Here is a 281,390-nt window from a genome sequence, read left to right as displayed (position 1 = left end):
AAATCACTTTATCACGTGGAAGTGGGAAGAGATTTACAGTCGACATGTGTCAGCAACCTGACCGGGCCGATCGGCCTCAGTGACCTGGGTGACTGCTTTGTCCCTCTCCTGGACACGGGGAGCTGGGAGCCCGAGACACTCGTGCATTTGAGTAACTGTGGGAGCGGCAGGACACTTGGACGGGCCTGTGCTAAAGCAAAGCCAAACGGGTGTGTTCAGCGCCACCAACAGGAGGTCGGCAGCCGTGTTACCGACCTCACCCCTCAGTGCATGCACCTTCCTCTCGCACCAAGGTCTCATCTGTTCCCGTTTCCCTGGATTCAGATCATTAAAGTGGAGACAACCGTTCCTCCGAGTTTTCTTCTGTCTCTGGTCTCGCATCCCTCCTTGTCACTGTGACAGGGGACGCCGTGTTCCGAAGCACCCTTGGGGAAAGCACAGTTGTTTTTTTTTTTTGTTCTGGCTTTCTTTAATTTTATTGTTGGTTTCTAAAATTATCCCCACTTACATAATAATGAAAGAGGGTGGGTATCCCAGCGTTGCAAAGACATAGGTATGATTTCCACTCGGGGAACAGGTTGCAGTGACTGCAAAGCGGAGGGTTTTCCTCTTGGGGAGGCTGGGGTCCCTTTGCCACGGTGGAGGCAGGCTCACCGGCTCGGAGAATAGACTGACAGCTGGCAGGGTGGGGGTGGGGCGGGGCGGGGCTGGGTGAGACGGGCGAAGGGATTAGACAACGGATACAAAGAAAACACACAGAAAACAGAACAGTGGTTACCGCAGGGAAGTGGGTGGGGGAGGGGGGAGACGACCTCGGGTGGTGAGCACACCACACAATGCACGGGTGCTGTATCGGAGAACCGTTCCCCCAAAGCCCGTATAATGTTATTAACCAATGCCACCCCAATGAATTCAGTTTTTTTTTAAAAAGCTCTTCTTTGAATTAGGCCTTTCTCCTCGTTTCTTCTCACTGTGGATGCTGCAAACAGTTTCTCCCGATGTTTCCACCAATTCCTCCCACACCTGGAAACTCAGCTGTTCATGCGCATCTGCACAGTTTCCTGCCAACACCGGGAACCGTCTAGGCCGGCTCAGGCCCACGGGGAGACCCGCTTCAGGTTCTGATTCCCGGTGATGAACGGCACGGGACCGGCTCACTTCTAACCTCCAAGCTGGGAGGATGTGTCTGAAAGTGCCGGGGCGCTGGCCGGGGGAGTCGGAGTTCCCGCATTTACTAATTACATTAATGGAGACTGTGCCCGGATCCAAATGAAGCCCCATTGTTATCTGCTCAGGAACACAAAAGCCTGATGGCTGTCGTGGGCTGCCCTTTTCTGCTTGTCGGGGTGCCCTTGCACCTCAGTGGCTGAGTTCCCGGGTGTGAGGGGCACTACTGGCGGCGTTCCCTCCCTTCCAAAGTGAAGCAGGCGCCGAAGCAAGACTCCGGTCCCATACAGAGGTGTCCACAGGTGGTTTCCGCTTCAAACACGAAGGGGAGGTTTCCAAGGTCAGACACGTTACCCCCCGTCACGAAACGAGGGGGGAAGCCTCCTCCAGTGGAGGTGTTGTGTCTTTGGGGGTATCCCGGGGGCAGGGCGGGGGGAGCTGAGGCTGGGACTCGGTGTAACTCCGGGCCAGTGAGAGCCCGTGGAGAGAGCTCTGCTTTGTCCCCGAGTTCGGCGCAGCCCTGTTCTGCTGACAACCGCAGGCATCCTCATGGTTTCAGTGCGGCCCGGCCCGAGTGCCTTCTCCCAGGGACTCCGGGGCTCACGGCCCCTCCCCTGTCCTGTGAGCTGAGTGGGCCAGGCACCAGGGACCCGATCTACATCCAAGAACACCGAGAAACACTGTAGGCGTCCCTTACTTTCGGACATTTAAAAGTATCTGTGGGCTGGGAGGCAAGAGTGGGGCCCCAGACGGAGGTCTCGGTCGCGGGAACAAGGGTGGGGGGTGTTTCTCTCCAGGTCTCCTCTCCCGTTCAGTACTTCAGGGGCTCCATCCAGGGAGACCATCCAGCAGGACGCCCGCAGGGCTCAGAGCGTGCCCAGAGGGGCCCGGAGCCGCAGGGCAAGGATTTCTGGGCTCCGGGTTCCAGTGCCTGTTGAGGGGGCAGGCTCCAGACAGGCACTGGTCCTTGGCACCCCCTCCCCATCCTGGGGGGGGGGGGAGGGGCGTGGCCAGGGGCAGGCAGGCGCAGGCAGGCTCGGGGCCCATCATTTCAAGGATGAGACCCAGGTTGGGATGGCAGTTTCTGGAATCTAAGGGTGATGCTGATTGATTGACGCAGGCCCCTCACGGGCACCCTCTCCTAGCTCCTCCCACCGGCCGGCGGGCCTTCCCGCATCAACTCCGGCCTAATGCACTGCAGGTGAGGCTGAAGCGTGGGGGGTGGGGGAAGGGTACAGGTGAGACCGGGTGGGTCGGTTGTGGAAGGGGATGATGGGAACGTGGGGCACACTGCAGTTTTCTTCACTTGTGGGTATCTTTGAATTTTTTCATAATGAAATGTTTAAAAGAGTGAAGCCGGAACTTGGCGGGGGCGGGCGGCTGGTGGCGGAGAAAGAGAGAAGAAAAGAAGGAAGACAAAAAGCAGAGAAAGAAAAGGAACCGACGGGTCTAAGGCCAGGCAGCCATGCAGTGGAGGAGCTGGAGTTCAGACCTTCCGTCTGACCCCGAAGCAGAAGGTGGCTAGGACTGTGCCGGCGCGGGGAACCCGGACTTTCACAGCCGGGTGTGGACTCCGCTCCGTGCCGGGACGCCCCCGACCTCCCCGGCCTGTCTCCTCTCCGTCCCCCGCCCCCCTTCCTTACGTCCCCACGGGTCTGTGCACGCGCGCTGCCCCCTCCACACAGCCCCTGCGGGGCGCCTGGGCCCTGGCTGGTGCGGGCACCTCCCGGCAGGGGCCCGGGTCTCCCGGCTTTCCCAGCCCCCAGCCCGCCCCCCCGCCCCGCCCCGCCCCGCCCCCGCCCCGCCCCGCCCCGCCCCCGCCCCCCCCGCCCCCCCAGGCCGACTGAGCTTCTGTCTGTTTGTTCACGAGAGACCCCCCCGCGGCCCGTGGGTTCTCACCACACATCCCCTTCCTCTCCCCGCCTTATGTGTGTGTGTGTGTGATCTTCGAAACCAGACGGGAAAGGTTGCTGGTTTATTTTTTCCTCCTTTGATTATTTTTTAAAGGGTGCTGTCTTCATCTTTCAGTAGCCGGTTGCCTGAAATATCCTAGATAAGTAACATCTGTTGACAGGTGAAGACAGTCGTGTCGAAAGCAGACAGACGCGGGCCTCTCCTTTGCGTGCTTATTTACCTTTTAATGAAATAGACCCCCAAATAAATCCCATCTCACGCCCCAGAACAATCAGGCGTGGGGTTCTGAGCCAGGTGTCTAAGTCACACGCTGCCAGGGCTTCTACTGTTTGGGGACATTTATATTCCTGTCATCCAAGCCCTGGTCACACTGACAAAGGCAACAATTAGAAGTTTCAGTCCTAATTCCTATTGTACCCTCCAGGTCCCAGGACGGAACCTGGGCACTGATTTCTCAGGGCCTGGCTCGCAACAGCCGGGTCTCCGGTTCGTAAAAGCCCCCGGGTGACTGCCACCTGACGGCCACGCAGTGTCGTCTGGGGCCTGGCCGGTTCCCCCGGGGACAGGCCTGGGACCAGGCAGTCCAGCTCCCTGCTATTTTTATTAGACAGAACACTTAATTTTTAATTTTTCTCGGTATATGTTAGGCCCATGCCCCTTTGTCTATTCTTAGGCAGCAGCAGCCTGTGTGCGTGCGGTGAGTCGTGCCGCGTGGTGCCTCTCGCCCATCGGACCCTCTCCGAGGCGTCGGCCTGGCTGCATTGCTCCGTGGCTGGTCAAATGCGCCCCGATGGAAGTTTTATTTCTTACAGAGAAAGTTAACTTTTGCCATCTGGGGATGAATGATGAATGTCTGTTGTCATAGAAAATGTGTAACATCCAGAAACATAGAAGAAATTGTCCCGTCCATGGTTTTATCCCTAAGATTTCCATGCTTACCTTTTTACTATCCTAACCCAGTTTTATCTCTTTTTCTATGTATACTTCCCACATTTTCCTACGTATAGCTCACAATTACAGCCTGGAAGTAGTGACGTATTTTGTGTGTGTGTGTGTGTGTACACTCACCGGTATTTAGAGCGTGCACGCAGGAGGAAGGTGTTATACAGAGAGACCCAGTGGCAGGCAGTGTTCGCCCTCAGCGCTGCAGGGCGTGCCTGCCTACAGGGAGCAGACCGCCCAACTGGAACTTGAACAGTGAGGGCGTTCAACAGCGAGGGCGTTTGACCGTCACGCCACCGAGATGTCTGCGGGTGGGCGCTCCCAGAATTTGCCCAGCAGCACCCCGGGGTCATCAAGGGCCCCCTCCTTTGCCCCTCTGATGCCACCAACCTCAACGTCGTTGCTTCAGGGACCCGAGAGGACTGCCACGACTCTGAATGACACTGTCACGTGACAGCACCCAAAAGAGAGGGGAGGGAAAAGCCGCTCTCTGCTTGTCTCTGTTTTTTATGAGAGAGTAAATTCTAGGAAGCACCTCCTTGTCCATTAGGTGCATGGTTACATGACACCTTACCTGACTGTCACCGCGGCTCTGCAAGGCAGGTGTCATGGTTCCTGTTGAAAATGCCGATTCTGTGACAGGTGCACTTGCCCGAGCTCACACAGCTGGCGAGGGAATGAGCTGACCTTTGAGGTCAAGGGTGGCTGACCCCCAAATCCCAGGCTTGCAAACACAGCACCCAGCTGCAGGGGAGGGGGTCAACATGTGGCGTGAGCTTCTTAAAGCAGAATTCGGCTCAGTGGCTGGGAGACAGATTTCGGCTGAGCAGGAGAAGGAACTTTGTCTCAACTACAGGGGGTCCAAGCAGGACACTGTGACTTCCCCGACGCTGGGGGAACCCGAGTGGGGCGCAAGGACAGACTCCGGGGGGGATGTCGGAATGGTGTGGGGAGGGTTACCCGATCAGCTCGGAGGTGCCTTTCAGCGAGAACGTCTAGCGTTGTTACATAATATGTCTTCCGCTTGGAGGTGACGACGTCTTCCGTGCCCTGGGTTTAGAACATTGCAAGTGACTCGTCGGAAGGAACGTGTTTGACAAACACCTGACTCACACCGGCCGATAGAGAAGCAAGCCTGGGTGACCAGGGCTGTCCCTCTGTGGGCACAGGGACACAAACATGCACATTCCTGTGACTTCGCTCCGTTTCTGCCTCCTTTTTGTTCCCATCTCAGCCCCAAACATTTTTTTTTTTTTTAGATTTTATTTATTTTTAGAGAGGGAAGGAAGGGAGATAGAGAGAGAGAGAGAGAAACATCAATGTGCGGTTGCTGGGGGTTATGGCCTGCAATCCAGGCATGTACCCTGGCTGGGAATCGAACCTGGGACACTTTGGTTCCCAGCCCGCGCTCAATCCACTGAGCTACGCCAGCCAGGGCTTAGCCCCAAACATTTTAATGGAATATAAGCTTAAAGAGGGAATAGACAGGACTTAAAATTTCTCAGGCTCACTATTGGGACCTTCCATGCTACCTCGTTCACTTAAGAACTTTCATAAGCTCAATCCTTTTGAAAAATGTGTTGGGAGCCTAGGGGATTTCAGAGAACACTATTTGGATGGGAAACAAGCAGCTGGGGGCTTCCACGTAAAACCGCCTTCGCTGGCGATTTCTGGAGGAGTTGTTCTCAGGTGACAAGGTCCCAGGCAGACCTTAACCAAAGTCCACCTGCAGACCCAGGATGGCCCAGCACAGCGACAATCGGGCGCTCCCCCAGTGTTGTGACACAGTGAGAGAGAAACTGAAACGCTGAGTTACCAATACAAAAGCCTAGCATGGAGCTATTTTGGTTTTGTTAGGGATCAACAATAGACTGTAGTGTGTGAAAACCTAAAATCTTCAGTCACTTGAGCAAAAGCTTGAAACTCCTCAGCTCGTAAGCACTGAAATGTCCTGGTATTGGGATGTGGAAATGGTGTCACCTGCCTCCTGGTTGGCCTAGGAGGGAATACGGCTTTCTTTATTATCTTCATCCTCCTCATCCTCGCCATCATCATCCTGCGCATCCAAAATATTCCTCACCCTGCACACCTGACACCAATACAAAATAACACGAAAGCAAACTGTCATTGAAAAATAAGTGAAAAAATATATCAACGAAGTTTGTCATATATACGAAGAATGTTCACCAACAGCTCAAGGCAGAGCATTGGTTTAGGTATATGTGAGCTTTGGCTATTTAGCAAACTAGCCTGAAGCAGCGACTTACAGGAGCGGTCACCCTGAGCTCCTGTCTCTGTGGGTTAGCGGCTTGGATGGGGTCACAGATGGTTCCCCTGGGGGTCTCAGTCGAACCCGCTTTTGAGTCTGCAGTCAGCCGGCGTCCACGGCCCACGTGGCCGTCCGGCCTGACGGACTGGTGGCTGGCTCAGCAGCTGGCTCAGCAGCTGGGTGACGGGGCTCAGGCTTCTCCACGTGGGGGTGGCCTCAGAGTCACGCTTCTCCTTCTGCTCCGCTGGCTGAAGCTCGCTGACCAGCGTGAGTTACAGAGCAGCTCCGGACTCAGGAGGCGGAGGGAGAGAGTCCGCCCTTTGATGGGAAGACCTTCCGAGTCACATTGCAGGAGGGCGGGTGTCAGGAAGGGTGGGGTTGGAGGCCATTTTTTGCAATGGACCGTAGTTATTAATACACCCTCCCCATTCTCGAGGGTCTTACGACTTCATTATGGAGACAGAACGTAGGTGCTCACTAATGGTCAGCCGCCCTAAGGATATGTGCCAATAAGCAGGACAGAATAAGGAGATACCAGTGGAGTCGAGACCGTGCCGCCGAGCTTGGGATTTAGAAGGTAGAAGGGCGAAAGGTGTTGCAAACACAGAACAAGGGAGGAACAAGGACGTTGTATTCTATTCTTGTTTCCTATCACTGCCCCAATAAATCACCAGAAAATCTGTGGTTTACAACAACACAGATTTGTTAAAGTTCTGCAGGTCTGAAGTTTGATATGGTCTCGCCAGGCTAATCCAAGTGCTGGGGGCCCTGCTCCTGCTTTTGGGGGCTGTGAGGGAGAATCCATCCCCCGCCCGCTCCTTCTGGCTGACTGGCAGGATCCAGTCCCTGCCGTCACAGACCTCCGAGGCTGCGCCCTGAGGCTGAATCCCAGTGTCAGAGGGGCTGCTCTCCCGCTCCCAGTCTCTTCTCTCCCTCCGCCTTCAAAGCCGTCATCACGTTGGGGCGAGTCCCTCTCGCATCATGTCTCTCTGACCCAGCTTTCTCTGCCTTCTTGCACATTTGCAGGGTCTGTGAGATGGGATGGGGTCCGCCCAGATAATCCAGGGCCATCTCCGCTTCTCAAGGTCCTTGATCTTAATGTAAAGTCCCTTTCATCACATAAGGTAGCAGAGTCACAGGTGCCTGGGACCAGGGAGGGGCATGTTTGGGGGAGTCGTTATTCTGCCTGTCACCGACACGGGAGCTGACATGTGCACGGCGAGTTCGACAGCGAGGGAGACTGACAGCTGTCGGAGGGGCGGGGCGTGGGGGGCTGGATGAAAGAAGGCAGAGGGATGGACCAAAAGACACGTGTACAAAACACATCGACCCAGACAGCAGTGTGGTGGTGGCCACAGGGAAGGAGGTCGGGGTTAGGTGGGGGTGGGCGAAGGGGGAGACAGACTTTGCTCGAGGCGAGAGGCCCACGATGCGGGGTGCCGCGGACGTTGATTGGTTGTACGCTGATTGGTTGTACGCTGGACACCTGTGTGCTTTTGCGAACCAGGGTCACCTCAATCAGCTCAATTAAAAAATATGCATAAATATGAGTGTGTTCAAACAAGGAGTTCTAACATGCGAATGTGCCGTGTTTTCAAAAGCATCACTGCCTAGTACTTAATCATTATGTTTGATGGCATTTTCTTCCAAAATAAAAAGCACAATGAAACATACAGTGATGTGAAAAAGGAAAAATGAGGAAAAGGAGGTGGAAGGTCAGATTGTCCTGTTCCAATTATATTTCTTATGCTTAGCCAACTTTGGGGCTAATTTTATGACTTCTCATAGCAAACCTTCCTTGATTAAACATAAAAATCTTAGGCCTTAATGATTCTGAAACTTCTTCTTCATGTCCACATTAGCCAAGAAATGTATACCAAGGTTTTGGGTTTTAGGTATTTGTATTATTACACAATATTTTTAAAATATGAAATTATACTTCAAAGATACTTCGAGAGCTGCCCGTGCTCCCCCACCCCAGCCTGCCCGATCACCCGGCCCCCGCCGCCTCTCCATGCCCTCCGCAGTGACAGGGGGCTGTTCCGTGAGACGCCGCACCCTGGCTGTCCCCACGTCATGTGTCAGCCCTGGCAGCAACCTGACTTGGCTTTGGAGCACGCAGGTATCTTCAGAACGTTACGTAAACCGCATTGGTTTGGGAGAATCTTTAGCTCATTTCTGAGTGACACGGTGATACATACAGATATAGTCTGTAATTATATGATGTCGGTTTCTTATTGACGAGCTGTGTGGGACATCCCGTCCCTGCCTAGACTCACAGTCCAATTTCCGTCTCGTTCTCTGTGGACCGAGTTTTCCCCACCCAGGTGTGAGTCTTCTGTGTCTTTACAGAAATAGCAACAGGCAGCTCCCCCCCCACCCCCCACCCCAAGGCTCTCTGAACCTCGGAGCTGGGGTGGGGAGCGAAGGAGGGACGCTTTGTCTCAAAGATTCCCTCCCTTCCTCACAAAAAGAGGTCTGTCTTTCTTTGCTCAGAAAGCTGGAAGAACCAGAGCCCTCATTTGCAGACATGAAGATGTGAGCGCAGAAAGGAACGGTAATTTGCTGTAGCTAAATATAGACCCCACCTCGACGCACTCACACGCTGGGGTTGTCAGCGGCAGGTCTCGGCTCCATCCGCACAGAGGCGACGCCAGAGCCCAGAGCCTGGGTCGGTCGAGAGCCAGGCCCAGCTCCTCTGAGAGGCGCTGGGCTTCTCAGTGGGGCACGTTTTAGTGACTTCTCCTTCGGACCCTCCCATGGGGGTGAGTGGAGGCGAAATTACGACACTCTGGGCTCCAGCCGTTTTCAGCAAAGCTGCTGTCTCCCTGTGTAAACGAGATGTTGGAAGTCCTGGCCCTTTGGGGCTGTGGGTCCATAGGGGAGAGGGGCGTAAAAGAAATTATGACACGCACAGTCCTTTTGTTACCGTCAGGGTAAGTGACAGGAAGCACACGTGGGAAGGGCTGGGAACACTTATAAAAGGAAGAACTAGGTTAGCGTGGGGCGTTAGGGAAGGTCTTTCTGCGAAAGCGGGGTGGCAGAGACCCGAGCAGTGACTCGGAGGGTGTCGGGGTGCTGCGCTGGGAGCTGGAGGGGAACCCAGGTCCAGACAACAGTGTCTGTGAACCCCGGGGGTGAGGGCGGGACCCCCACGTTGCACGTTCCGTCCATCCCCAGCCTGGAGGCCTGACCCAGGGGGTCCCTCAGTGTCTTTCTAGGACAGGACTTTTGTCTGTGAACGCCTCCCTGGGAGAAGCGACGTGACTTTAAAAGGACTGGTACAGAGCTGACGTTGCAAATCGAGTTTTTAATTTCGATAAGCATGTCGCATTTCCGTATTTCTTTTGTTCTTGTCTTCACGTCCAACTTCGGCAGGATGGCCTCCCGAGCCCGCGCTGCACCTCGGCGTCCGTGGCCACACCCCGAAACTGGTCCTCGCCTGGACTGTGGTCTGAGAACTCAGATCACCCCCTCTCTGACCACAGTCGTGTGTCCTTCCAGGTCCCTCCTCGGACGCTGTGTCTGTATGAGCGCTTTGATATGGTTAAGATGTCTCCCCGCCCCTTGCGGTCGCCGTGTTTTCTCACTGTCCCCCGCTCTGTCTTCGACTTCTTTTGGCTCTGACGTGGCCAGTGTGGTCTGTCCAGCACTTCAGCCCCCGTGACCACACCCTGTCTCAGCTCCTGCCCCGGGCGGTACTTCCTGCGCCCTCCCTCAGTCAGCGCGAACCCAACCACGCTGTCCCAAGGTTGGCCTCCCCCGCCCCTGCCCCCGCAACGAAAGCCCCCGGAGGGTGTTTGCACCGCACTGGCTCAGGCAGCTCGTTCAAGTTCATGTTTGCTGGCTCTGCACTCAGTGCTCTTAACCCTCAGTGAGACGGCGGGCGAAGGCCTGTCACGTTTCCTTCCGTCCTGCCTTTGTTTTGTGGTGTCGGGATGCGTGAGTCCGTTTGCACAGATGCTCTCCTCACTTAGAGCCACCGAGGGCTTCACAGGGGTTCTGCTAGATCTGCGCCGGGGAGTACAAACGATTCTGAGATCTGAACTCTCGATGAACCTCGTGTATTCTAAGCAGGCCTTGGTGGGTATTTGGCGGAGCCTGCTACTGGTTTTAATTAAGACTAGAATTTCCATTGCATTTTGGATTTTCGAAATGCTTTCCGTGTAATTTTCTTCTCCTTCCTCTCCACCCCTACTGCAACCCCCCCCACCCCCCGCCCCTTCTGCACAGTGACTCTCCCAGGTAGAGGCTGGGGGCTACCTGGCCAGAGTCGCTTCCCTTCCACAGGCAGTAGCATCGGCGGCTCTGACAGCAACGTGCCGACTGGCTGGCCCTCCGTCTGCAACCTCCCACACAGACTGGCCTCAGAGGCAGCTGCGCAAGGACTGGCTCCAGTGCAGCGAAGTCGTAAACACACGTGACAGCCTGCGTGGCCGTGGGCCTTCTGTTCGCAAGGTGCCAGCGGATCACTCGAGATGGATGCGGGGCTGTCCACATCCGTCCCTTGGAAGAGGAAACACGGCTTCCTTCCTTCCTTCCCCTTTCCTGCCTTTCAGAGCAGATACGCTCCCCTTAAACGTTACATGTGGTTTTTTTCAAATGTGCTGTTTATCACAAGCCCTGTCTGGCACATCACCTCAGCAGTAAAGTGCTTCTATTACCTTCACACTTCGGGGAGAGAGGATCTGTGCGCTCTACCGATGTGTAAAAATAGACCCCAGCTTGTCGCCTGAAGAAGGCAGGTGAGTCTGAATCTCCGTGTCGGGGCAGAGGGCCTCCTAGGACTCTGGCTTTCTGCTTCCAACGCTGCGAGCTAATGCTGGCTTTATGGAGAGACTCTGATCTTGTGGGGAGGAAGACTCAATGGTATCAAGAGGTCAGGTCTTCCCAACGTGATCTAGAGATTCAGTGCAACCCCAGTCACAATCCCAGCAAGGTATTTTGTGAACATTGACAGACTGATCGTAAAGTTTATATGAAAAGGCCGAAGACCCAGGGCAGCCGGCCCAGTGTTGGAGCAGAGGAACTCGCTGGGGGACTCACGCTGTGCAGCTCCCAGACTTCCCATGAGGTCCAGCAATCAAGACGCCACTGGCACTGGCAAAAGAAGCAAATGAATCCACAGGACGGAATGGGGCGTCTAGGAGTGGAGCCCCAGAAACATACGCGACGGATCTGTGACAAGGGAGCAGAGACAGGACTGGGGAAAGGACAGTCTTCCCAACCAACGGCGCTGACAGGATGACACCCACACGCAAAGAGGAGTTAACAGTGAGACGGAAGCTGTGGGCCTTTCGTAAGGATGAGTTCAACGTGAACCACAGACCTGAATGTAAAACACACAACCACACACGCACCTTCTAGAAGGTCACCTGGGAGACAGTCCAGGTGACCTGGGGTTTGGCGAGGAGTTTGAGCTGCAACACCAGAAAGCATAATCCATGAAAACAACGAATAAACTGGGCTTCGTTAAGATGAACAGCTCCTGCTGTTTGAAAGACACTGTGAAGAGAATGAGAAGCCAGGAACAGAGAAAATACGTTGGCCGGAGACACAGCTGATAAAGAACTGTTATCAAACATATACACAGAACTCTTACAACTCACACGTAAGAAACCAAGCAGCCCAGCTAAAAAGAATGTGGGCCCAGACCTTAACCGACCCCTCACCGGAAGAGACACCCAGATGGCACACGAGCACATGGAAGGGTGTCAACACCATCGTGCGGCATTAGGACACTACAACGCACACAACAGCCGGACACCACCGCACACTTGTCCAAGTGGCCTCCCACCAGGACTCGCCGTCACCGTCACCAGCCGCCGGCGAGGAGGCCGTGGAGCAGCAGGACTCGGATTCCCGGATTCCCGGCTTCCCGGCCCCGGGGCGGCAGAGCGTCCGAGCCCCTCGGACCACAGTGTGTGGGTTTCTTACCGAACTGAGCGCGCGCCTGCGTTGTGACCCAGCCATCACGCGCCTCTGTGTTTACCCGAAGGAGTCAGACATTTGTGTCCGCCCAGAGACCTGCACGTACACGCATGTTCACGGCCGCTAGATTCAGAATTGTCTGACGGGACAACGTCGAGGTGACTCCGGCCACCCCGCCCCCGCAGCCGCCGCCCCTCCTGAGATTCAAGCACCAGCCTCGTCCAGGGAGCTCTGCAGCGGCCCCGGCCCTCCCCCAGAAACCCCCCTTCGCGCCTCCCCTCCCACTCGCTGTCGAGTCTGCGGCACAGTTTTAGTTCCTGGCACCAGCCATCAGTCATAAAGACCATCTCTCTTTTACAAGGAGAAAGGGGATTTAAAAACGGCTCCTCTTCACTGTTCATTCCTGCAAGAAGCCCTCGTGTTCCCTGGTGACTCCAGTCACTCCGTGGGGACAACTGGACTTGTCTCCTCCTTGGGTCCCCTCATCGCCCAGGACGTGGGGGGCACCGCACTTAGCCCTTTGTTCCTGCGGCCTCTTACACGGAGACGCCTTCTCTCGTCGGATCAAGGGACACTTTGACCGAGTTCACAGAAATGGCCCTTGGCCACGGAACTTAATGGACGCCCCCGAGTCTCCTGATGCCCTGTTATGGGTTGATTACCCGTGAATTAGCTCGCACTCGCTCTGAACCTAAGTCTGCGTGGCTTCCGTGGTGCAGCCATAAAACCCATCTCGACAGTGGAAGTGCAAGGGCTGGGGGCCAGCCCTGGCCGCAGCGGGCGTGGCTGTCCTCTCTGCGTGCCCCCTGCTGGGCCGTCTTTCTGTTTGGGACTGCCTGGTGGGAGAATTTCTGGTGCTAAAACTCGGTTGTCGGTCCAGGGGTTGAATTCAGAGGTGACCTTTGGAAATGTGTTTTATCTCCATAAACACATAGTTAATATTTTGGGCAGATTTTCCCATGACTGGGAACCACGGTGTGATGTATTGCATCTGGGACATCACATATTTGTTGGAGATTCAACACGCATATCAAACCATAAAGTGTAGGATGTGGGTGATCTCTTGGCTGAAAGGTGGGGTCAGGCGGTGAAATGAAGCAGGACCCGCAAAAGATAAAGAACGCCTCCTGGCTGGTGTGGCTCAGTGGATTGAGTGTGGGCTGTGAACCAAAGGGTTGCTGGTTCGATTCCCAGTCAGGGCACATGCCTGGGTTGTGGGCCAGGTCCCCAGTGGGGGCTACGTGAGAGGCAACCACACATTGATGTTTCTCTCCCTCTCTTTCTCCCTCCCTTCCCCTCTCTAAAAATAAATAAGTAAAATCTTAAAAAAAGTAAAGAAAGAATGGCCATGAGATAGAGGCGGGGGGCCGCAGGATGGCGTTAATGCCGTCACCAAAAGGAAGAGGGGAGGAGAGGAGGGGGAGAGAGGTCTGGTGGTCCCAAGAGGCAGGTCAGGATCGCGGTGGCCGGGTCCCCCGAGAGTCTGGAAGGGGTGCTGAAGGCTCTGCACCTGGGCCGGCTCCTACAGCAGCCCCGGGCTCGACCTCTGTGTAGCCGCCCAGACGTCCTAACTGTGTGACCCTGAGAGCTTCAGCTCAGAGGCTGGTGGATTCTAGATTCGTGTGTCAAAATAACCTGGGGCACCCACTCCCTGGTGGCATCTCTCCTTGCCCCTGCACTCTCGCCCCGCCCCCTCGGGGCCCCGCTATTTGCTGCCTGCGCCGCACTGGCCCGGGGTTTGCCTCTGCTCAGCAGGAGAGAAAATATTCCAGAGACAAGTGGGACCTGATTCAGGTCGACCCTCATTGGTACACGTCAGGAATTTGAAACGCAGACACTTTGGGGAGAAAGTCCTAGGAGGAAAGATGCAGGGTTGCGGGGGTGGGGCGGGGCAGCCGGCGGTTGCTGCTTTATTTCTGTGGTTCTCTGGACCCCGGGCTGGAGGATGGGCTGGGTGACGGGGGAGGCGAGGCTGAGCCCCGTGTTTGTTTGGACAGGGAAGCCCCAGGGACCGCTGTGGAAGACAGACTGTTCCCGGCTCTGGGGCAGGACTGCTGAGAGTGCAGAGTGCAGCCTTTGAAACAACAGCTCTCTCTCTGGGCCAGCGTCCCTGCTCTGGGCGAAGGGCCTCGCGTGTTGGAATGGGACTAAAGGTGACCTCGCGCGTGGGGTTTGAACCCCGGCCAACAGAGGGGGCTTGCGGGTTCCAGGGAGCTGCTTTGATAGCTTTTTGATTTTTTTTTTTTTAAGGAGAAAAATGAGCAGTTTTTATAAGCTGACCAAATCGTTAGCCGGTTCTCGGTGGTTACTGTCACGAGTGGGCAGTGTGTGGCAGAACAGGGAGCTGATAAGAACTCACGCCGTCCTGGAGTCACCCATCGTCTGTCTCCCGGTCACCTACAGTTCTGCATAGAAATCTATCAGCAAGGGTAATCGAAACGTTGCTATAATCTGTGGGACCCGGGCCCAGTTATTCACATTTCTGGGTCAGCTTCCTCTCCGGGAACTGGGACCACGGGAGGTTTGACCTGAGGAATGAACAGCGGACTTCTTCAGGGCTTTCCGTTTGTACAGACTTCTGAGTGAGATCGTGGGGAGGAAGTCTACCTGCGACCGTCCTGATCGCAGGGGAAGACCGGTTTATGGACCTGACGTTCCCTGTGCTTTCCACTGGGGGCGGGGTGGCTGGGGGAGGGGACGAAACTGTACCCCACACCTTCCGCGTGCTCCAGCAGCCTCCGGCGGGGTCCAGACGGTGAAGCAGCACGCGACCGGGCTCCTGGCAGCGGGCAAACAACACGCACTCCGGGATGTGCAGGGAAGGGAGGCCATCGGGGGTCGGAGCGAACCTGGTGCGGGGGGCCGGGTGGGGAGCCCGTGCGCCGAGGGCTCCCCAAGTGCTCACAGTGCGGTATGAGCGGCTTACGCCTCTCCGCAGTGCGGCGCGTTACCCCTGCAGTCCTCACGGCGGCCCGGCAGGGGGCGTGCTTCCAGACGCATTTGACAGCTTGGGGAACAGAGGCCCTGGGAAGTGGGGGAACTTACCTGAGATGGAGCAGTGAGTCTGTAGTGGGGGTGGGGGGACACGCTCAACCAGTCTCATCTGCTGCCCCTGCTCCTTTCCGGCCCCCATGCTGCTGCGAGGCCTCAGGGACGAAGGGTGACCCGGGCCAACACGCCCGTTTCTCAGGGTGGCTGTCTCCCTTGCAGGGGAGAGAAGAACTTCACAGAAGTCGCTGGATGGGGTGCCACCTTCCCACTTAGCTCGCTGTACAACACCGCTAGGATAACCTAGGAGTGATCCAGGGCTCACGCAGAAAATGCCCCTGATGGATTAAAAAAAAAAAAAAGAAAAAATAGGGGGTACTCGGCCTGGCAGTCACCGGAGACCCGAATCCCCGTGCTGGCTCCAGCACCCACTCCCTGCAGCCCCAGGAACCCCATCGTCCCCTGTCTCTGCCACCCCCTCTTTGGCCATCCTTGAGGATCTAAGTGAAAAGTATTTTTTGGGTTGTTTTTGTTTGCCTGGCTTTAAAGCCATCTTGTTGCCTTTTCTCCTATTGTTGCTCTTTGGCCTCCAGCGCAGGGGTCCCTCTGGACAGCGCGGAGCCTCCAGGGCCTGCTAACCTTCTCTGGGGGGGTGGGGGGGTTCCGAGAGGGAAGTGCTTGCTCTTCAAAAATGCCTCCTCAGGGAGGCCGTCAGCTGCCTACTTTCCGCACCGTCAGGAAAATTTCATCCTCAGATAAGGAATTTGAGAACGGCCGGCTGTGATTTCCTAAAAGAGTACACAAGGACAAACACAAGAGTGGAGGACGGAGGCGCCCCGCTCCCCCGGGGGTCAAGGTCTCTTTGTTTGCACCCCTTGCAGCGTTTCCTGCCTGCCTTCCTCGCCCTCAGGCCCGCTGGAGCCTCCGCGGGGGTTGGAGGAGCACCTGGGACCACCCACAGGGACCCCACCCACGGCCGCGGCGCGGGCCTTTCCCCTCCTTCACTAACGTGCGAGCTCCTTCAGCGAGCGCTCATCGGAGCAGAGTTTTCTATTGGGAAGGAACGTTTGTTACATAACATCACTGTTTTCCTAGCCCCGGGTCACGGAGAGGATGCTGACTTCCTCTGTTTTGCTGCTCTGAACCTGCCTCCGTGGGGGCAGGCTTTCCAAAGAGCCAAGAACTTGACGCGTGGCACATTCCTGCCCCGCTCAGGTAAAACTGGAGCCCACCGACTGCGGGAAGGAACGCCAGTCTTGCTCCCCCTCCGGGTCTGTGGCACCGAACGCGAACTCGGGAGGATGAAAGAGGCTGTGAAGAGGGGGACGACCAGCGCAGGCTGCCAGCTGGAACCCAAGTTCACGGGCACGCAGCTGGGAAGGGGCCGCCCTCTGACAAACGGACCCTGCTGGGGGGTGCGGGCTGGTCTCGATGAGCGTGGGTTGCTCTGGTTCGGGGAGGGCTGGTCTGGAGTTGCCAGGTGCTCCCGTGTTTTCCGTGTTCACCCCGTCTCCATTGGTCACGTGGTAGCGTCCTGTGGCCACGACCTTCAACCTTCTTCACCCCAGGGCACACATGAACTAATTACTGAAATTCTGTGGCACGCCAAGAAATATATTTGTTGCCAATCTGACAAAAAACAATTCCAATTTTGATTTATTCACACCAGATGGCTATTGGTGTATTGGCTGTTGTCATTTTTTAATTTGACAACCTAAGGGAACACAGGTCCGTTCTCCTGACTAAATAGTCAGGTACTGCGTGTTTTAAAAGTTCACGCAGCGCACCAGTTGAAAATGGCTGTCGTGGGGTGTTTATATGCTCCTCAGACTTTTGTCCCTAATTACGTCCCTAATACAGCCTCAGGGAGAATGGTGATATTCAAACTGTGAAGACAGGGTGTCAAACATTTCTTTTTCCATGGGGACCGTATATGTAAAGACAGCGTCTGCTTATCCCCCGAGGGGCTGGAAGGGAGGTTTATCCTCGCTGATGAAATCGAGTGTCAGCCAGAGTGGCTTCAGTTTCGCAACAGAAGTGACTCAGCGCAGCGAGCTGGCCCCGGGCGGCAGCTGCCGTGTGATGCCTCCCAGCATTTCTGCTTTCCTTCTCCCCCGCTCGGACTGGACGCACTGGACGCACCCTCTCTCCCCTCACCGGCCCGTGTGCGTGCTGTCTGTCTCTCCTCTTCCTTACAAATCCCCAGCACCCAGACATGATCCCAAACTCGTTCCCTCCGGGGCGCAGAAACCCGTCAGTGGGCCATTCATCCCGCTGACCTGAGGTGGGGGGGAGTCCTCAGAGGAGGGAGGGAGGCCTGGCTGCAGGCTTTCCTTCCCCTGGGGGCTGGGTGGGAGGGGCCCCAAGGGCTTCCCAGGGGCCCTGGAGTCAGGTGGTCAGCGGCGCTCACTCCCCCTTGTCCTCCGACGTCTCCGCAGCATCAGACACGGTGACCGCTTCCTTTGCACTGCCCTCTCCTGTCCCGAGTCTCCTGCCGTTGCGCCCGCAGAACACCCCCCATCTCGCCGTCCGAAGCATCTCGGGTCCCTGGGGTGGGGCCGCCTCTCCTCAGCCTCCCTGGGCCATCAGCAGCCCCGGATGCTCTTCTTTGTCTGTGCTGCCCCCCCGGGGGTCCGCTCTCCTGGCTTCTCTGTGAAGACGACCTGTCCACGCTGAGATCCAGGCCTCTGACCCCCCAGCCTCGCTCGGTGGCCTCGCCGTCTTCCTTCAATGGCCTTAAACGATCTAGATTGGACATGCGAGCCTTCTCAAGGACAATGATCTCGGAGAGTGACCCTGTGACAGATACTTGGTTTGCAAAGATTTTCTCCTGCTCCGTACGTTGCCTTTCCGTTTTGTTGATGGCTTCCTTTGCCGGGCGGAAGCATTTGCGCCTGATGTAATCCCACTTGTTGATGATTCTTTCATTGCCTGAGCTTTTGGTTTCAAGCCCAAAAGATCATTGCCAAGGCAGTGTTCAAGAGCCTCCTTCCTAACGATCTCGTCTCCATCCCCGCTGACCCAGCTCCACCCCGCATGGCCGTCAGAGTGATCTTCCCACAGCACACATGGATCCCAGCACTCTGGGACGCGGGTGCTCATCGTCACCACGGCACCGTCTGTGTGACAACACTGTTCCCCTCCTGCTGAGCGGCAGGGGACGGCGTGAGGAACGGCCGGACGGGAGCTGGGCCTGGACCGGGAAGGATCCGCCCGACTCCTGTCCACCTCTGATGCCGAGTGATCTTCGGATGAAGATGCGGGCAGGTCTCTGCCGCTCTCCTCCGTGTCCGCCTCACAGAAGTCAGCTCCCTGCTGGACCCAGCCTAGTCTCCTCGGGCACGTGACAGCCCCCGGGCAGGACGCACAGCCCTCGGGAGGGAAGCTAGGTGGCCCTCCGCTCCTGCTCAGCTACCCCGGTGTGAGGTCAGTGCTGGCCGTCACAAAGCTACTCCGTGCGGCTTGGCGGTAGGTGGCCAGGAAGCCTTCCAGAGAGAGCAGATTTGATCCTTTTGTGACTCTCTGGGTACCGAGTCGCGGCCCTTGGGCCCGGAATCAGCTCTCCGAACTGCCTGGGTTCGGCTCTGAGGGGCACAGTCCCGCTTTCAGATGAAGACCCCGTGGTCCGTGGTTGGAGAAACTCTTCACTGTGAATTCTTCACTTCAGTAAAGCTCTGAAGCGATCAAAGACATACCACCAGCTCCTTCCGAGCTTTCGGAAAGAAAAATACATCCTTTTTGTTCCTTAGTTAGAATGTGACGACGAGAGAGGAAGCTGCCTCCCCGCACTGGTAGCACCAGGACCCCTGCCCCCGGGGCTGATGACGGAGTGCGCTTGCCTGGCAACCTGCCGTCCTTTGGATTTCCTTGGGTTTTTCCTCCTGGGGACAGCGGCACTGAGAGCTAGGTTAATTCAATCACACTCTGTGCTGAACGTGAGCAGTGGGCAGGCTTCAGAAAATAAGGTGCTGGCCTTTCCAGCACAGCGAAACCAGAAAGGCGCCTGGACACCCTCCGTGAACACGACACGTCTGTCTACAACCGAAATTTGCTCTGGAAGGAGGTCGGTATGGTGGAGGCATGAAGCAGGTTTGTCTGACGATGACCCCCTTTTCCAGAGGCTTTGCCATTTACGTTACAATTTTCTCCTCCCCCGGCTTTCCCCTGACTTTTACTTATTACTGTATGAAATCACATCACCCAAGTTAATAAGGCAGAGCAAAACATGCAACCACAGTGCTCTCTGACGCATCCGTCTCAGAGCCACAGCCTGCAGGAGATCAGAGGGCTCAGTGGACATGGACGAGAGTTTGTTTTGGGTCTGCGGGAGCCCGTGGAGGTGGGAGGGGTGCTCCCCAAGGTCATACAAGGTGGGGAGAGCTGGGAACGCCCTCGGAGCTAATCTCTGAAATGCAGCAGAAAATGCAAGGACCTTGAGAGGCCCGATCCGACCCCAGCCCACGAGGCTGGACAGGACTGTAACGGACGACAGAGCCCAGGGCCCTGTTGGTGGTGCCCGCGGACCGGGGACCCGAGAGGACCGCCTGCAGGATGCAGGCAGACTGGAAGCTACAGGCTCCATCAGCGGACACACCCTGGTCTGTTTTCTATGCCCCTTCCGGATCACGTGCCGACATATTTTTCACGCAGTTAGAATGATCACTACAGTTTAATGAGCCTTAATTCTCTTCCACAGGGAGGTAAGACAATGAGGGGGACATCCGTAGTAGCCAAACACAATAAAACATTTAAAAAAAGAATGATTGGCATACTTGTGACTCGCCAGGAGTGATGTTTCTACTGCCCTTGTAGATAGGTCATAGTTCTATATTCCCAACATTGTATTAAAACTTGCAAAAACAACAACAAAAATAACCCCAAATGCGTCTGGGCCCCAGTAATATGAATAGGAGGAAATGTCTTGTTCGGAGAGAATTGTTCAAGTGGCCATTCGGAACTCAGTAAGATGTCAGAACACATTTAAAAATGATAGTTAGTGAGACAGACAGGCTGGACAAATATCCGATGAAACAACCAAGTTTTTAGGAACCTGATTTTGATGAACTAGAAAGTCAGAAAAAATACATAGACTGTTCCCTTTGTTATGATGATGTGTGGTGTTGGGGGTACCAGACCTATAGGGGGTCACCTTGTAAGTTACGTAAATGTCCATCCATCACTCGTACAGCTGAAAAGAACATGGTATTGAATGTCGATTGTAATAAAAACAACCCCAGAATTTCTCCTACTGTGTGTTTGTGTCCACATTCTGCTATTTTAGGTTAAAATCAATCGTCTGTGGTTTTGAGAAGTGCTGGACATTTCCACAATATGTGAAGTAACTATAAAACATCGACGACAAAGCAAGCGAAAACCAAATCCAGCTCTTTGTACAAAAGGCTTGCTTCCGTGTTGAGTACAGTTGTATTGTCAAAACAGTTCTCTTTCCCTCAGTCCTTCTCTTCTTATCTCTGTTTCACCCCATCGGGGGGAGCCGATGTCCTGGGTCAGCGTCGTCATGGCAGCCACCGAGCTGTGTCCCCACTGTGTCCCCGCCTGTAAACGCTGTGGCTTCGTTCTAGTGCTGCGTCAGCCCCAGGACTCCCGGTCCCGACAGCCAGGGCGCCCAGAGCCCCTCCCGGGTGCTGGGGTCCGGGTTAGGTCTCTCTGCACGTCACCCGAATGAGTCATCACAATCCCATGAAGTGGACTGTCGGGTCAGTGAGGCTCAGAGTGGTTCTGTGACCTTCTGTGAGAGGCTGGCTGGAGCCCTCGGCCTCCTGCGAACTCGTTCTGAAAGCAAAGTGTTCCTCTGAGACCTGCCTTGAAGAGTGTCTGCCCTAAAGATGTCTGTTTCTCCCCAAAGCCCCGGTTTCCCGGAGCAGAGCGCCGATCGGGGCCTCGAGGAAACGTCTTACTCGTTGGCTGCCAGGTGAGACGCAATCACGCAGCCCGGCCAGGGTTTCCTGCCGGCCGCAGCAGCTTCCTGAGAAGCAGGTCGCCTTCCATTGGCTGGGGACAGGAACCAGGTTTGTTCTGTTGTCCAGAAAACGCACCCCTGTGCATTTTATTGAAGCCGAAGGGGAGGAGCGCTCCACTCCCCGGCAGGCCGAAGGCGGCAGCTCTGGGCACAGCGTTGTGTTCCCCAGGGGTCCTGCCGGAGGCTTTTGGACTGTGGCCAGATCGCCCTCGTGACAGGTTCCGGCGGGTCGAGGGTGTGCTGAATGCCAACCAGACCCCCACGTCCTCTGGACGCGGGCCGGTGCCAGCGCCTCCGCCGGGAGGGCCGGGCGTTTCCTCCCGCAGCACGGCTTCCCGTTCTGATAACCCCGGACGGCCTGTTCCGCTGCGCTTGGCGCTCTGTGAGCCGCCTGTGCCCTCCCTCGGAGGCTGGTTTGCGTGTTTGTTTCCCTCCGAGGGCTTGTGGGTCGGAGACCCGCGGGACACGTTTGGCCTCTGCGGCGTGTCCCCGGGTGCTTGGTGGCGGGGAGGGCCTGGAAGGCCAGGGTCCAAGTCCCGGCCTCGTGCACCGTCAGCTCTGGGGCCATGCGGCAGCCCCTCACTCTCTTGGGGCCTCGGTTTCCTCCACTCTAAAGCAGGAAGGTTAGATAAACTATGAAGGCAAAATGAACATGAAACCTAATAGCTGACACGGATTGACATCTGTTGCTTTGCCAGGAGCCTCGGATGGCTCCTGTCATCTGGGGCTCACAACAGCGTGACGAGGCAGGGAGTCTTGTCGCCCGGTGGCACCGAGGAGCTGCCTGAGCTGGGGAGGGACTCGCCCCTCACCCGTGCACACCCTGTGGCCAGTCACACCGGGAGACGGTGCCCGGGGCCTGGGCCCTGGCTCCGTTCACTCCCCGGCGTGCGATCCCAAGTCCAGCAGCATCCACGGCACCGGGGACCCGGTGGAAAATGCACACTCTCGGGCCCCGGAACCCATCCTTCAGGGGTGGCGTCCGGGAACCCGTGTTCTAACACGCTCTCCGGGGCTTTCCTCTGCACACGGAGCGCTCAGGCGCTGCTCTAGGACCCGTGCTCTCCATCCCTGCACAGCGGTCGTCAGCTGTTGATGGGTTTTCCAGCGTCTGGGACACTGCCTGGGGGGCTGGTTGGTGGGTTATGTGCTAGTGTCTCCTTCCTGCCTGGGGCACCGTGAGTGCCTGTCCCCCCTGCAGCTGGGCGTCTGACCCCCGGAGGCCTGCACCGGTGGAGAGGCAGTAGAGCGCCCACCTCTGTCGTCGCTGCCTGCACTGCATGGCTCACACATTATCAAGGGCAAAGCACGGTAACGTTTTGCCACCAGAAACCCTTCTATTGTAGAATTTTTAAAAAAAATGAGTAAACCATTGGAGACTCGTTTGAATGGAACCTACGCCTGTTTGGTGCCTAAGCGTCCCCTCACGCCTGACCAAGAGCGCTCGGCCGGGCTGCGTCCGTCCCGAGGTGTTACGTTTGTGGATGAGCCACAGAAGACCGCACTTGCGCGGCTCTTTGTCTTGGGAAAAAGTCATGTTGTGACCGCTCATGATAACGTGCTGTAAACACACCAATTCCATGCACATCCAGCGTGTTCTAGAAACCTATTTACGGGCCTTTAAAAATGCTTCTAGGGGGAAAAAAAAAACAAATGAAATTTTTGCTTTTTTTCCTCCGTGGTCCCCAACTGGTCCTCGTCACTGTCACCTACCCTGTCATTCCCACGTTTCTGCAGATGGTGGAGGGCGTGGTGTTGAGCGTCTCACTCGAAGAGCATTCAGAGAAATGTGACTGAGAGAAAGGAAAGTCCAGCAGGAAAATATGTTTATGCATATATTTTTTTAAAAAAGCTTTAAAAAAGCACTACTAGAAAAATTCAGCAAGTATACAATAAGGGACAGGAGGAGCATAAGAATCACCCACATGCTCACTGTTCGGAATTGTTAGCATCTGAACGGGCACCACTGATTCCTGTTAACCACCATTAGCATTTTAATGTACATATCTTTCTGGATTTTTTTTTGCACATAGACATCTATATGACAGGCTTCTATTTTACCAAAAAGTTAGATCTCCTGTGGCTCACCGTCTTGCAAAGGCAGTAGGCTGTGGTTCTCACTCTCTCCCATTTATATAGATGCAGACGGTGTTCTGGGGCATCTCGTGCTGCTGGGGAGAGCTGTTACCAGTTGCTCCCATAGTTCAGGTGTTGTGGGCACCCACGTCCTGTCTGCCCGAGTCATGTCTAGGGTCGCCTTTCAGGATCAGGGGAAAGTGTCAGATGGACATAATATGCCTTTTAGAGTTCGTCACTTCAAAACGAAGTAAAAATGACCCACGCGAAGCTGTAGGGTCCCTCATTCCACTGACCCTGGCTGGCTGGCTTTCTGCGTTTTACATTTACCCATGCCGTGCCACTGGGCTTTAGAAAGTTCGGTTCTGAGACACATTTTCTGGGAGGAATAGCTCTCTTCCCTTACCAACCCAGATATTCCAAAAATAAAGCTTGACTTCATTCCTTGTGTTGTTTTTCTCAGGGAAATTCTGCCCTCGGGAAAGCACTTTTAGGGAGATTCCAGGGATCAAATTCAGGCCAGTCAACTGTGGCCTAGCTGTTTTGATATTGGGAATCGTTAGAGATACACACTTTACTGTAAGTCTGAGAGGATCCAGAGGCTGGCCTTATCTGCACATAAACGGGCTTGGGAAACAGACAGATGATACAGTGATGGACTGTTTACCAGTGAGGCGCTCTACCCTAACCTTTTTCGAGCTGACTTTTATGGGACACTACAACAAGACACTGTTTGGGGTGGTGGGTTTTCCTTTCAAACAGAAAGGCTTTAAAAACACAGTAAGTTTTGCCATGAGATGCTGACTCTGAAGACTTGCCAGTTCAAGAGGAGAACCGTGTGCCGGAATCTGACAGGAGGCCGTGGCCAGGTCTCTGTTTTGGGGAAGCATGGTAACCAAAGGCCCCCGGCGCGGCGCCCGCAAAGAAGAGTCGCCCCACTCTGCCCCAGACCACGGTCCTCGGGTGTGGGGATGGGGCTCGGGGAATGGAAGGATGAGTTCTCGAAAGTGCACCGACTTGTCCTGGGCCCAGAACTGCAGTACGCACTGGATGGGGTTAATCATACGGTGTCAGTATCGGTTAGTTTGCGTGACAAATGCATCAGGTGACAGAAGAGGTTCATGGGGGAAACGGGGGGTGCGGTCTATGGGAACCCCCCGTACCATCGCCGTGACTTTCCTGCACACCTAAAACTATTACAAAATTAAAAAGCTCACTGAAAAATCAAATTTGACCGAACGTGTCTGTTTTTAAAGACATACTCAATGCAGAAAACTCACACCAGTACTAAAGAAGGGGAAAGCGTTATCTGCGGTCGAAGGAGTAGAACATGCGGTGGCTTCCAGGGAGAAAACACAGCGCACGTGACCACGGGGTGCACCAGGCACACGGGGCGCGGCTGGACCAGGGAGCGGAAAAGGAGGGAGACGTGAGTGACGGGGCTGGCCCACTGGGGACCGCTCACAGAGGCTCTCGTTTTCCACGTCAAGGATTTCGCCCTTTCCACGGGCAGTGAGAAGCCGCCAGAGGCTTTTACGAAAGGACGCGGCGTGCGAGACCTGGTCCTGCTCCGGAGAGAGGACTCCCACCGAGCAGGGAGAACGAGTTAGCCCAGGGGGACTGGGGGCGGAGGGGCCACCCCGGCCCTCAAGTCGGGTTAGGGAGGCACGCGGCCACGCTGGGGCCACGCAGTGCACGTGGGGGGGAAAGGCTGTTGGGGAGAAGTCAGTGCCTCCTCCTCCTCCGTCTGTATGTTACTCATTCAGTAGCTCAGCCAACAATTCTCGGGGGCCACTGTGCACAGCCCTAAAGGTGCCCCACCTGGGGGCCCGTATACAGGGGCCGCATGTTCTAGAAGGCTGTCCTGGCAGCGAAGGGCCACCTCGGGGTGCGTACTCCGGCTGGGCACTGAGCCAGACGCTGAGTGCACCGTGCTGAGCAAAGCAGATGCAGCCCCCGTCCAAACGGACTCGCCCTCCCACCAGGCTGCTCTGCTGAGGCTGGCAGCCACCCGGGCTGGCGGGGGCGGGACTTGGCATTCCTGCAAACGGAGACAGAGGAATCGAAGTGCTCTTTGGCGCGAGCGCTCTGCCTCTTCTCTCTCGTCCACAGCAATTCAGTGCCAGCCCCGAGTTTGCCAACGGCATCCAGCTAAGCCAAAGTCGGGGCAGTGGAGGGGGGTTGACCCCTCCCATCTCCTCAGAAGGCCTTTCGCCTGTGCCTTTGACCTTTGTGCCTTTGACCTTTCCGTCCTCACGGGAGACAGTGTTCCCCTGTTCACGGTGGGCACTCCCCGAGTGGTCAGGTGAGTGGGCACTTCTCCCACCTCATCACACGCTGGGCAGGCTTTAGTAGGAGGTCTGCTTTGGCTCCATTTTTAGACTGACGTTTGGGACAGTGGTCGGGCTGGGGGTTGCCCTTTAACCCAATCTAATCTAGTGTGGAGACAGACAGTAAATAGACCTTTATAAATATTGAAGTGAACCTGATTTTGTGACCAATACAATAGGGTCACCTCAACACTTCCAGGCAAATCTCTTTCCCTTTGTTCTCCCGGCCCAGTCTGGAAGGTTCTCAGGACGCAAACACCGTTTGTGGCCGGAATGAGGCCAGCGGGTGCGGCAGGCCACCTGGGATCCGCCTTCCCGGGCCGTTCAGGAAGGGCCGCGTCCTCGGTGCGCAGCAAAGCGGACCGGGAGCCCTGTCCCCGGGCAGCACCGATGGATGGGGACACCCGCTACAGATTTGTGCCAAGAAGTGGACTCACTCTTCCAGATAACAAGCTTTTCAAGTGCCTGTAAACAGCAGCCAGGGGGACAGGAGGTGAGGGGCGGGGACTCTGGTTTGGTGCCGCGTGGAGCCTCATGGCGCGGAGGATCCAGAGTGCAAAGGGGAGGCTGGGGCCAGCGCGCACCACGTTTCATTCTTTCCGGGACGGGCCGATGGGCTCCGGAGACCCGACAGGTGAGGTGGGGCCTCGGAGCCTGCACACTACCTTCTGAATGTCCCGCCGGTGCAGCTGGCGGCTCCCGCCCCTCCTCTCCCCAGTCTCTGATGGCGCAACCCAACCCCGGTGGGTGTCAGCACACGGCCCGTCCAGCGTGGTGTGAACTGAAGCCGCCGTTACTTGCTGAGGGCGTGTGTGCTCCGCTGCTGTCCACTGCGAGGCCCGAAGGCCGTGCCCTGCAGACAGCGCCCCAGGCACGGGCTGAGAGGGAGGGGGAGGGGGTTGGGGGCCCAGGTAGGAGGGTTGGCCAGGGAAGCCTCCAGAGCCCCACGGAGGCGGAGCTGCTCACTCAGCTGTGCCCTCAGCAAGGGAGTCACGGAGCTTCCTGCCCTCGGAGGAAGATTAAGGGGTGACAGCCAACCCTGCGTGCCCTCTGGGCATTCCGGCCACTGGGAGATTGTCCTCTGCTGGCCGCTGGACCTCACTGGGAACTCCACCTCACTCTCTCGCTAGTTGGCAGGTCGCTTAAGCTCTGGAACATCAGCTGCCTCATCCGTGAGATGTGGATATTAGCAGGCACCGCCTCGCAGGGCCAGGCCGGTGCCAGGCCATCACCCTGAGCCTGGCCACTGGCAGTGCGACCGGGACAAGAGTCCACACCAAGGTCACGCCTACTGCCATTTTCCGTTGAGTCTGGACAAACGCTGGTCTGGCTGGCGCTGAGGGGTGGGGGGCGATGATTCGAGGGGGGAGAGGAGACATGAGCCTCAGCAAGCTCGGGGTGAGCGTGTCAGGCAGCGGGTGACATTGGTGCCACTCAGGCAAGTGCAGAGACGCCGTGAGTGACACTTCTCCTACTCCCTGAAGGCTCGATGCTGAGATCATGACACGATGACAGGTTTTCATTTTCCCCCAATTGTCCTGCCCACGTGGCAGTGCTCGGGGCTCCAGCTGCGTGCTAGATCTGAGGAAGCAGGCAGAATCCTGACCAAGTCGCGGGGAAGCCGTGGACACTTTGCACCCGGGAACACGGCCTTGCACAGCTCCCCGGGGGCCCTGGCGGGTCGGGTGAACATGGACACAACCGCACCGTGTATCAGGATGTTAAGGAGCTGCCTTCTGGGACCAGTACTTGAGCTCTCGATATATTTAGACAAATTCAAATAAAAAGACCACACAAACAAGTGATCGCAACAGTCACCAAACACTAGAGTGAGTTCCTGAATGCAGGATATGTTCTCATTTCCCTGAGGTGCCTGGGGAGAGACGTCGCCTGACGGGGGCCCGAGACAGCAGGACCCACGGGGCCGTCTTGTTCCCTGCAGGGTCTTGCTCAGGCGCCTCCCATCTCACTGTGCTTTTACTCTCCTCCCCTTTCTACAGCGAAATGTACAAATGTAAACCAACAGACAGTGGTGACAGGGCTCCGTCTGTCCACATCTCCTACATACTTAAAATATTTGGAAACACGCTAAGCACTTATTATGCTTACTACACATCAGGCTGGGTGCCACTCGGTTTACATGTTTTGTGTCATATGAGCTCTGACTTTTATTTCCAACTCAAGTGCCTGATGATGCCACCTGAGTATCCCACAGGCACTTCAGACTCCATGGACCTAAACAAAAGTTAGCATCTCCTCCCGTCACTCCAGTGTTTTCCATCTTAGTAATGCCCCTGGCCACCCGGTTGTAGAAAGCACACGGCGGTCAGCCGTGATTTCCCCCATCCAGTCTCTGGGCGAGTCCTGCTGCTTCCGCCTCCCACGTGCACACAGGACCTGCCTGTCTCCCTCCAAACCCACTGTCACCCCCCCTGGCACAAGGTGCCTTCACTGTTCCCTCATGGCCACGGCGACAGCCAGCTCGCAGCTTTCACGGTTGCCCCCTAAATCCGTCATGCACAGAGATCAGAATGGTTTTTATCCCCCTCCAACATTTTACTGTGAATATTTTAAACACAAGGTCTGTCCGGAAAACATCCAGCCATTGTTAATATAATGAGAATGGTGTGCGTGGCATCGATGTGACCCAGCAGCCGAGGGGACTGGAATGCACATGCGTGAACAATGACGACGTCACTGTGCTAGTCAGTGGGGGCGGTAGGCGCCATTGAGTGAGCATGTGCACTGTGTGGCCGAGCAAGTAGAGCAACGAATCTGCATTAAATTTTGCATTAAGCTTGAACATTCCTCTGTGGAAACTATTCAGATGACTCAGAAGGCCGCAGCTGTGGGCAGCTGGTGGTTGGCAGCTTCATCACGACAATGCACCTGCTCATGCATCACGTCTTGTGCAGAGTTTTTTGGTGAAACATCAAATCACCCAGATGACTCAGCCCCCTACAGCCCAGATTTGGTGCTCTGTGACTGCTGGCTTTTCCCAAAACTAAAGTCACCTTTGAAAGGGGGGAGATTTCAGACTGTCAATAAGATTCAGGAAAATATGTTGGGGCAGCTGATGGCAACTGGGAGAACTGTGTGAGGCCCCAAGGCACCTACTTTGAAGGGGACTGAGGCATCCTTGTCCTATGTACAATGTTATCTTGTATCTTCTTCAGTAAATGTCTCTATTTTTCATATTACATGGCTGGAACTTTCTGGACAGACCTTGCCATGCAGTGAAGTTGAAATAATTTTGTAGTGAACATTCGTACTCACCACCTAGATTCTACCAGTAACATTTCACTGATACGTCTCAATTTTCTAATCAAGGCTGCCAGGAGAGAAATAGCACAGAATGGGGCTTGGACGACAAAAGTCTACTTTCTCACAGGTTTGGAGGCCAGAAGTCCAAGATCAGGGTGCTGACAGGTTCGGATTTTTCTGAAGCCTCTGTCGTTGGCGTGTACACGGCGGCCTTCTCTCTGTGTCCCTAGACAGTGCCCCTCGGTCTCTGTTTTCTGAGTTCTCAGCTCTTCTTCCTACAAGGACACTGATCATATCAGCCCAGGGTCCCCACGTGACCTTACACTGCCTCCATTACCCCTTTGAATGCCCTGTCTCCAAATCAGATCACACTCTGAGGTGCCCGGGGTGGGGGGGGGTCAGGACTTCAACACATGTGTTTGAGGTGACACAGTTCAGCCCGTCACACAGATTCCTGAATTTCTCCGTTTCTGTCCCTCCATCAGTCCCTTTCTCCATCCGTTAATGCACCTGAATTTGGGTGCATTTCAAAGAGATTGCAGACACCAGTATCCTTCCCTGCGAACACTTCCGCATACATACCATTAGCGGGAATTCAATGTTTACGTAGCTTTGTGTTTTCATGTAAAGTTTAACTCCTAAACTTACTTTTGCCGAGTTTTGACACCTGTGCCGCACTCACCGTTGCTAAGTGCAGAACGTAAACCGTCGCTACGGAACGCTCCCGATTCCCTTCCCAGGCAGTACCTGCCCCTGACCCCAACCCGGGGGAGACTGCCGGTCTAAGTCTTTTCCACGGGAGACCAGCTTTGCCTGTCCTAGAATCCTGTACACGTGGAATCACAGAACATGCTGTCGCCTGTGTCTCTAACTCCCTCCCTGTCACTGCCGAGTGATGGTCCACTCGTGAATCTGCCACTTTCCCCAGAGTGTTTGTTCATGATGCATCCAGGCCGGGGCTCCCATGAATACAACCACTGTAAACAGTCCTGCAGGAGTGTTTTGGTGAACACACATTTGCATTTGTTTGGGGTAAACACCTAGGAGTATTTACTGGGTAATGCTGGGTAAGCGGATGTTTGGAATCACTAGTGATCTTTTAGAAATGTGGCAAGGAAGGCCTCTAGTTTGTTTACAATTTTTCAGTAAGTTCCCATTGCACTTAGGATAAAAGCTCCCCCAGGAATCAAGCCCAGGAAGACCAGATGCTGTCTCCCCCCTCCCCAGCTCGATCTCCTGCGACCCCGCTGACCCACGCTCCCCACCCCGCCTCTCCCGTCACCCGGCACCCCTGGTCTGATCTGCGCCCAGGACGCTCACTCACATCCTTGCTGTTACTCCAGCCAAGAACTCGGTTCTCCCAGCCCATCGCCCGGCTGATTCCGGCTTATCCCTCAGCTGCCAGCTTGCCCGACCCGGAACCCCGAAGTCCTCCCTCTCTCCTTCCCTCTTCGCTGGGACCGACCTCCCCACCGGGCAGCACCCCTCCTGGTCCCAGAAAGGCTGTCGCTGGGGTGCTCCTGCGGCTCCCATCCCCTCCGCCCAGCCACCCCCCTCTCCCCTGCACAGTTAGTCCCCATACTGTCTTCACCGGCCCCCTGCTCGCTGGCCCCTCTGCCACCCATCTGGCCTCTGCTCTCGGTCGTCTTCCGGAAACACGGACCTGGTGGTGGGGGAACAGACCCTCCGTGGTCCCAGCTGCTCCCAGAATTAAACTCGAACTTGAGCGGGATGCCCGGATCCCTCTGTGACCTGGCCCCTTACTTCGTCGCCGACATTGCTGTTGCCTCATTGCCGGCGGCTTCTGACGCTGCCTCCTGACCACTCCGTCCCGCTCATACCGACGACGCCCACCTCCCCCGGAGGCCTGTCCTCTCCCTCTGGGCCCTGTGCGCACCACCCTGCCGTGCTCAGGAGCTCAGGCTCGCCCTGGGCCTTGGTCACCTCCTGGCTGTGTGGTTTCGGCCACTGGCTCGGTCTCGCTGTGTACCAGGTGCCGCAGTGCAGATAATAATAGAGACCACCTCCGACGGTTCTCGGGGAGATTAAAAAGTCAGTGCAGGTGAAGGACCTACCTGGAACGAGGCTGAGCACGTGGGAAACACACTAGTACTTTCCCTCCACCTGGAGTTCTGCCTCCGGCCCCTGCTCCTCGCCCTGCCCTCCCATGCTGGCCCAGAAGTTCCTACGTGCCCTGCCGGCCCGGCCCCCGTCTCACTGGTAGGGACGACGGAGTTCCTGGCAGAGGCCCTTGCTGCCCCGCCCCCAAGCTTTGCAGATAGGCTCCTTTTTATTGTGCTCACCACCCGCCCTTCACGTGTTCAGTTCCTGGGGGCAACCCTGGAGCTGACTCCCAGGGCCTGGTCCGTGACGGGGCCTCGGGCCCTCTCTGCTGCGGGAGTGATGGGTGGGCAAACAACGGGGTGAAAGACACCTGGGCGGGAAGTCTCCCCAGTCACCTGGAGGGGGCGGGGAGTGGGGGAGAAACAGGTGAAAGAGCTTGGGGTTTGGTGGAGAACATTTTCGTGTCCGTGGGAATCAGTTGGGAGGGACTGCAGCTGGCCTGGATTTTCGTTCCTTCCCAAACTGGTGTGCGTTGTGGTGCAATGGCTTCCTGGCACGGGGCAGCGCTGTCCACTGGCAGACCTCGCCTGCCTGCCCTGCTGCCCAGCTGCCCAGCGCTGGGGGCTCGCTCTCCCCCAGGGGGTGTGGGGCCCTCTCTGCTTCTCTCAGCACAGCCAGAGCTCCACGGGAATCCAAATTACATGAGCAACCAAGCTGCTTTCTTCACCCAGGAAAGAGCCACGACTTGGCCGTGACTCGGAGAGGAAAGTGACCAGATGCCCATGGGCTGCTCCCGGCACAGGGTCCCCGAGGGCCCGAGCTTCCGGCCCGCGTCACCGAGCCTCATGAACAGAAAGCCTTGACTGCCTGAGAGGTGGGACCGTCCTGCCCGAGGAGGGAGAACTAGGTCAAGTATGTCCACGAGTCAATGTGACGCCAGTGAACACGGTCTTCCAGGTTCCAGACGAAGGGACTCTGTCTGTCCTCGGCATCAGGGAACCATGTCACCGATCCCTGCTGTCAGGACGCTCTTCTTGGTGGCTGTGAGCATGGTGTTGGCCCCTCTGAGGGCCAGAGGGGAGCCCCGCTGCTTGGAAACGAGCATTCTCTCGGGGTGACTGAGGACACCGAGTCATGTGCTGTGACCCTCAGCCCGACAGCTGTGCCCAGCGGCAGGGACAGCGGCTTCCACTGGGTCTCTGTGGGAGGGGCCCCAGGGCCCCTTCAGCAGCTGGGGCTCTTCCTGTCTTCAGAAGCCGTGGTGGGGGGCCCCACCAACCTCAGAGGCAGACGTGCCTTTTGTAGAGACCGCAGGGAGCTCACAGGACACAGAAATCTCCGCAGCCTAGGAGACAGTCCCACTGTAAAAACAAAACTGTAATGTGCTTTATGATAAGTGCTTTGTTTAAATATGTGGGGCTGTGTTCACTTGGTTTCTCAACAAACATTTATTGAGCAACTACTGTGCTCCAGGTCCGCCAGAGGGGCAGCGACCACTTCTTGTTTACGTTCACGCCCATGACCCCGGTACAGGGCCTTGTGCAGAATCCGGGCCTCACACTGTGTGTGATGCTGCATCTCGTAGCCCGGCCGGAGTCCTGGGGCTGGGTCAGGCTGGGGCCGGGTGGGTCTTGTCACCCCTGGAAGCTGGCTAACCTTTCACGGGACTGGGGGCTCCTGATTGCGGCCTCCTTAATCCACCAGCTCAACTGACTCAGGTCAGAGGGCAGTGACTTTTTAGATTTCCAACATTCATTCAATGAGGATCTTTGTAATGGAGCTTTTCACAGTGAAACTTAGGTAATGCTGACTATAAAAAAAAAACCCCAACAAAAGCCTTGTAGAATAAACACTGCGGCTCCCCTGAAAATCCTGGGAGTTCCAGCCTGGGGCCTCGCTTCACTGTTTATCTCTTTGTCTTGCTCTGAGCGTCTGCTAGGCCTCCCATGTGGACAGCGGGCTGCCCGGGTTCTGGGAAATACAGCGAGCTGGGCCCCCCGCCTGCGAGCTGGGCTCCCTCGACGTGGGGAAGCGGGGATGAGGGACCCGAGCGGCTCCGCCGCCGGGAACAGGAAACAACCGCTACGGCAGCGACGGCTCCCAGCGGCCCCGGACCCGGCCTCGCCCTGCGTTCGGCCACCGCGCCGCCTCCTCTGGTCACGGAGGGGAGACGTGAAATGCGGAGGATGCAGGACGTCACGGGGTCGACGGCCTGCCCTTCTCAGTCTCGGGGCCTTTGCCCGTGCAGCCCCCCCCCTCTGCACGCCCAGCCCTCTGCCCACCGAGCCTCGGGTCTTAATCACCCGCGACAACTTGGTCTGGAGAGCCCCGACGGCCAGTCTGCCTATGGGAACACGCAGGCACCCGCGGACCCATGCACACTTGTCTACAGATCAGTGCACATGTGCACCAGGCACACAGCACACAAAACACATGTGTGCACACACGCACATGTAGGCACATGTACAAACGCACACATGCACCCACTCGCCCATGCACACACATATACAGACTCACGCACGCACACACATAGTGCACAAAACACATGTGTGTGCACACATGTACCCACAGACATGTGTGCAAACACACACACACACGTGTGCAGGCACACGTATCCCCCCCAAACAAAGCTGCGTTAGTCTCCTCCCCTGCGGTCTCGCTGGCACACCGCAGCTCTCCCGCTGCTCTCTTACCACGCCGTGGGACTTCCCGTCACCCTCTCTGTGAGTCCTGTGACGGAGGGGCCACATCTGTCTCGCGCGCCATCTATCTCTGGTGGCCGGCACACGCAGCCAGCAGTGAGCCACCCCGTCGTTCAGTTGCGCTGGGCGGGAACTCTCCGGGCGTGTCGTGAAGCCCCTTTTCTGTGGGCTGGCAGGTGGCGCCGAGTTGTTGCAGGGACAGACACGGCGTTTAGTAGGCCCCGCAGTGCCCTGTGAGACGGCGTCCCCGAGGCAGGGACAGGGCGCGATGCTCCTGAGGGGAGGGGCGGCGACCCGGCCCCCGGCCTCCCTTGGTGGACATCTCTCTTGTCTGTGGTGCTCTGCCGTGGCCCCGCTGCCTCCAGCTCGGGCACTTTCATGCGGGACGGTGGGTGGAACGGTTCTCGGTGCGGGACAGACAGGGGCGGGGGCCTGGGTAACTCAGAACAGACTATGAGAAGAGTTCTAGGACGCGCGACCCACCGACCCCCCGGTCTGCCAGGAGTAAGATGACCTCTGCGGGAAGGCCGGGGGTGGGGGCTCGGGGGGGACTGTGGTCCAGCAGCCGGCAGTGCAGGGCGGACGAGAGAGCCCGTGGCCTCTAATGCGAAGGCCACGCATTTCCTTCGAAAGTACGGTACCACGCGCAATCAAGTTTTGCTCCAAAATGTCTCTTCTAAAGGTTTTTCATTCAGCCTCCTACATCCCTCCTAATTTTGGCTCTGTTGGCTACCAGGGAGTTTTTAATGGGAACACCCACGCGGAGCTCTGGACCCTGCCCCGCCATTGCTGACCACAAAGGGTGGTCCCCTGGAGGTGACTGTCAGCAGCGAACAAAGCTGGCCGCTCAGGGCGAGGGCCCCTGCCTGCCGCATCGCAGGCTCCCGGGGACCTGGGAGGTGCGGACGGACCGTCCTAGGTGACGCGGCCCTGGGCAGAGAGGCCGGAGGGCAGAGAGAGCTCTGCGTCCCGTTTGCATGTTCTCCCACGGGTGGCTTGGGTGGCCTCCGTTGGCGACGGGTGAGCCCTCTGGTCGGCCGGACCCCACCCTGGCTCCCGGCACCTCGGCGCCTCTGGGTTCCCTTTATCCTCGTCGTGGGCGTACAAAAAACAACGCTGTCCCTCTGTGTGGCTTAAACATGCTATTTCTATCCATCAAAATAATCTCCCTGTTATTAAATATCACGGGGGGTCCACCCCGGGAGAGGAACCGGGCTCAGATACGGGAAATCAAACCCGACTGTGGCGCTGCCCCGCCCTCAGCGCCCCTAAGTGGGGAGACAGAGCACCCCTGTCGGGAGAGGCCCAACGCGGCAGCGAGGGTTAAGTGCGCGCCTGATGACCGATGACCGATGACCGATAGCACAAGAATGACCGCCTCTCATCCCGAAACAGGAGGCCTGGGCTCCGGTTTCGGTTCCACCTCTCGCTGATTTGTAACCGGGGAGCATTCACCTACAACCTTGGTGTTTTCGGTTTCTCCGAGGCCAGGGCAGGTGATAACATCTGGCCCCCCGCCCCGTTCCTGTGGGGCTGATGTGAGGCTGGAATGAGCTAAGCTTTAGGAAAGGACATCATTGTAGCCCTGCTGCGATCATTTTCCTTCCCCCGCCTCCTCACGGCACGGTAGCACTTTTCCATTTTTGGTTTCTTATCTCAGTTTATAAAGTATCTGAGCGCCGGGCCATTGTCCGTGCGCTGCGTGTGCATCGGCCGGCCTTATCGGGCTGGGGCAGCAGAACTAAACACAGACAGCTGGGCTCCGGGGGGATGACATGCCAACACTTCGTCCCGAAGACGACAGTAGGGCGCTCCTATGTCGGAGGAGCGTGTCTCTCCCTTAGTTTGCAGCAGAGGAGCCCGAGCATCCGTTCATGTGTTTATGAGGGGCCTTCCCTCCCAGGGGCCCCGCTACCCACTGGAATGCTAAGACCAAGGAGGGGCGGGGGCTCGGTTCTAACGCCGACCCTTGCTGTGCCTTCCTGGCTTCGAGTCACCCGTCCATCTCCCCGTCCTTCAGTTCCTTCCTCTGTAAACTGAAGCTGGGTGAGGAGGGGCAGAGCACACAGCCCGTATTGTGCCTGAACATGAAGACGTGCAGAGACCCGGTGGACAAAGAGGACCAGGAGACCCTTTCCCTGACCCTGTGAGAGGGGTGGTCCTGGTTCCTGGTGGGAGTTAGGAGAGGGGGCGGCGGGAAGAGCAGCTCCAGGGTGGAGGTGGAGGTCAAGGTCGGCGTGGGGTGGGTGCAGGAATGTGAGTGAGCTGGGCCGTGGGGGAGGGAGTTCCTGGGGTGGTTCTGAGGAGTGAGCCAGGAAATAGCTGTCAGTATTCAGGACATTTTAAAACTGAAGTGGTTATGGGCCAAAAGAAGCTTTTCTGGGATGATGAGATATCTCAGATTTTGTTCATAAACCTCGGAGTAGAGGGTGGCTGCACCCTGGACAGCTGGGTACTGTTTTCCTCCCGGACTGTCCCCACTGGGTGTGTGTGAGGTTCCTCCGCTCCTTGTAAGACACGGGAAGTGCGGGTGAACGCAGGGTTCGAATGGAAGCTAAAGAGAGCTCACAACAAGATGCTCAGTGCGGAAACCCATGAGAGGGGCTGAGGGGGAGCCCTGAGAGGGAGAGAACCCACACGTCTGTGAAGTTCACGGCCGTGTCTGGAGCTTGCACACCCACAGGACAGCCTCGGGGCAGCCGTGCCAGGGGGCCGCTCTGCAGCCTGGGCCGGCCCGGCAGAGGCTGCGCCGTGGGCTCAGGTCCGGACCGTGGGGAGTAGGTTTTCCCTCCCTCGGAAATTCCGTCATGGACTCTGCACCCTGGGGTGCTCCCTTTACCTTTAAAGAGCGGTCTCCCCTTGGACGGGGAGAGCCTGCTGTCATTACCTAAAGACCTTACACTAGTGTGGGGCGCTGGGGTCCAAGCCCGGGCGTGTGAGCGGGTTCCTACGGTCACCGCCCCACGGTGGCCGCTGGGCGGGCGTTTCACAAAACCCGCTCAGCCTGCTCGGCCAGGGGAGCCAGGGGAGCGGGGATGGTTGGAAAAATGTCCAGCGACAGTAGGTGATCCACTCCCCAGAGGCCAATTGTTCTGAACGTGCATCGTGTCCTAGACCCGCAGCGACCTTAGCGAGAACTTGGGCTCCTCCATGCTCCGTCCAGGTTGGGAGACAGCTGGGCCAGGAGGTCACCCCTGGGTCCCCCCCCGCCAGGCCCCCTCCCGCCCTCAGCTCCCCCAGTCGGTGACACCGGGTGAGCGCTGAGGCTGTTCCACCGATTCCTTGTAACTCAGAACCCAGGAAAAGAAAGGGCTGTCACCCCCTGAATCATTCTGGAAGCATGTGTCAGATGAGGGAGGGGCAGATTTCCTCCAAAATCCCTGTCCTGGGCGACGGAAGGTGGCTGTCCTTGCCCGCTTTGGGGACCTGAAGGTCTTGCTGGTGCCTGGGCTGTCCCGGCCCCGGGTGAACTCGGAAGTGCCAGCCCCGGAGGACCTGCTCACCGGTTTCCACGGAGGAGAAAACCGAAAGTAGGAAGGCTGCAGCTGCTGACCGCGAGATAAACCGGCTGCGGCCGCCTGCAGGGGCGTGGGCCGGGGCAAAAGCCACGTGACTGACGAGAAGGAACGGGAGCTCAGGAGGTGCCAGTGTCGATGAGTCAGCTCTCGCCAAGTTGCAGCAAATTCGCCCACTCACACGTTGAGTGCCACCGTCTTTCTGTCATGGGGAACCTTTCCCTTGCCTGGACGTCGCCTCCTTGACACACAGGTGTCAGCCCTTACCAGCTATGACTCACTGCCCACCGATTGCTCGAGTGACCACATCTTTGTATCCGTTGTGGGCGAGCGGTGCCGCAAGACACCCAGAGTCCCTGGGGCTGGAGTTAGGACTGTGGTTGCGGGGGGCGGCGATGTAGACCTGCGGGGCCCCCGAAAGGGGTGGCAGGCGAAGAGATGGGTGGCGATGGGATTCCAAAGGGGAAGAGTGGCTGAGAGGCAGGGCCCGGGGGCTCCCCACCTGCGGCTGCGGGGAGAAGGAGGTGGGTGGGGGTCTGGGGAGGGGGAGGGGGAGGGGGGAGAGGTCAGCGGGGTCCAGGAGCGCGGAGCGTGCCAGGGGCCGAGAGCAGAGGGCGAGGCAGCGGCTCCGAGCAGGAGCGCGCTGGGGACGGGTGACGGGACGACTTCGGGGCGGAATGGAGGCGCTCTTTTGAGATATTCGATAATGAAGAAGACAGAGATGGAAGGACGGAGGGGTCGTTGGAAGGTCACCAAAGTGGGGTGCGTGGGCGAACCTCCGAAAAGGAGGGCCCTGAGAGACTGTCGCTGAGAAGGAGCGATCTTAAGGTAAACCCTACCGGCCCAGGGGGTAAGAAATAGGCTCGTTTCTTGAAATTAAAAAATAGTTATGTGTTATTGAAAGGCCCGGTTAGGGTCGTTTTTAAACCATGTGTGTAAAACTAGTCAGGACGAGCTGAAGGAAACTTCCAGGTGACGGCATTTCGCCTACTTTTACATGTTCGATGCCCGGCACGGGGGGCCGTCACACACGGTCCCGTGTAGGGAGTGGCCACCGGACGGCATGTGGCCGGGCTTCGGGGACGCATGGGGTTAGGAAACCGTTTCTGTGTGTGGGGCTCGCCAATCGGCCTGAGTGCCCTTCCGGCCAGAGGAGGACGCCCCGGCCTTTCCGGAGGGTGCAGGGGAGACCTTTCCTCTGCCACCTGGAGGTCGCCCGGTCTCTCCAAAGCGGCTGGGACACTTGCACCCACAAAGCTCTGGCGAGGAGGAGAGGTGGGCACATTCCAGACATCTTTTGAATGTTTTAGATAACAGGTTTATCGAGGTATAGTTCACACAGAATAAAGTTGTACCTAATTGTGCCCATCCCGAGTGTACGGCTCTGTGGTTTCAGAGGCAGGTCGGACCGGGCTTGACAGTGGAGCTGGTTGAGAGTGTGGCAGAGAGAGAGGCGTCAAAGATGTCACCTGGACTAGGGCAGGGACACTGGTGGAATGTGCTGAGAACTGGGGACCAGATAAGTACCCTGGACTAGGTGATGAGCCATAAAGCACATAGAAAAACGCCTCACGCGTGGCAAATGCAACATGTAGTTTTGCCTGCTCTTTTTCTTACACAACATTTCTTCCCCATTTTTGGACACAGAGAGCCAATCGAAGGCCCCTGGACTGAAATCAGGATCCAGAGTCAGGGAGCGCAAACAGGACACGGAGTCGCTGCTCAGAAGCCACGCTGTGACTCCAGAAACATTTACATTTCGGCTCTGCAGGGGCTGGAGTGGTCCCTCCGCTCTGGCAGGAGATTAAGTTCTTCTGGAAGTGAGACAGCAAATGTTCACGCACAATATTTTCTTTAGGAAAGCTAGAGAGCAAACGTTCACGCTGTGTCTTTAGGGGGCCTAGGATGGCTTCCGCTGGGACCCTCTCTGGAAGGAGAGTAAGGACATACATCACACGGGGTGACACGCTGCCCCGTAAATCACGGCCGTGTAAACTTCGGTGATCTCCACGGGAATTCCCCACCGCGAATGCTCCAAGCCCGACCCTGTGCTATGCCAATGGCTGTTGTGAGTTGTATACCCACAGTAAATTTATAATTCAACTTTAAGATTTACATACACACACACACATATTTAAGACTTAGGCTTAACAGTAATAGTTCACATCCATTGCTAGAATTATGGGTAACGCTATGTGGAGAGTGGCCCACTCGGCTGAACGTGGGGAGGGAAGTTCGGAGATAATGTTTCCTCGTGGGGAACACGCGGTCTGGACTCTTGCTTCGTCACGGACCTCGGGGGCTCGTTTGTTCCTGTTGTCTATCGCTGCCCGTAACCGGTCACCCCGGTGCTTGCTGGCTTAAGACCACAACTGTTTATTGTCATCGCTCCTCATTTCCCGGGTCGGACAAGCTCACCTGGGCAGACGTCCCCTGGGGTCCCTCATGCGGTGTCGGTTATAAGGCTGTGACGCCTCAGCTGCCCTGACTATCCAAGACGCCTTTTTTTTTTTTCATTCTCAACTGAGGACATTTTGTTTTCATTGCTTTGGCGGTGGGGGGTGGGGGAGAGAGAGAGACATCCATCAGTTGTTTTCTCACACATGCCTTGACTGGGGATCGCATCCGCAACCAGGGTAAGGGCCCTGACCGGTAACTGAACCCACGACCTTCAATTACAGGACGATTGTCCAACCGACTGGGCCACACCAGCCGGGATCGAGGTGACTTCTTAACCACACTCTGTGCCCCTTCCGTGGCCTTTCTTTCTACCGAAGTCACGCAGACTTCTGATGTGGCATCTCAGGGCACTGACAGGCAGGAAGTGGAAATTTCCAGTCCTGAGACAGGCCAAGCCGGAACCAACAGAATGTCATTGCCACCATACTTCACGGGTGGCAGAAGCAGCTGTCAGGGGTCAGCCGGGAGACTCCAGGTGGTGGAGGAATGGGCTCCATCCTCCCACGGCGGCGTGGTGTGCACACGGAAGGGGGCAAAGAACAGATGACAGCCGTTTGGGAGCTTGACCTGGTCACAGTTTTTGGCCTCCACGTGGCCCGTCCAGTGTGACTGAGCAGAGGTGCAGTAGGTGCGGACGATCACACGCGTCCTGGTCTATCACGCTCCGGGGACCGGCTCTGGAGTGGGGCTACACAGGAGCGGGAACCCAGCTGCAGGCGGGGCAAGCCCAGGACAGACCGGGCGTTGGAATGACATGTGGGAGGAATCAGCAAGAATGAGTAGGCAGAAAATCTGGAGCCAGACGAGAGCACGGCCAAGGGGTTTCTGGAAGAGCCAGGGAGTCGGACGGCCCCAGCAGGACGCGAGCCAGCAGCGCGAGAACTGAGCAGCTACCCAGGAGAAATCGCACCTCCAGGGGAACGGCTGAAGACCAGGATGCAAGCAGATACGTAAATTGTTAATAAGCTACTTTAAACACTAAAAGATGAGCTAGGGCAAGGTCAAAAGTGTAAGAAGCAGCGACTGAGAAGATACACTCATGAGTTGGACCAGTCATTATCCAAGACAGGGAAGTCTCGGATAGTCCAGCTGCACGGCCCCTTCCAGTCATCCCTGAAGAAGTCACCCTCCGACTGGACAAGAATCTGTAACATTCTACCACCCGCAGGTTAAGGAAATCCCCACTCTTGTTGTGAAGAGCCATGTCGTGCATCGCCTGCAACTGCAGATTTTTAGTTAACCATGTAAGATGCTGGCAGAGGGTCTGGCGTGTGCCACCCGGTGAATGTGGGTTCCTTCCTTTCCTTCCTTTCAGTGGCGAGGTTGTGCAAAAGCCACTTAGCAAGAAGCAGCTCCCGGCCCGTCTCAGGAGAGCTGAGCCGATCTGACTTGGAAATCAGCATGCTGGCTAGTCTGGGTTGGTGGATGCCTTTCCTGCAGCCACACACCACCGAGCAACTGGGAGAGAGCTGACAGTCATCCTGGTTTTCTGCACTGCGCATATAGATTCCAATGCACGGACCAGCTGGGCGGTCTTCAAGAGCGGTTGCGTAACGAGTGCCTGAAATAGTCCACTCTGATCCAAGTTCCTTGGAAACAAAGTTCAATTAGACCAACCAGAAGGAAAGATCACCAGAAGGAAAGGGTTTGCAGGTCACACCCTATAACAAAGACTTAGTAGAATTTTTTTTAAGCAAATGTCTAACATTGCTTAAAAAAAATCTAGATAAGGATTTATTTATGAAAGCAAATGGCCCGAGAATGAACACTTTTATGAGAATCCAAGCGGCCACATCCGGTGTTAGCAGAAGCGCACCGGAGCACACCCTGATACGGGGCGCGTGATGAATACCGTAATCCAGAGAGGAGTGGCAGAAGCAGACTCAATTTCCAGAACCGCCCAGTTAATCAAAAGGCCTGGAACTCTTCCCAGGATGCTGTTTTTAAAAGTCTAGACGAAACCCCAAGATAACCTCTGCACCGCTCCTCTCACGCCAATGGGGTGTGAGAGAGCAGTCGGAGGTCTGCGTTATCCACGGGATTTTACAGAAAATAGAGCGATGCGAGGAAGGAGACCAGGGTAGGGAGGCGGACGCAAATCATTTGTGTTTGCTGGTTCTGGGGCGAGCGGGGAGCATTCAAAGGGAAGAAGTAACAGATCTACAATGTGGAGGAAGTTGATCGGACTTTAGCTTCCCCAGAGGATACGCATAATTTAATTATGAACTCGAACTTGGCACTGGATCTGTTCCCAACACAAAGGCTCTAACTCAAACCTAGGAAAAACCCTAGGAGAGAGAAGAGACACTTCATCCGCAGATGGGTGCTGTGGCTGAGATAATAAGTAAAAATATTTTTATGCTCACCAGTGACGTCCGAGTGGAAGTCCCAGACCCCGCGGTGGCCCAGGAGGGAGCATTATTCCCTTCCTTGGAAAAGGCGGTTTGTGGTGATATCTTGGGGTCCTTCGACGGCTTCGTGTCCTATCCAAGTTCTTCCACTCGAGTCTAATGAAAGCATTCTCATCTCCCCAAGAACTTTAAAGGACCAGCACATTTGAAGCTTTGGCAATTCCTGAGGGGCTCACATAGCATCAGCAATTCTCATGGGCCCATTACAGTTCCAGTGCCTTTGGACTTGACCTACTGGCTCCTCGAGACTTTACCGAGAAGCACAACTATTCCAGTTGGCCAGCTATAGCTACAAATACTCTCTGAGAATGCCAAGGAACACAGTAGCTGCCAATAAAAGGTCATTTTTCTCTCCCCTACCCCCACTTTTTTGCAACTGGCTAGAGATTCTAAGCAAAGCCTGCTTCATACCCCAACAATTCCACTCCTAGGTTCGTACTCAAGAGAAATATGTCCACCTCAAAGACATACAAGAATCTCCATGGCGGCTTTAGGCACAGTAACCAAAGACTTAAACGAACCCGAATGTCTATCAGCAGTAGAAGAACTACAAAACAGTGGGAAAAAAAAAAAAAAGCAAGCTATTGTTCTGTGCGGTGACACGGGCGAATCAGTCTCACAGAAGCGAGACATCAACGAGCGTGCAAGAAGCCATTTCTTGGCTGCTGTTTCGAAACCGTGATAAAAGGTCAGCTGAATCTCAGCGGTAGCCATGGAGAAATTGCAGCTTCAAAACAAAACTCTGAGAACAAGCTGGAAGCCAGTGCTTTTAGGAGAAAAGTCCCAGCCCCCCGGGGCTTGACCGGCAGATAGAAACCCGGGCCTGGAGGAATGCGGGGTTGGGGTGTGACTGACGATAGTTTGGGGAGCACCCGTGATCGCTGCCCCCAGAAAAGGGGGCCTTGCAGTAGCTATGCATGAGATTCCGGGGTGAGCTGCCCAGTCAGCAGGAGTTCTATGCTTCGGGAGAACTGATGAATATTAATAGGGCACCGGGCCCCAAAAGCTGTGACTGTTACAAGGTAGAGTCTGGCCAGCACTCATTTCAGTGGTTTATAGTTAGTGTATTCAGTATCGGCCTGTGCTGACCACCTACCAAGCACCGGGCACTGGGATGTGAACTGGCGTCAGGCAGCCCCTCACCCCCGGGAGCTCACAGAGCTGCTCCAGGCCCACGTTCCTGCCCCCGAGACAGTAACCGTCCCCCATGATGGTCGCGAGGCCCAAAGGAGGTCTTGAGTTTCAGCCCGTGTTTACACCGTGTGGCAAACAGCAAACCCTCGTTTCATCTGTAGTCCGGGTGGAGACTTCCGGAGAAGCACGGAGAAGGGGCCCTCAGTCGCCTCGGTGGCAGGGCCTCGGGAAGGGCTCCCCGGGGAGGTGGGGTGCTCCACGGGACCTGAAGAATGAGTAGGAGGCTGTTCCTGTTTATTTGTTTGTTTTTTTCTCCAGAGTCCACACATAAGTGAAGTCATGTGGGATTTGTCTTTCTCTGACTTGTTTCATTGAGCATAATGTCCGCCGGGTCCATCCACGCTGTCACAAATGGTAAGAGGTCATTCCTTTTTTATGGCCAAGTAGTATTCCACTGCATACGCGTCTGGCAGCTTCTTCACCCACCCATCTATCGACGGGCACCCGGGCTGCTTCCATGTCTGGGCGATGGTAAACAACGCCGCAACGGACATATGCTCATGTTCTTCCAAATCAGTGTTTTGGGTTTCTTCAGACATATAGGGAATATGGTCAATATTGTTGTAGTAACCCTGCGTGACGGCAGGGGGTGCTCGAACTATCAGGCAGAACACCTTACAAAGTATATGATTATGTAACCACAATGCTGAACACCTGAGACTAAAACAAAATAATATTAAATGTACGCAGTCATTGAAAAAAAGAAAGAGTGAGCAGGAGAGAGCCGCAGAGAGAGGAGGCGGCTCCACTCCCTGCAGAGGTGTGGGAGGGCGAGGCCACCGGCCACGCGCCGTGCGGGCTGACCTGGTTTGGCCAGGCCTCTCTTTACTGCACCTGACAACTGTTGCATTTCACACAAACTGCAGGCAAGAGCCCCTGCCAGCAAAAGGATTACGGCTGGCTTCACTGTGGTGGAACAGACCCTGCCTTGTCTGAGGTCTGGCTGGCTGGCTGCGGAGCTGGGGAGGTTGGAGGGGTGGAGAGGTGGAGAGCTGGGGGGGTGGAGAGGTGGAGAGCTGGGGAGGTGGAGAGCTGGGGAGGTGAGCCTGGGCGGTGACGCAGCGGGAGAGCCAGCTCTCTGGGGTGTCGGCCAACTTGCACGTGACGGGCCCTGCAGTCGTGGCCGACTCCAGCTGCCAGCAGTTGAACAGCCACGCGCAGAATTCTGGATTCACAGGAGTCAGCTGTGCGGCGGGTGCCGGTGGAGCCTTGGGTGGAGCCTCAGGCAGCAGGCAGGCCCCGTGTGCTTGCGGCCGGGGAAACAGAGCATCAGGCCAGCGTGTCAGGAAGACCGCTGGGGCTCAGTGAGGAGGGGAGGGCGAGTGTGGGGTGGGGGGAGGGGGCGGCAATCCAGGCCAGATATTAAGGTAAACGTAGTGGACCTGGAGGCACCGGCGTGCAGAACAAAGAGGGTTTAGGAGATATTCGAGCAACGGATGATGGATCAGATGTAGAGGCTTAGAAAGGGGGCACACAGAGAGGTCGGTCTGGGCAACAGTTGAGGGGGGACTCCGGCACCGCCCTCTGAGAGAGGGAGCTCAGAGAGCAGGAGATGTTGGGTGGAGGCAGACTCCCCCGCACCTTTGTTTTAAAAGATTTTATTTATTTGTTTTTAGAGAGGGAAGGGAGGGAGAAAGAGAGAGAAACCTCAGTGTGCGATTGCTGGGGGCCATGGCCTGCAACCCAGGCATGTGCCCTGACTGGGAATGGAACCTGCGACACTTTGGTTCGCAGCCCGTGCTCAATCCACTGAGCTACGCCAGCCAGGGCTCCCCCACACCTTTGAACTTGCCAGGTGATGGGCTCCGGGGAGAGCTGGCTCTACGTGTCTCAGACCAGAGAGAGAGCTGAGCTGGGGACAAGTATTTGAAAAGCGTCTGCCCAGAAATAGTAACCAAAGCTTTGTTCGCGCCTGAGCTCACCCAGGGAGGACCTGGGACAGGACCCCGAGGCTGCCGGTGTTGAGGGGAGAAAGGGGGTGAGTGGCCGGGTTGGGGGAGGACGAACAGAAGGGGGTGGTTCTGTGGGGCCGAGGGAGCTGCTGGAGGAAGACACAACGGATGGCGTTAAACACTGATGACACGAATGTGAACTGCTGACAAACGCAGGAAGACGTGCTGACCCTCACTCAGGGTCCGTGAAACCCTTTCCCACCTCTTAGATTTGTAAAGCGATATAAAAAGTCGACGCTGCGGGGTGCACAGCGAGTTCCCTGCCTCTACTGGAGTAACAAGCAGCCGTCACAAAGGAGGAGGTGGGGGCTGCGTGCTCTTCTGTGGACGAACTCCCCGACACGGTGCTACGAAGAGAAAAAAATCAAGGTTTAAAGTAATGTGATTCTAAGGTGCTATTTAAAAAAAATAGGTTCTGTATATGCATATATGTGCTCAAAATTGGTCGAAAAGTTTTGGAAGCACGTAGAGGAAATCGTTTTCCTGTCTGACTCTGGAGGGTGGACCTGGAGGCCTGAAGGGCTACAGACCACGGAGAGGGATGGAGGCTCTTTCTTTCTTTCTTTCTTTCTTTCTTTCTTTTTTTTTTTTTTAAATATCAGTAGACTCATCTTTAATAAGGTTTTTTTTAAAGATTTTATTTATTTATTTTTAGAGAGGGAAGGGAGGGAGATAGAAAGAGAAACATCAATGTGGGGTTGCTGGGGGTTATGGCCTGCAACCCAGGCATGTGCCCTCACTGGGAATCGAACCTGCGATGCTTTGGTTCGCAGCCCGTGCTCAATCCACTGAGCGACGCCAGCCAGGGCTGGAGGCTCTTTCTTAAAATACATTTTCTTATGGCAAATTTCAAACACACACACAGAGGTGGAAAGAATGAGATAACGACCCCTCCCATTTACTTGCCATCTAAGTTCAACAATTACTTGACTGTGCTATCCTTTTGTTCTGTTTGGAAAAAAAATTACTAGCAGTCTCTATTCTTTTTATATTAGAAAAAAACAAACAACGTAATGCAAGTGACCTGCCCCAATGCCCTCAGAACCACGGGTTTGTTAGCCCCGGCCTCGGTCCCCGTGGCAGGGGAAGGCGTCAGGGTCGGGGGTCTTGGGAGCGTTCGCCGCTGTCCCCTTGCATTCGGTCAGCTGGGTAGCTGGAGGGGACTAACTTCCTCCAGAAACCAAGCAACAATCCTTAATTTCAAAAGCTACATCCCAGGAAGACCGCCTGCTGCTCCTTGAGGGGGAACTCAGTAGCTCCCTTACCCCACCCCACCCCCACCCCCAGCTCACCTTTCCAAGAAGGGGCGGCCAGATTTGCCCTGCGGCTTATACTTTATCTCTGCCCCGAGAGGCTCTCCATTTCCCGGCAGAGCTAAGAAAACAGTGCATTCCTCCGAAAGTCAGTGTGTCTTAGGTGGCCGAGCAGCTGGTGCCACATGTCACCCTCAGTCACGGCGGCATGATGGATGCCTCATGCCCTAGGTCCAGGGGCTCTTGGGAAAACACACAGATTCCAGGGCTCCATTTGGGATAGAGCGCTGAATTCTGAGCATTGAACATGAAAGACCCCTCGCCCCTCTGCGCCCACTCCCTGACACAGCAGCCTTTCCTTCCATGCCCCCTGCTCTCCCGGCCGGGCTGGGGGCTGCAGGTGGGGTTATAAAGGTGGGTGCACACGGTTGCCGACCCTCAGGAGCTTATCAAGTCCGAAATGAAACTTCCAAGACTTGGCTGCTTCCTCTGCCAGGATCTGTCTGTCTTATCTTATCTTGTCCTACCGAGCCTTACTCACGCTCCAGAACTTAGCCCTGAGCCACCCTCTCTGATAAATAGCGCTGACGATTAACAGCTCCTCTTACAGGAAGGCTCTGCCCAACCCGTCCACCTGTGACCCACCCTGCAAAGTTCAGGCCCTCCTCGGGTCCCCTCGCTGCAGACCCCGCCCGGACCCCTCCAATCAGAGCTCGGGACGGTGCTTATCAGATGCCTCACAGGCGCAGACGAGCTGCCCCGTTTGGGGCAGAGCCTTGCTTTCCGGCTCCTCCACCCGGCGCGGCACACGTGTTTGTTGAATTATTGAGTAAAGAAGTGTAACAGCGTCATCGCTCTGGGTTTCCCACTTAGGGTCTCCTAAGTGCCTTCAGAGACCATCTCCGCAGGCACTGCCCCCCCCTCCCCCCGACCCCCCAGAGCTGCTCCCACCAAAACGCACCCCTTGTCTGAGAACCCCCACGGCTCCAGCTAACACGGCCAGACGCTGTTTGTCTGGGGTCCCAGCTCTGAGCGGGGAAAACCCGCTGCTTTATCCCTTTGAAGCCCACGTGGCTGCGGATTTCGGAGCCGCTGCTGGACCCCCCGCACCCTGAATGCGCCAGGTACGGAGAGGAACCGGAACGTGCACACGTGACCGTGCCGTCAGGGTCCCGCTGCTAAGCCTGCGGGCAGCGCGAAGGTCACTGCCGGGCTTTCGGTGGTTGCGAAACTCTCTAAGAAACATCAGCCCATGTACGCTGGGCGGTGACGGGTCACACTGAATGGGCACTGGACCAAGGACCCAGCTTCTAGTTCCTTCCAGGCCTCAGGTTCTCATCTTTTTGGGGGGAAAAAACACCCGAAGTTGGTGTCTGATATCGGATTGCTTTCACGTGTCCCCTCGGCTGCCTTGTGCCCATTTCCAGGAAGCAAATATTTTAAGTAAATTGGATTTTTAAATGTTCCTTATCTTATCTGATCGCATCGTCTCTTTTGTAAATAGCCACTGGGACACAGGGGAATATCGTAATATTCTTTTTTTTTTTTTCTGTTACTAATCCTTTCTGTGAATTGAGACATTTACAGGTAACAAGAAAAAAAAGTCCCCGAGGGAAACAGACTTTGAGAGAAAATTCCAATGTCCATTGTTTCTCTTGATTTCTTTTTGGCACAGACGCCTTATAATTCTCGCTGCCATTGCATATTTTGAATGTAGTCCAATGGGAGAGGAGATGCCATCCTTATTTGTAACTCCCCAGCCGGCAGCTCCCGGGATGGCTGGGGGCCCAGGCTCCCTGGAGCCAGAGCCGCCCCCGAGCTGCTGGGAGGTGGCTGTCCCCAAGGCTGCCGGGGCCTGCCCGCAGCAGCAGGACCCCCGGGCGTGCCGCCACGCTTCTCCCAATGCGGCGCTCCGTGTCAGTTCGCGTTTCTGACATCGGTGATTCTACCAAGAGGAACCAGGGAGCTCTGGTTGGTAAACGTCCTTCCGAGTCAGACCGACCTTGAACACCAGAGGGGAGAGGGGAGAGGTGGCCTCCGCCCCAGAGAAAGTTAGAATAATGACGTCACTAGCTATCAGGTCCTGGCTCTATGGCAAGTTCTGTCTCATGTATTCGTCACACAACACTGGGAGACAGGAGCTGAACTGCTCTATGCCCCACCTTATAAACGGAGAAACTGAGGTTGAGAGAAGTCAGCAGTCTTAAGAACGAATGAGTGAATAAGTTGCAGCTCACAGAAAATTTCCACGTTAATACACACTCAATAAAGGACAGCTGAGTTACTACTGTCACTTTGGGGAGAGGGGGTGGAAAATGGCCCTGGGTCAGGGAGTCTTCGGGACAGACGATGACACGTTCACCCTTTGACCCAGGAAGAGGCGCCCAGTCTAGATCATGCCATTATAACAAGCTTCCCACGTACGACTCCACGCCAATAAACCCTCACATCCCCAAACCGCCGCGTTTTCCCAGGCTTTCTGTGATTCTTGTTCGAGGAGGAAGATGGAAAGAGTTCTGGGGCAGAGGCCCTAGGATGGCAGCTTTTGTTGACGTGAAACGTTCCACGTTAATGGATCGTTCATTAGTGGCACGCCCACTCACGGGCACGCACACACGCAAGCTTGAGAGACCACGGATACCCGTATGCATTTGGATATCCAGGTGTTAACGCTCCATAGACGTAAGTTTCCTGACACATGTGACTCGGCACTTGACCTCAGCATTCACTGCCAAGTTCTGGCCACCAATTTTGACATCATCAAGCAGCACTTACCAAATGGCTTGGGGTAACTTAGGATCCGAGGTCAGGCAACTGCCACTAACTCTGTTACTGTAAAGAGGTCAGAGCGCCAGGGAGTGACCCCCCCCACGCCCATCAGCCAAGATGGCTGCAAAGGGAGGTTCTTACACTGAGCCTGCGAAAAGCTGGAGAGAAAATTGGCTGGAGAAAAAGCCCTCCCCCACCCTGTAAGACTGGGGGTGGAGCCAGGGGAAGGCAGACAGGTGTGCCGTAGAGGTCAGAATGGCACAGGGGGAGGTGCTGGACCAAAGCGGACTGCCAGTCTAGCCTGGGGAAAGAAGGGATGGGCTGGGCGGTGGGCCCAGCCAAAGCGTGCAAACGTTTGGGAAGTTGATTGGTCGTTCTGAGAAAGCACCTGGTCCGCCCCGTGCCCGAGCTGATATAATCCCAGGGGAACAAAGAGGCTCTCTCTCTCTCTCTCTCTCGGGCTCCTGGCTCTCACTTGCTCGTGTCCAGAGCTCACTGGGTGTGCTAACCTGTAGTCTCCAGGGGCCATGTGGCCCTAGCAGCCACCGTGCCCGTGGCCTCTGACGGGGGGAGTCCAAAATGAACAGCAGCTGGAAACAAGCTAAGCTGCCTGGATGAGGGCTGTGACCGCTAGGCAGCCAGCTGCGGGCCCCAGAGGACTGTGCTTTAATTTGGAGCGGGAACTCGGGACCCTGGCGTTTGCCGTGGTGTTGCCGAGGAGGTGGGCTTGGAAACACGAGTCTGCCATTGTCCCAGGTCACACAGTACCCGAGCAAAACCTCTTTCCTTTTGCACCAGCATCTGCCTCACAAGTCTGGCCTTTGTGGCACCAGGCAGCTGAACCTCCACTTTTGGTTGGTTACAATTCAATCTTTTAATGACCTATGTGAACATCCATGCATTTCATCAAACTGGCTAGACTTTTAGATATTGGGTCAGATCACCCCATGCAGTAGAATACTCATCAGATGACGTGATTGATTTCTAAGATTCCACGATACATTCACACTCCATCCGTTCAGAATCATCACTGCATTTTAACATTTCTGCATTTTAACATCTCTGAAATGCAGATGTCTTACAATCAGCATCCTATGGCTGTAGTATTTTTTTTTTCTAAAAAGCTGTTATTAAATTAATGGTGTGTCTTCCCATGAAAGGGTGACTTAGAACCAGGACAGTGTGGTATTTATAGGGAACGTGATAGATGGGTTTGTAATCTTAACAGATTAAGAACTCATGGGAAATGACAGTAAAAGCAGCAGGACTTGGAGAGCTAGATAGGCGAAGGACGTGAACTTTTCACTCAGATACGAAAAATGTAACTAGCCACAAAAATTAACAATCTGACGAGTACTAAAGTAAATGCAAATCACAACAAAAAGGAAACTCCATTTCTTTCAGATGAACAAAGATAATTTAAAAAAAATCCATTGCTAATTAAAATGACATAGAATGGACACTGCCATCCATGTTGACGGGTAAATCGGTAGGAAATTTCTAGAAAGCAATTTCAGCTTGCATATATTTAAGTTCTCTATGTGGTCACACCCTTTTATTCTCCTATGAATGTGTTACAGGAGAACCATCAGGAATAGGCTGAAAATGTATTCAAGAAGACAATAAGCAGGAAACATCAAGATTCTAAATTTACATACTATAACTACATAACTATAGTAGTGTAAGAAATTCAGAAAACATTATAATATGCCAAAAGGTTAATGGGTAATGTTATTTCTGCTCCTTTATGCTTGCATGTGTTTTACAAATAATTGTGTTTTATTTTAATAGCCTGAAAAAAATATTTGAAAGGAACAAGAATGATCTTAGTATATTGATAGAATTTTCATCTCTTCCTTTGGGAAGAGGTGGAAACTGAGTCACCACTAAGTCCGTCCTTGTACGTTTGTGGGGGCTTTGGTATATCGGTGTGGCATGATGCCCAAGATAAAATAGTTCAAGTTTTCTTAGATTTAAATGACTTAAAATACTGACCCTTGCATTTTCAATCTGGGGGCAAATTGTTCTGAAGCTTTTTATTATCACTATTATCTGCCTCTTCTTTTTTTTTTTGAAGTGGCACCTCGTTGGTTAAACTTAGCCTGGGGAGAATGTCTTTCTGGCTGAGGAAGTGTTCAGTGTCCTCAGTAACGATGGCATTAGTCAGCTGTTTATTATCTCGTGCAAATAATAGTCGGATACAGTTCCTCTCGTGTAAATATTTATTAATCCAAGAGTCCAACAGAGACTATACGCTGCTAATTAATGGTTGTGTGATAAGAACATTGCAAGATTTCCTTTTAATAGGGCTCCTGTGTTCAACTCCATGCAGCCTCAGCACGGAGTCTCCTACAACAGAGTCTGGGGCTATTTCTGAATCTCCTTATCTCCCAGCCTCATCTCCAGGCCTGCAGTTTTATTCTTCCTGACATGTTCTTCAAGAAACGACAACAAGATACAGCATGCCCTGACTTATGTCTTTGGTATTAGAAAGATGACAACCCATTAAAACTGACACTAAGTTTATATACTCTATTTCTCCCACATCTCAATAACCTCTTTCTTGTATCTACTGCGCTATGTATTTATAGTTTTGGTATTATATTTAGGCATGCTGATAGGAAGGATGTCATTCAGGGTCTCAAGTCTTGTGGGCTAGTTAGGGGTGGCGGGGTTCGTGGGAAGATTAGTTTAAGGCGAAGTGGACCATCCATTCTTTTATCCGCTGTCCGCTTACTGAGCGTGTGTCGTTAGCCTGGCAAGGTGCCTCACCTGCCCAGGACACAGGACAAGTTCTGACATGCGGTTTGAACACTCTGGGACCCTAAGTCACTTTGGAGCAGATATAAGAAGCAACGAAAGAAAAAGGTGTGGCCACGCCTGTGAAGAAATGCAAGAAGTTTTGTATCTGCATTATATGGACCGTGGTGTCCACGAAAGCGCGTCAACGAACAGCAATATCAGATGTATTACTTGTTTTCCTTACCCAAAGGACAATGAGCTGCATCACCCTGCTTTGGCTGTCCCTGGGGGTTTCCCCAGGTGGCCCCACGGAAGCCAGGAAGCCGTCCTGAAAGTGGGAGGGGACTGGCTAAGTCTGCGCTGCTGCTTCCAGCTGCCTGTGCTGTGTTCAGTCTTGGCTCCGTTAGAAAAAAAAAAAGTCCTTAGCTGCTTACTTTGGACCAGGCCCTTTGTCCTTCTTAGATGACAAGGAGGGCTTCGTGTTCCCTTTTGCCCAGTAACTAACTGTCCTAAAGGATGCTGCAGAGGCGACCAAGGACAGAGCAAGTAAGACGACCCAAACACAAGGGTCAGAAGGAAGGAGGGCACGGAGGAGAGAAGAGTGTAAATACCGAGCCCGCCCGGGCTTCGGGGCCGTCCCGCACGTGCGTTTCTTGCCGTTGTTGCACATTTCACTCGGGCGGCCCGTCCCTTCCTCTGCAACAGAAGTATTTGCTGGGAAGGCTACAATCGCCGGAGAAGCTGTTTATGCGGCATGTTCCTTGGCAAGAGGTTGATCTTCTGGTCCTTTGAAAAGCGTTAAATTGCAGCAGACAATGAGGCCCACGGGTCAGGTCGCACGTGTTTGAATTAAATGAAAAAAAAAAAAGTCTCTAGAGAGAGAGGACTGCAAACTCCGGGTCGTTTTCCCCAGAGTTAACAGCACCTGAGCCTCCACGCCTGAGGGCGAAGCTGCTTTTGATTGTTTGATTGAATCGTTACTGTGTTTTTTTCCATGACCATGAAGCTGACTTTTTAGACGAGTCGACTTAAAAGGGAATCCAAGTTTACGAATGTGTTTTGGGAAAAGGAGACGAGTATCCAGAAGAAAGCGGCCACCTCACCCCTCCGCAGAACTCCCCCCGTCAACGCTGCACCTGCCAGAAAGCAGCCCTGTCCCCTCCCCACTGTCCCTGGCAGCCACCCCCCCCACAATCTCTATAATTTCACACCCCACCCCAGGGACCTCGTACAAGTGGAATCCTGTGACATCTGTCCTGCTGGGGCTGGCACGGTACAGTTAGCATTGTGTTTTCAAGGTCCGCCCGTGTTTTGGTATCTGTCAGAATTCCGTGTGTGAGACTGAGTAATATTTCATTTTATATATAAAACACTTTGTTTATCCAATTCCTCGTGTGTCGGGACTTTGCCTTCTGCTGGCACAGGTGGGGGAGTCGGCCGGGTGACGCTGAGGTAGGTCCCCCCCCATGGTGTGGAGCTGGGTGCTGCCCAGGCCGGGACGAATCCCCAGCCCCCTCACGATGGGGTGGGCTCTGAGACTGGCCCCTGCCCGCAGCACGCGGCGGCAGGACCGGCGGGAAGTGATGGGCAGCACTCTGAGTGGAGGGGCACGATCTGGTCACTCGGGGTGGCAGGCCGACGCCAGCGCCCCTCTGAGACCGGGGGTGGCAGAGCCACAGGGGGAGGCAGCCTGGGCTCCCAGCCAGCCACGACACTGGACGGACGTGGCAGGAGCGAGACCCGTCGGTGCTGTGAGACGGAGTCCCGGGGCTCCCAGCCAGCCCTGCCTAACAGGGCTTCCAAGTCCCACCCACTTCTGTGCGTCTTCTACCTTCCCGCCCTTCTTTCTCCGTGGTCCCTGCTGACTCCTCCCCCTCTGCCTCGCCCCTGCTGCCCAGTCGCCAGGTCAAACAGATGCTGCTCCCCTACCTGAATGCCCTGCTAGGGTCGGTTTAAGGAGAGCTAGACCGAGGAGCAGGCCAGCCCGCGCAGAGCCTGGGATGCCAACCTGTAGGGGCACTCGCTGGAAGGCCACTGGGACCCTTGGTTAGGCCGATGATCCTCTCTGGAGACCGCTGCTTTGGTGGGAGTGAGGGCGGAGGCCCCCCTCCCCCGCCCGGGGCTTCAGTGACAGCAGGGGGTCGCTGAGCCGCCTTGGGGAGCAGGCGGGCTCTGGGTGATGCAGGGCTGTGCTCTCGGGGTGGCGATGAGCGCCCAGCCCTCCCCTCAGCAGAGGCGGAGCACATATGTAGAGAGTGTCAGTCGTGGGGGCGGCAAATAATCGATCGGCGTCCTCAGGTCCGCCGCGTGTCTCAGCCTGGCCCTGGGTGCAGACCGCCACGCGTCCGCCGCGCTATTTCTGGGCCCTCGTGCCGAATCCCGCGTGGTCCCCTGCTATTCGTCCTCCTCACGGCTGCCCCGGCGAGCTTTCTGCAGTGCAACTCGGCTCACCTTACCTGTGCTTCGCGCCTGGGGCCTGCCCTGGAGCTCCCTCCAGGGGGTCTGGCTCCCGCACCGGCCGGGGAGGGAGCGGGAGAGAAAAGCCCTGAGCCGCTGAGGCAGGCCTGGTGCCGCCGGCCGGAATGACCGGCTCATGCTGGAGGCCGAGGGTGCGGCGGATGGAGGGTGCGCGTCCTGTCTGCCCGGCTGTTTCTCCCCTCAGAACCTTTGCTCAGACTGGTCCTTCTCCAGAGTTCCAGAAGAGTATCTGCTCATCTTGCGAGTGTCAGCTCAAGGGTCATCCTTTCTACGAAATCTTCCCTGACAACCCCCTGCTTAGCTGTAACTCTCTGTCTTTCTTCTCTCCCCAAATCCAGGCAGCGGCTGAGAGGTGGAAAAGCCTGGACCGCCCCAGCGTCTAGCCAGCCTCCCGTGGCAGTGAGTGGGAGACCCGCTGCTGGCGCGCCGGTGGTTTAAAGGAAGCCCTGTATTCTGGGCACAGTCTGGCGGCTGCCTGCGTGGTGCGCCGAGCACTGTGCGCACAGATGCCGTGGGTGCCTGTCCCACCTGGAGCCCCAGACGGCGGCGCGTGGAGAAGGGGGTCAGGCGAGCCCTGGGCTGAACACAAGCGTTTGGATGGGTCCTTTGGGCAGACAGATCCCATTTACCTTTTCCTCTTCCTGGACCCCCTTCTCCGCGGGGAGCAGTCCGTCGTCCTTCTGGTGGGCCAGACGAATTAAGTGCCGCCCAGGGAGCTCGCCGTGCAGCTGCAGTGAAGCGAGAGGAGGATCCTTCTCGCACAGGAAATCTCTCTGCCCTTCGAAACGTGACCCGAGGGCCGAGCCAGCCTGAGAGCGGTTGGTCTGCAGCGTGTAGCCAAATCAGGTATTTTTACGCGTCGCACTTGCGGTCAGCACGCCTGGAGGGCCTCGCCGGCCGGCGTCCTGGAGTCAGGCCGGGACCCACCAGCGCCGGAGGCCGGAGGAGAGTGCCATCAGGGACGTGACTTTCGGACGCCCACGTTTAATTCCCCTAGACTGCGGTTCTGGGCAGGATTTACAGCTCCCGAAGGTGGCGGTGAATAAAGCTTCCGTTCGCTTCCCTCTCGGAGGTTTTGCTTTGTGTGTTCGCTTTTTCCACGCGGAAGTGGACAGGCGCTGAGATAACATGGCCAAGAGATGTTTTTTAAGACGATTTTTTTGTTAAAGAGCAGTTTGGGGTTTACAATAAAATCGAGGGGAAGGCACAGAGAGTTGCCCCAACACCTGCGCGTGCCTGGTTTCTACGGAGACGCCCCTGGGCCCCACAGAACCAATCGCCACGTTGGCCGCGTCTCCCTCACTGGTTCCACCGCAGGCGAACGCACCGTCGTCACGCACTGGGCACTTTAACGGGGGGCCTGGCACACACACGCGCGGGGCTCTGTACCTCTCCCTCCCCCGCTCACCCGCGGAAGGCAGCTCTCAGGGGTCACAGCGCAGCTGCTCCGGGCCCTGGGATCCCGAGTACACAGAGCTCCCAGGGACAGCGACCGGGGGACAGAGGTTGACGAACGAGTTAAAGCTGTTGTGCCACCCGTGATCCTCGGCGGGCCCGCATCAAGCTCACTTAGGTGGACAGTGCACAGGGCTGGCATTCCAGGCCCCCACACACGTGTGGGTGAGAGCAGGAGCGTAGCCCTCGGCCCGGCCCACCCCAGCCCACCCCACCCCGCTGTGCTCTCCGTCTGGAGGAACCCCTAATGTCAATCCCTACATTTACGGCTAAAGGGGGAACAGCTGAGAGCATTTAAACTCTCACGTCTTACCCTCTGCTGGAAGGTCTAAGATGGAAATGTGTTATTGAATCACAAACTCTCAAGATTTCTGTTTGGTTTTCTCCTTATTCTGGTCTGATCACTCCTGGCCCAACACAGCGGAGCTGCACGCTTCGGTGGGAAAAGATTACATTTCCTCTTTGCGGCTGGTAGGACAGCCCACCTGCCCTCACTGGGATTTTTACTTTTTTCTGACTCATTGGCAAGCGAGCCACAAAGAATCCTTCCTCAAAACCCTCGGCTGGGAAACGCTGCAACGTGGAGCAACAGCCAGCAGCGGGTGGAGGGACTGCCCACGCCTGAGCCCCGCAGCCCCACAGCTGGGCCTCCGCTCGGAGACGCAGCGGCTGGAGGGGTCCCCGGCTGTCCCCTCCTTCCCACGACTGCCCCCCACGAGGCGGCTGAGTTTCCCCAGAGTCGGGGGGAAGCTTGAAGACCGGTGGCCCCAGAGCATCAGCTCTGGGTTTGGACTCCGTGGTGTGAATGGTTAAACACACATTTGCAGCCACAGCCAGGAGGGAGCGGGAGGAAAGTGGCCACCGAGGGGAGGGGAAACGGGCCTTTTCCAGCGGGAGGCTTCTGAGGGGCAGGGTGGGGGCCGGGGGGCTCTCAGGGGCCTCCCCAGCCTTTTCACTAAGACTCGCCTGCCTGTCGCCAGCGCCCAGGGAAGTACCAGGCGGGAGATGCTTCAGCACCTTCCAAACAACCCACCCCCGAGACTCCTCCTACCCACGTGTCTGCACTGTCCAGGGGCTGCCCTTCCCGCTCAGAAAGACAGCGGGCTCCTGGAGGCTCTGCGTCCACCGGAGAGACGGGCCTCCCCCCGCTGAGCAGCCCGGGCCTGCGCTCCGGCATCTGGTTTCATTCTGAGCCTTCGGAGTCAAGTCCATGTGCAGGAGAGGAAACGTGCCGAACATCGGGTGCAGTGGTTGACAGCTTCCGGGCGCACCGGGCCTTCCCCGGCCTCCGCGGGCCGCCCGCGGGCTCCGGCGCCGGCTGCCTCCCTGCGGCGGCGCCGACCCGCAGCGGCTGTCCCGCTCTGGGGCTGCGTGAGAGCGGACGGCCTCTCTGATGACTTCCTCAGGCCCTCCACACCTCTTCAGGGACTAAGGGGCCATTTCCTTCCCTGGCTCGAACTCAGTCCAGAGCGTCTGCTCGCCACGTGGTTGCAGAGTCGGTCGTGTTTATTGTCCTTGGTGAGTGCCGTGTCCTGTGTCAACTCTGGTGCTGGCGAGAGAGGGCTCCGTGATTCTAAGCGGGCCACCGCGTCAAGTTCCACGGCCTCCGTGACCCACAGCGCCACGGCCTTCCTAGTGGGGGGGACACAGACACCGAGCTCCTCCCGCGGTGGAAGGAACGGGAAGACACCGAACTCCATACACACGGCCGGCAGTGTCGTGACGCCGCCGCCTTCCAGTGTCCGGCGCAGCACGGCCGGAGAGTGTGAGCAAGCCGCTGTGACAGCCATGAGCACACCGGTGACAGTGACCTTTGTAGGAGATCACACGTCACCCCGACACTACACGTTTTCTTCTCCGGGCTCGCCAGCCTGGTGAGTTTGCTCAAGTGGGTATTTCTGGCAAACACCTACGTGGGAAATCAGACACCGAGACCCAGAGAGGCCCACGGAAAGGCCCACAGCCGGCCGGCCGGCTGGCTCTGGGGCGCCCCGCTGCCCTGCCGGGAGGAGGCGGCTGACGTTCCCGGGCAAGGGACTGGTCTGCGCAGGCGCAGAGCTGGAGAACAGAGAAGGAAGCCGGAGCCCGGTGGAGGTGGCAGCCCCCTGACCTGATCCAATCCCACAGTCTTTCCATCTCCGCTAGTCAACTGAGATCTCTAGACATGCTCCGCCTCCTCGACCCCTTTCGGAGAGAGCTGTGTTAGCATCTCCAGCTCCCACCTGGGACCCTCGAGTGACTGACTGTGCATTTCCTCCTCCACTCGTAGGGTGCTTGTACTTGGAGGTGTTTTGATATTAACATCTCTATTCTGGTTTTCTTCAGGCTCGTGTTCGCTGTTTCTGCCTCCACTTTGAACTTACCCTTTTCTCTCGATCGTGCGACAGCAGTGGACTCACTGCCGATCTTGGTTTTGCCAGCACGGACTGAGATTCTCGTTTTTGCATCGCCAAATTCACCGCTATGCTCTTGTTGCAGTTACTCTCCCAATAAAACCAGTCTCTGCTCACTGCTTTTACATCTCCTGATTTCCCCGCCTTTGTTTGACTAGATTAACTTATACTCTGGCGATTTAAAACTTACACAGTCTACTTCTGTTTTCCGTGTGGTCGACTTACACAATTTATTACCCTTACTGTTGACTCCCCTCCACGCGAGCTCCAGGCTTGCTGCACGAGGTCTCCTCCAAGTGCAGGAAGTCCCCTCCCCTCCCAGCCTGCCGAGTGTTCTTAATCAGGAATGGCTGCTGGATTTCATAAACCCGTTTCCCTGTGTCCGCTCACATCGTCATCTGGTTTTCCCATTTTAGTTTTTTAAGATGATGAATGATGGTAATTAATTTGTAATTCAACTTTTTTAGTTTTTTTTTTTAATTTTATTTTTCAGTTACAGTTGGCACCGAATACTACACTGTACTAGTTTCAGATGTACGGCACAGTGGTTAGACAGTCACAGAATGCACAGGGTGGCCCCACTCTGTGACCCAGCTTGCACCCTCAGGGTAAACCGCAGCTGTCACGATGCTGTATCCTGCTAATACACCGTTGATCTGATTTGCTCAAGTTTTGACAAGAAGTGTTTCATCTGTGATCACGAGAGACAGTGGCCTGTGTTTTTCTTTTCTTGTCATGTATTTTCCTACTTTCACTACCAGGGGAATGCCTGACTCATAGAATGAAATGGAAACTAGTCTCTTCAATTTTGTGGAAGAACTTGTGTAGAACTGGTATCATTTCTTCTTTCAATGCTTGGTCAAGTGAGCCAGCGAGGCCCACAGGCTGCTATCGGGACATACACTTTATTCTTTCTTGAGTGAGTTTTGATAGTTTGTGTCTTGCAAGAAATTGGCCCATTTAAGTTGTCAGGTGTACTGGCAGAAAGCTGTTTACGTAACACTCCCTCGTCGTCCTTTCAAACCCGCAGGGCTCACAGTCCCGGCACCCCTTTCGTTCCTGATGCTGGCCGTTTTTCCCTCTTTCTCGCTTTTTAAAATTGTCCCTCTTGTTGGATATTTGTCGATTTTATTGCTCTTTTGGAGAAAAAGCTTTCCTGCAAGATTTCTGTTTTCCACTATTTCTGTGATATTTACTCTGAATTTTACTATTTTCTTCTGCTTACATGGGTTTAATTTGTCGACATTTTTCTAGTTCCTTATGGTATAAGAAGAGATGTTTGAGACCTTCTTTTTTGTAGGTGTTTAGTACTACATATACTGTAAATGCCGTTAGCAGTATCCCAGAAAATTGTGTTACGTTTTAAATTTCATTTCACTCAGAACTCTAATGTCCTTGTTAATTCCTTCTCTGACCCATTAGGTCCCACAGAGAAGTATTATTTAGTTTCCAAACACTTGGGGGTTTCCCAGAAATCTTGCTTTTGTTGCTTTCTAAATTAATCATCTAGTTCAACCACACAGCCATACTAAGCCAGCAAACTGACAATGTGTACGCCCCTGAGAAGTCCTTGGTCCTCTCCTTCCGACGTTCTGAGTGTGGAAACCGTCTCGGCGCCGCTTCACGCCCGCTCTCCTGGCCGAGACTGACCCGCAGCCGCCCCCCACCCCCAGCCCCGTTCATGTTCACGAGCTGCCCTGGCCTGCCCGCCGCGCCCCTCCCTGTTCCGACCTTGGTGCGTGGGCCCCGCTGTCCTCCCGCCACCTGTGTGGGGGCGTCAGGCTGCTGGGGGGAGAGCCGGCAACACACGTCTTTGCTTTCACATCAGCTGTTCTTATACTAAAAATGTAGGTCTTGGGGTTTTCTCCTAAGAAGTTACTAAAGTAATATACAGAAAGGGATCAAGGAAATGACTGACTTGGCCATGCGGCTTAGGTTTTCTGAAGATTCCTATGGAACAGTTGCTTCCTTTCTGACACGTCTTTCTGAAGAGAAGGGGCAAGGAAGATTACACTGTTAAAGGGTTCTTAAAGAGTTTGGGGGGGTCAAAGGAGAAAACTGTATTTGAACAATGATTACAAAAAAAAAGAGTTGGGCATTTCTGGCCCGGGCACCCGAGCAGAATGCCCTCCGGGAATGCGGTTGTCCCAGCTGCCCCTGGCGATGGCGAGGAAGGGCACCGCCTGCCCGTCCTGTTCTGGAACATTGCTCACCCGCCAAATTCTCCCCTTCAGGTGGATCAACTGCGGCAGTATGTCCCTAGGAACCAAAAGCAAAGACATCCTTCCTGTGCCCTGACTTTCTAACCTTCACCTGTGAGGGGTCAGAGCGACCGGCAGCCCCCGGCCCGGCCCCGCCCGGCCCCGCCCGGCCCACACCTTTCCGCGTGTCTCTGAGCCGAGGCCCCAAGGGCGTCGTGGCACAAAGCCACGTGGCATCCAGGCACACAATGCAGGCAGGATTTTATTCTTGTTTCGACATCATCATGGAATTGAAACTCCCACAAATGACTAAAATTAAATCCGGTCGCTTAGCAGAGAAATAATGCGGCCTCAAAATGATTTTCTGAGCAACGGCAGTATCTCGGTCCCCTAGGGCGGACCCTGCCGGTCAGGTGATTACAGCAGTGCCCCCAGGTCAGGGGGTGGGGGTGGGTGGAGGGCGAGAGCTGTTAACACTCCCATTGCGAACTATTTTGGGAGGACACTCTCGAAGATAAACCTCTTCAGGACAGGCCTAATACTACGCCCCTTCATTCCCTTACAGGATCCGGGAGACGGAGCGAGCCGAGAACCAGCGGAGTGTGTTCAGCGCTCTGTAAACCTCACAGAGAAGTCACCGGGGCGAGGGGGACAAGTGCAGTGACTGATCTTCCTGACAACATGACAGCGTCTTGACAATGGCTATGAAGCCATTGAGACGTGACCCTTCCCATCTCAGGGAACAAAGCAGTCAGCACATCAAGGTGAAAACGCTAAGGGGGGCGGGGAATGTGAGAAACACAAAAGAAAGATGACAAGGTGACAAGTTAAACATAATCCCCAGAATAAGATCCGTCAGGAGCCTCCTCCACAGCACACCTACAAACACCTGCCCTTTTGTTCGGGTAGAAAAGGGAGGCTCTCACGGGTTCGTCGTCACTTTCTCGGTCGGTGGGGGGAATCGGGGGGCTGGGCCGAGGGAGGGTGCCGGGCGGGGGTGGGGGTGGGGCTGCGGGAGATTGTACTGGGCAACTTTCTGCTCGAAGCCCCCAGCAAGCTGTGTGTGACCTTCACCACTTAATTTGTTACCCCTGAATCCTGCTTATTCAGATCTTTCCGTGCCACCTCCTTTCTCCTTTCTCTCTCCACTCACAGAATTGCAAAGGCATTCACTGATTACAACGGACATAGTCCCTGCACAGGCCACGTGTGTTTTCTTTAAGAATGGGGTAGGGAGACCACTTGGCCTGGAAACCTTCTCCTCGGAGCCGGCTTCCGAGGAGGGGAGATAAGGATCAGCCACCTGTGACGTCCTTTCTTTAATCACGTGAGATCTGACTGGAATATTTCGGTCTGCAGTTGCAGAGCTCTGCGGATCTTGAGTATTTATGAGCCGGCACTGGGTGTGTGCTTGCCATGTTCCCCGGTGGTTCGCCCGTTTGTTTGAGCCTCCAATTCCCCCAATAAAGGGAAGAGCCTTTTGTTTTAAGCATTTCTTTCTCTCTAGTAATAAAGTGCTGGAGCAAATGAGACGAGGGGGTTCCAAAAACGGTGCGAATGAGCTGCCCCTCTCATGTTCCCTAGCGGGAGAACTGCTGTCGTGGATGGATAAGAATCAGAGGAAGGGCGGTTCCTCAGTGAGGACTTGCAGGAAAGAGATGAAGAGTTTGCTGCAGGTGGTGATAATTACCTTCCAAACAAACGCCTTTTATGTAATTTTTTCCCTGCTCTGGGCACCATAAGAAGAGGATGGAACCAACGTTGCCCTCGGCTCACGGCACAGGAGCACCGCTGGTCAGAGCAAGGCCCCTCTGCCCTTCTTTAACGCTTTCTATCTTATTTCCATTCCTCGCCCCACCTACCTCCTGCAGGTGGCCATGCTCACGCATTAAATGTGTATCTTTTTGTTTGCCTGTGTCCTTTCCAAATGCATACAGTTTTGTGTACATGTAATTTACGTAAACAGTGTCACATTTTACATTACTATCTATTTTTTTATTTTTTTAAAAGATTTTATTTATTTTTTAGAGAGGGAAGGGAGGGAGGGGGCCAGAGAGAGAGAGAGAGAGAGAGAGAGAGAGAAACATCAATGTGCGGTTGCTGGGGGCCTTGGCCTGCAACCCAGGCATGTGCCCTGACTGGGTATCGAACCTGCAACACTTTGGTTCGCAGCCCAAGCTCAACATTACTATCTATTTTAAAACTTTCTTTTCCTGGGGACCATACTTTTCAGACCCACACATACTGCTGTGTATACATTTTGTCCCTTCTTTCTAACCACCACACGGTATACACGTTCTCCCGATGATACGCACAGGGCTCTCTCCTGTAACCCCAGGAGACGGTCCTAGGAGAAGGAGTTACTTAATGACAAAAACTCTGATATGGCTAGCGTTAGACTAGTCATATTTTGTAACCCACTCAGTCGTCACGTAGGTGCCATCGTGCTTGGCTAAATGTCACTCCGCCCAGGGCCCCTGTATTCTGCTGCTGCTGTCCCCTGGCAACCCCAGTGGCCACACTGCAATGCCTCTCTTATCAACCAGAGGCTCCCGGTCCCCAAGGAAGCCTGATACGGCCATTCCAGACATTCTGACACAGATTATTTCTCTTCTGCAGGGGCTTTGAACTTGGATGCTAAATCAGAGTACTCTTTCACAAGGGCAGATGCATCCTGTCACTCGCAATGGAAACTCACGTCATCAAGAGCAATGGCTGGCTGTCAACTTGGGGCGAGGGTGAAAATGGCATGTGTCAGAGTCCCCTGGGGTGCCGGTGTGTGTGTTTGCCGGGAAGTTTTAAACACTAGCAGCCTTCACCTAAGGGATTCTGATCCTCCCCACACACACCCACCTACTGCCCAACCCTATGACTTTCAGGACCATTTCCTCCACGACTTTTGCAAATCAGCCCCTAGAAACAATAACCGGTCAGCCGCCAGTCACCTGAGCAGATGTCTTACACGGGCTGCACAGCGAGCATCAGGAAACTGGGTGAGGGGACGGCCCACACTGGAATTTCAGAAGAAAAATTCTCTTAGGTTCCCTCAGTTGCCGTGACATTTTAGTTTTCAGAAAGCAACTTAGCCCATGAGTCCCGTGCAAAAGCAGCGAGCTCATCTCGGGCCCCGCCCCTGGGCCGTGGCTGCTCCCCGCAAACAGCCCCGGGATTTTCGCACACGATGGCTTCTCCGGGCTGTGGTGGGGCCAGGCAGTGCCAAGTTCTTGTCCACTTGATAAGTTATTGAGCTATTCAACTTAGAGGAAAAAGCAAACTACAATGGGAATTTCAAATTATGCCTCTGATTGTCCTTTTTAAAATTCTTCTTGGACCAGAACATGAAATGCTGCTTCCTTTCATCCTGAAAGTTTTCCATGATTTAACCTCCTGCAGAGCAATCCTGTTCACGCGTAGGGAGGCCGTGTGCTAAGAAGCAGGGCAGGGGCCGCAAGATCGTGTTTCTGGTCCCCTGAGGTCCCTTCTGTGGGAGCCCGGGAAGGAAAGGAACTTCCTGTGGAAGGGCAGAAGTGCCTTCCAGTGGTTAGCGGCGTCAGAATAGTGGCTGACTCAGCAGATCTTGGGTAGGGTCTGAAAACTCTGTATTTGTAACAAGTCTCTAGGCGAGGTGGGTGCTGCTGGCCCGGGGAGCGTGCTGGGAGAGCCACCGTTCTAGAACACGACCAGGGTGTCTCCGTGTCATCCCGTGGCCTGCTCTTCCCAAGTCCAGAAGATTCCACTTTCCAGGGATAATCACCACGCACACGTGCACACGAGTGCCGCACATGTGCCACACACGAGTGCCGCACACCCGGAACACAGAAAACAGAGACGGGGGCAAACACACACACTCACCCCACTTCCCCTTCCTTCCGCTCCTCACGGCCCAACCTGCGCAAAGTCAGTGTCTCACAACTGGCCCGAGACAACCGTCGTGTTTTGGGTGGTAGCTCGTCAGTTTTCAGCAGAATCCAACAGAAAAAGACCACAAATTGGAGTTGAGGTACCATCTGCCTTTCTCCCCCTTTTTCGCTGGACTAGCTGACACGTAGGGAGTGTTTTCTGTTCACCATGAAATGCGTTATTAACTGCACTTGCATCATCTCCTGTAACCCTAGGGGACAGTCCTAGGAGGAAGGGGTTATTTTATCTCCATTTCGTAAACAGGGAAAACAAACCCTTGAGTGGCGAAGCATTTTACCAATGGATGTTTAAAAAAAAAAAAAAGGAAACAGAAAGTTGGAACTCGGACTTGCTGCCCACACTGTCTCCAACCACATAATACTGGAACTTCCAGTTCAGTCTCTTGACTGTTTACATTAGTGAAATGGGCAGTTTCCCAGGGCTGAAGTAGGAATCACTAAGATAAGACATTAAGTGCCACAGAGAGAGGATGCACTGTGGCTACGAAGTATTGCTTTTTGAAATACTTTAGAAGTTACTCTCTTTTTCTACCCTAAATCGAACGCCACCACCTTCTATAAATGTGCTATCGTGGTTTACTCTCGTTGCACGCCTCATCCTTCCAGAATTATTTCCGCGGCCTTTTCCTGGAAACGGCCGGGCACTCCTCTTCCCTGCGGACACGCGGTGAAACTGCTCAATGGTCACTTTATTTCGAACGCGTGTCACCCCAGAGGCAGATGTGCCTGCGTCCCCAGCTGTGACTGCAAGAGAGACGGCTCATTCATCAGCCCCACCGCCACCCACGGTGGCTCTGCCAGGCACGGAGTGTCCCATTTCCATCTGATGAGTTCGGACTGGATCAGAGGGACTCCAAGTCCTTAAAGCCCTGCCTAAGAAAATTTACAAAATTTTTCGTCTCCCCAAGAACAATGCAACATCTGAATTACAATTTCCTTTTTAAACATTTTTGTCACTTAGCATTTACCATTTTTGTTCTGGCACAAAGTCTTCAAAAACAGGATATTCCCCTTGTCTTATTTTAGCCATAATGTGGCAAATCGCAAGTGAGCTTTTCTGATGTTTTACATGGAAGTCTTGGAATTTCCACGCTTAGGTTCTGAGCCAACAAAAATATGCCGAGATGGAGAGCAGGGAGTTTTGGAAATCGGGAGATTGACTTCACAGGGTTGCTTACTGCAGATATGTCTGCTTACCCAGGCAGTGAATTTGCAGTGTGATTTGGAAACGGAAAGTTGGTTTTTGTGACGCTGGAGATAACGTGGTGAAGTGCTTTGCCTCCGACGACCTCACGGCCGAGGAGAGGACGATGCCCGCGTGTTCTAGGGGCCTTTGCCGGGCAGCCCTGGTGCCAGAGCCCCGGGGGTGGGGGGGGTCTGGCCCTCAGCGGCACAGAGACTGTTTGAGAGCAGGCGGCGTGCCAGGGCAGAAGGAACACCGGCCGTGGCATCAGGAGCTGTCACTTCCGGCCCTGTCTTCCTGTCCCCTAGCTGGGTGCCCGGCAGGTCGGTTAACCCCGCGGGTCTCCGTGTCCTCCTCCATCCAATGGAGATCAAAACACTCCCCCTGCAGAGTCCCTAGGACTGTGTAGGAGACTCGAGTGAGATAAAATATTTTTAGAATTAACAAAAATTAAAAGCACTTTACAAATGTGAGATATTGTTATAGTATCTTCCAACAATTCACCTAATCTTGAACATGTGATGTGTAAATTGGGTGGGATGGAGAGATTACCTGGGACAGGCTGCAAGTATCATTAGTGCTTGTTTTTATCCTCAGGAGCCTGTCCGAATCTCTCTGGATAGAGCAAGGTCAGCAAACAGTAGTGACCTTCCCGTGGGATGGGAGGGAGAACGCTGGGCTTCTACTACTCCGGTCGGGACCGCCTCCCTCCCTCCCTTCCGTCCTTCTTCCCAAATTCACTGAGCTCCTGGAAAGACCCCGCACCCCCTGCCCGTTGTAGCCTGACCACGACTGCAACTGCCTGTGAAGGGGACTCAGGAGGCGGCGACAATTAGGACTGAGCCCAGACCGTCCTCTGAGGGACCCCCCCGGGCACCTTCCACCTCCCCGTACAAGCCCACACTTCCGGACTCACCCTCAGCGCCTCTGCCTTCCTGACCCTGAGCTCCCGAGACTCTCCCCGCGCCCCTTAGAACGTGAGATAGATCAGCCACCTGCAAAATCTCTGGGAGTCCCTTCCCTCGCCGAGGCTCCCTTTCATCTCGTCACTTGGATGGGAGCCTGCCTTGGTTTCGTGGCTGGAGCCCGGCCACGTGGTGACCCCCACGCGCCCCCGGGCCTGCGGCTTCCATCGGAGGTCCTCTGTCTTCTCAGTGCCGAATCCGAAACATCTCTCCTCGCCACTACTGCCCAACGCGGTCTTCTTTAACCTCCTGACCCCTTCCGGGGGCCCTGCCTCATTCATGAACGGCTCTGACACCTGCCTCAGTCCCCGCCCCTGCACGACTCCCATCTTTATTCTTCGTAGCCTGAAAACCCTCCTAGGCCGAGCCACCGATTTTCTGAACCTTCGTGTTCGTGACAGTCATCGACCCTTCCCCATTTTCATCATTTCCTCTCCTAGTCGTTCTCTGACACTTGGTATGCCCCGTAACATTCCTAACCAAACTCTTGATTTCCAGATTCCTACTTTCTGACCAATGCCTCCTTATTTATACCAACTTATTTACTCTCCTGCGAGCCGAATTTGACCGGCCTATGGCTCTGTCTCGGCGTCCCCTTCTCCCGTGCTCCAGGCAGACCCGCCCTCACGGTTACCGCGGCGCTGCCGAATACGCCTGCTGCAGCTACCCCTGCTTGGAGCAAAGCCGGTGGCGTTTTTAGTTGTGGGACCTTCTCAGCTACGTATTTCATATTGCATTCTGTCTCTCAGGCCACGGTCAACCTTTTTAGAAAAAACACGGACAGGAGAAAGGGGAAGCGAGAGGAGCAGTTTGGATAAACACTCGCCGTCCTGTCCCAACGCTGCCCCTCCACCTGTGTTTGCTTTGCCCCCCTGTCCTTCCTCCTCCACCTCCCGCTGCGCGTCCGTGCGCTCCTCACGTTTTTTTGTGTGGCTTGGTTACATTTTACCAGAATGTAAATTCCGTAAGGGCAGGGATATTGTTTGCTCTGTCCCCACTGTGTTCTTATGGACAAAATCCTGGTTTCCTTGGAACAACGACATATTCAGCTGAATGCTGAACAAAATATTCAGTCTCCTACCTTTTCCGGGAGACGTAAGTGGAAGTGGCATCTTGGAAGTCCTCGGAAAGCCCTTTACAAGGGGGCGACCCCCTCCGGCCGTGTGCTCTTGCCCTCACTTCCCCTCCTTTCCTGCCTGAAAGACAGGCGCGGTCGTTGAAGATGGGGCAGCCATCTCAGGACCACGGCGTGAGGCACCTGCTGAGGATGACAGACCGGGAGTGGGACTCAGTCTCAGTCCTTGATGTTTCCTTCCCGTGGCTGACCCAGGCCTGGCCCTCGGACCCTGAGCACCCGCACTGGCTAGGCCCCTGTGAGAGACTCCCATGTGTGCCATGGAGCTGAAGCGACGGGAGGAGTAGACACTGATGGCTCTGCGCAAGGCCTGTCCCTCCCCGCACCCCACTCTGACGCGTCCTCCAACACCAGGATTGCCCGTCCTCTCTCCTGGGTGAGAGTCGCCGCCATAATGAGCCACTGGTGCCGTGGGAACGTCACTTCCCTCAGACGGTGTTAGGTCACTCAAGACAAAACGTTGGGAGACTCTGGCCCCAGGAAGGCCCGTGACAGACGGGCCACACGGAAGCCGTGGGAGAGCTGGCGCCGCTCCACGCCCAGCCGTGATTGCACGGGCGAAAGGAGCGCGCCTGAGCCCCCGAGTCCCACCAGAGAGGCATCAGAGGGTGCTCCAAATCGTCACAGGACCACGAGGGGATTGATAACAGAAGCTTAACCTTCCAGGGCACCTTAGTGGCCGTCCAACGGGTGTCTCTCCTGAGGCAAAACTTGGCCTCCACCCCATGGCGAGGAGGTGACCCCGGCCTTGCTCGACCACTTCCAGGGACTGGGAGCAGATGCGTTCCCCAGGCGACCCGCTGCGTTGTTGAAAAAAACATAACTGCAGAGCCCTTCTTTACAATGAACTTAATATGACTGCACCGAATATCATCACATGCCAGTTATATAGCGCTTTATATATTCATTTAAAGAGATTTCACGCAATCACTTTTGATTTGATAGTCACAAAACTTCTGTGAATCACTCAAAGTGGTACTGTTATCCTAATATGAGCACGTGCAAACACGTGCAGAGAGGCTGCCCACACTTGTGCAAGGTTTTACAATTCCTGGGGCGGGGGGGGGGATGGCTGGGTTTGGACTCAGGACTATTGAGCTCAAAGTCAGGCTCTATTTCAAGTTGATATCATTTAGTTGTTCAGTATCGAGGGACTGAGCCCCTGCTATCCACCGGTCACTGTGATAGGTGCTGACGCTCGAATGGTGAACAAGACACATTCCTGGCCCTCCTAGAATTACCATATTTTGCCATGTATAATGTGCTCTTTTTTTGCCCAGATTTTTGAGGGGAAAATAAGGATGCGCATTATCTGTGAGTAGTACCTGAAATACCTTGTATCTGTTCTCGTGTGTTGTAATTATTTGTTACATAAACTTTTTTGTGCTATAATATGTTCAAAAATAAATGCTAAAATTCCATTATAATACAAAAAACAAATATCTAAATAGAAGTACATAAAATTGAATTAAAACATTAAAACAAAAGATTGTTTTCCTGAAAGTTTGGGCCAAAAACCTGGGTGCGCATTATACACAGCAAAATACGGTAGTAACTGCTTACCAGCGAGCCCTACTTTTAGCCCTTGGTATATATAACACAGAGCAACAAGCACATCCCTTCCTCCGTGCATCAGTCATTGAATTGTCACACGGCTTCCAAGTTTTCTCTTGTCCAAACAGAATATCCTGCTTCTTCCGACTGAGTCAGGGATTTTGGGGCTGTCAAACATCCTGATCATTTTCTTCCAGGCACCCTCTCTGCTTTCTTCAGCCTCTCTCCTAGGGAATGGTGTGCGGAATGAGACACCTGCTCCGGACCTGGTCCCAGAGCCCGGGGCCCGGGGCCCGGGGCCTTGGGCGCTTAGAGGTTGAATATCATGAGAGCAGCTTGAACTTCTTGCATCTCTTTTGGTTTCTTGCGGCAATGTTGGTGCGTGCTCACTGCACGGATCGCCACCACCACCACCACACGGTCTGCCCGCGGACTGCAGTCCAGCCCACGCTCCTCCGCACCGTGCTCGGGTATCGAACTGTCCCAGCTAGACGCCAGACTTGACGCATTCCCGTTAAATGTCATTGCGTCCTCTGCTCCGTTTTTACATCCTTAGAGCTCTTCCTCACCTTGAGTCTGCCACCTCTCAGGTCATCTATATGTCCTAGTCATGTGTTACGAATAAGTGAGATAATCATATCTTCCATGTTACTACTAACAAAAGTGATGAACTGCACACTTTCAAAGAGAGAACCCAGCAACACTCGTTCTGGGAGGCTTAGTCCCAACTGTCAGCCCTCCCCTGGCAGCTCGACTCACTCACTCACTCACTCACTCCACAAACGTTAATGAACACCCTCTTTGGGGCTACATGCCGAGGTGAGAAAAAAAAATGAAGCCACCTGAGTGTGCAGACAGGCCACAGAAGACAGCACTACGGGCTCCGATCATCTCGGGAGACACCGACCCCGTCAAGGACCTCCAGGTTTCCCGTGTACCAGCCAGCTTTGCCCGAAGCCACGTTTCTGATCTCGCGATACTGGGTAGGTGACAGCAAACTCGCGCAGCACCCCAGCCCTCCCTTCCAATAGCGTCTCTTCCTCCCCCGCCCCCTCCAGCGGGAGCCTCGCGCTCCGCACTCCGAGCGGAGGTGCCGGAGCGCCCGGGCCGCGGAGAGACAGCTGTGGATTGACTCCAAGCCTCGGTCCGGCCCTCCGGCCTGTGCCACGCACCACAGTGCGGTTTACTGCACACACCCTGGGAGTCTCTGAGCGCCGGGATTTTCTTACAGAATCCGGCACTTTCCGCACGCAGTAGTTACACAGTACCGCTAGCCCTGCACGTTTCTTTCCCAGATTGTAATTTATAATGTTTGTTTTTGCACTCTTTTTTTTTGTACCCACTAAGTGCAAAAGCACATGCTAGGTATTGGGAAGGCGGGGCTAGGTACGATGACGCGCGAGAACGGGCCCCAGCCGTAAAAGGAACTGGCGGTCCAACGGGGAAGGCGGACCTGCACGTGTGGGACGCAAGGAAGTGGCTGTTCCGGTTTCTTTCTGATGGGCAAGCAGTTTGCAAGGACTTGAGCTGTGCGAATGCAAGGCCACGTCCAAACAGGTTTAAAAAAGTCATTTCGGCGTGGGGGTGGGGGGCACGAGGAAGGACAAAGAGCGTAAAAATGGTTATCGCCACCTCCCACATGACAAGAACAAATTATTTTCTAGGTTTTCACTGTGTTTGTGGTAAAGTCTCATCGTCCAAGAGATTTCCCACTTCGATGAAGTCCATACATTTATATTTATTGTAAGTCTGCAAAAGACTCCCAATTACCCGGCAACTGAACCAAATATTTGGTGACTTTTCTGAAATAAAAGAAAAAAAAATGATTTCTCTTATTTTGGTAGCATTTCTTTACTTTCCACTGAAGAAAACCATTTCAGAAAGTTGATATTTGTAGTAAAAAAAAAACACCCCAAAACTATTTTTAGGAATAAAAACTTTAAACGAAGAAGTTGTACTGTCTGCCTTTTAAAAAACTCATCCAAAAGACAGAACCTTGTCCTTTTTCTTGCAAGAGGAACCTTGGGCTCTGTTTTAAAATTGCAAATGTATCTTCTTTGTGGAGAAAAATCAATTCATGGGCCACAGTGGTTATTTAGCTACCTCAAAAACTGAAGTGTAATTCACCATTCTTTCCCTCTCCCTCCCTTCCTCCTCCCTCCCCGCCACTGGATTCAGATCAGAAAGCCTCATTCGGTAATGAGCCTCGCCTTCTGTCTCTGCTGCAAACATGTCCTTTTGGAGTGAAAATCAGGAAAAGCTTTAATTCTCTGGCCTCAGAAGTGTCCTTTCTCCGGGGGAGAGAGTCCCTTTCAGCTGTGTCGGCAGCTGAAGGGGTTAAGGCTGCACTTGGCCGGCTGCCAGTGAAACTTTTTTCCTGCCTCTGCGGGTTTCCCCTTGAAGGGATTTCCCGCCTCCTCTGCTGGGAGACCCTTTATAAGGAGCAGACTTTCCAGGTCACTCCTCACTGAGCCTGGTGCTTCAGGAGCTGAAGGCTCTTCCCAAGCACTTTCTGCCGGCACAGAAGGGGCACAGAAGGGGCACAGAAGGGAGCGTTTGGGGACCACTACTTTCTCAGCAGGGCGGCAACTGAACGTGCCGGGGAAGATGGCCGTGATTTTTGGGGTCTCCAACATACTTTGGATGGTGCTGGTGGCTTGTAAGTTCTCCCCGATCTGTTGCGAGTGTTTGCCTTCCATTTCAGCCCTGCTTTTGACTTCTGTCACTTTTGTCACTTTTGCGCTGGGGCACTGATACTGTGGGGAAACTTCGCTGGCCCTGACTTGTGATGTGCTGCTTACTGAGTGTTGCTGTGTATCATTATCGGGTCATAGCTGGTGCTGCAAATGGATGTTTTTTTGGAGACTTTTTTCCCCCGCGAGTAGTTGGGTTCTGTCTCTGGTAAGAGCTATCGCTTCGGTTTCCTGTGCTTCATAATGAGATCAAACTTAGCAAAGAACAAAACAAGCCCGATAAACGGGCTCCGTGCTCGGAACCGAGAGTTCACTAAGTGAAGATAATTTCAACACCTTCTTTGGAGGGACGCCAAGGCCTTCTGGCCGCCTTGCAGTTAGCCGGAGGTGGTTTAGGGAAGAGTCTGGCCGGATGATAGCGTGGTCGTGACCCTGGACCAGAGGAGAGGAGAACACCGCGTGGACCCGTGTGACTGTGCTTGTCTCTTTCTGCCCCCGCAGCTCACGCGTTTACGATCGAGATCGTCCCCGAATCCCAGATCGTGGCGCAGATCAACGCCTCCGCCTCGCTGACTTGCAGGACGACGGGCTGCGCGGACCCCTCCTTCTCCTGGAGGACCCAGATAGACAGCCCGCTGAACGCGAGGGTGCGGAAGGAGGGGAACACGTCCGTGCTGACCATGGACCCCGTGAGCTTCGGGAACGAGCACTCCTACCTGTGCACCGCCACCTGCGGGGCCAGGAAAGAAGAGAAGGCGGTCGAGGTGCTCATCTACTGTGAGTACTTGGGAGAAGCGTTGGTTCTCTTTCAGTTTGCATTAAAGCAGGTTTCTGGAAGGGGTGTGTTTAAAAGAAAAACTGTCCATGTCTAGATTCTCGGCCAGAGGACGCACTGCACCAAGAAAGTTAGAGAGACAGCTGAGTCTAGCGTGGGGCCGGCCCCCAGATCGGGTTCCTGTCCCCAGCTCTGCCGCAGACGGGGGGACCGCGGGCCAGGCTCAGCCTCTCTGGGCTTCGCTTTGCTGAGCCCTGAAATGAAGACCTGTAAGGTTCTTTTTGTCTTACTTTCCCCAGCTTTCTGCTGGATTATATCCTTCCATGTTGACTCAGCCATGCGTCTCAATGATTTATGAACCCCATCCTTCCGGGGTCTCCCACTTATTTAGCCTCGTGCAGCTCGGTGCTCAGAACCAGTTTAAGCAGGCGACGCGTCCTTCCGTGGTAGACGAGTGGACAAACGTGTCCCCCTGGGACATAAGGAACATCTGTACACACACCACTCACGTGGTTCTGGTGCAGATCAGTTTCAGAGCCTGTTGCTTTTGTCATTATTAACCCTCACTGTCCACCTGCTCCACTTCCAGGGTGTTCGTATGAGAAGTTAGATCTGCCCTGTACATGTGAATGAATAGCCCCAGCTTCCCAGTGTACCAAAACACAGCCCAGTCTATGCTCAATGCAGCACATCAAGTTAGCAGGAGGAGCGAAAAACCAACAGAAATAAATCACTGGCCTTTGCTTACCGAGGACCACTCTCTTTCAAAACCCAAGCACGACACCACAGATCAAAACACAAACTGCAATGCTTTGCGCTCACCTCTCCTCGAAGACCTCACGGGGTTGCTTTACAGTTACATGGCTCCCCTCGCGCTGCGGCGCGGCTCAGCTCCGCCCGGCAGCCCTGCCTCTCCGGCGAGCCCCATGTGTTGCTCGGGCTTCCGGAGAAGCTGCGCCTGGCGGGCTGCTTTCAATTATGCCGGCTGTGCACGCACAGCGTCTGTGTGCGCGGCCCCTGGAAAGGCCCCCTTATGTAAATACAGGGAAAAGGGGCAAATTCTTATGCTCCCTGGCAGCAAGCAGACTGGGAGGCTTACAGGCACAGTTGCTATGGAATACGAGGGGCAGAAGTTATGGGTGGGAAGGTGGGAAAACTGTGCTGCTTTCACATGAAAGGTTTGCAGCTCCTTTGCTCTCACTCGCAAGTCCCAAATAGCTGAAGGATGAGAGAGAGAGAAGGAGAGGGAGGGAGAGAGGGAAAGGAAGGACCTTTTGGCTTTCATTACCCGGCCTGAAGTTTTTCTTTAGGTCCGTCTGTCTCTCATTACGTCTGAGAGCCCTGCCTTCCTTCCACACTCGGTCGCCCTGTTCTTTGGAGCTGTGGCCTTCGAGTTACTGTTACACAGGCTCGAATCCAGCCCAGGTGCCGCCCTCACGAAGGTCTGCGAGGAAAAGGTGGCTGGCTGAAGCAGGGCCTGCCCTTGGCACGGAGAGGTTCAAGGGCACGCTGTTAGGGCACTGAGTCGGGCCTGCCTTCCAGAAGTCAGAGGCTGCACGGGCGGCCCTTCCGGGTGGAGCAGTGCCTGGCCGAGGCCCCCTTGGCGGGAGCCGATTGTTGACTGCGGCTCTCTTCATTTCTTGGCTTATCTTGGCCAATTGCTATTCTTGGCAATGACGCTTGGAACCTCCAGTTCCTTACCCGGGAAATGGAAATATATCTGTCCTAAAATAGGAGAAGGTGACACAATACAATGTAAACCTGCGGTAACAACTCAGCCCTCACTGGCCGTGTGACTCGGGGCTAGCTGTGTGGCGGAGAGCGCTGGGGCCTGTGTTTTCGTAGCTGTGGAGGGCGGTCTCTGCCTCCCAGGGCCATTGTGAGGGTAAAATAAAACCATTCGTGTTAAATGAATGGTACAGGGGTGGGCTCATGTAAGTATTTACTAGGCATTGATTTCTTCTCCCTCCTTTTACTCTAGTAGCGTACACACCTTACTTAGTGCACGCAGGGTCAGAACTGAAGACTTTGCTAAAAGGCGGTCGATGCGTGAACCTGTCCAAACCGCAAAAGGCTCTTTGGGCGACGACTCCAGGCTGTGCTAACAGAAACGTTAGATGCGGTTTGCATCGCAGGAAGTCACTCAAGGACCCGACACAACTCACGCGTGTCCCCCTGGTCTTTGCAGCTTTCCCCAAGGACCCCGAGATTCAGCTGAGCGGCCCCCTGGAGGTTGGAAAGCCCGTCACGGCCACGTGTTTGGTGCGTGATGTTTACCCATTTGAAAGGCTGGAGATGGATTTGCTGAAGGGCGACCGGCTCTTGAAGAATCAGGAGTTTCTGGAGCCCGCGGAGACGAAGTCCCTGGAAACCAAGGGTTTGGAAGTGACCTTCACGCCCACCAACGAAGATATTGGGGAAACCCTTGTCTGCCGGGCTCAGCTGCACATCAGCGAAATTGACGAGGCGCTGCGAAAGAGGGAGAAGAGGAGAACCCTGCAGGTCCACAGTGAGTGTTTCTGTGGCGCGGTGGCGCTTTCGCGGGAGCGCAGCCGTGGGTGTGCACAGCGGTGCGTTCAGCTGCTAGGTCAGAAAGCAACCTGCTCTGCTGTCCCCGTTCACCGAGAACAGCACAGTTGTCAGCAGTGTATTCCAGTGAAAAGAGCCCCGGGTTTGGGTTACCAAGCCTGGAGCTTGAATTCTGGCTCCATTAACCATGTGAACCTGGGTCACTCAATGTCTCTATTTCCCTGTCTGTCCACGGGCAGTGATGACACCGCCCGATGAGGCAGCAGGAAGCGGGCTCAGAAGGGTGCCGTTTTTGTGATCGTGTTTTGTAAACGCTTACACTATGCCCTGACATAGCGAGGTCTTAGCAGGCGAGCACTGACTCTGTGTGTGTGCGTGCGTGAGTGTATGTTCACATGTGGGCACTGGGTGGCAGGGCGGGGATGAGCCGCGATGGCCCCGCATTCCCGGGGGCTGCCGGGGTTTCGAGGCGGTCTCCTGGTCCCAGAATCGGGGAGAGGGGCCTCCCCGCTCTGGGGTCAGGTGCGGTGTTCCTCTCCAGACACCACGTCGCAAGGGGACACTGCCAATCAGAGCATGTTTGAAAGAGAGTGCAATGGAAAGGCTGGTTAGTATTTGGAAAACAGTTAGTATTTGAAGCCAGGGGATGTTTTCCCTGGAGAACACAGAACTTGGAGAAGAGGGCTATCATGACATCTTTGAAAGACAGTCCTGTGGAAAAGGGATTTACTTTGTTCTGTAATGGCGGAGGACGGAACTGTGGCCGCCGTGCAGAAGCCAGCTCCGAAGAGGAGGGTTTCAGCTCAGCAGGGGAAGATGTGCTAATAATTAGCGCTGCCCCCCAAAATCACAGGGGCTGTTCTGGGAGGTGGGGGCAGGCTTCAGCCCCGCGTGTGGAAGGTGACTCAGACGGCCCTGGGCAAGGGGGCGGAGAAGGAACCCGTCCAGGGTCTGTGTTAATTCCTGAGCACCTGTGGCCATCTGAAAACACCAAACAGCCCCCAGAATTCACCCAGTCAAATTAGTCGGAGACCAGGTGACCTGCTTTCCAGGACGCCGCGGTTCTTTCTCCCAGCCTGACGCAGCAGGCTCGTTGAATCCGAGGGCGTGCGTGGAGGCGCGGTCCCTGTTGGGGTCAAGGTGGCGCTCACACGTGGCCTGCCTTTTCAGTCTCGCCCAGGAACACCGTGGTCTCTGTGAGCCCCTCCACGAGGCTGCAGGAAGGGGGCTCCGTGACCATGACCTGCACCAGCGACGGCCTGCCGGCGCCGCAGATCACCTGGAGCAGGACGCTGGGCGGCGGGCGACCGCAGCTCCTGTCCGGGAACGGGACGCTCACGCTCGTGGCCATGCGGCCGGAGGATTCCGGCGTCTACGTGTGCGAGGGCGTCAATCCGGCCGGGAGAGACCGAAAGGAGGTGGAGCTGCTTGTGCAGGGTGAGTAGCGCGTGAAACAGGGAGACAGAAGGGCGGTCGTTGTTGGGTCTCCAGCCAGAACGGCTCCCTGGAGCTTTACGTACGGATGGGCCGCCTCGCTGACGCGCACGGCGGCACGCTTAGGTAGTTATCCATCGCACACTCGTCACAGCCGCGTGCCAGCCGCACCGTGGGTGCCCGGTAGGTGCAGGACGCATCAGCCATAAACACGGGCCACTCGCGTTTCTCGTATCTGAAGACAGGGGACTTCAGCTTGGACGGCTGAGACAGTGAAACTCTGAGTCACCGTCAGCGGGTGAACGCGGCTGGGGGTTAGGGCAGCACGGCGGGGACACCAGGAGAGATGCCACCCCGAGGTCGTCAGCCGCCCAGGACAGCCCCACCCCATCGCCCCCCCGAGTCCCATTTCAGGGGGAGGGAAACACCACAGCGGGGGGGTAGGGAGGGTCGCTTTGCACTCTGCACGGCAGGGTCCTCACAGCTTTGGGTAAGTACTGAAGAGAGAACTGAACTTTCAGAAGACGTTTCCTTACCTAGTAAGCACTCCCTTAGGACCCACAAATCCGCATGGTAGTAGACGCAGCCACTGTAAAAAAAAAAATGATCTGAGACTGGTCCCCAGGCAGGAAGTGGCTCTGTTTTACAGTCCCCCCCTCTCACACGAGTGTGTGAGGAATTCGGAATGGTCTCTGCCTGAATCTGGTAGCTTAGCAATCTGTGGAGCTCATTCCCGGCCAGCCTTCTTTGGAGGATGCTGCAACGTCATGACTAGACGAACCCAACCGAGGAAAGTAACTTCTGGCACAGAAGAGATTATTTAGATGTTGAGATGTCTTCCTTCCATCCCCAACCTGCTGTTTACACGGACAGTGTCAGTGATTTTCTGTGGAGTCCCCTCTGTCACTTGCGGAGTCGCCCAGCTCTCCCAGTTTCCTCAGGGGAGCGGAGTGGGGGTTTCGGGCTCCCCCCCCCCAGCCCCAGACGGTGGTGTGCGTGCCCAGCGGGCATAGCGCTGGCAGCCAGAGAGCTCTCCTGGACCCCGGAATCTCGGGGGTCTGCCCTCCACCTCCGTTTGCAGTCCCTGAATGGACTGTGAAGTATTTTTTTTTTTGCATCAAATGAAGTTTGGAGGTGGCGTATGTGTCACTTTACTGCCTAGACTTTGGCTTTGCTTTCTCCGAGTGACTGTCAATGGTATGACGTCACGTCGCTGGCGCAAAGCTCTCGGCGCCGGTGCATTATGGGCATGGCCTCTGATTGGAAGACCTCTGTCTGTAGCCTTTTTCCGACCTCGTAGGCTTGTCTCCACACGAGGCTGACCGGACTTCGTTGTCCAAGCAGCCGAGAAGCTGGGATCTGGAGTCAGACGCGCCTGGCTTCAAGCCTTAATCTTGTCACTCATGAGCTGGGTAAAAGTTATTCAGCATGTCTGAGCTCAAATTTCCCCAAGGAGGAGAAGGAGGAGGAGGAGGAGAAGAACTCACAGCAACAGGTCGTGAAGTTGTTGTGAGAATTAAACGAGATCATGTATGTCAAACGGTTTACACAACGCCGAATACACTGGAACCTCTTACATTTTTTGTGTGGTTCCCCACTGTGGCAGGGATTCGGTAAGCTGTATTTGAGCAGAGACTGGATTATTGGGAGGGAAAGATGCCACCCTCTGTCTGGACAAATCTTTAGCCACATTCATTCTGTTCCACGAGTGAATCCGCAGACTATGGTGGGTTCGTTCTTACAAGACGGGGTCTCGTCCCTGGTGGGCCCAAGGGGAAAAGGAGCGACTTGTTCTTGGCACAGATGTTTCCGTAAAGGAAATCAAGAAAAAAAAGGTCTTATATTGGAATAGGCTGAGAGAAGAAAATCATCTCACCTTCCTTCCGCCCTCTCCTTTCCTCCCCCAGAAAAACCGTTCACCGTTGAGGTCTCGCCTGGGCCCCAGGTTGCCGCTCGGATCGGTGCCTCGGTCGAGTTGACGTGCAGCACCTCGGGCTGCGCGGCCCCCTCCTTCTCCTGGAGGACCCAGATAGACAGCCCCCTGCATGGGCAGGTGAGGCCCGCGGGCACCTCGTCCAAGCTGACCCTGAGCCCTGTGAGTTTCGAGCACGAACGTTCTTACCTGTGCACCGTGACCTGTGGACGCAGGAAACAGGAAAAGACGATTAAGGTGGACCTCTACTGTGAGTAGTTTTCAGAACTCTTTGCTGTTTCCCACCCCCCCCCCCCCGCCAATTCTATTGGAAGTGACGTAATACAAAGCTGATGTAGAACGAGACCTGTGTGTTTAGGAAGGGGACTTAGCACTGGGAACGGTTCCAAGTTCCCCAACACAGAATTTCCAACGCAGCTTACTTGGCCTAAGTCTTCGGTACCTGTTCCATACACACACAGCGTCCTTGGGCATTGTCACCGCTCGTGTCACCGCGCGCGTGCGCAGGAACACACCAGGGCACTCACTGCCTCCCACGCCCTCTGTGTGTGTGTTGGGGTGCAGTGTTCAAGGTGACGGCAGGGAGCAGGGCTCGTGACCATTCGGGTAACTGGGGAGCGATGGCAGTTGCCCTGGATAGGAACTCGGGGTATGCCCTGAGCCTACTGTTCTGAAGGCACATTTGCAAAACGGATGGGCAGATGGGGAAAACGAGGCAACGAGGAGCAGGCGGAAGCCGGGAAGGAAGGCGGGGAGATGGGGAGTCAGAGCAGACCGTCAGGGGCAGCCGCTCAGGTGACAGGCAGAGGCGGCAGGCGGTGCCAGGTGCCAATACCGACTGAGCTGCGTACACGTTACTACACCGTTTCGTGCCGGTCACCTCGATAGGAACCCTTTACAACCTCCGATCTCTGTGAACTTGACGTTGCTGCAGTTCCTCTGTTTCCATGAGCGAGGGACAGAGTGCATGCGAAGCGACTCTGCCTTGCCTGATCCAGCAGATTGCAGGAGAACAGACCGCGGAGGTTTTCTGCCAGGAAACCCGCCCACACTTGTGTCCCTGTCAGGACTTGCTGGGAATGCGTTAGAGCCCGACTTTAAGTGGCGGGTTTCGCTGCGTTTCTGTGGGGCCCAGGGTCCAGGATCCGCTGCTGTAGGCACGTCTCCAGCAGAAACCAGAACCGGCGGGGGGGTCCCGTTGCCATACGTAAATATTTGAGGATGTATCGCTTCAACAACACTTTACTTCTGGGGAAAAATTGTTAGCATTGTTCTTGCTCTGGGTGACTACTTTAGCCTTGTTTTTAGTGCTTCGTATAAGCTGTAGAATACATGTTATTCAGAACCGAAACTTCTTACAGTTTTTTTCTTAACTACCAAGTATTGTCTGAGAAATATTTAAAACTGGCTGCCTAACCTTGGCCACTGGAAATGTCTAAATTGAAGAACGGCCCCCGTGGGTCTTCAGCGATACCCAGTGGCCTGCTGGGCTCTGTGAAACCAAGCGTGAGCTCTGAGCTCAGAGAAACACAAATTCTTATCTCCACGCAGTGACTTCCTCCACATAATGCCTAACGGAAGTCTCTTTGCCTCTACGAGTTTTGTAAGTTTCCCTTGCTGTAAAACAAGTTCTCTACAAGTTTCCTAGCTGTAAAATAAGGTACACAATGGCCACAGTATCAGGCTGTTTTGAAGACTAAGCTATATTAAGGCGCTAGCACACAGTAAATCCTCAACACATCACAGCAAACATTTAAAACATTTAAAATCTGTGGTTACCAAATGAGATGGTGGAAGCTCACAAAGTCCCTCTAAAAGGCAATCTACGGCTGTCAGGAAGATGACAATGCTAAGAAGCAAAAATGGTATATTTATTACTCGATTACTTCATTTACTATGGTCTTGTCTCCAGTGTTATATGTATTTAATATCATAAATCTTTACATTAAGGTCATTAGTTCTATATTGGAGATCATTCGATCCCAAGGGATCTAACACTGCCTTTGAGGCCTTTGCACTTAACAGAGGTTGGCTCAGTGTCGCTGTTGAATGTCACATCCAAAGATCGCTTCTGCTTGCTGCCCGCAGCGTTCCCCGGAGACCCAGAAATCGAGATGAGCGGCGGGCTAGTGCACGGAGAGCCAGCCACGGTGAGGTGCAGGGTGCCCGACGTGTACCCTCTGGACCGGCTGCACATGCAGCTGCTGAAGGGAGAGAGGCTCGTGGAGAGTAAAAGCTTTCTGGAGGCCCTGGAGAAGGACTCCCTGGAGACCGGGAGTGTGGAAATGACCTTCACCCCCACCGAGGACGATACTGGCGAAGTGCTTGTTTGTCGGGCTGAGCTACAAATCGATGAGATGGAGTTTGAACCCAAAGAAAGGCAGAGCGCACAGACGCTTCGTGTTCAGAGTAAGTGTGATGCCTCCGCAGCCTAACGGGGGTTTCTTTTTTTACATTTTTAACATTTTTATTGTTTAAGCTGGGACAGTTGCTCCTACTTTCTCTCCCTTTCCCGACCTCCACCCAGCCCCGCCCCCGCCCCTCCCCTAGTCCGTCCCCACACTGTGGTCGGTGTCGAGGGGTTGTGCCCGGAAGTTCTGTGGTTAATCCCTTCACCATCTTGCTTTACCATGTTGGCCAGGCAATTGTCCACGTGAGGTTATGAGTTAAAACCTCTGTGAGAAAACAAAACTGAAAAGGAGTTCCAAAATAATGATTATTATAACCAAGCTCCCCCAACACCCAGAACAATGACCATCTATCAGCCTACAGTCCCAGGAGCGGGCAGTTTTGGAGGGTCATCTGGTCAGCGTGACAGGAGATGCACTCACTCGTGCGAGCCAGTTGGCAGGTCGGGGTGCAGGGTGGCTGGTCCCACACGGCCTCACTTCCACGTCTGGGGTCTTTTCTGGGGTGCCTGGGCCTCCCTTCCTCTGTGTGCTGTCTCCCCCTCAAGGAAGGGGGCCTGGGTTTAGTCACCAGTGCACAGTGTTTCAGGAGGGCGACAATGAACGCCGGCCGCTTAAGCTTTGGGTTGGGAAATCACAGTGTCATGGCTTCCATGGTGTGTGGGTCACAGGGGGTCACAGGAAAGCCTGGATACACGGGGCAGAAACACAGACTCTGCCTTTTCCCAGGAGGTTTTCAAGTAATCTGTGGTCACGGGGAGTGTGCCATCAGTGTCGATACAGACGCACCATCACCGATCACCCACTGTTCGGTAGCGAGCCTTTCTACGGAACTTATTTCCACCAGAAAATGCCGTGATGGGTCCATTTTTCCTGTCTAGGGCTCTGTGCTTGCTAAAGTACAGGGGGACCGAAGCCTCCTCCAGGGGAGTTACCAAGGTTTATAAACTTCTCCAAGCCATCGATCGCATAGCCCCGTTTTGCAATATTAAAACGCCGTGGAACTCAGGGCACATGGGGTCAAGCTAACAGGTGTCCCTACCTTTCCAGTTGCCCCCAGGAATATAGCCGTCTTGGTCAGCCCCTCCTCCACCCTGGAGGAGGGTCAGTCTGTGAACATGACCTGCTCCGGCGACGGCCTCCCGGCTCCGAAAATCCAGTGGAGCAGGCAGCTGCGTGACGGGAGCCTGCAGTTCCTCTCCGAGAACACAACTCTGACCTTGACCTCCGCGGGAAGGGGAGATTCTGGCATTTATGTGTGCGAAGGGAGCAACCAGGCTGGGACCAGCAGAAAGGAAGTCGAGTTAATTGTCCAAGGTGAGCAGACTGGGATTAATGAATTTATTGTTGGTATTATTTTGGTTGTGTTACTGGTTTTCTCCAAAGTCCTCTTTTAAATTTTTTTTTATATTTAAGTTACAGTTGAGGCATAATGTTATATTAGTTTCAGGTGTATAGTCCTGTAATTAAACATTTGTGTAACTTACAAAGCCATCGCCCCGATAAAACGTAGTACGCATCTGACAGCACACGTAGATCATGCGGTATTACCGACCGCGTCCCCCGTGCTGAACTCACCTCCCATGACTGTTCTGTCACCACCGGTCTGCGCTCCTAAACCCCTTCACCTTCTCCCCCAGGCCCCCGCCACCCTCCCGTCCGGCAGCCATCAAAACGTTCTCTGCGTCTGTCCTGCGCGTTCATTTTTTGGTTTTGTTGTTTCGATTCTACATACAAGGGAGATCATGTGGCATTTGTCTCTCTCTGTCTGACTCGTATCATTCAGCACAATGCCCTCTGGGTCCCTCCGTGTTGCTGCAGACAGCAAGACTGCGTTCTGTTTGTGGCTGAGTCATGCTCCCTTGCATGCATGCACTGCTTCTTCATCCACTCATCTCCTGGTGGGCGCCTAGGTTGCTTCCGTGTCTTGGCCCCTGGAAATAACGCTGCCCTGAACATACGGATGTCTGCGTGTTTTCCGTACAGAGTTTTGGGAGTCTGTGGCTAAGTGCCCAGAAGTGGAGGTGCCAGGCCCTTCTTTGTCCCTTGTTTTAAACTCGATTTTGCCCGGCGTGTGTATTGCTACCCGGGCTTTTTGTTTGTTCCCATTTCCACGAAAAATCTTTTTCTGTCCCTTTACGGTTTGTGTGTGTCTTTCAGTCTGAGGTGAATCTCTTGTAGACGGTAGATGCAAGGTTGTCGTTTTGTCCTTCAGTCGCCACGTGTCTTTTAGTTGGAGCATTTAACCCTTTTGCATCCAAAGTAACTGTTGACAGAAATGTATTTATCGCCATTTTATTATTCATATTTTGATTTTTTTTCCCCTTCCTCTTAAAGAAGACCTTCTAACATTTCTTGTGATACTGGTTTGGTGGTGATGAAATCCTTTAGCTTCTTCTTATCTGGGAAGCTCTTTATCTGTGCTTCAATTCTAAATGACAGGCTTGCTGGATAGAGTAATCGGTTGTAGGTCTTTGCTTTTCATCACTTTGAATATTTCATGCCAATCCCTTCTGGCCTGCAAAGTTTCTGTTGAGAAATCAGCTGACAACCTATGAGAGCTCCCTTGTGGGCTACTAACTGCTAAGAACCACCCCCCAAAAATGAGTATAAGCAGCCTCTGGGGCAACTCCCAGTGTGCCGATGTTCGCATCATAGGGCACCAGAAGAGACGAGAGAGAGCTAGACATTGAAAACCTATTTGAAAAAAGAATGATGGAAAACTTCTCTAACCTGCTTAAGGAAACAGATATAAAAGTCTAGGAAGTGTAGACAGTCCCAAAAAAGATGATCCCGAAGTCCACTTTGGAAACAAAATTTTCACTAGAAAAATATGTATGTATATGTATGTTTGTGTATATATATATATATATCGAGGATTTTGAAGCGCTCATGATGTGTCCTGCGCACGGGAAGTGCCCGGAATGGCAGTGCTTTCTCACGGCCTGTGCCAAGTCTCTTATCCTAAAGCATTTTCAGCCTCAAGTGGACTGTGAGCTCCAGGAACGGCTCCAGATGTCCCAGTCACCCTGAGGAGACGATACGGTGTTGCACTATAACTAAGAAGAGGTGTATATGTGTTGGAGAATGACTCAGGATCAGAGCCTCCCTATCTGGCTGAACTGCACTCCCAGGGGCAGTCCCGCAAGGTGCCTGCTAGTATTTGCTCAGAAGCCTAAGAGGCACTGACACCTTTTGTGAATGCCGAGATTAAGAGTAGCAGTGGCCCTGTCCTCCGGGTCAGCTTGGTGGCATAGAAACGCCAGAGTCAGACCCAGAGCCTCTCTCCAGATGGACAGCCAAGACCAAGGACCAAACAAGGGGAAACGATAGGCGATTTTGGGCAAAGCCATGAAGTGATCAGAATCTGGAGTTTTCCCCCATAACTTCCCCTTTGGAGGTTCAGGGCGCTTTCCTTCACTGGGGCTCCCCTACTCCTTGCTATTGCTTCCTCTCTTACTCCTTGGCGTTATTTCCACTAAGGCATTAGTGGCCTTCTTGTTACTGCCTTGTCTCCGTGATAATTGTTATTCTAAGGGGAGAACTTTAGAAGGGCAAAGCACAGCCCTAAGGAAAGCCTGTAGGATGGATGTGACGATACTGTCACTCCGGTGGAGGGGAGACTCGGATCAAGTCAGAGGACAGATACACTTACGGGGCATCTCAGCTCAGCTGTGGAGTGGCGCCGGAGCCCTCTGTCCACGGGCTCTGCCGCACTAGAGAGACCGTGCGTCCGGTGCCAGCTCCCACGCCTGGCACTTAGTGAAGGGTGGTCGTGGTTGTTCGGGGCAGGAAGAAAGCCCGCTCGGCGCCGCTGAGTTTCGTGATCTGAGGTAGCCCAGCCCCTAAAAGCTTTGTCCTTCAAGGAAGGGCAAACCATTTTGGTTGCATGAAAGAGTTCCTTTCCAAATTGCACTTCTATCGCTGTTTATTAAACACATGTCTCTGGGCTCGGCTGGGCAAAAGGTCATATTAGGAGACGTGCAAGAAGCATGGGAAATGTCTTCTATCAAAAACATGATCATGTACGACTTCGGTCACTGCCTGGCATCTTCGTGCACCCTTCTGCACACTTAATGCGAACAGTCACCCCCAACATAGCTCCTTGATAGCCATCGTTGCTGCTGTTAACATTAATAAGGACTTGGTTTCCATTTCGCCCAATCAGAGGTGCCTTTCAAATTCTCTTTGCAGTCACTCCACAAGACATGCAACTTAGAGCTTCTCCTTCTGAGAGGGTCCAGGAAGGAGACACTGTCACTATCTACTGTACATGTGGAAATTACCCTAAAACATGGATAATCCTGAAGAAAAAAGCGGAGACAGGAGACACCGTGCTAAAGGCTGTGGGAGGCGCCTATGTCATCCACAAGGCGCAGCTAGAGGACGCGGGAGTCTACGAATGCGAGTCTAAAAGCGAGCGTGGCTGGCAGTTCAGAAGTTTAACACTTGATGTTAAAGGTTAGACCTTGGGTTTCGTTTCTGTTTTCCATAACTTTTAATAATAGGTCAGGATTTTGGTGGACTGGGGAGAATTTTCAGGATTAGAGGAACAGGTTGGCAAAAATGGAGCTGAGTTCCATGATGGTGGTTCTCTCTCCTCCCCTCTCTCTCCTTTCTCTCTCTCTCTCTTTTCTTTCTCTTTCCTCTCCCCCCCCCCCCTTTCTTTCTTTTTTGAGAAAGCAGTACAAATTTTTTATTGCCAAAACAAGTAAGGGATCCGAGTATAACAGAAGACACAGACAATGGCTATTTCTTAATGTTTCCGAAAATAGTGATGCCCAGCTGCTCTGGCCTGTGGGGCCTGGCCAGGAAGTGGGTGCTGAGCTCCCATCTGCTTTTTTGCAGAGTCGACAGTTCGTCATTGGTCTCCGAGGTCTTCTATCTCCTAAGTGTTTCAACATATTTTCAAAACCTTTCCCTGTGGGTTACAAGAAAATTGAAGAAGTAGGGTTGGCACACGGGAGAAGGAGGGTCGCTTCCAGACCCGTTCCCTTCCTAACAGGGAGGACCCTGCCCTCTGAACACAGAGTCCCCGTGTATCTTCTGGATTGGCGCCTCTCAGGATAACAATCAGGAGTGGCCCTCTCCGTGTGGAACGTAAAAGAATCTCTAGACAACAGAAAGGCTTCCTTAAAAACCCCAGCCCCTCGTCCATTCTCCCCTCTGCTGATGGAGGGGGGCAATGGTCTCCGCAGAGAAACTTGAGGGACCCCTTCCTCTCCAAACCCCTCTGTGAAGGACAACAGTAGGACCTGCCTTTTCTGACCAGCCCCCCACGCCTTGCGAGCTCCTGGCTCGCACCGCGGGCTGGCAGCCGCGCTCGCGGTGCTTGGGGCGGCGCGCAAGCGCGGCCCCCCTCTCGGCCCCTGGCGCGGGGCTGCGAGACTCAGCAGCCCCTCTCAGTGTAAAGAGAGTCCGAGCCCAGGGCGCACAGCAGGCGACGTCTTCCTCATCCGGCCCAAGCTGTGGCGACGGCAAGCCTCGCCTCCTGTTTTCTGTCTTCACAGCATGTCCTCGAAACAGGACGATATCAGTACGTCCACCCAGACGTGTTACAGGAGGGGGCAGTGTCACGCTTGCACGTAAAACTTTTAGCCCCCCCCCCCCACGAAGTGCTTGTCCTGAAAACAGTTGATCTGGCCAGTGGGTTACTCTGTGTTCGGACAGTGGGGCCTTGACCTTGTCACTCAGCACGACACGGGGGTGTGCGTGGCCAGCGTGGGCGACGAGTCTGCACGGAGGAGGTCTCAGTCAGGAGGAGGTTGAGACGCACGCGTCCCTCCTTCCTTTCATCCCCGACGCCTCCAGGCCGCCGCTGACGAAGTCTGGTCCCCCGGCAACCGGGCGCCTAACGTGTCTGTGATTCCGTTCACGGCTGACGATTCTCTTTAAAGACATGTCAGAGCTTCTCCGCTACCTAACTCTTCCTCTCGCACAGTGTCGTCTTTTCTGACTGCTTTATTGAGTTAGTAACTTCTATTTTTGCCGTTGTCACCTATTGCTCAAAGCCTATTGGGAAGTCAGCTGGGAATTCAGCCCCCCACCCCCCAAGACTTAATACGGTTTAAGATAACTACAAATGAACGCGGGCAAGACTCTGATATTTCACCCAGGCAGTTCAAACTACTTTCCCTTTGCGTTTAGCTGAGATTTAAAATGAGCTCTGTCTGGTGTTGGCCTGAGTGTGGTCCAGTGACAGATGGGGTCAGGAGCCTTTGGGATGTTCAGTGTTTATACAGCGGATCGAAAGGTGTATTCGGACGTTGCTCTGGGAGCTGACTCAACAGCAAATGTGTGTTTTGCTGCAGATGCCTGGGGGCACGATGAAGGCGAAAGATAGTATTTATTTAATTTAAAGAAAATGACAGGAGCAGAGACGCCCTGCCCAACACGCTGTCGACATTGTCGCCCAGCCGCAGTTACGACCTCGGGCACCCCGTTCACACGTGACCTCCCTCTTTGACGAGGTCGTTCCACTCTAGCAAGGGGAAGCGGAGGAAACCGAGGAGATGATCGCTCTGTTTAGGGTGAAGGGTTTTTAACTTTAATAATTTGAAAAGTTGACTTCCCAACGGGACCCCAGTGGGTGGCCTCCAGTGGTGAGAATCTTCCAGAGGGAAGGTGGGGATCCCCAAAGTCAGACACCCACTTCTCCCAGGACGGAGACGGCACCCGTGCTACCTGAAGACATGTAGCGCTTGAGAGGTCACACAAACATAAGTACGAACAGAGAGGGCTCCCCAGCGAATGCCTTGCTGCCTTCTTCAGCTGGTCTTACAAGGTTAAGATATGAAATACTGTTGTAGCTGTCAGATGAGGTTTAGCAGGTTAGAAAGAGTACTAATATTAGTTTTTGTATACTGTTCCCTTCTGTACCCAGCTTACAACCAAATGACAAAAGTAGGAGGTAGAAAGAAAAAATATGCCACTATTAAATACACACACACACACACACACACACACAAACACACACACACATTGGGTGCCAACTAATCCAAGCAGTGAGCCAGGTATTTGCAATTCAGTGCTGGACCAAAAACCAAAATAGGTAACATCCGGTCTCCCGGAGGAGACCAGATTGAATAGATAATCATACCAACAAATGCTTAATTGCATGCTGTGGTAAGAGCTGCCGAGGGACCGTGGGCTATGAAAGAATATCTGGGCTGGGGGAGGTGCAGGTCCGAGAAGGCCTCTTCGAGTGACCTTTACGCTAAAATACGATCCTAACCAAAAACTTCAGTTTATCAAGCGATGATATAAATGGCGGAGAGGGATGCCCTACTTCAGAGATACGAAACGTAAGTTTCCGTGTATCTCTGAGAAAATTCTTGGTAGGAGTCCCTCTGCTCACTGTCACGTAGACGGGGTTCGACTGTACGATCGAGGTCTGGACGTCGCAAGGACTTCAGGGGACGCTGGCTGGTCCAGGCAGTTGGTGGCAATCCGAGTCCTAGCTCCTTAGTGTCCCCGGGACACAGTGTCCCCGTGTCCCGCAGCACACCTGCCTCTCCCAGGCTCGCACTCGTGGACGCGCCCTAAAACACTGCACCCCTCCTTCCATTCTGCAAGCGAACCTGAACCAAATGGCCTCGGGTCTGTGGAGGTCCGCACAGCCTCCTGACCTGGCATGGCCACGGTCACGGCCATGGCCCACCGGCCATCGGCTGGTCCAGAGGAATGTGCGTTTGGGCTCCCCGTGGCCCTTTCCACCGCTTTGTTCCACTTCTCTTTCGCGGACGAGTTGCACTGTGAACACACGTCCACACTATCGGTAAGCAGTGTCTTTGTGTGCCAGACACTAACCGCGCCCTTTTGTTGCTTTCCAGGAAGAGAGAGGGACTACTCCTCCCCCGGGTTTCTCATGCTCTACTGCGCCTCCTCCCTGCTCATCCCCACCATTGGCACCATCGTGTACTTCGCCCGGAGAGCCACCATGAGGGGCTCCTACAGCCTCGTGGACGCACAGAAATCCAAAGTGTAGCGCGTGCTTGAGCCGTGCCCCCCGAGACACTATTTATCAGTCCGAATCCTTCCTCCCACTCCGCGAGAAAAGCCTGAGCGCAGCGCCCAGGCTCCCCGGGGCGTGGTGGCGGCAGCTCTTGCAGAGATGCGGCTGCGGAGGCTGCTGGCTGGGAGCCAGGCGCCGAAGGGAGGCTTTCTGCCGGAAAAGCAGGCACCGCCACCGAGATGCAGCCATGGCAGTGGGTGCCCGATGTGTATATACAGCCACGCGATCTGTACATTTGTAAAATAAAACTGCACCACGGCGAGACTGATTGGAATGGCGGCGCCCGCCAGCAGAGCTCTGAACCGTTAAACAGTGTTGCCTGGACGGACGGTTCTAACATGACGCATCTCAGAAAACTTCAGCGTTAACGGTGACTGGTGGGTTACCTCTGTCTCATCTTTCCGCATTTCGTTTCCTGCAACAAACTTGATTCCTATAAAGTTCACGGACAACAGCTTCGTATTCATAAACACGCCAGGGTTTTCTATTTTCTTACAGGCGAATGGTGAACCGAGAGGGCGCGGGGGTGACTTTCAGGTACGAGACCCTTGGACCTACGGCCTAAGGGTCGGCTGGGCTTCTCTGGACGGTACGGACGTGGTACGGAGGCGTGTGGTGGTGGTGTTCCTGCGCCGCGCTCTCGTGGGACTTTGCCTGTGCGGCCCAGGAGCTCGGCTCCTTTGGGTCCTCCTCTGTAAATGGCTAGTCTGTGTCTGTATAGTAAAGCGGTCGTTGCTGTGCTTGTGAGAGTTGTGTTTATTTATTACCAGCTGCCTGCTTTCACCACGTCCTCGGGCTCTTTTCGAGATCCCGAGTTCCAAGGAGGAAGAGTTCACACCCACAGAGATAGTTGGGGATGCGGGAATAGTGTGGACCTCGGGCTGCTTTTATCCGAATCCCTAGGGGGACCCGATGAAAATTCAGGTCTCTTGGTGCCATCTCAACCCATTGAATTGCAATGTCTGGTTTTGTGTCCTTGGAATGTACAATTTAAAGAATTAAAAATACAGCATACGCGAAGGCGTGAACCCAGAGAAGCACACGCATGTTAAAAGGCAATGGGAGGTCGCCAGGTACAAACCACTAGGACCGAAAGCCAGAGCACTGGTGCCCCTGAGAGCCTTCACACGCCCCTGCCCGTCACGGCGCTCTCAGCAGTAACCAATCCAGAACCGCGCATTCTCCGCTGCCTTGCTCTCTGTGGGGAGTTTATACCTACATGGGTAGTTCCAAGTACAGCATTATTCAGTTTTGCCAGGTTTTGAACTTTATAGAAACATAATCAAATAGTAAATTTGCCTTTGACTTTATTCTTTCAGTCGTAAGTATGTTTTTGCATAATTCACCCATGTTGTTGTACATAGCCATAGGTCCTTCATTTTTTTATCAGTTTATAGTATTTATTACTCTATATTACAGTATAGTATTAAAAGATTTTGCCACAATTTATTTATCTATTCTACTGTTGATGAATAGAATATCCAGGTATTTTTTTCTGTTATGAGCAATGCTTCTATAACCATTATTTTACATGGTCCTGGCTAACACTGACTGAAATTAAAAAAGCTGTTTACAAAAAAGAACATACTATATGATTTCATTTCTATATAGCTCGAAGCATGCACGCACACACACACACACACACACACACACAGGTCTGGTGTTAAAATCCGGATAGTAGGTCACTTCTGGGGCGGCGGTGCACTGGGGCCGGGATGGCACACACTAGCACGGTTTAGGGTTTCTATTTTTGTCCTGTTGTTTGATCCGGGCGGGGGTCATGTTAGTAAAATGTACATTAAAAAAGAAGAGTCTTTTTTTTAAAAGATTTTATTTATTTATTTTTAGAGAGAGAAGGGAGGGAGATGGAGAGAGAGAGAGAGATATCAATGTGTGGTTGTTGGGGGTCATGGCCTGCAACCCAGGCATGTGCCCTGACTGGGAATTGAACCTGCGACACTTTGGTTTGCAGCTCAAGCTCAATCCACTGAGCTACGCCAGCCAGGGCTTAAAAAAGAAGGTTCTTGAAAACCACAGGTCGAGAGAGAAGGAGGGCACGGGGCGTGTGCCCTGGGAAGAGAGGCAGAGGAACAGGTGACCTCGCCCATCCCACCCCCACGTGTCATCGGTCCTGGGGTAACGGGAAAGTCCTTTCAGAAACGAGAGCTGGACTCTCTGCCTCCAGGAGTTCTGTGACGGTGTGGGGTCTGAAATGGTGGGTCATCCCTCCCTGGAGACAGGCAGGTCCCCCTCCTCTTCCTGATCTTAGTTCCGAGAACCTTTAGAGGGAGGAGCAGAGATGGAGGATGGGCAAGGGAAGATGAGCAAGCCGTGCTCCGGCCGCAGGGGCCAGGTGTTCAGGAAGAAGGGATGTGTTACCTGACCCTGCTGGTCCCGGATGCGGGCCTGGCTGGTGCTGGACGATCTCTGGCCGTCGGGTGTCCCGGTGAGGGCGCCCCTCGAGTGGACACCCTTCGTGTTGTCTATAAATCTGCAAACTCACTCGTTCACTCGCCGGCTGTCCCAGCGGGGAGGAAACACACGGTTGACTTGGGGAGTTTCATGAGCAGCACTTTCAGGATGCGAGTGAACTTCCATTTCTCTCGGAATAGACTTCCTCGTATCAGTTTCTTAGAAATGGGCCCCAGCCCTGCCGCAGACATTGGGTAAGTACCCACTCTCAGCTGCTGGCGCACTCGCTGTGTTTACGAGACTGGCGGGTTTGCTGTCTCCCTCTCCGAGACGGTGGCCGCACGCCACCGCTCGTGAACAGGCTGAAGACAGTCGTGACAGTCCACCTGTTACAACCCCCGCCACGATCTCTCCTACTCTGGGTGAATGAGGCTGGGAAAGTGTCAGATAGAACTCAAGACTGTTTACAAAGAAAGGAAAGCCGCACCTGCCCTTCCCAAACTTCTGGATGAATGAATGCAGACTCAAATAATGGCCTAACACAGAAAATAAGTCTCCTTCTCCTTCTTCTCCTCCTTCTTCATCCACTTTCCTTACTGAACCCCAGAAATGACTCTTCTGCTAGACTAATGACAGATTCGGGGAAAACATTTATTCCGACTGAAGTGCCCACTAAAGCACAGGGGAAAGTGGCAGTTGGGCTCAGTCGCTCCATGCACCAGAGCTTCCGTTTCCTTGACCCTAAACGGCAGCTTCTCCCAGCAAACAGCGCGGCCCCTGCCCGCTCTCGGGCACCGTGGCCTTTGAAAGTGTACACGTGCCTGAGGTCATTCTCTTACACTTGTTCTACAGGCTCTCTCCTTGTGTTCAGCCCAGTGAAGGGCTAGGAGCCTTCTCTTTTTTATCCCTTGCTCATCCACTTGAACAGAGCTGGAGAACCAAATCAAACATTTACGTTAATTCTAATACTGTGAAGTAGTTTCTGCAAGAGTTTCTTAACAGCCACGCTCCCCTGCAGAGAGGACAGGGACGGGGCTGATGTCTCCTGAGATGCCTTTGATTTCAGCCACGAGCAAGGAACGTTACCAGTGAACATTTCACTTCTTCACAGTGATGTGGCTGGATTCTGCTGCTGTTGGAGCACATGGTTTCTCTCCAAAGAGACTAGTCAGGAGCTTGCTTGAGAAGAGTTCCTGAGCCAAATGGAATCCAGTGTCGGGGCTGGCAGCGAAGGACAATGCTGTTAGAAACAGAACGCCATTGTTTTCTTTGTTCGCCGTGTTCTTTGTTCATCCGAGGGACTCTTGAAGGCCTTGTGAAGCAGGAAAAAAAAATAAGAGTTGATCCGGTGATTGAAAAAGCAACTTTCCATCTTGGAAAAAAAATAATAACAAAATAAACTAACGAACAAAACAGAAACAGACGCATGGACACTTAGAACAGGCTGACAGCTGTCAGAGGGCACGGGGGAGGGGTGGGCGCTGGGCGACAAAGGTGAAGGGGTTAAGCAACAACAACAAGGAGACCCCTGTGGTGACTGCTAGAGAGGAAGGGGGTGGGGGCGGTGGAGGGGGGTGGAGGGCGGTGAATGGTGATGGAGGGAGAGTTGACTTGGGGTGGGGAGCACACACTACAGTGTACAGGCGAGGTGTTGTAGAACTGTACCCCTGAAACCTACACAGTGTTACTAACCAACGCCACCCCAGTGCATCCCGTAAAAAAGAGTGAGACCACACTGACTTGGAGGGGCACAGGGAGCACGGTCCGTCAGCCCCATGGGAAACTGTGCACTGGGAAGAACTTCACCGAACCTGCTCCAGGGAAGGGTTCAGTCCGTGGAGAAGGGTCTTGAGCGTCACAGGTGTAATTAAGGATGTCCCTGCTGACGTTCTCTAATCCGACTTGCATGCGATTAAAATTCATCCCGTTGCCTGGCCAGTGAATGCTCTCAGGCCGAGTACCGCAGCGGCATTGAACGGAGGGGTTACCCGTGGGATGAAAACAGACACTGTTCCTCCGGCCCGAGGCCCCGTGCGATGTGCAGCAATCCGGGAGCGCCCGCACCAGGCTCCCCTGAGAAGCAGCAGCGGACTCCCGGAGCGGCTGTCTATGGGAGGGTCTGTCGTCGTCGTGCCGAGATCTGTGGGCACGTGTGCATCGCCGTGAAAAGCACTCTGCTCGCACGTGGGACACCGCACAGACAAGTTCATGTCCCCCTGTGGCGACCTCACAAGTGCCCGCTTCTCCTTCTTGGTTGGAGTTCCTCTTCCTTAAGCAGCCTGGTGACTTCCCAGCTGACTCTGGATGTCACACGCCAGCTACCCTCTGGCCGCTACCCTCCGGCCGCGCCGTGCCCTGGCAGCTCTCCCCAGAGCGTTGCCTGGGACTTGAATTTCAGGGAGGATTTCTCTGCTCTGCAACCGTCTCTTGGCCTTTCCTGGAACCTCGGTCTACCATTCAAACACTTTTTCCTGCCTCCAGCCTCCGATCTCTACCAGCTTTTACAAGAGTCTAATCTCTTCCATCCTGGGGAACAAATCAAACACAATTGTTTCTCCATCCTGCACTCCCTACCAGTTCCAGCCCCATTTCATGTGTCTTTCCGCAGCAAGACTCTAGAAGAGATGACCACAGACCTCACCACTTCTGCATCCCTGTGCGGAAACCCCTGCCCAGCTTCTGAGCCTGCTCCTACCGGAGTCAGCAACGATCTTCTCACCAAGTCCGGCGGGTCCCAGGCCTCCCCCACGTGCCCATCTGTTGTCTGTGGAGACAGAGAGAACCCAGGCGAGAAAGAAAGACTTGCCCTCTGTTTTCAATTTCAAGCCGGGCTCATTCGGACCCATGGGGTGGCCATGGTTTTAGGAGGCAGACTAGGGAGAGAAAGTAAAGCACTTTCCTGCACCCCCCACGCGCCCCTACCATAGCGTCAGGGTAGCGATCTGGTGTGTAAGCAGTAGCAGGAGAAGGCAGAGGAGGCTGGATGAGCCTGTGGCACACGGATGGAGAAGAAGTTGTTCTGGGGCTGAGGGAGGAGCCCAGAAAGAGAGAGAAATGGCAGGATACTACACACAAATGTCCCTGCCACTCTCTGCCTGGGGTCAAATGTTCTGGGGGGAGCACTTCAGAAGAATCATACAAGTGAGTCTGGGCGGGGGTGCCGAGAAGCTCCACAGAGGAGGTGCTGCTGGCGGCGTGCCGGGAACGTCTGGACGAGACGCGGACCAGTCGCGGGAAGGCCGGGGACACCGGGAGTGGAAGGACAGGGTGAGCACGCAGCGGAGGGAACCAAGGCCCCCGAGTTCTGTGTGCAGAAGAGCAAACCGGCCCATTGGGCAGGAACACGGGCCGTGGGACAGAGCCGAGTTCGCTGTGACAAAGCGCAGGAGGCCCTGGACGCGGCCGTTGGGTCCGGGAGGTGCTCGAGTCCCTGGATGGGACTAACGGGCTCAGGGCGGCTCTGACGGACGGTGCCGCTGTCCGAGTGCCTAGGGTTTTCTGTCTCGACCCCCCACCCTCCGACTGTTCCCGAGGTGGCCTTCCCAGCGTCCTGCCTTTGGTGGGCCCTAGAATCGTGTTATCAAATCTGAGCACCTTCTGGCCGCATCAGTGAGAAGGGGGAGAATCACTTTTCTCGGGCCGTGTGGGGGTGAAACAGGACATTATTTAGTGACCAAAATAACATTTGCAAAAAAATATTGTTTAGAAAAATAACGTTCTCAAAAAATATTTTTTGACACGAGGAAGTGCTTATGTTCCTCTAATAAAATGATAAAATATAGAGGAATACAAGCAGAATAAACTTTGCATACAAAGTTTGAAGGCATCATAAAAATCTGAAGGTTGTGTCTGTGCGCCTGTACGGACACAGAGAGGAGAGGAAGCCAGGTGCTGACATCATGGCGGTGCGATGGGTGTTCTTACACCCTTCCTTGCGCCGTTCTCTAGCCCCCAAATTTGCATGTAATGCGATTAAAGTCAGAAAAGTTACTTTCTAGTGTGTTAACCTTGGCAAGCATATCTTCAAACAGCAACCAGGTAAAAATAGCACCCTACCTGACCGCCACACTAGGGAAATCTCAAAGGGCTATAAATAAACATCTGGGGCTTCGAGACCCAGCTGCCGCGGGGTGAGGGGGCCGCTCTGTCTTTCTGAGCCCTTGGCTGTTTGCTCTGGAGGGATAAAAAGGAGGGGGAGGCGCCCGGACGGCCTTTCAGCACGGGGCCACCTCTGGCATTCCCCAGCGCAGCCTGGGGCAGAGAAGGTGGCAGCTGCGCTCTGTCACTGCACACCCCGCCGAGGCGCAGGGTCGGGAAGAGCAAAGTTCGCCGTGACCCAGTGCCCCGAGATGCCGCACCGCAGTGAGGCAGGGGGTTGTGGCCTCGCGGCCCAGCTGTCCGGCCGAGCACCGGTGCCTCCTGCCAGTGTTGACGCGAAGCCTCCAGAACCAGGCGCTCACGCTTGTCCCGTCTGGCACGGCTGACCTCTGCGGGAACCGAACACTTCAGCATGCCATTATTTTTAAATTACTGCATGTCGGCGACTGGACTGACTCATTCATCTGACTTGCTCTGAAATGTTCAGCCAAGCGGCTCTGGGGTTTGGTCCGAGTCTCCGACCTCGTTCAGTTATCCTGCTGTCTGTCTCCTGCAGGTCCGTCCCCCTTGCTCACTCACCCCGGTGCGGGCCCTTGGTGTGGCCGGGCAGAGGGGCCCCGGCTCCCCCAGGGTGGGTGAGGGCGACTAAGGGCGTCCTGCTCTACCAGGCTCTCCACACCGAGTAGGAGACTTTGGGAGCCCTTAACACGTGGTTCCACAGCTGCACCAGGAGGGACGTGGCTGAGAGTCACAGAAATCCTGGGGGAGGGCCGGAACTCTCTCTCTCCTGCTCCCTCCGGAAGGCAGGCGACGTCCTCGGGGTCTAGAAGAAGGACCGCACAGGCCAGCATGTTCCTTGTTCGTCAACAGAACAGGCTGGGGCAACACGAGTTACCAGCGCAGGCGGAGGGAGGCCCTGGGACGTGAGTTTTCTGTCGCAGTAGTCCCGGGGCCTCACGGTGTCTCTGTTTTCAGATGGACTGAAGGGTGGGGGGCGAGTCTCTGTGATGCATCCGGCGCTTGTTTAATGGGACGTGACAAAAAGAACCGAGAGTTAATACGTACCGAGAACTTTCTCTCTCTCTGTCCCGGATGAAGTGCTCTGCACAGATTATTCCGCTGACCCCCGTCCCAGCCCAGCCCAGTGCTGTCATCGGGCCGATGGGAAAGCTCAGCTAGGATGGCGCAGTCATCCTCGCAAGGCCAGGGACAGACGGACCCGCAGCTGACCACCCTGTGTCTGTTTCCACACGCCACACTGTTATTCTCCACGCTGCACAGGCCTTAGTTCACACACGTGGGGTAGACTTCCACAGGCTCAGATGTTCTTGAAGGACAGACGGAAGTAATCTTATAAAAGAAATGTATCTTTGGTCTTCAGTTTATTATGGGAAGAACAAAGAGCTGATGATACGGTCCAGAGACGTTCTTGCTGCGTGTTTGTCTGAAGGACAGGAGGGTCCGGATTGCGTACGGTGGACACCCGGCCGGTTCGTCAGCACTGCCCCGCTGCAGCTGACTTTTTTAAAAGGAACACGTGGGTCGCTGTGTTTGAACGGGCCGTCTGCCGTCACGAGCAAATTCTTGAGGAAACTGCTCTGGACCCCAAGCACAGCACGTGCTTGATCTTAATGTGTCCTTGGACTTCTTGAATTGGGAAACTTGGAAACAAAGAGGTAAAAGTGCAGCAAGAAGAACGATGGGAAAGCAAAAAAAAAAAAAGTTTTTTTTTTTTTAAGCAAAATGAGTGCTTCAGGGTGACCCATCCTAGTGAGAGTAAAAGAAGGAACTCAAGCTGCCCGAGCAGACCCAGCCTGACCCCGAAAGGGTGGCGGTGCACCGAGCAGGCAGAGAGAGAGGCAGGGAGCTGCAGCCAGTCCCGAGAGTCTAGCTGGTGTGTGTGTGCCTGGAACTGACCGTGTGCCTGGAACTGGCCGTCTTGCAAAGAGGAGCTCAGCGCGGGGGTTTGGGTGGCAGGCTGGATAATGACCCCCTCTCCCCCAGGTGTCCTCGTCTTGATTCCTGGAGGCCGTGAGTGTCACCGCACGTGGTAAAGGGCGTGATGAAGGGTCCCGAGTTGGTGAGATTCTGCTGGGTGGCTGAAGTGGGTCAGTCTAACCACAAGGGTCCTTACAAGAGGGGGACAGGAGGGACAGAGCCGGAAAAGGAGATGAGACAGCGGACACAGGGGTCAAGCGAGACCCCCTGGAAGGCGGAGGAAGGGGCCACAAGCCCAGGCTTCTGCGGGAGCCCCCGGAAGCTAGAAACAGCCGGGAAACGGGTCCTCCCTGAGCCCCCCGAGTGTGTGCCCCTGCAGACGCCTTCGCTAGCCCCGTGAGACTCAGCTTCCCTCCAGACCTGTAAGGCAACGCGCTTCTGCTGTTTGCGGCCATGCGGCTTGTGACGATTTACTGCAGTAACGATAGAAACCTACTGTCTGTGGTTCAGAGAATTCTTAGGCCTGACAAGGGGGGAAAGTCCCAACCCCCTGCAGTCATCTGACCTCTGAGCCCCGGTATCGGGGCCACCACCGGGACCCGCCTGCTCTCCCTCGCCGGTGCATCTCCCCTCCCCGCCCTGTCCCCGCTGGCCCTCGTCCCTCACGCTGGAACGACCCGACAGTGGTCCCCCGATCACTGCCCCGGGGTGACGGGGGCGTGCCACCACGCCCACTGCCGGCGGACCACGTGCAAATCGGTTGGATCGTGTTTCCCGCAGGTAAAAAGCCCATCTCTCCCCCTCCACTTCAGTTCCTCTTCTCCCCCACGACACTCTTCGGTCCTGCTCCCTGTCCGCCTGCGCCGGCTCGGGACCCCTGCCTCGTCGTCCCAACAGCCTCCTGGGGTCACGGGGAAGGGCAGGCCGTGGAGGAGAGTGTGCTGGTGCGGGCGAAAGTTCCCATCTTTTACATGCACGATAAACTAGCCCGTCCCTGCACATGGAATAGAGGAAATAAACACGCTATTAATGAAAAAGGAAAAGGTAGCATTTCTAATTAAAAGGGGCAAGAGTTAGGAAAAGGAAACAGAAATATCTCTGTAAAATACATAAAATCCTACAACATTTTACGTTAAATGTGTGGACGAGGTAGGCACACACACACTCCCACCACGACCAGTTAACGTTGTCTTGGAAGTTCAGGGGGACGCAGACCAGCCAGACGATGAAATGGCTGGTTTGGAAAAGACGACAGCAAACCCTCTGCCTTCGCTGACAGTGTGAGTGAAACCCCAGGTCGCCCCACGTGTTTGCGTGAAAACCACAACAGCAGGCGGTAGTGATAAAGTGGTTGGATACGAGATCAGGAGATGAGCACCAGTTACTTTTTTTAGTAATAAGGGACTAGAAATACAAATGAAAAAATTTTTTTTCCTAACCCTGGCTGGCATAGCTCAGTGTATTGAGCACGGGCTGTGAACCAAAGCATCGCAGGTTTGATTCCCAGTCAGGGCACATGCCTGGGTTGCAGGCCACAGCCCCCAGCAACCGCACATTGATGTTTCTCTCCCTCTCTCTTTCTCCCTCCCTTCCCTCTCTAAAAATAAATAAATAAAAAAATCTTTAAAAAAACATATTTATAAAAAAATTTTCCTAATATTGATAAGCACTACAAAATAATTAGGGATAAATTTGCAGAAATAGTTATAAAGAAAACTATAAATCCTATTGAAAGACATGAACTGCAAAGTGTACAACAAACACAGTTGACAGATAAACAAGACATTTGGAAATAGCTTTCGCAATGCTGAGGTTAAGCAAAGGGTAAATATCCATAACCCACAAAGAGTTTTTAAACTGATAAGAAGAGACAGGCAACTGGACAGGAAAACGGGCAAAGTGTTCTTCACGTAAAGAACAAATCCACAGAGGTGAGCATCAACAAGATCAGAAAATGTGAGAATGCGTGCGAACTCCACAGGAGAAACAAGACAAGTGTGCAGCAGTGAAGCAGCACTTGGAATACACGAGCCGCCAGAGATTGCACCGAGACACGGCTTGCCCACGTCCAGCGGAGACGGGAGAAGAGCAGTGCTCGGCTGGGAAAAGGGAGCACTGTAGCCTTTGGAAGGGAATCTAGTGGCATCTCCTATTGAAAAGACAACTAAGTTCACCCTGGGCATCGGAGAGGGTTACACGCAGGACATTTGTGGCTCCCATTCGGAGGAGTGTGGCGAGATGTGATGAAACCTGACAGAGCTTCTCTGCTCTCCGGGGCAGACGGGCCCAGCTGGACCAACTCACTCAACGGCGGCCGCACGTGCACTGGGTGACCCAGAGCACAGGCGGGGGACTCCCGCCTGTGACAGACGGGCACAGGGGTGGGTCTCGGCCGGCTGTGCAGGTAAAGGGACCTGTCACTAACACCGAGGGGTCCACTGCAAGGACTGAAGGTTTCCCCTCTACGACTGTCGTGCACCGTAAGTGGACGGGAGGGGTGCAGGCGGTGTGGATGGCAGGAGAGAAGGGGGCAGGAGCCGCAGACACCCGCGGCGGAGCTGGAGGACCCCGGGGCAGCAGGCTGCAGGTCTGTGCGCTGCTGCCGAGAACCCACTGGGAGCTCGGGCCCTCGCCCATCCCCCCCATCCCCGAATTTGGGTCTGAGATGAGGCTGAGGCGGGAAGTAGCTAACATATTGGTTCCAGAAAAAGTCCTTTAAAAGATCCCAACCTGCGTCATGGAGAAGGTTAGGCAAAAGGGAATATAAATAACAGAAAGCCCTATCCTAGTCCAACATGGTCAGGATATAGTTGGGACATTGTTTTAAGCTTCTGTCCAGTAGCTAATTAAAGGGGCAGTGACTAATTGAAGCTGATTTAGAGGAAACCAATCAGGGCCGGAGACAGCGCCCACAGGAACTGCGATGTCGAGATTAGAAAGGGGAGACTTGGGGACACGACAGCGGCCACCAGCTCTTTGAAAGCCTGTTCTAAAGGGCGGCAAGACGACGGAAAGAGCAGAGTGCTTTCACCTCAGACACAGGTTCCCTGTGAGAGACCGTGGGGTTGCTCTCGCCACCTGGGATTCCGGAGAGTCTCCGTTAGGGTTTCATGACGAATCAGATGGATCGGGTTCAGAATGCCCAGCTGCCCACCCTTCTGGTGGCGAAGCCAGAGAGCAGAGCGCAGCCCGAGCCGCTGGGGTCGGTGCCAGCGGGCCTTCCTGTAGTGGAAGTTCTAAGGAGGGCATCCAGGGGACAAGCCCGAGGGTTCGTTAACAAACAGGAAGGCTGGACTAATGTCATGGTGATGACAAGACAGAACTCCAAAAAAAAAAAAAGATGGCAGAAGCAACTGGAGATGTCAAGAAGTCAGGACGCCCCAACTGGCGGGTCCAGGGGGCAAGGAAGGGAGGCGATGGAGCTAACGGTTGGAGGGCGTGGCAGAGTGGCAGGGAGAGTCGGGCCAGGGCAAGGGTTACTTGGGGGCGAAGCCTGCGACCTCCACAGAAAGGATGGCTTGTGCGCGGCCGAGGGAGCCCTCGGTGAGGATGGCATGCTGCTGTCTGAGTCTGCCGGAACAGCTGCGCTGGAATCAGTCTTCAAAAGGACCGAGGTATCGGGACCAGATCACAGAGGGCCTTGAATGTCGCCCTGAGGGGCATGGACGTTATTCCGCAGGCAGCACGGAACACAGAGCTACCTGGACTGGGACGAGCTTCGGGATGTTACTCATTCGGTGCTGCGAGAGGAGGGGGGCGTTACTAGGGGAGGGAGAGCCACTGGGTGAGGCCTCCAGCCCAAACAGGAAGGAAGCAACGGTGGCCTGCAGCAGGTGGTGGTGGGCTGGTTGTGCGGGACAAAAGCAGCGGCGGGGAGCAGGAGTCTGGGGTCCACCGCCCGATGAACGCAGAGCTGGCGGTGCAGGCGGCCGACGTGGCCCATGGGAAGAGGCACCACGGCGCAGGTCCCTGATCCACAGCGGGACGGAGCGGGCTGCGGATGACCAAGTCCATCACACTCTCCTCGCTCCAGCTGAGCCCAGGTCAAGGGCGACTCTGTAATGACTGTGACGTTTCCAGCCCCTGAAGCACAAAGCTTTGGTTCTTTTCCTGGCTTCTCCGTTGGAGTGCACTAAAAAGAGCCCAGCGGACAATTCAACTTGAATCTGAGCCGATGGGGGTTCCCTGGCTAGAAAGGGAAGAAAAAGGAGGGAGACTCATTCTCACAGAAGCTCATGAGGGATTTTCAAGGAGGGAGAGATCCAGGTTCAGATGCTGCCGAGTCGTGACGTCAGAACGGAAAAGGGGCCCCGTGTTTCTTAAAATTTATTTTTTATTCAGGCGTTGCCGACATGCCACAGCATGTTAGTTTCAGGTGTGCAACGCAGTGATTCACCATTTATGCACCTTCCGATGTGATCGTGAGCCCAGTAACCATCTGGCACCAGGCAGGGTTATTACGATGTTACTGACTGTATTCTCTGAGCTGTGCACGATGCCCCCTCGTTTGTTCTGTACCTGGAAGTCTGCACCTCTTTTCCCTTCGCCCTTCTCACCCACCCCCATGCCCCTCCCCTCTGCCAAACCCCCGTTTGGCAGAGGGGAGTCTGTGTGAGTCTGTTCTGTGTTGTTTGTTCATGTCTTTTGTTTTTCAGATTCCACGTATAAGTGTTATATGGTATTTGTCTTTCTCTGTCTGACTTGTTTCACTTCGTACAAGACCCTCTAGGTCCATTCACGTTGCCACAAATGGCAGGGCTTCGTTCTCCGACGTGGCCGAGCCACACGCCGCAGGACACACGCACCACGGTTTCTCTACCCAGCAGCCCTCTGTCGGCAGACACCCAGGCCGTGGCCACGTCTTGGCGATTGTAAAGAACGCTGCAGTGAACACAGGGATGCGGATAGCTTTACGAAGCAGCGTTTTTGTTTTTTTTCTGATAACTACCCAGAAGGGGAATTGGTGGTTCCAGGTTTAATTTTTTGAGCAACCTCCATCCTGTTCCCCACAGGGAATGCCTCAGTGTGCAGTAACAGCCGTTCTGACAGGTGCAAGGTGAGCTGTGTATTTTCTCCTAGTCTGCGGCATTTTTTGTTTAATTGTCAGCGTTTCGCTGAGAGCAGTTCTTAATATTCATAAATTATATGATATATAGTTTACATTATGGTTAAGGCTTTTAGAGTTTTAAGAGATCTCCATATACTTGAGAGTTATAAGGAGTTTTTTCGTTCTTTCTAGAAGCTTTATGCTTTTAGTTTTTTAGTTTTAGTCCCACCACCCTTTTCAAATGAACGATTGTGTATCCATGACACAGCAGTCGAGACTGTTTTTTTCTCTGTACAAAGGTCCTGTGGGCACAGCAACAATGTTGACTTCCCTTTCTCCATGAACCCATCTCGGTGTCTTGTCAAAAATTAACTGACTCTTTAGACTGTGTATGTTTATCTCTCTCCACAGTTCCGCCGGTCTGTTGATCTATATTTTCCTCAACCCCCATGGTTCGATTACCGCAGCTTTTACACAATTTCATTCATTTGGAGTCAATTAGTGTAAGAACTGGAATTTCATTCTTCTTTTGAAAGATGGTATTTCAGGTCCTTTGCATTCTGCACAGGAATTTTAAATTTAGACGCTCGGTATCTGCACAAAACCAAGGGCCTGTGCAGACTTTAAGTGGGATTGCCTTGAGTCTGCACGCCCAGAGCGCTGACACGGTGACGGTACTGAGTGTCCCAGTTCACGGGGCCGGGCACGGGGCCGGGCAGACCCAGCGACATGCAACCGCGTATCTGTCAATGCTTCTCTGTTTCCTTCTGCTAGTTTTTGCTCCGTGTACTTTTAAACTGTTACTGGAAAACGACACACTCAGGGGCGTTAGCTCTTGATAAATGGACTCTTCTATCGTTCTGAAGTCACTTCACGTCTGATGACATTCTCTGTCCTGAAGACCCCTTTCTTTGACATTAATAGCAGACTGGTAACTAATTGTATTATTCTTGCTGTTTTTATTGAGTATTTTCCAGCCTTTTTTTTTTAACCTGTCTGTGTCTTTATAAACTACATCCCTTTGAAACTGTGAACAGTTGGATCTTGCTTTTTAAAAATATATATATAGTCTTCAGTCTCTGTTCTTTAACTATATTAGGTCACTTAAGTTGATATAGTTATTGAGATGATCTGTTTTAAATCTAGCATCTTGCTCTTTGTTTTCTAGTTCCTTCGTTTTAGGGATTTTTTTTTCTTTGTCTTCTCTTCTGTTGAGTATTGTTTATTAGAATTTCCTTCTGTCTCTTCTATGTCTTTACCTCTTTGTATTGTTATATTTGGTGCTTTCTCTCGATGTATACTATGCATCTCTAACGGGTTATAAGCTGCCTGGCGTCACCGTCACACCCGTGGACATAATGTAAGAAGCTCACAACGGCACAATTTCTCTGGCGTCTCTCCCTGCCCCTGTGCCACAGTCGTCCATTTTACTCCTGCGTGTGCTTTAAACCCTAACGCGTATTTATTATTCTTGGGCTACTCAATTACCTTTTAAAGAGATTAAGAAAAGAAGACAGGCCCTTGCATTAACCCACATATTTCATTTCCTTCCTTCCTTTCAATCAAGATTTCCAGTTTAGATCATTTCCTTTCAGGTTGAAAAGCTTCCTTTGACATTTCTTGTAAAGCAGAGCTGTTGACAACATATTTGCTGCTTTTGATGATCTAAAAAATGTATTTGCTTTTATTTTTTATTTTTTTAATAGTTTAACATTTTATTTTTAATGTATTTTTAAAAATTCTCATTAGGGTAAAATATGTGTAATGAAATTTGCCACCCTAGTCGTCTTAGGCAGACAGTGCGGGGGTGTTAGTCACATTCACGGTGTGCGGCCACCACACCTGTCTGCAAAGGGCTCATCAGCCCCGAACTTGGCTGCTGACAGTCGTGCAGTAACTTCCCATGCCCCCTTCTCCCAGCCCCGGGGACTTCTCATCTGCTTCCTGTCCCTGTGCATTCGCCTATGATGAACATTGCATGTAAGTGGCACCATACAATATTTGTCCTTTTTGTCTAGCTTATTTCACGTCACATAAGGTTTCCAGGTTCATCCGTTTTATAGCATATACCAGAGTTTCATTTCTTTTTGTGGCTGAGTAATATTCCATTGTATGTTTATAATCACACGTCATTTATCCATCCATCTATTGATAAACACTTGGGTCGTTCTCCCTTTTTGGCTAATACGAGTAACGATACCATTAATATTGGCATACAGATATCTGTTGGAGTCACTGTTTTCGATTCTCTGAGGTGTAGTGCTGAGCATTTTTGGGTCAGTGTATATTTAGCTCTCTGAGGAAAGGCCAGGCTATTTTCCACTCCCACCGGCCACGTACAAGGATTCCAGTGAGTCTGCATTCACATCAACGCTGGTTATTTTCCTTTAAAAAAAAAAAACAGCCCTGGCTGGTGTAGCTCTGTGGATTGAGCACGGGCTGGGAACCGAAGTGTCCCAGGTTCAATTCCCAGCCAGGGTACATGCCTGGGTTGCAGGCCATGACCCCCAGCAACCGCACATTGATGTTTCTCTCTCTCTCTCTCTATCTTCCTCTCTTCCATCTCTAAAAAAATAAATAAATAAAATCTTTAAAAAAAAAGCTGCTGGATGTATTTATAAAAAAAAACACACAAAAAAAACAGTTGTAGCCATGGAAGCGGGTATGATGTGCTACCCACTGTGGTCTGGATCTGCGTCTCCCCAGTAACGAACGGCTCTGAGCACCTCCCCACGTGCTCACTGGCCGCTGGTGCGTCCTCTCTGGATACGTCTTTCAAAGGGCTTTGTTCACTCTATCGTTGGATTGTTCGTCTTTTTTGGTGACTTGCAGGGAGTTTTAAAAACACATCCTGGATATTAACCTCTACTACATAGACGATTGGAAAATATTTCTCCTCTTTCTGTAGTTGTCTTTTCGCTTTCTTGATCATCTCTCTTGATAAACAAAAGTTTTTTATTTTCATGTTTTTCTTTGGTCATTGGTGTCTTTCGGTGTTATAGCTAAGAATCCGTTGTCAAATCTAAGTTCATAAAGACTTACTTCTATGTTTTCTCCTAAGAGTTTGATAAGAGTTTCTCCTATGAGTCATATTCACTGACCTGCTGGTGTAAGGCAGGGGTGACCTCACCCTTTTGCATGTGGTCATTCACTTGTCTCAGCACCAGTGGTTGAAGAGGCTATTGTTTCTCTACTGAATGGACTTCACACCCTTGTGAAAAGCCCATTGGCCATAGACATATGGATGTTTTTCTGAGCTCTCAATTGTATTCCATTGGCCTATTAGTCTATTCTTACGCCGGTACTACTCTGTAGCTTTGTAGTAAGTTTTGAAGTTGGAAAGTGCAAGGCATCTGACTCAATTATTTTTAAGACTAATTTTGGTGACTCAGGGACCCTTGCAGTTCCATAGGAACTTGAAAATCAGCTTTTCCATTTCTGCAAAAACTGCTGTTAAAATTTTGATAGGGATTGTGCTAAATTTGTTGTTTTCATTTTTGATATTCAGGATAATTTCCTCAACATAGAACTCTTAGTTGGCAGTTTCTTTTCCCTTTGGCACTTTAAAGATGTCATTCAATTGTCTTCCAGCTTTCAATGTGTTGATCAGTTTTCTTATTGTTGTTCACCCACATTTAACATGTGCTTATTCTCCTGGCTGCTATTAAGCGTGTTCTCTTTGTAATCTCTAGTTCTCAGCAGCTTGGTTATAGCGTGCTTGGGTGTAGTTTTTTGTTTGTTTTGTTCTACTTGGGTTTGCAAAGATTCTTTGATGCGTGGGTTATCCTGTTTGAGCGAATTTGGCAATTTTTCAGCTAATGCTTCTTCGTGCTTTGCCTGCCCCACACCCTCTCTGCAGTCCTCCCGAACCTCCCATCGCGCGTATTTTATTACTTGTTTCTTCCAACAAGCCACTCAGGACCTGTGTTCTTTTCATCTCCGTCTTGTCTTCTCTGTGAGCTCCAGCCTGCCCGGCGGCTGCAGGCCTGTCTTTGGTTGTATTCAGTCTATTGGTAATACCGTCCAGAATGTCTCCTTTTACATGTCGTACTATGTACCTCCAGGATTTCCACTGTCCTGTTTTATGGGGTTTCTGAATCTCTCCTGAAATTACCCATTTCTATGTCTGCTACACCCCCCTTTTTCTATAGACTCTAAACACACTTATTACAGTTGTTTTAAACAGATTTTCTACTAATTTCAACATCTGAATCCTTTCCATTGGTTGAGTTTTCTCTTTCTTGGTCTTTTGGCACATCGATTAATTCTGCCTGCTCATTGGATGTTGTGGATAGTACAACGTGAAGATTCTGGGTTCTGCTCTCTGCCTCTAACGAATGTCTCGTTTCTTTTCTACCAGGTAGTTAACTGCTTCAAGTCACAGAGGACTGATTGTACACCCTTTCAGGCGGAGACTGTTTCCGTGCTGCCTGTAGTCGTAGAGTGCACCCCTTCGTCCTGAAATGCAGTCTTCATCTGAAGGTGGGGGCCCTCTGAGCTTTCCATGGGCACCCAAAGTGGTCACCAGTGTCTTTTAAATTAGCGGGACCTGGCCTCCAAATGCTCTTTAGAAGAGTAACAATACAAATCTCTCTTCAGCTCCCTCAGCTATTGTTAGAGCATTGCCTACATATGTGTGGTCGGCATTTAGCCAGTGTTTTGAGTTATTATAAGTGGATTTGGAGGCTCCCCATGCGCCATCTTTGTTTCTGGCATTTCTCCTCAATTATTTTCTTTTTCTTGTTCAGCTTTATTGTGGTATAATCGACAGACAAAACCTGTAGATATTTAAAGTATACCATGTGATGTACATGCACGTTGTGATGTGATCATCACAATCAAGCTAATCAGGGTGTCCGTCACCTCCCAGTCACCTCACGTGCGTGTGCGTGTGACAGCAGGGAGGTCTTCTCTCTCGGCCGGTTTCGAGTACACGGACACTGTACCCTCTAAACTGATGACGAGTATTGGGACATGTCTCGAAGAGCCAACCCATCCAGCCTAAGAAATAACTATGTGGATTCTTCCTCGTTTTCCGAGGAGAATGCTCAAGCGGAACTACATCGAAGTAGAACTTCCACGAACTTCTCGTTTGGCTCTTTGCCCTTCGGATGGGAGGACATAGGGACGTTTCTGCTTCCTCAGTTCGCACTGAACTTCTTGTTTCAGAAACGCTGAGCTCGTCCAGAAGCCTGCCCACTGAGCATTCCCAGGTTAGCTGCCTCGCCAGGGGGTTTATTGCAAGACCCGCAGATTTCGGTACATGGGGCTTGTCCCTCCGTGTGAAAGCTCCCCGTGGGAATCGGTTTATCTAAATCGGAATCACTACACAGCCCCGTCTTAAGGGACATGTTTTACTTTATTTACATAGTTTTGAATTTGATTTATAATTGTAAAGCTTCTTCAGGGTGTGAATTACTTTTTAGCTACATACTTCTTAATCTATACGTCAGTGTTCATTAACATTATACAGGTAGGCACCAGATGTTTTTTTATAACAGGGTGATATTGTTCTAAATGTAGGCGCCTAATTCACTATAACTTTGGGGGTAGTAATATTGTCTCATTAGTAAACTTTAAAGTAAGATGGATGGACATTCTTTTTTTCCATGGGGGTAGTCGGACTCACAAGTCGTCACTGCCCAGTTTTACGGAGGCCTGCAGGTCCGGGTGTGCGATGCAGCCTGAGGCCGCTGAGGTCTCAGACCACAAGCCTGTGTGTTGAGAGCCTGGCCGGGCGGTCCGCAGGCCCGGGGGTCCGACTCCGCTTCCACCTTTGCCCTGGGCCGTCGGTGTCTTGTCTAGGCCCCGCCTGTCAGCTCTGTTCATGGTTTTTAAATAGGAACGATTTCATTCCTGATAAGAGTGATGCATGCCATTGTGGAAGATTTTGGAAAACATAACAATGAATGAAAAACAAACAAACAAACAACGGATGGAGAATGGATTACATCGCCAACCCCCAAATAGACAGAATTAGCCACTGTTTACTTAGATACCAATCCATACACCTTTATGTTGATGTCCAGACGATTATTTTATCTCAAATGCTCACTGAAGCATATCCCATGGCTTCTCCTATGTTAGGAAAAGGGGGTTCCATAAACATTGTTAAGGGTTCCACGGCGTTCCCTGGCGCGTAGGCACTGTGATATAGCTGTGTCGGCCCCACTGTTTGACACTTAGATCGTTTCTAATTTTAGACATTCTCATTGATATTGAAATAAATGTTTTGTGCATAAATTATTGGCAATGGCTATTACTATTTATTTAGAGGAGATTAATAAATTAGAAGTACTAGGAGACAGTGTCTTTTTTTTAAGAAAGTAGTTTTTTTTATTATTATTCATTTATTTTCAGAGAGGGAATGGAGGGAGAAAGAGAGAGAGAGAGAAACATCAATGTGCGGTTGCTGGGGGTCATGGCCTGCAACCCAGGCATGTACCCTGACTGGGAATTGAACCTGTGACACTTCGGTTCGCAGCCCACGCTCAATCCACTGAGCTATGCCAGCCAGGGAGACAGTGTCTTGATACACACTGCCAAACTGTTTCTCTGACCCGCTCTGCTGACCCGTGATTCTGTCTAGACTGGTGGGGGTGGCCCCTCACCCCTGCCGCACTGTCGCCGGACTCGCCCGGAGCGCGTTTCTGGAGGGTGTGACGGACAACACAGTGTCTCCCGGACACTTCATTTTGATTTACGTATTTATAGACTTAAACGTTTTTATTTTACTATTTATTTTCCTTTCTAAATGGAAAGGATTGGTCTTTTGCCTATCTAGCTGTTACAAATGCTTTTATTATGAATTTTGTAAGAGCTCTTTTTATCAAGGATACTAACCCTTTCACATTTTTTTCTACACATATATTTCCTGACAGCTTATAGAATGTGTACGGTATTGCTCCCTTTAGTAAAAATAGAACACCATATGCTAGCGGGTGCAATGTTACTGGAAGAACAAAATTGGTTTTCACTACTGTCAAACGCAAAATTCTTAATTAAGAGTTTAACTGTGTGGTAAGCCGGATTAATTTTAATTTGGTGAGCTAAAGCTACCGCCAACCCCTTCTTTTCCCACATAGGTCTGAGGAGCCCAATTTGAAGGAGTTTGAGAACGAAAGAACGCAACTAGCTCTGTTCTGCGAAAAAACATGAAACACTAACTCCAAAGTGAAATGTGCGCCACACACACTGTGAGGCCGTACTATACTCCCACAGTCTCAAACCGCCGAGTGGCTCCTGCAGCACGGCCTCTGAGAACTAGCATTTGACTTTGAACCTGTGTGTGCCTGTGTGCGTGTGCTGGGCTGAATATGCAGCATACGACGCCCGAGACGGGAACAGGTGGCTGGGCCACGCCGGTGGGGAGCCCTGGAGGGGCTCATTTGGGGGGCTCCCCTCTCCTCCCTCCACGGGGCCTGGCCCCCGGCCCTTCGTGCGCGCACAGCTGCCGCTGACCCCCCTCCTAGGGCCTCCCGGGAATGACGCAGTTATCAGACGATCTTTAGGAGAACAGTGTGTGTGCTCCTTTAAAAATCAGCCACGGAGGCAGCTGGAAGGAGGTATTTTCAGGAGAGCCACACTAGGAAGCTGGGGGTCCGGGGCCTGCCCGGGACCTCAGTCTCGAGGCCTCGGCGCTCGCTCTCCCTGAGCCTCGGGGAGAGTCCTGCTCCTCGGCGCCCAGCGTCTGCCTTCCCGTGAGGCCACCGCCTCACTGCAGCCGCCCCCTGCGGCGGGGCTGTGGGGGCCACGGGCCACGGGGCGCGGAGGGAACCCGGGCGGTGGCCCGCTGGGCCTTTCGTGGCTCCCGTGGGCAGAGCGAACAGCATCCTGTTGTTGCGGGTCGCCTGAGGGCTTCGAGGGGCGTCGGTGGCCGCGTGAACGTGGCCCAAGGAGGAGCAGGGACACGAAGATACTCCGCTGGCTGTGTGTTTCTCCAGAAAAAACTGCATTAAGGAACATCTCTCCCCCTGCACGTGCTGGCAAGAGGTCACCCTGGCAGATGGGAGGGCAGGGGGGCTGGAGGAGAAGCTTGGGGTGCACAGGTTTACGCGTGCGCAGAGCAGAGCTGCTAGCAGAGGCGGGAGTAGGTCGTGGTGGGGGGGCGGAGTCACGGCCGCTCCTCCGTAGATGCCCCCTGTACCGCGAGTGTTTTTTTTCCTTTTTTTTTACAATGAGCATTTATTACTTTGGCAATTCAGAAGTCCATAATAAGTTGAAAAATATATTTTTCCCCAGCTTGGTGTTGGCATCTTCTTAAACTTGCTTTCCACTTACACAGGCCTTTTACGTGGCGTCTTCATCTTGGGTGGGAGAGGCTGGCGAGGGGCGGGGACACCAGAGCTTGTAAACCCCGGGGGTCCCAGGGAGGGCTTGGAGCTGACTCTATGGCCTTGGGAGAGTGCCGCGGTCCACGGAAGGTTATGCTCCCGGGTGTGAGTAGCGTAATCTGTGTTTCTTTGAAGGAACAGTCTCCTACGGTGTGTGGCTGTTACTGATTTTTTAACTTTTTTCAATTGTGAATTATAACGCCTATAGGAAAAACTACATAAAACACTACTAAATGTTTAACCTTTTTTCAATCGTGAAGTTTAAAACGCGTAGGAAAAGCTGCATAGGATGCATCTAAAGGTTTCGGTAAACAATGACAGAGCACACGCATCCGCCACCCAGGGCAGAGCCGGCCGGCCCACCGCCAGCGCCGCCAGCACCAGCACCTTCCAGGGCTCCAGAGGAACCGCCGCCCTGGCGTCCAGAGGGTTCACTTCCCTGGTCCCCTGTGCAGGGTGACCTTGGAGCCATCCAGCCTGTGCGGTGTAGTTTAGTGTTGCCTGTAATTACATTTCATATAAATATCATTTGACTTCTGCGCTCAACGGTTGAGAGAAACTTCCTCGCAGAAGTTCTCTTTCCCAATAAATACACAAGGAGAAAAATAGTTTTAAAAATAGCCTTTTTTTCCACCCACAGCCATCAAATAAGGGCACAGCCTAAGGTGACGCGTTTCAACAGCTGACAACCAGGGGACAGAAAGACGAGATTCTTGAGCGAACACAGGAGCAGGGCCTGTACCTGTGCCCCCCCCCCAACCGCCTCCCCCAGGAGCCTGTCAGGCGCAGAAGAACTTCTCAGAATGCCTCTGAGCGTCTCCAGAAGCATGGGGAGAGGAGCAGAGTTGCCTGTCCTCGCCTTCTCCCTCTTTGAATTAAGAAGCAGGAGAAGGGGAAATGGGAGAGCGAACCTCAGGCAGCTGGGCGCTTCCGGCCCGTCCCAGCCCCGGGGCGCAGGCGGGCTGATGGGAGACGGCTGTGCCCCTTTCACTCCCCCACTCCTGCCCCCCGGCCAGTGATCTGTGTCAGCATGGGCATCTGGGCGGGGGGGGCCTGACCCATGGCAGTTGGGGGCAGACGTTTCAGGAGCAAGTATTTCCCTGAGGGCGGGGGGGGGGCGAGGAGCCGAAGAGGAAGGGGAGAGCCCCCAGAGGTCATTGCCAGCAGGAAGCATTGTGGCCCCTGTGCTGGGCAGGGAGGGAGGGAGGGGGAGAGATGCCGCCGGCCCCTGGGACGCTCGCTCACAGGGAGGGAAGCACCGGGCTCCTCCCTCTCCCGCCCTCTGATCCCCTGCCGGGGCCTCTGAGGTCAAGGCCGATGTCCCTCTGTCGCAAGAAACAAAGCAGGGCCCTGCGAGGCTGGACTGAGCGTGACCAGGTGAAGCGCTGGCAGGAGGAGGATGAGGAAGGGAGGGGGACCGAGGGGGACCTCCAAGCCTGGGCCTCTGGCCGTGAGGAAGGGCCACTCTCGGAGAGGGGGGCCGCGTCCGTGTGGAGCCCGAGAGGCTGCCGCACGTCTGCGTGAAGCAGTCGGTGGGCTCTCCCCATCCAGTCCCACCGGCAGGCAGATGCCCCTGGGCTGGGGAGGAGGGGGGGAGTAGGGGGAAGAGAAGAGGAGGAGCGGGAAGCTGGAGGAAGAGCTGGAGAGATCGGTCTGGAGCGACTGCACTGCAAAGGGAGGTGACATCGCAGCAGTCACTTGAGTGGACGAACGACCAGACACCGATTAAGCTTGTCCCTGAACACAGTAGCACTCCACACATCTGACAGTTTGGGGTTTGGAGGAAGGGACACAGAAAGAGCGGGTGTCACCCGTCACTCAGATGGCGTGAGGGTGCAGAGACAGCAATTAAGCTCATCCCAGTTCCTCTCCTTCCCCCACGAGACAATGTGTGGGACAGACAATCTCCCACAATGCAATTTCCAGCCCAGGATGGGTTTATTCAGATAAACCCAGGGGTGGGGCTTTAACAAGATGGTGCTATGGGGGGCAGTCCCCGGCGTGAGATCCAGGACAGAAAAAGCCGTACTGGGCACCCAGGCCGAGCCAAGGAATCGCATACACAGGTGGGCAAAACGCCTCCCAGAGACACACTGGTCCTTGGGAACCGTGCGGCCTCTCTCCTCGGACTGAAGGTGACAGGGTTTCCCCAAGCGATGGACCCTGCGCAGACCTCTGCCGTCAGGGGGACAGCCCCCAGAGGGTGGCCCACTGCTGTCACAGTGTCCGGCCTCTGGTTTCCAGGCTGGGACCAGGAGGACCCGAAAGGCAGAGAGCGCCCACTTCGAACCCTCTGCCTGCCAGACAGACGCCCGGCAGGAGCCGCCAGGTGACCAGATGCCACCACTTCAGCCAACACACGGCATTTCCAGGGGGCCATGGTCACCCTCTGTGTGCTGACCGGAGAGAACGGGCTTCCGTGAGCCCCTGGGCGTGCAGCGGCCCTGGGGTACGTCAGGAGGAATCTGTCCTTCCAGTCACACGTGGCCGCGGTGGCTGCAGGAGCTCTCCCGGGCCTCGAGGGCAAAGTGAGGGAAAAGGAGGAGGAGGAGAGGAAGGGGCGGGGGGGGGGGCGGGGAGCGGGGAGGAAAAGTTAGACACCATTTTGGGTGCATTCCCCACATCAAAGCTACGGAAGTGGACATTTGGAAAACTAGAGTCCAAATTCTCACAGTCTAGTCTCTTTGGACCCATAACAGAGGTGTGCCGATTCCCCATCGGCTACTATTTTACTCTTAACATGAAAATTGTCTTGGCAGTGCCAGCTTTGATAACCCAAACTAAGTAGCAGGACCTGATGTGGATTTTTTATTAGACAGCAAAAGATGCTCACCACGCCTTCCATCTTTTTTTATTATATATAAAAAACTGAAAAGTGCCAAGTCTCATCTCCTGATTTTGCTTAGCAAGGAACTCTGGCTGCGATTCCATGCAACTATGTTTTGCAACATTAAAATGCTGATGAGTCGGCACAGCGTGGGGGGAAATTTTTTTTTAAAGATTTTATTTATTTATTTTTAGAGAGGGAAGGGAGGGAGATAGAGAGAGAGAGAGAGAAACATCAATGTGTGGTTGCTGGGGGTTATGGCCTGCAACCGAGGCATGTACCCTGGCTGGAAATCGAACCTGCGACAGTTTGGTTCCCAGCCCACGCTCAATCCACTGAGCTACGCCAGCCAGGGCTCGTGGGGGGGAATTTTTATAAGCTGAACCGGTGGAATGAGCTCCAAATCGCGCCCGCTATCTGAAGCCATGAGTGTGGGAATGAGGAGCCGTAAACACAAAATAAACCACAGCGCTGTCAGCGTTGCAATACCCAGCCCCTCCCCCCAAGCGCCCTGGCCACGTGAGCAGGGAGTGGGGGCAGCCGTCCGACGGGAAGGCTTCGTTAGCGAAGTGAAGGCGGACCGTGGGCCCCGCAGCACTGCTACAGCGGAATGAGGCAGCCCCCGTGTTCTTTGCCGCCGGAAGACGAGTGCACGTATACACAGGCTTGTCTGCAAGGGGAGGGCTCCCAGATGCCTGATAAGTGGGTCTTGGCAGTGACGCATTATCGGAATTGGCAATTGCGGGGGGAAATATCAGCAATCACAGGTTCTGGAAAGAGCAGCTGGGAGTTTATCTCATATCGCAACTGCGGCCGAGCCGTGGGGGAGCTTCCTGTGCAGGGTGGGGGTGTAACGGGGTCTCCGTGGATGGGAAAAGGGTAATACGTGGGAGAAGAATTTCCTAGGAACGCGTCCCGGAAGTGAACTGCTGGAGACGTGAGTGAGTCGCCCATTCCTGCTGTCCGCGTCTTCCTCCGAGCGGAGGACGCGCCGATGTAAACAAGTGTTCGTGCTCCCCGGGCAGAGGGTCCTGCTGGCCTAGAGCCGTGCCACTCGCTCGGCCACCCAAACCCTGCAGGAGGACAGGACAGTGCGGCCCGTCTCGGTGTGCTCCGAATCGGGACACTTCACACAGTGAGGAGGGCCTGCGCCCAGGGCGGTGGCGACCGGAAGACCAATGGCGGTGGCGGCAGCTCACGGAGCTCGGATTCCTCCGTCTTCGAGGGGCCGCAGAGCACCTGCGACAACTGCTCTGGAGACAAGTGGGAGGTGACAGATGCCAGGAATAGCACGCTGCTTCCCTGGGGGGTGTGTCCAAAGTCGGCCGTAGTTTCCGGGGATCACTTCTAAAGTTCAGCCACCAGGGGCGCGAGTTGTTGTGACGGCACCACCGTGTCTGTCTCTTACGATCGAAATCTCGGTTTGGACTGGTGAGCTCTATTTTAAGGGAAAAAAACTTCTCCTTTTATTCAGCAAACATTTTTGAGCGCTTACTATGTACTAAGCACTTTCCAAGCCACAGGAAATACACGGGGCGTGGGCTGTAGTAGGCCCCGCTCCCGATTTGGTAGAAAAGAGAGACCTGTGGACAGATGAGCTTCATACAACGACGTTGGTGCTATCAGCGGGCATGAGGTGCTCCGAGGCCCCCTGAAGAAACTGGCGGGCTTTGCTGGGGGCGGCTGGGAAAGGCTGCGCCAGGGAGCTGACTCCTGAGCTGGGCTTGAGAAATAAGTAAGAGTTTGCTAGAGGGAGAAGTCACGGGGTGGGCGTTCCCGCCGGGTTCCACGCCTGCGCCCTGAAGGGCCATGAGGTGCCCTCGTGTCCGGCGAGGAGGCTGCCAGGCGGCCGCTGAGACGGGCATGGGGGCAGGAGGGAGATTCGGGAAGAAGCTTCGGGAACGGCGGATCGAGAAGAAAGCGAAGACTGGATTTCAGTGTCCTGTGTGTTCTGCTACAACGCTTGATCATTGCCCCCTGGGGGCAGTGGGAAGCCAGCAACCATTTTGAAGGATGAGAGAAGCCTGATTAGATTTGTACTGTAGGAGTATCATGGAGAAGACGAGTTGCAGTGATGCTGATGGCGTGGCGGCTGCGAGGCTGAGACTAAGCCCACGGTGGCGAGAAGGGAGAAGGCAGCAGCCCTGGGGTCTGGCGGACGGCGGGGCAGAAGGAGGCGTTCACCGGAAGAGAGGTCCTTGGGGGACTCCCTCCTGGAAACCCGGCTGGAGGCACCCCTGAGCACAAACAAAAGAAAAGGCTGTGCCCATGTCGGGCCCTCTTCCGTCTTCAGACCCTGCCTCTGTGTCCCAGACCCAGCTTCACGGCGTCTGAGCGTCTCCCGCTGCCTGGGGACATCTCACAGACCCAGCTCAGTCAGGAGGGATCAGCACCTGCTGGGGATGATGCAGCGATGCCGTCCTACTACCAGAAGATGCCCTCCTGGGTCCACATTCCCAGGCTCAGGGGCGAGCCGAGTCAAGGGAGGGAGAGGTGGAAAGATGCTGAGTTCAGAGAGGCGCACGAGGGGGTGCAGGCCCTCCCCTCCACCCCACCCCCGTCGCCCCGTGTCCCGGCTGCTCGCCCCGCATGGCTGACGAGGGGCTGGGCCTGGAGCGGACGCACCGCGGCGAGCGTCTCAGGGGGACAGTCATTCGTAAGGGGAGCTCGCTGGCTGTGTGTGCTCAGCCTGCCAGAGGTTTTCTCGGCTTCGAATGGGCAAGTGTCTGTTAGTCGTCTTCCCGCCAGACGCTAAATCCCTAGCGAGCTCTGCCCCCGCAAAGCGCCCGCCACACTGCTGAGCGAGTCCAGACCCGAAAGCGGACCTCGGTAGGGCCCTGTCTCTGCCACTGACTGGCGTGTGTCTTTGGGACGCGTTCTGGAACTCTCTGGGCCTCAGCTCCCTCTTCCGGGGCTGGCTGCGGTAAACGAGTCAGCCGGGGCACACAGAACACCTCCCACAGTGCTTTGCACATGATGATACCTCGTCACCGTCCCCCGCTGCAGCGGGGGGAGGGGGGATGGCGATGTCCGGCCCGTGAGGTTTAGGGGTTCACTGGGAAGGTGCATTTAGGTCCCTAGTACAACATGCTTAGGAAAACAAGTGGATTTTCCCCACCCATGAGCCTGACTGTTGGAGCCTAAAGCAGCATCTTGCAGGATGCTTGTCTCCACCACCACGCTGAGTGTGACGAGCGGAATTAAATTTAGACATCGCAGGGACGCATTTTAACCGCATTACTGGGAGGCCTCTCTGGGTTATCTGGTGCTGGGCCTGCTGGGAAGCTCTCTGAGTGGCGTGCTGTCGAGAGCACTCTCGGCGCAGACACAGGCCCTTGTCAAAGGAATCTGGCCGGGAGTCGGAGCCCAGCAGAGATTGCGAAACCACAGGCGGGAAGTCCAGCAATCTGCGTGGCCAGACACGCCCTGCCCCCCCCCCCGCCCCCGGGGCGCTCTCCTCCTTCCGTGGCATCCAGCTGGCCACTACTCGCAGCTCCGCTCCCTCCTGAGGATGGGCAGCAGAGAAGGGAGGTCACAGTGACCTGGAGGAACAACCAACCCCGAAAGCTCAAGGGCCTAAAAACAACACACATTTACTCCTGGAATGTAGCAGAATCGGGGTGGGGGGAGGGACTGACTCAGTTTATCCCAGTCGCTCAGATGACTCAGCTATTATCACCTTTCTCTTGGCGTCCTCGTCGGGAAAGAGAAAGCCCTCGGGCCTCACCGTGCACACGGAATGCTCTAGCCGGAAGGGACATGCATTGTTTCACCCGTAGCTCCCTGGCCGGCCCAGTTTCCGTCCCCGCAGTAAACCAGCTTGACCGTGGGAGGCTCCCCCGAGGCCGGAACGGGGTGGAAACGGGAGTGTTTGGCGAAGAGCCCAGGCGACTCCCACTGCTGTCAAGCCCGACACGGGATTGACTGCCTGGGACAAAGAAGCAAGTTCGGCCCCTGGCGAGACTCTTTCTTAGGCCGGTTTGCAGGCTCCTGGGTGGTCTGCACACAGAGCCTCGAAGGACTTTGAGTGTCCGGGGACTGCAAGGGAGACCCGCCTGGGACGGCAGACCCGGAATCATCCGGCTGCGTTCTCCCAGGCTCCGCGAACGGGATGCAGCACAGAGAACCGACAGCGTCTCCCCCAGGGGCAGTTCTGCAGGCGACAAGCCTGAGAACACAAACGCTGTCCACTGTGCAGTCACAGAACACGATGCACACAGAAAAATCCCTCGCATTCTCCACAGTTCCCACGGCTTTTCCTGGTCCCAGACATTAACCCTGTGACTCCCAGGACGCCTCCAAGCAGAGCTGCTCAGAGCCCCCGGGCAGCCCCAGGGAGACAGAGAACGTGAGCTGGACCCAGAAAAGAAGGTGCCAGCAGAACCAGGGGCCTGGCATTTCATGGGGAAGAGGAGGCTCCTCTTTCACGGTCACTGGGAAACGAGGGCCCGCAGGGGAGGAGGCGTTGGTGTCTGCAGCTCAGCCACGGGAAGACCGCTGAGCTCGGCCCTGGCTGGTGTGGTTCCGTGGGCCGGGCGTCGCTCCTGGTTCGACTCCCGGTCAGGGCATGTGCCTGGGTTGCGCGTTCGGTTCCTGGCCAGGGGTGCGTGCGAGAGGTGGCGGATGGATCTTTCTCCTTCTCTTTTTCGCTCTCCTCCCCCTCTCTAAAATCAATGAGCATGCCCTCGGGTGAGGATAAAGAGAGAAGGAAAGGAATTCAGCCGGCTGCACCGCACGGACTGAGGGTAGAATGACAGGCAGCGGACGGAAGGCCTGCCACCCTCCGACACACAGATGTGCTAAAAATAAAACGCCTTCTTCCAATGAAATTTTCAAAAAGGTCAACGACTGCAGCTTTGCTCTCCGTAGAACTCAGATCTGATCGGAATGAGTGGGCCGCGCCGAGGACGGACTGATGACTGGTTTCAACCTGGAAGAGCTTCCGTTTTGGTGAGCGAGACTCAGCCGCCGTGCGGTGGGTGGGGAACATCAGGCTGCGCGTTAATTTTTTATCGGGGAGATTAAAATAAACGTCTCGAACATCTGACTACCAGACGGCGAGCGAGCCACGCGCACGCCCAGCCCGAGCGCTGGGCCCCGTGACGGCCCCGGAGGAGGCTGGCAGCCCGCCGGTGCCTGCTGCGGCTCCCAAGGGGCTTGTCGGTCTCTGCGGGGGATGGGGGACGCAGCTGCGTCTGGGGCGGGGCTGCCGGCAGGTGGGGTGGCTGACAGCAGCCGTGACCGGGTCAGCTGTGGGGGTCGGGGCCCTCGCAGGCCCTGCATGGAAGCCTTCGCCCCCGTCTGCAGGTCCAGCCCACCATGCCCGCCCGGCAGGGCGGTTCATGGCAGAGGCTGCACGCTGCCCACCGGCGGGGCTGCTCTGTCTCCCGCTTGTTTAGTGTCTCTGCCATGCGACGTGTCTGTCTCGGTTGCTGAGATGGGACGCAAAGATCTTCACGTTTCACACTCACTCCCTTCAGTCACCCACAGACCTCTGCTCCGCACTTCCTATCTGTGATCTAGTGTTCCTTTCTCCGGGCCCTCAGATAGGGAGCTGAGCTACTCGCCATGACCCCTGGGTCTGTGTACGTTCTTACTGGGGGCCACTTCTTCCCCACAGAGGCAAGCATGCCCTCCACAAAGCTCTGCCTGTTGTGAGAGTCTCCCCTCATGTGGAATTGTGGGGCCACCCCTCGAAGGACGGGACAGCAGCGGCCTTTTCTCCTGCGCCCCCACGCTGCGCCGACCCGCCCACAATCTAAGCGTGATCTTCCCTCTTCTCCACCAGCGGGGACACCCCTCACCCCACTCCCCCTCAGCCCCGTGGCCACGGGTGTGAGGAAGCGATGGGGCTCCATGCCACCGTGATCGGTGACACGTGGGTCTGGGACACTTCCCCGTGGAGTTCACTGTGTCCCTGGCCCATGCTGCCATGGGCTCGCCTGCGTTCCCTTCCATGTCACCACAGCGAGCTGTGGCCGGGTCCCCTCGATCTTAGGACTTGGGGCTCTGACAAAACTGCACAGAGAGGCGCCGGCCACACAGCCACGTGCTGCCTCGTGGGCAGGTCCTCCGCCGCAGACCCTCCGGGCCGGCCGCAGGGCAGAGCTGCTCTCTGAACGCCGAGTGACCCTCCCTCCCGGCTCCTGGCACGCTCTGGCTCTTGCCTGGAGCTCCTCATTCAGATGTTCCGGCTTCGGGGGACCAGCCTGTCCGAGCAGCCGGGAGGGATGCGCAGGGACACCTCTCTCCGCCCCAAGGAAGCACATGCGCGGTGAGCCTCTTTACCAGGTGGTAGAACACGAACCTCACGCTTCATTCTTGCATAGGAGCCGGCTGCTTTAGTAGCTTTCCAACGCCCGCATGTTCAGACTTGATACTGAATTTAACTTTTGCACAGTTAAACTCACTTTACACGGGTGTCTAATATGGGTTCTCTTTTCCGATCTCCCCTTCCCAGGCCCATCCCCTACCAACACCATCACCACTGTCGCCATCGTGCATTTGCCAGACAGGTCTGCACGTGCGGCTTTATCCTGATCCTTGTGCTTCAGCAGTCAGACATAGGTTTGTCATTCAACACAGAAACTGTCACGATAATTTGATGTTACTGGTTAGGGGGCATTCTTTTCTTTGCATGTGTCTCTGGTATGATGGTTGCTATAACAACAGAACCATGCATTTTTAACAATTTGCTGATACTTAACGAAAGCACTTGTAGGGCAGATTTTCAGGCAAGAGCTCATAGTTTCAGTTGTTCTGATTGTTGGGTGTTTGCAGGCAAACGGGCTGTGATTCTATCCCAGAAACGTGAAGGCAGTGGTCAGTCAGTCTGTCGGGAAGGGTTCAGCACTCATGGTTCTATTGTGGGCGTGCAATTTCTGAGTTATTTTGTGTAATACAATGGCATTCCCATGATTCAGCACTGACTGGCTCCTGTCCACACGGGGTCGTCAGGGTCTCCCCATGTGCCCCTTTGAGGATTCTAATGTGGGCCGAGGCAGAGAAAACAGGAAGATGTTTCAGGAGATGTGGGTTTGAGGCATTCACGAGGTGAGGGTAAGGACGATGAGAGTGACCTTGCCCAGCGCCATCAGGCAACCCGCAAGGGGGGGCCCAGACATGAACTGCTGAAGATAAAGCTGTGAATCTGACATTAGGATGCGGACAAGGTTTTTGCCATGTTAGCTAAAAGTCTTAACACAAACCTACTAAGATATCTCACACTGACTTGTGATTCATTGCCACTCATGACATGCGTGTGTTAAGAATACACCAATAATAACAAAACTAAAAAATAACACTAATAAAGGAGCTCCCACAAGACTATCAGCTGATTTCTCAAAAGAAAGTTTGCAGGCAAGAAGGGGCTGGAAAGAAATATTCAAAGTGATGAAAAGCAAGGACCTACAACCAAGATGACTCTATCCAGCAAAGCTATCATTTGGAATGGAAAGGCAGATAAAGTGCTTCCCAGACCAGGTAAAGCTAAAGGAGTTCATCATTACCAAGCCCATATCATATGGAATGTTAAAGGGACTTATTTAAGAAAAAGAGCAAGACTATGAACCTTAAAATGATGTCAAACTCACAACTATCAACAAGTGAATCTAAAAAACAAAAACGAACTAAGCAAACAACGAGAACAGGAACAGAACCACAGAAATGGAGATCACATGGAGGGTTATCCGCTGGGAGGAGAGAGTGGAGAATGGGGGAAAAGGTACAGGGGATAAGAAGCATAAATGGAAGCCTGGCTGGCGTAGCTCAGTGGATTGAGTGCGGGCTGTGAACCAAAGTGTTGTAGGTTCAGGTTCAATTCCCAGCCAGGGCACATGCCTGGGTTGTAGGCCACTGCCCCCAGCAACCGCATATTGATGTTTCTCTCTCTCTTTCTCCTTCCCTTCCCTCTCTAAATAAATAAAATCTTAAAAAAGAAGAAGTATAATAGGTAGGTACAAAATAGACAGGGGGAGGGTAAGAATAGTACGGGAAATGGGGAAGCCAAAGAACTTACACGCGCAACCCATGGACATGACCTAAGGGGAGCATCGCTGGAGGAAGAGGGGAACCCAGTGGAGAGGGGGAAGGGGGTTGGAAATCGGGACAGTTTTGAGCCCACATGCAGAAATCTGTTTGCAGACGAACTTGAACCCACGAGAGACAGGCTCAGGCTCTCCCTGTGCAGAAGTGGCCTGGTGCACGAGGCGGCACTTGCTGTCTCCAGCTTTCTCCCCCCGCCCTGGTTATATTTATGCCTAAATCAATACCTCCATGGGGACCCGTTTCCTATCGCTTTTCACGACGTAATTTTTCCTTACGTTTAGAAACGATTGTCCTCAATTTCTACTCATTCGTTAGTGCCCATTGCCTTTAAACCCTGTTTACCTGGGCACGCTCTCCCCTGCCTTCCCTGAGCTGTTTTTCAGGAGGACGCTCAGCACCTTCGTGGAAATAGATTTGCCCAGGGCTATTCAGACACCCGGGACTGCTCAAGGGGACGCTCACAGCCACTCCCTGGCTGAGCTTTCCACTCGTGCCGGGAAAAGGACCGGAACGAAATCCACCCCCCCTCCCCGGGACCCTGGGCTCAGGGCTCGAGAGGCTGGGGCTGCTGGCGGTGAAGGCAGCCACAGGCAGCTTGTCTGGTAAACCGTTTCTTGTTTATGAGATTTAGAAGCTTCTTTTCCTCTTCTTCATTTTTCATTCTTCTGTTTCCTATGGTCAGAGAGAGTAATTAGCTCTCATTTCTACGCAGAGAATCCAGCCCTTCCGGGCCCCCTGGGTTGGATTCGTTTCCCATTTCTCGAGGAACCAGGGCAGGGAAGATGGTCTCGGAATGGCTCTCTTCCGACCCGACTTGCCCACTGAGATGGGAAACTTCATTCTTTTAAAAGAGTGTGAACACAATTGTGAGAGGATTTTTCTTTCAGTTTGCGTCCGATCCGAATCCTGAGATTTTTCGAGTTTCACGGAATCCAGGGAACTTCCCAGGAGGAGCGGGAGTTTCTAGTGGTACAAAGGTTGTTGGAGGACTTTGATCCCCCCCCGCCACAGGGTGCGGCACTGCTCCCCCAGAGGTGCGGCGCCTGGAGCTTTCACTTCGCTGATTTGTTGCTGTTCAAAGGGAATTGTTTTATTTCCCTTAGACAATAGAAAGGGATCCCCCCCCCGCCCCCCGCTGCATTTCGGTGATACAAATCTAAAGATAACACATCCCAGTAAAACAAGCATTTGGGTGTTACTCTTTCCTCTGTGAAGAGAATAAACAATTCCAGTCACAAAACCGCCACCAAATATTAGGAATTTAAAACTCAGTAACAATAATTGATATAATGTTATTTTTTTTTCCTGATGTTTTTCTGGGCTTCTTTGTTGGCTGGAAATTTTATTGCGAAATGAAGGCATCATGATAGAACTTTGAACTAGAGGAAGCTTTATTCAATCCAAGCACCTTCCTGCACGGCAGAGAAGAAGCGGAAGCCCAGAGGTTTACATCATGGGCCCGAAGACCCGGAGCTGGTTAATGAAAGGCCTCCTTTTGTAGTTCCTATTTAATCATATAAAAAGAACTGTTTACAGCGGGCACCAATGTATGCTGTAAATATCTGCATTCAGGCAGGTCATAAGGAAGAATTCTGCAAGCACGGTGCACACACTAAGACGACGTCCTACGCCCAGGCTACTTTCTGTCCCCATTTTGTTACAGCAGTGAAAAGCCCCTCCTCCTGCTCAACGTAAGTTCTGGAAGAAAAAGGGAGGTGAGAGTTATAAGTTATATAACAGATGTGATTTAAAATGTGCCTTTGTGACAGAAGTGCTGGAACCTGTCCAAAACCCAAAAAACACATCCTATTTTTAGGAACTCCGAAAGGTCCCGGGCTGCTGACCTTGCAGACCTGGTGCCTCGCCCCACCACACTCAGGACGCTCATATTCACTCCAGCTTCACGTGGAACGTGGCACGTGGAACGTCAGCGGAAGCAGGGGCCTCCTTACCGAATCCGGAGATCTGTGGAGACCTGAAATAGCCCGAGACCAGGGGAAGGAAGAGTTTCCGGGGCAGAAAGGGAAAGCTGCCATCACTGTCACAGAGTGATCCCACATCTTTGAGGGCACTGCTCTGCAGGGACAGAGAACTAGGAATCCGTCCCTCGATGTCCCCTCCCCAGCGGAACTGGCCTGTCCCTCGCACGGGACGCCCATTTCCACTGCAGGGTGCTGGGCGGAGCCCGTGAGCACCACCCGAGTCCCTCCAGCCTCGCCTCTGACTCCAGCCACAGCTGCAGCAGCCCGTCCGACGCCCCCACCACCGGTGACACGCGGGAGCCCACGGGAGTTTCTCCCCCATGCTTCTCGCTTCCGGCCTTGCCTGGGGCTTCTCCGAGGCCTCAGGTGAGGGACATCTAGGTCCCCTACAGACACCTGCTCACTGCTTGGTACGGGGCGGGGAGCCAGCAGAGAAGCAGCACCTTTGTTTGGGCTTCCACCGATATTTACATGGGTCCAGCACCAATAACGCCCCTTTTCCAAGTACATAAACATCTTTCACTACCAAACCATAAGCATGTAATTCTGTGACACAACAATAGCACCCGCAAGCACGCCATAGGACTTTTTAGGTGAAATGTTCAAACTGCTGTCCACCTCGTGGGAGACATTCCGGTACCCGACCCACCAGCCACACTCAGTGGCGTTACTTCCGCCGGGCCCTGTGCTGTTTCTCGGATCCGACGCACTCAGTGGGGGGTGCCCTCGGGCTGCCCCTGCGCTGGCTGCCACTGTCCTCCCGACAGAGGCTGTGTTCTGTGCTTCTCCCTTCCTCACTCGGCTGCAAGCTCAACGGGGGCGGGGCCTCCGCCTGGCCCCTGGTGTGTGCGTGAACGCGTCTGCGCCGCCGGAAGGGGGCCGGTAAACGAGCATTTGCTAACGAGATGGGTCAGAGTGCTGGAACTGGTACACTGCTCTCGACTGAGTGTGCGCCTGGGGTGCATGTGGGTTGCCCAGGCGGAAACTGGGACTGTGCTCCCTTGGGAAGCACTTTAGGAAGTAATCTTCAAACAGAGAGAGAGAGAGAGAGAGAACACAGTGAACATTTCTGGGGTTTTAGAAGACGTTTAGCTCTTCCTAATAAATACATTAAAAACCAACAGAAACGATACTGTGAACAATTCAAGGCTGTGCATGCAAGAAAATCAGCCCCCTTTTGCCATGGGGCCAGAGAGGGCCGGGGGGGGCGGAAAGCAGCTCAACCACACACGGTCGCTGGCCACCGAGGAGGGGCCCGGGGTCGGTGCAGACCGCCCACAGCAGGCGGCGTCCCGGTGCTCTTCTCCCAGGACGGCGAGCTGAGAGCTCAGCTTGGTGCAGAAGGAGCTTGGAAGCCGAGGTGAGGTCGTTGGTAGGGCACTTGAACTCTTCTGCTTTCTCTGCAGAACAAATTCATCAGACACAGGGTCTGCTCGGCGGGGACATGTGCTTGACCAGAGGAGGACACGTCCTCAGACAGGGGCAGACCCGAGGACTTCGGGGTCTCCCGTCCACTCGCTGAGTCGCCCTCATTGGATGATAGGGTGTGTGTATATACATCTATCTATACCTGTATCTATCTATACATCTATCTATACCCATATATCTATATCTGTATTTATATCTATACCTATACCTAGATCTATACCTATATCTATAGAGAGAGAACCCCATTTATGTGTTTGAAGCCCCTGTCCCTTGAATCGGGATGACCATCTTCTGGACCACACGTCCCTTGTCTTCAAGGCTGAAGTCTAGCCGTGAGGCCAGTCGCTCAGCTGCCCGAGTGCTGACGGGCAGGGGCGGGTTTGTGGCTTCCTATCCTGCCCGACAGAGTTGCTTCACTGGCCTATGCCTGGACTAAGTTGTTACAAAAAAACAACCCAGCGTTTCAAGAAGTGTGTGCTCTCTTCCTGCTCGTCCCACGGAAACCATTCTCCACGACAATGTTGCCCCAGCTGTAGATGGTCCAGGACGGGACCAGAGCGTGCATTTCCTCCCTCCTGTCGCTAGATCTCAGGCTCCCCTCTGCGAGAAGACTCGTCCGACCCAACAGCGCAGGGGTTCACAGGTCTGCCCGAAGATTAGAACTACCGTGTGCTGCTTCTCCGTGACCCTCACCGCAGGCTGCACGCACTTCGTAAGTTGCAGCGCCTCATGGCCTCAGAGTCAGGTCTGTTTCACCCCCAGAGGGTCGCTCCAGAGACTTCTCTGCTGTTGTCGTTAATGTGCGTTTCCTCATTGCACAGTGTATCTTTTCCTGTGTATTCCTGTCACAGAGTCTTCGCCGGGAGTCTCGTGCGAGCACATCTTTAGGAGGTGGCACGGCACTCGCACTGGCTGAGCTGTTTCGTCCCGGAGACGCAGGGCGGCCAGGCGCAGGGCTTCTCACGAGAGGACCCGGTGGCGGGGGAGGAGGGCTGTTCTGTGATCGCAGCAGCGCCTGGACCGACGCGGGAGAGAGGGCCCGGTGTTTTGTTGCGTTGCCATGGACTCCCAGGCACCCACGAGACATTCCTCTTCATTGTGCTTCGCAAAACTGGAAACTCCCCGAGAAATTCCCAAGCAGGCTCAGTGCCGCCAGAAGGAAAAGACAGCTGAAACCAGGGAGCACAGGATGGGGGAGAGGAACCCCGGGGTGAAACTGGGCCACTGGAAGCGGCCCAGTGGAATGGGGCGAGGTCCCCGTGAGTGTGAGAAGTGCAACAGTGTGAGCTCCTGGACACAGAAATGAGGCTTTTTCTTGTCCACACTCAGTGAGGGAGCCTCTCTTGAACAGCAGGGCTGCTAGTGCTACCGACACTCTGGGGAGTCTGGAGAGCCCTCTGGAGGGTGCCCGCCCCGGAGGGCCCACGGCTGGGCAGGAAGAATAAAATCCGTACACCTGAGCCACAGGAGAAAGCAAGATGGTGTTCAGTGACTCTAAGTGTGAAGTTGTAAGTCCTGTTAAATTCATCCTGTGAACCTGACTGGGAAGGGTCCATGGGGACGTGTGTGGGGGTGGGGGGTTCCCACTAATTGGGTAACTTTCTCTTTGGCATCTGAGTCGTAGTGATCTGGGTGTTCTGATAGTCGTCTGTTAAACTGCTCATATACTTTTACTGACGGCTGTTTATAACTCACAGTAAAAAGGACGGAGCAGAGAGAGGAAAGGAGACGAGGAAAGCCTGGACGGATGGGGACGAGAATGTGTGGGGACACGGGACTGAAGGAGAGGGCAGCCCGCTCTGACGCCATGTGACCAGGCCGCGCAGGTGGGCTGCGGCGAGGGGGTGCTGGCGAGAGTGGACCTGCAGTTGGGGGTGGAGGGTGGCTGGGGAGGTGCAGTAGCTCACATACAGCCGGAAGGGTTGGGCGTGAGGGGTTGGAGGGTTGGGGGCGAGGACCAGGCGCGGGGTGCGGAGGGGTCTGCCCCCAGGCGGTGAGGGGTGAGGACCCCGGCGCGCTGTGGGTAGTGATGGCCGCCCTGGGGCTGTGGCAGGCCTCGGAGACTCGACTGGGGTGGAAGCGGTGGTGAGGAAGGACAGCAGGAAGTGTGGCCTGCCGGAGGCGACGGCCAACTGTCCGTGGGACTGGAGAGGGGGTGGGGGTGGAGAACAGCACAGGGCAAATGTGGGTGACGTGGGGGGGGGCAGGAAAGGCTGTGCCCAGTGACAGAGGAGCTGCGAGAAGCGTCAGCTGGGAAGGAGGGGAGGCAGCGCTGGCCCCTCGGACGCAGAATTGAGATGACGATGACCAGCTGCACCCACAGGGGGCAGGCAGACCAAAAGCCCGCAGAGGAACTGTGTGGAGAACGTCCCAGTGTCGGAGGCCACGCCCAGAAATGCATCCCGCCCCCGGATACCAGGATGCAGAATGCAGGAGGCACCCAAGCTCGCTTCTCCCGCCTCCCAGGTGGAGCTAGAGCTCAAGGCCGCCCCACTGCCGGTCTTCCTGTCCGTCTCCATCCCTGACACCCTGCGGACACCCTAGTGCCACAGCAAGGCCCGTGTGTCTCCTTGGGACAGAAAAGCAGGCATTGCCGCTGACTTATATGCACGATAACCCGTCTTCACCACTTTTAAAGTAGTTTTGCTTTTGGGTCTCTTGAGCAGATTTGGAGACTTATACTATAGAAGTGGAAATCTACAAAACGCCAAAGGGCAGATAGAATCAAGGAGGCAGAGTTCGATTAAATAATGTAAAAAAGCACTTTCTAAAACTGTGATCTACCATAAATGGAAAAAGCTAATTATATTCCCTCTTCTGGAAATAGTTTAGCAAAAGCTTGACTCTGTAGGGATTCTATATATAGGGTTCTTCCTTGGAGTCGCTGATGGAACTTGAAGGGCTCTACAGCACTTTTATACTTACTTATTCTCCCCCTCTCGGGCACTGGGGGCAGGTGAGGAAAGGTTTGACTAATACCAAGAAGTCTGCTCATTTATTCACTCGGGGTTTTGTGCGTCTCCTGTGGGCCAGGTGCTGGGCGAGGCACCGGATGCAACAGCGGAACAGACCCCGCCCCTGACCTCCGTGAGCTTGCGGCCAGCCTTGTAAGGAATGCAGTGGACCGAGTGTGAAAGCTACCGCCCGCGGACACGCCCAGGACTCTGGACGCTGACCTCGTCTGGAGGGGTCAGAGGGGACGTGTGAGGAATAACACAGATTCTGAAGCGTGTCCTTGTAGCCGCGGAGAGGGGGTGGGAGACTTGAGGGGCTGCAGAGGCGCAGGTGCGCCGAGGGAAGGTGCGTGAGGACCCAGGAGAAGGCCGCCGTCTGCACGCCAAGGAGAGAGGCTCCAGAGGAAACAACCCCGCCGACACCTTGACCTTGGACTTCCAGCCCCCAGAACCGGGAGGAAACACATTGCTGGTGGTCAGGGCACCGGCCGGCAGTGTGGACCGAGGCGGCGGGGACAGGGGAGGGAGGTGTGTGGTGGGAGGACAAGCACCTGCGTGCGGAGTGCCAGGCGGGTGGTGGCAGCGGAGGGGACAGGAGGGGGAGGGGAGCAGGCTGAGCCCGCAGGCAGCCCCGAGCAGGACGACGGAGCTCCATGGTGAGCGGTCCCCGGGGCACAGAGAGGTCACGGGCACAGAGCGACAGAGCGAGGCGATCCCACTGGCCTCTGAGGAAGCGCCTCACCGGCACCAGGATGAGCAGACCTGGGCGGGCAACGCCGGGGACCCAGAGGGCAACAGAAGGCCCAGGGCTCCGGGGTCCCGCCCGCCCACGCTCTGCTCCTGACTCCGCCCACCTGCTCCTGACTCCGCCCACCTGCTCCTGACTCCGCCCATCTGCTCCTGGCTCCGCCCATCTGCTCCTGACTCCGCCCACCTGCTCCTGACTCCGCCCGGGCACGCTCCTCCCCTCCCTTGGCTTCGTCGTCCTCCTTGGTAGTTTCAGGCATAACAAGTCTTCCCCCGCGGGACGATCTGAGGATTAAGTAAACCAGCGTGTGTGAAACGTTTAATTCTGGAAATACTGAGTCTGAGGGACCCCGGTACCATTCGGAAGAGCGGCGTCATGCAGAGATGGACGTGGGCTCTGGGGTTCGGGCCGGAGGCTTGGGCTGCACTGCAGACTCGATGACTGAGACTGTCCCCGGAAAGTGGGCGGGGCCGTGGGAGGCGGAGGCACAGCTGCGGGCACAGGGGTGAGCGGAAGAGGAGGCAGGGCAGGGGGCCGGGAAGGAACCAGAGAAGTATTGTAACAGGGTGCAGCCAAGAGGGGGCCCCAGATAGGGATTTGGAATGGGGCCCAGAACTCAGGGTGTCCAGGAAATATTAGGATGTCCTCCCCCCTTCCCCCACAGGTGTGAGCTGGGGGAAGGGACACATGGAGCAGGGCCTTTGAGAGCTGTTTTGCATAGCAACAGCTTTGCAGCTAACCTCTGGTGTGGTCATTTAACACATCTCTAACCTTTAACTGGGATGTACATAGGTATATTAAATAGCTGTGGCCACGCTCTGAGCCAGAGGGATGGAAGTAACTTCCCCACCAAGACATAACCGGGGGTGGGGGGGCGCGGTGGGGAGAGACTTGTTCCCCCGAGTTACAGCACCTGCATGAGAGCTTGGAGGTGACTGGCTCCGTGACCTGGGGCCACACCTGCCCAGACTCATGATGGCAGCCCAGTGAAGCTGGAAGGATATGAGAGTGATGGCAAGTGTAGCCAATTGTGGGAGGAGTCGGAAATGGGGCTGCAGAGGAGGATTGGCGTGGGGATTTAAACCGGAGACGCGGCACCCATTGGAGAGAGAACCACGAGGCTGGGGCAGTGGAGAACCACTTGGCTTTGCCAGAGTGGGGACTCCCTCAGCCCTTTGTGCAGGAAGAACCACGCAGCTGTGGCAATAGAAGGGAGAACCACACAGCTTTGCCAGAGTGGGGACCCCCGCAGCATTAGTAGGTGGAACCACCACCCGGCTTTAGCAGAGGTCCCGGTGACACAGCTGACGGTGCCGGGAACCGAGGGAGGCCGACCATTGGAGACGGATCACTGGGAAGAACTGGGGGCTGCCTGAGCCTCAGAATTCTATTTCTTTTCCTGAGATACGGTACCCCAGACTGGGCCAAGGGGGAAGGAAGGACTGTGTGTGTGTTCGTGGGTGTGTTTAAGGGACTTTGGGATTTTGATGAAGACATTAGGTCACTACTTTAAGTCTGTATAGCATTAAATAAACATTCTCTTTCCTTTTCACGCATCTCTGGCACTGAGAGATGTCTTTCCTCTGGCGGCGGACATAACGAACCTGGGGGGTTCCTTTCGGTGATAGTATATCGTCCCAGGCCCCCACTGTGTTCTGTAACAGGACAAGGGAGAGAGAAAGGGCTAAGCCCAAAGAGGAAAGAAGTTTTAAGAGGAGAGCAGTCAGCAGTGCAAAAGCCAACGAGAAACCAAGCGAAGGAAGGACCAGGACACACCTGCCGGATGATGTCGGGTCTGGACACGGGCAGGTGTGGGGACCAGGGCTTCCCGGGGTGACTGGCACGGACCCTGCCGGAGTGGGGCGAAGAGCAAAGCAGAGGCGAGGAAGCGAGACCGAGCTTCCTGAAGGAAAGACGGAGGCGGCCCGGAGGGTAGGGGCCCTTCTCCTCCCTCACCCTCCACGACTCCTCGTTCCCTCCAGCCGCCCTCCACTTGGCTCGGGGACTCGCAACACGGGGTCCACAGACCCTCACGGGGTTCGCACGCAGAGCTTGAGGGGTCTTCACATGTAGGGAGGGGAAAAATTACAGCCTTAATTTCCTAGTCTGCAATTTCACATTTTCATCAGTGGTGAATGGAGGCAAGAACTTCAGAGGATCAGCAGTGTCTGTGACTGTCAGAAGCGTATTTTCGTATCATGTTTTAGTTGTCACAGATTTCTCAAAACATCGTTTATGCTCATCACTTTTATAAAATTATGGTAGTTACCAAACCTGCCGCTAGATCCTATTAACAAATTGTTTGAACGTAGTTTGAAGACTGTATTTAAATGTAACTAGTTTTCTTTGTAATCTTAACATATTCTTTGTTTTTTTTAAAAAAACGTGATTCTGAGATGGGGTCCAGAGGCTCCCCCAGATGTCAAGGGGTCTTGGGCACAGAAGGATTAAGGCTCCCTCCTAATCCATCACATAAGTCATGCGTCGTCTTCCGAATTTTTGTCTTTTATATGCTGCTGCCCTGGTTCTGGTACGCGGACCTGTCCCGAATGTTCCTCCAGGGAGACCGGTCGTGTCTCTGCGTGCTTTTCTGTAGACCCGCGCACTACTGGTCCTTTTACTTTCCGCCCGGTCATCACAACGCCGCGGATTCTGAGACGGTGCAGGTGTTTCACCTCCATTCCCGTGTTTGCTCCCCATCGGCGTCGCTGAGCACAAGGTCCTGTGCCACACACTTGGGGATGCAGCGCGGGGACCTCCCAGGGATTCATGGCTTGGGGAGCCGTCAAAAGAGAAGGGAGACAGACTCACACACACAATGGGCACGGGACAAGGGGGACACTGCTTTTCTGGGATGTATGAAGACATGTGGTTTCTGAGATGCCAGAAGAAGGCGTCCCGCGGAGGGGCCACTGGGCACAAAGAGAATCGCATTCAAGACCGAGTTGGCCAAGACTGGGTAAGTGATGTCTGTGATGCCATTGGCCCGTTCCTGAAAGTCCTTGAATACTGACTACGATGGAGTGTGCGAGAGAGTTCTTTCCCATGGTGGCACACAGATTTCAGGACCACACCTGATTGGAGCAGGGGCCAAGATGGAGGACAAGAGCAATTGTTCAGAACATCTTCCTTCCTCCCTCCGAGCATTTATTTAGAGAAACAAGGTTCATGACCACTGCAGCTGAAAGTATTAGGCAAATGTTAATGCTTCTGAAAAGCATGTTGAGATGAAGGATTGTCGGTTTTTCATAGATGAGACCCTGACCCCTGCTGGCCAGACCATGTAATCCCCTCTCCAAAGGAATGGTGGGTAATAAAGCTAAAATTATTATTAACTCTGCTTCTGTACCAAAGAAATTACATACTTGACCTGGGTTTTCCTTTAATGACCAGCAAGGTGGAGATTTTATGGAATGAGAACTCGAGCTTGAGAAGTTCAAGGTTAAAGAATTTGAAGACAGTGTTTAATGTAATTTCTGTAACAGCAAGTCCACTGCGACAGAGAGAAGGCTTCACCCAAGGTCTCGCCCAAGGTCGTGCCCAGGGTCACGCCCAGGGCCTGGCTGGCCAGCACCGGAGTCCTGGGCCTGCTGTTCCAGGGCAAGAGTTCGGGCGTTAACTCTCTGCTATCTCTGGTCACCCGACTCAGTCAGTCCTGAATTTTACTACCAGTGCAGTGGGGATATTTTGTATGTGCCTGAAGTCTTTCATTTTTTTGTTTTTGAAAAGTCTGGTTCAATGAGGTAAAATTTACAGGAAATAAATGCTCTCCAGTTTTGGGAGCACAGCTCCACCAGTTTTGACAAACGTGCAGACTCGCCCCCACCCCCAGGCCCTGGTGACCCCTGACCTGTTCCTGTCCCTGCACTTCTGCCTTTCCCAGAAAGCGGCGCACACGGAGTCACACGGCCTGCGGCCTTCCGGGCCCGCCCCCTGCACCTGGCCGGCTGGGCTGAGACTCGGCCCTGTGGTCGCGTGTGTCTGTAGTTTGTCCCCCTTCGCTGCTGAGCAGCGTCCTGTTACAAGGACACGCCACGGCACGTTCACGCTTTAACCAGCTGACGGAACCTCGAGTCGTTTCCAGCCTTCAACAATGAACCTGAGTGAAGTCTTAACAGACATCACATGCAGGTCTTCTGTGGATTTATCTCTGCACGTCTCCTGGGTAAATAAATACCTAGGCACGGGAGGGTAGGTTACGTGCTGAGGCCATACTTAAAACACTACAGAAACCTTTTTTTATAAAAGTAATTTGACACACATTTCTTTATTTTACCCTAATTTCGGTCTAATTCTAGCCGTGTCCCATATCATTGTTGGAGGAATCTTTTGGCCAAAATAGAGCGCTAGAGCACTAAGTCCCAAGCGTGACAAAAAGCATCGAAGGGCCCCTCCCCCCCGGTCACGAAGCAGCATCTCTAGGGGGCTGGGCATCGTGCCCCGAGACGGGCACGGCCGTGGGGCACCGGCGGCCTGTCGCTCTGCCTCGCTGCGGGCCCTCTCCGAACACCGGTGAGCAGCCCTCAGACGTGGGGGAGCCGCGTATCCGCACCGCAGGGCCGCTCCAGGGACCGTGCGGGGCCACGCCCGTGTCTCCCCCGTGAGAGGCGCTGCCGTCACCCCCGTCAGAGTGGCTGCGTGTGCGAGGGGCAAGGGCTGCGTCCTGAGAAACGGGCGGTGCCTCGCTGTGGGCGGCTCGGGGCTCCGCGGGAACGCAGGGGCTGTGACTTTGTCACCAGAGACAAGCGGGTTCCACTGGGCTGTCACGTCCGTGATGTGAGTTTTTAAAAGACTGTTGTTCCTATACTTCACCCCAGGTTAGCACTTTTGTACTTAGTTTAAGACCGTGTCCTTTATGTCCCTGAAAACGCTCTTGTCACATAGAATGTAATAACTACTGACATACAAGTTACGCCTTACGTAATGATGATATGCCTGGGCAAGGGCCCCTGGTGACTTGACTTTTGAAGGGTTAATATTTTTCTATAGCTCCACTGAAGGTATTCTTAGTCGAAAACATCGAGAATAGGTTTTTAACTTTGCTATTTGAAGATTATTTTCACTCCTTTATTGGCCGGCAGTTAACCCACAAACGTTCATTAGTTGGGTTACACTGACACCTGCTGGTAGAGTCGTGAATTCCAGAAAAAACTTACAAATGTGAACAGCACAGTTTTAGTCACTGAAACTTGTATTCGGGGTTTAAAGAATGACCGGCTGTGCCTGTCGTTTCTGACTCGCCGTCCCACGTGGTCCGAGGGGGCCGTGGGCCGGCCGCGAGTCTCCCTGGGGTCACAGACGCCGGCGGCGCAGGAGTCTGGCTGCGAAGTACAAGTCTTTCGAGCCGTAACCTCTCCCGGTCGGCGTTTTCCACTGAGTGGTGGTCCCATCGTCATCACGCCTCTCTGTCCTAAAATTGTGCCCCGGCAGTGATGCTGGCTGAGGCGGTCTTCACTCCGAGAGAGGACTCCTGGGGAAGTAGGTTTCGGGCGGCGGGGAGGGGTGAGCTCAGCCAAGCTGCACTCACAGTCTCGTCCAGAGGCAGAACCCGGCTCCTTGCAGACCCACCAATCCCACACTTGGACTTAGGGCCGCAGAGCTTTACAAGTGAAAGAAACTTACTGACCATCTAGTTCACCTGTCTCTTGTGCAGACGGGGAAGCTGAGACTCAGACAGATTTATATAACTCATTCCCTATCCGACAGGACACCAATGGTTCCTCATTTTCCCGTAACAGGGTTCTTTCCTGTATAAAAGCTGCCTTCATTAGCTTTTTATGAAGTTTCTTGTTTAAAAGAAAAATACGTGAACACATATGCACAGGGCCTGGGGATCTATGTTCAGCTTGCCTTCACTCAGCCCTCCGACTCCCACCAGAAATGTGTAACCGAGACGCGTACGGCACTATGTAACGCGGCTCTGCAGCGCCCCGGAGACACACGCGTGTCCACAGGCCCCACCCAGGAGCGGCAGCTCCCCGTCGGCTCCTCCGGATGCGAGAACCGAGAGAGGCACGAGAGGGTCAAGAGGGGGAGACAAGCCCGAGCCAGGGACACGCCTGGCTCTCTGGCCAGATGCGGGGTCACCGAATGAATTGCACCACTGATGATCGCCGCAACAGGGCCACGCGTCCGGCCCTGCGAAACCAGAGGCCGCCAGTGACCTTGCAGGGCCCGCGCCTGAGCCCCACCCGGCAGGTGACGGAGGCGGGCGGGGCCGGGCCCAGGGCAGTCTCCCGTGTCCCGGATGCTCTCTGCACTGCACGGCAGGAAGGGTGTTTCTGAACGTATCTGGGAGGGATGGGGCAGAAAAGGAAAAGCCACTCATGGACGTGCGTCACAGTGTGGTGATTGCTGGGGCGAGCGGGTACAGGGCACCAAAGGTAAAGAAAAAAATACATTAAAGATGGAATAAAAAATAATAAAAGTCATATGCCTCTAAAAAAAGAAAATGTTAGGGTTTTATATTGAGAGTCTTCACAAAAGGGGAAAAGGAGGACGTGAAGGAGAAGGGGGGGAGAGGGGCAGAGAGAGACAGAGACAGAGAGAGAAGGGGAAGCTGGGCGAGCCCCGGCAGGACAGTCAACACTGGCTCACGGAGCAGCAGCAGCCTGGGGCGGCGGGGGACCCCGTCTCACCACTGAAGGCCCAGCACCCGGTGAGACCTGGCCTGCCCGCATCTCTCCTCCACCCCAGCGTTACCCCACTTCCACTCCATCCTTTCCTCCACCTCCGACCCTCCCAGAGTCACCAGAGGCGCGTGTGGGTGCATGCACACACATACATGGGCACACGCACACACCTATCCATTCCTGACTCGGGGCCAAAGCCCAGGTCTTTGCAAAAGGAACAAGTGTGAACTTTTCTTTTTCTTTTTTTTTTTTTGTGGCTTTTGAATTTCTTATTCTTGGGACCAGAAAAGGGTCAGCAATTCCTCGACTGTACTCAGGAGCCTGGGCAAAGTTTCTAGAAGCACTTTAAATCTCCGATTTCTGCCCTCCAATCTTTTATGTGACAGTTGATTGTCTTTTCAGCCTTTTTAACACAGAGTTCCTGACATGGCCCAAACACGTCCAAACCCTGTGTCATTCGAGCAGTTTGTTTGTGGGAAAGAGAAAGAAAATGTTAGGTGCTACGCAACGCAGGCACGTCTGATGGGAAACGGTGCCCTGAGACTGGTAGCAGTGTAGCTATGGCAACGCTCCTGGAGGTGAGCGGCAACAGGTATCAGAAACCCGGAAAACACGTGTGATGCCCGACAGATCCAGGCACTGGCGGTCTTGGGCTGGACTTTAAAGAATCCCTACAGGCAGGCTTGCAGGCAAGGACACCCACCCACACGCTTTACTAGCAAGAAACTGTCAAATAACATGGTAAGGTGATCGATTACGTAGATGATGGCCTATCTGGCCAATGAAATACCAAACCATGCTCTTAAAATACACGCCTGGAAGAATAGAGAGGAAGAGACACAACGATGTTTAGCCATTGTTAGTGAGGTTTTGGGCTTTAATTTCTTCTTTACGCTGTTCCGACTATGCTGAAATTGCTAGAATATGTGTGCTGTCATGCTTTAACAAGAAAAAGGGCTCTGGAAATAAAGAAAATGAAACAAAACCTGTGGTGGTTCTCTGCCCACTGTCATGTAGGAGCCGTTTCCTGGATACGTCACCTGCTGGGTCCAAGGGCCTTTCTGATACCTTGGTGCTCAGTGTACAACTAACGGTACTTATTGTCAGTGACACAGCCAGCAGATTCACGACCATTTTAAATGGGCAAGGCATTAAAGAAAGGCAAGGCTGCTTTCATACACCCCATCCCTTTGTTCCTTAAGACCACCCCTGGGCGGACGTGATTCTCATTTTGGCGGATGAGGAGACTGAGGCTCTAAGAAGTCAAGCAAACAGGACACCTGGGAAGCACGGGAGACCCCAGGGCGCAGCTGCAACATGTATCCCTAAACCACCTTCTTCCCTAATGCAGTTGTAGGCCCGAGTTAGTAAGAGGTGTGCAGGGAAGGACCGTTTTAGCGAAATTCTAGCCACAGTGCACGAGTCTTTGTAACACGGACCGTCCTTCACTGTGTTTTCGTATTTGCTCTGTAATGTCTGAAAAACATGATACAGTTAGCTTACGGGACGCTGAAGACAAGTTCACGAACACAAAGTGGGGGAAGATCTGGGAGTATCTACACACTCAGGAATGTTGCTAGCGCGTCTGCCTCACAGCAGACCACTACTAACAAACGTGCAAAAACAGGGACTGCGGAAATATGGGCCGGCTCCATCAGCACAGAACACCTGGATGGTAAAACTTCACTTTATTTATCTGACAGTGCAATCCCAGGAGGCCAAAAATCACCACCAAGTTGGAACAGAGCAGAGGATTAACATCACAGAGTTTCAGTGGGTTCCGCGTCCTACCGGTTTTATCCGACTGCACTGAGACACGCACACGTGTGCCAAGGCAAAGAAACAACATATACTGAACCAACTACACAAAGACCTCGTTGTTGCAACACAAACCAGGGTCAGGATAATATTTTCACAGCTTTGCAGTTATGGGAATATAATGGCATTTTGGGAGACGGAGGTGGAGCTGGCGGAGAGGGAGGGGGCGGTTAGGAGACAGAGGCCTACGTGTTCCTTGCTGCCGGCGGTGAGCAAGCATCAGACCAGCACCGCGGAACACGGGTCCCGCCCGCAGGTCACTGAGTGGGCAACGTAGGGGCTCCCCGGGGCACGCTCCCCACAGCACTCCCCCACGGCGACGCAGACTTCGAGTTCGTTCCTGTATCTGCGTAACCCAAGGCTCATAATGGTGAGCAGTGCCTTAGATCTTTAAAAAAAAAAAAAAGTTCTGAACGCCAGAAATGGACTGTGTGTATATTACACACAACTCTTTAGTGTCCATGAGATAACCTACATCCTCAAAATAAAGATCTTTTGATACTAAGGGTTTTAATTTTGCCAGTTCTCACTCAACATTCGTTCAGGAGTTATTTTACACACATTTCTTAAACAATACACACATGGATGGAAGACGTAAGAATTAATGTGCAACCCCAAGGTCAGATTCGGGGACACAAACGCGCCACCTGAATCTAGTTGAGCAGTGGGCTGCATGCTACGGCAGTTGTGTAAAACCATGGGCTGCCCTTCCCTGTGACCCATGCAGTCGACGCCCACGAAAATCAAGCACAGCACTGGAGTTTTCCGGCTGTTACATGGACCCCCAGTCACAACGGACTGGGGGACAGAGAGAAAAGCAGGGGGCTGCACCGCAACGGGGCCGGGCCGGCTGGGCGGGCCGCGGGGAGGCACCGAGTTGCGGCTTTGATATGGGAGCGAGGCCAGTCTCTCCTCGCATGGCTTTTACGAAGGGGCGCTTCCGGCTTCCAGCAGAAGCGAGCACCCCTCCATGAAAACGCGGAGAAGTGCTTCCCTGCCGTTTATGACCCTGGAGACGGCTTGCTCCGCGTCCTCCAGGCAAATGCCGGGAGTCCGGGAAATCGAAGGACCGCCTCCGCATGCAAACGATCAAGCTGCCCACACCTAGGAGTCCCATCCCTGGATGAAGACCCCTCGCGAGAAGAACCCCCCGCTTCTTGGTGTTTGAAGTTCACGTGACTTTCCTATCCTAGAAGCACTGTACGTTTTTTCCTCTGTTGAACTTCCGGAGTGGATAAAAGGTCGTCGTGTCGCTTAAAAACGCGACACGCTCAGCCACGGCGGCGCGGACGGAGCGGCTGTGAGGTCTGCGGCTGCCGGGCGCTCACGCCCTGCTCTTGTGGTTGGCGTAGGGGAAGCCGAACTGGGAGATCATGATGTTGGAGTACGCCAGCGGCATGCCGCCGTGGATGGCCGCGAGCCTGTTGACGCAGTAGGACCGCTGCGGGAAGTGCTCGGCGCGGTGCCACATGCCCGCGTGGGCCCCGGCCGTCTCCTTCTCCAGGCTGCCCACGTTCACGGGCTTCACGAACACCCCCGAGGCCTTGCCGGTGTGCTCGGCCACGAGGAAGTTCATGGCGATGTCGTCGCAGTTCTGCGTCTCGTCGATCAGGGCGCGGACGGCCGCGGGCTGCCGCTGGAAGAGGTCCAGGTACTTGCTGCTGAAGAAGGAGGCGCCGATCAGCACCATGGAGTACTGGTCCCCGCCCCCGGGGCCTGGGGCCTGCAGCTCGAAGCCCCCGTAACCGTAGATGCCCGATGGGGTGGAGACGTGCTTCCTAGGGACAAACCCTACGATCTGGTCGGGAAATTGCTGGACAGATGGAAAAAGAACAAGTAAGTGGGCTACTTCTCGGGGCGGACATGGTGAAAAAGGCAACGAGTTAGCACAGGGGGAATTCAGCAAATCGTCCACTTCATTTTATTCCCCATTCCACGTAACTCAGGGCCACTGCACACATCCACACCCCGGTGGGTTTACAGGTCAAGTTCCATCCCAACCCAAGTCTCTACCCTCACCCACGTGCTCCGAATCCACACGTCACCTGATACTAATAAACTCTCGTCACCAGAGTCTGGTTCTTCAAAGCTGGCCCAAGGGAGCTGGCCGCGTGAATGCTATTTATCCCAGGAGATAAGGAGCCATGATGTGATGATTTTGAAAAACTTTTCATCTCTAAGGGGTATATAAAGTTACAGATCCACAGGTGTGATTTTACTGGTTTTCCATGTTGATGCAATGTTTCTGAAAGTCACCGTGGATTTTGGACAGTATTCTATTTTTATCCCTTTTCATCCTGGGTGTTTCCTTCTTAAAAACATGTGTGAGCACGTGTGTGTGTGTGTGTGTGTGTAGATGTGCCAGGATGACTGAAGGAAGGAGAGCAGTAAAACAAGGGCATTGAACGCTAAGGTGATGGTGACTAAGAAAATCAGCAAACACAAGAAAACCAGTGAAGCATGTGAGAGAGGTGAGAACTTACAGGGTTAAAGGGTTTAGTTTAATCTCACAAATAATTTGAGTGTCACTCACTTACTGAACAGACACTGAACTAGGAACATGCGCACACACACACACACACACACACACACACACTCTCCCTCTCTTTCTCTCTCTCAGGATGGGCCAAGTCCCATTGCAGGGCGTGCACGATAAGGGGTTCTATAGAAAGTAACCTCAGCTGACCCAACCCTGTGCCCCTAACTGGGCAGGCCGGGGCTCACAGTCAGGCCCCAGGCCTGTGACCCCTTCAGTGGAAGGCTGACCTTCGCCCAAAGCCAGCCTTGTCCCTGTCTGTCGTTTCTGTGCACCCAGGTGGCCCCACCTTTGAAATGAGCAAAGCCACCCTTAAGAGAGCACATCTTCTTAAGTATCCTGTAATCCAGCGATTTTCAACTAGCGTGCCAAAAGAATCTTTAAAACATGCAATGTCTGACCTGAAAGAGTTTTTTAAACATGCAATGACTGACCTCTTTTTTCCCTTATGTTGTCAAATTAAAAAATGGCAACAGCGAAGCCAACAATAGCCGTGAATGAATCAAAATTATACCTATTCTTTCTGTCAGACTGGCAAAAACTGTATTATTTTTGTGGTGTGCTGCAGAATTTCAGTCACCGGTTTGTGTGTGCCGGGAGACGGCATGGGCTGAAGATCACTGCGGTGGTCCAGTGCCCGCCCGGCTCTGTACCGCCTTCCCCAACCCGGGAAGCACCAAGGCTGCAGGCGGCCATTCTCGGAGCACGCTTCTCGGGGTGCTGAGACCTCGCTCCCCGCCCACCCTCTGCTCGGCTCCAGTAAACTGTCACGAAAACTCTCTCCAGTTTGGATGCTCTCATGTCGACAACAGAACTCACAGCCCAGACGGGGAACGGCGGGACCAGTGAACAAGGCACCGGGGGCCATGGGAGAGGCTGGGGTGTGGCTGGGGGGCCGTGGGGCTGCCGAGGCCAGAAGGGCAGCTGTGGTGTTAAGGACAAAGGGGAGGCCGGGGACAGGGAACGAAGGCCAGGGGGCGGGGGCTCCGGGGAAGAGGTGCATCTGCACGGGGTGGGGGACTGGGGGACGGCAGAAGCGTCGGGGGAGGAGGTCTGCGGGGGGAGGCACAGGCAGACGCCCGGTCTTGCTGGTCTCTGCGCGCGGGCACGGGGGCACTGTGCAGTAGGAGTCAGATCGTCTGGGGCAGCGACGGCCGTTGTTCTCGACAGTTCTACAATCACAACCTGAAGTCGTGTTTATCCGTGTTTAATTACGGCTTGCTTGTGTTGTTCTAACAAACCACAGTTCTCCTATTTCTCCCCCACACCATGCCCCCAAACCCCTGATGTTTTAGGGAAGTTGATTTTTTTGCCTGAAATACAAATCTCCCAGCCGGAGTACTACGTGAGGACTTTCTGTGTAAGCAGCCTTTATTTCCAGGGCTGGAAAAAGCCACCGACAGGGAATCCGTTTGCCGATCAGCACACAGCACAGGCGCGAGGTGAGACCCGCAGTCTGAGAATGCTGGTGTGTGCGGAGCCCTGCGACCGCTCACGGGTCACGTCTGATGCTGCCGGGCCCCCAGGAGCCAGCTGGGGCGGGTCACGGCCGCGCGAACGAGACCGCTCACTGCGGGGCACAGGGTCCGCATGTCGGGCAGTTTGCGCACGTGTGCGCGATCTGGTTCCAGGGAACGGGCGTGCGGCCTCTGATAGCCGGCGGCCACTGGCGCGTCCTCAGCAGGAAAGGGGCGGCTCCTACAGAGCCGTGGGGCAGTGAGAGGTCTGTGCCCGCCCATCCCAGCCAGGGTTTGGGGAAAAAGAAACGAACAAACTGCCACTTCCATGGTGCCTAGAGCATCACTGTTATTCGTTTGCAAACAATGGCCTCAGAATCAGGATTAAATTTTGTGGCTGTACTAAACGCTTCCTTCTTTTTTAAAAAGATTTTATTTATTTATTTTTAGAGAGAGAAGGGAGGGAGAAAGAGAGAGAGAAACATCAATGTGCGGTTGCTGGGGGTCGTGGCCTGCAGCCCAGGCATGTGCCCTGACTGGGAATCAAACCTGCGACACTTTGGTTCGAAGCCCACGCTCAATCCACTGAGCTACGCCAGCCAGGGCAAAACACTTCCTTCTAGTGAAGGCTATGTACCATATTAACACGAAAGTACACTTCTCATTTGAGACACACAGGTGGCCTTGCGGGAAACACTTCTGGATCCCAGCCTCTGCCGGCCACACAACCGGTCACGTCCACTCTGTCCTCTGGAGGGCAGCTCTGGCCCCTCCGCCCAGAACCCCGAGTATCCATCAAACACGGGTACGAGACAGTGTGCCCCGCCGGCGGGCTCCCCTGAGCTCGGGCAATCGAGACGACCGCAGCACAGTGCGTCTGCCTTCCAGACAAACACTGCCTCCCGCTGCTGGGCGGCTCCCGCCTTAAACCCCACTGCTCTGGTTAGACTCCAGGCAGGACTTCCGGCCCACGACTTCACCAAGCATTCAGCAGCCTTACCTGCCAGACGGAGAAAGCGAACGCAAGGTCTTGGGCGCTAATTAGCATGTCGTCATCTACCATGAGCACCGCTGAAAGGAAAGGAAGAACAGTGAAACCGGACAGTCTGGAAGTGAAGACACAGTGAGTAAGACATGCTGGGGTCTGTACGGGGCCTTCAGATGGGGTATTCTCTGCTCAGTGAGTAAATAAGGAACACGTATTCTCGGGGAGATCCGTGTAGCAGGAAGTTGTTATTTGAATTGCAATGGATTTTATAACCGCCTGAGGGGGAAATCACCGTGTAGTTATCATCCATTATCATAGGAACTAATAAACCTATAGATAAGCAACACAGACGTTCTTTAAAGCAAACCGGAACCTCGTGAAACTGCGATGGAAAGGAGGAAGGTGAGGGTGGCAAGCAGTACGTTAAGCGTGAGCTGAACGGCATTTCCCCGCCTCCTGTGATGCAACCACAGTAACTACAGCCCAGCTTCCTTCCAACATCAACGCTCCTCACTGCGCAACGGCATGTGCTTATCTCCCCAGGAAACTGCCTCCGGACGTGTGGGAACTGTCCCTGCGGCTTTTCCACACGCTTTCCTGCCACTAACCTTCCCTGCTCTTTCTTCTCGGGACAGTGAGGACAAACAATGAGGCGGGCGCCCCGCGGCGACTCACCCTCGGTCTCCAGCTCGGGGAAGGCCTGCAGCCGATTTCTCATCCTGTTCGCTGTCTGCGGTTTGAAGGCCACGGGCACGGGGTGCGGCCCCAGAGCGTTCCACAGGCCCTCGGGCGCCTTCTCCCCCACGTTGTTCCACACCACGATCACCTTGTGCAGCTGCGGCAGCGCCTGGTAGTGGTTCAGCAGCCGCAGCAGCAGGTCCGTCCGGTTGTACGTCTGCATGACCAGAGTGAAGGCGTCCCGGACCGGCCTGCCCCCGGCTTTCACTTCCCTCCGCAGCTCCAGCACCCTGTCGTCTCTGTTATTGGGCAGGAGGGTGGTCAGGGCCCCGGCCACCAGCAGCAAGGCGAGGACGACAGCCAGAGGGAGGCGCGCGGCCCGGACGCCCAGCACCCTGCCGGGGAGTCTGCAGACGTGGCGACACCTGGAGGGGGAATGGAGACGAGGTGGTAGCCTTCCCACCCGCCTCCATGTTTGGGTTCTGCTCGTTTCCCCCGATGCTGTTTCGGTTCTCCCGCCTCCACCCGAGACGGCGAGGCCGGAGGAGGAGCCTCCCCTGCTGGCCTGCCGCCTTGGCGGCTGCAGACAGACGATCTTCTACACCAGCCAGTCAGGGTGAAGCCGTGCATTTTGAGATTCACCCTCGTTTTACTGCCAAAAATTTAAAACTGAGATCGTTTTCAAAGGGCCGGTTTCCCTTAGCAGTACACTCGTTTATGGAACAGCGTCACTGAGCTGTCCCAGACATAGAAACCGCCCACGTGTAAGGTGTGCCACTGGGTGTCCTGGCGTGCGCGGACCGCGGGGCAGTGTGCCGCCTTCCAACCCACTTTCCGACAGCAAACTTTCACGCGCATGAGGTCACACGCAGAACCCCGATGCGGGGGGCAGGCAGTACCGGCGGCAGCGAGCAATCACAGCGGGCTGACTAGTCATCAGACCGGGCACTGTGTGCTTCGCCGGTCACGGTGTGCGCCCGTGCATCCCGCACGTTGCAGAAATCAAAGATCCCCCAGACGACACTTCCTGCACACGTGTTACCTTACCAGCTCTTCACGGGTAGGGAGCACGCCCTTTCAGCTATTTTGGATATTGTTATTCTAGCCCCTTCTACACCAGAGATTTCAACCGGGAATAATATGGCTCTCCAGGGGACATTTGGTGAAGTCTGGAGACACTTTTTTTAAAAAAAGATTTCATGTTTATTTACTTTTAGAGAGGGGGAGGGGAGGGAGAGAGGGCATTCTGATACACGCCACAGTGTGGCTGAACCTCAAGGACACTGTGCGAAATGAAACGAGCCAGACGCAAAAAAGACGAACCCTCTAGGATTCCACTCGTCTGAGGAGGCGAGAGCAGTCCATTTCACGGTGACAGAAAGCGGAGAACGGCGGCTGTGAGGGACCGGGGGACGGCCAACGGGGGAGGGGGCCACGTAGTGGGCCCAGAACTTCCGTTCTGCAGGGCGGAACAGTTTTAGAGCTGGGTCGTTCAGCAATGTGAAGGTGCTCACCGCTATGGAACTGGTCACTGAAAAACAGTGCAGACGGCAAACCTGCGCGCTTCAGCACAACTCCAACTGAGCAAATACAGACGGGCACTTACCTCATCATGACAGTTTCGATCCTTTTTCCTCGCGGCTTCAGGAATTGATAGGAACACACTCTCTTGATGCTATTAAGAGAAATCAAAGAATCTTCTGTGATGTTTTTGTCAATGAGCAGGAATTTTTTAAAAAAATGCTTTTAGTGCCATTGTCCACAGGCTTTGAATTATTTCTAGAAATTAAAATTGGCTATCTTGCATTCTAAAAATTACGTTTTGGCAATGAGGGAGATAATGTCTTCCTATAGGTTGCTGCCAATACTGCTGCATTTTTGTTTCCGTGTTTCTCTTGAGTATCCAGAAGCAGGATAAGCTCAGAGCATCCCCCATCTCATGGGTTTACATGTCTGAAACCAGAACATATATGTGCTGGAGGAATATCTCTGACTGTATTAGTCACTACAGCTTATACTCAAATCCTAGGTTCTTAAGTGTCTGTAGTTTTGTCCTTCACCACAGCTCCTTTTTCCACTAAACCTCCACAGGGTGTTCAGTGTGAAGCATCTATAAAACCGCAGGACCTAAAAGAGGTCGCAGGTAAATGCCAGGGTTGAGCCCTGGCTGGTGCAGCTCGGTGGATTGAATGCGGGCCTGTGAACCAGGGGGTCGCTGGTTGGATTCCTGGTGGGGGCACATGCCTGGGTTGGGAGCCAGGTCCCCAAGCGGGGGGTGACTGGGAGGCAACCACACATTGATGTTCCTCTCCCTCTCTTTCTCCCTCCCTTCTCCTCTCTCTAAAAATAAGTAAACAAAATTTAAAGATAAATAAATAAATGCCAGGGCAGACGGCATCCTTCCCTCACTGCCTGTCTCTCGAAGGCGGCCGGAACCCCGGCTGCAGATGAGCCTCAGCCCCTTGATTCTCTCCGCTCTCACTTCTCACAGCCTCCATCACGTGTCTGAAAAACTAGCTTCCCCCCGAAGTAGTCTGCATAGTTAACCTAATGCAACTAATTAGGAGATGATATAAACAGACGTTAAACATATGCAGAGTAGAAATCCACTTATTAGTTTTAAAGTGTTCATTACGATATCCTATATTTTGTCATCTCATCCACCCATTTAATCTTGTAGCATAGGAAGGAGTTGAGACTCTGATTGGAGACTTTAAAGATACTGCCTCTGTAACAACCACCTGAAAAGAGCTGAAGAACCATTTTTGATTTTCCAGAATCATGCTCTTGCACAATACGAGTTATCGAAAGGGCAGAAGGACGGCATGGTGTGTGCATCACAGGCTCACTGGGCGCTGGAGGCCCCTCCTCCCCGGACCCTGGGCAGGGCAGTTCTGCACGCACACTCCTGCACATCACCGTTCTAAAAATCACAACCGGTTTGCCAGTCACCACCCCGATCCTCACGTCAGCTCCTTCCTCCATCCAGTTCCTCTGGGAGAAGAACTTGAACGTCTTTGGCTTTGTAACCCACTTCCTTCCCCTGCCACCCCCGCCCCCGTGCCCAGCACAGAGTCTGGTGTACGGTGGACACTCATTCAATGATTGCTGAATGAATGAAAAAAAGGAACTTCAGCTTTGTCAACACATAACGGTTAACATGCATGGTCAAGTATTACTTCAAGATGACCGAAGAAGCGAGACACAAACATTTTCCATGCGTAGAACTTTTCCTGGTTTAAACAGTGCTCCGTTTATATTCCCACTGAAATGCCTTTAGTGTTGGAGGTGGTAATTATGCCATCCGAGATGGAAATCTCTGAGTGGCATTGCCCCTTTGGAAAGGAGCAGTCCCTCCCAGTCACAGGAAAACCTATCTTATATTTTTGAGGTGGGAGGCAGGGAATTTGGGAGTCCCAGGAAACCAATACAAATGCAATTAAATTTTGATTTCTCCGACTCACTTTAAAACTATTTGGAAAGGGGTACTGCAGATTTCTCCATAAACCAGTGCAGCAATTTCTCACTTATAGCAATATAGGGCAAAATGCACAATTTATTTATTTGTAAATTGCCTTTATCGGGGTGACATTGGTTAATAAAATTACATAGGTTTCCGGTGTACAAATCTATAATACATCGTTTGTATATTGTGTGTTCACCACCCCAAAACAAGTCTCCTCCCATCACCGTTTATCCCTTCTTTGCCCTCTCCTGCCTCCCCTACACCCCTTTCCCTCTGGTAATCACCATACTGTACAATTTATTTTCAAAGGCATAATACAAAAATACAGGCTTAAGTTGCAGCTGACCGTGAGTTATGGAAATCAGTTGCTGAAATTCAGTTATTTCTATAGACCTTCTTTCTGCCCCCCTAAGTTACATCACACTGAAATAAAGCCGTTTTGCAGAAAAACCCAACTGCCGTGGAAGTATTTACCTATCCTTAACCTGGTTTGCACCCACTTAATGTTAGAGTAAAATTCAAAGCCTATGGCTAATATAAAAGCTTCCTAATAAACACAAGTAAATGCCAGTAATTGAAAATATTTATATATTTAAGTTAAAATACTAATGAAATATATGCCAACAAAGGCAAAGTCAAAATACTCGTTTCAGACCTTAATTTCTGGAATCTAGTTGTTTCTGCATAGCAGTTTGAATGGACATGAACGTTTTTTTAAGTCGGAGAATACAGACACTATATTTTCAAAAATAAAACCACCCACTCACTACCCCCCCCCCCCCACCAACAAAGTTCCAAGAACCGAAGCAAAACACGCATCACCCTCGTTGGAAACATCTTTAACTTGAGAGCCTCGTGCGATTTCCTTACCTAGAGAGCAGAGATTGCTGCGGAGACGCCGAGGTATTTGCTCGCAGCTCGGCTGTCAAGAAACGGAAGGGGCGGTTCGCCTGCTCGCGAAGGTAAGTGCGTGAGTCGTTCTAAACCCAGCAGCGCGCTTCCCGCTCGCTTTGCGGCGCCGGCCGGTCTCCGGGAGCACTCAGCACCCGCGGCGTAAGTGCCCGGAGCTGGGACCGTCCCCCAGCCGCCTGCCCGCCCTCGCTGTGGCTCCACTTCCTGTTGAAGCGCAGGCCCTTCCCAGGAAGCTTGGTTTTCAGTTCCCAACCCACCTCCGAACCAGTCCTGCTTTGCCCCGTTTCTTCCCCAAGGTAACGCCGTCAGTCATTCACGTGATGAGCTGGACCGTCCCCTAGCGGAGTACAGGAAAGGCGCCCGAAGGCGTGTCCCAACGACCCCGCACGCCCCAGGGGTGCTGGGACGAGTAGGCTTTTGCCGCAGTCGTAATGGGCGGGGAGGGTCAGCCCACCGCGGTCCAGGGCGCCCCCGGGGGTATCCGCGGGCCGAGACTGGGGGAGCAATGCACCAACTAAACCCCCATTGAGCGCGGGCTCGCAGCAGCTCCCCGTAAACGCTTCCACATTCTTTTGCACATCTCCCGATTTGCGTCTCGTGGCCCTGCGGAGGGGCCCCACTCATTCCGGGGCGGCTGTGTGGGCCCTAAAAAACTGGGGGGCCCGCAGAATGCACCCAACAGGACCGTCACTTGCGCTGCCTGAGGAACGGCGGCGAGTGGACAAGCCGCGCCCGCCTTCTCGGGCTTTGCTGCGGCACGCGCCGGGAATTAACTCTAACCGGAGACGTGGCGAAAGGGCAGGCCCCGGGCGCGGCGCATCCCCGGACACTGGGCGAGGCGGCCGGGGCGGGGGCCGCGAACGCCTTCCCGTCCAGTCCCACCCCAGGAGTTTCTTCCCTAAGGCAGGTGGCTGGGCCCCACCGCCGGTCGGAGACTGTCTAGTGCTACCTGCCATCCCTCTCCGCCCCCACGGCCGTAGCGCAGCAACCGCGAGGCGACGGGTGTAAGACCCGCCCACCGCGCAGGCCCCGCCCCGGCCCCGCCCCCTTTCCCGTCCCAGGACGCGTTGCGCGGCCCGGGCCGGAAGTCGGCGAGTTCCCGGGCGTGTGTCGGTGTCTGTCTCCCAGCTGCGCGCGGCCCGGCAGGCTCGCTGGGGATTCCCGTCCGAGGCGCCAGCTCTGTCACTACTGTCACCCACGGAGCCACTGCCAGAGGGGAGTAGACCCGGCCCTTCGCCGGGCATTGAAGATGTTGCCCCTGTCCATCAAAGACGATGAATACAAACCACCCAAGTTCAATCTGTTCGGCAAGATCTCGGGCTGGTTTAGGTGCGGGGTGCCCTGTTTGCGGGGAGTGGGTGTCCGGCACGGGGAGAGGGACAAGGCCCAGATCGGAGAAGGGCCCCAGGTCCAGGGAGGGAATGTCGGGGACACCCTCATTTGTGAAGACGGGGAGGGTCTGGAAAGGGGACCCAGCGTCGGGTCCCGGCACCCCCTTGACTCTCGGGCGCTCCCCCACTTTGTCGTGCCAGGTCCATCCTGTCGGACAAGACGTCTCGGAACCTGTTTTTCTTCCTGTGCCTGAACCTATCTTTCGCTTTTGTTGAACTACTCTACGGCATCTGGAGCAACTGGTAACCGAAGCGGGAAGGGCTGAGGCGGAAGCGGTGGGGTGGCGGATCCCAAGCTCTGTTTGCCTAGTGCCACGTAGCTTGTCACCGGGAGGTTCAGGTTTTGCCGTGCCGGACACCTCTCCTGCCCAGTTAGCTTGTCTTGTGCATACCGGCCTGGCATGGGTACATTTCTTAACATCCGGGCCCATCGCGAGCGGCAGGTCTTACGATTTGGGTCCCCACTTTTCTTTTCCCCACCCCCCCACTCTGTCACACAAGAGTGGCAAGGCCCCTCCTCATTTGGGCAGGTAGAGAGCGTCTTTGGCCTCTAACCCCACGTCTTAGCTTTGCCCACTGTCTTGGAATTGGGAGAAACCTGTTTTCTGCCTCCGTGGGGGAGTGTCCTTGCCTGTCTGTGGGGGAGTGGCATCTGCGTCCCACCCCTGAGACTCCGGAGAGGGCGAATCTGAGAGGTTTTACTTAGTTTGTTATTAGGTCTTGGAATGGGGAAGAGGTTTATAAAGCGGATGTCTGGAGAACTAGGTGTCGTTCTCTTCTCTCTTTAATGTTGTGCAGACACTGCCTCATGGTTTTTCTCTGGTCCTGACTGCAGTAGGAAACCCCTTACAGTTTTTATTATGTTTCACTGATGATGCTATTTCAGTTGTTCCAATTTTTCCCCTTTGCCCCCTCCACCCAGCACCCCCCACTCGCTCAGACAGTCCCCATACCAGCATTTCCTAATGCTGTATTTTACATCCCCGTGGCTATTCTGTAACTATGTATTTGTACTCAATCCCCTCACCTGTCCGCCCACTCCCCCACACCCACCTCCCATCCAGTAACCATCAAAACACTCTGTATCCGTGATTCTGCCTCTGCTCTTGTTTGCTTCGTTTGTTTGTAGATTCACTTCTTGACAGGTCAAAGCTGACATCTCTCGAGCAGAGGGTTTTTGGTGTCGCCTTTGTTGTTTGTTTATTTAACTGCTTTGGGAAGGGCCATATCCTGTTTAACTCAGGGAATGAAAGTTATTGAGTAGTTATTTGCTGTTGAATAACTTAAGGTCTTATAAAATTGTTCAACAATATGATCACCACACTTCTAGGTGTACTGATTTGTCTTTAAATCTCGTATCCATTTGAGAATCTGATGAAGCCAACACTCAACATTTTATATAAAGCTTCAGGGTGTTCTTGGGTTCCTCAAAATAGCTGTTGGACCCTTGATTAAGAACCAATGCTATTTATTCTTTGTTTTCCATTAACTAAAGAGACTCAGTCTCTGTCCTTTAAGGTCCACGTCACCGACGGTTACTGTCCTTGATCTTTATTGCTATTGAAATTGAGCATTGACATTAGATAACATCACCAGTTTTTATGACCTGAATACTTTTATGTGAAAAGTGGGCTACTTTTCAATGCAAACATGAATTCAGTTTTGTCCATAATACTCAGGAAGTATGAAGGTTATTGGTTTAATGACCTGGGTGTAACATGCTTATTGAAATGACCACACTCAACCTATGTAACCACTGTTTTTAACCCCCTGGGAATCATATACATGTATCTTGTGATGTATGGTACCCCCTGCAAGCGCTGTGCAGCTGGCCCTTGAACAACACAGGTTTCCACCATGTAGGTCCACTTACATGCAGGTTTTCCTTTTCTAAGTACATACACACTCTGAATGTATTTTCTCTTCCTCGTGATTTTGTTAACAATATTGTCTTCTCTCCAGCTCACTTTATTGAAAGAATACAGTATATAATACATGTAACATATGCAATTTGTGTCCATTGACTGTCTATGTTATTGGTACAGCTTCCAGTCAACAGTAGGCTCTTACTAGTTAAGTTTTGGGGCATCAAAAGTCACACTTGTTTTCCAATGCTGGGGTTGGGTGCCTGTAACCCCTGTGTTGTTCAAGGGTCCACTGTATTGTCTTAAGTTGTATTGGAATAATCATAATTTATTGTAGATACAAAATATCTATGTTGTTTATTCTTCCTAAATTATATTTTACTGTGGCCTACTGTTGCATAAGTCACTACGTAAAATGTCTTGTTTAAGGGGATCATATTTGAAGTGCCCAGGCTACCGCTTCCATGGAAAGTTTTGTACACCGTCATCCTTTTGGTCTGTAGAGATCTGTTGGGGAAATTGCTGAAACCAGTGATTCCCAAGTCATTGTTAGAAGCCATCGGCTCGAAAGCAAAACATCAGCGGCACATGCCTTGTTCTTCCGTGGCCTGGTCTTCTGAGGCTGGCTCTCTTCCCCAGGCTGGGCTGTGCCGCCTCCTGGATTTGAGGTCTAGCTCTGAACCAGAGCCCGTTATACCTAGCTCGGTTTGCTGGTATTCATCGTCCCGGTCACCGGCAGAGTCACCGCCAGCTGTCCCCTAATACTAATTTTTATCAGTGGCTTAGAAGTACAGATGTGTTCCCAGGGAAGCCTGGGCAGATTGGGAAACTGCTCGGGCCTCTTCACAATCTGGCTTTCTACGTCTTCTTTAGATCCCGCAGTTTATATTTCCCTTCACTGAATGCGCACCAGTCTCTTTTTTATGACTGGATTATCTCTGTTTCTGAAGGCTCCATTGGATTTTAGTTCCTTGAGAAATTTCTCACCGAAACTTTGTCATTGTCATTTCTATGTTCATTTTCATTCTGCAATAATTGAGTTCCAAGATGTTATGAACATGAAATGTCAAGTTTTTTTTTCTGTTATGGAAAAAAAAAAGATGGACAAAATATTCTCACTCTTCACAAATAAAGGTTCTTAGAAATAGTTGGTCTAGTTGCAGCATTCTGGTTCTTGTTCAGAACCTTCCTTTTAAAGGAATAAATTAATTCTAGTTTACGTTTTTGATGATGGGAACATGTCATCAGTGGAAGGATGGATAAGTTCCACCTTGAATGTCCATTGCCTTTCACCTTTCCGCTGGAATGTGAGCTTGATCAAAGTAGGGGTCTTCTGTCTCACTCAGACACCTTATTATGTCATACACAGTACGCCTGTTACATATCTGCTCAATGCAAGAATGAAGGAATAATTAATGCATGAAATTAATCTACCTGTTCTGTTTTTTTTCCTCCCCACTCCCTTTCTTCTTTATCCTGTTTCACTGTCTTTTGAGAAGATGAGTCCCTGATGAGCAGTGGCTGGAGCTTAGGTTTTTAGAGAGGCCGCCTCCTGTCTGGTTATTATTCTAATGTGCACCGTGTTTGTTCTCTTCCAGCCTAGGGTTGATTTCCGACTCTTTTCACATGTTTTTCGATAGCACTGCCATTTTGGCTGGATTGGCAGCGTCTGTTATTTCGAAATGGAGAGATAATGATGCTTTCTCTTATGGGTAAGACTTTTTATAAACCTTTTTCTGGAAGTGTAAGAAATGCAGAAAAATACACACATCTCAGGCTGAAAGGATTTTTCACACATTGAACACATTTGTGGAAGGTGAACCCTTGCACCTCCCTCGTGCCTCTTTCTGGCTCCTTCCCACACGCAAGCACCTTCCTGGCGCCACGGACTAGTGTTACCTGTTTCAGAGCACTAGGCACCTGCCATCTACGGTTTCACTGGGTTTTCTCTTCTTTCTTTTCTTTCTTTCTCTTTTCTTTCTTTCCCTCTTCTCTTCTCTTCTCTTCTCTTCTCTTCTCTTCTCTTCTCTTCTCTTCTCTTCTCCTCTCTTCTCTTCTCTTTTTTTTCATCTAAGTTTTTTTGCTTGGAGATAGGGTGTCTTGATTTTACCAGAAATTTTTAGCTGAGGTTGTTACTAGACTAGGGAGTTTCTCAGCTCTTACCCTAGTTTTTTGAAGAAGATGAAGAAGAAGTTTTAGTCCATGCACGTGTCTCTTCTCTTTCTTCTTAGGAGGGGTGTTTTGCTGTTGATTTATTTAATATCACTCGTTCCCCACATGGCGTCACTTCACACATTGTCTTCACCTCGGCGTTGATGGAAAATACTCCTTCTCCTCCTCTTGCTGGGCTCGGACGGTTCATCAGCTCTTGGGAGCGAGTTTTCACGCCGAAGACCTGGGCTCGCCACTGAGCCTGGTGCCCCTGAGCCTGGTGCCCCCAGAGGCCGGCGTGCATGTTTCCTTGAGCTCCTCCGCCGCTCCAGCATCCTCTGTTCTCTCCCACCGGCGGTCTCCTCTCTGCCCCCTCCACCAGCCTCCTCCCTGCAGCTCCCTCCTGCCCCCTCCCCCTGCCCGGTGCCTCCCCGCACCTGCCCCCCTGCACTGCCTTTCCGGGTTCTCTCCTTCCTCCCTGCCCTCTCTCTGCTCGCCCTCTCGTCCATGTCCGTGTCCGCACACACATTCTCCCCTCCCGGCTCCCCTGCCCCTGTGCGCCCATTCGTTCCGGTTTCTTGGGCCCGTGTCCCCCCTTCTTGTCCCGGCACATCTCTTCTCTTCCTCTTCTCTGCCCCCGCCCCAGGCTCTGTCTCTCAGCTCTTTCTCACGCGCCTGTTCCTTCCCCTTCCTCAGCCGCCCCTCCAGCCCTTTGGCTCTGGCTTTTGCTCTCAGGCCTCCCCTCGTGGCCCCCCACTCCTCCCCGGGTGGCCCCTGGTCCTCCCCTGGTGACCCCCCACTCCTCCCCGGGTGACCCCCACTTCTCCCCTGGTGACCCCCACTCCTCCCCTCGTGGCCCCCACTCCTCCCCTGGTGGCCCCCACTCCTCCCCTCGTGGCCCCCGGTCCTCCCCTGGTGACCCCCGGTCCTCCCCGGGTGACCCCCCACTGCTCCCCGGGTGACCACTGGTCCTCCCCTGGTGGCCCCCACTCCTCCCCTGGTGACCCCCCACTCCTCCCCGGGTGACCCCCGGTCCTTCCCCTGGTGGCCCCCCACTCCTCCCCGGGTGGCCCCCCACTCCTCCCCGGGTGGCCCCCCACTCCTCCCCTGGTGGCCCCCCGGTCCTCCCCTGGGTGGCCCCCGGTCCTCCCCTGGTGGCCCCCGGTCCTTCCCTGGTGGCCCCCCACTCCTTCCCTGGTGGCCCCCCACTCCTCCCCGGGTGGCCCCCCACTCCTCCCCGGGTGACCCCCACTCCTCCCCGGGTGGCCCCCCTGGTCCTCCCCTGGTGACCCCTGGTCCTCCCCTGGTGGCCCCCACTCGGGGCAGTGTCTCCATTTCTCTACTCTTACCCCTTCCCTCCGTCCACCCTCCTCCCTGCACCTCCCTCGCCCCCTCCTCCCGTCCAGCTTTGCTTCTGCTCCGGAGCAAGCGCTCGCTGTCCCTCGCATGCACGTGCTCCGGTGTCTCCAGAGGCTTGGGGGCCCGCAGCATCGCTAGTCCAGGGGTGCAGAGATGAGGAAGACGGGGCGTCTGCCTCGGGGGCTCGTGGTCTGCTGGGGGAGCGGCGCCGTGAAGGCGGCTGCACGTGGGGACAGGTGCAGAGAGGCGCGGGCGGGAGTCTGGGCCGGCCCTCGCCGGTCTGCCGTGCGGCCGCGGCGGCGGGGCTCGCGCGGGAAGTGAGGCACAGACACCCACCGCGCTGTCGTGTCGGTCCAGAGCGAGGGGCCCCACCTGCCCGCAGCTCGAAAGAGACCGAGTGCTCGGAAAAGAACGTTTTCCACGGCACCGTAGCATCAAAAGACTCTTAAGTATATTTTGGATTATTGAAGAGAGATTGTGTGTAAAGCTACAATTTTGTATTGGAAAATGAGCATTTCATAAATACTGCATATCGAAAACCCAGGGAGACCATCTTATGCAGTAATCTTTCTGGATGAACAGTAGGTGGCTGTAAAGGTTCCCCCGGTCCCTTCCTTCTTGGGGCGTCTGTTGCTCCCCGTTCGGAGCGCACAGTCTGTCGCTGTGCGGGGGTTCTCACGACGGGCTTTGAGCACGGGCAGCCCCAGGGCAGGCTGTGCCGTTGAGCTTGAACCAGTGGGTAGAAGAGAGAAATGTTCCCGCCACCTTTTCCTTCTTGTCCTGTCTTCTCCGATTTGCCTTTTTAAAGAATTTCTTGGAGAGGGAAACAATTAGGGAGTGAAACCCGATGTAGCATTTGGAAACTCTCAGTAACTGCCGTGATAGTTCAGTGGCAGCAGGAGTGAAATGCAGGTGCCGGCACCTCAGTGTGACACCGAGCGGGCAAAGCCTGGGGACCAGCCCCAGAGCCCCGATTCGGTGTGATCGCTGCGGCAGAGTCGCTGCACGGAAAACATGACGGGAGGGGCCGAGAGGCAGCCAAGACTTTCCGGTATTGCTGTGCATAAAGTCACCTTTGCGTGTCTTTGAAAGAGCAAAGCCGGCATGAAAGTAGCACGCCCAGCAGGTAGGGAGACACGAATCATATGTCTGTGCTTCTGTACGTCTGAACGTAGGCTTGCTTCCTTTTTTGTCCTGGCAGAAGAATTCAGATGCAATCGTAACTAGCCCGTGGCACATTTAGGGGCCACGAGGTTTGATTCTTAGACTCGCTCTGGGACCGTAAACACAGCCATCTGTGAAGGCAAGCGTGCCTGCTTCCCACAGGTTTTCGTCTCACCCTGCAACTGAGTTCAGCAGGTGTGTTAAACTGAAGTACGTCACTGTAGTCCATCAGTTTGTCAGAATTTGCGGAGCACCTACTAAGCTAGGCACCAAAAGATGCCTGGGAAACATTCCTGCCTTTGACCTTGAAACCTGGTGGAAGCTCAGGACGCAGGGCCCGCAGTCAAGCACCCCTGTGGGACTCGAGGGTCAGGCACTCCTGTGGGACATGAGGGTCAGGCACCCCTGTGGGACGTGAGGGTCAGGCACCCCTGGGGGACGTGAGGGTCAGGCACCCCTGGGGGACGTGAGGGTGGGGAAGAGGAAGTGTGTGTGTCGTCGAGACGTTACTGAGTGCGGGCTCCGGAGAGCAGGCTGTCCATGCTTTAAATCTGATGAACTTTTTCTCCAGAAAAAGTACATGCTTTTCAGGTAATAGGTCATTTCATTTATTTATATGTGTTAGAGGGCAGAAATATGCGTTACTTGTGAGTGTAGAGATACGTGCTGTGTTGGAATGCACTGCACGGGGTAAGTTCCAACATAACTGGACAGAGGACATTATAAAGAGCTTGCATTCCTTCCTTTACGAAAGTTTTTACAGGAAAAATTGTATTTTCTAGAGGTTAGCCCAGTGAGAAAAAGCAGTACATTTGATGTTCCTATTATATTCTTGAAGGACCAGGGTGATTAACTGCTGTGAGCGCCCTTTGAACACTGTTTGAACAAGTAAAGCTGCCAAGTTCAAGTTGTTTCTGATGACTTGGGCTAAGCCAGAGATAGCTTATGGAGAAACAAAAGCTCTCCCCAGCGCCTCCCACGGCGGGGGGCGGGGAAGCGGAGAGCTTCAGAAGTCCACGGAGAAAAAGGCAGGTATTTTTAAAAAATAGTTTAATTAGCATCATGGGAAGCTAAAATTGGTTCTAAAAATAGGTAGGAGGTTTTGCTACATTTATTCATCTTGGAAAAGGACTGATAGAGCTACAAGTCCCAAGTTTCTGGGATACTTCAGCAGTAACTGCGCTCTCCCTCAGCGCAAATCTCCACTGTGGAAAGTACAGAGCAGGCAGCACAGGCGTCCTTCCAAAGGAGGAATTAATGAGTCACAAAACCCCCTTTTCAAGCTTTTCTCTCCTACCTTTTGTCTTTGGGTCCTTCTTTGCCCTTTTCTCTGGCCCTGTGCTCGCTTCTCCAGTGGCAGCCTGAGATTCACATCTCCAGGGAAGGTCTTTTTAAGCCTACTTTAGGCCGGTCTTTTTTTTTTTTTCTTTTTGGTGTTTAGAGATCTATATTTTATGGCATTCTGCTATTAAACACATTCACAATAGTTAAGTTCCTTTGTTTTTAGAATGTATGTACAATAAAACATGCTATACTCTAAATCCTGGGACTGTGCTGGCCACTTAAAACCCTATAAGGTGATTTAGAATCGTTGACATACGTTAAGTTGACTATTTGATTTGCAAGAAATAATAATTCAGTTTACTTTGCTCTCCTCTAGGTATGTCAGAGCGGAAGTTCTGGCTGGCTTTGTCAATGGGCTTTTTTTGATCTTCACTGCTTTTTTTATTTTCTCAGAAGGAGTTGAGGTATAGTAGACAATGGTGGGAGTCAGTGCATTACATGTCTGTGATGAAAATGTCTGTGTGCTCGCGACATGCGTGGTCCCCCTCGCGTTCACGCGGCCGTTGAGTATGGAGGGCAGCCGTGGCTTAGCTAAAGCGTGCCGCGTGCACGGGAGGAGCTTACAGAACAGTTAGACGTGGAGTAGGCGTGTGAGCACCCGAAACTGGAAACAAACGTGAACGAAGTGTCGACTGTATGAATGAAAGCGAAGACGCAGTTCCGGCAGTGAGGCCCGCTGGGAGCTCTTCACGCAGGCTGCGCGAGTCCTGCCCGCGCACCCTCACTGCTCGGCGTGTCGGAGAGAGCATGTACAGATGGAGGGACTTGAAACGAATGACAGTAGTTGAAGAAACCAAAGAAGGATGGGTTCAGAGCAGATACTCGTGCTTTTAAATATTTGTATTTATTTAACACTAGTTATCGCTACCTTCTCTACAGTATGTGGGGGCAGGTTTTAGTTCTGTATACTGTCCTGTTTTTGGAGGGATTTTAACTGGGAATGTGGCAGAAAATGTTGGGACGTTGCCGGCCAAGCAGTCCGAGGTTACGTCACCGTGGTCTGTGTTGCGTGTTTTCCAGCGCGCGCTGGCCCCGCCCGACGTGCACCACGAGAGGCTGCTGCTGGTGTCCATCCTGGGGTTTGTGGTGAACCTGGTGGGAATCTTCGTCTTCCAGCACGGAGGTCACGGGCATTCTCACGGCTCCGGTAGGACGGTCAGAGCCCTTCGCTTCCTCACTGTCGGGTGTCTGGCCTAGTTACTCCCTTTTGAAAACTGATGACTCATAAAGTTACACTGTTGATTTTCAACCACAAAACTGCTGATGGTGATAGACTCGTGTTAGTGCCTTCCTGTACCGTCCCTTCTGCTTCTCTCTGCACCCCCCCGCCACCCCCGCACCCTCTCAGCTGCACACGTTACCATTCGGGTGTGGATCCTTCCAGAACTCTGGAGCTCACCTGTTGACTATGACACTGTTCACGTAAAACCAGCACGTAACCACCAAAACCACAAAACACACCTAGTCCTAGCAAATGACGGTGTGTGTGGGCGCTGTGTTCTCGAGGTCCTTCGCCCGGCTCCTCGCTCCGTCCCCCTCCCATTAGCAGACACACACACACCCCTGGGTTGTCTAACCGGTCGTCTGTGAGTGGACGCCGGTCGGCTCCAGGCGATCGCAGCCCCACGCCCGGTGGACAAACCCGGCGGCGGGGGGCGGTGTTCCCAGAGCCGCACTGTCCTGCACGGCAGCCCCTAGTCACAGGGGGCGGTTTAAACTCACGGCACAGTTAACTGCAGATGCGGTTCCTCGGTCACACTGATGGCGTTTCGGGGGCTCGTTAGCCACACAGGGCAACGGCACCGGACAGAGGGCACGGGACATTTCCGTCACGGAGAAAACGCTCTGAACTGCCCTGTGCAGGATCACCCGTCTAAGCAGAATTGCCGGGACAGGGGACGCGCAGTGTGGAGTGTCAGCAGACTCCAGCAGGTCGCTGTCTGCAGTGGCTGTCACTCACTCACGCCCCGGCAGTGATTGCGCGTGCTAGGTCCTCTCGCCCGCATCAGAACTTCATATTACAGGTTTAAGACCATTTTGCTAATACTGATAAAATGTTACCACTTTATTTGGCATCTCCCTACTCTAGAGTCACCTGTTAATTTTTTGGCTTGTTTTTCTATTATTGTTAATCTACTTATAAGCATTTTTAAAAACATTTAATATATGTTATATGCTAGTCCTTTGTTTTATGTGTTGCAAGCATCTTTCCCAATCTTCGGCTTGTCTTTAAACTTTTATATGTGGGTTTTTAACTTGGATGTAGTCTAGATTTCTGTTGTGCATTTTTTTCAGGAATGCCTTCTCCTTACAGGAGGTGTCTACTGCTTGGTCATAACCCTGCTCTCTTATCATTCAATAGTGACGGTTTTGGGTCTGTGTTTTTCCCCATCCACTTTGGTTCTTCGTCTGAGTGTAATTTATTTTTGTGACAGAGTGAGTAAGGACCTCACTTTTTTCCCTCCGTGTGAATAAGTGGTTTTCCAGGAACCCTTTATTAATCTGCCCCTCCCCCACCTGGTGTAAAAGGACACTTTTGCCCAGGATCACACGGCCTCGTGTCGCAGGGCTAGTCTGTCCATCCTCGGCTGTCCTTCCAACACACCGGGCTCGTGGCTGTCCTCTCCATGGGCCCTCTCCACGGGCCCTCTCCACGTGCCTTCTCCACGTGCCCTCGCCACATGCCCTCACCACGTGCCTTCTCCACGGTTCCTCTCCACGTGTCTTCTCCACGGGTCTTCTCCACGGGTGCTTTCCACGGGTCCTCTCCACGTGCCCTCGCCACGTGCCCTCGCCACGTGCCCTCGCCACGTGCCTTCTCCACGGTTCCTCTCCACGTGTCTTCTCCACGGGTGCTCTCCACGGGCCTTCTCCACGGGTGCTCTCCACGGGCCTTCTCCACGTGCCTTCTCCACGTGCCTTCTCCACGTGCCCTCGCCACATGCCTTCTCGGTTCCTCGCCACGTGTCTTCTCCACGTGCCTTCTCCACGGTTCCTCTCCACGTGCCTTCTCCACGGTTCCTCTCCACGTGTCTTCTCCACGGGTCCTCTCCACGTGCCCTTGCCACGTGCCTTCTCCACGGGTCTTCTCCACGTGCCCTCTCCACGTGCCTTCTCCACGGTTCCTCTCCACGTGTCTTCTCCACGGGTGCTCTCCACGGGCCTTCTCCACGGGTCCTCTCTACGGGTCCTCTCCATGTGCCTTCTCCACGTGCCTTCGCCACGTGCCCTCGCCACGTGCCTTCTCGGTTCCTCGCCACGTGTCTTCTCCACGTGCCTTCTCCACGGGTCTTCTCCACGTGCCCTCTCCACGGGTTCCTCTCCACGTGTCTTCTCACGGGTCCTCTCCACGTGCCCTCTGCCACGTGCCTTCTCCACGGGTCTTCTCCACGTGCCCTCTCCACGTGCCTTCTCCACGGTTCCTCTCCACGTGTCTTCTCCACGGGTCCTCTCCATGTGCCCTTGCCACGTGCCTTCTCCACGGGTCTTCTCCACGTGCCCTCTCCACGTGTCTTCTCCACAGGTCCTCGCCACGGGTCCTCTCCACGTGTTAATGCCTGGGAAGGCGGGTCCCACCTGTCGGGGCCTATCTCGCTTATTTGTTTTTTTCATCAGCTTGTCCAGTTTTACAAAAAATCTTGTTGGGGTTTTGACCGGAAATTCACTGTCTTTATGGCTAACTGCGAAAAACTGGCACAACTCATACTAAATTTCATGGCTTTTGTTAAATTGTCTCAGACATTTTTAAGAAAGGTCTTTACAGTTTCCCTTCAGTTCGTTTTTAGGTAGTTGAAAGTGTTCATTAAGCACGTCACGCCCGGGGTTCCCGCCCGTCTCCCCGCACAGCCAGGGCCCGAGCACCGAGTTGTGCGGCCGTAGTTGCAGCCTGTGTCCTGGCGTCAGCGAGGATGCACACCTGGGCCGCCTTCAGCGGTGCCGGGTTGGACCGCAGGGCGTGCGCACCCATCGGGACCCCCGCAGGGAGGGACCCAGCGCGTGCTGAGCCTCCTGTCCACCGACTGGGCTCTGCAGCCACGGCCGAGCGCCGTGGCTCGCGTGGGCTCGCGTGGGGAGGGCGGCTCAGGCCTCCCTGCCGGGTCTGGTGCCTGATGGGACGGCTCCGCCCGCCGGAGGGGGGTTCCCGAACCTGCCGAAGTGCGTCGTTTCCTCCCCTAGCTGATTTAAAGTTAGTGGTTCCACGGCTAGAGCTCCTCTCGAGGGCCCACCCTTCAGCTTGGGGGTTACAGTGTTCTCATGTAAGTCAGTGTTGCTGTGCGGCGTGAGGGCAGGGCCTGGTGATTTCTTACACCCGGGGATGCCCAGCAGCCTCAGCGCCATTTGTAGAAGAGACGGCTTTTCCCGGGAACTGTCTGGCTGCCCTCGTCAGCAGTCGTGTCGGCCGTGAGCGTGGGAGTTCGTTCTGGACTCCCAGCTCTGTCTCGCTGGTCTGTGTGTCTGTCCACACGCCAGCACCATTCTGTCTTGGATAGTGTAACTCTGGGGTAGGCTTTGAAATCGCAATCTGTGGATTTTCCTCTTTACTCTTTTCTTTTAAAGGTTGTTTTGGCTATTCTGGCTCCTTTCCTGCATCTCCATGTCGATTTTAGGATTAGCTTGTCAATCTCTGCTTTTATGTCCTTCCTGTGCTGTGTAGTAGGAGCTCAGTGTTATTTTAATGTGCACTAACACTTTTTACCAGCCCATGTTCATTGAATGGACTCTGGTTTTAGAGCTGACTCAGTTTGCTGAGACCAGCATTGCTGCAACCATGAAATAACATGTCTCCGCGTTCCTTCTGCTCCGAACTGTCTTTAGGCCACGGACACAGCCATTCCCTCTTTAATGGCTCTCTGGACCAGGCCCACGGCCGGGGAGACCACTGCCACAGCCACGAACTGAAACATGGGGCTGCGCACGGCCACGGGCACAGCCACGGGCACTTCCACTCCCACGGTGAGTGCAGCCGACGCCTGCCACTCGGCAGAGTGCGGCTCGGGCCTTTTCCCAGTGGGCGGTGTCTGTCGGCAAGGGCCGTGATTGACTTCCTTTCTCCTGAATCGGACTCTGTGGCCCGGGCGAGTCCAGGTTCAGTATTGGATGTCGTTAGCTTGGGTAGGCGGTGGATGCAGCTTTGGTGAAGGATGATGAGGCCTTTTGTGCTATACATAGGCTTACAAAAATACGGTAGGAGTTTTCCGTTGTTCACATTTTCGTTGTAGTTTTGGTAGATATTTGCCTCAGTATGACCCTAGGAATCTTTAAATGCTGACCTACATGGCCTTGGGTGCTAAGTTACGAGGCAGTTAGCAACTTAATTAATATTTTATTTAAACATTCTATTTTAAATAGTTTATTTGTGAAATCTTCAAGTGCAAATTGCCAGGTCTGCTTAAGGGGTACAATTTGATTAATCTTTAAATAAATGATGTGCGTAAACATTCAGTGGACTCGCCGTGCCGACAGAGCCCTGAGCTGTAGATGTGGAAACAGGAAAGGGGCCTTGGAATGTGAGTGTTAACCTTCCCGTCTCTGAAATTTGCTGTAGTTTTGTAAGTCCTGCTCTGATATGCGTTAAAACCTGGCTTTTCTAAGTTTTTTGCTCACGTGTACCCCAAAGTAATTTTGAAAAACTCCCTTTTACCTGTTTTTAAAGATTTCTAAAAAAAAAATTTATTTAAATAATCGCAAAGAATATAATTTCTGATACATTACAGGTACTGTTTCATAATGAAACTTCTCCATTGCTTTGTTGAATATATTTGGGGGACTCTAAATACCGTAGTAACCTGAGATTCACTGTCACTCACTCAGAGACACACGTCGGCAAACAGTTACAGACTTCACAGCCTCCTTCTCCTTGAACTTGTATTGCCATTCCACTTTATAGAATTTTAGAATAATGGGTTATGTTTGTGTTACATTTTAAATTGATTATCTGTTATTCTTGGCAATAAAATAAGTATGTGAAATAAAAGTCTGCATTTCCTGGGAACACAGGACGTAGCATTTGAGCGTTCCTTTCGGATGGAGTTTTGTTCCTCGTACAAAGTCAATCAAAATATTTCTCTTTTCAAATCTGAATCACGTATGATCGTAAAGAGCCGCCTTTTATTTGAAATATGTATCTTAATGAGATGATTGGAGCTCTTTTTTCTCAGTTAGTTTATGGGTAATTAATACTCATTAGCACATAACAGGCTTTAGCATTAGTTCTGTCCCCGTGTTTATTATGTGAGTATAAGAAACCTTAAACAGGAGGAAATTGTGTGGTGGCCTTTCAGTCCCTTCTTTGAACCCCTTCAGAATTACCTTCCAGAGATTACACAGGGATCTGTTACCCAGAACTATTTTTGATGTATTAGCTGTCAGCTTCATTAGCTAACCCCCACGTTCCGTTAAAGCCAGGACTCGGGCACCGTGTGGCTTGCAGAGGGTTTGCTGGCCAGGCATCTGAGCCCTTGCTTTTCTGACGTTACCACCAACGTTGCAGTGGACCCCTCGTTTGCCGCGCTACAGTTTTCTAGTTCCCTGGGCAAAGCACGGTGGTAAGATCTGAGGTGGGCGAGAGGCAGCCCCTTTTTTTGGTCCAGAAGGGAAATGGCGAGTGGGGAAGAAAGGTGACCATGACAACAGGGCAAGGAGACATCGTGGCAGCTAGTCAGTAGACACGCTGGGTTTCCGAGACGAGGAGTCCGACTCCGAAATCCGCTCCTGACGGTCACTCTGCCCTTGGGGTTCCGTTAGCCGGCTGAGGACACATCGGTGATGGGGCCACCGTTCCACTCTGTCCCGAAGAGACGCCGTGGTCTCTCTGCGGGGCCCTGTGCGCTTCACGGTTCGTGGAATGCTGCCCCGCGGGCCACACCCCGCTGCTGGCTGGTTCCAGCTGCTCGTCCCGCAGCGGTTGGAACGGCGAAGGTTCCTGTCCTGTGCTGGCCGGCGGGGCGGGGCCCTGCTCCTCACGGCCGTTCAAGGAGCCAGGCTCTTTCCTCAGATGGGCATTCTGAACCCCGGGGGGAGCAGCAGAAGATCGTGGGGGACACCCTCAGAGCCTGGGAGTGCTCTCCACCTCTCATTCCTTTGCTCACCCCGCAGTCACACAGGGCTCCTACCTCCTGGTGCCCGGCCGTGTGGTTTAGTTGTTTGCCAGCGAGGAAGGGCAGTGGCGTTTGGCGAGCAGCTAGCCACGCTCTGCAAGAAGTGACATGTTTTATGTCCAGAAGGACTGTCAGATTTCGCATAGATGGGAGTTGTGCTGTCTCATATAGGGATTACGTTAGTACAGCGGAATGAATGTGCCTTTCAAACCGATGGCGTCAGAAACGGCTGTCTGTGTCTAGACCTGCTGTGCCTGTAGACAGAAACCCGGTGCGTGGGTCACTCCGGCAGGGTTCCCAGACGGCCGCAGTCTTGTCCCCGCACGACAGTGCAGTGTCCAGTCAGCCACTGTGCACGTCACCGCGCTCTTGCCGGGCTGCAGCGAGCGGCCAGCTCGTGGGTGCCGCTGTCTGTCGGACCCGAGAGCTTGTCGGCCCTCCTGATGCCCCCTCTGCGTGAACAGCGCTCGCCTCTTACCTGGTTACGGTTTCTGCTGCGTGTTGGAGCCGAGAGCTCGTCTCCAAGGCCGTTAGGTACACAGAGTGTGGGGTCTTTTCGTTGTTCGTCATAAAGGCAAAGTGAAGGTGCTTTTCTCTCTCCCGTGGGAGAAACTGGGCACACCTGTCTGGAAGCTCCTGGAAAACTACTCTTTGCCCCGGTCCAGTCTTCCCGAGGTTGTCCTGGCTCTATTCCTTCGACTTCTTGTAACTTCCGCCAGTAGTTTTGTGTTTTGTGCATTTCTAATTATAAAATTAGCATAGCACACTATATGCAGAATGTTCCGAATATTAGAAGACTTTCACCATGTTTCCAATGTGCTGTGTTCTTTTCTTACCAGACTGCTCACTGCGATAATTTCCTAAATACTGTACTCTGTACTGTTGATGCATTTTGAAATTTGTCATGTCTGTTTCCATTCAATTACTGTATAAAGTCTTAAAAATAATTTTGTAGGTCTGATGTGGCTATATAGTCACGCATCCTTCGCTGTACATTTGAATGAAAAATACTCTGAATTGCAAAAATTGAATCAGGAATTGAAGACATGTTTTAAAATAATCTACCTTAACTCTCGACAGATGGCCCCTCCTTAAAAGAAACCACAGGACCCAGCAGACAGATTCTACAAGGTATGACAAGAGCTTTGTGTATTTCTCACTTTTCTGAAACCGGCTTCCTAGCTTTCCTCTAAGAAAAATGTTTAACATAGTGTTTATGTTTACAATGCTAGCCTCCCTGGTGATTTTCCTTATTTGTACTGTTAGGTGCATTAGCAGACATTCCTTGAATGTGTCACTTGGCTGTTTTCTCCGATTTCATGAGAAGAATAAAATGTTCAGAAGCTGTCTTAGGTGTAAGTCATACCACTTAGGTGTAAGTCATACCATCCCAGTGACCGTAGTGACACCGTAGCAGTGTGCGGGGTTGTCCAATCATTTTCCCGAGAGCAGTCCTCCGTTCGTGTCGAGGTCGTGGGGAGATCTGGTGCTGCCGATGGAAGGCACCGGAACCCAGGGGTGTGCAGCGCCGGAGGGAGCCCTGTGTGCGCTGTGGGTGACGAGACGTGTCGGCGTTGTCTCGTCCGCTGTGACACACGCGCGCTCTGGTGGGGAGTGCGCGCAGTGGGGAGGTTGTGCCTGTTTGGGGGCGGAGGCTGCGCGGGGACTCTCTGTCCTCCCGTTTAGTCGTGCTGGGAGCCTACAAGTTGGAGTCGACCACGTTGTTTTAGACTAATGCAGTGAGGAGACCTCCGTTACAGCACAGCCACCCAAAATGACACCAAAACAGAAGCCGACGTGCCATGTGAAACAGCGCGTTACAGACCTTTACGGTCTCGTCTGTGACCTGCGGTGGTTTCCTCTTTGGGACGCGGCCCGGTCTCTGACTCTGAATTCCCATTCAGAGTTCACGTCAAGTTTTCTGACTCCCAGCCGGCCTTGCTCCTGCCTTCGTAGACTGTGGCTCCTGCCGGACTCTCCAGTGGCGTGCGGCCCGGTCCCCGCCGCGCCCGGGTGTCTCCTCTGCTTCCCGACACTGCCCCCCTTTGAACACTCCCGCTGGGAGCGCGCTCCTCCCCGCCCGCCCGGGAGCCGTGTCAGGGGCCTGACCGTGTCTCCTGGTCTCTCCGGCTGTCCACCCGCAGAACGCGTAGAATCGTTGGAGAGCGGCGTTTGCGGAACTGGCCTGTAGTCGTGCACATGCAGTGCCTCTGTATCCAAAGCATCGGCCTCGAAAATAGGGGGTTATTTTTAGTTTGGAAATCATCACAGTTTGAGGGGACACAAAATTTGCCCTCCTAGTCATCTTTTATGCAAGCTGTCGTGAAAAAGGTTTACATTTTCTAAGTGTGCATCCGTTGATGGTGATGGGTGCAGCCCAGTGGAAGGCGGGAGGACAGGGTGGCGCCCGGCGCGAACCCCCTCCTCGCGGGTGCTCACGCGTGCAGACCGAGCGGACCGGCCGGCTCGGCCTTTTGCTGCCTCTCGAGCTGCTGATGAAACCCGAGGTCGGGTCAGCCGGGGAGAGGGAGCCAGGGACTTCCCAGCCAAAGGAAGATCAAGAAGAGATGGCTCTTTCCTAGCTCCTTCTGGCATTTAGAGCTACTTTCATTTCTGATCCTACCAAAACACTGATTAAAAAATAGAGAGATTTAAAAGTCACGCATATCACTTGAGAGTTTTGAAACTTAGGGACTCTCAGGCCACTTTGCTGTGTATTGTTCTCCAGCTGAATTTTAAAACTTAGGGTGATCCCAACACTTATTCATTCTTTGCTATTGAAGTACCTTACAGAAATGAAATATTTTTTCTTACAAGCGTTCTTCTAACATATTTTTGTGATAGAGAAATTGCTAATTTTTTTTTCAAAATTGTTATAAAGGTTAATACCCTATACTAGTGATTTTCAACCATGTGCTGCAAGAATTTTTAAAACATGCAGTCAGGGGCACTGACCTCTTTTCCCTGAGATTGTCAGAAAAAAAATGACAGCAGCCAACACAGTAGCCAGTGTGGAAGCCCCATCTGGGACCATGATATGTGGGTCATATCATAGAGTTGCACCTTATTGGTCACATTACGTCATAATGTATCTGATTGGCTAATTCTTGGCCCCAGAAATCCTTATGTAAAGTATGATGTTTTAAAAAAGTCACTTTGGAGCAAAAACAGTAGGTAACTGCTATTATATTTTTTTGTCAATCAAAATTTTACCTATTTTTTTTTCAGATTGGCAAAAGTATTTTTTGGTGTGCCACAGAGTTTTAGGAGTTAGTTTCTGTGTGCCATGAGATGACAAAGGTAATACAAGTGAGAAAGGACACAGGTAATGAGGCCGTGATTTCATTTGGTGTTCGGTTAATAATCAATGAGAAAAATAAGTATTTCTAAAGTAGCCACATGCTTTTTACACGTTAGGAATTTCTTTTCAGATAGAATAGTTGTTGCTGTTGAAGAATGTTCTCTTTTCAGCCACGTCTGGTTGAGGGTAGTCTCTGAGATGGTGTTTATTTTACCTAGTGAAGATCTAAATGTTGAATAATTTATGTAGTTAAATTTTTTTAAAGATTTTATTTATTTATTTTTTTAGAGAGGGAAGGGAGGGAGAAAGAGAAAGAGAGAGAAACATCAATGTGCGGTTGCTGGGGGCCATGGCCTGCAACCCAGGCATGTGCCCTGACTGGGAATTGAACCTGCGACACTTTGGTTCACAGCTCGTGCTCAATCCACTGAGCTACACCAGCCAGGGCTAGTTAAAATTTTTAAGATATAATGTATATTAAACTTACTGCTTGACCTTTTTAAATTTTTTCCTGTCAAGTGTCAATTCTGAAATGTTAATATTAAGTCTAGGTTCTTGGGCAGTTAGAATACCAGTATCCTATCAACTTAATATCCAATTTCTAAAAGTTCAAATTTATTTACATCCAGTTTAAAGTATTCAAGTTTCTACCTTCTTTTACATCAGGTCTGAGCTTAGTCCGTGACTTCAGGTGACAAAAACTTCAGGATAATTAATAAAAATGTTAAGGTTTAGTAGAGTTATGATCGCTAGGAAATTCATCTCAAGTGGTAACTGGAACCACCAGCAGAGGGCTCTGCGGGCCCATACTATGTAGTATTGACGATACTACATTTTAGAAAATATGTCAAAGTGACATATTTGAACATTTGTAGTCACGAGCCGTGTTCTCTTGACAGACTCTTTCCGCCTAGTGAAGTTTTCTTCTAGCAGGTCATTAAAGAACTTCTGAGCTCTTTTAACCAGAGATGAATGCATTACTCTACTCCCTGATGTGCATTATTCCGCACCAGATACAGTAACCCCTGATGATGGGAACAGGAAAGATTAGTTCAGCTCCCAAGGCACTGATACCTCGTCACTAAACAGTTAATCTCCTTTCTCACCAGTTTTTCCGTCGGTGGGTTGCCTGCGATGGAGGGAATCAGGAATAGGTTGAGGAAACGTTTTTGGCTTGCGGGGGCTCAGACAACGCTGCCCTGACTCTGGGGGTGCTCCCTTTCTAGGCGTGTTTCTGCACATCCTGGCGGACACCCTGGGGAGCATCGGGGTGATCGCCTCCGCCATCCTGATGCAGAACTTCGGCCTGATGATAGCGGACCCCATCTGCTCCATCCTGATCGCCGTGCTCATCGTCGTCAGGTAAGTGGGGCCTGCGGCCGCGGCGGCGAGGACGCGGGGCGGTCCCTCCGAGTCGTGGCAGCGCTGGCCTTCCTCTGGCCCGTCCCGGGTTCCTGCAGAGAGCCCTTCTCGTTTCCCCGGCCTGGGGTGTGGGGCTTCCTGCCGGCACTCCGCGGTCAGCCCGATGGGCCTGTAGTCAGCCGTCCTTCTCGTGGTCCAGCACCGTGTCCGCAGAGCGGGCCCCGGAAACATAAATGTGTTCGCCCTGGTCAGAGTCGTCTCTCTCTGCCGTCTGCCTCCCGCACTCACTGCCGGATGCGTGGACGGCAGCGTCCCTGGTGGCGCTGTCTCCGGTCTGCGCACCGTCGTTGCAGAAGCCCCGGCAGAGCGGAGAGCGCTCGCTGTCGGAAGTGCTCTTGCGTCTGGCCCCCGCTCCGGGGGGTGCGTCCTTGGGGAAGGGTCTGCCTTTTCGCTTTTTTAGCTCTCTCTTGCTTATTGGGGTGCCCGTGCGTGCAGTTATTATCTCTTAAATTTATTTTATTATCTCTCTCGAGTTATTTATAGAGATATGTCTTGAATGGGATTGCTTCATTCATATGGTTGTACTGTTAATAAAAATTTCTTTGTAATGATGGCAGGACCTTCTGGTGGACAGACTAGGATGATTTTTATAGCTTAGTTTGATAGAATAGACTTAATACATTATAATGGAATTCTAACTAGTCATAATTAATTCTTTATAACTAGTCATGAAAGCAGATTTTTAAGTTTTTGCTTAAAGACAGGATACACCTTCTAAACATGGAGATTAATTGTGAACGTTCTCTCAGTCCTCTGTGCTGGGGGCAGCTCTGAAACGCCCTGTACAAAGCTGGGCCTGCCTGATCTTCACCTCCCTGGGTCTCACTCCACCTCCTGAGAGTCCGGCTTCGTGCCCCGCGGTCCGTGGAAATAGTCCCTCATCGTGGGTGACGGACGGACGAGTGGACCTCTGTACTTGCGGCTCACCACTTAGCCTGTTGGGTTTCGAACCGTGAGCGTTAGCTGCTCCTCACACTTCTCAGGGAAGGATCTTGCCGTTCCCTTGCTCTGTCTGCCCGGGTTCCCCAGCCCTCCTGCCCTTGGTTGCCGGGAAGAGGAAGTGTCCCCCAGACCCTTCTCCATGCTGGGGCCAAAGCCGTCTTTCTCCGTCTAACGAGGAGCGGGGTCCTCAGAAAGACATCTCGGCAGATCCCTCTGTGGCTCTTTCTCGCCCTCGGGGTAAAGTCTGCTCCCTTTAGCGGGGCTCCACGCAGTCCGCGCCCACCTCCCCAGTCGCCCTCTGGCCCTTGTGGGCGTGTCCTTGCTCTCGGCCAGGGTCGGTCACCTCCAGGTCCCTGAAAGCACGCGCATGGTCTGGACTGCGGGCTCTGCCGGGGCTTCCGTCTCCCAGGTGACATGCGCTCACCCCGAGGTCCCTCTCGCCACCCAGGCCTCGTGGGGCCCCTGACGCTGCACCCACGCACCGCCTTCCTCCCGGTCGGCATAGCCCGTCTCCCCCTCTCTCCACGCCCCGGGGGGGCCAGCCGGTTTTCCGGCTTGTCTAGCCCCCACCTAACTCTTCCAGGCCAAAAGCTGGTGCATTTTAGAGCTGAATCAAAATGAACTAACATTTTTGTCAACCTCAGAGAATTACTTTCTCTGATTCCACAGAGGATTCCTTAGTTCCACTCTTATTTAGTGATTCCGCAAGTATACACACACGCACTCACGGAGAAAGCTTTTTGGCTGAAATGTAGCACAGCACAAACTGCACAAATCATTTCCAACACGAGTTTATCAGGCAGACCCGGCCCCCAGGGCGGCGGCCGAGAGGGTGGGAGAGAGAAGCCCACGCTGCCTGTGGCCTCCCACGGAGCGGGCGCTGCGGGACCCGGACGGTGCTGTTGGCGTGGGGGGTGGGGGGGGCGTGAAGGCCCCCGTCCAGGCGGCTGCGGGCTGGAACAGGCCGGGGTGGGGGAGGGCGGGGGGCACCCCGGACTCCTCTGCGCGGAGGCTCTGCTGTGAAGCATTCGGCGCGCTCACCTGGCAGCGCCGCGGGCCCCCTTTGAGGTCTGTGGTCCGGAGTTCAAAGTGAGAACAGCTGGCGGCCTGTCTGTTTTTCTCGGGTCTCGGTCGGCTACTGGGGAGGGTGTGGAGCGAGTTGCACTGAACAGGTTTGGGTTTTGTCGGGTAAGTGGCGGCAGTGACAAAGTAGCAAGGCAGGGGTTAGAGTGGTGGGAAATGAAAGGAAGTAATAGATGCTAAAAAACAAACAAACAAAAAACCCAACATGACGGGGTCAGTGGGTTGGAGTTCTGGGAGACGTGCAGAGTGGAGGGATTTGGCCCAGGTCCTGCGCTGGGCTTTGAGGTCGGAGGTCGGAGCGTGAGCCCAGGGGAGGATCCAGGATGGGTCACCATGGGTCACCGCCCACAGGCCGGGTGTTGGGTGCGTCGTCCACGCGGACACTCACATTCAGAGTCAGGAGAAAGGCAGCGGTGGAGAGACAGGTCCTTTGCCAAACTCTTCAGTAATGAGCGGGGGGAGGCAGCAAGAAGCGTCCCACCGGTGATCCGGACGGGGTGGGGGTGGGGGTGGGGAGTCCCTGGCCTGGGCCTGGGCGGAGCTGCGCTGGCGCTGGGGGAAGCAGGAGAAGAACAGCGACCTGGGGGTGGTCGTGAGGAGCAAGGACGCCCACCTGTGCGGCAGCTCCAGGGGCGCGCGTGGGAGGGGAAGGAGCCTCCCTAACCGCGCCGTGGGGACCCGGTGTCCTGGGGGACAGCCAGCCTGCAGGTGGGGCGCGCACTTGATGTGGCCGCTCGGGAGAGAGACGGGATTTAATGCGCATCGCGTGTGGAAGAGTAGTTTCTAAAGATATTATGGAAATAATTATGCTGACAAAGGAACTTGGCCAAGTGTAGGAAAGGACAAGGGAAAAAATTACCTCCAGTTCCACCAGCCCAGAGAACGGTACTGATATTTTTGTGGGCACTTTTTTTTTGGCTTTTTTCTTTCATGCTGAGCCTCTTTTTTATGGCATATTTTTTTTTGTTTGTATTACGTATATTCTGAGTAAGAAAGCTTCTTTAGCTTTTTCTGATTATAAACTTATAGTCAGTGTAGGACGCTCGGAAAATGACGAGAAGCAGAAAGAGACAAAGAAGAGCCAGCCAGGAGGGCCACCCAGAGGTCACATGACCGCGGCTAGCTGTGTTTCTGCGTGGCCGGTTTTAACCTTTTCTTCACGTCACTGAAGTTCTGCCTGCCTGCGCTGCCCACTGAGCTCGGTCAGCGTTAGAGTGTTTGCAGGCTCCCGATGAACGGTAGCACAGTTCTTATTTTAAGTCAGTCAAGTTTGGGGATGATTTCTTAGCTAGCAAGGTCTTAATCAGTGACAATAAATGGCCACAAGCTATAGGGTGACACTCAAGAATGATTTATTCTTGTGAAGCGTGGACTTCTCTTTACGTAGGTGAGAGGGAAAGTATATGTAGTGTGTATATATGGATTGTAGTGTATGTATATATATATATATATGGGTGTAGAATGTATCATCTGTCTGTATTTGTTTATCCCTGAATGTTATGTGGGTCTCGCTGGGTGGCACAACTTTAAAATTATGCTCTTTTCGAAAGTCTTCAAGGCAAACCAGCAGTTCTGACTTGGCCTTCAGAAAGCATTTTTTTTTAAATGGAGCACCATAAAGAACAACTTAAGCTTCCAAGTGCAAAATAAAGACATTCCTGTCATCTGCTTTACTGTTCGAAAGCAAACTCCATTTGCTGAAATGTTCGCACGATAATGAAACACTCGCAGGATGACTTTGAGACGTTTTTCAAATTGGTTAAGAGTTTGCCTGAGTAGCCGAAGCTGATCTGAGGAAATAGATAAAAATGCTTACAGACTCAACAAAACAGAGGATAAAGGAGTGATTTTCCCTTCCCCTTAATTTGTATATATATTAGCGATTCATCCCGAGCGAGAGCCATAATGGGGCCCTTTCTGCGCTGTGTGGATTTAAATGCTCTCATGGAGAATGCATCGTGGAAGCAGATGCACCCCCCCCCCCCCGCCAGGCTGCCTGCCAACGCTCCATTTTCACTCTCGCAGTGCAAGTGATTTCTTAGAAAAAGGCAGTTTTTCTCTCCGCATTTTCTAACACGGGCAAATGGTGATATAAATTTCTGGGTAAAACTGGGTTCCACTGTGATGAATTTTGTTTCCCAATGAAAAGCAGCAGATGGAGCCCACCAACGAGAGTGTCCCTTCCATGTCCTGGAGATACACACGTCTCGCTAGAGATTGCAGAGTGGGTTTGCCCCCTGTCCCCGTCAGCGGCGGAGTTGGGATGGAAAGCGGATGCATCCTTTCGAGGGCAGACCTCCGAACAATCAGGCGCACCTTTGAATTTCTCCGTGATTTTAAAGCGATGCCCTTTCCCTAGATCTGCAGCTTGATGTCTGATGTGCTGAAATCAAAGGGGTGCCTAGGCACGATGGGAAAATCGCATAATCAGGATGCAGGAACGAGCCTCCTCGCTGGCGTGGTGTTTCTGAGGCCCCGCTGACATGTCCTTTCAGTGCGTTGCCCGCACCTCGCCACTCACCGTGCATTGTACGGCGCCGTGTGCATTTTCGCCGTGCTCGTTTGTTAGCACAAAGAACAGGGACTTTTCTCTTTGTTCGGGGGAAAACTTTCTGGATAATCGATTTCTGATCACGCTGAAGACAAACTAGATCCACCTTTAGAGGCCAACCAGGGCAATGGGCTTTTGAAATGACAGACAAGGTCACAGGCAGAGGCACGGAGTGGAAAGAAAGGGCAGAGCGAACCAAATGATCAGTTTGAAATTCTGAGTCACAGGTGATCATGTTCGTTCACGGGCACGGGATCTGGGCCAGATACCGATTCGGAGAAGTCTTGTTGACTCTGTAGTCGACTGGACAGTTATTTGTGGCCTATGTTAAGTAACACGTAAGCATTTTCTAAAACATGTAAGAAGCTACCGTAACATACATAAGAAATTACAGAGACTTTTTTCAAAAATGGTTTTGGGTGGTGTCTGGAAATTTCCTTTGTGGTTAGCTTTTCAAGTAGTTACAACTTATGAACTATACTTTTGGGGACTGAGGCAAATGAAGACAGTTTTCCGAGATTTTAACTTGGTGCTTGTATATGTGTCCGTGGTGGGAACACTTTTGTCTAGTAATTTTATTTTTCAGGCATGTGTAAAACCACCCTAGCGCATTTACAAATACTGATGAGTCTAGTGCCCTCCTCAAACAGCATTCTGGGAGAGAGTACCCTCAGGCCCGGGCGTCATACTCATTGTCACTGGGGGCCACATCAACCTCGAGGTCGCCTTCAGAGGGCTGAAATAATGTTAGGGCTGTGTACACGCAACTCCTCCTTAACAGTTAAGGAGTTGAAATCACGTTCAGCCCTTCCAAGGCAACCACATCCACTGATATGAATTATTAACTGCTCACCTGCACATCGAGAGCGCGCTGCGTATGTGCTGCCCTCGGGGGAGCCAAGAAACAGTCCCTGCGGTCGGTCTGTGTGCCCGGCGGTTCAGATGCAGGGTCCCGGGGAAGAGAGCCCGCCCGCAGGGTGGGCTCAGACACATGAGGAAGGGCAGAACAGACGCAATCGTGTGTCAGTGATCATTCGCCAGTAACACTGGGGAAGAGAAAGCAGGTGAGGTTTAAAAATGGAAAAGGAGAGGTTATTCTTTTATGTAAAATGTACGATTGTATTTCTGTAAAACCCATGGGAAAACTAGAACAAGCAACTTAGTCAGGTTACAGGTATGAAATTGGTGTTCACAATGAATGCACTTTATAAATAAGCAGCTTTCAGCTGAGTGATGTAATTAAAGAGAAGACATGGTGACTTGGCTGAGGAAACTTCTGGACACTATCGGGAAAGTAAGAACTCCGGCACATTGCTCACAGAGATGAGAAGGTCCCGTCCCTGTGGAGAGAACTTTGACAACATCTTGCATAAGTGTGCACTTACTTTGATTCAACAGTGCCCCTTCTAGGAATGTAGCCTAGGGACAAAAGGGCAGAAATATGAGGATGTGTCAATAAGGCCATTCTTCATGGCTTCCTTCACCTCGCTGGAAAGGCGGCCAGCGTCCACTCCCTCCGTTCCCCGGGGAGTCGGATGCCGTCCTGCAGGACCAGTGAGGGGTGGCACCGGCCAGAGGGCAGAACAGGAAGCCCCCGCCTCCCGTGGAGACAGAGTAACGCGGCACGTGGACAGCCTGCCTCTGCGAGACGTGCAGAACCCAGTGAACCGGTGTTTGCACCCCAGCTGAGTGGGCAGCCAGCCGCGTGCTAGAAGATTCACGACACGTCCCACTCTCCCGCGATGGCGACTCCCACCCCAGCTCCTGCCTCCTTCCTGGGTGGGGAGAGGACCTGGGCCTGCCCGAGAGACCGGCGTCTGTCTGTCTTGCTGTATCCAAGCACAGCAAGTCCTCCTCGCTTCCCCTGGTCGACAGGGTCTTGGAAACTGTGACTTGGAGCAGACGCTTATCACAGGCTAACTGATACAAACAAGAGTTAGGTTTCTACAGCATCTCAGCAGTGTTGCAGCGAAATGACAGTGAGTGACAGGGCGCTGTTTGAGGACCTGCCGCCCTGACTCGGACAGGAGGCAGCTGGGGTGTCTGGAGAACAAAAGATGTCAACCATGCCCTCGAGCTGGCAGTACCACAGCCAAATAGTAGGTGGACCCCCCGCACTGTGCTCTACTGCAGATGCCGGGAAGAGCTGCTGGTGGAAGCCAGCAAACCCTTTCGGACAGCAGGTCCCATGCACAGGCCCAGAAGGAACACATACCCGGGCAAGACTCGAGAGGTCTCCAGCGTCCCCCGCCAGGCTAGGTATGTGTGAAACCAGACCGCAAAGTCCAGAGTGGTGGCTGAGTCCTCAGATACTGGAATCCAAACAGTAGAAAAGACTAAATACAAAAAAAAACCCCCAGCCAACTACAGCACACTTAAAGGCATTGATTTGATCTCCAGAAACCAAAACTAGAAAAAGGAGACATGTAAATAGCCAGACAAAGAATTCAGAATTACCATCCTTAGGGTGTTCACTTAATCAAAAGAAAGCACAGACACTAAACAAAATCAGAAAAATGACACATGAACAAAATGAGAATAGCAACAGAGATAGATACTATTGAGGAGAGCCAAACACATTCTGGAACCGAAGAATAGTAATAACTGAATTGAAAGTTTTCCTGGAGGGGCTCAACAGCAGATTTGAGCAGGCAGAAGAATCACTGAATTTGCATGCAGGGCTCACAGAACCACTGAGGCAGAGGAGAAAAAGAAGAAAATGAGAGGAAGAGGCCCTGAGGGTTTGTGGACAAGCAGAACAGCGTACATGTTACAGGAGTCCCAGAAAGTGAAGAAACCAAGAAAGGGGCAGCAACCCTATTTGAAAAACAATGGCCAAAATGTTCTCAAATTGAAGAAGAAAAAGTGGATAAACAAATTCAAGAAACTGAAGAACTTCAACTAAGATAACATAAGGAGACCTACACTGAGTCACATTCCCAACTGTTAAAAATCAAATATAAAGTGAGAATCTTGAAAGCAGCAAGAGAAAAGCAACTTGTCACATCAATGATAGCTACAAAGAAGACATTTTTAGAATACGTACAAAGGAGAATGAGAAAGTAATCAAAACGTGTCACCATAAAAAAAAATCGGTGAAGCAGAAAGGAAGACAGTGGTGGGGGGGGAGACACAGAGAGCCACGAGACACACAGGAAACAGTTGACAAAACGGCCACAGCGAGTCCTTTCACACGAGTGATCATATACAAATGGATTAAAGGCACTAATTAAAAGACAGGCTGCCCGAATGGATTTAAATAATTAAGATGGAGCTTTACTCTGTAAGCAGCGCGCTTTTTCTAAGGGTGCATGTAGATTAGAAGCGAAAGAGTGTAAAACGTGTTCCGCATAAACAGGGTCCTCGAGAGAGCAGCAGTGGTCACATTTGCATTAGACAAAAACTGTCCCATGAGGCATAAAGGGCATTATAGAAGGATAAAAAGATCAATTCACTGCTCACTGACCTTTACAAATATACAGCGATCTTAACTATACACTCACCTGACATTTGAACACCCAAATATACGAAGCAAACACCGACAGAAAGGAAGAATCAGAAGGCAACCCAGTAACAGTAGGGGCTGAGTGCCCCACCTTCCATTACGGGTAGAGCAGCCAGGAAGTCAGGCAGTCAAATAGAGGATCCATAAGGAAAGGGAGACTTGAACAACACTAAGGCCGGTGGGGCCCAACAGACCCACCCACCCAACAGCAGCGGAATAAACATTCTTCCCAAGCACACATGGGACGTTTTCCCCCAAAAACTACACGTCAGGTCGCAGAAGTAGTCCTAACAAATTTTAGAAAATTGAAATTATACAAAGTATCTGTGCCGACCATGGTTGGAATGAAACTAGAAATCAGTGGTTGAAGGAAAACACAGACATCCACAAATACGTGGAAATTAAACAACACACTTTAACAGTTGTCACTGGGCCATGAAGAAATTGCAAAGGAATTTAGAAAATATCTAGAGGCAAGCGAAAACAAAGACAGGCATACGAAATGTAGGGGATGCAGGGAAAGCAGTACTAAGAGGAAAGTTCATAGCAGTAAGTGCCTGCATCTTTTTTAAAGGGGCATTTGAAGTCTTGCTTCCTGGCAGTTGTCAGTTTGGGCTCAAATAGAGTCATAAAAATTCTCAAAAAAAAGAAAAAAGAAATAATGATCTCAAACAACAACCTAACCTTATACCTTAAGAAACTAAAAACAAACAAACAAACAACTCAAAGTCATCAGAAGGAAGGAAATAAAGATTGGAGTAGATAAATGAAATACAGGATAGAAAAGCAATAGAAAATAACTAATCCAGAGTTGTAATTTTTAGGTCAACAACATTGACCAATGAAGAAACTACAACTTGTGGTCACAGGAGCTGCCAGATAATAATTTGATTTTGGTAGTTTTCTTGAGTCCCAATTGTTTTGAGAACAAAGCCCTATTTCTTCACTTGGATACTTTTTGAAATGCAGGTTTCCTTAAAGCACGAATCATAAATAGTGCAGTCCTTCCAGCTGGGTCTGCGTTCAGAACTCTGCGTCTCTGGAGCTCCGCGCCCTCTATCCACATCACTCCCATCGTCTCCTTCCGCTCCCCCCCTCCCCCAGCGGCATGTTAGCGTGAATCCCACTCATTTCCTCCTTCGTCTGCACCGTTGTTCTTCACGAGTGCATAGGAGATCACTTCATTTTCTCTACTTATATTGCTGGCGTGACTTTGGTGTCTTATGCATGGGAATGCAGAAAGAGCTTTTGTTGAGACGACAAACTGCGCACCAGGAGTTGGGAGCGCAGCTTGCTGCTGCCCGGGAACATGCAGTTCTTTCTCACCCGCGCCCGCCTGCACCGAGGATAAGGTCCTTCTGCCATTTAGCTGCTCCTGTGCAGGGTTGAAACCCATGCCCAACAAGAGCTGTTGTATATTTTAATAATCTTCCACTAGTGTTTGAAATTTTAAAGCAGATTATACATCCAGGAGACATGCGTCAGGTGCTCATTATATTCCAAGCCCTGTGCTGGGCCCTAGGAATAAGAAGAATGCGGCGTGATCTCCGACTCCAGAGGACTCGGTTGAGATGAGACACCCCCGTGTGGGGCAGAGAGCTCGCGCGGGGGATGGGCACGCAGCGCCGCCCCTTCCCAGCGTGCGGCAGCCCGCACGATGCTCGGATCGCCGAGAGCTCAGGTGTCCTCTTCTGTAAGAGAAGGGCGCTGGCCCCAACGATTTCGGGTGATCTTGCCTACATCCGTGATTCCAGCATTCGCTTAAGGTTACTTAAGGTCGTTGTGAGGATGCCATTAGAAAAAATTTCTGAAAACACTTTAAAAATTATTAAGTGTTGCCTAATCAAAGATGTTACTAATTATTCACTCATTTGACATTATTTACGAATGCCTTTGGGTTAAGACCAGATGCATTAAGTGTTACAACTGAGTTCCAGGAGTTTCAGGGAAAGGGCAGCCTTTCCACGACTTTGGCCCCAAATCCTAGGGCTGTGTGAGGGTATCTCCCGACTCCCATTGTTGAACGAAGGAGGTTCTCTGTAGAGGTGCACCGATTTAAACCACAGGCTGTGGGGACTCAGGAAATTGTAAGGTGCACCCCAGTCCTCGTGGTCCGGGCTGTCTGATCCCCGTGAGGCTCATGAAACTCAGGGGAAGCAGGTTCTCAGCCATTCACTGCCGTGGAGCACACTCGTGTTTATGCAGATTCACTGCCACGGAGCACACTCGTGTTTATGCAGATTCACTGCCACGGAGCACACTCGTGTTTATGCAGATTCACTGCCACGGAGCACACTCGTGTTTATGCAGATTCACTGCCACGGAGCACACTCGTGTTTATGCAGATTCACTGCCACGGAGCACACTCGTGTTTATGCAGATTCACTGCCACGGAGCACACTCGTGTTCATGCAAATACGGCTGCTCATTTACAGCCTCCCGGGACCGCCGTGTCTGACCTAGAACACGTTGCCGTCTGGGGTCGATTATCTCCGGCTTCTTTGTCCACTGACGTTTTGGAGTACGTGACATATACCAGGTCTTCAAATTTACGAGCTCTTTCAGAGGACAGCCGGCTGTCTTTCTCCGTGTTTGTATGTTGTAAGAGCTGCTGATAATGTGCAGGAAGAATTAGCTCATAAGCCAGTTTAAAAAGTTGAAGTAGTGATTACATTTCAGTTATTATTAATAGATATTTATTCTCGGATCTAAGTAGTAGTTTCAGCTCGGGAGTTTTTTATTGTTAAGCGTTATGATTATCCCCAGTCTGATGGTCTTCAAAAGTTTTCATAGTGTAGACCTTTTTATTTACTGTCGAAATGGTGAGACTCACTAAATGCTGTTTTTGAAGTAAGATTTGCACATATTTTCATTTGCAGTTACTGGCAGTAAAGAATAATAACTAACTTGCTTATTTAATCTGCTAGGATTTCAGCTTTCACATTCACATTTATGTTTATGATCACATGATTATAAATTTGATTTACCCCAGCTTTTGAAGAATAAAGTCATTACCCTGTGTTGCTGGTAAACTCGCATAGCAAATGACTCATTCCTCCTATATGCTAGGAAAATGGTGTTTCATTGTTACAGCTGGAATCGAGTTGGTCAACCAGAAGTGAGCCTCTAATTGTTTCCAAATGCTTCCTTTTGGGGTTTGGATGCAGCTCGGAGTCTGAGCTCAGTCTGGAATTTGCTACGCTTGTCGTTTTCCCCATATCCTTTCATTATGGGTAGAGAGAGTCGTGCTCGAGTCTGGTTTGTGACTCCCCTTTATAACAGTTAATCAGAAAAGTACGGACACAAACTCCTGAGCCAAACGTGATTTTACGAGGCAGAAAAGTAGGGTCTCTGCAGGGTTCTTCTACATTCTTGTGGCCTTTGGAATTATTACAGAAACTGACCTTGGTTCGAAATGGCACTTCACTGGGCGATGTGGCGAGCGCCCTTTCTCCCGACCGCGGCTCCACGGCCCAGGGGCAGCTCCTGCGGCTGGAGCTCGCCCGTTGTTTTAAAGCTCTGATTGGAGGAGAGGAGTGTGGCCTTCCCGTGTGCTTCGGTGACATGCGTGCTGCTGTCGAATGTAAACATGTTATTAAAGTCCCATCTAAACGGACAACCATTCCCCATATTCTAGGGTAGCAAAACCGGTGAAAACCTCACTGGACCCTTACTAAAAACAGTACACTCTCCCTCTATTATTTTCCCGTGTTGGTTATGATGTCTCTTACTCAGTTATTTGAAATGAAAGGTTGCCTCTGACGTTACTCGGTTACTCTGCAACCCCAGTTCCTTGCCCTGGGCCCCCCCATTAGACAGCTCACAGCATGGCAGCCATGAGCCTGGGTGAGAAAGCAAGGAAGGAGGTGAACGAGATGGAAGCCAGCGTCTCTGACCTAATCGTAGGAGTGGCATCTCCCCACTGTCGCCACGTGCGTCAGCAGCCAGTCGCCGACTGGTCCAACCCACACTCCAGGGGGGAAGACGACACACGAGTGTGAACTGGGGGGTGCAGTGAACCTGGGGGTGCAGGGGCCGTGGGAGCCGTCCGGGAAGCCGCCTGTCACGGTGGGCTCGAGGACAAGAGACTAGAGCGGAGGGACCCTGAGGGCCGGCGGAGCAACCCCGGTGGAGGTGGGGAGGTTGTCGCAGACGTGCATGATGGGAAGGAGGGCGGGGACCAGTGAGGTCGTGGTCGGGTGTTGGATCCTGAGACCTGGGTGACTTAGCCACGGGGGTTTTAGGGAGAAGAAGGAATTCCGGGTGCCGTGGGGTTGTTCTTGGCTCTTAAATCACCGTCCGACGGAGGGACATTTTCCCTCGAGGGGGACTTAGAGCCCTGCCCACAGTCAGCTTTTCATCCTCGTGCCGCCGCCCCTGCAGGCTGGCTGGAGTCCTCACACCGGTCCTCGACGCGCCCCCACTGTGCACCCCCACTGTGCGCCCCCACTGCCCCTTCCCTGGGCCCAGGCACACGGCAGCTGCCGCTCTGAACGCCTGTTTCTTTTTCCCTTCGTCCCTGCTGCAGCATTCCCTGCGTGCTGAGCACTGCGCCCCTAGAATACGGGGGCAGCGGGCTCCTGATTCCTCCCCCGGGGTGCTTTTCCCTCTTTAATCCAGATTCTGAAACATCCGATATCTGTGTATAATCTTCCGTTCATTTAACCAGCAGGTGTTTATTGTGGGCTCCTTAGGGCGCACCTCAGCGCCGACCTTCCTGGAAAGGTGCACTTTCCTTTGCTCTCTGTCCCCTACAGCTGAACTCGGGGGGTTTCCTTGGAAACGTTGAGACTCCAAGTTTAGAAGCGAGCCCGGCCCTAAGCCCTGTAGTGTCCGACCTCCCCAGGCAGTCCCCTGGGGCAGTAGCGGGGCGCCTGACCGCCCGGACTCAAGGGGGTGCCTCCGCCTCCCCCGAAGGTTCTGATCGCCTGTCAGTCAGAACCGAAAGCAAACCAGATTGGAAGGGGGATCCGGTGTGTCGCCAGGTTAGGAAACTACTACATTCGAGCCCCTTACCACCCACCACTGTCCGGGGGCAGTTAATCAGCTGAACAGCCCAAGGCAGTGGTCCCCGAGGATGGGCTGAGGACCAGCATCTGGGTGCGCACCACCGTCCTGGCCCTGTCGCTGCAGGCGCTGTGTCGCCAGGTCGGTGGTCACATCCAGGCTTCTGTGTGGTTTCAGTCAGGAAAGAAGACACATGTCACTGGGTTGGAAAAATGTTCAACAACTGGACTAACAGATGCCATATTAATCCTTTTGTGTTTTGCTTAACAGTACTCTTCAGCTAAATGTGTGAAATATTTGATAATTGTTAAGGACCGGTTCGCTGGTTGTGATACACTTTCCAGATTGCCTTGGAAGGTCCTGGCCATCTGGAGTCTATTTTATTTGTATTATTTATTATTTTTTTGAAGTCTGTTTTAAATAACAGCTGGATGACTGCTGTGTTTAGATTGGTAGACGCTGCAGAACTGCTCAGTGGTGTGAGTTTAGTGTTGTATATTGTACCTGGGTGCATTTATCCGACTCTTTCATTTTAGATAGTAATTTATCGATCACGTGTAAAACTCGGAACAACGACGAGGTTTTTTTCCTCTCATTATTCTGACGAATCTCGTTGTGTTGCAGTCTGGGGAGGTGTGTTGTCTCTTTGTGGCAGGGCGGATTGTCAGAGCGTGGCTTTAATAAACTCTCTCTTCCTTCTCTTCAGTGTTATTCCTCTTTTAAGAGAGTCTGTTGGGATACTAATGCAGAGGACCCCTCCTTCGCTGGAAACTGTTCTGCCTCAGTGCTATCAGAGGGTAAGTGTCAAAGCTTCCAGACTGTTGGGTCACGTGCGTTCTCCTCGGGCCGGGCGCTGTCTCGGGCGCTGAGGATGCGGGCAGGGAAGAAGGAAAGGGAGCCCCTGCCCCGCGGAGCCCTGGTTCTGCTGGGGGGGGCAGACAGCGAGCAACACACAGACCATAAATACACACTGTCCTGTGGGCCGCGGTGTGCCGGGGAGCGCAGCGGAGCAGAGGCGTGTGAACTGGAAGTGTCTCCAGTCCAGACAGGGCAGTGCAGGCGGGCTGACGGGCCGGCGCCGTCTGCGTGAGCACCCGAGTGGCCTGTGCAGAAATCTGGGGGGAAGGGCGCTCCGGGCAGTGGGGGCAGTAAGTATCCAAGTATCCAAGATGGGAGTGGGCCTGTCTGACTTTTCGGAGTGGCGGGGAGGAGGCTGGGCCGGCGAGGAACAGGGGGGAAAGGGGAGGAGCCAGTGGGACAGGTGGTGGCCGCGGGACATGGGTCCCTGGCCTAGGAAGATCGGCAGCCACTGGGGGAGCTGGAGCAGCAGCGGAGTGGCAGCTTGGGACCCAAGGCGGGTGCCCGGACCGACACACACACACACACGCATGCACTCACGCACGCGCCAAGCGGAGGCGGAGCCCGGCTGCAGAGCCGGAGATGGGGACCGGTCAGCAGGCTGTTCCCGCCTCCCAGGTCCATCCGGCCGGCGCCACGGGCTCGGAGCCGGGCCACGGCGGGGGCCTGGGCTCCGCTCGCTGTGCCGCGGTGTGCGTGTGCGTGTGCGTGTGGACGCACGCACACAGTATTCACAGTGTGCCCTCCGTGGTTTTTGAAATCGGTTTCAGTTTGTGTTTTGTTGAGTTACACATTCCCTTTTTTAAAAAAACCCCATCAGTTTTGTCTTGCCAGCGGTTCTCAGCCTCAGGCTGAGGAGACCTTAAGGAGCCCGTGGAAAAGCTCACAGACACCCCTCCCTTGTGGTGGCCGCACGGTCTGGGGACCGGCGCACACTGGCACCGAGCTCCCGGGGGCCTGAGGGTGCGGGGCGGGGGGGGGGGCCCTGGGTTCTGGCGGTCGGTCGTGCAGGGAGAACGGTGCCGTCCAAGGGCAGCCCTCACTGAGCGGCGTCCACTCGGCTCGTTCACCTTGGCCCAGACCTCGGCTCGGAGCTCGTGGGTTCTCTCGCTTTCTAAGTCCCAGGTCACTGGCTCTGCCCTTCGTGTCCTCCTCCTTTCTCCGAGCTCCCTCTGTCGTCCTCCCGGCTCCCGACCTCGCTCGCGTCCCTACTTGTGCCCTCTGACCACCCGCGTCTTTGAAAATGCGGACTCCCCAGCCCGCTCCGCCTGCCCCGCAGATCCGACGGGCGGGCGTCCGCTCCTGATCCCCGAGCACCTGCGGGTCGCTGGCCCGGGGCGAGGCGGGTGGCCAGCTGGGGGGCCGCGGGCCGCGCTGAGCGACCCCCGCCTTTTGCGTTCCAGGTGCAGCACCTGCAGGGCGTGTACAGTTTGCAGGAGCAGCATTTCTGGACCCTGTGCTCCGACGTGTACGTGGGGACCCTGAAGGTGGTGGTGGCGCCGGACGCCGACGCCAGGTGGATTTTAAGCCAGACACATAACATTTTTACTCAGGTATGACTTTTTTAATGACTTCTTTTAAGGGTCTTAGAATGCATTGACTCTGCTGTTTGGGAAACACTTACTCTTTAACCTATGAAGTGTATATATTCACCCACTGCACTGTCGGGTAAGCACAATGGACTTGTTTTTCCAGCCACGGAGGCAAACTCCGGAGTCCTTTGTGTCGGTTCACACCGACCCGTGTCCTTTACGGAAACTCAGGTTGTCCTTTGCCGTGCGCCCTCCTCTGGGGACACGGAGGTCCCCTCTGGAACTGGAGGGTCCGGACAGGCCCCAGGGGCGGCTCTGCAGGAGGCAGAGCTGGAGTCCCGCCCGTGTGACTCCGCAGCTTCCCGCACCCCGAGCTTCTGCAAACGCTGTGTGTGCTGCCGCAGTTCTCCCAGGGGGAGCAGGCCACACGGGACTGAGGGTGCAGGGGAGGGACAGCCGGGCCTCGGCCGCCTACCGGCCTGTGTGCTCACGGGACTTCTGCTCACGCCCGGCCGGGGAACCTCTGCTCCTGGCCCCCACCCTCTGGCCTGAGCGCCCGCGGGCCTCCCGGACAGCAGCGCGTCCCCCGCGTCCCCCGGGCTCCGGCTGTCAGACCGGGCCCCTCTGAGCTGGCGCCAGCTGTGGGTTCAGGGCCGAGCGTCGGCTGTCAGGCTGGGCCAGGGGGTTTCTCGGGGAGCCTCGGGAGCGCTGGCTTTGAAAACAGCCGCAGCTGGCCCTCCGTTCAGCTGCCGCTTTGGTTTTGGAAACTGTGTTTAGGTTTTGAAAATGTTAAGCTCTAAGAAGTATTTTAAGCCTTTTTGTCAGCCAAGGGCAGGCCAGCTTCAGTCCGTCCTCGGAAGGCCCCTGGGAGGCCCCGGGGGACGGAGGGGAGTGGTCGGTCCGCCCGAGACTGCCCTCCCCGGGTGGGGGAGCTGCTCCGCCCTGGCACGGGCAGGCTCGGCCTGTCCCGTTCCCTTGTTGTCTCCTGCTTCTGCCCCGTAATGCGGGCGCACGTGCTCTCGGCAGATCCAGGGCTTCCGGGGACGTTCTCATTTCATGAAGTAAAATGCTTTAGAATTTTAACCGTTGTTTTTTAAATGTATGCATTTATTTTCAGAGAGAGGGGAGGGGAAGGGAAGTAGAAAGAGGGAGAGAAACATCCCTGTGTGGTTGCCTCTTGCACGCCCCCTACCGGGGACCCTGCCTGCAACCCAGACATGTGCCCTGACTGGGAATTGAACCACTGGCGACCTTTCGGTTCACAGGCCTGCCCTCACCCCACTGAGCCACACCAGCCGGGGCGTAACCTTACTTGTAAATTTTAAATTACATTTTGTTTTTAGGTTTACCTATCAGAGGTAACCAAACTCAAATGACTCCCTTTTTGAGAAAAATAATCACACGGATGCGCGAGGCATGGAACTCCAGTGCCGGTGGCCTCAGTTCCAGAAGACCAGAAGGAGGATTTTCTCAATAATAAGTTTTACACTCTTTGGTTTTATGACGTTTTTAGATGTCTTCTAGCTGATTTAAAATCCTAACTTAAGTAACAGTTTTTGATTGAAAACTCACTGAAATCTGAGGATGACTTCACGCTGAGGAGCCCAGTGGCGCGAGAAGCCGGGGAAGCGCCACTGTCTGGTTTGCGGGTGAGGCCGTGTTTCGTGGCTGCCGGGGAGCCAGACCGCGCACCCGACTCGCCGTCTCACCCCGTTTTGATCGGGTGGTCGTCAGCGGCCGACGCAGTCGGTCTGCCGCGCACTCGGACGGAGCGGGCGGCGTCCTCCTCGGCTCCCGGCCCCTCTGGGATCAGTCATTAAGCGGCGGTCCAGTCTGTACCTCCGTCAGAGCCGACGCCGCACCTGACCTCAGCCGAGGCTGGGAGCGATATGGTAATCCGGCCTTTAAACTGCGGGGGTTTCTGTTGGCATCGAAAAGGTCCTTTCTTCCACGCTCCCCTTGTGTTAGCTTTTCAAAAACGAGTTATCATTTGGGAATTCATGAAACAGAAAGCTGTTTTGTTTATGTTCCGTATTTAAAGGGGAGGAGACAGTGGGACACTGGATTAGGAAGGCAATTTGACTGTTTATGTTTCTTGTTTTAAACTGATAGTCAACCTGTCAAATTTTTCAATTAACTTTCGTTCCGTTAGAAATAAGGTTTGAGGAAAAATCTAGAATATGCGTGGGGCTCACTGGCCTCCTGAGTTCCACAAAACACAGGAGCCTATTTACTGCACACCGTCTAGTCCCGGACAGAAACCTCCGCCCTCATTCCTCCCCACTTCCTTCTGCCCGTTTCTGCTCTGCCTGTCAAGCCCTGAGCCCCCGGCTTCCTGCCTTGGCATTTGGTGCCCTGTTCTCCGGCCTCAAAATAGCTGTCCGCGCTGGTGCCCAGGAAGGAACCCGAAGCCTCCGCACAAGACCCCGTGGGGGCTCCTGAGCTCTGGGAATCCACCTCCGCCGCCGCTCCCCTGCCTGCCGATCCCTCCCTGCACCCCCAGTGTGTGCTGGGCCCCAGCAGGCCCTGGGAGAAGCCCCCGGCCCCTTTCGAGCAAGGGGGCAGCTGTTTCTCTACCTGTTTGCATAGGTGCTCACTTTGCTCGCAAGTCTTCATCATACTTCATCTTTCTCTGGCATGCATACCTGAGGCTGGCTGGCACCCAGCCCCCTGAGCAGGTTAGGGCACACGGCCGCAGGGCGTGAGGCCAGCAGATCCCTGGGTCCGCTGTCCAAAATGCGTCCACAGCGGGTACGTGCTCCCGCGCTGGCCGATCGTGGGTGGAAAGCTGACGGCCCGGGCAGTCCTCACAGGACTGCGGTCCCCCGTGCACAGAAAGAGGAACCCAGACCCACTTGATTATTGTTCATGACTTGTAATTTCACCCCATTCGCTAGTCACTCATTAGGAGGTGGTTCGGCTTTCACGTGGGGGAGCGAGACCGGTTTTGAAGACTCCGCTTTAAAGCCAGCCCTGGGGCAGGGCGTGCGCGGAGCCCAGCAGGCTTTTGACCAGCCGGGGGTGCGTCCGTCCCTGGGGGTGCTCAGACCGATCAGACAGCACGGTCTGCATTCTCTGGAAGTCCCCCCTTTCTCTCCGCTGTGAAGGAAACGGAGAAGGGGAAGCAGGAGGCCGGGAAACTTGAGGCTGTCCCATCGGGGTGGGGCGGGGGGGCAGATGAAGCAGAGTGGCCCCTGGGGGTGGGGGCTGGGGAGTAATTAACTCCTCATTATGCAGATACCAGGTTTGCGCAGCCTCTTTGTTTTCCCGTTTCTCTCCAGTGCCTTCTGCTTCCTCGTTTCTTACCACTATCATGGCCTTCTCTGGGGTCGGCCCACCGGACGCCCCCAGTTCACTTCCATTGGAAAGGCAGTGAGGCCGTTTAGTTGAGCCACAGTGGTGGTGTCTTCAGGTTAGACATGGAGGAATTTTACAGAAGGGTTTTCCTAAGTGTCGTTATTGGGGGGGCCTTTTGGGTAGACTAAGTCAAATGTAATTAATCAATCGTTACCATTCGGCCCGTTAGCCTGTTACAGCAGACGAGAAAACCCTTTCTCCTATCACACGGGATCCTCACGGGAGCACCCGGCACGTGGAAAGGGTTGATTAAACGTTCGTCAAGCACTGGATGAATACATAGCAATTCTGTGAGATAAGTAGGGTGCGTATTTTATCAACACTTTTAAAATGACAAAGATTAAACTGTTCAGTTTTAGCTCAAAATCATACACATACTAAGTCCTATTTTTTTTTTTCTGCCACAAACCTCTTCAAGGAGAGGGTGCTATGGAGTGTATTTTCAGGGAGTCTAACTCGATCACAGCGAGGATTTCTTTTTTAATGAGGCAGAAAGCTGGGCCGCTTCTGTGCAGGGCGGCCCTGGGCCTGCTTGACTCTTCGTTGGTTCGGGGGGCTCCTGAGTCCCCGAAACGTCCTGGTGTTGGCAGGCTGTCCTCCCCGAGTGCCGGGGAGCGGGCCTGGAGGACCCCAGAAATCACTGTGAGAAGGCGGTGCCGGTGTTGTACCCCCACTGTGGTCTTCCCTTTCTCTCCACCGTTCTGATTCACCTCCTGTTCTGTGGCCCCAGCACGAACTGGCTTATTGTAGCCGATGGCGCGCTTTACTTAAGTCACTTTCACTTGAAGGACGGAAACTGGTGGGTTTTCAGTTCCTCCAGCAAATGTCTCCTGATCACCCACCGTGTGCCGGTTGCTCCTGGAGGCTCTGGGGGGAGCCGGCACAGACACGGGTGCTGTATCTTGGGCAGACTGCCCCCCTGGTGGGGGAGGGGCAGCGAGCACGGAAGCCAGCAGGGAGGCTCCGACGGGCCAGCGGGTGGTGAGCGTCCGGCCCAGGGGAGCCGGTGGGGGGGCCACCACCGTCTCTGTGTCGCGCTTTGTGGTTCCCCCCCCCGCCCCCGCCCGGGGAGCACCGTCTGGCGCGCTGGACCTGCCGGTGGGCGGATCACTTCCCTTCCTTCCAGCTCCCCACAGCGTGCAAGCTCCACGAGCACAAGGGTGTCTTTTCCCTGTTGGGTTCACCGTCGCTTTCCCAGGGCCCGGACAGGGCCTGGAAGCCAGGAGGTGCCCGGGGGTGACTGCTGGGCAGACGGGGTGACTGCTGGGCAGACGGGGTGCCTGCGACCTGCACAGGGGTCAGCGCGGGCCTCGCTGTGTCTGAGGAGCGATGCGGCTGGGGGCAGTGTCGCGTGGCCCTCCTGAGGGTCGCCGCTCCACGCCGAAGGGCAGTGCGGCCGCCGCAGAGCGAGCCCGGGAGAGGGGTCAGAGCTGGGGTCAGAGGGCAGCCGGGGGCCGTGGTCATCACGACAGGGCTCGGCAGGCCGCGGAGGGACGGGGGAGGGTGAGCTGCTGCGGGGCTGGGCGGTGGGGCGGCACTGCCGTGGCCGCGGTGCTGGGGGTCGACCAGAGCGGCGCGGGGAGAGCGGCGTGGGGGACGGACAGAGGCCGCTGCAGATCGGCCGGGGTGAGAGTGACCCAGTGGTGGCAGCAGCATGGGCAGTGCGGTGCTCGGAGTCAAGGGCGGAGCTGAGCTGTCGGGGGTGAAGGGCGATCGGTTTCCGGGGGAGGGCACAGTGTCGCAGTTGGCCGTGTGGTGACACGTGTCCGGGAGGGGACCGGCGGGCTCCAGCCTGGGGTGCAGATGGGGGAGGGTGCGCCTGCGGGGGGCTCCGACAGTCTGGGCGCTGGATGGGACCCCAGGGCAGTGGTTCCAGCCTTTCGGGCACCAGGGGCCGGTTTCGTGGAAGACCATCTTCCCTGGACCAGGGATGGAGTGCGGCGGGAGTGGGTGGGGGATGGTTCCAGGTGATTCAAGCACGTCACGTTCAAGCCCCCCTCCCTCCTGCCGTGCGGCGTGGCTCCTAACAGGCCACGGGCGTGTGCGTCCGAGACCCAGGGCTGGGGACCCTGCCCTGGGGGACGGAGCCGTGGGTGTTTCCGTGTTCAGGGATCGCGGACAGGAGGGCAGGCCAGCAGAGGGCTGGAGGAAGGTGGACAGGTGGGCTGACACGACACGGGGCGACCGGCGTGGGAGCAGGCGGAAGCGCTCACCTCTGTCGTGGCTGAGAAGTGGGCACAGAGACGAGGACTGAGGACTGAGAACTGAGAACCGGGCGGAGCGACTCCGAGGTGCCCTTGACACACCTCGAGGGGGCGGGCAGCACAGCCCCCGGGAGCCGGGCTCGGGAGAGACGACAGAGAGGGAAGGACGGACGGCAGGCAGAGAGGAACCCATGAGCCCCAGAGATGCGCAGTGACCGTGGAGGGAGGGTCAGGTGGCAGGGCCGCCCTGTGGTTCCGCAGCAGCCGGCAGCGGTGGAGCCTGCAGAGTCCTCGGCCGGGGTGGCAGGCGGGCGGCGACCTCAGCCTCCCTCCCGTCACTGGCCCGGGCGGGGGTCAGCGCCCGGCTGGCTCTCCTGCGAGTGAACGGGGCCCTTTGAGTGGTTTACGGTGACCTTGCTCCCCGAATAAACCGGTGGGCTCTCGACGGTGAAAGACAGAGAACCCCTTCTCAGAAGCAGAGGGAACCCCTTTCCCAAAAATCATGGTTTCGGACTACTTTTCCAAGCTGCATAGTTTGCTTTGGGGCTGGATTGACATGCTGATCTTTTTGCTTTTCACCTTTTCAGGCCGGAGTGAGACAGCTGTACGTACAGATTGACTTTGCAGCCGTGTAAGGAGTGAGGAGAGACTGCTGCCGCCCCGGGGTCCGAGGTCTCCGGTACTGTACCCAGCCTCGCCACAGCGGGAGCGCCCCGCACGGCTCCCAGCCCGGCAGACGGGGCGCCCTGCGGGGCTCGCAGCTGGGGGTGAGGACTGAGACCTGCTCTCCCGGACGGACGCCGGGCCTGGTCCGTGGTGCCTGCCCCTCCCGACCCTTGGATTTCTGGGCTTTCTGGGTTCGCCCCAGGCGGTGTTTTCGTTCGTCGGTTTGTTTCTCTTTTCCCCTGTCCCTCCCGGCGTCCTCAGGCCACCCCGCCTCCCGGCCAGCCCGAGCGCGGCTGCGTCTGTGTCGTCCGGAAGGTCTTCACCGAAGCGGCCGCAGACCGCTTCCTCCATTCCCACAAAACCAGTGTTATTAAAACAAGGAAGAAAAGAAATGGGAACCTTTTTTACATGTAACATCACGGCCGCTGACGTTCTTCAGTGTGACCCTACGTTTGTGAAGTTGTTTGTACCTTGCAAACTTACGAACCAAACCATATTGGGTTTTCCAAGTGCCTTGTCTCAGAAAGTGTGCTTGCCAGCAGGGCAGTCTGCCGTCGCGTGCGTTTTAAAAATAGTCGTTCTGTGATCTGCCCCAGGCGAGGCTCCTGGTGGTGATGTGTACAGACTGCCGTTCTGTGTGCTGCCCGCAGGGGTTAGCTGTGTGGACATTTTCCTTTTACTGCTCCATCTTGTCCAAAAAAATAAAAGGTAACGTTTTGCTTTTTAAATCCAATTCAGCGACCACAGTAAACCGATTTGTGGATTGTGTTTTCAGAACTTTGCAAATGCATCTGTGATGAAGGTAGCTAGTTGTTCTGACTTTGTCCAGTCGCTAAATTCCAAATTTCTGTACGAGCTGCTGTGTCTGTGACAAACTGTCCTCCCCCTGTCTGTCCTCGCTGACCGTCGTGGGTCTCGTTAGTGGAAGGAGAAGGCCACATGCCGTGAAGACAGAAATGGCCGTGATGGTGTCCTTTTGCCGTGTCGCTGTTCGGATGCCGGGTCACGGGCCGAGTTTGCCTGTGCAGCCACTGCACCAGGGCTGGAAGCAGCGCCCCCCCCCCACCCCCCAACACTGCGTCCAGGCCGGCGAGGGTCCAGGGAGCGGGGGGCTCTTCCCCACACAGGGTCTCGGGCTGCCTGATCCGCTGGTTTCCAGGGGCCCGTGTGTTGGAAAGTGGAATTGCGATGGCAGGTGCTCGAGCAGTCTGTGCAAACACGCCGTCGCACCGAACTTCCTCCTGTCACCGTGCACGCTCCCCTCTGTGCTCTGGAAAAGTGAGACCGTCGGGACACGAAGACCCTGCAGAAAGGATGGACATGGCTGTGGAGGGTGCAGATCGACGATGAGCACTTTTCACTGCCGTGGCAGAAATCGCTGTCGATTCTGTCTAAGGTCTAGAGTATCGTTTCCCCGTTTCTGACCCACAGTTTATGAATGGCACAGTGCCAGGAGAACTGAGCTGCTCTCTTCCTGCTTCTCTAAACCCTTGTGGATGGCCGTGAACGCACCCCGATCTCCTTTCTGCAGACTAGCATTTTCAAAACCTGTTCTCCTAACTGCCAGGCAGTTCTAAAGCCCCGCGTTCCTGCAGTGAAACGTGCTGATTAGCGGGGCCAGCTGTCGGGGGGACCGGGTGCAAGGAGAGGCCCTGACGTCGATGCTGCTGCTTCGTCGTGGGCGTCAGAGGCGGGTCCCTCCGAGGTCCCGCCCGCTGCCCAGCCCGCTGGAGCCCCGGGCTGCGCGCGGGTTCCGGCTTTCGTGGGAAACGCCGTTCGGGCGGAGGCATGGATTCAGGACGTGTGTCTGAAAACTAACGGTGTGTGACTGGGGTGACACTTCCCACGTGGGGAGACTGCCAGCACGGGCTGGTGAGATTCGTGGGTGATGCTGGGGGCGACGCTGCCCCCCGCTGGGCCCTGCCTTGCAGGTGAAACCCAGTCAGTCGGTACGCAAGGGCAGGAGAGTGGTTCTTCTTTCCTGGGCCAGACGAGAGCGTGGGGAATCCCGGAGGGACAGGGAGTCTGACCTCGCCCCTGCCCCACAGGTGGCCAGCTCCCGTCGTTCGGCCGGCTGGCGTTAACACGTACGCTTTAATTAAATGTTTTTAAGCTTGCGTGTGCAGCAGTAAAAAATTAGGGCGAAAAAGCAATTTTTTCCCCACACTTTGAGGAGTTGCTTTGTTTTATTGGTGTTCCTGGCCCAGATGTGTTGCTAAAGTAGATCATTTCACTGAGAAATAACTACTTAGTTATTGTGATAAAATGAATGCAGACTGTCCCGATGGCTGGGCTGACCTTGGGGCGGCGGGGCGGGGAAATCTCAGTATCTGTGTGTAACTCAGCTAGTATTTCAAAAACCAAAACACACTCGGACAGCCAACGTCTGTCACTCGGGGAGGGTTCACTTTGCCAGGTGGCATCCCTGAGCGGAGAGAGCTGCGCTGGTTCTGTGCCCCCGGGTCTAGGCTGTGCCGGTCAGGAGGGGGCTCACCCTCAGCGCGGCCCCTCATCTTGGGGACTCCCTGGGCCCCTGTGTGAGGGGTGTGGCCTTGGTCGTCGGCAGCTTCATGTCCACACGGTCGCCCCCACGCCCCCTGCCGCCAGGCCAGGCCGACGGGAGTGTGGTCACCTGTCCTTGGTGCTGTGATTCCCCTGCATCCAGACGCCTCGGCTTCGAGGCCAGCAACCAAAATACCGTGACTGCCGTGCCCTTTGCAGAGCAGCCAGACCCCTGACCCCTGGCGCAGCTGGCCGGAGTCCTCTGATGTGTTCGCCTGTACCGTCCATGTCTCGGGTTATTGACGAGTGTCCCCACGGAGAGTGCTGGGGTTCGAGGACACAAGTATTCATCTCATGGCGTGACACAGAACGTGACATCTGAGGCGACTGTCCCTCCAGGCAGCCTGCCCCAGCTCTCGTCTCTCAGATGAGAGTGTCGGGCCTGGAAAAGCTGGCCTGTCCTCAAGGTCACAGAGGCCCGTCGTGGCCCAGGCCGGCCCAGACTAGACGCCCGGTCTCCCTGTTTCCCGGTGCCACCACCCTTCTGTAACGGTGGTGAGCAGGGACTTGTCCACAGTGGACGTCTGACCTCCATTTTTGGTACATGGACGCACTTTATCCACGGAGTTTTACTGTCTTGTTTTTCATACGTAATGATGAGGTTTAGCGTATTGTTTCTGTACTATTCTTTATGGGAGACATACTTACATTTTTTACTCTTCTACTTTTTTACTCTCGTGAAGCCGGTTCCCGATTTTTACACAGCTGATGGCGTCTGTGCCTCGGACCCTCCCGCCCCTGAGTGGGTTTTCCTGGTCGTCTGCCCGAGGCTCAGGGCAGCGTGGGGGTCGCTTGGTCTTTCCCCTCCTGCGCGTGCTCTGGTCGCTCGGGCGCTCCTCCATAGCAGCAGCCAGGCCCGTCGGCGGGTCCCGTCGCTCCAGTCTCGGCCCTCCATTCCCCGTGCCTGGGGCGCCTCTGCACACCTCTGCACGTCCGGCGCTGTTCTCACAGCCGCACAGGGCCAGGCGGGCAGTCTGGCCGGAACGAGACAGATTCTCTAATTCGCTAGGGTGACGTTTGAACTCTTAATCAGAATCCCAAATGCTAAATCAGCTGTTGGCTTTCATCTCTCCACGTCAGTGTTAATGACCTTGAGGGACTTTTTTTGGTCACCGTCTTCAAAACAAATTAGTTTCCCATTCGCATGATCTTTGGAAAAAAGGAAATTATTTTATCCTTCCCAGAACACTGATTGAAAGTTTGATTACTGGCAGGTCGTTTGGAGAGGCGTCCCCCAGCAGCCTTAGTGGCTCAGATCCTGGCCCCGGAATCGGGACGGGCTTTGGCTTCCACTTCACCGTTTTCCAACCCAAATTGTCCAGAGGGAAGGGTTGGGGTTTAACCTTTATGAAGTGCTCCTGCGTCGGGCTCTTTGCGTGGCCTTTTCCACATTCTCACTGGAAATCCCCACATTTCTACAAAGAGTTTTGAGTGGTTTTGTGATTGACAGGGTTTTCAGATATGGTTTCTCCTCTGATTCTCCTGACACTGGGAGGAAGGGATGCCCGCCCCCACCATGCAGGCGAGGCCGCCGTAGCCGGAGAGGGCGGGCGGGTGCCTTGCCCCGGGGAGCACCTGCCAGGGCTCTGCTCCCCGTCCCTTGTGTCTCTGCTCGAACGAGTTCAAGACCTGGCCCCAGAAGCCGCCGCCAAGCTGATGCTCCCTTACACAGTCGGGGCCGTGACCCTGGCAGAGCGAGCGTTACAGCCACTCCTTCCACCGTCTCTTTGGCCTCCTTCCTGGCTTTGCCGTGGACCCGGAACCGCAGGCCGAAAAGAGCACTCAGAACTCCTCCCAGCACCCCTAGGGATTTAAAAGGGTAAAGGGAAAATGTCCTTGGCACTCACAGAGGGGCCGGCCAGAGGACAGAGTCAGGGCCGGTGTGCGTGGGAGAGACGGGCCTCCTGGCCCGGGGGCGTTCGCCCAGGGGGGCTGCCCTTCCGAGGGGCCGGCCGCTGGCCACTCTGTGCGGCCTGAGCGGGCGGCCGGGCCCGACGTGCGTTCCGCTCTGCGGACACCTTGTCGGAGGAGGAGGGACTCGACTCCATCGTCCGCAGTCACCTGTGCTCACACGTAGTGCTGCTCCACTCCGAACTCCTCCCCCGGCTTTCGGAATGTGTCGTTTGTGACTCTGACCGTGCCGTGGGAAGTAGAAAGAATGTCTGATCCGTCCTGCTGTCCCCGAGCTGAGCGTGGGTTCACACTCACAGCGTGCAGTAGCCGTCCGGTGAGCGAGCACAGGGTGGAGCCAGGGTCGAGGGCAGGGAGACCCGGCTGTGTGCCATGTATTGCAAAACCCCGTGCAGCTTTCCTTTGGCATTTTTGCACAAGTAAGTGACTTCCTTTTCCTTTGGGCCATTTCTTCCCAAGCTGCCCCGTGAGCTGGTCCTTCATGTTTGTGCAGAGGCCGTGCAGGTGCGTAGCTGCGGGCCGGGGAGGAGGCAGACGGCCCGCGACCGGGGCCGCTTGAACTGCGTCTTTGGCATCCAAGCGAGAAGCCGCACTGTGTCCTTCGTTGCTAAGGACGGCTGCCACCCCCATGTCACTCCATGCCCCGTGCAGAACACGTCTTCTGCTTCACGCGCCGTCCCAGAAGGGTTGTCCAGAACTCTTCCCGAGAGAGACCCTCAAGACGCTTCTAGAACAGCCACACTGCACGTAGGAAGCATTTGAATATCCCTAGGATAGTTCTGACTCTTTTTAACTCTTCCTCTCCAGAATCCAAACCTTAGGAGAGCTGCTCTATACTGCTCCGTTTACTTTGCACTCCTTCCCGTTGCTGCTGCCCGGGGCTCGGGGAAGGGTCTGTGTTGAACCAGATGTGTCTCTGACAAGAGTTTGCCAAGTTATCCCATTGCTTCCTCTCAAAGCGGCGAATTCAGTGGCTTTCCTGCCCAGGTGGGATTTTGCCCCAACATTTGTGAGTTTGGCCCATACACAGAATGGGCCTTTTATGTCAGAAATACTGTGAATGGAAAATTGCCAAATCCCTTCCCGGTCTCTTCCCCGCGCCCCTTCCGCTCCTGACCTCCTGCCTTGAGTGGTTCCTGAGCGCGTGGCCCCGTGCGAGCGCGGGTTGGACTCCTTCCGTGAAGGCCGGGGGCCTCCCATGTTCCCCGGCAGACGCTGGGGGATGGGGGACGAGGCCGGGCTTGCCCGTCCGACCCAAGGGCTGTTGTGATTTGGTTTGCACACACACAGGTGAGCCACTCGGGCTCGCCCAAGTACGACACAGCAGCTCTGTGATGTCGACTCCACTTTTTGTTACCCGAAGACATTTTTGTACGTTTTGTGTAACCTCAGATGTATTTTGAAAAAAAAAATAAACAGCTGTATCAAGATTCTCCCAATAAAATTCCTGTTTAAAAGTCCTCCCCTGGGTCGTGTCTGTCAGTCTGGTTAGCTGAAAAGAACAGTGAACCTGTCAGCCCTGGGGGTGGGTCCTGGGGCGGGGGGTGGCGCGAGGGAAAGGCTCCAGACGGCACAGCTCGGGGCGCGGGGGACGGTCTGGACGCCGTGCCGGGCCCGGGACCATGCCTCAGCGCCCGTTTCCAGGCGTCTCCACGCACTCGGGTGGGTCCGCCCCCTCCTCCTCTTGGGGTGACCTCCGCTCACAGGGAGGGCGGACCAGAGCATCCGGTTCGAGCCTCCGCTGTCCCGCCGACGTCTCCCTGTGCAGCCGGAAGCAATTCTTTGTCAAAGTAAGTTTTCCACCACCCAGAGCCCCCTCCCCTCGCCTTCTCAGACCCCCTCCTCTGAGCGCACTCTCCTCCGGCGCCCGTCTCTGCCCCACTGCGGGGGCCTGTCCTCTGTGCGTCCAGGTAGCACGTGTGGCCCCCACAGGCTCCTGTGCTTCCTGCCAGCCCTTCCCTGGCCCCTCCAGACGGCCCGCTGCTCCCCAGCCTGCAGTCGGCCAGAGGCCATCGCGGTTTCTCGTCGCGGCCATGGCAGAAGGGCCAGCATCTCCCGTGCAACAGAGAGAAACCCAAGATTGAGCTTTTCCCTTGAGATCTTAGGAAATTTAATGTTGCCACTTCTATGTCCTGAGGCCCTTGTCACAAACCCCTTCTTCCTCTGCCATCTTTCCGAGTCCCCTTCTCTGTCCCCACTGTCCAGTTGCCTCATGGATGACTGCGTGCAGACTCACTCTGCAGGACCCGCCAGCTGCCCAGCCGTCCCAGGCACCCCCACCCACCCCCTCCCACCCCCTCCCGCCCACAAACCGTCCTGGCCTTTGGCAGGAAGAAGCCCAAGGAATTTCTGCTGAGTGAGGCTGTCGCCCAGGCCTTGTGAAACCAGCCCCCGCCCAGGCTTCCGGACCACCTTCTGGGCCCATCTGCACCCTGGACTCTGACCTGCTGGGTCTCCAGCACCTGCCAGAGCCCCTGCCTTTCCTGTGTTCTGGGGAAGCGGCCCCTGACCCGCCTGAGGGCTGCCGGGACCTGCCAGCACCCCCTAGCGCAGCCGCCTCTGCTCACACGCAGGGGCGGGCATGTCACGCATGGTGACGGTTCACTCCCTGGGCTGGAGAGGCTGCTTCCTCCCCCGCAGAGCCACCCCCCACCCCGGCCATGAGTTTTCTCAAACGTGGGCCTCGGCCCTCCAGTGCCGGGAATCGTGAGGGTGCCCCAAACGCTCCCCGAGTCCAGGTCCCTCGGAATACTCTAGAAACTCCCTCTGCTTTCTTCCCTGTTCAATCTTGTCACCCACGATAGGGGGGTAAGCCAGCTCCTCATCGCCCTAGACCAGAGAAGCGGCAAAGGTGGGGGAGCAGGCGGGGCCACGGCAGATGCAGGTGCAACGGCAGCGACTTGGAATCTGTCGCTCTTACAGAAGAGAAGAGAAAGGAGGCACTGGAATGGGACTGTGACTCATCCAGTTGTGCTCCCAGGCTCCGAAAACATCTACCGTGGAGTCTGGGCTCACAGGTAAGTGGGCCAGCTGCCTTTATCTGATGAGTTCCGAGGACCAAGGGGGGCCGCGACGGCAGCTGGAAGGTAACCCTTGAAGACAGGAGGCGGCCCCAGGAGAAGGGCACTCGGTAGCACGGCCCCCACTGAAGCCAAGGACTAAACACAGAATCAGGCAGAAACAAAAGCGCTCCCCAAAGCTTTTCCTGCATGGGGGCACGTACCAGTATTTTAAAAGGGCACATAAGCGGGCAAATAATTCAGATTCACACCTCAGCAAAGGCAGTCTCACAGCAGTTAGAATCCTTGCCCACCTCGTCGAAAATTACACACAGAAAAGGTCTTTGGGATTAGCCATCACCATGTCCCACCCTGGGCCCGTGGGTCAGACTGCCACTCTATTTGACAAGACAAAGTTACTGCATTTTCAGTTCTGTTTGTTGGAGCCACAGCCTCCCGCCACTTCCAGAGACAGCCCAGGCGATCCTGCCCCGGTGGGCAGCCACTGGGGAAACCCCAGGCCGCCCTGTGACGGGCATTCCTCTCCGAGGGGCGGAGCCCTGATTTCAGGCAAACCCCTGTGGCTTTTTCCCCCCTTGGCCCCTCCCTGCCCCAGGGTCAGGGTGGGTGCGGCACAGCCACAGAGTTCAGGGACTGGACTCCAGTTTCCGGCCAGAGGACCAGAGAGAGGGGCCTGGGGAACCAGGAAGCAGTGAGAGCGTGGAGAGAAGGCAGCGCAGGAAAGCGACCTCGTCCAGCTGTTTATGACCCACGGAGCCACACTGTCACGCGCATGTGGGCCCGGTCCTCCTCTGCACTCACACACGCCCCCACGCCCCCACGGGCAGTGTGACCGGCCAACTCATCCCCCATGTGCGCCTCTGGGACCCAGAGGGAACCCACGCAGACACGGGGAGGACGCACCAACACCGAGAGGGGCCCCCGCTGGGAACTGACGATTTTTCTCATCGGTGCTGCAACCAGGTGCTACTTCCAGGAACTGCTGCCTGTGGGCGTGGAGCTGCTGGACATCGATCGCCCCACACACAGCACGGAGGCCCCCGTGTCCTCCTGCCCTCCGACCTTCCTCAGCTTCAGTCATTTCGAGTCGCCTGTCACCTGCACTCTGCTAATAAGTCCCGCCGTTTGGGTTTGGGTCGGCGGGTGGGTTTCCATTTCTCTGCTGGGGGCACCCAGCTTCGCTCATTCACTCCAAATGCCCCTCCTTTCCCTCCTCAAATGTAAGTCTAAGGGCTGCTTTGATGTCCTGTGTGTGGACTGGACACAGCATCTGGGCTGTGTCGGGGTCTCCTTCTGTGAGTACCTCCTATTGTGTAACAGTCCAGTCATTGTTCTACGGCACAGAGGCCCACTGGGTTGTCCCGCCCTGGCAGGGGGAGCTTTGTTCTGGCAGGCAGTGAACTTACTGGCTGAGCGCCTCGGTTTTACATTATGTTAAAGGTCTGGCCCACATCTTTAGTTTCAGCGCGGATCTTTAGTCCTGGGAAGAGCCCTCATTACTCATACCTGGCTCCCCTGAGGATTGGGTGGGAAGCCCAAAATGCTTACCAAGCCTTGTCACTGGTCAGAATTCAAACTCAAAACTTTGTGTCTTTGCACAGCCAGCAACACTCCACTCAGCTTTCCCACCCCTGGCCATGACTTTCCCTGGATTCCATCACCCCCGCCCACAGCCCAGGAATTAGCCCAAGATTTCAGAGGTCAGGTGCAGGCTGGAAGGCTCCTCCCTCACCTGGAGAGTTCACTCCTTCAATGCACGGCCCCTCTATCAGCCCTAATTCCTCAAACACCACCAGCTGGCAAGCTGCACTTTCTCTTGAGCGCCAGCCACCCCTCCCCCATCAGACTGGGCACAGGCAAAGCCAGGTGAGAGAGCTCTCGGCCTGCTGTGGTCTCTCCCCAGTGCCGCCGCAGGTAGTTACTGTGTTCCGTCCGGAGTTTGTGATGGGGAGGGTTTGTGTATTACAGCCCATCCCGCTGGTACCCAAACCAGACAGGACTGGCAACTTAAATGTCCTCAGCTCTCACCCCTTTTGTGTCCAATTGATTGCAAATGGAATGTTTCCTATATATTAAAATCATTTATCTCCAGTGAAATAAAGTCAGTCAAAATAGTGTCTTGCTAATGGATGCTCCCCAAAGACCAGAGATGTTTGTTCAGCTTGCCATGAGCTTCCCGAGTGATAAGTGGACCGGCGCGGAAGGGCTCGGAGCTACAGCGGCCACACGAGCGGGTCGCGGAGCTTTCCCTGCGGTGACCTAACAGAGACCACACAGCTGCGCTCAGAGACAGTGAGGGGCGTGTCATGTGCGCCCGGCAGGGAGAACGTGACCACGGGCACCCGCCCAGGGCACGCTGAGTTAGGTGGGGTGACGAAGATTGGTTGATCAACCACTGGCTTCTGACTTAAATTTAAAAAAAATTTATTTTGTAGTCATTAAGTTTTTCATTTGTCAGCTTGGGTGTGAAAATTGCTATTTAAAACCGAAGGGCAACCCGACATGGCTGGCTGCACAGTTATAATTCGGCGATCACATAATATGTAACAGGAGCTCTGCAGCTAGGATGCCAGGTGGTAAGACAGGTGATTCGCGGCAAGTCACTCAGCTGCACGTGATCAGATCGGCCTTCCGGGAGGGGGACGCGCCCCGCCCACCTCTGCGCAGGCGCAGTTCGCTCGCCTACAGTCAGGGCAGCTTCCAAAGGAAGAAGGTCCACCTCGTACAGATGGTTTCACAGTGAAAAGCTGCGTTTCAAGGGCTGTTGGTGGGTGTCCACCTACAAGCGTCCTGGCTTGGTCTGCTCCATGCGTGCACCTGCAGGAAAATCGCCGATAGCCGCACCTGCTGATGACGTCAGAGGGAAAGCTCCGGGCCACTGGAGGCGGGGCGTGGCCGCCTCGGCATCTTCTCCGGCACCGGTCCTGTACTTACTAGGAACAGAGGACCTGTCCCCTTTGATACAGAGACGCGCGCACCGGGGCCGAAATGAGCCTCCGTGTCAGAGCCGTCTACGTGCGGGGCTCGTCGTGGGTGCCCTGGGACGCCGGGCTGGCCTCTGGCACGGGAAACAGACTCAGCATCTCCGTCTCCAGCGGGTGCAGGCTGCCTCCGGTGACGATCAGGGAGTGCAGCGGGCCCCCCAGGTCCACGGTGCACATCTGCTGCAGAGTGCCGGCGGCGATCCGCTGGTCCTCCGCGCCGACCCGGGCGAGGCCCACGCACAGCGTGTCCTCGGTGACTGCTACTTAAGGAAAGAAGGTTCCGCCATTCAGTGTCGCAGATGCACTGCTCTGTCCAACAGCCGAGCCAACGTTAGTACCAGGAGGGCGACGAAGCCCCAGACGCCTTATATCCCCTCGGCTACTCTCTGAGGACCAACGATCTAATTTAAGGCATTTCTAGATTGCTTGCACTGCCCGACCCGTAACGTAGCACTTTCCAACTTTTTACCCTTTCAGGATGCAAAGGCTGGCCTCAGTGTAAGTGTTTAGGATTTGATAAACAAAGGCCGGTGTCCATGGTCTTGAACACGGCGCAGCGTTCACTTTAAATCGCTTCTGAGTGAGCGGTGTTACCACGTGCTTACATGTTGACTACGCTGCTTGGGGTATGATCACTCTGACCCAGCTATGCTGGAAAAACGATCGGATTATCAGGTAAATACATGAATCTGAGTTTCTGCTTGGACACCTAATCAGCTAGGTGGCAAACTTCAGATTCTTCACTTATTAAACGGGGGGTAGAAGGGCTAGGGTAATAGATACACGGCAGTATTTAGTAGGCTCCAGAGCCCTTAAGAAATCGTGGGCATTACGACATTACTTATACTTTGGAGTTCAAAATAACCAGCATTTGTGAACATCAGCATTGTTCGCTCTGGAGCGCCACCTGCCGGTAGTTTTGTTGCTAGCTGGGAAGGGGGCACGCGGGCCTGCGAGGGACTGGGCAGTGTCCCTTGGAGATGACCGGCTTCCGGCCCGGAGGAGAGCCTACGACTGAGGACACAACAAGCAGCGGTCGCTCGGGAATCTCTGTGTGTCTTTTCTATCCGGAGGCAGGTGCTCAAAGGCAGTCAGCACCTTAAAATATAATGACCGGTTCATTTAAAAACCTCCTAGTAAATATTCACTGCCCACAATCATTTTATTATAAACTTTGCGCTCTGTCTAGATTTTAGGAACACAAGGGAAAAAATCCACTCGTCTCTCTCCTGAAGAAAACCAGCCCAGGGCTCAGTGTGGAGAGTGAGAAAAGGCAGAGTAAATATATTTCTGCAGGAAAAGCTCACTATAGAGTTCTGTACTTTATCAAAATATTTATATAGTAACATACTTCAAATGCGATTTATAGTTAATGTGTGAAAAACCTTCGTGTGAACTGACTCGACTAGAAAGAACTCCGTTATATCTCTTTCGGGACAGCGCTCGGCCTCCGAGATTTAAGGTGAGGCTGGAAAACAACATGGACACGGCATCGCACACAGCAATGCGGCGGCAGGTGAGGGGGGTCGGGGAGAGGGCCCTGGGGGGTGGGCATCTCAGGTACCTGGTTCTTCTCCTCGAGCCCTCTGGTTTCCGACAATCTCCAGAAGCTGCCGGGCCGCTTGGTTCACGGTCATGTAGCGAGGAGGCTCGTAGATCTTCCTTCCCCTGGAAGCAGAACACCAGGTGCCGCTGGGCTTAGGCGTGCGGTAACACCAGGCACGAGCACCAGCGCTGCCCAGGTACACGCAGGCCCCACACCTGTGCGCTCTCTGCGGCTGTCCCGTGGCACCCGCTCAAGTGCCCACCACAGCGCGGACACAGCAGCTTCCCCTCGGCTTCTGAAGCTCTGTTTTCACGGTTCTACTTCAACCGCCCTCTGATCTCGGTGAAATGTGGCCAGAAACACAAGTCTAATGACTCAAAAACAAATGCCTAACAGTGACCTTAACTCAAAGGAGTACCGTAGGCAAAAGTACTTCAAAACGAGTGGCAATTTGCTCTGTAACCTGGCTTAACCAGGTTCTGTAGTACTACTCATTTTCATTGCCATGTTCAAACCACATATTCCTCTCTCCACTTCCTCCCCTCAGAAAGGCAGCTACACGGCAAACCGCTGAGAACCTTGGCAGGGGGACCCGTTCACGTCTGTGGGGCTGAGAGGCCGCCGGTGCTTGCCCGGTGGTGGCAATGAAAACAGAGCTTGCGCAGCCTCTCAGCCAGGTCATATAGATTATTTCTGGACTTTCAAAACAATTCTTGCGTCAGACTGTCCAAGGGAAATATCATGCAGGCCACAGGCATAATTTTAGATTTCCTAGAAGCCACATTAACACCAGTTTTAAAAAGGGCAAAATTAATTTTAATATTTAACCCAGCGTGTCCGAAATATTATACTTTGACATTTACTCCTATAAAAAGTATTAAAGAAGTTGCTGTTGTACTGAGTCTTTCAAATGTTACGTGGTTTATGTGTACAGTGCATCTTGATCGAAATGTTAAATTGTCATTGGAAATACCAGATCAGCATTTAGATTTCATAAAATACATGGTGATAAAAGTAGATTTACACACTGAAGTTGTTCTGAATCTACTTAAAAGTTTTCCAGTAACTAAGGTATTGGTTTTATTCATTCATTTATTTATTTAATTTATTTTTAGAGAGGGGAAAGGAGGAAGAGAAACATCAATGTGTGGCTATCTCTCATGTGCCCCCTGCTGGGGACCTGGTCTGTAACCCAGGCATGTGCCCCGAATGGAAATCGAACCGGTGACCCTTTGGTTCGCAGGCTGGCACTCAATCCACTGAGCCACACCAGCCAGGGCTAATTTTAAATTAATTAAAATGAAGTGGTAAATTCAGTTCCTCAGTGACATTACCCATATCTCAAGTGCTCATCAGTCACTTGGGCGCTGCCTCTCCAAACAAAAAAGGATTATTAGTCTCATTCCTCATGTGAGAAAAACAAGGCTCAGAAGCGGAGGGCGCCTGCCCAGGAGCCGTGACCAGAGGCAGACCTGGGACTCAGACCGAGTCTCCGACTCCCAGCTCTCCGCTCCCCCCACAAACACCGACGGGCGCCTGCCCGGCGCCGGCCACGGTGCTCGGTGATGCGTCTAGTAAAGCCATCGCCGTTTCTGCTCTATCACACTTCTTACCATTTCCACCTTTTCACAAGACTGAAAGTGTTTAGCTTTGAACTGTAATGAAAGCTGATTTTCAACCATTTTTAGAACTGCCACCATTCAAGCGGAATTTATTGAATTGCTCAAGGAATTAAAATAGATGGAGGCGTTCTCCGAGTCAGACTTACTTGATGAGATTTTCCAAAGACTGCTCCTTGACTTTGATGTCTGCAGGAAGTAAAAAACAGTTCTCTTTTAATGTAATGAATCACCGTGTCCAAAAATCCTTTGCTTACGTAAACTCAAGCTGTGGGGAAATGTTCTCCCCACGTATCTCGACGCTTTGTAATGAAAACACAAGGAACGGAAGCCTGGGGTGGGGGAGAGGTGACCCGTCAGAGAACAGACGAGAGGCTGGCCGGACGGAGAGCGTCCTCGGAGGACCGGGTTTCCTCCTCCGGGAGGAGAAGGCGCGGGAAGGAGTGAGGCACAGGCTGGCCGGGTCGGCACCTTTGCGTCCACTCCCCCTGGCCGGCGTCTACGCTAACCCGAGGGGCAGGTCATGTCGTGTTCCCATCCGAGACTGTTTCTCAGGCACTGGGAGGAAAGTAACTCTCAATGCATGTAACATACATAGAAAGAAGCTCTTACTACGTGAAGAAAAAGATGTTTGCCTTCTTACGAAGGGTGAGACGTGCCCCTGGTAACTCACGAAGAAACACTGTCATGTCACACAGTCAGACATCGGCAGGCCTCCCCCAGCACCAGCGCCAGGCTTGGGGACACCCCGGGGCCAGGACCCTGCACGGCAGCTGCTCTCGTGACGCCCGGCGGCCCAACCGTCTCAAATATTGGCTCCTGGGCCCTGGAGGTACTCGGCCTGGCTAGCTGGTACAAGGCGACAAAGGCAGAAGCCCCCTCCATCCTCAGAGGAACTCAGTGCGCGGCGGCAACAGCTGCTTCCTGCCCCACGCGCTCAGCACCAGCGGGTCAGCCAGAGTTTGTGTTTGCAAAAATAAATGCAGGGCAACCAGCGGTCTCGCTGGTACACTTCCACCGCTCTCCTCGGTGAGGACGCACGCGAGTTTTTCTTAGAAAGGATACTGCAGAGAGTACAGCAAAGATTAACCCCGTACGCGTGTTTCTAAGTGTTCTCTGGCACGGGTGGTGTATTTTTCCGGTTTGAAATAGCATCGTTTAGGGTTTCCACTTGTCTGGACCAACAGGGGAAAGTGCGTGTCTGTCACTGAAAACGTGGCCCCAGTGCCACCGGTCCTGCACGCCTGCCCTGATCCCTGTGAGTGACCCCTGGAAGGCGTTTCAAGGTTCAGCACAGGTGCTAATTCATTCGCCTGAAGCTTACACGATGTTCTTTCCTATAGTAAAATTTGTAATTTAATATTTCCATTTTTAAAAACTTTTTAAATAACATGCTCTACAGCAGCGATTTTTCAACCTTGTTCGTCTCCTGGCACACATAAACGAATTACTAAAATGGTGCAGCACACCCTAAAAGATATCATCTACTTGGCCAATCTGACAAAAAAAAATAGGTGTAATTTTGATTTAGTCACACTAGACGGCTATTGTTGCGCTGGCTGCTGTCATCTCTTTTATCTGACCGTTGAAGGGAAGAGATGTCGGAGTCCCTGAATAAACAGTCAGGTATTGCATGTTCTAAAAATTCTCGTGGCACACTGGCTGAAAATCTTACCTTTTGCAACAGCCTGGATGGGCCCAGAGGGCAAGATGCTAGGTGCAATAAGCCAGTCCAAGAAAGACAAATACCATGTGATCTCCCTTATATGTGGAAACTAATGAACAAGATAAACTCACAAACAAAAGAGAAGCAGACTCATAGGTACGGAGGACGGACTGGCAGCTGTCAGAGGGGAGGGACTGCGGGCTGGGGGAGAAAGGTGGAGGGGGATTAAGCAAACAGGAAAAACCCTCCTAGACAGCAGTGTGGCGATGAGCAGGAGGGAGGGGGTGGGGGAGGTGAAGGGGGATAAACAGTGACAGGAAGAGACTTGACCTGGGGTGGTGAGCACACAATACAGTGTACACGTGATACATGGTGGAACTGAACACCAGACACCTATATAATTTTATCAGCCAGTCACCCCAATAAATTCAATTTTAAAAAAAGTCACGGCTCGCCCTGGCTGGTGTAGTTCAGTGGATTGAGTGCGGGCTGCGAACCAAAGTGTCGTAGGTTCGATTCCCAGTCAGGGTACATGTCTAGGTTACAGGCCATGACCCCCAGCAACCGCACACTGATGTGTGTCTCTCTATCTCCCTCCCTTCCCTCCCTAAAAAAATTAATAAATAAAATATTTAAAAAAAAAGTCACGGCTCCACAGCACTGCATTGTAAAAACGAGGAGGACCGGGGCACTTTCTGCAGGTATGTGCTCTGTAATCACACGGAGCGATGCACCTGAGCCCGGGCTGGCCTCAGCATCTCTCCCTGGCGCCCTGGGCCACGAGTGCTCCTCTCCTGCTGCGCGGGAGCACGCCGGCTCCTCCCGCTCATCCCAGACCAGGGAGCCAGACGATGCGCAGTCCCCACTGGACACTCCACAAAGGTCTCCTGAGTGGACGTGCCCACCCGCCGGCCCGCCTCAATGCCCCGTCCGGAAGGAGCCTTGAACCCCGACTGCTTCGTAAGGCCTTGGTTGTTCTTGGAAACATCCACACGGCCAGCGCCGTGTTTTCCTATCTCTGATTTCATCCCACACGTTCGCCTTGTCTTTCCGAATCAGAGCTAAGTTCTCTGCGGCTTCCTGCCGCGGCGAGTGCTCCTGGCCCCCACGGGGCTCGGCCCGTGGGCGGGCGGTGGGTGAGCACGCATGGGGGACGGAGCGGTAGGAGCCGGGGTCTGAGGACCTGGCGTCGGGGCGTCTTCTGCTTCCCACCTTGTTCCTGCCTTTGTTACCGCGGCTGGAGAGACGGGCTGTTGGACTTTGTTTGTCTTTCCCCAGGAAAGCTGAGAAAAGTGGCGGCTCTCAGGCAGGGAGCTCAAGGGCCAGAATCCCGGGCTGCCCTTCCTGCCTCCCCAGGCAGTGGAGCTTGCCGGGTCTCTCGGTGGCCTCTCCCGTGCTCAGCGCGTCAGCTCCAGCCGGGTCTCCAGCGGACGAGGAGCCGGGCAGGGCCGCGTCTAACTCTCCCCAGGTGGGGCGGAGAGCGAACGGGCACTCATGGACACCTGTGCTCTGGTTTCCTAACTGCTTTTCCTGAGCCTCCCGAGGGGGAGGGCTGCTTCTGTGCCCTCCCCCATTTTTTGTGGCTGTGGGGAGAGGTCTGGGGCAGCCTGCCTCGGATGCCTCTGGTCTCCAGTTCTGCCGCAAAACCTCTCGAGGTTCGGCTGTGACGCACGCGGGGAGGACACACCCGGGACCCGAGCTCCCGTGCGTCCCCGTTTGCAATCCCTCCGCGGCCGCAGACTCGGCTACGAAAAGGTAGGACTGGTCTCTTTCCACACGGGACACCGAGGGCAAAACCGAAGCACTAAACTGCACTGACAATTAGCTACAGTAAGAAGCCGTGGCATGCCAGTTGAGTGCGGGAGATAGGCATAAGCCAGGAAAAAAAAAAGAAAAGAAAAAGCGAGAAAAGCATTCATGGGCTGACCTTGACGGTTGAATTTATTAGGTGCCCACGTGACTGGAGGAAAAGGAATGTGTTCTGGCTGGGACGGAATAAACTAGTAAGAGTTAGACTTTCTCTCTGAGAAAATAAACTAAAAAAACCTTCAACCAATTAACTTCTACAAATATTTATTCTGCGCTGTGCCAGACCTCTAGACATTAGAGAGCAAACAGGGAAGAAAACCAGCAAATTAATAAATAGAACCACTCAGCCGGGTGGTGAGACTGCAGAAATAACCAAGTACAACAAGGTAGCGGGAAAGGGACTCGCCAGGGACAGAGTGTGGATCGTGCAGGGTTATCAGGCAAAGCTCTGCTCAGACCAGCTGTCGGCAGACTTCTCAGAGAAGGGCCAGAGAGCGAGCACCTGAGGTCCCCGGGCCCGGGTCAGAGGGACGGCCAGGTCACACCGCCGCCACCGCGGCACGAGAGCAGCCACAGGGACACGGGACGAAGTGCAAACCTGACCTACAGAGTGGCTGTCACCGACTCGACCCCCGGGCGCTGGCGTCCCAACTCCTCGAGACACTGACTTCCTGTTTCTCCCCGGGAGAGAGAGACCCTGCCGTGGGCGAGACCGGCTCTGAGCTCTTGTAGCGCGAGAGACCGCCGGCCAGGTCTGACAGTGCACAAGTCACACAATACGGAGTCACACGGAGTGGCTGTCCCACGCCCACAACCAGCCTGGGCGTTTCTGGCAAACGGGAGCCTCTCCCTCCTGAGATTTCTGCTCCCTGCGGAGGCCGGAATCGCGGTGCTCTCTTCGCCTGTCACCTCGGCCTGTCTGGTGGCCCCAGCGTCACCACGGCAGTGCAGCTCTGCGTGTGACCCCAGGGCAGTGCCAGCACCTGAGCACACTGTGACCAGGCACATAGCACACGGGCACGCAGACTGACCACAGGACCGAAAGTGGGCGTTGGCAGGCACTCGGAGCAAGCCGACGTCGGTGCCGGAGATCAGACATTTGACAACGCGCACCGCCTGCCCCTTTGGCAGCAGCACGGCCGACGGAGCTGCTCGGGACAGCTCCATGGGACAGGCGGTCACTCCCGGCTGCTGGATGTGAAGCAGAGGTTGGGGGCCCCCGCACCGTCTGGCTAGCAAGGGGGAGCCCTGGGACCCGCCCTCTGACCTGGACGCAGGGCCCACTGCGCAGCCATCAGAGGCGCCAGTCACCCCTGTCCTGTCAGTCACGGGCGAGAGCTCTGACCCTGGTGTGCAGACAGCACGCACCGTTAGAGCAGGCGCTGGGGGGGCCGTGACCCACCCCGGGCAGTCCCGGTGCGCCTGTGGGACCACACCGCCCGCGTCCTTCAGAGCGGTACCTGTGCCATCACCGTCGTCATCGCCAAGGGCAGTGGCCCGGCTTTCTCCCCACACCAGGCAGGGCACTGGGTTCGGACAGCACAGCACAGTGGGGAGGGCTGTGACCACGGGCCGCCTGGGTCCTATCACAGCCGCCACCAGGAGGCTGGGTGACGGTGGGGCAGTGGCTTCTACCTCTGAGCCCCAACCCACCTGGAAACCAGGCGTCAGCAAGAGGGTCTCCAGGGCGCCAGACCCCCCCCACCCCCAGCCGTGGCTCGGCCGGCCCCTGCGCTGCAGTGGCCAAGGGCTCCCCTTGAAGGCCCGGCCCAGAGCCAGGCCTGCTGAGCTGCAGTGAGCTGACAAGACCCGGGGGGGGCCAAGGTGGGGACACGGGGACCGGCCGGTGGGGACTGGAGCAGAAAATGTACATCTCCCGAGAGAGAGTGGGAAAGCGCTGGCGTGCCCAGAGTGCCGGCCGTGGCCACAGCTACCGCTGGCCAGCTCCCCACCGGCCACCAGCTCCCCGCCGGCCACCAGGTCGAGGAGAGAACGGCCCCACAACCCCGCGCGCGCCGTGACTGAGGGGCGCCCTTACCCAGCAAGCACAGCGTGTGCATGCCGTTCTGCCTGTTCTTCTTCACCTTGTCAAAGAAGCTCTCCGGTCTCCAGCTGTCTGTCCAGAACACGATGGACGCCGTCTCTCCGAACCTGTACAGCTAGAGAAAGCACAGCCGCCCGTGAACGATGGGACACTTCACCAGGCGCTGTTTTACAGACGACCACCAGAATGAAAGTGAGCAGCAGACTGGCGATGGGTCAGGGATCACACCTGTCCCAAAAAACAAACGGCGGCGAAGCCGTCCTGGCCCAGAGCAGCTGATGCACTCCTGACGCCTCTAGTGCCCCGTGCCCGGTCCGGGGACACGGTACCGGGACCCAAGGAGCCCAGTAGGGGTCGACACACACAGGGCGTCCGAGCGGCCGGCGGGCTCAGCCACCGTCATGACGCGTACGTAACAGACGAGACCGCCGGGCTCCAGAGAACACGTGGCTGGCGGTCCCCGGCTCCTGAGCACAGCAGCAGCTGGGACCGGGGTCCGAGGAAGGGCCCGTCCTCCCTGTCCCTCAGGAGAGGCCACACGGGGCATGCTGCTGCAGCCACAGGCACAGCCCCAGACTTCTACCCTCTGTACGCCCCCTCGCTGTGGAGTCCATGAGGGCGCCTTTCCTAAACCTCCCCCGTCCCCCAGGGGCTGCCCCACCCCCCACCAACCGTCACACAACCGAGAACTCACTGGGTTCCCGTCTGCGTCCAGCGGATGCGCAGTTCCCTTCCCTGAGTCCAGCCCCAAAGTTTAACGCCGAGAAAGCCTGGCTCTGGACTCTGGTCCTGGGGACTCGGGGGCTGTGTGACACATTCTCCCTCCAGGTCACCGTCTCTAAACCAGGAGGTGGCCGCACACCGCCCTCCCTGCCCACGGGTTGGGAGGGTCCAGCGGCAGGGAGGACCCTACTCACACTGTGCCGTGCGGTGCTAGCGTGACCGCTCACGGGCCGTGTGCAAAGGACAGTTACTGTCAGTGATGTGATGGGCGGGGAAACGTCACAAGAATGTCATTACTGGGAGATGAGCTACTCGGTTTAAGGAGTGCTCGGAGGGACTGGTGATGGAGCTGGGAACCACCCCCCCCCCATGCTGGATGTCACCTCGAGCCCTCCACCACGGGCTGCCGGGACTGGAACCACGGGCGGGCGGCTTCCGGACATCACCCAACCCCTCTAAGCCTCAGGTGCTTCCTCTGAAAAGGGAAGAAACCGGCCCAGAGAGGGAGGGGCTGTCGTCCGCAGCTTCTCAGACCTGCTTTCAGAAGCCGCACGAGGGGCGCGGGAGGCAGACGGGAAGGAGGCAGAGAAGCCGGCCCTTCAGGGTCCTCCGCCCCTGCGACCCCAGAGCTCAGCCGCTCCTGACATTTACACACTGAGGCCTCAAAAACCATGACCGTCACTCCTGACGGCGACTGGGAGTTTCCGAGAAGGTTCCTCGTGTGGCCACAGCCTGCGATCTGCCTCTAGTGGGCTTTACTCCCAAGTCCACTCGGAGACTGTCTCGAGGTGATTCCCTGTAAAATCACAGGTTGGCGCACAAAGGCCCTGCAACCCCAAAGTCAGAGCCAGAAGCCTCCCTGCTACACGAGACAGCGTTCCCGCACAGAGCAAGTGCAGAGCGCCCCCAGGCCGGATTCCGGGAACCCGCCCGCCACACTCGCACTTGGGAGGGGCCCAGCCCTGCTGCTGCCCCCGCCTGCGAGCTGAGAGTCTGTCCCACGAGGACCCCGTGCTCCTCACGGGAAGGACAGATCCCGTGCTCCACGTGGGGGTCACGGCCCTGGTTCTTACCAGCTGGGCGATCAAGCACAAGCCAAGTGACCTCCCTGACTTTCCGCTGGAAAAACGGGTGTGGTGGCTCTCAACCTAGTAAGGCAGCTTTTTAAGGGTTACCACGACACAGCGTACAGAGAGCCAGGTGCCTGGCGCACAGTGAAGACTCGGTCAGTGTCGGGGCTCTGATGGTGTGACAAAGTCACGTTCACAACGGCGAGATGAAGAGGCTCAGAGAGGCTGCGTCCTGACGTAACCCAACTGCTCTCCCTGCCGGAGGGAGCTCAGAGAAACTGCTGAGTATGTGAAATGGTGCTTTTGGCTTCCTCCTGACAAGTCAGCTGTTCAAACTCTAAACAGAACTTTTGGCACCTCTGATCAGATTTTGAAATACACTGCTCTATGAAAACAGCTTCAAGGAAAAACAAAGTTAAAGAAATTTACATGCGCAAATGTATGTGAACACTTTCAATGGGTCTTCGATATTTCAAGAGTCAAGGAGGTAGACTGCTCCTTCGGAAGGAAAGGGGCAGGTCATCTGAGAGGGAACTGAGACGCCGGTCGCGTAAAAATCCTGGCCAAACCCCTCCGCGCGCAGGTGCCTCTGAATCACCCGATGTGGGGGATCCGAGGAGCCCCCCGCCCGGCACCGCTTCCCTGGGCCCTGGTCCACAGCCTGCGGCCATCCCTGTGGCCGCGGGGGCAAACTTCTCCAGTGAGTTCTGGAACATTGTGCAAACGGTTTCACCAGCAGGACGCCCGGGCCCCAAAGTACAGGGGGGCCAGCCTTTACGTTGTACGAGCCAGCGCTTACCAGCGAGCTGTGCAAAGCAGCTGGAGCCACACCCCAGCACGGAGCACAGGGCTGCGGGAGCCCGGGCACTGGCCGGCAAGGAGCGACCTCTGCACTGTGACCCCCTCGCCCCCAGACACCCTGTGCGCAAATCCGAACGTCCAGGCCACAGGCAGAGCTGTTTCCTCACAGCCGTGGGTCAGTGCACGCTTCTCGTTCATTTGTTTTAGCCGGGAGTGAGTTATACAGAAGGCAGTATAACTGCATATTGGATCTTGCTTTTATCTACTTGAAGGCAAAAACTCAACCTAAAACGAGCCGTTTAATTATCTGGTTAGAGTGAGAAAACACACAAGCCAGACAAACACTGGGCAGCAGGTATCCTTGACCAGAGACGAGATCCGGGCTGTATGTACGTAGGAGCTCAGGGGTTTTGCCTGTTAGCACCCGAGGGATCCTTCCGCAGGCGGAGGACGCACGCGGGCCTCCGAGGCAGCGGGACTGCGGTGCGGCGGGGAGGACTGCGGGGGCCGCGGAAAGGGAGCGGCAGCGGGGGCTCTTGGGCAACCTTTACAACGGCATTGAGCAAGGTACCTGGAAACAGCTGTTGCCCGACTGGCCCTCCCTGACAGGTGGCCAGTGCCGGTTCCCGGCAGCACCAGCTCTGCCCGCGCCTTTCCCGAAGAGCCCTGGGCACCGCCTGCCTGAACGGCGCCCGCGGTCCCCCGAGCGCCCCGCTGCCGCTGCGCTTGCCCGTCTCGGAAGCACGGGCGCTGCGCGAGCTCCGCTTCCCCACCAGGCTGTACTGCCCGCTACCTTCCACTGCAGTGACACTGTCTCGTCACGGCCAGGTCAAAGCGTGCCTTCTCTGCAGAGGGAAAAACCAGTAAACTTAACTGGCTAAGAACGCTGTTAAGCCCCACATGTATCTCACATGCATGATATACATATATGTATAGCACATGTATACGATATATATGCATATAATGTGCATGCATGTGTATATCATGTACATCCCACACCAGACCGGCCAGGTCTGTGAAACGGAAGAAAGCTGGGCCAGCAGAGCTGCCGGGAAGCGCCACAAGCCACGTCATCAGGAGTCACTCGTTTTCTATCCCGAACACCGGTCTCGGACTTGGTTATCGCAACCCTCACGCACGCTGCTCACCATCGACGCCACGCGGCTTTCTGCTGACCCTGGAGAGGTGTGTGCGGGGCCCCGTACGAGGGACAGAAAGGTGAGTGACCACGGAGACGCATGTTCTCACACAGAATCTGAGTGAGTCCCCGTAGGGGTCAAACGGAAGGGCTGTGATCCCAAAGACAAGACCCGACTTGGGGGAACAAGTCACCAAAGGAACAAGCAGTTCCACTCAGCAGAGACTTGGCACTCGTCACACAGCGACTCTGTGTGCGGCACCGCAGCAGGGCGCACGGCAGGAAGGGACGGTGAGGGAACCACCGCGGCGTCTGCGACACGTGAACGTGCACACGGGTGACTGCGTGTTCTGCACGGGACGGGCGTTCACCGGGACTGTCGCAGGAGAAGAATGGCACGACCAGATCTACCAAAAAACAAACAAACCCCCCCATAAAGTGGAAAAGAATGTAAGACGACTGTTTAAATAGTGATTAAAAGTCACAGTGAAAATGGAAAGGAAGAGAAAAGTTTCCTAACGTGCCCATTCTCCGGCAGGTGCTCAGAATCAGTTCTGAAGCAACCGGAAGAGCAGAGAGTGTGTTGGCTGGGTTCTGAGGTTCCGCCGCCTCGTACACTTGCTGCCCACCCCAGCGCGCTCCGGACCAGGCTCGGCTCGGCTCCATCCGCTCCGTGTCGCTCCCGGACCGCGGTAAAACCGCCGGAATGCTCCAGACGACCGGGAGTGGGAACCACTCAGCGCGCGGATCGTCCCGAGGAGAAATGTTTCACAGAAACACAGGGACATATGGCAATCGTCAGGGTCACTTACGCAAGCACGGAGAAAGTAGAAGCATTTCATGATGACAGAATTTCACAGCCTCACCCTGAAGTCAACTGCAGCCACTAACACCAGTTTTTATTTCTCTTTAAAATGTTTTACTGTAATTACCGAAACCGTCAGTGCCAGATTACGTGCACTGTATTATTTTCTGCATTACTCTTTATCCCGTCCTCAACGTTCACACAGCCCGTGACATCCCATTCACTCCCCCGACGGCCTCTGCACCGCGAGCAGATGTGTCTGTTGGGCAATCACGTGAATCCGGGGCCTCTCTCCCCGGCCTCTCTCCCGGGCACTGCCGGTCATTCAGGGCCCGTCGGTGAGCACGCGCCGTTCCAGCTGCTCCTTCCGCACCGCAGGACATGGGCGTGCACTTGGGCACACACGCTTTCAGAGAGTCCCAGACACTGGAGACGGGAAAGGCTGCCCACTCTGCAGCAGACGCGCGCACAGAAGGGTCCTCTGTCCGTTCACGCCACTTTAATGACGCTTACTGCTAACAGTCACTATTACTGTTTACGTTATACGGATTCATGCTAAAATCAGTTAAGATGTATTTTTTTAAAGCAATGTTTCTTTTCCAAAAGGGAGCCGGGGCTGGGACAGGAACGGCACCGTGCCACAGCTGCCACAAGGAAGCTGAGGTTTCAGTTCAGTTCAGTCCACACCTCTGAGCAGCACGCTCGGGGGGCAGGTGCCCCACTGGGGGTTCTGAGAGGCGGGCGCAGAGAGAGGACCTGGAACCCCGCCATGTGCCCGTCACCCAGGAAGGTGTCTGGGACAGTGGGCGCGGGCCGCCATTAGCATCGTGCTTAGAAAAGTGCGAGAGAACACGAAACAAGGACACGTTTGTTTTCTTTGAGATGAAGGCACCCGGCACCCAATTCTGACTTTTAAGGTGACATTGTAACATCAACATTTGTCATTAAAATGTTTGCATGTAAGTCAGTGCCTATGACAGGGTGGGGGTTAGGGGGGTGGTGCATGTAGGAACTGAGACGGGCTGGAAGGAAGGGGCCTCCGGGCGGGCCGGAGGGAAAGGTGAGCACGACGCCCACGGACCGAGGGGGAGACCAGGGCGCCTGAGCAAAGAGCCAGAGCCGGCACAGCCAGGGGGCTCGGTGCAGAGACCGCACGCAGACCCTCCACGCGGGCGGGCCACGTCCCCAAACAGGCCAGGCTGTTAGTGGGCACGCTGGTTAGCCACGTGAAATAACCATCACAGACACAGACTGCCAGTCACGAATACACTCACGGGGACAAGATGGAATGTTGTGAACGAGGATTGTCTCAACAACTAACAATTAACAAATCAGACAGCCTGGAATTACATGTAAGGAAAACCGGTGATTCCCAACCACAGTGCGGATGGGTAAGGGACCCACCGCTCGGCGTCTCAGCACCATTGACACGTAACACCCCACGGCACTGCCCAATGACACGTAACACCCCATGACACTGCCAATGACACGTAACACCACATGGCACCACCAATAACACATAACACCACACGCGTGGCTGGGGGTGACCGCGGCTGCGCCCGGGGCCACCGGAGGGAGCGAGGCCCCCGGACGGCCAGAGGACTGCAGACCCCCCGGGCAGCCCCCGGGGCCCAGCACGGGGGACTCTGTTTCCCCACTCCTTCCACAGAAGGGCGTACACGCGCACACCGGGAAGGAGCTCACACCTGCTCGTGACCGGGAAACTGGGAAGGGCGGTGGCGGAGTTTCCCAGAAATCACCACTCCCCGGATCACCGGATGGCCCCGCTCCAACCACCAGTCACCACGTGTTTATAGAGGAATCAGTGTCCTCGGTCACAGAGGTGATGAACTATTCATGATAAACACCACACAAGCAAGCATTTCAGAATTCGTAATGTCTTCTTTCAGTCTGGACGGTCTGATTCAGAACACACGCAGAGCGAGTGCTGAATAAAAAGTCTAAGAAAATATACCAAACTGGTAGCTCCTGATCACCTCCAGGTGGGAGGACATGACACTTTCATTTTTATTTTTTTTCTTTACACTTAGTGTATTTTCTTAATTTTCTGTAAGTATATATATCATTTATTATCAAGGAAAAAAGTTTTTTTTTTAATAATGGCCATTGAAGGCAGAAACAAAGGTAAAGTGGTAAAGCTGATGAATGCTCAACCTGAATAACTCAGGAAAAAGACAACTTTGGTCTTTTGTGTCTTGAGAAAAACCCCTGACTTCTCACCAGAGTTTATGTCTAAATATAACCAACTTGTCTGGCCCTAGACAAATAAATATCTTTTATTAGAAAAATCCTCATAATACAAATAATACAAGTGTTAGAAATATCCGTTACTTAGAAATTTCAGGTAACACTTGAAAGTGCACGTGTTTCTAATATTCTGATTTTGAAAAAAATCCTAAAGTTTACTCCATGAAAATCTGAGTGTCGCACGTAACCTTTGCCTGAAGCGGGAAAACAGCCAGCCTCCTATCTTTCAAACCCGCAGGTATCAAAGCTTCTCCGGGTGGGGAGTCTTTGTATTTTTAGTGCCCAAACCTGTCTCCAAACGCACCGTGGAAGGGAGGGCCGACAGTAAAGACGGTGACTGGGGAGACTTCCTCCGTTCATCACAGAACTCTAACACAGAAATGTTGGAGGGGTTTTAAAGTATACAAAAACCTTGAATTGGCAAGGTTTTTTGTAAGTATGCATTTTCATAGAAGACAAAAGAGCCAAATTCCCGCCAACTCAGATGTGGCAACTAAGAGCCAGTGGCGAATGCCGAAAGGTGAATCACGCATGCTTCCCTCTGGCCCTCCGGAGCCGGAGGTGCTAACACCGCTGGGGGGACTGGCCAGGATGGGCCGGCTCAGTGGGGACCACGCTTCCTGAGCGCTACGGAAAACGCAGCCCCGCTGAGGACGCAGACACAGCTGGTGTCCCATGAGCCTACGCATCTTCCTGCTGGGGGTCCCCTTTACAGCACACGCTCCAGCTACGCACCTCGGGGGTTGCCTTCGTAGATACTAAGATGCACCCCCCCAACCCACTACTGTATCTGAAGCAGGCGTGTGCCTTAACCACCAATGAAGTCTTAACACCGCTGCTGGCCATGAGGCGTTGTCATGGGTCATAGTGGTGAATATCAGAACACAAATCCAAAACTTGCAAAACGAATGTCAACATCTCGGAAGAAAATCCTGGAAACGGTTACGGAGTGCGCTTTGAACCGCTCAGAACCAAGATTTTTGGGCTGAAAATAACGCACTTTACACATCAGCGACTACAAAGCCGACTTCAAAGCCTGCTGCCACTGGGCATTGGCTCCTTTACAGGTTCTTGTAAGACACGCTGCAGCGCAGCGCCCTGATGGCACGGGCGCTAACGCCGTGTGGAGAAGGGGGGCCTCGGCAATGCACAGAGCGTCACTTGGGGAAGGTAAAACGGCCTGTGGAATAGTCACCCGACCCAGTTAGATTACAGCTCCTTTCCACACATGCACAGATTAATGTAACGTTGAAATCTCTCTCTGGTCAGTTTCAATGGTCTGTTCCAGTGAGGAGGGGGGAATCTAAGGTATAGGAAAACCTAGCATAAAAATGTTACTGTTACACAAAGTTAGTGCACACAGAGGTAGTGTAAAGTAATAGTGTCTTACAGTTCATAAACTAGAATAAAGTCTCCCTGCAGTCTGTAAAAAGGTAGGATGTTTCTGCTAAGTACCACAAAAAACACGTCCTTGGCGGCGTTACCTGCAAGCCGCAGCAGCCCACGGCGTTCAGGATGGAGGCGTTGTGGATGACGCGGTAAGGGATCCCCAGCTGCGTGGCCCTCAGGACCAGGTCGCTGTGTGTGGTGGCCCTGGAGGGAGAGAAAGTCGGGCTGGGTTAAGGCACCCACACTGACGTTCACTTCTCGAGCTCACGTCAACAAGAGGGTTAAGGGCACGGCTTTCCTCCGTTTCTGGGCTTCGGGCAGTGCAGGGCGGCACCCGGAACACCCCAGGGGGCAGCCTTGGCAGCCCCGGGACGGCGGGCAGGTTTCGTGCTCCCGTGTCCCGTGGGCGCCTGCACCCACCCCCGCGGGGCGTGAGCTCGGCCCCTGAACCTGGGAGCAGTGCTTCGAAAATGCTTTGGCCTCACGGCCCAAACCATGCACAGCTGGACCTGCTGCTCGACTTCTGCCCTATTTGGAGGGCTTCCTTTTTGCATTTGAAACCGAACACGCAGAACACACTGGACGTCTTCACAGCCTGTCAGTCTTTGTCTGTAATTAGAGTTCCGGCTGACAGGCTCCTAGCTGGATTTCACACCTGTGCAGCAGGTGTGTCACTCACAACTGTCTTCCTGGGTGCGCACATTCTGCCTCTTGTGTCCTGACTGAGAACGGAACCAGCCACCCTTCGGTTTGCAGGCTGGCGCTGAGCCCGCTGAGCCACACTGGCCAGGGCTGGGCTGAGTCTAATGATTATAATTAGACAGCCCACTGTGGGGAGAGAATGCGTGTCTGCATAAACACAGAGACGGTGACACGCAGTGCCACATCCATCTAGAGCTGCGTTGTGAAAGAGGCCCCCTCCCCCTCCCCCTGGATGAGAACCGTGGCCCCGCGGGGACAGCAGCATTAGCATGTTCGGGAAGGCCTGGCCGACGCATACCAAGCAGGAGGATCAAGGGCCGCCGCCCCGCGAGGCCGTCACGGACAGATTAACAAATGCCCACCGGGCTTGAAGCCCGTCTCTAATCACACAGGCACAACAGAAACTGGCAGGAAAACCATTCGTGTGATGCAGAGTGAGCTTTTAAAAAATACCATGGATGCCGGTTGTAAGAAGTGTTTGTAGTATCACCACCAACAGAATTTCACTACTTAACAGTAAGATGAAGGAAAACAGGACTTGGTGGGTTATTTGAATAGATGAGCGGAAAGAAAGCCCAGTTTAAAACGGTATCTCTCTGCATCACGAGTTCGCTTAAGATGACCAGACGCGGCTGGTGCACTGTGAAGATTTAATGAGCTGGCAGAGGGATCTGACTCTGTGAAACTGATGTGTGATTAAGCAAGCCCCTCAGATCTCTGCTATAAAAATTGCTGACAAAACTGGTATTTTATCACTATTACCTAGATTATACTGCTGTCACGAAAAGGAAAAAGCTGGTTTGAAACACAGGCTGAAACCATCACACTGAGCACTCCTTCCAGCCTGGGGCCGGGAAAACGCTCGTTTATGGAGACTGGACGAGAGGGTGCGTGTGCGCACGTGTGTGTGTGCACACAGACACACGTGAGGGTTTCCGGGCGTGCGGCTCTATCACAGTCACATTGACACACACACGATTGGGGACGGAGCTACGCGCCCAGAAATAGTGATAAATTCTTCTTATTCTGCTTGTGGCACTTTCGACAGGAGAATGGAGAACGTTTTCATCGGTGGGGACAGTAAAATGAAGGACGTCACGGGGGCCGGTTGGGACGTGTAAGACCTGGTATGTTCGTTTAACGTTTATTTCATAACAACCCTCGTCCGCGGACACCGCACCGCCTCGCTCGGCGGAGGTGGGCTGGCGGCGGGAAAGCCCGCCGGTACCTGCAGCCGCCCGGGGCAGCTGCCGCTCCCGGGAGCCACGCAAGCACCGCGGACTGACGCCATTCTTCGGATGACTAATTGGACAATATGTGCCTGAAATGTCCATGTTCAAAACTTCTGGCTTTTTAAACTGGTATAATAAACCTGTTTTGGGGCACCCACCCTAAGAAAACAATCCGGAACGTGGGGGTGAGGAGGTGGGCGGAGAGGAACAGACGCATGCGCGTTGGAGCGCGCAGGGCAGCTTCCGCCGCGCTGGAGAGGCGGGTGGGCTGCCGGTGACACAGCCGGCGCGTCCGGGGCAGGGACGGGGTGCGGCCCGTCCAGCTGCGTCAGCGTCACGTGGGAGGGAAACAGTCCTCACGCATTTCAGTGTGCGTGAGTTCAGTCGCTGCTGCACACCGTGCACTCGCAGGGCGGTGTGTCACTTACACCTCGATAAAACTGGGGCGAAAGAGGAGGGAGGGAGGGAGGGAGAACAGGGAAGAACGTGGTTTCCAGGAGACGGCCCGAGCAGACACGGGGGACGGGCACCGGCCCGCCCCAGGAGAGGCACAGCCGTGCCGTCGGCCTGCGGCGGGACACAGAGCACAGTGGCCAGACCGTTAAGAGACTGAAGGCCACGAAAGCCACTGAAGGTTTTCTCTGGGCCTCATTGTCTCACGTACGTGGGCTTCTCCCTTCCGTGGGCTTCAGTGCAGGCGTGCCGTGGGTGGTAGGGCAGGTTGGACAGGATTTTTCATGTCTGGCCAACGATGGAGCTAATAACGTTCTCATTTTGAGCCGGTCAAATTGCGGTTTTACAAATACGAACTTGACCCCAGCACAGGCGATGAAGGAAGGCTCGCTAGCGCTTTAAACTCGTGCACGAGAGAGAGAGACAGTGTGGGCCAGGCGAGGAGTGGCAGCGAGACCGGAGAGCAGGGAAAAGACACGAAAACCTCGGTAAAGCAAGTCGCCAGCGGTGCTTCCCAAGCGAACAGCGTTTCCTCGCGTTCTGAACAGGCCTGGAACAGCAGCGTTGTGAGATGCACGGGAAGGGACACAAGACACCAGCCCCGAACGGGTACGAGAGGACTCGCCGGAGGTGGGTTCCTTCTGTAAAGGGCCGCCCACGTTTTACTCCCGCCGTCTGCCGTTCGCTCCCTCCCGGGGACCAGGACGGGTGCGGCCCCCCCCAGCCTGCAGCCCCCGCCGCCTGGGGCAGCTCTGGTCACGGGCCGCGGCAGTCAGAGACCCGAGATCGCGCGTGCGGGTGACTGTGGGAACCGCGCTGCCGGGGAGCCGGACCTCTGGGCGAGGCGGAGGACATCGCAGAACTCGTGCGCGTCCCGGCAGAGCCACCGTCACGGTGAGGAGGTCCCGCAAGAGTTCCAGGCCGTTCTGTGCAGAGGACTTCTCGTCGCCCTTTTCCATTTTACTGTTTTGTGGCCAAAAAGCGGGGAAGACAGGTACTTCCTTTGGAGGAAGCCTTGCTTTTACAGAAAACTACGTCAGAGGCTGAAATTCAACCGCTTCCATCTCTCTCAGCGGATGACAATCCAGTGTCGCTCGCAACCAGGTTCAGTGAAGACACACCACCCCGGCGCATCGCACCCACATAAATCACTTTCTTTGTGACGGACACATGCACACGCACGTGGCCCCACTCTTTTGAAAAAGCCCTCGGTGGCGGGCTCACCGGGATTCAGTGGTCGGTCCGTTCCTTGAGTCCGTGACACACACCTCGGGTCGCGAGCTGGAGACGAAGGACTTGTCCCGTCTGGCTCGGCGTCAGGGACTGACGGCGCCTGAGCAGACCAGCGGAAGCCCGTCGCCTTCTTCGTGATGGGGAGGGGCGGGGCCTCCGACGGGGAGGGGCGGGGCCTCCGACCATGTAGGTGGGAAACTGGGGTCTGAGGCTCCACAGGGGACAGACTCAAGGCAAGGGAAGTGATGGCAGTGCTGCTACGTCGCAGATGATGGAGAGAGAAAAAGCAGCCTAGACGAAGGGAGCAGAAGGTGCTTGCAGTTCACCTGCCAGACAAGGGGCAGGTGTGGCGCTCCATCAGGTCACACAGCTAGTTAACGGTGTGACGCGCCCCTCAGGGGTCTGACGCCGGCAGTGACCTTCCAAAGGACACCCGGTCCACAACACAGGCGACACACACAGGATCACATTCCTGCCACGCAGCTTCTGACACCAACATCAAAGATCGTGAAACCACAACATTTTAGACAAAGCCCATGCCAACCGAGTCCCTCATCAGAACCTGGCGAGTTAAAGGTTTTAAATGTAACAGAATGATTCTTACTGATTTGAGAAGACAAAAGTAAATACAACGAAAACTCAAATACTTGCTCTGACTTACCCAAAGGGGTCCCCCACCACGAGGAACGCAACATCGCTGCTGTCAGCGTCCTTTAAGATACTATCTGCTTCTTGCTCCACGTCCTCTCGATCGGCAAGAATCAGCTCTCTTCCGTAGAACTCTTCCTACAGATGTAATGCCAATACCCAAATGAGACAGCAGGTGACCACTGCCACGCACACACGTGTGCACACACACACACACACACACACCCACAGCAGTCTCTGGGGCTGGTGTAATCTTGCCAACCCCCCAAACACAGACCACTGCCTAGAACTCATCAGTGAGCTAGCAGTCTATATGATGTTGTCATTAAACTCTGTCTTTGGGGCAATCTTAATATCCCAAGAGGAGGTAGATTTCCTAACATCTGAGGCTTTTTGCATTTTAATTTTAGCTCTAAATTTGGTCCAACAGTTCAGGCAGAACATTGCAGGATGAATACAGAATATGTACGTATGCATACACAGTAATACAGAATATATTAAAACAATAATTATAAACGTGCACAGAGTTTGGGTTATATTAAATTTTCCATGGGAAAATCCATGGGACCCTGGCTAAAATAAAAGGCACCATCAACGAGAAAGGAGAGAAAATTAAGATGCAGTTGTTTACAGAAGCAGCAGACATTGCTGTGTAATTGCAGGGAGGACTAATTTAAAACCGTGTTTCCTAGTTCCCGCTGAGAGAGGAAGAGGGGCAGCGGAGAGAGTTGTGGCACAGAGGGAGACCGGCGTGCAGAGCACCCTGAGAGCCAGTGCCCTGCAGCCAGCCCCGGAGAACCGGCCCAGGGGCTGACCTGCCCTGGCGGGGGGCGCCCAGGTGAGGAGAGGGCCCGGGGGCTGGTGGTGGCGCCATGGTGGTCACGGCTGCTCCGCAGGGTCAAGAACCTTACGACTGATTTCCTGTGGACAGACAGGAAATTCGAATATAGTCCGAGTGGACGCACAGCTCAGGAACACTGTTTCCTACCCACCGAGGAGGACGGCCGGGAGGGAGGGCGCCTGGTACTGGGCGGTCTGTCGGGCAGGTGACCGAGGGAGCGAATGCGTGAGTGCGTGAAGACTAAGGCTGTCGTTCCAAGCGTGACCGACAGTTACTTCCCAAGGCTTAACTAGAATCTGTTTCTCGAAGGTGGAAAAAGATCCTTTCCTTTCCTCTGTGATTCTTAGAGACAATGTTCCCAAAGTTCCCACGACAGGGTATTTTTACCCTAGGGATGAAAAATGTTCTCTTTATTTTCATCTTTACCATCCGGTTTCTTAATCACCAATTCTTATATACCTTTAACTTTACGAACCCAGTCAACCTAACAGTTGTAGAACATTTATATTCCGATTCAAGAGGATACAGATACGACTGAGAAATGAAGGAAATGATGTTTTTTTCTGAAGTTTTAAAAATCAAGAAGCCACCCACTGCTAGTTTGACGCTAGCAGCAATCCTATCCAGTATTTTATAAATGACTTAGGAACAGAAACCCCCTCTCCAAGACTTCTTCACACATCATCCATATTTGTCACTTATCCTAACTTAAGAAACATTTCATTATCTAATTGAGACAATAAAACATTTTTAAAAATCTCCTTTAAAGAGAATCTCAAACACCTCAATATGATCACATGGCTGATCCTCTTGAAAAAATATCTAAAAAAGAGAAGAGAGAGCTTGGGCTGGTGTGGCTCAGCGGGATCGAGTGTTGGCCTGCAAATCAAGGGGTCGCCGGTTCGATTCCAGGTCTAGGGCACAGGCCTGAGTTGTGGGCCAGGTCCCTGGTGGAGGGTGTGCGAGAGGCAGCCACACATCGATGTTTCCCTCCCTCTCTTTCTCCCTCTCTTTCCCTCTCTAAAAAAATAAATTAAAATCTTAAAAAAAAAAAGAAGGAAAGAGAAGAGATAGAAAAAGCAGTAAAGAGACTGGTATTACATTATTTTTAATCTACCCACTTACTTGTTTATTCCCTTGAAAAAGTTCTTTTTATTGAATTTATTGGGTGACATCGGTAAATAAGTATACAGGCCTTAGGTGCACAATTGTACAACACTCCATTTGCACACTGTGTGGTACGCACCACCCCGAGTTCCTGTCCATCACCATTTATCCCCCCGACACCCTCCCCCACCTCTCCCCACCCACCCTCCCCCCAGCAATCAGACAAATGTTGCTCACGCACAGCCTCTGTGCCAGCCAGACCCTATGCTTGATGCTGGGGAACAGCGGTCAGGATTTTAAACTTATGCTGTATATGACCCAGCGCCCGAGTAGCCGACTGTGGTGAAATCTCAGCCCTAGTCTTCTCCACTCATGAAAAGGAAGACAAAACTCAAAATTTACTCTTGGCTTTAAGTTGGCAAGTTTTGTATGCGGGGACAGGGTAAAAACTGTAAGTTAAAATTACTTCTGGGTATTTCTGAAAAGACACACAAGAAATTAGTAATGATTCCTTCCAGGAAGGGGTACTGGGATAGAAATCTTTTAATATATAGACCTTTACTGTCCTTTGAATTTTAACCATTTCATGTATTATTATCTAGTCAAAAAGCAGAAGAGTAGAGACTCAAAGTAGTATATAGAAACAAATCAGAACACAAAAACCTAAAAAAAACCACCAAAAACCAAAAATCCCCCCTAACATTTAAAGATAACATAGACAAATCAGGAGCTCACGCAGGGGACTGAGAAAAATTGAAAAGTAGAAGTAAAACCCAGAGGAAGATGTGTCTTGAATGCCAGACTCAAGGAGCGGTTGACTACGTGCGTCAAAAGAAGTAAAGCAGAGAAGAATTCAGAACTGTCCTCTGGAGTTCTCAGCTTCTAAATAGTCGGTCAACAAACAGAAATATTTCAGAACAATGGAAGTCAGCCTGCAGGGCTGAGACAGGCGTGGAAATGGGGACCGTAAAAGTATCTGCTTTTTCAAAAAGCATTGGAAAAAAGAAGAGAGTAACCTTTGGAAAAGAGGCTTCAAAGAGGAGAGTTTTCAGGAGGGACTACATAGGAACATGGTTCAGGCCCAGGGCAGAAGGATGTTAATGCAGATGGAACACAAGAAAGAACGAATAATTGATGGGGGGTAAGGTCCCAGAAAAAGAGGGAGAAAGAAGTCAGCAAAACACACATCTAGATGGAGTCCATCTTGAACAGGAAGAGAACCTCATGTCACAGGTCATTTTCTAAGGCTGGAGGGAGGACAGGTTCAGATTTCAGGGAAGGACAAACGGGGAAATGTGAACAAAGGTCACAGCTGACGGCCTCAGTTTTCTCAGTGCGAAGTCCTTTGCCGTCCTCTGTCCCCGCAACATCAGTCCACAGCAGGTCGACAGGACCGGGAAATAGCGGGCTGGCATCCAGGCGGAGTAGGTTAGGAAGGAAAGAGGGAACAGACCCACCCGGAGAAAATGCAAGCGATTTCAGTTATGCTCAAGGACGAGGAGAGCGAATTTGGGCTCTCTTCCTCCATGCTCTGGCTCACAAGTCTCTCTCCTTCACAAGGAATGGTCTTCTTCTAACCCTTGTCAAATCTGAGCTACAGTAACAATACTTGTGGTAACTCACTGGCCAACCACTCTGTGGTCGGGCACTGTTGTAAGAATGTATGTACCGCAGGAGTTCACTTAATCTTTACCACAATATGAGACAGGCACTGTGTTCACCCCTTTTACAGATAAGAAGAGCACAGAGAAGCTAGGTGACTGCCCGAGTCACGGAACCTTAGTTGACTGCAAAACATCACATGTGTTACAAGGGCGCATAGCCTGGTAACAGCGCAGTGACCTCGGCTCTCTGTAGGTAGCTGGGGACCCCAAAGTCAGTCCCCTTTAGCCATTGGCCCTGCAGAGCTGTATAAAGGTTACTACCATCTTCTATTTGGGCCATGCTGTAAATAGAGCAAAACAAAACTGCTGGGATGCATGATTTTAAAACACAGCTCAAACGCTGTCTATTCTGTAGTATTCCCTGACTATCATCACAGCATGAAGCGATCTGATCTCTTACATGTATTCCAATTGTGATTAATAACTAGTTAATTATTTAATGGGAGGCAGCCTCCGTTATTTAGTTGATGAAAGCAAGAATGTGGACTTAAATAAGATCATCTAAATTTTTCCCAGCAATATAATTTTATAGTTTCCCCTTTCCACTGCCATTGTGAATTATTACTTATATCCCCCATTATTATTCACAGTTTCCTGGGTATAATACAGACACATCGTGAACCACTTGAGAACAAAAATCATAGCTTACATCTCTGTATAATGCACGTGGGTACATTACACTGAATGCATGTAAGGTCAGGCTTTATCCACAGAAATTGCCTAAAGAAGTCCAGTTGTATATATCAAAGCGAAAACTTTTTCCTGGATTCACTGGCTCTAGTTTCATTAACTTTTCTGCCTGTTTGGCTATGAATCTGAGAGGACAGAGGACTTGGAATTCTCTAGGTCACTGTTTTGTTCGGAAGACTGGAGGACCGGGCAATCCTAAAGTTCCCTCCTTCCTCCTATAACTTGCTCATTGATCTTTTCATCTTAATTTACATTGTACTTGGTATTTAATTAGGAACCCTAACTTAACCCCTCCTCCGAAATGTAATGAGTCTTTAATGACAGCCAACTCTGATGTATGATACACCCACAGATGCCACCTCCCAGGATCACTCAATACACACAGTTTGGGTATAAGCCTTTCTGAAAGATGTCTGTTTAAAAGACCTCTCTGGAGAGATACAGGCAGAAAGGCATTACCATTCCCTACGGAAATACTTCAAAGGTAGAAGCTCTCAGCTTGGTTTCTGAATATATAACCAACTCATTAAGGCTGTGTCAGCCCCTCATTAGCACTCAACTCAGAGAGGATTTCTTGGCCATGTCACGAAATAGGGGATTTTGATAACTATCCCCAGGGGTGTAAAATAACTTCCCTTTCCTATTACTGGAGAAAGCCGCCACATAAACTTGTAAGACCACGCATGCTCTCATTTCCTACGTCACTTGGCTGGTGCAAGATTTCCATTCTCATTCTCCCCAAACACTTATGAAGCAGGGGACGCATTTTACAGGGTTTGAAAAGCAGACCTGTCAGCTCGGTTCTGCTTAGTGTAAGAAAAATGGACGGCTGGGCAGCTTTCTCCCGGGAGGCTGCAGACCCCCAGGCACCTACCAGGGCTTCCTTCCCCACAGTCAGCACAGAGGTGTAGGCTTCCAGGTACACCCGGCTGCAGCGTCTCACAACCTCCAGGCCCTTGACTGTGATGTCCTTGGCATCGCCCAGGCCCAAGCCGATCAGATAAAGCATTTCAAAGTCCAGGGGGAGGGAAGCTGCAGGAAAAATGAACAAGAACACGTGTCAGCTCCCCCGAGGGCACCTGAACTCTAGGGATGAACACGAAGATGGAAACCAAGTAGCTCCAGGAGGAACCGCCGGTCGCAAGGAGTGAGACTGGAGAATCTCACTTCCAGCCTCCTGGAAGGAGGATCGGAATAAATGCCCTTAAGCAACCCTGTCCCGTTTCTTCTCTTGTTACATAAACCTAGCAGCCGACAGTCACCCGGGCAGAGGATCGGCGTCGGGGCCCCGTCCCCCACAAACTGCAAAGCGCCGCCCTTCCGAGGCAGCAGTATCCCAAGGAGCGGATCCTTGCCTAGCAAGTACCCACGCGGCCGCTGCGGTGCCGCAAAACGCCGACGCCTTTACAGCACTTTACGACGGCTTCCGCGCGGCGGCGAGCCGGTGGAGCGGGTTGGGAGGTCGGGTGCGGGCTGGTCGCGGGGCTGGACCACAGTAGACCCTGTGGCTGCTGGGGCGCGGAGGTTAGTCCGTTTGGAGCCCCCAGCGTGGCTTCTGGGGGAGGGCGAAGCCGGTGGCTTCGGTGCCTCCGCCTTAGGACCGGGTCGTGAGGGAGTCGGTGCTTCTCGGGACCCCCGGCGGGAGGATCTCCGGGATTTCCCCAGGGCAGGGTCCCTTTCCCGCTCGCGTCTGGCCGCCCGCTTCCCGGGTTAGGGTGTGCGCCAGGCACCCCCGGGGGCGTGGGCAGTGATTCCTCCGATCTGTCCCCGAGACCTGATTGGGGGAGTCCCTCGGAGCGCCATCGGGACTGCCTGGGTCCTCCTCGGGTTCGGGCGTCGCACACCCCCTGTGCCCGGAGAGGTGACCTTTGAGAGGCCTCGGGGACTTAAGACCTCGCCCCAGGGGTTTCCTCGGGGGAATTCCTGTGGAGTAGGGACTCAGAAGTAGCTCCGAGGTCGGAGCTGCCCTTCGTGGAGTCACGGGTGGCTGCATCCAAGGCGCGGTTCAGCTTGAGTACACGGTGTTGATTACTCAGAATTCTCCTGCTGCTTCCCCCCCAGCGCCTTGTGTCTTGCCCCGCTCCGCCCCCCTACGCCTTGACTTTATGGCACCCCCCCCCCCCCGCCCCCGGTCCCATCCACCCTCTGCGCGCATTCTGTCCACTCTTAATGACTCAGTCCATCCCTTCTCATTGCATGGACCCATCCTTCACACTGTAAACACAAGTTAGTTTCAAGTGCATCGTAGACGTAAGCGGAAAAACCTAAAACTATAGAACTTCCAGGCGAGAACACAGGGGGAAGTATTTGCGCAGTTACGTAGGCCGAGACTTGCGCTGCCTCACCTGTGAAAAGCCGAGCTGGCACTACCGTCCCTCGCGGCGGTTTTGGGAGGATGGATGCGAGGACGCACACCAAGGGCTTAGCAGTGCCCCGCAGTCAGTAACCGTGGCGGACATCGCGATAGACTTTGAAATCCATTTTGCAGGGATCTAGTGGCCGTCAGATTATAATGGGACAATTAGTGTCTTTCCTGTCACCTGGATTGGTTCTTATTCTATTTCCCCGTTCATGGACGTGCTATGAAATCATTACGTAAATTCATCCACCATAGGCCAGTATTCTAGATGCAATATTTTATTCATTCACAAAGGGTCCTCTTAAGCAACCATTATTGTGCTCTGACGTACTTTTTTTTTTTTTTTTGAGAAAAACTTCTGTTTTTTAATAGTCTGTCATTGAGTTTAGCGCTGTGGATTGGGTTGGCGACCATGAAGTGTGGGCCTGACAATTTTGCTTAAAGTAGCAGATGGCTAATACTGCAGATGGGGCTTGTTTCTTACTATTTTAGTGCAGTTTACCAGTGAGCAGAGAAAATGTTCACTTGGGACCTAAACAAATTAATTTCTTAAAAGTTTTTTAGGCGCTCCACAACAGTGAGCAGGAAAAGCGCGGCACGTTCGTACGGTCCAGGACTGGGCAGCGGTGTGAACGGATGAAGTCCTTCCGCACGAGACGGCGTGGGCGGGGCTCACAGCAAGTGCAGCCGCAGACCCCTTGGAGACGGGCCGTCGCCGCCGTGGCAGAGTCCGCAGGTTCGTGAGTACGGTTTGACGGATGTGAAAGCGCACAATCACGGGCCCACCACCCAGACCGGGATGCGGACCCTCCCGGCCTCACAGAAGGCTCCCTCTGTCCCCTCCCAGGGCCTGCCGCCCCTCCGCACAGCGACCGTTGTTGGACCTCAGGGCCATACACTGGTTTGTGTGTTCGCATAGCGGCAGTCCTGCCGCGCTGAACTCTTTCCTGGCTGGCTTCTCGGGCGCAGCCTCACTTCGCCCATATGTGGATTTCTACACCAGAAGTTTCCTCTTTTTCCTTGCTGGATGGTATTCCCCTGCGTGACGCGTCACAACGTCGTTCTCTTTTTACTGCCGTTGGACGTTTGCGTTGTTTTAGTTTGGGGTCAGTATGAATAAATAAATCTGCTGGGGACATGGTTGTATCCGTCTTCTGTGGAACACGGCACTCATTTCTGTTGGGTCCGGTGCCCGGGAACTGGAATTGCTAGGGTATAGGACAGGTGTGCTTTTACCCGGGTGGACAGAGCCAGCAGCTTCCCACAGTGGACAGCTGACGTTTCCACCGCCTGCTGGTGAGAGTTCCAGGCCCTCCGTGTCCTCGCCCACGCGTGGTGTTGCAGGCCCCTTGAATCTTAGTGGGCGTGTGGATCTCTCACTGCGGTTTTAATTTCCAGTTCCCTGATGGTTAATGATGGTAATCACCTCATGTGTGATTGATTTTCTAAGTAAATTTTATTTTGGTTTTCTAAAGGCAAAAGTATTTCTCTCCCCCATCACAGTGTTATTTCAGCACTGGGTCTGTACCTGTGAGTAAACCCGTTTTCTCCTAAGACGCTGTCACTGCTGGCACAGTGACCGTGTGGCCCGAAGAATAAAGTTACGTACGCCCAGGGAGAACCCCAAGGTGGGCGCACCCCTCATTCTGGCCCTGCTGCCAGAAGCCATGTGAGCTGGGACCATTTTGCCATCCTCAGCTGAATGCTTTAATCCGGATGACTTCTCAGACACGCCGTAGGATGCGGGAACCTTCCTCTGCGGGAGGAGTGGGCCGGAACGGGAGAATCCCAGATCAGTGGTCGGATGGGCCTGGGCTCTCTGCGGGGCTCTGCTTCCTTTCGTGGGTCTAACCCCCAGAATAGGTCTCTTCCTCCTCCTCTACCTGCTTTTAACAGGTTTTGATTTGAAAATAAGCAATACTGTAACTCCTTACACCGGGAACTTAGCATAACCAAAATATAAGAAATGTTAAAGCCGTATGAGTTGTTATTAAATGTGTGTGCCAATCAGCTGTGTAGACCTCGGTTCTTCAGCTTTGGCAATGTGGTCACTTGTGATACAGACTGATATTTTTTCCCATGATAAACCTAGAAGCTTTTTTAACCAGAATTAGACCCCTGCCTCTATCAAATTGCAGAATTTCCACAAACTTCATTCTCTTGGAGGGGATTTGGTTTCGAGTTTTCTAAAACCTGGGCAAGGCGGTGGGGTGTGACTCACCCTAACCTCATTTGCTTGCGTTTTACTTTGTTTATTTGGGTTTTTTGTTTTGCAGTAACATTTTTTGTTGTGTGAGTAGCAGTGTTTCCTTTCAGCATTGTTAAACTATGCACTGTCAGAGCTCCTTACGTTTTTTTGAAAAGAGTGGCTTATTTGGATCCAGACCCATATAGACTCTATTTTAATCAACGTCTTTGCTTCTGGCTACTACTCGTCTTTGGGTGTTCCCTGCATCAATGCTTGCTGAAATTCCAGTGGTAGAGTCACCACCATTGTTTACTCCATGCAAACCAGTTGCAGACGCAGTGAGAAGCTGGAGCTGGAGTCTGGGCTTCCGGTTGAACTGCTGAGGCACTCGAGTTCCGACTCCTTACTAGCAACGGGGCTTCAGGAAAGTCCCCAAATTCTCGGGTGTACTGTGCGTGGAATTCAGATGATAAAGTTGCTTTTCTCCTAGGATGTCACGTGGGTCGAATGAGGGTGGTACTGCATATTTGACAGCTTCGAACAATGCGTCGTACTCCGTGACCACCGAGCAGATGTCCGCTGCCATTGTGAGCAGCCCCATCTCCGGGGCCCTGGGAGGGTGAGTGTGCGGTGGAAGGCAGGTGTGTACCCCGAGGTCTGCGGCGCAGCGCCCGTTAACACGAGCGGCACTCCTGCCGCACGGGGGTTTTCTCTGGCCGGTTGGTTGTGCACAGTTTCTGTGTGTGAAGCAAAATTGCACTTTAGGACCACTCTCCCCACCCCACACAAAAAGTGAATTTACAGGTAGGATATTTGGTACGCAGAAGACATGGGTTTCCAGGCTAAAGCTCAAAGCTTTTGAAGGTTGTAATGTAGCTGAAATGCTGTTGGTAATGAAAGAAGCAATAACTGGTATTAATAACTTTTTAAAAATAACTAAAATTTTAAAAAGTAAGGAAATGAACTTTTTTCTTGAATGATGCTGTGATGACATGTGTCAGCCCCTAACACTTTGCCCTGCAGCCAGTTCGGCTGCGTGTGTAGGGGGGCTTGTCTGGGGCGGGGCGGTGGGGGACTCGGGGACCCACTCGGTTCTGAAGGACCAGCAGGGCTCCTTCCTCACCGTCAGAACCGTGCAGATCTTGATGCCCGCCTCTCGGGGCACTGTCTGGGCCCCGTCTGGCCTCCCTGCGTCTCTCTCTTGGTCGCAGAGTGCCCTGCCTGGTACCTACACGGTCCCTCCCGCGTTACTTCCAGGGAGGGAGCCACACGACGGGTGCCCGTCTGCTGAGGCGCTTGACTCCTTGCCCGTGGCCCCATCGCACATGAGTGCCTTCCCTTTGGCAAAACAAGACCCCCCCCAGCCCCCACTGGCACCCCAAAGCTAGCTACTGCCTGCCCTGTGGGAGACGGTCAGCTCACCAAGTATGAAACAAACAGGCTGAGCACGGCACAGTCTCAGCCTCGTGGAACATTGTTGACTCAGGCCCTTCCGACCTGCCCAGCTGGTGGCCTGGGGGCCCTTGTTCTCGGCTGCGCTCCTGCTTGAGCAGCCACCCTGGGGCTCGAGTTACAGGTCTCTCGTTTGGTTGCGTTTTAAACAGATGATTCGTGCCATCCCATTACCTGCGGAAGCAGCGCTTCTAAGAGGGGTCTTCACCAACAGCATGCATGGAGACTCCTGCCGGGTGTTTGTAGTTTTCTATGGGTATTCGATTTGCCTGCCTTGTGTCTTGCTGCTGGTTGCTTTGCCTCAACTCTCATGACGCTCATTGCTGTGTGTGGCTGCCTCCACGTGGTGGAATACGCCTTGCTCCTTGACCCCCAGGGACCTCACCCTCCAGTTCCAGCGTGGAAGCCCCTCCCTCCCACCGCCCCTGCATGGCACTCTCCCTCCAGCCTCTTCTGGCCCCTCCGATGGCTTGTTACTGCTGCGTGTGGCTTCTCCGGTGAGACTGCAGGTTTCACTCGCCCGTGGGTCCTCTGTGCCCTGGGGTGGCACTCTGCCCGGGGCAGGTGCTGTGTGAGTATTCACAGGGCATCTCCGTGGCGGTGCAGCCCAAGGAGGGAGGTGCAGCCCAAGGAGAGCGGCGCAGGCGGGAGGCGCCCAGTGGAGCCAGGGCAGAGGCGAGGGGAGGGGAGGGGACCGGTCCACAGTCGTCGTGACCGTGCGTGCGGTGACCACCGGTCTGGAACAGCCTCAGTGGCGGAGCTGAGTTGAGGCGTGTCGACTGTACACTCGGTGTGGCCAGCCGTGAACGCAGTGGAGTTGGCGGGGAGGGTGGGCATTGATAAAAAAAAAAAGCTGGTGTGTCTGACGTCAGAGGTTCGTGCCAGACGTCAGGAGAGGGAAGCAAACCCGGATCTCCGTTAGCGGTGCTCTGCACTCAGTGGGGTCGCGTTTGAAACCGCAAAGAAACGGATCCTAGAAAAGCTCTCATTTAGTCTTTCCGGGACGTCCTAACATTTAATTATTGTAAACATAAACTCCGTTTCATGGTGAAATTCCCACAAAACGAGAATGAACCACGGGGTTTTCTTCCCTCCTGCAGCCGGCGGGACCCAGGACGAGAGAGCATTTCTGCACGCCCTCGGCGATCCTTTCGCACCCCTTTCCCAGAAGCCCCCGGGAGCGAGGCTTCCCTGTTTCTCGGGGATCGCAGATTCGACAACAGATGCGTGCACGTCCGGGAGCGTTCACCGGGAGCGGAGGTTTGGCCCGGTTCCTTCCACAACCAATCGGAAGCCCGAGGACACCCAATTGGCCTTATTCGTGCCTGATTTAGTGCAAAACACCATTTATTTAGAGGCATGCATAGGCCATGTGTCCTGTACTCTGCAGGCTTACGAGAAGCGTGGTTCCTGCCGGCGCCCTCTAGAGGTGATACCCAAGTGGCAGGGCAGCCCGATGAAGGGCCGAGCAGCGATGCAGCTCTGCTCCGGGTACCGGCTGCACTGCGGGAAAGCGGGGGATGCGATGCCTTGTGCTGGACACTGCTCCCACTGCTCGGCCTAACTCTGTTCTTTTTGTGCTGCCTGGGTGACACATGGAACCCCTTTCTGGATGCTTAATTGGTCATCAGATAACCAGGGTCTGTTTTGTCACAGTTTGGGGGGGCTGCACTGATGGGGTGTTGTCCAGGGACCCTAATTTGGTGCAGCTGGGGCGGCCTTGCAGATGGACTTCAGCCTCACGGACGCATTCCCGGGATTTCTCAGGTGGCCCTCAAAACCGGTCTCTGGGCGCTGGACTAACCCTAGCTACCTGTGCCTGTTTCTGGGATCACAAACCTGGCTGCCGTTTTGCCAGCTTCACTGGTGCGGGGGGAGAGGCTGACAGTGTGTGCTCTGACTGGGACACCCCTGCCTGCTTTCAGGCGCCTGTGTGCGGACACCCTGGGGAGCATGCAGTGCGGAGAGGTGAGTGGGTGTGCCCACCTCGGCCCCGGGAGACCTGGGGCATCCCGGCCTTCTGCACTGCGCGCTGGCTCGTGGAATTCTCCTGAGCCCCGCAGACACGGGGGCCCCTGAGAGCCCGGCTTCCGGGGCCCACCTGTCCTAGTGACCGGTCCTGTCCGTGCGTCAGACGCACTGGCAGTGGAGCCGCAGCCCCCCGCCCGCAGAAGGGTGTACTGTGCGTGGAGACCTTGGCCCAGGCGCGGACCCTGGTGGCTCCTGGCTTTATTGCAGCCTGTGTTTTCAGTTTTGCCATTTCATCTACGGTCTCATTCCTCTCTGATGTTGCTGAACAGCCGCGGGTTTGCTGCTAACCATGAGAAAAGATTCTCGCTATTGTCATTCTAGCCCCTTCCTCAATGCCCTTCAGGTGAGCTCCTGAGCTCGAACTGCAGGGGCGTCAAGGTGGCACCCGCCCTCCTGCCCTGCCCCCACCGGCGCTCTCCACTGTGGCAGGTCCCACAGGGATGCATCTGCACCCCAAAGCAGAGAGAGATTCTGGGGTGACCCTGAGAGCTCTCACTCCCTAATTAATTGCTCTCTGTGTCTCCTAAGTAACCTGGACTCGTCCAGCCCTCCCTGGGACACAGCTCAAGCTTCACCCTGTCTGGCTGTCGTCACCTCTCGCCCCCGCCGCAGGGCAGCCTGCGCACCGGTCTCCCTGTCACCCGCGTGTGTTGATTGCTTGGACCCACATCCCAACAGGGTTTTCCTGAGAGAAATGTCACTGTGGTCTTAACACTTTTCAGTCCTCCCGAGCTACTTTCACATGAAGGTCCAGACTCCGTGCGCTAGTACCAGCTCTTCCTCGCGTAGCGGTGACCTGGTCTCCAGGCCTCCGTCCTGCGGCCCGAGGTCCTTTGCTGCAGCCACGCCAACCCCCTCTCCGGAAGTCGGGGTTTCTCGCTGTCGCCACTGGGCAGCGTGGCACGTGTGGGGCGTTTGGTGTCCGGGCCCCTGCGGCTTGGAGTCCAGACCGGGGAGCCCTCCATGCCCCCGCCCACACCTCCCTGGCCCCCCATCGCGCCCCTCCTCCCCGGCGCTCCCTGCCCCGCGCTCACAGTTCAGGCCTGACGTCTCTCCTGCCCAGCCGCCGCTTCCCTTCCCCGCCCTCTGGTCTGGCGAGGACACACTTCCCGGCTCGCGTGTCTCCCGCGGCGCCGGCCAGTCCCACTGCGGGGGTCTGTGCGCACCTCTCCGCCCTGACAGCAGGCACTGCGCCCGGCCGAACGCGGTGCAGCTGTGGACCACGCCGAATAAAAGCGTGTCGGGTAAAAATATGTCGGATGTCTGATTTACTTCACGAATGATTACTGTTACCCACAACTGCAGTGCTTTCTACACAGATGAGGTGATGCAAAATAGGGTGGCTCCAAAAACGGCCACACCCGCTGTGTGCACCGCAGAGCTGAGAGGAGAGAAAGTGGGTCAGGCACCCGCCGGCGGCACCCGCGGGAGGGCCTTTCACAGCCGCGTTGACACCAGCTGCCTCGAGTCGTGCCCCAGCTTCAGCGGCTAAGGGCACCGCCGCCCCCGCCCCCCCCGCCCCCAGCTGCCCTCATTTCGGCTCCAGCTGCAAGCGTGGGAATTCCCAGGCTCCCCTCACTTCCCACCAGCTCGTCACAGGCTTGGGAGGTTCCCGAGACCGTCCGAGGGCTGAGGATTGACGGGGGCCATGCGCCGAGCTCGGGCGCGCTATGCACAGCTTATGGTTCCCCTGGAGCAGCACAGGCGCCCGCCCGGGAGCAGACCCACGGAGTGAGGTCTGGAGGGCCCCGGGGGGGCAGGTGCTGTGTGCTCTCCCTGCGGGGCCGGAACGTGCTCCCCGCACACAGACCGACGCGACGGGGCGTGCGGGATCGCTAGCCAGGGGAGCTCGCCTCAGCCTCCGGGTCCAGGTTTCGTCGGGACCCACGTGGAGGCACGGTGTCGGCTGGCCTTGAGCTGGACTCCATCTCCCCTCCCCGCTCCAGAGGTGGTGCTGAAAGCCCCAGCCCCCTGGTTCCTTGGCCAGTCTTCCCGGCACGGCCGGCCGTGGCTCTGAGTCACCCGTTCATGGGAACTGAGGGAGCCCACCGTGAGTGACACACGAGTCACGGGGGAATTCCTGGGACGGGGAGGCTGCCTCGCAGGAAGCTGGAGGAAGGGCCACCCACGTTCTTTATCTGACAGTCACGGGCCGCCTAAAACAGCCTGGCCGCCAAAACGCAAATCCTGTGGATAGTCCAGAATTTGTGTGCCCTAGTCTGTTCCTACTGCATCAAGAAAGGACCATGAGCCCTGGCCAGTGTGGCTCCGTTGGTTGGAGCGTCGTCCCGTCACCGTCACCGAAAGGTGGCCGGTTCAGTCCCCAGTCTGGGCCTGTGTGATCCCCGGTCTGGGGGCACACAGGAGGCAACCCACGGATGCTTCTCTCCCACATCACTGTCTCCCTCTCCCTCTCCCTCTCCCTCTCCCTCTAAAAACAACGAAAAAATGTCCTCCAGTGCGGATAAAAAAAGAAAGGACAGTGATTCAAAGGGAATGAAAACAGGATGTGAAGACATCCGCAGTCCCACGCGCGCTGCAGCCGCACCCACGGCAGCCCGGGCAGGGAGACAGCCCCGGGGGGCCGTCAGCGGGCGGATGGCGGAGGAAGGCCCGCACGTGTGCAGCTCTGGGAAGGGGGAACCCAGCCGTGCGCAGCGGCGGGGCGGGCCGCAGAGACAGACAGGTGCTGCTGAGTGGTGGTCCCGCGCGGTGGGACCCGAGACGTCGGATGCGGAGAGACAGAGGGATCGCCGGAGCCGGGGCGGGGGGCTGTGGGGAGGTCGGTGAGAGGGCGCACGCAGGGCTCTGGGTGTGGGGTGGATGAGGCTGAGGACCCACGGTGCCGTGACTGCAGCTAACAGCGCCGTGCGGGATCCCTGCAGTTTGCTGGGAATAAACTCAAATGTTCTCGCCAGAACAGGAAGGAGGAAACCCTGCGTCCTGTGCTGGTGGAGTCTGAGTGGCCCTTCAGGGCCGGACCGACCGCCGGACTTGGCGCTTGGAGAAGCCTGTGGAGGCTGTCCGGACAGAAGAGATGTACCAGAGTTAGGGAGTGCTTCTGAGAGACAGTAATCAAAATACGTCTATCTGACCGAGGGTTCGTGTCTGAATAACTGAGTCCTACTTACAGGCAAAACCCCCTTCTCCCCTTGACTCTCGCGTGGCTACCCTGTACCCCTGACCCCGGGGTGCGGGGTCCTCCCACACTGGCCCTGTGTCCTGCACTTCCGCCGCACGGGTTAAGGCTCAGCCCCCCAGACTGCTCCCACTTCAGACACCCATCACGAGGGCGGGTCCCGAGGTTCCCTGTATATGTTTTGCAACGCCAAGCGATTCTTCCGGTCTCAGGAGATGCCGATGGGGTGTCCTACGGCTCAGCTCGGTCCTGGCGCTGCCTTCCTGGGGATGGGGTCAGACCCACAGGTGAAGGGCTCAGACCCACGAGAGCGCCCCCTGCAGAGGTCAGGGGCAAAGCCAGATGGTGCTTCTGACCGGCTCAGAGGCTCCCAGCACCCCGTTTGGGTTTGGTCACTAGAGCAGCTCATGGGACTCAGAGAGACACGCTCCTTACTGAGTCACTGCTCAGCGAGAAGGGATGCCACTCAGGAACAGCCAGGTGGGAGGCGCACGCACGTGGGGCCAGGGGCCGGGGAGGGGCCCAGAGCTTTCCTGCTCTCCAGGCATGCTGCTCTCCCGGGCGTCCCCCGACCTGAGAGCTTGGGAGCCCCTCCTCCGGGGCATTTATGGAGGCGCCATTCCTTAGGTGTGGCTGAGGGGATCACCTCGGCCAGGGGCAGCCCCCCTGCAGGTCGGAGGGAGGGGCTGGGGTGACAGGTCTGATCCTCTGTCCCCTTGACAAGTCCCCTCACTGACAGAAACCCAGGTGTGGCAAGGGGCTTATTGCGAATAACAAGACACTCCTTTGTTCTTTATGGCTCTGGGGCTATTTCAGGTCGTGGTGACACGGGCCAGGTAGCGTAGTGTAGCAAAAGGTGCCGCTGTGGGCTTTACACGGGAAAGCACAGGTTCGGGGGGCCATGAGCCAGGAACAGTGGGGGAGACCCAATTGGTATTTCTTGTTGTAAATCACCCACAGCCTCTGCCCGGCTTCCCTGCACACTTCGGTTGTCCACAACCCTCCCGGCAGAGTTGTTTCCTAGAAGAGCTCCCAGGAACATGCGTGTGCACTGGTTTGTGTGGCAAAGGGCATCATAAAGGGTTCACGTGAACAGCTGGATGAGGGGACACGCAGGGTGGGGTCTAGAAGGGTCCTAAGTCCGGGAGCTCTGTCCCTGTGGCGTGCGGACCGCAGACCCCCGGCACGTGCACGTGGGTGTGTCCACCGGCCTGAAGCTCCCGGAGACTGAGCCATCGGCGTTTCCCTGACGCGCATCATGGAGGCACGCTGGCTTACGGGCCCGTGTCCGGCCCCCACCCTGCTCCAGGGGCTGAGGGACGGGCCTGCCAGTTCCAAGGTCTCTGGTAACCAGTCTCCACCCAGAGTCCCCTGGGAACAAAAGATGTGTCGTCACCCAGGAAATTACAGAAGTCTTCGGTGCTCTTGGTCGGGAACCCAGGCCAAAGACTCAGCATCAGCACCGAAGGGTCTCCTGGCGGCCACCCCCCTTTACGGGGGCTTTGAGTCTGTGTTAGGAGTTGGGGGCGGCAGCCCACATACACATTTAATGTTATTTTACTCTACTCAGAAATAAGAGAGTTCAATTTTTAAAAGTGACTGGCATACCACTTCACCAGAGAAAGTTTGTTAATGGCTAGTAAGCCTAGAAAAAGGTACTCAGCATCATCATTAGTCATTAGAGAAATGCAAATTAATGTTCACCACGAGACACCACTGTACGCTCATTAGCATAGCTAAAATTAAACAGAGCAACACTAGCGTTTGCCAAGGATGTGGGGCACCTAAACCCTCTTCATGGCTAGTAGCGTGGACAATGAAGAAAAAGGGCTTTGGAGACGTACTTGGGAGTGGAGCCTGCGCCCGCACTGTGCCTGACCCATCCGACTCCACGTGTATCCCTCCGAGAGAAGCGAGTGCAGCGTCCACGGAAAGACTTGTCCCAGAGCTTCCGTAGCAGTTTTTTTTTTAAAGATTTTATTTATTTATTTTTAGAGAGGGAAGGGCGGCAGATAGAGAGAAAGAGAAACATCAATGTGCGGTTGCTGGGGGTCATGGCCTGCAACCCAGGCATGTACCCTGACTGGGAATCGAACCTGCGACACTTTGGTTCGCAGCCCGAGCTCAATCCACTGAGCTACACCAGCCATGGTGAGTTTCCGTAGCAGTTTTATCCCTAGTGGCCCCACACCAGAAGCAGTGCGAATGCCCGTCATGAAGAGAATGGATAACAAGTTGTGACGTAATCATACAGTGGAATACTGACCTATAAGCAACTTAAAAATGAGGGACACATAGCAAGGTGGGTGACTATGGACACCCTGACCAAAGGGAGCCACGCACGGAGGGATACATGCTGCCCCATTAACTCGGCATTTTCAAACGAGAAAAACAAATCTAGGAAGACTGTGAGTGTTGCATGGGAGGGGCGGGGCTTTACTGGGAAGCTGCTCTGGGAAGTGTCTGGGGTGGTATCTTACTTGACTGGTTGTTTGTTGTGTGTGTGTGTACATTTGTCCAAACCTCATTGTACCCTGAAGATCTGTGCTCTTCACTCACTGCACATGAACTTCGGAACCAAGCCCAGCACACCCATAGCCTCGTGAAAACTTTCCTAGAACGAACCCAAGGCACATTTCTCGCCTGACACTTCACTACAGGTATCTCTCTATCCCAGCACACGCACTGCATTACGTTTCATCTGATCAGAGTCTTGGAATGCTGGGATGATTGTAAGATGCATGAAATCCACCCTGGCACGGTTTTGGGAAATGCTTAGCTCTCGGAGTGCAGCCTGGTTGGTTCTCCGGTTAAACCACTCGGGGTTCTAGTCCTCAGTGGCCCGGTCACTAGGTTTAGACATAACTTGTCTGCTCCCTCGCCTTAGGCATTCTCGGGCATTCTTCGGGGTCTCAGTGTTTTCAGCCATTAAAAGAGATCTGGACGAGCCATTTTAATAACAACAATCACTATCTTTTCATCTTCAGCTGTATGCTAGGAACCCTACAAGAGGCTTTGAAATAAGTTTCTCTAATTGGCACAACACTCTTATGAGATACAGGGTTGTGTAATACTGCCTGTCTTATAAACGAGGAAATTAAAATTCAGAACGTGTAGGTCTGCACTGCACCCTGACTGCCTTTGCTTCCTCAGCTGTGAACCACGGTGTTGTCCTGCGTATCGGTGGGTCCTCGTATCCACGGGACTGGAATACGCCAAGATTCTGCTTCCGAGCCGGAGCAGCGAACGGAAGTTGGGTGTGAGCCCTAGAAAGCCAGAGGACTTGACGAGGGTCTTCCTTTCTCTCTCTCTCTCCAGTGTCAAGCACACTGTAGGCCTTGTTGAATTCCAGCAAAAGGAACAGAATAAACTGATAGCCTTAAGGAGAAGGATTATTTTTGTCACTCTACCGTCCGCTCTTTCCCTTTCCCACCATATCTAGCGGGAATATATAGTATACATATGTGTATATTTTGCATGATATACATTCAGTGCTTTTGCCTCACTACAATTAGGAAGTGTTCAAAAATGATCAATTCTGCCTGGTTAAAAAAAATCATGCTCAAAGCATTCCTCAAAACACATCCATTTCATGTGGAGCAGCTGATAATAATCAAGAGTTTAAGGATTCTTATCCTTAAAGAGCCTGAGGCGACAGATGAAGATGGTGAGGACGGTGGCGAGGACGACAGCGATGGTGAGGGTGGCGGTGGAGGTGGCGATCGCAGGAGCAACAGTTGAGGCCGCCTGCCAGGGCCCAGGACCGCAGTGAGAACAAACTGCACGTGCCTGCTTCACGGGCCACGTGAGTTCCTCTGACGTGGCAACGTCAGACTTTCCAGCCGCGAGCGAGAAGCCCCGCCCATGTCGTCCCGCTCCGCCCTCGACCAGGTCCTCCTCTCGTTCTTCACTGTGGGGCACGGGCCTCGCCTCATCTGTGTGCTCTGGGACAGTGTCCCTTTCCACTGTTGCCTTTAAAAGTTATTTCTCTTCCTTTTTTCAGCAATTTCATTTCAGCAAGTCTTTTATTTTTTACTTTCAAAGGGGAAATAGAAATAAGAAGGGGCAGCTCATTTGCCAAAGTATTTGCATATATTCAACCTAGAAACCTTTGTTGGACTAGGTAAAATCGCCCCTGACAATAAAACCGCCTGCATGGTGATTAACCTGTAAGTAGGTCCTCTACCCCAATACCAGCATTAAAAAGCATTTTGTGAACTTTTTGTTTTAATTCATAGATCCAGTGGCCTTAGCGTTCTGAATGCTAAGAGAGGTGCTTCAGTGAGTCGTTTTAACCTTGGGGGGAGCCCAAACAATCGGTGCCTATGTGTTTAGTTAAGAAACACACATAAAATTATTATTATCTATCAAATAAAGATTAGCACTACATATCAAATTGGTAACTAGTGTGAGAGTAAAGCATTTCAGGTGGCATTCTCACCCCAAGTAACACCTCTCCTTGACTTCCTTGGAGACAAGCTAAGACCTACCTTGGTAAACAGCTAACTTGAGTTCCCTTCTCTCCCCTCACGAAAGAATGCCGTTGCCCGCTTCCCACAGCTGTCCTCTTTATTACGTGTGCTCATCTTCAGCCAGCCAGACTTGAAGTGTAACCCCTTAAGACTAGACAGAGAACAGATTGTTTGAATCGTTTCTGATACCAGAAGAGTATACAGGTGACCAAAGATTTTACAGAATGCTTATTAATACATACACTTGATTTTTTCTACAAGAAAATTAAAAACTTGCCTAGGGATTCTCTTGCATCCCTTCGAAGTATCTCCAGGATGTCCACTGTACTGTCCGCTTTGTCATGGTGACGGGGAGCGAGTGGCCACACTGCCTGGGTTCCAAACAGCTGCGGCCGCACCTGCTGCTGGGGCCGCACCCAGGGAGGGCCCGGCCAAGAGGAAGACCCACGGAGTCTGGCGGCGGGGAGGCCGGGGCTGAGGGAAAACGGCTTTTGGAACATCTCATTCTTCCCACTAATGCATTGCAGTGGGGCCTTCCCCTCCCCAACTCCCTTCCACTTTTCAACCCACTGCGGTCTCGCCCCTTCCCTGGACTCCACCGAGCGCATCTCACTGGGCTCGCAGTCAGCTGCTGCGTGCGGCTTCCGCGCATGGATTTCAGCGCTCACCTCCTGCGACCCCTGCACGTGCTCCGCACTGGATCGCCTTTCTGCGGCCCTTTTTTTTTTTTTTTCCTGTGATCCCTTTCTTCAAGTGCAGTTCCCTAAACTAGCCGGGCTCCTACCGCAGTAGTTTTTATTACATGTATTCTGTTTTCAATGACATTAATATCAACTGTATGTTAATATTTTTCTCTTTTAGAAAATGCTGCGAATGTCTTTTCATAAGGAAATGCTTCCTTCTTAAAAAAAAAAAATCCTTAGCAATTTGCTCACCAATTTGGTCTCCATGTTTCAGATGTGGAGGAGCCAGGTTTCAAAAGGAATTCTTTCAGCCCCAGCTGGTATGGCTCAGTGGATTGAGCGTGGGCTGCAAACCAAAGCATCACAGGTTCGATTCCCAGTCAGGGCACATGGCCGGGTTGCAGGCTACGGCTCCCAGCAACCGCACATTGATGTTTCTCTCTCTCTCTTCCTCCCTTCCTTCCCTCTCTAAAAATAAAAATAAATAAAATCTTAAAAAAAAACTTTATTAGTATGTATGTGCATATTTTAACCAGTTGAAATATCTACATTTTTAGTACAAAACACTTTGTTGCCCAACTTCTTTTTAAAAAATATATTTATAAGTAATAACTCTGAAATTAGAGCAGATATTATTAACACAACAGTACAAAGATGAATTCACGTGAGTAAACTTAGTGGGGGAAAATGACAGATTTTGCTAGACAGTAAAGTGAACTATTTTTTCCTGCTGGTTGTGCAGTTAAACCTTCGTCAAGGTATAACAAGCTCTGGAAGGGATTTCAATGGACTAACAAAAGAAATGGAATAAAATTCATTTAAAACTGGTTCACACCAGCTCTCCCGCATGTACTATTAACCGCTAAGATCAAGTCACAAAACATTATATTGAGGAGAAAGGGTTTAGTGAACCCGAGAAATGGGGTTTGATTTATGCCAGCAAATCTGCCTTTTCACTGCTTGAGATTCTGTGGAAGAAAGCCACCGTCTTTCACCGAGCGGTTTCTAAGGGAGCCCCTGAGAGCACAGCTTCGCAAAACAATCCGGTGGCTAATGAGAAACGGTCCTCTGGACGGTGGGAAAGTCCCGCCTGAAAGAAAAGCCGCCCACCCTTGGCAGTCGGTCCGTGGAAAGTGTTTACTGTCTGCAGTTACGTTCCCGAAATTTCTACATGCATCACACATTTGTAGCTCCTGTGGCACAATCACCCTTGCTTGTAAATATATTTTTAAAGAAGCTGGGGCAACAGAAAAGTTTTTGTGATAAAAACGTAGGTACTCAAACTTGCAAATATATTCAGACAAGTTACCTTGCAGAATCTTGGCAGTCCGCTCAGCCTGCCCGTCTGGGTGGGAATTCCGGAATTCGTATGTTGTTAGCGTTGCATTGTAAGTACGTTCAATCAGCTTGCATAAAAGATATTTAAAGTCCTGCAATGCAGCAGTGTACTTATATGTTCTTTTACTCTGTTTTTAAAATGTATTCCGGAATGGCCACTTAAGTTTTATTTATTTTACTTCTTTTAATTTTCTCCCTCAAAAGAAAAGTAATTAATTTTAATATTTTTAACCATCATTCTTTTATAATAATTTCAAGATTACATTTTAACATCTAATGAAGCACTAAAAGTTGTGGTTAAAAAAATTAACTCTAAGAGATACACTAATTCCCCTAAATGTGCCTGTTGAAATCAGATTCCAGAAAACGATCATACCTATAGTTTCTCAATAACCTTTAAGTAATGAAACCAAAGGAAGAAATGCAAGCAATCATTTCAAAATCGATCTCCATCGGTAGCACGACTCAGAAACGTGCGTGAGTGTGTGACGGGGGCTGGAACAGTGGCCCAGAGGAAAACACGTGGAAGTGCTCCTTGCCCGGGAGCAGTCCGACGGCGGGTCTGTGTCAAACTGCGGCGGCTGCCGTCACTCGGGGGCCTGGGCCTCATCGCGGCGCCCACGGCGGCCACCTGCCATCTGCCCTGCCGTCTGCTTCCTGCCTCCGACGTCGGCACCGGGCGGGGTTGCCAAGAGTCCTCTTGTCCTTGCTTGCTCTCCTCGTTTGACCCCCACTCCTTTCTCTTTCTCCCCTGGCCTTTGAAACCCGTCTGCTCCGGACAGCTGCTTTCACTTGCGGCCCTGCTCTGCACGGGGAGGAGCCCTGCCAGCGAGAGCAGGAGGGGGTGGGGCGAGGAAGGGTTGCCAGCCCTCCCATGTGTCAGCTCCCTGGCAGCCCACTTCGGGGCGTCCGCTCGCTGCCTGGTGGACGGGGAGTGATCGGCTGCTGGAGGCCGAGGCCCGGTGATCAGAGATGACCGAGGGACCTTTGTCCTCATCTCGGAACCCGCAGTTTGTTCTTGGGCTGCAGGAAGGCGGACGGTGCTGTGTACTGTGCTCACTCCCCCCACCCCGGGGCACCCCGTCTGCACTGGGTTTGGTCAGATCCGTGCTGTCGTCAGCATTGCCTGGTGGCAGTGAAATGTGCGTACTGTTTGGGTATGGCATTTCAGAGGCGGGGATATGACCGTCCCTGCTCCCCTTTATTCCTGACAGTACGCAGAGTCGGGAGGCGGAAACGTCTCTGCCTTTCCCAGGGGTACATGATGGCTAAGCATGGGTCCGGCTCCAGTTCCCAGAAAGCAGCTGGTGAAGAGAATGAGGGGAACGTCTCCTCTAAATCAACAGAACAGCAAGTGGATCCCCGAGGGTGCCACTGTAGTGCCCGCGTGCTTGCTTGTTCAGGCTTGGCGAGGGCTTCTCTGAGTGGCTGGGAAGCAGAGACGCAGATGCTGTCTCTCGGGTCAGGCATCAGGGGGGTCGATGGGCAGTTCTAGCTGAATGCTGTGCCCAGCGTGCAAAGGGGATTCCTGCCGCAGCACACCTGACTTGCTCCTACTCCTCTCCTTCCTCCTTTCCCCCCAGCACCCACCACAGCGCCACAGGGTGCCCCCCAGCTCAGGCTGCAGCCTAGCTGGGCACCGTAGGCCTCTGCATCAGACTTGAAAGGAATATTGTCCTCACTTACGTAACCACTCTGCAGCTCTCCCTGGCACATGTGGAGCTGAACGGAGGAACTGCCAGCTGAAGCACTTCCTCCTCTGGCCTTGTTTGAGCAGCACTCACTTGGTGTTGTTATCAGAGCCGAGCTCGGGAAGGGCAGGAACCGCACAAGGGCTGCAAGCCAGCGCAGGTGGAAAGAAGGAGCCACCGTATTTGCTGGGTCAAGATCCAGCAAAGGGGTGGGTCACAGACCTCTGTCTCGGAAAAACTTGCAAATAGTTACCGTCTCGGCGTAAATGCAATTAAAAATATAAAAATATGGTAAGGGCCTAGGTCACGCGGAGTCCAGTGGTAACGGTGAGCACCAGGATAAGTGAGACGCCTGACTCCCCGGGGCCGCCACACCAGACTTGGGGCACCCTCTCCTCTCCTCGGAGTTCGGGGGGTTTTAGACGGTTTGCCTGGGTTTCTGGTTCATTGGACAGGCCTCTCACGAGTGCCCTCTTTCGTGGTAGAGTGCCAGGCCCTGGGGGACACGGTGATGACTTAGACAAGGGACCCTGTCCTCCAGCAGGTCCCCGTCCAGAGGAGGAGAGGGGCACGTATGAGAGGAATTATAACACAGTTTCTATACAACCGAGCAAACGATACCCCCTCTGGAACACTTCGTTCCTGGCGTTGGTAGAGCTCGCAGTTCAGTGAACACACGCGTGACGCGCCTCGCGTGCTCCCGGGCAGATGGGAAGCGCCCCGCCGGTGCTGCCCGGCTCCATGGGCCTCGCTGCTCCCGCCTTTCCCCTTGCAGCGCCTCAGGTCAGAGGGGCTGCAGGCCTGGCCCTTGCACACCTGACCCCGTGAGATGCCTCACTAGCCAGAGTCAGTGTATTTTCCAGGGCAGTGAAACGCCTTGTGTGTTAGCGTGCCCTTGTCACTCACGTCTTTGCATGGTTCCTAAATGTCACATGTGGTGATAAACACAAAAATGAATTAGAAATTGTCCCTCAGCTGAGAGAAAATGGAAGCCCTTGTATTCTACCTCCACATTTCCGTTTCAGCAGACGTGTGTGTGTGTGTGTGTGTGTGTATAATGAGCACTGAATTTTACAGTAAAACTTCTCCATTTAAACAAGATGAGGTTTAGTGGGTCTGCTCGGGATGAGTCTCTGATGCCATTGTGAATAGTCAGTTAACATTTAGATCGGGGTTTCTGGACCTTAGCACCGTTGACTCCTGGGCCCAGGTAGCTCTCTGTCGTGGGAGCGGTCCCGTGCATCGAACACTGAAGGAGACCTGGCGTCATCCTGGGCTCACCCCTCGGATGACAGCACCCCTGAGCGGTAACAGCCAGAATTGACTCCAGACCTTGCCACCTGTCGCCCCAGCTGAAAACATGTGCTCTCGATCACCTGGCCATGGGTGTGAAGCCAAGGTGCCCACTGACCCCGGGGCGGCTCCTCTTCCAGCAGGGGTAGGCATTCCGTCAGCCACGTGCCTGCACGTCTCCGTTGCCCGATTTGCACGAGGCGCTGGCAGCCCTGGGACGCGTGAGATGGCCCTGCCCTGACGCAACGCCCAGCCCAACAGTCTGTAGGTTCAGCAGGCTTCTCAGGTTCTGCACGTGCACCATGTGATTCCTAGTAACACTTTGAAGCTGTGCCTTGAGCCTTTTTGCTAGCTGGAGTAAATATCCCAAATCGGGCATTATTACGTGGTATCAAACACCTTCAAAGCAGCAGACACCCCCTCTGATTTTCTTTAAACTTGTCATTTAATATTCTTCGAGCCTGGTGCATGGAATAAATTGCCATTTCTTCCTTTGTTTTACTACTGGAATATACTTATTGATTTTTTCCTCCAAATATTTTATAAACCAACACTTGTGTAATGGCTTTGGGGATGACAACAGCACCTGTCCCAACGCACAGAGTCCCCATTGTTTGGACAGCTGTCCACACTCTGGACATTTGTGTGCCCACATTGAACTTGAAAAGAATAACTGTGTGATGAAAAAGCCCTTATAATTGTGTGCCCGAAGCTATACTGAGTGTTCAGCTCACTGTCAAGTATATAAAACCCCTAAAAAGGCAACAAGTAATCTCAAATCCTAAACTAAGCATTATGATTCATTTAAAATCAGTATGGAGCAACCGGCAACACAGCATTCAACCTTACATCTGAACTGGTAAGACACTGGGGCAGTATAAAGGTAGTTAAAGTAGCTTAGCCGTGATGAAATAATTGCTCTCCACCAGTATAGCATCTCCCTGGCTTTTATCCAGTCCTTCGTACATATCAAAGTAATTCAAGTGTTCATTCATAAGCGCCATCAAGAATCTGAGCTTTATGTTTTTCTTATGTGTTACTAGTAAAGAAACTTCAAGGATATGTAGCTTTTACTTTTAGAATTTCTTTGATCACTGAAGGCTTTTCAGTGGAGATTTTTATGCTGCAAATCTAGCATTGTTATGCATCCACGTACACATTTATTCGGCGCTTACCAAACGCACGCAGTCTGAGAACCTGGTCTGAACTGGCACTCGTCTGGACCAGTGCGCGTGTCTGAACTACGACACCACATGACTCCACGGAGCATTCTGTGGGCACACGAGATGTGTATTTCATGCAAAGGACAGAAATTGGACCCTGTCTTACACCTGACACAAAGATCAACTCCAGATGGATTACGGACTCCCATGGCAGACCCGGAGCCATAGAACCCCAGACGACCACGCAGGGGAAGCCGTGTGCCAGTGGTCTGGCAGTGGCCCAAACCGCAGCAGCAAAGGCGGAGATCAGCAAGTGGGGCCGCACCAAGCTACAGAGCTTCCGCACGGCCGAGAGAACCATCCGCAGGGTGGAAAGGCAGCCTCCTGAACGGGAGGGAGTGTTTGCAAAACATGTATCCGATAGGGGTTACTATCCAAAATACCCAAGGAACTCCTACAGCCAAGAGCAAAAAAAAAAATTGAGTTAAAAATGGGCAAAGGCCCGAGAGTAGGCATTTTCCCTGAGATGGCATGTTTCCAAACACCTGGCTAACAGGTAAATAGAAAGCTGCTCAACTTCACTCATCACCAAGGAAACGCAAATCCAAACCGCAGTGACCCATCGGTTCCCAGGTGCTATGGTGACGATTGTCAGGAGGACAAGGGATGAGGCTGCCGAGGATGGGGGGTGGGGGGCGGCGGCGGGCAGAGCCTTTGTGCTCTGTTGGCGGGAGTGTAAGTCGGCGCGGCCACCACAGAAAACAGTGTGACTGTCCTCAAACAATCGAGACTAGAACTGCCATGTGACCCAGTGACCCCACTTCTGGGTTTACACCCAGAGCAAGTGGCATCGGTCTCTCGGAGAGACACCCGCACTCACGTGTCCTCGGCAGCCCCGTTTGCGGGAGTCGAGATGGGGAACAGCGTTCACGTGTCTGTGACAGATGGATGGCCATCCTGTATGCAATGTGTAATTCATACATAACACTTATATGTGATATGCATGGCATGTAATTATTATAACAATACACCATTGTGTTACATACATTATACATGCGAATAGTACCCGCCCGTTACAAATGAAGGAAGTCCTGCCTTTTGTGACCACGTGGATGAACCTGGGGGACATTACGCTGAAGGAAATAAGCCAGACGCAGAGAGACCACTAATACTGTGTGATCTCGCATGTATACGGAACGTAAAACAGCCACACTCACCGAACCAGAGAGTAGACTGGCGGTCGCCAAGAGACACCAGTCAGAGGGGGTAAACTCTCAGTTACGAGGTCAGTGGGTTCTGGGGTCGCCCGGCCCGGCGATCACAGTCAATGACATCGCGTCGTGTGCTTGAGATCTGCAGACAGAGTAGCTCTCGCGTGTTCTCACCGCCGGTGCACGCAGGTGCCCGGCAGCGGTGGTGGGTGTGTTCATCGTCTTCATTAGCGCAGTGATCTCACCACGTGCCGTGCACGGCCCTCACAAGTACGCCTCAAAATCTCCCGTCACAGCACTGAACACGTGCCCGGGCTTCAGCTGTCCGTGACCCCTCGGGGACCCTGGGGCAGAACGCCTGTGCTTGGAGTCCAGGCTGGCCTGCCGCTCCGCCGACACGACACCATCAATGGTTCGGTCTGCGCAAGTCAAACCCCCCGGGAGAGTTTTGACTTGTTCGAAATCGATTCCAGTGATCTGACCCAGTTGATTGTGGTGAAGAGAGGAAAGCCACATTTCTCCGACTTCTGAACTTGTTGGAAAGATTTGCCTGCTGCCTCAGCTGGCCCTTTCGCCTTTAAACACACAGCAGGACAGAGCGTGCGCACAGCCCAGCATCGCTGAGTGACAATCATGTCACTGTCCTCAAGTAAGCACGTTCTGGGTGGTTCTAGGTAACTGGCTGCCGTTGTGTTATAACTTATACGAGCCACCTGGCTACACGAACTTCCAAAACAGAGGTATTTGAGGAAAAAACACATATTTTTATAATGAAAACTATCTTGATATATTTCCTCATTCATCTTACACAGTAATGCTCTTTGGCTGTCGTCCCTGATGAAATAAAGTAGCATTCACCTCACGGCACCACGCTGGGCCCACGCTGCGACTCGCTCACTCCTGGGGTCGATTTATGCAGCACATGTGTGTACGTGTGTGAGAGGGAGAGAGAGGACATGGGAAGTGCAGGCGGATTCAAGCTGAAGAACTGGGTCGCGAGTCAGTTTGACGGAGAAACTCTGGAGAGGAAGAGACACCCCTGAACTCCACAGCGCTCTGACCGTCACCCGCCTGTCCCAGGCGAGACTTGTTGGGCTCTGCCTCTCGGGCTCACGCCTTTGTTTGGACAAAGTGGCCCCCGTGGGGTTTCGCCCGTAGGGGAGGCGTTGCCCTGCCAGGCTCGCGGGCGGTCCCTGAGAACCGCGCTGGCCCGTGAACTTGGGACAGCCTCCCTCCGCCACATGGGCGTCCCGGGCAGCCAGGCTCGGTGCCCCACGCGCCCCGAAGGTCCGAGTGTCTCTGAACGTCTTGTAGAATGGCAGAGTGTACAGGCTGTCCTATGGACATCAGACTAAATGTGGAAGACACAGTTCACTCGCCTTACAGGAACCCTGGGAGCGTGGTTCGCGGTGCCCGGGAGCAGGGGGCTGCGCACCACACTCGGGGCGAGTCCCTGCCTCTTCCTGTGAAAGTCTCCCTGGGGCCCGGCCCCACCCCGGCAGGGTGCTGTTCGAGGCCCCCCTGGTGCCACAGGGGCCGGCTGCGTCCGTCCACGTTCCCGACTTCCACGTCGGAGCCCAGACTCTGAAAATGCGACTGTCTTCACAGACTCCAGGAATGAAGGAACCTGCAGGAAGTCTAAGTTTCGGGTGGTTCAAAACCTTCCAGATACCCCCAGGTCAGAAACTTCCCTTTTTTCCCCCCAGATCCTGCTCACATCTCAGAGTTCCTGTTTGGCCTCCGGGGTCCGCATTAAAAGGCGACTCTAGCTGGACCCGAAATAAAGCTTCCCCCGACCAGCCCCCACGACGGACGGCCGTCACAACAGCCACCGCTCCCTGACAACGCCAGGTGCTGGGGCCTGGCCCGTGCCCACTTCACACCCATCGTCTGTCCCACCCCACCCTCCCGCACCCAGGGGAGCTCGATGTCGCCGCCATTTCCACTGCGGTCATGGGAGGTCGTTCTAGAATAAACTGCGGAGGACATCACACAATACGCCTGTAACAAAAGGACAGCTCTGGGTACGCGGTGCATTTACCAAACAAGTTTCCTTGGCGAGAGCCGGGAGGGATTCAGGAGCCATCCTCTGCCTGCTGCCCTGAGCCCGGGGGACCGCGTGGAGCAGGGACTCTCCTCTCTGTGGGCGGGACTCCTGCCGGAGGCGGCTGCTGGGGTGCGGTTTCCCCTCTTTCCTCTTCTCCCCCGGAACCATTCACATTCCCAACGCCGCTGCCATCCCTCAGGTGCCCATTTGGAAGGGTTTCTGGGAAGTGCTTGGGAAGGGCACAGCGTGGGGGGCGCTCCCGACGCCCTGCTGGTGGGTGAGCCCGGAGGGAGGCCTGGCCCCGGCCAGAAGCCAGGCCCTGGGCGCTGCCCTCCGTGTGGCCCGAGGTGGTGGCGCAGGAGCAGGCCGACGGGCAGGGACGCTTCTCACCTCCTCACTCCTGCTCACCGGGCTTCTGGGTGTCCCTGTAGCCCACCCTGCCCGTGACTTTGAGAAGGAGCGGTGGCCGGGCCAATCTGCAATAGATTAGCTCCCTGGCCGAGAAAGGAAAAACCCCAGTGAGTCTTCAGGCGTTGAACTTGCGGGTCCAACAGTCTGAGTCTCCCCTCCTGCCACACTGAAGTGTTCGGGCCGTGCGGCTCTGGAGCCGGAGTGCTGGACTGCAGTTTGCTGCCCTGCCCCCGCGCCCGCGGGGACCTCGGCACCTTCAGGGCGCTGTTCTGTGATGTGAGCAGGGGCAAGAGGAACCCCCCCCCCAAGAGTGAGTTGACAACATGGGTGCATTTAACAACAACGGAAAAGGGACCTTCAGTTAGATCCCGTTGTGCTGATGACCCCGTGTGACCCTTTGAGTCCAGTCACGCCGAGACAGGAAGCCACAGAAGCCAGAGACCGCACAGAGGGCCCGCGGTGTCAGGAGGCACGCAGGCGTCGGGGACGCCTCCCTCTCCCCCTGCTGTGGCGCCCTGTCGTGTCTTCGAAAGGGTCCGTTAGACAGACACGCGAAGCACCGAGGTGCTCAGGGACCACGGAAACCACGGCCGTTCGGCCCGTTGGAGGAGGCGGGGCTCCTGCCCCTCTTCCCCTCTTTGGGGGGGCTGGCTCCCCTGCCCAGCACGCTCTCTAGCTTTTTCCCAGATGTTATGACTTCATGTCACCGTGTCATGCTTAGTCTATTGGAAATTCATGTGTCCTCTGTAATTTAGGTTTCAAACAGCATATGGTTTTACCCTGTTATTAAAAAACAAAACAAAACATCTTCCTTGCCTGGATGGGAGACTAGCTTCCTTCACGTTCTCCGGCGGACTCTGGGGGCGGGGGGAGGAGAGGTGACCCTAAGCAAACAAGCGTCGGAGGTCCCTGACACCGTGAGGACCCTGTCCGCGGGGCAGGGTGAAGACAGTGAAAGTGGGTCTGGCTCTGAATGTCCCTGCTGGAGCCCCTTGTGCCGGAGGAGCAGCGGCCGCCCCTGTGCGAGGCCCCTGAATGAACTCCATTCATCCCGAACTTGGAACTGTCTCTTCAGCCACAGAGAGAAGCAGGACTTCTAACCCAGTTTCTCTGGTGCCAGCAGCAGCAGAGGGAAAGCCCAGGGGTCATTATGAAAACTCTGGCGATTATATAATTCTGTTTCCACTGATCGTATTTGTGTATTTAAATAACCACTCTTGAAAACGATCATAAAGTGGGTTGGCAATGCTGCCGTATCACATTTCACGGACTGAGCAACATTTTGAAAAAATGGAGCACTCCTACGTAACTCGTTTGTTACGGTTAGGAAGGTTGAGAAAGCGCCACTAACACACACCCTGAGGAGTTCAGATGAGAGCCCTTCATGGTGTGTTCAAGGGCTGCAATCTAAAATCCGATGAGAATTCAGAACTACAACTGTTCCAATCTTGTTCCTCAGTTTCCACTTTTACCTGTAGGCGTCGCTGGAAGGTGAGCGTGCGTCTGCAGCTTGCAGTGGTGGGCGCGCGAGCCAACGCCATTTCCCAGGGGCACCCGGGGTGAACTTGCCGAATCTGGCCGTGGTCCGAGCATGTCACTCCGTGCTCAGAGCCCTTCGCCGACTTCCCAGGGCCCCTGCAGGAAGACCCACAGCCCACGGGGCTCACAAATCCCCCTCCCGGGGGGCTTCTGGCTGTGCACCTCTGCCTCTGCCTCTCCTCCCGGACAGGAGCTTCCTTCGGGTGGCCTGGCTCTTTCCTCCCGGGGAGCGTGGTGCCTGCCTGCAGCCCTCTGCCTCCCCAGCGTGCATGCCTTTTTGCTCTGGCCAGCCCTTTCTTACCCTTGAGGTCCTGACCGTAGGTTACGTTTAAGGATGACTTTTAGTTGAGGAACAAAGTAACTAATAACTTAATGGCCTTTTGAGTGTTAACATGACAGCTAGCCTCACTCACCAAGTGCATGACCCATAAAGCCAAATAGTGGCAGCTGGCCTCGTTCAACAGGAAGTTATCAGGGTCCCCGAGGATGCGGTCGGGCCGGTGACTTTTGGTGGTGCGAGGGAGAGAGTGAGGATGATCATGGAAAGGACGGGCATGCGACTCCTCACCCACTGGCCGTTACTCAGGTGGGCGTCTTCAAGGTTCTCTTCAGACTCAGGCCGTCCTTCGGACTTGGAACTCATGGAGCTGACGCCCACTTGCACTCAATGCCGCGAAAGCGCAGGTTAGCGAGTTCCTCTCCATCTGGTTTCAGATTGTCTTCGAAACTCATCCCCACTTGTGACCACACGGGTGGACCCAGAGGGTGCTGCGCGGAGCGAGATGAGTCAGACGGGGAAGACAAGCACCACATGGTCCGCTTCGGTGTGGAACCTGCAAACAAGCAAGACGTATTTCTCAGCCCGTTCTCTTTCTACCTCACTCCAGAAGAAAAGTTTCTGAGCTATATAGTAATTCTATAAACTAATGACAAGTGGCAGAGACTGCTCATTGTCCCCAGTTGTTCCCCTGGGGGCAGGGTCTCCCTCGGGACCCTGTCTCCCCAGCTTGCAGCCTGGCCCACAGCACCCACGTGGGAGGGAGCGCCCTGCCAGGGGGTCAGGACCGTTCCCCGGGAGGCCGCGCTGAGCCCCTCCCTCTCGGCCCCCCCCCCCCCACGTTCCCGCTCTGCCCTTCTGGAGCGGGACACTGCCCTCCAGGCCTCAGGGGGGCGCTGCAGGACCCATGTCCAGGTCAGTGTGCCCCAGTCCCTGGCAGCCTGGGTCCCTGCGCCAGCCTCGGACCCTGTCCCGGACATGAATGTCGGCGAAGAACAATCTTCACTGAGCTATTGTTTCTCTCATTTGCTGCTGCGCCTCCTCTTACCTAATACAGACACTGAATCTGACATTTCTAAAAAAAGTCGCTGAACGCTTGTTACTTGCCCCAAATAACCAGCCCTGACCAACATCATTTTACTAAAGAAACCGTTGCTGCCTATTAATAGATGAAGAGAGTCGGGCCAGAGCGGTTTCGACTCAGTTTCTGGGTCCAGCGCCCTCGAAGTGAGGCCGCGGTCACATGCGGACCGGCAGTGGGAGGGAAGGCTTCTGTGTGCGGCTCTGTGCTCGCTGGCTGGCCGGGGTCGTCCCCCGTAGCTCCTCACAGCCACCGTCCACGCAGCTCACAAACGAGGCCCTCCAAGTGCCACCGCCCCAGGCGCCGAAGCCAGCCCGGGGACCCGTTTCCCGGGCTCTAGCTCGCTCCCTTTTCATCGTACCGCCCACCAGCCTTTTCAGGCCTCCTCACTATGTTTCAGCATCTTAGCCGAGGTTGGTAAGTAGTTTTCCCAGCTCCCTGGGAGACCACAGGATGTCCTTCCGCACCCACATTTGCATAATCGAGAGCTTCGAGGACCCGTGTGTTCGCTAAGTAAGGCGGCGCTTCCCTCTTCCTCCGGGAGGGGGCGCTGCTGGGAGGACGTGTAGGCGGAGGGCGCACCTGACCTCAGCCCGCTCTGGGCTCCGGGAAGCCGTGGTGGGGACCGCTGCCTACGCTCTTGACCCAGCCGGTGGGCGATGGGGGTACCGTTTCCAGCCCTCAGGGAGTCCCGCAGCCCATTCGTTGCCCGAAACACATAATAAGCCTGATGGGAAAATCCGCACGCAGAAAACACTCAGCGGCGGATCCGAGGCCTCGCCGGCTGAGGCTGACATTTTCAGTGCGCGCTTTGCATTCGGGATCCAGGCCCAGGGCACTCGAATTTCACCGTCGTTCGGTCTCCCGGGGAACCCAAACGTGGACACCCTTGGTGAACGGTTTTTCCTCTGTGACCTCTCTGACCGTCCAGGTTACGCCTCCATGTCGCCTCTGCTGTAGCCTTAGACCGTCAGACGGATAGCTCATACGCGAGGATACGCTCACCTTGACCTTTCTCCAGCCCCCTTTGGAAGGGAGCCACTTCGGGGTGGTCTCTTTTGAATGTGTCCGCTGAGTGCCTATTTTGCTTCGTTTTGCTTGTGTGGGATGGGGGCTGCATGCTGATGACCGAAAGTCTGGATTTCCTCCAGGCGTTTATTTTGAGGCCAGTTCTCAGCCTTCTGGCGCTAACACCTACCAGCCGGCCTGCCGTGCCGTCTCTTTCCCTCGAGCTGACCTGACATATAGCCTCGCTTCCCCACCCCCCCCCAGCCCCCGCCCTCCCAAGGGAGCGGACAGGCTGCGAGTCCTTTGAAGACTCCGTAAGTGTGTGAGAGTTTATATTGAAGATTTCTCGGTAGACACACGGCCCAGGGAGCTTCTTAAATAAAACAAAACTCATTGTTCTGCTATTTTTTAAAGGAAACATTTTTAAGCCTCTTCCTTGCATTTGCATTAAAGTTTCGAATTTGAACTTTCCTTCATCGTCAGTTCTTATGCAACTTTCTTTTTCCCTCCTACAGCAGGAAGTATTTTTACATAAATGGCCTTTCTTGGTGTAAACATTTACATTTTAAGGAATTGTAGGCCCCAGCTGTTTTCCTACACCCCACCATTCATTTGAGGGTCCACATTCTTAGCGCTTGGCTTGCGTGCTTCCACGCCCTGGCACCTGGTGTGGTGGAGCTCGGACACGAAAGTCAGAAGTCTTAAGTGTTACTCAATAACCTTTGACCGGCCAGTGACCTCGGCACTTCTTATTAGTAAAATTATATGTGATAACCAGTAATCAACTGAGCCATACATTTGTTTGGGCTTGCCTAACTAAAGTCAGAGAGGCAGTAACTAATTACTGGTAATTAATGCATGCAAGACTTGCAGAGGAGAGGATTTTCATCATTTGGTGGACTTGGCCTGGGGTGAAGGAAGAACAGTGTCTTCAAACATGACCCTGGGAATGGTTTAAAAAGGCTGCAGATCTTCCTGCTGAGTAGTGTAAGATACTCTTTGGACACCTCCCGTGATCATAGTGATTTTCTTCAGCAGTCCTAAGAAGTAGATTGTGATACCATAATTATATTTATTCTACGAGTTTAAGAACAAAAGTAAAGCACCCTCTTTTACAACTCCTTGATTCGTTCACTGCCTTGCAGACCCAGCTTGGGTTCCATGCTGGGCACAAAAACTCCGGCAAATATTTCATATGTCAACGGTCCCTCCCTTTTTGTGTGGTTACATGTCACTTGTCTGTCCTGCGACACTCATTCTCATCTTTCCTTGTATAACAAAACTAGACTTTAGAAAAAGGTCTGAAATCCCCCCGACCTTTCCTCCCATGAGCTTCCTCCACTCCCCCGCGCCAGGGGCCGGCTCCCCGTCCTTCCTGGTGCTCTGTGTGCCGTGACAGCGCAGTGACACGTCCGTGTGCCCACGCAGCATGTTTCCCCGTAAAACCGGGATCACGCCATTCCCGGGGTCTTTTATAGTCAATTGTGTTTTTTTTCTTAAGTTTTTACTTGTGTCTTACTAGATTGATTCATGTAGATTTATCCTGTTTCTTTCATTTTTTGGTGAAAATTCAGAAGCATGTAAAAACATGTACAACTACATGTGTAAGTCCGTATGTGCCTAGGGAACTTCCTTGTATCCCCACTTGGGTTGGGACACAGAACACCGCCTGGACCGTGGGGCCCTTCACTCACACCAATCTTAAATTTTGGCTGTTGCTAACGATGCTGTCACGCCCATCCTCTACTTTATTTTTGCATTCCCACGTGACTGTGTCTGTAGGGTGGGTTACCAGGGGTGGGATTACTAGGTAATGGGAAGGCTACACGACTCTCCAAAAGCCTGTACAAATTTACACTTCCACCGACAACCCGACAGAGAGCTCGCTTCCCTGTGCCCCGCACCTCTCCAACAGTTGTTGCTACCCACCTTTTTGATTTTTCTAATCTGATTAGAATAAATATCACATTTATTCTAACTTAATTGTTTTAGTTGGAGAAGTTCAGCATTCTTTCATATGTTAATTATGTGTTTGTACTTCTTTGGTGAATTGCTCATTCATACCCCAAACTTATTATCCTGTGATTTGTTTTTGTTTCGTTACTAATTTGTAGTAGTTATTTTTTTAAAAAGGCATATACATGCTTTTTCCGTTATATGCATCATGAGAATTTTCTCTCGGGTATGATTGAAAGTTTTTTACGTACCACCAAATGCATGAAGACCTAGAGGCCTTGAGGTTCGAGAATAAATATCTAATAAACCAGTTTTCACACTTCTCTTTTCTCACAGTATTTTAACCCCTCATAGGACAGACTATTTAAAGCCCATGGATTGGGGCATCTAAAACTGCCTCTGTCGTGCAGGTTTCCATTCCTCGAAGTGCACCTGCACCTCACGTCATTCGTACTTTCTTCCCTTTCTCACGGACGGGGGCGTCCGAGCCCTGAGAACCATGGTCCTTGGAGACCGCCGGAGGGGGGGTGTCTCGCTTTCAAAAGGGACGGTTTACCACTGTCAGAGGAATTGCTCTACAGAAGCTTCATATTCCTGAGTAAAGAGGCAATTACAGTAGCTTAGAATGAAGAGACAAGACTTCAAATTGCCTTTCTTAAAGGTTCTTTTATACACACCTGTGATAGGCTCTGGGTATTTTATGTCTCTAGGATTTTTTGTTAAGAAAGATCACCTTGGATGTGATAGAAAGGTGATAAAGACCTCAGCAAAACTGGCATTTTATGAAAAAATAACTCGAACGCTTTGTATATTGCTGATGTAGATGAATAAGGGTTCCTGTGAGAGAGGAAACTATGCCTGACTGTGTTCTCATGCCCCACCCCCTCCCCCCAAAATAGAAAAGGACACACATTTGCAAAAAGTATTGAATTAGAACCATGGACTTTTTTTTTCCTTTTAAATGTAGGGGTTATGTATCTTTAAGAATCAGGGACGGTATCTTATTGGTAGCTTGTAGGTAGAACTGATATTTTGTCATCTGAATTTTTAAATATAAAATTTTCTAATTTGATTAAAATTTTTATCTGTAACTTGACTTGGGGTGGTGAACACACAATACAACATACAGATGATGTGTCATAGCACCGTACACCTGAAACCTACATAATTTTATCAACCAATGGGACCCCCCCAAAATTTTAAAAAGTAAAATTTTTATAGAAAAGAAAGAATGACTAACATATTTTCAGAAACAGGAAAATCCAATCTATACTTCCTTAAGACTACAATATGCTTCATGGTGATTTCTTTTTAAACATTCTAAGATATTTAATGTGTTTTTAATACGTTCAATATGCGAGAAAAGAAATGTACCCTCCCGGTTTCTCTCCTCTGCTCGCTGTGCTGTTGGTTACTTGGTTCACATGCATGAAATCACTGAGCACTGGCAGGAGTTTTTAGCTGGGCTCAGCTCTTCCCGAGCCAAAAGATTTTGAAAGAAGATGGGCATTCTTTAGCTTCCAAAATGTTGACTCTGGACTCATCAGCTACCAAGTCATAAAAGACTCCCCACCGACTGGAAGGTCAGGACCGCAGGATGATTCGAACATCATGATTACGGGAAGAGAAACAACTTCGCATCATCGAGCACCCAGACTGAGCTGGACTGCGTTCTGTGACCTACTTTCCCGGGCGGTCTGGTCTCTGCGGACACCATGAGCAGCAGCGCTGTGCTGGGGCGCCTGCTCATTATTACTCAAAACCGGGAGGTTTGGGAGCACTCACGCACTCATGACGCCCCCCTTCCCGGCAATGCCGTGAGTGCGGTGGACTTGCGGACAACGACGGGATGCTGAGAACGCTGTCGTGAGCAGGGCCTCGGGCAAGCAGTACTGCTGGGAGCCTCTATGTGGGCGAGTATTATGAAAGGCACCGGTACTCACACCAGTTACACAGGTCATGATATTTTGTGTATGTATATTTAAAACAACTTTATGACGTATAATTCGTCCTTTTAACATGTATGACTCAGCAGTTTTCAGTTCATTCACAGAGCTGTGCAGCCAATCCGATATTTAATTTCAGAACATTTCTGAATTTAAAAAAGGATCCCATAAAAGAAGGAACCCGTACTGTCAGCAATCACTCCCCAGAGTTGGTTCTTTCAGAGAAGTTTAGATGGAATAGGCAAATTTCTGGGGAAGCATAGTTTATTAAAAAATAAGGAAAGAAAAAATCAGGAAGATAGGAATCGCTTTATAACTATTATAGAAAATGAATCCGTAGTCAAAGTCTTTTCCGCATAGCAAACCCCCGGTCCAGGTGCGTGCGCCGTGAACCGAATGAGGGGTCTGAGCGCGGGGTGAGTGAATTCTGCCGCACGCGGTTCCAGAGAATACGAAGCGACTCATTTGTCTCACGAGGCCAGCATCACCTTGTCACCAAAGTGCAAGGGTGCTAGGAGAAACGGAAATGACCAGAAAGAAAGGAAAATTATGGGAGAAAACATGATTATCTCAGTCGGCGCAGCAGAGAAAGCATGTGATACCATTTAACATTCTCTTATTGTAAAGAAGTCAATCTTCGCTAACTGGCCATAGGAAGGAAGCTCATTAATCTGATGGGTCTCGACAAAGAAGCAGGCAGCAACCTGCAACTGTACTGGGAAGAGATGCACCCGAAGCTCTACCTCCGAGATCAGGGCTGAGCCAAAGACGAGCTCCATCCCCCCTTCTATTCGACTGGTTCTGAGTGCAGTCAGGGGAAAAAAGCATACAGATTGGAGAGGAATTAATGAAATTACCATTGTTTGTAAATAATGGTTATGTTGGAGTACAATTTCAAAAGCCTTTAAATTATTGGAAATAACAAGGCTGGTGACAGAAGATCAGTATCCGGCAACTGACGGCCGATCTGAAATCTCTATTAAGGTGTCTGGAGCCTCCAGTGGGTCCCCCCCGCCCCCCGGCCTCCCTCGCCCCGCCCCCCGTCAGCGGCAACACCGTCTCTCCGGACGTGAAGGGTGGAACTGCGGGGGCCCTCGGAGGGAGGCGCTCCGTCCGTGCCAGCGCAGGCAGCCGTGCTGGGGGACGGGACTTTATGAGCTCCGTGTGTCCTGGACCTCGGGGCCCAAGTGCTCCAGTCCACTGGGCACTCACGTGGGCAACGTCCCCCACAACCGTACGTGGCAGCCGCCTTGGTTGTCTGCCTTTCTCGTGCCCTCAAAGGCAGTCCATTCACAAATACTACCTCCAGCCCTATCTCCAAAGTGTATCTTGAAACCACGGCCTTCTTCTCTTCTGCACGCCCTCCATCTCTGCCCACGCCACCGTCCTCTCCCGCGCCGGCCGCCGCTCAGCCCCTCCTGGGCTCTGCTTCTCCTCTTGCGCCCTGCAGCCCGCTCCCACCTGACCCCGGTGGCAGCAGCCTCCCGCTGCGGTCCCTCCACGGCTTTTCATTCCACTGCGACAGGAGCCACCCAGGCTCTCGCTCGGAATCACACACCACGGGCCCCCGTTCCCGGCCTCACCTGTGCAAGCCCCTCGCCTCCTGCCCCGCTCTGCTCTGGCCACGCTGATATCGTTTCCGTTTAATGACTTTGCCACACACCTCTCCTGCCTCCGGCCCTTGCATGTGCCGGCCCCTCTCTCTGGCATACTAAGAGGAAGCCACATTCATTGGCTCGTGCTCTGTGCCAGGCACTGCTCTAGAACCCTCCACACATGCCCACACTTAATCCCCACACCGGCAGGTGGTGGTAGTCTTCATTGCTTCGTTTCCATTAGAGATTCCGTCAGGAGGTAAATATTTGCTATTTTCTTTTTGGTTGAGTGACAGTTTATTCCAGCGTCGAGCCAGGTTTCTTATCAGACATCGCAGACACGAGGGGGCTAATCGGAGCCAAGGGACCTTACTGAGAGGGTGTCGGGCTCACGGCCCCGACGGGAGACTGGACGGAGCACGGGAGGGCGGGCAGAGGACAGCAGAAGGCCGCCGGAGGCAGGAAGTCCCAGCCAGCCCCGTGGCTCCTGCTCCATGACCGGACGGCCAGGCCAGGGTGCCCCTGCGGTACTGCCACTGTCCTCATCCTGGCGTCGCTCACGGCATACGAGATCCCACGAGAAGGCCTCTGATGACCGGGCTCAGGCGCCACCCAGACTTTGCTAGACCGCTTCCTTACTCTCCTTCTCGTCCCCGTGCCTGTCTCTGTGTTGGGCTGGGGGCTCCTCGCGCGAGCCGGGACTGTGGCTCGCTCGGCTGTGTCTTCCCTCTCACCGCCTCCCCTCAGTGGCTGGCAACCTGAGGGCAACAGCAAAACGTGTCTGCGCGATGCATGGGCGAGGCCTGCTTCCCTGAGTGGGGGCCCGGGAGGAGGCCAGGAAACTCCAGGGAGCAGGCCGAGAGGGAGCCCGTGCCCCCTGCCCTTGCCGTGCCCAGTCCCCCAGCCACGGGGCTGCACCCCAGGGGGGACTTCAGCACAGCTGCCCTCGTGGCACCCGGGGTCCCGGGCGCTCTGCTCTCCTGCCCTCCCCTCACCGCATTCACCTGCAGAACAAGCTGCCTTCTGCGCCGTTTCTAGCCTAGGACTTGCCTCAAAGACCCTCAGTGGTTTGGGGCCATTCGATGTGAATCTCAGCGTCCCTGCTGCTCCAGGTGACTGCGCCGCTGCCTAAGCCCTGGACCCCCGGGCCATCTCAGTGTTGGCCTTCATGGTCCACATCATTTGGGGGGTCAGGCCTGAAGACAGAGAGGGACATTTTTGGACAACGCCAACATGAATATCAGTCTAGCTTCCAAAGAGCCAAGCCAAGCAGAGTCCTGGAAGGCAGCCCTGGCAATTCTGTCTGGAAGCATCTCTTGTTTTCCAGCCACTTTTTGCAGCCTGTGCACACGTGCTACCTGTGTGCACACGTGCCCCAGGTGTGCACACGTGCCCCAGGTGTGCACATATGCATGCGTTCTTCCACTCTCCAATTGCTTTGGGCCCGGACTCCAGGCAATCACTGTGCTAGGCTCTGGGAGGAAAAGGTTTGGAGCAAAGCCCTTCTCCCTGCTCCTCAGCTTGCCCTTGGCCTGGGGAGAGAGAGAATCCCAGGAGTGATCGTTATCAAACGACAACACCGCTGTGTCAGTAGGAGTCTGCGCTGGCCCAGGAGTGACCACACAGAGGCGTGCAGTCCTGAAGGGGACATCTAGTGCCCCACAAGGCCCCCGCGAGCTCACTACCCCACGCAGGCCTGCCCGTGACCTGCCCCGCCCTGCAGCCTTGCCCAGCTTCCTTCTCTGTGTCATTAAACTCCCCGAACTCCGGCCGTGTGTCAGGCGACGGCAGGAAGTTTACAGTCTCATTGTAGGGGACCTTTTCCTGCCGTTAAAGGCACAGCAGAAGAGCCCTGGCGAGCCCTGTGCTCTGCGAAGCTCTGTAGTCCAAGGCCGTGAAGTAGGGTCGATGTCGTTTAGGGAGGACGTTCAACAGGATAACTCTGCAGTAAATGTAGGCAGCCGTCTCCCAACACGGTGTATCATCCCAAGGGGTGAGCAACTAAGTTTAGCTTCACGGGCTACCTTGAAATCACGGCCAGTGAGATGAGTTCTTGCTTTCCGGCTGTGCCACCCCGCCCTTGGCAGGGTGCCCCACAGGGTTCTCCCTTTTTTTTTTTAGGCTGTCGACATTTACCATTTAAAATGAACATGTATTTCCTAACCACACGTCAATGTTCAAAACTTCTCTGATGGATGATAAGGAAGGAAACTGTCCACGGCCTAAAGTTTGTCTTGCAGAACCCCCAAGTAAATCACCAAACGCCCGCGCTCAAGTGTGTTCCTGTGCGTGAGTGGCCAGGACGTGAACAACGGACAGTCTGCCTCCCGCACCTGCACAGGTCTGCGATACCCACAGCGGCCCTGTTTTCGGGGCACTGAGAACCCGCTTTGGGTGGAGTCCCAGTGCTGCCAGCAGATCCGGTTGTGGTTTGCTCTCACACGGGTGCCCTGAACGCTGGTGCGCTGCGATCCGGGAAGAGGGGACGGCGGCCCGGCACAGCCTGCTTGCCTGCCCGCCAGCCACTTCTTCCGGTTCCTGTTTCCGTCTGAGCCCTGGCCAGGGTGGGATTAGAAATTAGTCACAAGAGCCCCCGAGTTGACCCTTTGTCATCAGATGCCAACAAAAGGATACCTGGCTTTGGAATCCAACGTGACGCTGTAGACACTACCAACTCCTGTTCAAAGGACACGCAAGGCGGCTGAGCGGGCAGCGCGGCTCCCGCCCCTCCCGGGCGTGTTCGCGGTCTGTGTCCGAGCGCGCCCTTGCCCTTGGCCTTGGGTCACCCGTCCGCCCCAGTGGTCTGCGCCTGGGGCTCTGCCCAGCCGCCCCGCGGCCTCACTTTCAGCCCGCCCCACCCCGCTCCCCAGGAGGCAGCCTTGCCCGGCCCCCCAGGAATGGCTGAGCCCAAGCCTGCCCGTCCCCCCACCCCCTTTGCAGCTGTCAGGCCGCCAGTCCAGCCACCGGAGGGAGTCCTGGATGCCCGCTGTCTGCGCATGCGTCCTGACCACCAGGGCCGGGTCCCGGTCAGACCACGTTCATTCTCAGTCTCTGCTCAGCACACAAACCGCTCGGCTGCGGTCCGTGGCGCTCTCCTCGCCTCCCTCTCCCCTCTCACTTGTCGATCTTTTTCTTTCTGTTTTAACCCTAAAAAATCCCCTTAAAAAACAGAAGCGATGAATGCCCTTTGTGATTACACAAAAAGTGCAGCCGACTGCCGAGTAAAGGGTTTGCTGTGTCGCCCCACCGCACATTGTTCTGTGTGCGTGCGCTGGTGTTTACGCGTGTGGAGATACCGCAGTCAGGCAGAGGTGAGTGTGTGTGTGTATGCGTATTTTCATGCAAAAGTTGGGTCATGTTGCATGTCGTTCTACAGCCTGTATTTTCCTTTATAACAACACGTGAATGTCTTTCCTAATCGTGGTTGATGGGGAGACCTCCTCCTGGTAATGCACATGGAGCTGTCCAGCGCTTTCAGAGGCTGCCCGGGTTCCGCGCTGCGGAAGTGTCACACGTCTGAGCTCCTTACGCCAGGTCCCCACGGTCGCCCCGCCAGCCAACCGAACTCAACACACAGACGCCCCAAGTTGTGCTTTTTATCCTAAATGGTTGCATAGCTCCAAACCGTGTTCTGCATCTGGGTTAATAGTGTTGCTGTCCTTCTACATGTGTAACTTGAACACTAACATTTCCCCGAAGTCGAGTACATTTTGCCATCTCTTAGAAGCCTGGAGAGACCCCAGACATATATGGCACAGACGCTTGGAGCTCTGCCTGTCCCCAACCGAACTTCCACTTGGTGCCACAACTCCCAACCTGCTAACTCCGTAAAAATAGGGAGTTGGCTGCTTCACATCCATGTCACTCTGAGTTTGTCTAATTTTGTGGCCCGAATATCTCTCACTTTTGTTCTATCCGTTCTTTCTCTGTCATCACGGTCTTAGTGGGACTTCAGTATCTTTCACCCAGCCCGTGGCAACAGTCTCTCTGCCGTCCCACCTTCTCCTCACTGCCACCGCCCTGCCCATGACCCGCCCGTCCACCCAGCTCTCCTCCGCACGCTCCTCGCTGCCCTTCCCCGAAGGGCACTCTGTGGGCTGCTGTGCAGCTTGTGAGCCTCACCAACTCCCACCCGGGCCCAGAATCAAGTCCTGCTCTTGGCTTGTTTCTGCTGAGACCTTTCCTTACCCCTCCCCCACCCAGCTCTCCAGTGTCGCTTCCCATCAGCTCCCAGTTCCCTCGTTCGACTTACGCTTTTGTGGTAAATGACCGGACACTTAGACACACACACACACACTTACAGGTGTTCATTCCCCTGTGTGACACGCTCTCCTGCCCCTCCTCACCTTGAAAACGCCCACTTATTCTCTGAAGTCCTACCCGGCCAGCGTCCGTTCAATGGAGTCTTTTCTCACGCTCCCCAGACAAAACGCATTTCTTCCTTCTTTACGCTCGTGAACTTGGTGTGCGCATTACTGCACATGCATGCCTATGATATTATCGCATGCTATCGTATTCATCTGCATTATTGTTTATTTATGTAGTTCATTGTCACTGCTGGTTCTCTGATGGTAAGGACCAGGTTTCAGTTACACCTGTGTGTTTATGATCACCTCCCATACTTCGGGCGCAGAGTCAGGGCTCGGGACACTTGTATTGGGGTAAACTGAGTAACGGTCTTATCCCTCTGGCTCTCTCAGGATGGACATCCAGCCGGTTACCATCGCTTTGCAAACCAGCCTCAGTGTCTCTCATTGCTGTTCACTCCCACCGCTGTCAGCCACTGCAGTGTCTGTGCCGTCCTGGCCCTGGGTCAGCAGCACTTGTTACAGACACAGGGCTGGGCAACGTGAATTGTGGACAGCCTGGTGTCTGGCCTGCGGGAGCCCGTGACAACCCTCTGGGGCACAGACAGACAGACCGACCCCTGATGTAACTTCACCACTGCTTCTGCAGCCTGTGAGCTTCCCCCAATCTCAGGTCCTCGCCCTCCGCAGTCCCCTCTGCCTGCTCCCCGGGGCTCTGACCCTGTTCACTTTGAGCCCTTGCAGAATGAAGAGTCACCAGGGGCACCGGCCTGGAGAGCGTGCCTTGTGTTCCCGCCCCACCCTCCTCTCCGGTGGGCTCCTGGCCCCGCCCACTCAGCAAACGTTAATTCAGACCTTGTGTTTCTCTGCAAGCTTCCAGGATCCTCCTAGGAAAAATGAGCACGCCACTTCTTCCTTCGTTGTCATATTATGTGCATCCTTCTGGGTGTCACAGTTACGTGCATCACGGTGGGACAGCGCCAAGATTTGGGAAATTCTTATCTTTTCTGGCTTCACCAAGTCAATACTCACGGGCAGACAGCTCTCGGTGGTACTTCTGTCCGGGAGCTTTACTCAATCAAAACCAGGATACTGAAATGCATATTTTTATGAAGAATGTAATTGTGAAAGGATCACATCTTATATGAAATAATTTTTTTATGTAAAGAATATGGCTGTTTTATAAAACAACTTCACACCAAGTGTCACTAACTCTTTAGAAAGGGCGCTATTGCCTACAGCCACAGTGAAACTGAGTAGCTGCAGATCTTCATTAACGAGGACTAATTATCGCAGCGTGGTAATCTCACATGAAAAATAGCATTAACAATAGAGTAAATGGATCACACTTGCCAAAGTGAGTTAATGTCTCTTGCTCTTTGGATGAAAAGATCGAAGATGTTTTAATCACGTCTGTGCACGTTTCGTGTGTGACCTGCTGAACCCTGCAGCAGGGGTAACTACCCCGTGGTTGGGGTGAATGTCCAGGAACTGGCCGGCGACGAAGCGTGGACTGGCCCCTCCGGAGCAGTGAGGGGGGCACATCCTCGCCATCTCTCACGCGCGTGCAGGGGCACACAGGCCTCTTTCTTCCAGCCGAGGGCGTTTTTCTCCTCCGGAAGCGACTTCGCGTTGCTTTGAGGTCTTCCCGTGGCACCTCGGTCTGGCGGACAGATCACCCACCGGAAAACGCTGCTTGAGGTTCCAGCTGAGAACACGAGGGGCTTCGGCAGAACTGTGTGGCAGAGAAGAGTTTCCTGTGCTTAGTGCAGTTAGTTAAAGTGAAATGCTGTTCACCCGGGTATACTACAGTTCTCATCATTAGAAATCAGATTTTCCTTCAAGATCTGGATATCACTGAAACCTCCTTCTATTGCTATTGAACTGAGAGGCAATTTGGCCCTCGGAGGGAGAAGACCATGGCCTTCAGAGGGGGAGTGTCCTCCGTTCTGGCTCTGACTCTGTCACGCATGCACACCGTGGCTTCTCGCACGTTGCCCGTGTTCCCTGAACCCCGGCTTCCTCGGTGATGCCACCTCACGGGATCGTCGTGAGGGTTCAGTTAGACAGAGTAGGTGCAGCCTCTAGCACAGTGCTTGGGGCATGAAAGGCCGTCACCAAGTGGCAATCCCTGACACCGGCATCATTGTCATCATTGTCATCGTTGGACTGTGTTCCGTGGGCTGCACCTTCTTCCCGTGGAATGGGGAAACCGGGTTTATCATCGAAATGCGTGTGTCTGCCTCTTAGTGCTTTGCAGCCTGTGACTCTGCCCAGCGCCTGTCTGTGTCAGGCTGCCGTTCCCAGGGCGATTTCAGACATTTTTTTCACGTTGTAAATATAGTGAAAACACGGTTTCATCCAAAGGGTACGTGATATTCACTGAGGATCTAAACCAGCGATCCCAAGTAAATGCGGTAGATCAACTTCTTGCGTGGTTAACCATGCAGATTTCAAGCTGAAGATTAAGATTACTTCTTACATTTTCCACTGGCTTGCTTTGATGGTTGGTTCACGTAAAGTCAGATGATTAGCTCAGTTTCATACCGCTGTCAGTGTATTATAGAAGTAGCGTTGCTGAGGAAAAACCCTAGAGTTCAGGAAGCAAGAGGTCATCTAAGAAGGTTCAGAAGAGAGAAAGGCAAGCTGAGTAAGTGGCTGAACTTGGGTATTTCTGCAAGGAACATCAGAAGACCGAGGTGCGGCTCCCAGACCCACAGGGAGTGTGGCTTACGGGAAGCTCTTTTCTCAGCCAGAAGGTGAGCGTGTGTGCACCTGCCCCTCCACTTCAGAGGACGCTGACGGAGAGAACAAGACAACGTGTGCAAACTTTATCGTCTGCTTGCTGCCGAATGTTGGGAAAGCGCGCCCTGTTGACCGTCCTTTTCAGTACAAGGGACCCACGCACAGCGTCGCTGACAGGCGGACAGGTGCGCGGGCTCCGCTGTGTGACAGAGCTCAGACCTCACGCGGAGGGCACGCAGGCGCAGGGCGAGGACGCAGCAGTGCCCTTCCACGCGCACTCTGAGGATAAAGACTGAACCGTGGGAGCTCATCTCGGCCAGCCGTTACTCCTTTATCACGAAGTACGCTTCGGGCGGTGAAATGTTCTAATTTCTTCTTCTCGTTAAAGATTCGCAAGTACCATCAGTCATGAGCAATATAGCCCAGGACACCGGGTTTTCTTAAAACTATGAACCTTTTTGATAGCATTCACTAAAAATTGTCCTGAGTTCTTATGAAAAAAAAAAAAAAGCAGCGACTGGTGCTTCTTAAGAGAACTTCAGAGAAATAAAGTCTTGGGAGTTCCTTTATTGTCTTTTTCTTCTCAAACGGAGCACATCCTGTCTGAAGCAGAATTACTAACGAACTAAAAACAAGAGTAAATACTGACTTGAAAAGTATACTTTTTTTAAGGTAGTTCTAAGCACATCAGGTGATAGGTCTTCGTGTAATAATGGAAAAACCCCCTCGAGGTGCTGTGGTAAGCCGCAGCCATTTCTTCAATAGCTGCCAGACAGACACGTGTGGCTCGTCACAGTGGTCAGCGTGTGAGCCCTTAGAAAGGCGCAGATTCTCGGCAGCTCGGCGCCGAGGGTGGGGGAGAGAGGCCGGGCATTGTCTCTCCGCATCGTGACTCAATGCGCGGGATCGGACGGTGGCACGAGAAAAGGAATAAAGGAATATACATAGGATCGCTTCAAAGACATTGCACGTGTGCGTGTGACAGTTCGGCGGAAGGGATGGGGAACTCAAAGGGAATGAGGTTTGGTCCCTGTGGTGCTGTTTCCCTAAAAACCAGACAGCCCCGGCGCCCCGGCGCCCCGGCATGGCCGAGGAGGTAGGTCCCGAGCTGTGTCCCTGAGAACAGAGCAGGCCCTGCTCCGTCACTGTCTTCTGGGCTCCGGCTTGTCACTGCCTGGTCGGGGTCAGCGAGGTTCTGCAGACAGAAAAGCGACAGGCCGACGTGGTGCCACCGCTTGTGGTCACCCTGGAAACCTGGGATCGCTGGGTCGAAAGGCAGTTCCGTTTCCAGTGTTTTGAGGGAACGCGGCACTGCTTTCCCCAGGGGCTGCACCGATGGGTCTGCATCCCCGCCCCCCACACCCACCCCGGGGCTCGAGGTGGGTGCCCTGGCCAGCACCTCTGTGTCAGGGTGGCAGCAGCCACCCTGACAGCTGGGAAGTGAGCACGTCTGACGTTCTAAGAAACCGCGAGGTTTCTTAGTGGCGAGCGAGGACCCAAACCACTGAGAGCGAAACAGTGGCGTCTTCTTGAGCAGCATTTGGGAAGCGGAGAGGGGAAGTGGGAGCTCGCGGGTCCCCCAGGGAGCGCTCGTCGTCGGGAGACAGTTCCTCGAGAGGCCTGCGCCCGCGTGGAGGGCTCGCGGTCCCTGAGCCGGGGGTGGGGTGGGGGGGCGCTTCCAGCCCGAGAGGGAAGCAGAGGTTCGCGTGACCATCCAGGGCTGCGCGGCCGCGGCCGCCGGTGCCCCAGCTTCGACTCTGTGTCCCCTCCCCTGCGTGATCTCCCGACCTGCGTTTCTCACCACGTGGTGTGCTCTCTGCGAGGTGTCCCCCAGACACGCAGACTGTCCCGTGGGGAGCGGAACTATCCCCTTTGCCACCAGACATGCTGCTTTCCCAGGCTTCTCTTGCCCAGTTCGCTGCACCGCCAGCCAGTCCGACGCTCAAGAGAGAGGCCTGGCCGTGCCTTTGTTCCTTCCGCTCTTACCATCCACGGGTGGCCCGTCGCCCCTTGCTGCTGCGGACACCACTTCCACCATCCCTTAATGCTCGCACCACGTCCTTCTCTTCGCCCTCACTGTTTCTGCTTCGGTGAAGGCCGCCCTTGTGCTGGATAGTAACATCCCTAACGGGGGTCCCTCCCTCCCCCATGTTCCCTGTAGCAGCCAGGTGACACCCCCAAAGCTCCTCTCTAACTACGCTGCTCCCCCATCTGGGGTCCTCCAGGGGCCCTCCTGTGTACCTCTCAACGTAAAGCACTTGGTGAGTGTCTGCAGAATGAATCATCCTCTTGCATTTTCAGAATCACTGTAGGTTGTCAGCGCTCCCTTCTCTAGGAAAGGGCGTGAAGGCAAGGGAGCTGCTCCCAAGGCCAGGTTCGCCTGGCTCCGGAGTCCGCCGGCCCCGCCCCGCCGCCTGTCCTTCCCGTCCGAGACGGCTTCCAAACGGCCGCAGCCGGGCGGACCGCTGGGCCCCGAGTGGGTTCTGCCAGCTGCACTCAGGTCAACCGTCTGGCACTTCAGGACAGCGTGACTAACCCGACACGTGAATCAGGCAGATTTTAAGAGCATGTGGGGGAAAGACTTTGCAGACTTGGGGGCAAAAGGGCCACCGTGTTACAGAACAAGGTGACAGGGATGTTAGGAGCAATTTCCAAGGTATGACCAGGAACCTCCCACGATGGGTGCTGACCCCTGTGTGTCCTCTGTGGCACCGTGGCCGCCACAGACTGCGTTTGTCCAGAACAGTGCCCGGCCCATAGTAGGTGTGCAGTGAGTGTTGGTTACATGAATGACTCAACGAAGGGAGAAGATAAAACCCTTATTTAGCATGCGGAGATGCGGGGTCACTTACCTGCGGCCGACGTCCTCTTCCTGCTCGGGCAGGACGGCGCACTCACCTGTTCTACCCGGGCTCTCCCCACTCAGGTCAGAACAAAGCAGTTTTCCCGTCTCCATTCAACTGGAATCAGAACAGCCTGCTTCCCAAACACGCTGGTGAGAAACACGTACGATTCTATTTGTAGAAGTTTCTACCAAAACGTAACGTGTATCTCTATTTTCTATTTGTTTCTAACTGTGAATTTTGCTATACCGAGCAAGAAGATTGGCGTGGTTCATTGAAATGAAAGTTTGGGATGTTTTTGCAGATTTCGATCTCAGAGCTATCCCCGTCTCCGTCAGTGTTCCAGATTCCCTCTCCTCGGCCACCTTTTCCCTGAGTCTCTCCGCGGGTTTGTGCCTGACACGTGACCACTTTAACCAGGATTAACCAAGGACTGCATCTGTCACACCAAAACAAGAGTGAAGTATCCTGACCTGCTGGGTGAAACATGCAATACGCAGTTCTTGAACAGTCGGGAAAAAGACATCACTGTAATTGCCCATATTTCATACTATTTTACTAGGTCCTTATTTTAAAATGAAAAAAAAAAACACCCCGCACTTCTTGTATCATCCTCCATATTTTAATACATAAAGTTCCAATATGAAGAATATAAAGATGCAAGAATTAAGCAAATTAAACTTTCTCTGTCCTCTTTTTCTTGAAAAAGAAAACGGATCTTCAATTGTGTGAGTGGCAATGACCCCGGTGGGACTTCAGGTTATGGTGTAGACCGGACCAGAGACGTGGGGGGGGGGGTTTTACCCGGGCCAGTTCCCGCGGCGGCAGTGAAACCAGGGTTCCTCCGACACCGTGACCAAACCATCACTAGTTCCGTGCTCCGTGTCTATAAATGTGGGTCTCGTATCTAACTGCTTCCAAGAGAGTCTGTGTGGGAAATTCGCTGCACCAGCAATACCAAGGCTTTCTGGTGGAAATGAATCCCATCCTGAGGCCTGGATGAAATTATTTTAGGACTAGGAGTTCAAACACTTAATGAAAATTTGTTTTCTACCTTGGCCTAGTGCCGTCAATTTGGAAAATCCAGAGGAGGAGGCGATAATTACACCCATATTTGATTTTAAAGGCTCTAGCTTTTTCTGAGGTCTTTTTCGACAGGACACGGGCTTCTGGGCCTGTGACCACAGCGGCTTGCGCGTGGGCCTCGGCCAGGGAGGCGCGAGGTCCCCTCCTTCTCCAGCTCTCGCGTCTCAGGGCGGGGCGGCCTGCGCTGCTCCGCTCCTTGCTGTCACCGGTTGCGGGGGCGTCTCCGCCAAGCGCCGTGGTGTCCCCCTCCGAGAGCAGTGGGCGAGAGGTGAGCCAGGCTCCGGACTGTCGTGCACACCTTCCCCGCCAGGCAGCCGACTCCTGTGTGATGGCACAGTCCTGTGCGACTTGTGCACGGCACGCGAGACTGCCTGGGACAGGTCGCAGCAAAGCGGGCTCAGAGCCGTGGGCCGCGCCGCCGCCCTCCCTGCCTTCCTCCGCCGTGTCTGTCCCTGGAAGGCCCCCTGAGTTCTTCATTGCCGCCGTTCAAGGAAGTCGGACGGTGTCTTGATTCCAGTCAAGAAAAAAAATTCGAGGTACCCATACGATCACTTATGAAAAATAAAGTCTCTCAATCTCTGTTTTAGAGAGTAAAAGAGGAAAGAGGTAGGAAATCCCCTCAACAGTTTTTTTTTTTAATCATGCCTATGCTATCTCTGTGGTGTCAAAAAATAATACAGCAAAGGGGCTTGCTGGGCTTGTTGGAGGTGAGAATATTAATGTCCACCGCACCAAGTTCAAGGGCACAGAATGCAACCCAGTCAGGCCACACTTGCTCTACCGCACACTTCACGGACTGTTGCACGCCACACACCTGTTCACGTGGCTTTGTGGTTGCTGTGGCTCACGGACCCCACCCTTCTGATCAGATAAAGCTCAGATATGATGACGAAGGGAGGAAAAGCCTACCTTTATACTTACAAGCCAGTGTTTGTCAAGACATCAAATACCAAAAATGGAAATCTATGTATCAAACTTTTGAATAAGTTGCAACGACACTTTATACGAGGCCATTGCTTCTTAAATGTGCCTTTCGTGGGGTTTGGCTAAAATCTTTGAACCTTGGGGCGAATAGGAGACGTACCTGATTTTTATCGTGCTCACCTTTTTTAAAGCAACCTGAGTGTCAGGGACACTATGCTGTTGGCTATTTTGCTCATACCAGCAGGACCTCACCTGCGCAATGAACAGTCCACACAAACGTCCCCGAGGTCCTCCAGACGCCCCCTCCGCCCCCTCCTCTTTCTCACCCTGCGGACCCCCTGCAGCTCCTGCAGGGTGGCATTCTGAAGCTGGCACCGGCACCAGCTTCTTTGGTTTGATCTTTGAAAGTCTCCAGAGTTCCCCTCTTTTCTGTCCTCCCTACCCAGGCCACGTGGGGATCCTCGACGGCCTCGACACCCCTCCAGTTGTGTGCTCTCGGCACTGCGGCCAGAGGTATCTGTTTAAGGTGGCGCTGAGCGGTTCGCTCTCCTGCCCAGAAGCCTGCCGTGGGCCATACCGCATCGGAATGGGTTCCCCGTGCGACCACATGCTGATCGCCACCGCCTTCGGGTGCCCGGGTGGGAGGAGTAGTCAGGACCCCAGCCCACTGCCTGTGACTCAAGCAGCTCCTTCTGGTGGCTCCAGGGTCCTGTTCAGAGATTCCCATTTTTAGTGGGGCCTCTACTCCAGAGGTTTGGAAGCGCTGCTTTTGGGTTCTGAACGGGGACCTGAGAGTCCCTAGGGAGAGCAGTGAGTGGGCTTCAGGGTATTTGTGGTCCTCAGTTGCTGGGGGTGGGGCCTCAGAAACGATCTGCTCTTAAAGGGGACCGTGCCCTCTAAAAAGCTGACACACCACAGCTCCGTAGCAGTCTGGTCTACACTGTCTGCCCAGCCTCCGCAGTGCTTGCTCTTCCCCACAGTGCCTTACACGCCCGCCCTCGCCGACTCCCTGGCCCTCTTCCAGCCCGCCGCTGTTCTTCCGCCCCCACCTCCTGCAGCTCCGTCCCCAGTGCTCCCTGCTCACCGGATGCGTCAGCAGTGATGCATTATTTGCATCTCTCTGGGGCGCTCTTTCAAGGTTTGGTGCGCTGTCACATGCTACTTTCACTGTGCAAGGCCCTCCCAGCTTGCCTGGTGAACTCCTCTGCATCTATCAAGGCCCAACTTAAACCCTGTTCCTCTGTGAACCTCCTCTTCCTCCCAGAAAAACTCACCTCCACCACCATCACCACCCCAACCAACACCACCACCATCACCACCACCACCACCATTACTACCACCATCACCACCGCCACCACCATTACTACCACCATCACCACCAACACCACCATCACCACCACCATCACCATTACCACCACCATCACCATCATCACCATCACCACCACCACCATTACTACCACCACCACCATCACCATCACCACCACCATCACCACCAACGCCATCATCATCACCACCATCCCCTCCATCTCCTCCATCCCCACCCCTATGTGTTTACGTTTCCTCTCTCTCTCTCTCTCTCTCTCTCTCTCTCTCTCTCTCTGTCTGGAGACTGGACCTGTACCTCCTCTTCTCTGGGAAGCCTATTCCCCATGAGAGGGTTTCATGGGAACCGTAACACTGTTGTTGCTCTTACCGCCCTCCGGATCCCTACCCCGACTGAGAGAAAAAGCGCCGAACCAGACAGAGCCTCGCATTTTGGTTTGACTGTGGTCAGTGTTAAGGAAGGCCGAACTCACAGCCGGTTTAGTTTTCCCAACCGGGATCGCCCAGGTCTGTCTTCTGCTTCGTCCTTTTCCCAAAAAGCCTGGAGCAAATTGTCCAGTGACAGTGTTTAATAATTCACGTGCATCATACTGTGACCTCCCAGAGTGGACGAATGAGTGGACAAGTGGACGCCAGTTTACGTTCCAGATCTAACAGCAGGCAGTGGAGCAGACTGTGGTGAGCCCCCACCCCGTCTGCGAGGGACTCCTCCTGGGCCACAGCCGTTTCTTGACACATTAGAACATGGGCCCGGGCTACCGGATCTTCTACTTTTTCGGGACACCCAATTACTATCACAATTCTGGGTATATATTCAGAAGAACTGGAAGCAGGGGCTAGAATGGATGTTCATACACACATGTTCGTAGCAACATTTTCCACAGTAGCCAAAAAGTGGAAACAGCCTAAATGTCCTTTGGGGGATAAATGGCTACACAAAATGTGGTATCGCTCTCTCTCTCTCTCTCTCACACACACACACAGAGGAATATTGTCCAGCCTTACAAAGGAATAAAATCTGGACATGTGGTACAACATGGATGAACCTTGAAGACATTACTCAGAGTGAAATAAACCACACACAAAAGCATAAACATGAATTTTTTTTCAAAAAAAGTTCAAACTCTATGAATTTGACTATTCCAAATTCATAGGGGCAGAGAGTAGAATAGTAGTTTTCTGGGGCTGGGAGGAGGGGGTGGTGAGGCATTCTTGTTGAAAGGGTGTCAGACTTCAGTTTGGGATGATGAGCTACGGAGATGATTAACACTGGATTATACACTGAAGAGGGTAAATTTTACACAGATTTTACCAGTCAGAAAGTGAATCGTGTATAACCTTGATCTTTATTTCTGATTTGCATGAGGTTTTGGTTAGGCTTCTTCCCACCTGTGCCCCGGTTCCTCCCAAGTCAGTTGTTCTGCTCGCTGTGCACAGGTGCACACATGAGAGTGTGTGCCTGCTGGCACGCGTGTCTGTGGAGGCGCGGGCCTCAGAGACTGAAGTAGGTGGGCCACTTACTGCTGGTAGTCCCCCCTGGACCCCGACACCTTGCCGGGAGGGGGCCCTGTTGCTCAAAGGACAATTTGTTCTACTCTAGGTATTTTTATTTTTTAAAAAAATTTTAAAAGATTTTATTTATTTACTTTCAGAGAGAAGGCAAGGGAGGGAGAGAAACATTGATGTGTGGTTGCCTCTCTTGTGCCCCCTACTGGGGACCTGGCCAGCAACCCAGGCATGTGCCATGAATGGGAATCAAACCGACAACCACTTGGTTCGCAGGCCTGCCCCCAATCCACTGAGCCACACCAGCCAGGGCTACTCTAGGTATTTTTAAACAGGTCACATGGCCATTCCCACAGCCTGGGCGTTGTCAGGATTCGTTCATCAGAAGAAAATTAAGGCTTCTAACTCTCAGGAGGACACGAGGGGGGAAAGCATGCCGTCCGTCATCGTTTTGCACCCCCTCAGCGGTCTCTCCGAGGAGTCCTGTGCAGCCTCCCACCCGGATGACGGGACGTGGGGGTTCCCTGCTGGTCCTTGTGACTCTCCCCTCGCCCGCACTGCCCGCACCGTCCCACCATGCCGGCTTTGTGAGACACTACCCTCTGTCAGTAGACGTCTCCACTTCCTGTTTCCCAGGGCCCTGGCAAGCATGAATGCCCCCAACTTCCTGCCCCCCCCCTCTGCAAACGCGGGTGTGCAGGCCGCGCCCCGGCCCCCTGGCCCTGGCCCCGCAGACTGGGTCCCCGCCCCGACCCGGCCAGCCACCCGTGCTCAGGGCCATCCCGCCCGCCCTCCCGTCCAGACCCGGGCCCTCGGCTGTCTCTTCTCTTTCCTGTGCCTCTGCCTTTTCCTCTCCTTCAGCCCCTTCCCTTCAGCCTGTAAACAGGCTCAAGGCTTCGTCCGCTTCAAAAAACTAAAAAGTGCATTTCTCAAGTTGCGAGCCTGAATTTCCCCTTCTACTGACTTCCAAGCTCCTTGAGAGACGGTGCTTTCTCCGCTTTCTCCGAGTTCTCCGCGGCCCTCAGCTGCCCGCCCCACCTCTCCGCTGACACTACTCCGGGCCTCCGGGCCCAGTGCACCAGGCAGCCTGCACCGCGGTCTCTGCAGTGCGTCTGCAGCTTCCACTCCGGGGGCCAAACTCTCTCTTTGCCTGGTTTCCGTGGGACATTTCTCCCAATTCTATAATCATTTCTTATTCATTTCCTCCTCTGCCCCCAGCTTGGCTACGGGTGCATCCTTTGTGGCCCCTTCTCAGCTTAACACAGACGAGGTCGGTGGCCTCAGCCCCGAAGGCTGGTGACCCCCGTATCTCTCTCTCCCTCTTCCTCAGCTGCCGCCTGCGTGCCAGGCCTGGCCGCACACTGGGCAGGTGCACAGCGCTTTTTACTGTGTAATTCCCTTTCGCCAGGGCAGCCCCGCTCAGCCTGTCTTCCTGGTCTCGCTGAATAGCGCTACCATCTATTGATGGTCCGTGTTAGAAGGAGAAGAGAAGCTGTATTCTTCCCTCTCCGGTGTACTTAGTCCCACGGTGCATGGAATTCTGTGCACTTCACTATTGTCTGTCCCTGAACCCGTTTCTCGTATCCATCTCTCCTGCCTAGTTGTTGAACAACCCACAAACTCAAGCAAGAGGGCACCCCATTCAGAGCCCTATGAAATACATTTTTTTTTTTTGCTATAATACTGTCAGTGGCGAATTCCAAACCCTTTGTAAGAACATTTGGAAACTTAGGCCAGGAACTTAGTTTTCTTCACACCCACTGTGACGGCTGTTATAAAAATGACATGGAACAAGAGGTGTTGGCCAGAATGAAGGGGCCTCGGAACCCTCGGGCAACGGTGCCACCGCTGCGGGAAACCTTGCGGCAGCTCCTCGGAAGTTAACCCTGGACGCACCACGGACCCCGCACCTCCCCGTCTAGGTGTATGTCCAAAGCGTGGAAAGCAGGAACGGGGCAGGTGTTGGCACACCCAGGCTCACAGTGACATTGTTCACAGAAGCCAGTACATGTGACGGGACTGTACTCAGCCTTAAACAGGAGGGAGACTCTGGCAGGTGCGGCAACAGGGAGGAGCCTGGGAGGCGTCGGGCCGAGCGAAGCGAGTCCGACACAGAAGGACAGATGCCGCAGCACGACTGCGCGTCCGACCTCGGACCTGTCTGTGAGGTGCTGCCGCGGTCCAGTTCAGACGCAGGAGGCAGAGCGCGACTACCAGGGGCTGAGAGGGGGGTGGCGATGAGGGGTGGCTGCTATTTGATGGGCAGCGTTTCAGCCGAGAGTGGAGAAGACATTTGGAGACAGGTAGTGTCGACACACAACAGCGGGAGGCACTCGATGCCATCGAAATGCACGCGCAAACATGGCTTGACTGGTGGGTTTTATCGTATGTGTTTTACCACTGTCTCATCCATCTCGGTCTGGTCCTTCAAAATACCGCAGATGGGGCGGCTTAAACGGCAAACCCTGAGCTCTCACAGTCCTGGAGGCTGGGATGGCCAAGGTCAAGGCGCCAGCAGAGCTGGTGTCTGGCGAGGTCCTGCTTTCTGCTTTATAAACAGCCACCTTCTTGCTGTGTCCTCACGTGGCTGAGAGAAAGACCGTCTTTCTCCTGTCCCTTCCCAGGAGGACACTAACCCCCTTCTTGAGGGCTCTGCCCCTGCCACCTAATCCCCTCCGGAAGGTCCCCCCTCCCAGTCCCATCGAGCTGGGGATTTAGGCTGCAACATGTGAATCTGGGGAACACAGACACTCAGTCGGCACAACCACAGTCTAACAGTTAGAGTGCACCGATCAGACGTGGCAAACTGCCGTTCTTGAGCTGTCTGTGTCGAGTTCCAGCAGCACGGACTTTGTGCTCCGTGACACAAGGGGGCACGAGCAAGTGGCCTCTCGCTGGAAGGGGTGGTGCTTACAGACAATCGGAGGCGTGGACGGGCGCGTGGGGGAAGCCCTGGGCGAACAGAAGCTGAGACCGTCTGCGGCGGCGAGGGTGGTGTGCCGCAGGCTCTGCGCTGACCGCGGAGACTCCCTTCCCCGCCTCCGTGCGTCCCTCCATCTAACAGGATAGTAAGTGTATCAGCGACGAGGCCCGAAGCAAATGCGGCTGCAGACCACCCCCTGCTTCTCCGTGTGGTCATCACGGCGCCCGTGTCAGCCGCACGGAGGGCCGCTGGAGGTCGTGGGAGTGACAACAAAGGTCAGACAGTCCCGTGAGGACCTTTGGCAGGCGACTGCCAGGTTCCTCGACGTTTTCCCAGTCCCAGAGGCGCTGGCAAGAGGCGGCAGTCCTGTGCTTTTCCTCTCCCTCTCGAACTGACCTGCTTTGCGGGGAGGGGAGAGTAAGCCCTCTCTCCAAATTTCCCTCCTCCTGGTCACATCAAAATAGCTCCAGGCAAATGACTAACACAGGAATGCCCGCTGCAGCCGTGTGGACTGGGGTGACGGAAACGGCACGTCACATGTGTCTCTGCAGTCGCGCTCCAGCTCAGGGGGCTGCTGCAGTGGCAGGTGGGTGTGGGTGACAAGTCATATCAGCGGACAGAGCAGCCACACTCCGAGCGATGCACTTGCCGTGCCGTGTGGAAGTGTCAAGGGAGCCGTGTGACGGGAGCATTTTCGTTTCTGCGCAGTGGGTGTTTCGGAGTGGACAAGCCCGCCAGTGAGGCGGGGCTCGTCCCCGGGCCCCTGCAGAGCCGGGAGCAGGCCGGGCCCTCTGCTCCGCGGCGCACATGCGAGTTGTTTGGAACTCACGTCTGTTGAGTGACTTCCTCAAGGCCTCGTGCTGATAAATAACAGGACACAGGCCTTTGTCATTCTAAAGTCCACGCTTCCCACTCCTATTCTTCGTTGCCTTTCCATTCCGTTTGTGGAAAGGGCCAGGTTCCCATCATCTGTCACCCCAGCCGCCGGGCCCCTGGTCCTCGCACAGTCCCCGTCTCCTCCGCCCTCTCCCGTCAACCCGGCGGTCCACAGGCCTCGGGAGCCGACCCCAAGCCTGAGGGTGCCAGCCCCTGCTGCCACTGCGACTGCCCCTGCTCCAGGTAATAGTTCTGCGTCTGTCACAGTGCCACTGCGGCAACGACGACGGATCATGTTCACCAAGGGCTGACCCCGAGACTGGAACTCTGCTGAGAACGTGGGCGGCCTTACTTAGTTAAGGCTCTCGAGGGCGGCTGACGGTGTGCACCTGCGCTGGTTGGCTCCCCCAGGTCGGACCCCAGGCCCCGCTTTCCGCACCGGTGTGGTCGCAGCTGGTTGTTTACCTCTCCCGACCCTGGAGGTCCTCATCTGTCAAACGGAAATAATAGTTTCTAAGAGAGTTGTTGGAAAACTTCAGTAGCATGATATAGAAAAAACAGCGCGTGTAATAAATATTGGCTTCCCACTATGACTGTTAGGAATAGAAACGCTACCCACGGCTTCCTCCGTCCGTCCCACCTGCCGAGCTCACCCAGCCCGGCTGGGACGGCTTGCTCCTCAGCGTCCCCGTGTTTATCCAGTTCCCTGTGTGGGACTGAAACCCTGTTTTGAACCCCAGGGCAACTGGCTGGGTCCCTACCGCTCTGTGCCCACTCCTGGGACCTGGGTCTCTTCTCCTGTCAGCGGCTGGCTGGGATGCCCATGTCACTCACTCCCCGAGCTGCCGGGATGCTCTGCACTGGACGTTTTAGCACCCCCTTGGCTGCGGTGTCCCACGCACGTGAGCCCCCGGGGCTCCGCCTCTCTCCAGACCCCAGGTCGGCATGCTCTGTGGTAACTGCGGACTGGTCTCTGGCCCTGCACAGCCCTCCCCCGCCCTTCCCTGCTCGCTGCCTTTGAAGTCAGTACCTCAAGGTGATACGCACCTAAAATACAGCATGCATTGTAGGTTAGAGGAGCAAAGATGAAAACACAGAGTCCTGCCCTAGCAGGATTTAGAATCCTTATAAAATAGGAGAAAATATAAGATACAGCTCACCCATGCCCTGGAGCCCACCGGCCTTGCCCACCCTGCAAGTCCAGGCTGTCAGCAGCCCCTCGAAAGCGCCTAGTGCGAGTGCTGGGACAGAGCTTACCTTGCACCTTGCGGGGCTCCTGCTGCCTGCAGCCCACTAAGTCCCCATCCCAGAATCCTGGCCGACCACGTTGCCTAGTGACATAACCGGCATACGCCCAGAGTCCCTGGGTGCCTCTGACACCTGGGCTCAGACGCAGCACCTCACCCCGGGGCAGGAGATTTGGCTTCCTGGAGACGCCCCGAAGTACGGGAGAATTAACTTCCTGCGTGGTGGGCCTGAACCCGTGGAAACAGGAGAGCAGACAGAGCCGCACGGAGCACTGCTCTCTCCTCACTCCCCCCCTCCATTCCCCCGCACCCCGTTTCTCAGGGTGGCTGTGCAAGGGAACCTTGCAAACGGTGGTCTCCATGTCTCTGTGGCTTATTGTGCTCGGTGGCCAACACGGTGACCCAGTCACTTCTTATCCTTCCCACACCCGCGGCCCTCTCCCTCACTCCACCCCCCCCCCCCCTGCTCCTGCACCTCCCCCTGCCCCCCGCCGCCCCCCCGCCAGGCTCAACCACCGAATCCATCAGGGAGCTCGGGCTAAAGGGACTGTGAGTAGAACTGTCAGGCCTACTCTGGCAGGCTTTTGTAATGGAGTCATGGGAAGTACTTTGGGAATCTAGCAGAGGGAAAGATGGATTTAGCTAGACTTTGAATAATACCAAACACAGCTCCTACTATTGACTGCTGCCTAAGGGTCAGCCATTGTCCTGGG

The 281,390-nt window shown here is 54.1% G+C and overlaps 5 protein-coding genes and 1 long non-coding RNA gene across 18 annotated transcripts; 4 read left to right on the top strand and 2 right to left on the bottom strand.

The window, feature by feature from the left end:
- Positions 1-69,579: 69,579 nt before the first annotated feature.
- On the top strand, positions 69,580-89,740 carry VCAM1 (vascular cell adhesion molecule 1). The gene is made up of 10 exons (XM_045817015.1): positions 69,580-69,677; positions 71,574-71,866; positions 72,402-72,677; positions 74,864-75,184; positions 76,375-76,641; positions 78,546-78,821; positions 80,660-80,980; positions 82,030-82,296; positions 85,174-85,440; positions 88,812-89,740. Exons 1-10 carry the CDS (start codon positions 69,580-69,582, stop codon positions 88,964-88,966), a joined length of 2,541 nt encoding a protein of 846 aa, XP_045672971.1. The 3' UTR covers positions 88,967-89,740.
- Positions 89,741-90,911: 1,171 nt separating this feature from the next.
- EXTL2 (exostosin like glycosyltransferase 2) lies at positions 90,912-148,246 on the bottom strand. 4 transcript variants are annotated; one of them, XM_045816678.1, is made up of 5 exons: positions 147,252-148,246; positions 144,522-144,590; positions 142,913-143,340; positions 142,250-142,320; positions 90,912-92,717 (listed from the first exon to the last, which is right to left on the bottom strand). In XM_045816678.1, exons 2-5 carry the CDS (start codon positions 144,527-144,529, stop codon positions 92,649-92,651), a joined length of 576 nt encoding a protein of 191 aa, XP_045672634.1. In that variant the 5' UTR covers positions 144,530-144,590; positions 147,252-148,246; the 3' UTR covers positions 90,912-92,648. The 4 variants fall into 4 exon arrangements, with proteins under 4 accessions (XP_045672634.1, XP_045672632.1, XP_045672633.1 ...); XM_045816676.1 differs by lacking the exon at positions 90,912-92,717 and adding an exon at positions 137,112-139,069; XM_045816677.1 differs by lacking the exon at positions 90,912-92,717 and adding an exon at positions 137,112-138,917.
- Positions 126,497-128,475, top strand: LOC123804408. Of its 2 annotated transcripts, none has more exons than XR_006783158.1 (3): positions 126,497-126,612; positions 126,802-126,930; positions 128,138-128,475. It is a non-coding gene; the product is annotated as an uncharacterized LOC123804408 (long non-coding RNA). The 2 variants fall into 2 exon arrangements; XR_006783159.1 differs by lacking the exon at positions 128,138-128,475 and adding an exon at positions 127,428-127,560.
- Positions 148,247-148,381: 135 nt separating the features above from the next.
- SLC30A7 (solute carrier family 30 member 7) lies at positions 148,382-196,025 on the top strand. 2 transcript variants are annotated; one of them, XM_045816475.1, is made up of 11 exons: positions 148,382-148,622; positions 148,826-148,927; positions 152,148-152,261; positions 156,884-156,971; positions 157,588-157,714; positions 161,383-161,520; positions 164,745-164,795; positions 168,192-168,327; positions 182,182-182,272; positions 183,737-183,886; positions 190,014-196,025. In XM_045816475.1, the coding sequence occupies exons 1-11, from the start codon at positions 148,543-148,545 to the stop codon at positions 190,059-190,061; spliced, it is 1,125 nt and encodes a 374-aa protein (XP_045672431.1). In that variant the 5' UTR covers positions 148,382-148,542; the 3' UTR covers positions 190,062-196,025. The 2 variants fall into 2 exon arrangements, with proteins under 2 accessions (XP_045672431.1, XP_045672432.1); XM_045816476.1 differs by lacking the exon at positions 152,148-152,261.
- Positions 196,026-199,992: 3,967 nt separating this feature from the next.
- Positions 199,993-227,408, bottom strand: DPH5 (diphthamide biosynthesis 5). 3 transcript variants are annotated; one of them, XM_045817114.1, is made up of 8 exons: positions 227,262-227,408; positions 226,892-227,049; positions 221,729-221,853; positions 217,543-217,651; positions 209,248-209,368; positions 203,884-203,923; positions 202,134-202,237; positions 199,993-200,832 (listed from the first exon to the last, which is right to left on the bottom strand). In XM_045817114.1, exons 2-8 carry the CDS (start codon positions 227,024-227,026, stop codon positions 200,597-200,599), a joined length of 870 nt encoding a protein of 289 aa, XP_045673070.1. In that variant the 5' UTR covers positions 227,027-227,049; positions 227,262-227,408; the 3' UTR covers positions 199,993-200,596. The 3 variants fall into 3 exon arrangements, with proteins under 3 accessions (XP_045673070.1, XP_045673073.1, XP_045673071.1); XM_045817117.1 differs by having other exon boundaries at positions 199,993-200,829; positions 227,262-227,407; XM_045817115.1 differs by having other exon boundaries at positions 227,280-227,400.
- A 12-nt stretch (positions 227,409-227,420) lies between these two features.
- Positions 227,421-235,284, top strand: LOC123804703. 6 transcript variants are annotated; one of them, XM_045817119.1, is made up of 5 exons: positions 227,421-227,541; positions 228,933-229,112; positions 233,117-233,507; positions 233,942-233,984; positions 234,576-235,284. In XM_045817119.1, exons 2-5 carry the CDS (start codon positions 229,013-229,015, stop codon positions 234,576-234,578), a joined length of 537 nt encoding a protein of 178 aa, XP_045673075.1. In that variant the 5' UTR covers positions 227,421-227,541; positions 228,933-229,012; the 3' UTR covers positions 234,579-235,284. The 6 variants fall into 6 exon arrangements, 3 of the variants coding, with proteins under 3 accessions (XP_045673075.1, XP_045673074.1, XP_045673076.1); XM_045817120.1 differs by having other exon boundaries at positions 227,423-227,541; positions 233,117-233,276; XM_045817118.1 differs by having other exon boundaries at positions 233,942-235,284.
- Positions 235,285-281,390: the final 46,106 nt, after the last annotated feature.

This window comes from Phyllostomus hastatus, unplaced genomic scaffold (assembly GCF_019186645.2).
Source record: "Phyllostomus hastatus isolate PE091 unplaced genomic scaffold, TTU_PhHast_1.1 phas_scaffold_216, whole genome shotgun sequence".
Taxonomy (NCBI): Eukaryota; Metazoa; Chordata; class Mammalia; order Chiroptera; family Phyllostomidae; genus Phyllostomus; species Phyllostomus hastatus.
The sequence above is the reverse complement of the archived record's forward strand: the minus strand, read 5'-3'. Positions and strand labels throughout refer to the sequence as shown.

Excerpts from the sequence above, each read along its gene's own strand:
- SLC30A7 (XM_045816475.1), top strand. The coding sequence starts at position 148,543 with ATGTTGCCCCTGTCCATCAAAGACGATGAATACAAACCACCCAAGTTC. Across the intron at positions 148,928-152,147 it reads TACGGCATCTGGAGCAACTG|CCTAGGGTTGATTTCCGACT; the intron begins GTAACCGAAGCG and ends GTTCTCTTCCAG. Across the intron at positions 164,796-168,191 it reads CAGCAGACAGATTCTACAAG|GCGTGTTTCTGCACATCCTG; the intron begins GTATGACAAGAG and ends CTCCCTTTCTAG.
- VCAM1 (XM_045817015.1), top strand. The coding sequence starts at position 69,580 with ATGTTGGTGCGTGCTCACTGCACGGATCGCCACCACCACCACCACACG. Across the intron at positions 75,185-76,374 it reads GAGAACCCTGCAGGTCCACA|TCTCGCCCAGGAACACCGTG; the intron begins GTGAGTGTTTCT and ends CTGCCTTTTCAG. Across the intron at positions 82,297-85,173 it reads AGTCGAGTTAATTGTCCAAG|TCACTCCACAAGACATGCAA; the intron begins GTGAGCAGACTG and ends TTCTCTTTGCAG.
- EXTL2 (XM_045816676.1), bottom strand. Across the intron at positions 142,321-142,912 it reads CCCCGAGCTGGAGACCGAGG|CGGTGCTCATGGTAGATGAC; the intron begins GTGAGTCGCCGC and ends CTTTCCTTTCAG. Across the intron at positions 139,070-142,249 it reads TCGCTTTCTCCGTCTGGCAG|CAATTTCCCGACCAGATCGT; the intron begins GTAAGGCTGCTG and ends CCATCTGTCCAG.
- LOC123804703 (XM_045817118.1), top strand. The coding sequence starts at position 229,013 with ATGAAGTCCTTCCGCACGAGACGGCGTGGGCGGGGCTCACAGCAAGTG. Across the intron at positions 229,113-233,116 it reads CGCCGTGGCAGAGTCCGCAG|CCGGCGGGACCCAGGACGAG; the intron begins GTTCGTGAGTAC and ends TCCCTCCTGCAG. Across the intron at positions 233,508-233,941 it reads GCGATGCAGCTCTGCTCCGG|GCGCCTGTGTGCGGACACCC; the intron begins GTACCGGCTGCA and ends GCCTGCTTTCAG.
- DPH5 (XM_045817114.1), bottom strand. The coding sequence starts at position 227,026 with ATGCTTTATCTGATCGGCTTGGGCCTGGGCGATGCCAAGGACATCACA. Across the intron at positions 217,652-221,728 it reads GTGGTGGGGGACCCCTTTGG|GGCCACCACACACAGCGACC; the intron begins GTAAGTCAGAGC and ends CTCTCCCTCCAG. Across the intron at positions 200,833-202,133 it reads GGCTCGAGGAGAAGAACCAG|TAGCAGTCACCGAGGACACG; the intron begins GTACCTGAGATG and ends TCTTTCCTTAAG.